General features: G+C 45.4%; 8 protein-coding genes across 9 annotated transcripts; 4 read left to right on the forward strand and 4 right to left on the reverse strand.

The window, feature by feature from the left end:
• Window positions 1–479: 479 nt before the first annotated feature.
• LOC118086937 (borealin-2-like) lies at window positions 480–10,708 on the reverse strand. Its single transcript, XM_035119041.2, has 10 exons — window positions 9,023–10,708; window positions 8,023–8,151; window positions 6,144–6,196; window positions 5,254–5,311; window positions 3,844–3,920; window positions 2,839–2,906; window positions 2,284–2,385; window positions 1,382–1,511; window positions 833–919; window positions 480–577 (listed from the first exon to the last, which is right to left on the reverse strand). The coding sequence occupies exons 1-10, from the start codon at window positions 9,156–9,158 to the stop codon at window positions 536–538; spliced, it is 882 nt and encodes a 293-aa protein (XP_034974932.1). The 5' UTR covers window positions 9,159–10,708; the 3' UTR covers window positions 480–535.
• A 7-nt stretch (window positions 10,709–10,715) lies between these two features.
• Window positions 10,716–38,006, reverse strand: GPT2 (glutamic--pyruvic transaminase 2). The gene is made up of 11 exons (XM_035119043.2): window positions 37,080–38,006; window positions 26,484–26,573; window positions 25,220–25,328; window positions 20,449–20,582; window positions 17,117–17,360; window positions 16,586–16,665; window positions 16,365–16,501; window positions 15,035–15,209; window positions 14,502–14,657; window positions 13,243–13,355; window positions 10,716–13,116 (listed from the first exon to the last, which is right to left on the reverse strand). Exons 1-11 carry the CDS (start codon window positions 37,410–37,412, stop codon window positions 13,026–13,028), a joined length of 1,662 nt encoding a protein of 553 aa, XP_034974934.1. The 5' UTR covers window positions 37,413–38,006; the 3' UTR covers window positions 10,716–13,025.
• Window positions 38,007–46,957: 8,951 nt separating this feature from the next.
• C6H16orf87 (chromosome 6 C16orf87 homolog) lies at window positions 46,958–65,280 on the forward strand. Its single transcript, XM_035120260.2, has 4 exons — window positions 46,958–47,281; window positions 55,536–55,629; window positions 56,514–56,696; window positions 58,355–65,280. Exons 1-4 carry the CDS (start codon window positions 47,216–47,218, stop codon window positions 58,471–58,473), a joined length of 462 nt encoding a protein of 153 aa, XP_034976151.1. The 5' UTR covers window positions 46,958–47,215; the 3' UTR covers window positions 58,474–65,280.
• A 762-nt stretch (window positions 65,281–66,042) lies between these two features.
• MYLK3 (myosin light chain kinase 3) lies at window positions 66,043–97,911 on the forward strand. 2 transcript variants are annotated; one of them, XM_035118689.2, is made up of 13 exons: window positions 66,043–68,136; window positions 80,783–80,873; window positions 82,013–82,424; window positions 84,049–84,611; window positions 86,017–86,122; window positions 88,013–88,106; window positions 89,844–89,953; window positions 91,045–91,186; window positions 91,949–92,019; window positions 92,551–92,679; window positions 93,332–93,484; window positions 94,682–94,814; window positions 96,565–97,911. In XM_035118689.2, the coding sequence occupies exons 1-13, from the start codon at window positions 68,086–68,088 to the stop codon at window positions 96,634–96,636; spliced, it is 2,127 nt and encodes a 708-aa protein (XP_034974580.2). In that variant the 5' UTR covers window positions 66,043–68,085; the 3' UTR covers window positions 96,637–97,911. The 2 variants fall into 2 exon arrangements, with proteins under 2 accessions (XP_034974580.2, XP_034974578.2); XM_035118687.2 differs by lacking the exon at window positions 66,043–68,136 and adding an exon at window positions 77,592–78,379.
• A 359-nt stretch (window positions 97,912–98,270) lies between these two features.
• Window positions 98,271–104,262, reverse strand: ORC6 (origin recognition complex subunit 6). Its single transcript, XM_035118691.2, has 7 exons — window positions 103,936–104,262; window positions 102,820–102,949; window positions 102,379–102,542; window positions 101,787–101,876; window positions 101,201–101,313; window positions 100,896–100,970; window positions 98,271–98,868 (listed from the first exon to the last, which is right to left on the reverse strand). Exons 1-7 carry the CDS (start codon window positions 103,998–104,000, stop codon window positions 98,741–98,743), a joined length of 765 nt encoding a protein of 254 aa, XP_034974582.1. The 5' UTR covers window positions 104,001–104,262; the 3' UTR covers window positions 98,271–98,740.
• A 244-nt stretch (window positions 104,263–104,506) lies between these two features.
• On the forward strand, window positions 104,507–133,884 carry VPS35 (VPS35 retromer complex component). The gene is made up of 17 exons (XM_035118692.2): window positions 104,507–104,601; window positions 109,584–109,682; window positions 110,383–110,479; window positions 111,452–111,575; window positions 111,890–112,072; window positions 113,860–114,073; window positions 116,476–116,559; window positions 116,758–116,867; window positions 121,878–121,974; window positions 123,604–123,752; window positions 124,865–125,072; window positions 125,281–125,436; window positions 127,645–127,767; window positions 128,526–128,705; window positions 130,763–131,002; window positions 132,304–132,447; window positions 133,296–133,884. Exons 1-17 carry the CDS (start codon window positions 104,599–104,601, stop codon window positions 133,473–133,475), a joined length of 2,391 nt encoding a protein of 796 aa, XP_034974583.2. The 5' UTR covers window positions 104,507–104,598; the 3' UTR covers window positions 133,476–133,884.
• A 5,644-nt stretch (window positions 133,885–139,528) lies between these two features.
• LOC118086798 (histamine H3 receptor-like) lies at window positions 139,529–145,252 on the reverse strand. Its single transcript, XM_035118791.2, has 3 exons — window positions 144,985–145,252; window positions 142,599–142,765; window positions 139,529–140,430 (listed from the first exon to the last, which is right to left on the reverse strand). The coding sequence occupies exons 1-3, from the start codon at window positions 145,250–145,252 to the stop codon at window positions 139,546–139,548; spliced, it is 1,320 nt and encodes a 439-aa protein (XP_034974682.1). The 3' UTR covers window positions 139,529–139,545.
• Window positions 145,253–173,605: 28,353 nt separating this feature from the next.
• Window positions 173,606–196,517, forward strand: SHCBP1 (SHC binding and spindle associated 1). Its single transcript, XM_035118792.2, has 13 exons — window positions 173,606–173,899; window positions 175,502–175,681; window positions 176,626–176,741; window positions 177,731–177,942; window positions 178,452–178,544; window positions 180,511–180,744; window positions 181,668–181,836; window positions 182,709–182,829; window positions 188,001–188,132; window positions 190,711–190,829; window positions 193,075–193,161; window positions 194,192–194,354; window positions 195,639–196,517. Exons 1-13 carry the CDS (start codon window positions 173,671–173,673, stop codon window positions 195,950–195,952), a joined length of 2,169 nt encoding a protein of 722 aa, XP_034974683.1. The 5' UTR covers window positions 173,606–173,670; the 3' UTR covers window positions 195,953–196,517.
• The last annotated feature ends 90,532 nt before the right edge of the window (window positions 196,518–287,049 follow it).

Here is a 287,049-nt window from a genome sequence, read left to right on the forward strand (position 1 = left end):
TGATGCTCCGCTGGCTGGCTCTGATGGGAGTTGGAGTCTCAACAGTGTCTGGAGGACCACACATGGGTCCCCATCCCTCATTTAAGTAGAACTTTCAGCAGATGGTGAGACAATACACTTTAGAAGGAAGCTCCACCGGCTTCCAGATAGGATCCTGGTCTCCAATTAAGCCCTGGTAATATATTTCTGAAACCATGTAGAATCAGACCACAGGAAAGTACCCTACCACCACATCTTCCAACTTGGTCTGGTGACATCTGGGCTTAAATATGCTTTGGATCAGGGCATTCCAATAGATGATGGATGCAGCCAATTCTATTTATATCTCAACTGGGACACAACAAACGTATAGCCCATGTACGGCACCCTTTTAGAGCTAGCCCCATTCACCCTGAAATAATGCCAGCAAGCCTCCATAGAGAAATAACAAGTTTAATAGTACTTTAAAATAAAAAGGCCTATCTATTTAAACATAAGGAACCAAGGATATTTAGATCCAAGAATGAAAAAAGGTTGTTTATGGAGTCCATCAACTTCACTTAACCGTTGCTTTTCCGCAAAGGACTGTCAACTGGTTCTAAGGAAGGGGGGGGGAGAAAGAAAGCATGGACAGTTGATGGAGCTCTCCAAACATCCCTCTGAACCACCAAAACTCCAGTTTCTATGCAAGGAATGCCTTACACAGAAGTATTTCTGAGAACTACTTGCATGGATTTTTCAGACCCGAGAAGGAACAGTGCAGATTGGCACAGCTGACAACCATGTTACAATGAACCCTGCCAGTCCCCCTGTGGGGAGAAAGCCATTTCCAAGGTTTATTCTGCACACTTACCACAAGGCTGTGGATATGCTGGACGGTGTCCTCATTCAATAATTCCACGTTGACATTCTGGAGGTCTTCGCCAGCCGAGCAGAGAGTCTGAACAAGAGCAGAGAGTTGCTGTTTGCAAGCCGCATGAGTCATGCACGCGCACCATTACGCATGTTACTGCTTCATGCTGCATAGAGGAAGTGGGCAGAGAAAAGTTCCTCTCCCTCTTCCCTAACGCTAGAACTCATGGTTATCCAATATAGCTGAACGTTGGAAGAGTCAGGGCGTAGGACTTATTCATGGAGCACAGAGTTGAACTATGGAACACTCTCCCACAGGAAGAAGCGATGGCCACCAAACTGGATGGTTAAAAAAGTTGATCAGACAAATTCGTGGCAGAGAGGGCTACTGGTGGCTACTAGCCATGATGGCTATGCTCTGCCTCCACAGCTGGAAGCAGCAAAGAAAGGGGTTTGAGAGACGTCCTTAATTTTGGAATGTGTGTCTCAACCTGGATGCATTTATATTTGCAAATCAAAGATGCACAGCCCTCCTCGGCTGATACAGTACCTTTCCATCAGACAAAGGGATGTTGACAAAGGGAACTGAGCTTTCATGGGGCATCGACATACTCCGGAGCGTCACCGCCTGCATTCTCTCCGAGGCAGATGCACTTTTGGAGAGACCCCTTTGTGGAAATCTAGGCACCAGAAAGGGGTGGGGAAGGGGGGTGGAGGAGAGGGAAGGCGGTTCAGAAAAGAAGAAGAGTTTGGATTTGATATCCTGCTTCATCACTACCCGAAGGAGTCTCAAAGCGGCCAACATTCTCCTTTCCCTTCCTCCCCCACAACAAACACTCTGTGAGGTGAATGGGGCTGAGAGACTTCAGAGAAGTGTGACTAGCCCAAGGTCACCCAGCAGCTGCATGTGGAGGAGTGGAGATGCGAACCCGGTTCCCCAGATTATGAGTCTACCGCTCTTAACCACTACACCACACTGGCAAAACAACTTATCAAGGAGATGACGCAAGACCCCTATAAGGAGAGGGTCCAGACATTTGACGATGTTTGAGGATGTTTGTTTTTTTAAAAAAAGATAAGATAAGCCATGATAGAGGTGCTTGGAATTGCACACAGTGCATAGAAAGTAGACAGAAGTTTTTCTCCCTCTCATAATACATTACAATTTAACAATATCCAATGAAACTGAATGTTGGAAGATTTGGGACAGAGGAAAGGAAGTACCAGCTCAAACCTCTTCCCACATTGAGCTTCTCAGGTAGACTGGAAGGGAACAAAGGCTTGATTATCTAGTTCTTCCCAAGGTGAGGGGAAGGGGGCATAGCTAAACCTGGCAGGACAGCTTACTTGATTGTATTAACCTCTTCATGCATGCATTCGACTTAAGTAGGTTGGCTGTATGAGTCTTGATTATCCCACAATATTCATGTCTTTAAAAACAGCATGGCTTGCCTTTTAGAGCCCAATGAGATGCACTTGGAAGCAGACACCGGCCGCTCCCGCATCGAGGTCGATCGCTCAATGGTTCTCCCGTTTGGAGTGGCGTATGCAGACCTGATGGGACACAGGGGGCATTAAAAGCTCCATCGATTTCACACTTGCAGCCTCCCCCATCGAAATATGTAGAACTTGGTTTTTAGCTGCACAGCACCATAGTTTACTGGGCGTAAGATATGGCGTAGGACCATGGTGGTGGTGGGGAGACCATATTTTGAAGGAAAAAATTAACAAATTCCTATGCCCCACAAATAACACAAAGATGCATTTTAAATAAAACGACACATTCTACTCATGTAAAAACATGCTGATTCCCAGACCGTCAATGGGCCGGATTTAGAAGGTGATTGGGCCAGATCCAGCCCCCAGGCCTGAGTTTGCCTACCCATGGCGAGTAGGGTCTCTTGTGCCATAGGCAGAGCTGCTCCTTTGAAAGCAGATGCACTTCGCTGCCTCACAAGAAAAGAACCAAGAGGAATGAATGTAGCAAGAATATATGGTTAGTCTTACCTGGACGGAGTCCCTTGTTTGCCCTTTACAGCAGAAGCCAAGGAAGCCAGAGAATTTGTTTTAAATGCCTGCAGGAGAGTAAAGCAGCAAAACAGGGTGTATGAGCAACAAAGGTACTCCATGGAAAAACCAAAGTTGTTTAGCATTCCTAAAAGTCACCCGATTCTCCACTGTTTGGAATAGCGATCCAACTTTGCAGATTTATAGGCAATGGGATAATGAATAATGTGGGGCTTGTCTGCCTGTTTCCTGCCGCCAGCAAACAACCACTGCATACCACACAAAGCATTTCCCAGCTCACATGCACTACCTCAAACATAGAATGCTGCATAAGATCAGCATATACACCTTTTGTGCCCTGGTGCTAGTGTCAGAATTGAGGGGGGCAATGGATTTCAGGCAGAGCCTGCCCCACCCCCAGCACCTGTCGGGGTCTGATCTTGTCATGCACACAAAGTTCTCATGCTGACTTCTGTTGATTCTGACTTTACACAGAGAACCTTGGGGGAATGGACCCTTTTGCCAATCTTGGGAGCCACTGAACATTCAACCTCACCGGGATCACTCCATTTCCAGGGTTGCAGAGGCAAAGAACTCTCCAGGCCACACTGCTAAAGAGGGTAACTTTGAATCAGCAAAAAAGTGTAGCGTGTCTTACATATAGGACCTGCAACAAAACAGTGAGTGCGTTCCCATGCAGGTTTCCGGACGGCTGAGCCCTTTCCCAGGATATTCCATTCCATTCCCAACCTCAGTTTTGTTCCCAGGACACTCAGCGTTGCATGTGCATTCAGCATACTCAGTTTTCATTGCGCTATTCCAGGTTCTCCCTACACTCTTAGGGTTTCCCAATCTCAGTATTATTATTATTTGTACATCCATAAACCTCCAGGTTCCCCAGAGCACATAACATCTCCCTCTTGTGCATGGAGATGCTACAGAAGGATCCACACTTAAGAACATGAGCTTGCTATGAGCACATACAGGATCCTATTCCCCACTGACCTTCCGAGACAGTTTCCTGGCCGGGGCTCCACTCCCTTCTTCCTCTCCCTTGTATTCCACAATTGTCGTGACCTTAACTATAAGGGGCAATTTGGTCAAGGGTTATTATAGGCATCTTATGCATGCATCTTACATCAGTCTCTCCAAAGCTATGGCAGGATACTTTGGCTTGGATCAAACAGCATCAGGTTTTGCACACTCACGAACTTTCCTCCTCTTCTGTCCCATGGGGAAGAAATAACACACCCAAGGGCCCATGAAAATAAAATGACTGCCCATAGCATAATGCCATTCCAGAAATCTATGATGTGACCACATCTGAAATTCCATGTACTGTACTGTTCTGGTCGCCTCACCTCAAAAAGGATGTGGAGCAATCCGACTGCGGGGGGGGGGGGAATGGCAGCACTGGGTTTTTTATTAGTTTAGGTAAAAGAGATGGAATGATAGAAGCTTATGAAATTACGCGTGGCATGGAGAAAGCAGATAAGGAAAAAAACTTGTCTCCTCTCATAACACTAGAAGTTGTGGACATCCAATTAAGCTGAATGTTGGAAGATTCAGAACAGATAAAAGAAAGGACTTATTCATGCAGTGCATAGTTAAATTAAGGAACTCAATCCCACAGGAGGCAGAGAAGTCAAGCAACATGAATGGCTTTAAAAGAGGATTGGAGGAGGAGGCTATTGAGCCTCATGGAGGAGGAGGCTATCGAGGGCTACTAGCAATGAAAGCTACTAGCCATGATGGCTATAGTCTGCTTTTATGGTCGGAGGCAGTAAATGCTTCTGAATACCAGTTATTGGAAACAACATGAGGGAAAGTGTGCTCTTGTGTGGGGAGTCTGTTCCCACAGGCATCTAGTTTGCCAATGTGAGAAGAGGAGGCTGGAGTAGATGGGCCATTGGGCCTGATCCAGCAGGCTTCTTATGACCCTCCAGAACAACTGGTAAGCCAGCTCTTCTGCATTTTGAGCCCCAGATGTCTACTCCAAAGTCCAGCCCTGACATCATCACTGCCATCGAACATTGACCTGCTTGGCGTGGAACAGCAAGTCAAACCATGGCCAAGCGTGAACACTCTCAAACCATAGTTTAGCATGTTGCCAGAGAGGAGATTGCACCCAATTTTTTTTCCCTCTGCTGCATCTGAGAGCTAAGCTGTGGTTTGGCTTAGCAAATCCTCCACATTCAGGTTCCTGGGTTTATTTTGCTCCAAACAAACCTTGGCTACTACTACTGTAGTTAGATAAACCACAAGCCCTGATCTGAAGGATATGCCAAGCCAAACCATGGTTTGGCACAGCTGTAGAGGGACTGTGAAGCATCAGCATCAGCAGCAGTGATTTCCCTTGCGTGAAACTGGGCAACCCTCCCTCCAAGCAATGTTAAGCTTGGAAGGTCAGCTTACCTCGTTTGCTGTTGCTCCTCACTAGCCTGGGAGTTGGCATATCTGCTGCGCGGCAATCCTGGGGACAGGAGGGAGAAAGAGGTGGGATTATCAGGCCAGAATCTCTGTTGTGGGTTTGGTTGCTGGATCCAGAGTTGGACACATGGACGAATGTCAGAAGAGGCAGGTGACCAGAGCATGTTTCACCTATGAAAAATCTTCCCTCTGGAGCAGAGTCAACCCATGGGAAGCTGACTTATACTGAGACAGACCAATGGTCCATTTATCTCAGTACTGTCTACACTGACTGACAGCAGTTCTCCAAGGTACCAGGCAGGAGGTATTTCCCAGCCCTACCTAGAGATGCCAGGAATTGAATCTTCTGGGACCTTCTGCATGCAAAGCTGATGTTCTATCACTGATCCCAATCTACTTTGAAACCATTCTGGACCTTTGCTTACCGGTAGCTTTGCAAATGTGCTAGCAGTTTTATTCCCCAAAGGACCTGGGACAAAATCACATGCCACCCAGAGCTTGCCAGAGCTTTGACAAATGAGTCTGGTTTCTACTGCAATCTGCCCCTCCCACCCACCATTTAAAACTGCTTTCTCACTGCTTACACCTAAGAAGTAAGGCATTCTGGTAAGGTGACACAGATCTGGCACCTGCATTCTCCTGGGTCATATCACGCAGAATGCCTTGCTCTGAGAAAGGACTCCCTTTTATTAATGGGGGGGTCAAGGGGGGAGGAGTGGGGGCAGTAGCAAAATAAGGGTGGTCCAATACTTTGCACTAGGCCTTGGGGCAGACTTGCCCCAATCTGCCATAACCTGGGAGCAGCATTGCTCAAGAGGCATAAGGATCTGTTACTGTTTTTAAAAAGCATTTCTGTGTTACTTGGTCATACTTACTGCCATGGCGGTGGCGATGACTGTGGCAGCGGCAGCTTCTTCTTCCTTAAGATCTGTGGTACGGAGACAGGCAATTACACCAAGGCAGCCAGTTGCCGATTAATCAAAGGGACTAGCTTCTTATCAATCACCCAGTCTTTATAAAATAAAGGTTGGAGCAAAATATGAGCACAAGGAGAGCCTGATGGATCAGGCCAATGGCCCATCTAGTCCAGCATCCTGTTCTCACAGCAGCCAACCAGATGCTCGTAAACAAGACCTGAGCACAAGAGCACTCTTCCATCCTGCAGTTTCCAGCAAGTGGTATAAGGAAGCATTAATGCTTCTGACCATGGAAGCAGCACATAGTTGTACTGGCTGGTAGCCATCAGTGGTCTTCTCCACAAATCTGCCTAATCTAAGTTGATGGTCATCCTGTGGGAGGGAGTTTCACTGTTCAACAATGTGCTGTGTGAAAAGGTACTAAGAAGTGGGAAGTGGGAAAGAAAAGTATTGAAACAGCACATAGTTAAGCTATGGCGTTTGTTGATGACCACCAACTAAGGTGGCTTTACAAGGGAGTTAGACAAATTCATGGAGAGAGGGGCCATCAACAGGTACAAGACAATGGCTTTATATTGCTTCCAATATCAGGGGCATTATGCGTCTGAATATAGTTGCTGGGGAGCACTATTGAGAAGAATGCAATTGCACTGGGGAAGACTGCAATTGCGCCAGGGTCTTGCTTTGGGGCTTTAGGCTTCTGGCTGGCCACTTTGGGAACAGGATTCTGGACTAGATGAGCCCCTGGCCTGGTCCAACATGTTCTACTTATGTTTTACTAGCAAGCTTGTATCTGACTTTGCACAGTAAGTCTTAAGTAACCAAAAAACTCTGTAGTTGTGAATTCAGCAGTTAAAATCTGTGTGGTATTAAAGGCTCAGACACGATTCATAATGGCATGCAACCTTATCCAAACATAAATGAAAACCAGCTCCTTGATCTCAGGACCCATCATGCAAAATCTGGTTGGGGTATCTTAAGAGGTGTCCGAATGCACAACAAACAAGCCAAGAAACCACTTTTCAAAATATATATTAGATGGTGGGGGCCAAATGCAGCTTTCCAGGTCTCTCTCCCTAGGCCACACCCCTCACTCACTGCCCTTGCTTTGCACCCTCCTTGCACTCTGACCGTGCTTTCTGCTTGCCTGGGTGGAGGGCAGAGATGGGTATGCGAGTGTGTGCAGAAACTAGCCTACTGTGCAAAGGTAAAATTGACATTAGTGGCTACCTGATTTAGAATAGTTTAACAGTCCACCCTTCTTCCAAGGGCACTCTGGGAATTGTAGTTCTGAGAGGGAAACATAGCTGCCAAGTTATCCCTTTTTTACAGGGATTTTCCCTTATGCTGAATAGGCTTCCTCGCGAGAAAAGCGAAAACTTGGCAGCTATGGAGGGAAATAGGCATCTCCTACCAACTCTGAGCAGCCTAAGCCAGGCATCTCCAAACTGCGGCCCTCCAGATGTTTTGGCCTACAACTCCCGTGATCCCTAGCTAACAGGACCAGTGGTCGGGGAAGATGAGGATTGTAGTCCAAAACATCTGGAGGGCCGAAGTTTGGGGATGCCTGGCCTAAGCCAACCACAGTTCCTAAAGTTCTTTAGAGGAAGCCCTGACTATCTAAAGTGGTGCGATAGTGCTTTAACTGTATAGTACAGATGGGGACTTAGCAAGCCCCATTGAGAAAGTGGTCGAGCAAATTCACGATGGGGGCCACAAGGACCTATCTGCATGATAATTCACTCAACACAGTTCTAACCCCGTCCACTCAGAAGTATGTCTGAATTCAACAAGTCTTACTCCCAGCAGGTAAGTGGGGTTTGGAAAGCAGCCTCACCAATCAAGTCCTCCCTCCTCATTTTTCTCATTACCACCGGCATGGCCAGCAGCTCCACCTGGAATGCCTTCTCAGCTGTCTGCAGAAGCGAAGCCAGCTCTTTCTTCAAATCGCGCAGGTTTTCCTTTGCTTGGAGAAAGGGAGAAGGATGGTGGAAGATGCCTTATGCTGAATCAGTCCATTCGCCTATCTACCTCAGTATTGTTTACACTGACTGGCAGCAGCTCTCCAGGCTGTGTTCTCTCTCCCAGGTCTACCTGCAGGTGCCAGAGGTTGGACCCGGGACATTCTACATGCAACACAGATGCTCTAACCACTGGACAATATGGCCCTTGGCAGAAACACAGCACTGCAAGAACCTGAAATGAATCAAGTGAAGCAGCTAGAATTAAGGCATTTCTGTCCTTTGGGGAACAAAATTGTGGGCACATTTGCAAAGCTAAGCAAGGTCCAGAATGGCATGGATGGGGGACTGAGTGTTGAGACTCCTGCATTGCAGGGCATTGGACAAGATGACCCTTGGAGGTCCCTTTCAAGTCTACAGTTCTATGATTCTAATCTTCTAAGCCCCACTCCTTGCTTTTCACTCCACTTCTCCAAGATTCGTTTATTTATGCACCAACTTTTCCTCCATGGAGCTCAACGTGGCTTATACATGGTTCTCCCCCTCTTCACTTAATCCCCACAACATCCCTGTAAGGTAGGTAAGGCTGAAAGGCGCTGATTGACTCCAAGGGAGCTTCACGCTGAGCAGGGCTTTGAACCCTGGTGTCTCTCAGTCCCAGGTCCTGCCCCAGCGTTTCTCAACCTTGGGTCCGCAGGTGTTGTTGGACTACAACTCCCATCATCCCTGACCACTGGCCCTGCTAGCTAGGGATGATGGGAGTTGTAGCCCAACGATATTCGGGGACCCAAGCAAAGGTTGAGAACGGCGGCTCTTACCGCTACACCAGGCTGGCTCACATTTGCTCACTCAGACCCCCCCCCCCCGAGGCCTCACCCTGGTGTTGGAAATCCCGCAGAAAGAGACTGATGCGCTGGTCCCTCTGCTCCTTGCTCGAGAGGCTCCGATCCGACTCCACTCCGGAGTCCGCGCTGCGCTTCTTCGCCTCGTTCAGGTGTTTCCTTAGCGCCATGGCTTGCTCCCAGCTCACAAATTGGGAAAGCTCAGAAAGGAGAAGGCATCTCGCTGTATGTGTGGATTTATTGGAGTTCCCCGCCCTGGCTGTGGACACGCCCACTTAGGACCCTGGAGAAAGAGGGTGGGGGGACTGATTGCAGGTGCAAGGCACGCTCTTTCCCTCAAGAAGTCAAATCAGCCCTGGGGATGGAGGGATCAGCTGCATGGAGCTGTTCCTTTGTGGGTGCCTTTAGTTCTCCCAGTTTATTGAAAGAAGGGGTATGTTCACAACAGACTTCGCTTTTTTAAAAAAAGGAAAAGTGGGGGGCTCAAACCCTGGATTAGTTTTCCTCCATTAACGCCTACTTTTTCCTAGATATATCAGCATGGTGGTGCAGTGATAGATTTCACCTGCTGAATTTCACAGTTGTTAAAAGGCCCTGGAGTGAGTAGATATTGTTCCATGTGTGAACAAATGGCTGCATTCAGTTGGGTTTACTCAAGAGTAACTGTTTAGGGTCACAACCCCGGGGTAGTTTTGCCACAGTCCAATTTTTTACAAGAGTTTTGTTGGCCTAATGACTGAGACAGAAAGGTGCTTGGCAATCTAGGTGGCCATTTTTGCTCGTTTTCTCCCTTGCATCCTAGTGGGCTGTGTTGCTTTAAAAAACAACAACACCTGTGGCAGATTTTAACCTCCTCTAAGAGCCTTGCTGCATCAGACCAACTACCTCTATATATGCTAGTGTCTTATGTTCCCAAGTGTCAGCTGTGAGAAAGGCGGCTTCTAGAAAACTCATTAAAATATAGGCTTCCTTTTTTTCTGTGAAACTTCTAGAAAGCACCACGACAAAACAGTTTCCAACCATTCTTTTAATTTTTCGAAGTTGTAGGTACGTTTAAACAGTCATCCCAAGAACAGCATGAGGAGCACCTGTAGGAAATGTGAACCTACGAGCATGCATCACAATGTTTAGATATTGCCTTACTCATTAAGGATGTACATTTTTTAAAAAGAAAAAACAAAAATTCAGTGTAGTAACATTCTCCACCTGCAATCTCTAAACCGTTTATTTGGGAATTGCATCCACTGAGGTCCACTCTGGAACAGATTTCCGAGGATGACCGCCTTGCCTCCAGGACAACCAGGTTAAATTTTAGCAGCTCATCACAGTACTTACAAATGTGTCAAATCAACTGTGGAAGGATCGTACCATTTCTCAAAAGATGCAGGAAAACAATAACAACCACAACCCCATTCATTCTCCCTCAGCGTACCAGAAATCAAAAGGCACCGCAACAGTGTTTAGAAAACACAAAGGAAGGTAGGTCAACATCCTTGATTTAATAACTAAACCTCTAAGGATTGCTGCTCCCATTTTTAAAAAAAGGTGGGAAGCAGCAGGTGTGGGAGGAAAAAGCAAACCTTTTAAAACATCCCTGCAAAAAGAGTTATTTAGAAACATGTAAACCTTGCATCGTTTTCAGGAACACCGGGTGTAAACACAAGGTAGATAGAAAACCCACTGGCTTGTTAAGACTACAAATACTACCCTTCCCTCCCTCCCTCCCACCCTTCCCAAACCCAACGGGGGGAACTTACAAAAGTATATAAAAATATATAGTAATCACGAGTAGCGCACAGAATTCTCTTGCACTGTATGTTCAATATGAAGGCCCTTCCCAAGCAGTGAGCCCAAAGCCAGGTTTCCGGGGGGGGGGGGAGTGCAATTCCTTTGTTTTTGTTTTTAAACTGCAGTGTTCCAAGAGTGAAACATGCTAGTTTTCAGTAGTTCACGTAATCAATGCTTAGGAAACCGTGCCAAGCAGTTGCGCCAGCAAGCTGAGTGTTCTGTTCATTCAGCATTCCAATATCCCCATCCTTGCACGGCGTCAGTAAAATGGTAGGTTTAAGGGGACAAAAATGCAGAAAGGACGTTTCTGCTGCTCTCGGATGGCAGTGTGTCCATCTAGAATTAACGCCACCCATAAGATACATTTGTTTGCCCCTTTGGAATTCAACTCAGCAATATAGTCGAAGTACGCAGGGTGATCTGCAGCTGTAATTGCTTTGTTCACTTGGACCGTTCTGCAAACTTGGGTCAGCAACAGCAGCAGTCCCCAAAAAAGCTAAGCCAGGTTTATGTACATAGGAGCCAACTCCTAGGGGTCGAGGGGCCTTTGCCCCCCCAACCAATAAAATATTTGAGGGGGCCAGACCCCCAAATTGATAGGCATTGCCATTCAAATGATGTGCATGTGCTGCATCATGTGATTATTTGTGGCAGGGCTTACCTGCCGCCCCCCAATATTGAAGTTGGCACCCCTATTTATGTACAAGACTGAGATGGATTAATGGGGGAGGAAATGGTACTTTCACACTATATCGCAAAATGAAGCCCAGTTGGACCAACACGGATCTACTGTAGGAGAGCAAAGTGTCATGAACCTGGGCGAAACTAGCACTCAGGCAGTCCACTCTACTCTGGTTAGCCATGCTAAATAGCCTACTGGCCATCTTGCCCTCTCGTTTTCACTTCTGCTTCTTAGAAGAGAAACTCAGCCCATGTGACATACCTAGGAGAAAATCCCCGTCTTTCTAAGGCTAGAAACAGCCATGGGATAGCGATTTTCACAGAACTTCCAGTTGCCTGTTCAAGTTGAAATAGCAGCCCTGAGAGAGGGCTGAATATTTAGGCAAGATTATAGTACCAGATTGGACCCATTCTCACTGTGACGTTTCCACGTTCCTTCAACGTTGGACCTTATTATTATCGGTTAGTGGTCAAAAAATATATATATATATATATATTGGCAGAGTACCTTGTTGAACAAAATTGGCAGATCATTTCGCACATAGGAAAATGCTCCCTCTGGTATCGGCATCTTGTATTTATTTGCTACCATGCTGAGGCGCATTCCGATTTACAGTATAGCTAAGAAGCATCTCCTTTGCTTAGCTAATTTACTCAATATCTACATTCTAAAGCAGCACCTAGCCAAATGAAAGGAGGATAGTTCTGTGTCCTGATTATATCAGTTCCACGTCTCCCTCTTTATAGGCTCCCAATTTTTATTTTTTATTTAGCTCATACTTGTGATTCTTTTCCATGCAAAGACCATGATTGGCATCAGTTCACATGCTGGGGCAGTCTAGGCTGGATTCACTGGGTTAGAAGAAATTTGGGCCATTTCTTAAATCCTGAAACAAAGGGATGACATACCTAATGCCCACAGCGTGGCATAGTGCTCAAAAATGATGAGTCTGAACAGGACATCCACCACAAAATGTATCTGTTGCAGCCTTGCTTACGCCAAGGAGAACCGCACAACAGTTCACATGAACCATATTCTACCCAATTTACTGGACGCATGCAGCTTTTAAAATATGGAAGATAGAAGGGGATGCCTTGTTAAAGTACACAAAGTAAGGGATTTTTTTTAATCTATAGAAGGGTGTTTATTGACACTCAATTGCCAGCTTAGTTAAATTTGGCTTTCATATTTAAGACCAAAGGTAAATTTTGTAGGGTTGCTGTTTTGAAATAGTAATAGTTCCAATAATTCTCACCGAGAATCTCCCTATCTTTTTTTCCCCATCAGGCCAGCCAGCCCCACAAGCTAAGAAATAAAAATTGAGTCAAGGCACACAATTGCACTCTCCCCCCCACCCAATTCTTGCCCTTATTTCCATTTCTTTCCATGAAATTAAAGCAACAGTACACACTCAGGCTGGAGGTACGCAAATTTCATAGCTTGGCACTAGCCGTTCTAGTGTGGATTTGATTGATTAAAAGAACATTTTCCCCTCACAGCTTTGTTTGGATTTCCCAGATTTACTCTGGAAAGAGAGAGCGAGAGTGGAAGAGAGTCTTCACTTTGCTTAAGAGTACTCTTTGAGAAACTTTATGTGGAAGTCTTTCACTTTCTCCAGCAAGATCTTTAGCTTCTCTACCGGAGGGAGAATGGTCATCCTGCGGAAACAGGAGGAAAAAAAAGTATTATAAAATGACTTTTGAAAGCAGGGAGACCATGTCATCAAAAAAAAAGAAAATTTAATACAGCTGCTGACACTGCAGCATGCTTTGTCATCCCTGTACCTAAAGTGGTAAGTGCCTTCTCTTTGTCCAAAGCCACTTCCAGGGACAACACAGATCCCTGTTTCCTCCAGAAGTTTCATACAGTAGAACATGTCGGGAGCCATTTTATGAGCCTGCAGAAATAAAAATGATGTAATAATTAGAAACTAGAGAGTGAATAGCAAGTCCCGTTTTCATGGAATCATCGAGCTAAAGAAACCTCAGCAGCCCCCTAGTCCAGGCATCCCCAAACTTTGGCCCTCCAGATGTTTTGGACTACAATTCCCATCATCCGTGACCACTGGTCCTGTTAGCTAGGGATCATGGGAGTTGTAGGCCAAAACATCTGGAGGGCCACAGTTTGGGGATGCCTGCCCTGGTCCATCTATGCAGTTAAGTTCCTCTCATTATATAAAAAAAGGATGCTTCCAAATACTTTTATCCGTTCATCTATCTGGCAAAGCTTCTCTGCAGCAGCCGAAAGTGCCCTCATTTTGTAGGGTCCAATGGCTGTTGCACTTGGACCATACAGGTAAAACTTGGAAAATTAGAATAGCGTCGAAAAGTGCATTTATTTCAGTAATGCAACTTAAAAGGTGAAACCAATATATGAGATAGATGCATGACATGCAAAGCAAGATATGTCAAGCCTTTATTTGTTGTAATTGTAATTATTTGTCGTTAGGCGGGTCAATTATAAATGGAATGGAATTCATGAAATGTAATAGCGGTGTTTATTTTTGTATTATTGTAACTATTTGTTTTATTACTGTGGAAATTCCAAAAGAAAGCCTTTGTAAAAATTAAAAGGAAAAAAAAGTTGCATTACTGAAATAAATGCACTTTTCGACGATATTCTAATTTTCACCTGTAAAGTTGGTCGCACCAAGGACTGTCATCTTGCCCCTGTGTTTCTTTAACAGCTGTTTGACAGGCACGAATCATACTGGTGGTGTGTTCACCACGACGTTTCCATAAACATTATTATTGATTATCAAAGGACCAATATCAAAGGGTAGGAATATCATCATACTAGTGTGCTACAGGTGGCCCAAGATGAGATCCTGCAAATCTAAGACATGCCACCCCTGTTGAGTAATGGCGCTTCAGGAAAATTCAATTCAGCTCCTGTAAAAAAAAAAGTACTGATGTCTCCCCAAACCAGCACAGTGGCTCCAGAAAAGCATCAAAGCTCCCCTGGCCTGGAGCTTCAAAACTGGAATGGCAACAATTGCACAGCTGCAGCAATAGTAATAGCAGCGGTTGGGGAGAAGTCTCACCTTTGCTGCCTCGATGGCCTTGGAAGGGATGAAGATTCGTGGGAACGCATACATAGCCCCCTGAAGAGGGTTGCAGTGGATCCCCGGTACTTGATTGAACATTTCTTCTGTCAGTTTGGCTTTTTTGGCGAGGATGCTCAAGACAGACTCTTTTTCCTGATTTGTGGGGGAACACACAGCAATGTCACACCAAAGGCAAATGAACTATGTACCACAGAAACGGCTTGCGTTGCCCTGCAGTTCCTCTCTTCCTTAGGGTGGTGCTTCTCAAAACTTCTGAGCAGAGCCCTCTGCTTTCTAAACTTCCTAGGCCTTCTGTCCTCCCCCTCCCACCCCACCCTGCCAAGCAACACAAACCGCCTTAGTTTGACAGATGTGTGCAAAGGGAGCTTCGGTGAAGTGCTGTGCACCCCAGCACTGAATGTAAGAATCTGCGTGTGGATTCAGGAGATGCAGGTATCACTTTAGCTTCCCTCTCATGCTTGTCATTCTGATTCTCTTGTCATTACTGCACAAGGTAGACACACACACACCTTGATGAACTGTGCATACGACTCCTCCCCAGGTACAGGAGGATTCACGACAACATCCATGGCGGCTTGACCTGAGACCGGCGGACACAGACGGACTGACAGAAGCTTCACAAGTTGCCCTTTAATATCTGGGTGCAAGTTAATCACCTCCATGTAGCCGCCTCTGTAGCCACACCTGAGAAAAATGAGATAGTCAGGAGGGTGGGGGTAGTGAATAGAAAAAGAATAGGAAAGGAGAAAAAAACAACACGTTCTGAAACACTCATGGCGATGATAGCATTGCGTATATAACATGCCACCTGTTGCTTCTCACCTTGGACATTGTTTGATTGAAAGGCGGGGTAGAAAAATCTTTAAAATAAATAAAATCAGTGCACTAATATAAAACCGCAAGGAAGCGTTGACTTTTAGAACACAAGAGGGACAAATCTCAAGCCAAAGAGGTGTGTCTGTCCCAATGCATTGCCCTTGGGATGTTGTTGGACTCCAACTCCCAGCAGCCCCAGCTGATGGGCTAGGGATGCTGGGAGCTGTAACCCAGCAACATCTGGAGAGTACAGCAGATGTCAATTGGTATGTGGAGGTCATTAGCATCTTTACTGGGCAGTCATGAAGCAGCTGGAGTGGCGTCTGTACAGCCAAAGATGTTATGAATTCTCTCTCTCTCTCTCTTTTACTGTAGCTCAGCATAATGGACAAGCCTTTTAAAAATAAAGACACATATTTACATTTTTGAAAAGATATGGGGCGGAGAGTAAACAGAATAAAGTAGGGGTGGGGGTGAAGTGCCTTACATGTAGGTGCATAGCTGCAGACCGCCATACATTTAACACACATGGCTGCCCCAAAGAATCCTGGGAACTGTAGTCTGAAAGGGTGCCAGGAAGCACATGCATGCCACTTCCTGGTGATTCCTAGCAACTGGCATTCAGGGGCTTCAACAGTGGAGGACGGACATAGTCACCACAGCCAGTAGCTGTTGACAGCTTCAGCCATCCAAGTTGGTGGCCATCTTCACAACTTCTTGTGGGGGGAAACATCCAAGATGCTGCATGAAGCAGTACTGTACTTTGTTTTGTCTACCCTGAATCTTCGAACATTCGGCTTCATTGAATACCCCCCCAAGTTCTAGTGTCATGAGAAGAGGGCGAAGTTGATTTGGCAAGACACCATCCTACACTGATCTCAACAGCTCAGCAGGGAGCGGGTAGAAACTCCTATCTGGGAGTCAGCATGTTTGGGTGGACTAGAGAAACGAAGCTTCAGCTTATTGAGATATGAGAACCAGGACACAGTGAAGAAAAAAAGAGGAGGCACTACGAAAACTTACTCGCCCATGTATCCTTTAGAGGTAGAATGAAAAGAAGCTAGCTCCACATTGTTACAGTAATCTGGTCCCATTTCGTAAAGGATCTTTTTGAAGGAGTGAAACTGACAGCTCTCCGAGTAGACATTATCTTGATAAACCTGTAACCAGCAGGAAAAGGCACATGTATTCTTTGTTTATGAACAAAGTAAAAGATGCGGCCTGCAATTTAATGCTTTAATTACCTCATCAGCTAGGAGGAACAACTTCTCTTCCCAAGCAAAGTGGATCACATCTTCAATGCATTTTCTGTTTTGAACCTGACCTAAATTAGGGGTGGGGGGTGGGAGAGAAAAAACAGAGAGCTCTGATTAATAAAAATCTGTAAGCAATAAATCAGTAATCTTTCAATCCCAGAACAACAAAAGGGGGGTTTCTATTTTAAAGCCCTTTGCAAAAATGCTCACTGAAACTTCCCTATGCTTCTCTAAGTAAGTGATGGGGGGGGAGAGACTCCTTGCTTCTCCCCCCCTCCCCTCCATTAAAAGAGAAGCACACAGCTGCTTCAAAGGGCACTTTTGCAAAGGGTCTTAGCCCCCACTCAAGAACTGATGAGCAGGGACTTAATTCTGCTGCCTTGGCACGCAACAAAGGCAGGATGAAAAGCTGTCCTCCTGCCCATCACTTAACATCACTTAACTGATGACGGGCAGGTGGGTGAAAAGTCATTAGATAAGGAAAATTACAGCATGAAGACAAAAAGGAGTTCTGCAAACCTGTGGGATTTCCAGGGTTGATGATGCAGAGGACCTTTGGATTGCAGTATGTTTTGGCTTCATTCAAGGAGCGGCGCAGTTCATTGACATCTAGGGCCCAACAGTTCTCTTCGTCAAGGTAATAGTTGATCTGAATGGCATCCAATTCCGAAATAGCAGCTGAATACAAGGGATACTGGGGGATTGGGATCATCACTCCAGTTCGGGATCTTCCGCCCCCTGAGACAAGGATCTTTAGAATAGTCTGGAGGGGGAAGAGAAAGGTTATTTAACAAGTTTGTGTTCCATTTCTCCCCTAAACAAATAAAAGAAAGCGTCAACATTACAACAATATTTTGCAGGCTTTTCTAAAAAGTGCTTAAATTTCTTCTTGAGGGTGTTTGAAAAACCAAGAGTGTTTGGGGAAGGGCTGTATAATAAGCTCTGTGGTTCATCTAGTTAGGCATTGTCTACACTGACTTGCTGTGGGTTAAACCACAGAGCCTAGCCCCAGGGCTTGCCAATCAGAAGGGCGGCGGTTCAAATCCCTGTGATGGGGTGAACTCCCGTTGCTTGGTCCCAGCTCCTGCCAACCTAGCAGTTCGAAAGCACGTCAAAGTGCAAGTAGATAAATAGGTACTGCTCCGGCGGGAAGGTAAACGGCGTTTCTGTGCGCTGCTCTGGTTTGCCAGAAGCGGCTTAGTCATGCTGGCCACATGACCCTGAAGCTGTACGCCAGCTCCCTCGGCCAGTAAAGCGAGATGAGCGCTGCAACCCCAGAGTCGTCCACTACTGGACCTAATGGTCAGGGGCCCCTTTACCTTTACCCTGACTTTCAGCAGCCCTCCGGGACTTAAGACAGGGGTTCCTCCCAGCCCCACCTGGTAAATGAACCAGGGATCCTTTGCTTACAAAGCACAAGCTCCCCCACTAAGTTACAGGTGGAACTTTGGACTGATCCAACCAGGTTCTTTTTATATTTCGAACACAGAATAGAGATGGAGGAACCTCAGCTTCAGGGGCCTCCATCTCTCCCCAAGCCACACCCCCTTACTGACCCTCCTTTGCACTCTTTGGGAGTGTTTTTGCTTGGCTGAGTCCTTGAACTCTCTTGCTGGCTTAGATGGGCACAGACCATGCCAAACCCTCCGAAATAATGATCCACCACTGAGCTCCCGCTGAATTTGATTAATTGCTGGCTTTTAGGGCTAATGAATCTAAAGAAGCGATTCCTGCTTCCCCGAGAAGAAAAGGAGCAAGTGCGGCCAAGCACGGAGATGCGTGCCGTTTCTGGCAAAGCTTTACATAAGCAGCTAGTAGTCCACCTCCACCCGCTGCCAAGCCAGAGGCCAAGAACACTGGGTGAATCAATAAAACTGTGGGCCCAACGGTGCTGCAATACCAAACTGTGCCAGGCGATGGCATTTTCATTAAGGTTTTTTGCAAGGCAGCCAAAAATGCCTGAATGTATAAGGGGGTGGGTGGGGGAGTGCGGAAGCGGCGTGTAGGATTTCAAAGTTACATATTGACAGGAACCCCCCCCCCAATTTGCAGCAAACCTACGCCACCCTATATATACTGAAGCTGAGGTGGGTTTCCTGCTGCAGGTCAACAAATATTGCATTGGCACTATTTCACCCACTTGGGTTGCCAATGTTAGTGGGAGGGAAGGGGGCGAGGTCTGGGGGAGGAGATCTTGCCGCATGTTTAACCATGCGTTATGTGCTTTAACCATGGGTCCCTATACAACTCACACCCTCAGCAGAGAGTTTAGGCAATGGTCAGGAATGATGGGGGACCCAAGGTTGAGGAGTTTACAGAATAAAGGAATTTCCCCCTCATTGTGCTGACAAAATCAGCTCTCTCTCTCTCTCTCTCTCTCTCCCCCCCCCCCCCCCCCAGTTCTCGTTTTGCATGTTAGATCAAGCCAGGCCACTGACACACACAAACAGGGCCTTGATCTTGTTTTCCAGGGAGAGAAACCTTGCAAGGAGGGCCTCCTCCACATGAACAGGTCCTGACATAGAAGCCTTTCATTCCTTTGAAATGCCTGGGGCCAGAGAGACAAAGAATTGAAGCAATTATATGGAAAAAAAGATCATAAACAGAGAGAAGAACGCCTGTCCACTTCTGCACCATATGAAGGCCGCGGCTAGGAGTTTCAAAACTAGGACTATTTCTTTGCCCATCTCATGCCTTGTATGGCTGCTTCTATATTCCTTTCCCCCTTCATCTCCCCTTTTCTCTCTGGACAACTGCAAAGCAAATATTCAAACCCTGCAGAAGCTCAGAAGTTGCTGTCAGAGTAACGTGTGCTATCCAAGTATAGCTCGGTAGAGCATGAGACTCTCAATCTCGGCACCATGGGTTCGAGACCCACATTGGGCAAAAGATTCCTGCATTGCAGGGGGTTGGACCAGAAAACCCTCGCGGTCCCTTCCACTATTATAGGAATCTAGGGATTTATGTACATTCACTCAGGCTATGCCGCTCATGCCAAGTGATAGGTTTGCCTTTATATGGTCAGAGTGCACCCAAGCTTGGGGTCTCAATGTCTAGAGCTAGTGGGGTGTAGGGGTTAGGAGACTGGACTAGGACAGAGAAACATTTTCAGCCTGAGGGATTGCAGTTCCTTCTGGGCAACTTTCCAGGGCCACATACCAGTGCTGAGCAGGGACAGAGGCAAAAATAAAAATAAAAGAAATTGGTGGGGCAATGAATGTAATTTTTTCCCTTTGTACAGTAGGCTACACATACTCACACACCCCTCTCTGTCCTCCATCCAGGGAAGTAGGAGGCATCATCAGAGTTCAAGAGTGCATTCCAGCCAGGCAAAAAAAATACTTGAGGGCATGATGGGAGAGAGCATGAGGCCTGAGGGCAAAACAGAGAGGCCTGGAAGAGCCCAGTCTGGGCCTGAGGTTCTCCACTTCTGCGCTAGGGCCCTGGCCACCAGCGTTCAAATACGAAAATCACTGGGTGACCTCAGGCCAGTCTCAGCCTATCATTTATCATGTTATGACAATAAAACATATATACTACCCCAAGTTCCTTGGAGGAAAGAAGGAATATAAATATACATAATATTAATAATAATATAAATATAATAATTTTACTGCATTTTTATCCCACCTTTGCTGCAAGGAGCTGAAGGTGGCGTGAATGGTTCTCCCCCTTCCACTTAATCCCCACAACAACCCTGTGAGGTAGGTTAGGCTGAGAGACCGTGACTGGCCCAAGGTCACCAAGGGAGCTTGATGGCTGAGTGGGGACTTGAACCCAGGGCTCCCAGGTCCTAGTCCACCAAACCACACTATCACAAGAACGATAATATATTAAAAAGCAAAACGTACAGCAATACCGTCGCTAGCTCCTGTTGTCAGGTATATGTTCTCTGGATCTGCAGGAACGCCTCCATCCCGTCGCTCAATGTAGGCTGCAACATCTTCACGGATACAGTTCACCCCTTGGCTGGCACTGTAGGAACCTGTCAGGGAAATGGGGACATCGTTAGAGATTTGCACTCAGACAAGCAGAAACATTTGCAATCCCAGAACAGGTTTGTCACTGAGCTGTCCAAACCAAAACTCAGCCGCCCTTCAAAATCCACTCTGAATTTTGCATTGCAGCTGTCCAGCCAAGTGGTTGTTTAGTCGTTTCCGACTCTTCGTGACCCCATGGACCAGAGCACGCCAGGCACTCCTGTCTTCCCCCAGCCAAGTAGTGTGTGTTAAAAAAAAGCACCCATAAAAATATTAGTGAAAACAGACCAAAGTTATATTAGGAAAAACTACTTGCAAAAGGGGGGGGGGTATTAGGCAAAATTGCATACAAAAATGGATACGAGGAAAGATTTGCACAAAAATGCTGACAAATTTTCCTAATGACAAAAAAAAAAACCAAACAGATAATGGTAATGTGGAGAACCAAACTTAGGTGTAAAAAATGAGAAATTAAAAACCACGAGAAAACCCGAAATTGACAAATTTGCCTATCCCTACTACCGGCCCATTTCTTTTCCTTTGAAATGTTTAGAGCCAGAGGCAACCCCAAGCACACTTGTGCAAGTGGCTCTTCTGCTTACCCATTTCCAAATGCATGGGTAGGATTTCCTAGTAGGAAGAGTTGTAACAACGGCCCTTGTGCGTTAACTCTGTGCTCCCTTTACTACCCAAGTCCATTATGAGCACACGCCTGAGAGATGCAGATCAACTCATCCAGCAGCCTACTTATAGCTAAGAAAGCCCTGCAGTCTCCCTAGCAGAATGCATTCAATAAGCTGTGTACTTGTCTCCTCCTTCTCCATCAACCATGGGTCCTAATATCTTCAATTTATCTCGAAGGCTGCAAGTCTTTTCTTTCTTTTGTGAGCACAGCCAGCCTAGGATGAAAGACCTGCTTTTAGTACAAAGCACAACACTTACCACACACAACTTGTGGTACTAGGATGGCTTTGAATAGGAACTAATTAGCTGAGACTGCTAATCTCCGTCTGTGATACTAGCAGTGCTAATGCTGCTACCTACCAGTTTCTAGCATCCCAGGGACTAGAAACTTCATTGTGAAGAAAACCTTTGCTTTTTTCCCCTGGGTCAGACTACGAGACTCCTCATTACACAGCAAAGGGAGATGGAAACTGGCTGGCTTCCTTCTCATACAGTTGCACTTCCTTATAGATCTAGTTAAACTAGTTTCCAACTTGAATCAATATTAGGCACATCTTTATGGTCTAGGAAGTTGTGCACGAGTGGGAGTGGAAAGACAGAGAACGCAAAGGCAGGCAGATTTGCTACGTGGCTAGTTAAAATCAGCCCAGCAAGGGATTTTATCTGCCAGCTGGCCAAGGTTATTGAAGTTCATCTGAACTTGAGCAACAGGGAGTGTTTAATGTGCAGTTTTTAAATTTTCTTGCTGTACCTCGTTAAGAAATTACTGTTCGGTCATCCTCCAGACGCAGGTAGCTGTCTTAGAAGTAGGCTCTTATCTCTCATGGGGGATAAGGCAAAACAAAGAAACAAACCCACACAGAACTTATGAACCTTCACCTCTTGTCCAATGCCAAGCTTTCTGAGCAGATCCTGGTCACCAAGACACAACATGTCTGCTTATCAGTGTGCTTTCAGAAAATGTTACATGCTGCTCTGGTCCTAGGGTATTATTCAGGAGTAAGTAGACTGGCACACAAAGTATTTGCATCAGGAGAAAGCAGCAGCTGCAATGTCGTTTCTGCTTTACTGAAAACAAAAATCGCTGTGGGGTGGGGGCTGTGCTGATCTGGAAAAGGTCCTTGTGGTTTTGGCGTTCAGAATGTTCAGAATAGGCAGGATTGAAGCCATTAGAAGCAAGCCTATTGTAAGCTGCTAATATTACTTCATAATGATTTAAAAAGATATCTTTGCAGTGAGATACATTGAAGGCCATCAAGGCGCTGGGAAATGCAAAAAAAAAAAAAAAAATCACATGCCAAACTAAGAGCAGAGCTGCTAGTCAGAATTCAAGGCCACACACATCCACACAGAGTGGTGAGAAAGTCACTTCCCTATGGTGTGATCTCATTTGACAGTAGTATGCATGTGAATCCCGGAACCAAATTGGTGGAGCCAAATGACGTGGGTCTTTCTCACCCTACCTTTGTACTCAGTTTGGACAATGATTAGATGGAAATAATTAATGCAACTGACTTTCTCCGTGATTCCTGTATTTGAGAGAATATGGCTGGTATGTGAGATCACACAAGAAAGTGGCTTGCTTGTGTGTGTGTGAGTGAGAGAGATACATGCAAAGTCCCAGGTTCAATCCCCAGCATCTCCAGCTGGAGCTGGGAGTTGTCCCCTGTCTGAAAACCCAGAACTTCTTTGCCAATTGGTGTAGACCAGGCATGTCAAACATGCGGCCCTCCAGATGTTTTGGACTACAATTCCCATCTTCCCCAACCACTGGTCCTGCTAGCTAGGGATCATGGGAGTTGTAGGCCAAAACATCTGGAGGGCCGCATGTTTGACATGCCTGGTGTAGACAATACTGAGCCAGATGGACCAGTGGGTCAGATTCAGTATAAGGGAACTTCATATGTTTCCATCTGAAAAATGAGAGACCTAGGTTGAAATTCTGAAGAAAACAGAATCTGAAAGGGTATGTTCACATATCCCAATCCAGGGAAAATTCAAATTTGGGCTGCTGTTGATTTCGCAGTATGTAAAAGGAGTCAGCGGTGGCAATGGTGCAAACAGGCCTTCGGCACAAGCCACATTTACACACAGGGGTGACCAACTCCCAAGAGACTGCGATCTACTCACAGATTTAAAAACTGGCAGTGATTTACCCCCTTTTGGGGGGTTCAGGTTGAGCTTTTTTTAAGAAGGAGGAAGGCCCATTTTTTGGGGGGGGGTCGGGTCAAAGTTGTTGAGTTTTTTCAGAGAGGAGGTAAAATGTTGAGCTTTCTTTAGGGGAGCCACAGTTGTTTAGCTTCTTTGGGGGGAGCCAGTTATCTACTGCGGACATCCAGTGATCTACCGGTAGATCACGATCTACCTGTTGGACATGCTTGCACTAGAAATATCCAAGTGCAAATGTATCCCTTGTTCAATGACAACTCTGCTTTGTGCTTGTTGCTTTGCACAGGTCATGAACAGATTCCGGATTAGCTGGCTCCTACAACCCAGTCTGTTAAGGCACAAAAAGCCTTCAAGTGATTTCATGAAAAGGAAAGCAGTCAACAGAAAGGAACGAGGCCAAGCACAACCTAGAAGAACAAGCAAGGCAAACATACAGGCTGCTCCAACCTGGTGCTGCCCAGATCATTTTGGACTTCAACTCCCACCAGTCCCAGGCAATGGTCATGCTGACTGGGGCCGATGGGAATTGTAGTCCACAGCATTTAAAGGGCACTAGGTTGGGGGTGGCTGAGTCTCAGAACAATATAAAAATGTTCAAAGGAAACAGGGAGCAGCACTGAATGTTATCTAATGCAAGTGACTGTACTTCCCTCCCCCTTGATGTTGATTGGTCCTGACAAATGTCAAGTAGGCACTTATCACAAAGAAAATTAGGGAAGAGCTCTTTTTCTTTAATTATGCCTTTAATCATGCCACAATAACTCTCTTTCCCTGCCTGGAATGGAAGTAATAAAGGCTGTCAGATTCTGTAGTTCTCGGACATACCCTACAACTAAAGCACTACCTAGATAACAGCAGCATAAACACAATTTCTCTTAACTTTTCTTGGTTGGGGGGGGGGGCGGAATTATGGCACTGGGTTAAATTAGGCTGCAATTTTATGTACACCTGTTTTGGAATAAGTCACGTGGAAACCAGTGGGACTTACCAGTACTTCCCAATAAACCAGGCTGGGATCGAGAACTTAAATGCATGCAAGAGTGAGCCCCTGAGAGTGAGCCATCATTGAACACAGCAGGACTCACTATTGAGATGTGCATAAGACAGTATTGTTGCCCTCATATTTACTGGGGCTCCCTATTCCTGAGGAGGACAGGCTTGAGCAAAGTCTGTGCAATGGGAATTCTGTTTTGCCTCGTTTTCCTGGTTTTCCTGTTTGCAGGAAAGTTAATTAATCTGAACATGGCTTGAGCCTAAAAGGCTTTTTTTGTTTGCAAGAAAACAAAGAATGGGAAAGAGGAGTTGGCTACATGGTGCAACTATGTACAGTGTCCCACAAAGCTTTCAGAAGTAATTCTGCCACTTTCCAGAGTGGCTGAACAATTAATCTCTCCTCCCAGGAAACTCTGGGAACGGGAACTCTGTGAAGGGGAAACGGGGGTCTCCTAACAATTCTCAGAACCCTTAACCAACTACAGTTCCCAGCAGCCTTTTGGGGGGAAGCCACAACTGTTTAAAGTAGTACAATACTGAATTATATGCATAGTGCAGATGAGGCCCAGGAAAGGAAATACACAAAGTTGTCAACACTACCAAAACTGGTCTGCAGACTGTGGAAGGTTGGGTAAGAAAAGGCATGCACATTGATAAAATGTGCATGGAAAAAAAGGATCTGGATGTTCTCCTGTTTTTAAAAGGCCAAAGAAACATGGCTATATACTTAATTAATTAAAATTATTGCTGTGGAAGATCTATAATTTAAATTAAATTGGTAATATGAGAGGAGTACCTAAGCTGTTCCCTCCGCAACCCTGCAAGATCCGCCTCGCTCTCTTCTTAGAGTCCTCTGGGAAGCTTGGGCTGTCCAACAGGTTTGGGTACGTACAAAGTGCAACTACCTACATGGTTGAGAAAAAACAAAGCACACAAAAACTGGTTTTCAAACATAAAGAAACCTTACTGCTACTGAGCATTCCTTGTTCTATTTTAAAAGATCATTTTTCAACCTTCCTCCATTACCTAAAGTACCTGGTAGGTTTCAAATGAGGACTGCTGCTTAGTTTTTAAGTCAGAAAGGTCATTTATAACAAAAACAAAAAAGTCCCTTAGGATTTGCCAGTAAAGTCTGGAGTGATCAATGGCAGCTGATCAATAGGCACCAGGGCCTTAATGCTAACACAAGCAATTTTTCAGAGATCACGGGTAGCTGCTTTCCCTTGTCTTAGGACAGAGATCAGCAATGTGGCATCCACAAGGATACACACATACAACTGCAGAGGCTTTACCTAGTGCCAAGAGGGTTCCTCTTCCTCCAACTCAGACTGGACTTGAAGTGCTTCTATTGTAGCATAGGCTGTGGTTTGTGCTCGGTGGAGAGATATTTGTGTGTGGTTCCAACAGCAATTTCTCCAGTTTGCAAAAGAACCCTTGGGGTGTAGTGGTGAAGACCGCTGGACTAGGGTCTGGGAGACCAGGGTTCAGATACACACTTGGCCATGAAGCTCACTGGGGGACCTTGGGCCAGTCACTGTCTTTCAGCCCAGCCTACCTTACAGGGCTGTTGTGAGGGTAAAATGGGAAGAGGAAAACCTTGAGCTCCTTGGAGGAAAGGTGGGATATAACTAAAATAATAAAATAATAATAATAATAGGTGCCCATGAGTCCAAACAGGTTGGCAAGCTCTGGCTTAATGCTTGAAAACAGCACACCCTCTAGCCTAGCCTTCCTCTTTGACAGCAGCTTGAACTGCAGCAAGTGTGAATTGATTACATCTGAATCCCACTTTGCTTCCATAGAAGTGAAGGTCACTTGCATGGGCTCCTTGGAGTCCTAGTCTTCTATCCCGGTACTGTACCTCCTTAGCTTCTGCAAAAGAACACTGCCCTCATAAAACTGAGCAGGGAGAAGGACGGGGACACAACTAGAATGAGTTCGCTCTAATTGTCATTGGTGAGTCTCTACCGGCTTTTGGGTGCCCTGCCTCCTGCCCTACCAGTTGCAATGGGCACCAGCAACCACTGGGAGAACCTGCAATGGCTTGAGAACCATCGTACCTGACGAAGGAAGGTGATGGGTTGTTGACCCATGGCGTGTGCGTCCCCAATGTTGGCCTTGATGACCTCCGTGAAAGGCTTTTTGATCCCCTAAGAGGAGAGAGCACATCAAAGCTTTATTCAGATACAGCGTATTGGAAGGGCACACTGTCTTGCTTTTTACATGCGATACCATCTGCAAAGGACGACGGCAACAAAACGACACTGGTGAAGAACAGGAGGCTCTCCAGAGAATCAAGGAGCTAGAAGTTTTGCCTACCACTATCAGGGGTGAAAGAAGGAATTGTACCTGGTTCTCCACAAAAAGGCAGAAGCCCAGAGAGAGAAGTGTTTGGGTCAAGCCAGCAGGGTGGGAAGACACTGGCTTCAAACCCTGCACATTTGCAGCAAAACAAAAACCCTTGCAACACCTTTCTCAAAAGATGGTAGATTTGTGTCTGCTTACATGGAGATAATCTCAGAGTAGGGCAAATGTCACCTCTGAGGCAACCCTAAGGCCCCCCCACTTCCATTTTCAAGTCCTGGGAAAAACACGTGGTTGGAGTGTCACATTTGAACTGGAAAAATGTGGATTCGAATCTCTGCTCATTCCAGGAGCAAGCTGGGTGGTCATGGGCAAATCACTGAGTGCATTCAGTTATCACATTTCCAATTCTCTAGATCAGGCATCCCCAAACTGCTCTAGGTCATGGCTTGGAGGGTCAGCAAAATGTCCTATGCTGACACATTCTCTTCACCTCTCGCAGGCCTGGTTTAATGAATAATACCCTGGGCTTGACCAAACCACAAGAGTCCTGCAGGATCAGATCAAAGGTCCATCTTTACTCAGCCTTGTGTTCCCAACCGTTTCTGAAAAGCCCAGAATCAAGAACATAATGGCAATAACTCTCTCCAGGTTTTTTTCTCCTAGTAGTAGTTGGTATGAAGAGGCATGGAAGAAAGAGCATCTCACCTGGTGGGCCAGAACTATAGCAGTAGCCTGCTGGCGCTGGCATCACGGCAGAGAGGGGCATGGGTGAAACTAGAATGAAGATGGGGCTGCATGGACCTTCTGGCCGGAGTGCAGGATTGGCTCTGCCGGTGTGCCCATGCAGCCCCAACAATGCTGCCACCTCACCCCTCTGAGGAAGCCGCAGGGATGCTGGTGCGTGGAGCCTATTGCTGCAGCTCTGCCTCGCTGGATGACTAACACCACAGTTTACAGTTACTCTGGAAACAGCAAACTATGGTTTCATCAAACCCTCCTTTCCAGGATTGCAAATCAGGATCAAACTGTGGCATTCAACCATGAATAAATAAGGAAGCTTGCTCAAATGACAGTTTTCCAATTACAGTGGTACCTCGGGTAACAGACACTTCAGGTTACAAACGCTTCAGGTTACAGACTCCGCTAACCCAGAAATAGTACCTTGGGTTAAGAACTTTGCTTCAGGGTGAGAACAGAAATCACGCAGTGGCGGCACGGCAGGCCCCATTAGCTAAAATGGTACCTCAGGTTAAGAACAGACCTCCAGAACGAATTAAGTTCTGAACCCGAGGTACCACTGTAAAACAAGTGATCAAACCAGGAAGGAACACATGAACCACAGGGCTTGTTTCCCATCCTTCAAACCATATTTTGCAGAATTGGAAACATGGAACCTACAAACAGCCACTGTCTCCAACCCTAGCGTGTCTCACAGATGCTGCCTGTTCAAACCAGCAGAGGTTCACCATGGTATCTTGACAAGATCTTACCCGGACCTGCCATGGGAAATCGAGATGCCCAATCTCTGGGCTAAACACGCAATCTTGCTAGTCACCTAAATTGACTTTTTGGGAAACCGTCCTGACCCTATGCTTTGACAGAGGATTATTTTTTAATTATCTCCTTTTAGACTGAGCCTAAAACACAGGAACATAGGAAGCTGTCATATACTGAAGGAGATCATTGGTCCACCTAGCACGATTTTGTCAAAAGCTGAGTGGCAGTGGCTCTCCAGGCTTTAAGACAGGAGTCTCTCAGCCCTACCGAGAGGTGCAAGGGGTTGAATCTGGATGCTTCTGCATTGCAAAACAGATGCAGAAGAGAGCCATGGCCCTTTCCTGCTGCAGTAACTCTATACTGACCGACTAAGTATAAGGTAACTCTATACTGGCGATATAAGGAAAAGAATGTACTTTGGGCATATTTTGAACAAGCAATTATGGAGACCAGAACTAGAAAAATAAGAGAGACAGCAAGTGGAAGATTTGGATGTCTTGCAAAAATTATAAAGAGAAAGGGGGGGGAATAATCTTTTACAAGCATATTGCTGAGCACTGATTAACTAGACCTGTGAGTTGCATGTTTATGCTGCCATTTCTTTTGTTTCTACAATATCTTAGTTTCACACTGTGCTTGGTACAAGGACTTCTGATATTAAAAGTAATGACATACATTTGAAAGGTACACCATGGCCCTTAATCCTAAGTTACAGCACCAGTGTTGTTGCTTTTTCCTTTCCTGTCCTGTCCTGTCCTTTTTTTGCAGAGAACAAACCTTTCCAAGAGAACATTTGATGAGCGCTGGCTTGCCATCAAGCTCTCTTTATATTAAAATGAAGAACCCTGCTGAGAACATTTTGCTAAGCATATATATTTACAATATTCAGTCAGCATGTGCAAAGATGTACAAAGGCCAAGCTTGTTCTCAGTCTCCCATCATGAGTTACGAAGCTTGGAATTAAGGGAATGTTTTTGTTTTCCCAAAGAAAAACATCAGGCAACCCCTGGATATAGTTACTGAAGCAATGGCTGTCATGGATACAAGGTTAGAGGTGTTTGAGACATGGGGTTCAGGAAAGGGAGGATATGTTGTATCAGATGAAGTAATTCAGGTCCTCATCCTGGTCCCATTAAAAACACTGACAAAAAGTAGAAAGGCTGTCCAGAAACTGACTGTGAATTGGAAAAAACAAAACAGAACCACCATCCCAGGCAGGGATCTAATTTCATTTGCACAGGGCATCTCAGAGAAAAGGTCTTCCTTGACATGAAAAATACCAGGGGGCTATTTGCTGAAACACAGCAGGGCTGCAAACCTTCCAACCGGCAGGGCCCCTGGCAAAAATCCAGGGTACCAAGGCAGAAATCCAGTTGAAACTTCCCTCCCTGCCACACCAGAAAAGACTTAGCTTGTACAATTCCTAGTTTTCATGTAGAATGCTTGTTTCTACTAATGCTTCAAAACTGGCAGCCTTGGAATAGAGTCAGTTGGCCATTTATCTGCAGGCTCTCTTTCCCATCGCCTCTAAGAAGTGACAACCAGCCCCTCCTCCACTTATTTGGAATTATAGAGAAAGAGGCATGTAGGTCAGAAAGCAGGATAGAGAGGAATTCCCCACCCGCAAAAGCACTCATAGGAACACAGGAAAATGTGTTCATCTAGCTCAGTACTGTCTACTCTGACTAGCAGCAGCTCTCCAGGATTTCCGTCAGAGGCCACTCCCAGCTCTCACCTGGATACTGCTGACTATTGAATATGGGACATTTTACACACAATGCAAGAACATAAGAGAAGCTTGATGGATCGAGGCAACAACCTATCTTGTCCAGCATCCTGTTCTCTTAGTGGCAAACCAGATCCCTATGGGAAGCCCAAAGGCAGGATTCTGAGTGCAAAAGCACTCTCCCCGCTTGAGATTCCTAGCAACTGCCATTCAGAGGCACGCTGCTTCTGACAGTGCAGGTAAAACATAGCAATCTGAGTCTCTGAATACTAAGCACCTTTTATATACGTATCGTAGAATTATATTAGGAAGCATGAAACTTGTGTCCAAACAAACATGCAAAGCATTGCTGCAACTGGCTGCAAACTTGGGAATAAAGAACCAGCAAACTCAGCTGGACTCAACTTCCATGAAAATGTGCAAAGAACGGGGCTGTCAACCTTCTTTTTCCGTAAGAGAAAACCAATTTAAGCACCAGTCAATTCAGCTTCATAACAGACCAATGCATCTTTTAAAACTGTCCTCGTCTGTCCTTGTGGCACTTAAGCAACCACAAAATGTTGGCAGGCTGGCAGTGCAATCCTGCATGCATCTACTCAGAAGTCCCGCTAAGTTCAGTCTAACAGGACCAGCCTGTACACACTTGCCTGGGGGTAAGCCCCATTGAGCTCAGTGGGGCTAACCTATGCAATCTCCTGTTATCAAACAGGTTCACCGCAGACGCAACTGTCCTGCTTGTCAAACCAGCTGGTGTCATTTTGGTGTAATTGAAGCTGACAAGAGCTGTAGCTGAAGGGGGAGGCTAAACAGTCTTGATAGTGACCTCAAATGGCACCGGACTGTTTGATGAGCCTTACGGCTCCCTAGAAAGGGGTGATGTAACTAGAAGGAACTGAAGTATTTTGCTATGCCTTAGCAGTGCAAGTGTGAATGCGCTTTTCTGGTGAATAACCTTGTTTTAATGTTATTATTTGTATGTATTTATCTAAGAAAATGTATATACTGTTTAATTGTAAGTAAAACCTCTAACAAATAGAGGATGTCACTGTACATTACTTCTCATATTAAGGGAGCCCTGAAAGGAGAGTGGTCAATTTGGAATAATTTGTAAGAAAATAAAATTAGGGCAGGAGAAGGAAAGCCTCAGGTCTTTTAGGCTGCAATTCTCTTGTAATGTTGCATTACCTTGTAAAACCAATGGCTCAGTCTTGTATTTAGCATGGGGGAACATGCTGCAGGCTTATGATGTACAACACATTACTATCAGCACTTAGTATACACCATACCCTCCAACATTTCTCTAATGAAAATAGGGATAAATAAATAAATAAATAAATAATGCCCCATCCATCTGACTGGGTTGCCCGCACCAAACTGGGCAGCTTCCAACATATATAAAAACATAATAAAACATTTAAAAATTTAAAAACTTCCCTATACAGGGCTGCCTTTAGATGTCTTCTAAAGGTTGTATAATTACTTATCTCCTTCACATAACTCCATACCCTCCAACATTTCTGCAATGAAAATAGGAGTGTTCTCAGGAAAAGCAGGAAATTCCTGGATCAAATCAGAAACTGGGATTACTTCTGTAAATCCGGGACTGTTTCTGGAAAATAGGGACACTTGGAGGGTCTGGGATACAGTACCTAATATCCATCATTACAAGCACACCAGAGGGTTTTGTACCCTTCTGTGCAAAGCCATGGAGGAGGGAACGTTAGGTGTTCCCTATCCCACTAGGAGCTGCCACAATTCATACATCTGCTTGCGATGTATCTTTCCTGTTCCAATTCTCCCCTAACTCAACTGGCAAACAATTCATTTTATTTATTTAACCAAGTTGTTATACCTCTTGATTACAAAACGCCTCTAAGCAGTTTACAAAAATATAAAAAGGTAACAACAACATGCCCACAAGGAGCTTACAATCTAAACCAGGCATCCCCAACCTTCGGCCCTCCAGATGTTTTGGACTCCAATTCCCATCATCCCTGACCACTGGTGCTGTTAGCTAGGGATCATGGGAGTTGTAGGCCAAAACATCTGGAGGGCCGCAGGTTGGGGATGCCTGATCTAAACTGATACAGGAAGGACACACTGCAGTGTCCTCATTGCCTTTTTATACCGTCCATCCTTTACCTCCAAGGAGCTCAATGTGATATACATGGTCTTTTCCTACACCCCTGTGTAGGTTAGATGAGGTATAGTGACTTACTCAAGGCCAGCCAAGTAGGGATTTGAACCTGGACCTTTTTGGGCCTAGTCAGTCATCCAAACCACTGCATCAAACTGCATCCCTTGTACGGAAAGGAGGCAAGGGTACCTGGTCACTACACTGTAAGGAGCAGGAGGAATGAGCAGGGCTTTCAAGGGTAGGCTGGCATAGGGCAGAACAGGATATCATTTTATTTTTCTGGTATGGATCCAGGTACAGGATCCCGGATTCTTGTTGAATCGTGTCCTTGGCACACTTCCGTGTATGCATTCAAAAGATTTCTCCCCTCTCTCTTTTATTTAAAGCAACATGTTTCGTTGGGAGAGGCTCGAAGTCACTTAAGCGATGCCAACAAAGCTCCTTCCTGGTTGATGTTGCACACAAACTGGACAAGAGTTATGACAAAACACACATACTCAACTCATTTTCCCTCTGCGCTGGCATAGGTCCAAAGCATTTTTCAGGTGTGCTCAAGAAAGGGCTCTGCACCTCAGCAAGTCAAACATGATAAGTGTGTCACGGATGCCAGCTCACAAGAAGTGAGGCCAATAAGTCTTTGGGGGCCTCAGTCAATTTGGTAGAGCCCAACAGGGGGTCCAACATTATGCCAGCCTGCCTCCAGGCTTGGAGCATATCCAGAGGAACTTTTGACTGTGCTCTTTGAAAATCTGATTCCATGCTATATCGTGATCCATCATTATACAGTGGTGAGGCTAACTTCAGAGTGGACATGTGTAGGAATGCATTGAGCTGTTGGACCTTTTTGGCTCTACAGGCTAGATCCTTGTCATAGAAGAACACCATTGGCCAAATTTGACAAGTGGGTGGGGCTACCCACCTGTCAATCACACATCTTTAGGAAGTGGGGAAACTTTTGGGTTTCTGTTTGAGAACAACGAACTAAAAGCCCCCTTGGGTGTATGAAATTAGTTATAATTCTCTGGTCCTGGCCAATTCACAATTTGGCACAGTGACATCTAGGAATCACTACAGTGGATAATACTTAGATTTTTGTGTGTGTGTGTGTGTGAGGGGAGGGTGATTGTGGTAAAGAATGGAACTGAGTAAAGGGCCACCAAGTTGCTGATGATGTTTTAGACTAAATATAGACCCAGCATGAGACATTAGATAAACTTGGGTTTTTTATTGCTATGAATGGCTTCCTTTGATGTTTGCAGACAGCCACGTGCTATGCAAATTGGATGAAGAGGATTTCCCTACCTGCAATAGAAATTAAGAAAAAGCAGTGCAACGTTTACAAATTGTGCTGCATAAAAATTTACTCTCGGATTATGAAGGGTCAAAAAACCAGAGCAGTGACTAAGTACCATACAGTAATACCTCTGGTTATGTACCTTCCTCCTTGCGAACGCTTTGGGTTACGATCTCCGCTAACCCAGAAGTAGCTGCTCCCGGTAGCTAACTTTGCACCGGGATGCAAGCGGAAGTCGCGCGTGCAGTGGGAGGCCCCATTACCAAAAGCGCGCCTCAGGATAAGAACAGTTTCCAGTTACGAATGGACCTCTGGAACAAATTAAGTTCGTAACCGGAGGTACCGCTGTATTGACTCGAGTCTAATGAGTCATTGAATCGAACACAGACTTCAATTGTCAGAACCTTGAAACCAAAAAAAGTACAGTGGTACCTCGGTTTATGAACACAAATGGTTCCGGAAGTCTGTTCATAAACTGAAGCGAACTTTCCCATTGAAAGTAATGGAAAGTGGATTAATCCGTTCCAGACGGGTCCGCGGAGTACTCAACCTGAAGCGTACTTAACCCGAAGCATGGGTGTAATTGGTTCCGGAAATCTGTTCATAAACTGAAGCGTTTATAAACTGAAGCGAACTTTCCCATTGAAAGTAATGGAAAATGAATTAATCTGTTCCAGATGGGTCCGCGGCATTCGTAAACCGAAAATTCATAAACCGAGGTGTTCATAAACCGAGGTTCCACTGTATTTGCTGGCAAAGGTAAATGTGCCATTGAATCTAATGTGCACCTTAATTTTCACAATGTAATTTGGCGAAAAAATGTGAGCATTAGATTCGAGGAAATATGATATCTGCTACAGAGGCCTCACTTCATACTTATGGTTCTATTCAAGTAAGGCCTACTCAGATATGAATGAACCAAAGCTAGTCATGTCCATTAACTTCAATGGGACTATTCTGAGCAGGGCTAACACTGAATACCACCATAGGAATTGTTGCAGATGCATTTACTCACCCCTTCACACCAACACTCCCTGTTGGTGGCACATTTTATTTGTCTTACGTGTGCGCAGAGAGCCTAAATGTGAATTGCTGGTAATAGCACCCTGGTAGGTTGATCTTTTTTATTATTATTAAACATTTTTATTAAAGAAAATGATTTTTAAACAATACGAATTGCCAATACATATCCAATTACAATTCCCCCTTTCTCCCCCCTCCCATCAATCCATCTCCCGCCCCTTAAGGACTTCCCTCAGCTCCCCTCTCTGGTTTGTTTGTACATATTGTTTTCTGCATATTTTAAAATTGTGCATATCATTGCCTTATCTATCATATGTTCTACTAATAAATTGTGGACGTTTAATCAAAACCTGCCTGGTAGGTTGAGTAAAGCCATTTTTACACCACCTTTCTCCAAACAGCCAAGTTTTATGTTTCTAAATCGAAATAAACTGAACCAAAACAAAAGTTCCCCAAAAGTAACTCTTCCCCCATCTTGGCAGTGTATGCGCCTGGGGAATTCTTGGGTCATGTGCAAACATGCATCAAGAATCATGGCCCTAAAGCCTGAGTAAAATGCCAAACAACTAAAGTAAACTGAATCTGAAAGAAAGCATTAGCTCAGAGTTGATGAACTTGTGCCTGAAGAATGCAGCTGTAGGCTCATGCACATTATTAAACTTTCCTCTATACAAATAATAATAATAAATCTCTGTACAAATAAACCTAGCATGTTTGGAAAGGTTCAGGCAACCTAGGTTATGAATCACAAAGTCAGGCAAACCTCTCTGTTCTCCTCAATCTCTCCATCTGCAATAAGTGGGATGTTGCCAACTTAGACAAGGTAAGGCAACAAAGTGAGCCTTGTGAAACAGCGCTGAATACTTTGAAGTGTTATACAAATAAAAATATTTTAACATTATTCAGAAAGGACTATTGATTCGAAACAACCTGAGAAAACATAAAACATAGGAGCCGGAGAAAGGGATTCAGAAGTGAGAGATGCAGTGGAAGAGTTCAATTTATAGTGGTTTCTTTTTGCAACAGGAACTGACTCTAGGTTAACTCTAAAGAATCTGCAAATGAAACACTGAATGGCAAAACCGAACAAGGATTCTCATGGCACCTTTAAAACTTAATACATTTATTGTGGTGTCAGGGTTTGCTGGAACAGACTTAGCATGGCTAACCTTCTGAAAAACTGACCAGTTATCTATTACCCCTTTACATAAGACAAAGGAGTCATTAACTACATCAGAGGGCAGCAGAGGCAGAAGAAAAGTAAATATTAATTTATGAAGTATCTGATCACAAACTGACGCAATTGGATGACACAGATTGTGGGAGGGGGGTATTTGCTTTTTTGGTTGGCTTTTTAAAAAAGATTTCTGAGTGACTGCCTAGCAAAAATATTAGGCTGTAAAAAATCAAAATGGATATGATATGCAGCTTGAAGCTTATCATTCTAGTTTCTTAATTCTTTAAAACAAAGCACTTTTTACTGTTCTTTCCTAATGTCAGTTTTACCTTTAAATCACCCATCCGAAAAAAGGTCTACGGTAATTGAAAGTAGACCCAACTTTTTAATGTGGTAAGAAAACCAAGTGAAGCTTCTCAAAAACTATTTTGGAAAATACTACTGAAAAATAAATGTATGCTAACATGATTACCTCAAATATTTTTTCCAGTGAAACTTTATTTCCATGGTCACAAACCTATTTATGTGAAAACAAGTTCTGCTGAAATCCATTGAACTTACTTCAGTGCAAATTGTAGACTCTATATACTGCGTAAAATTAAGGTTGCAATCCTTAGAACACTCAGTAAACCCCACTAGATTTACTTCTGAGTAAGCACACATAGGATCACTCTGTATGAAAGCATTTATTCTACTGAAACCAGTATTCGAACATGGCTGTTATTTTAAAATGGTACAAGTGTAATTTTATTCAAAGCAAAGGCAGCCATGGAAAGTTAGGTCCGAGGATTAACGCCAGAGAAATTCTATTTACATACACGTGGAAGTATAATGGACAAGACCTGCAAGACAATCCTAAGCATGTTTAATCAGAACCAAACCAGCCATTTTGCGCTTGCCTCCCCTCCCCGGGACAACTGTCCTATATAATGCAATTGTCCTATAACTACTGTATTAATTAGTAAAGCCAGAAGCTTGGAAAGTTACAGGGCCGTTCCCAACCCTTGAAGTGTATGCGTAAAACGGAATTAATGCCGTTCCGATAGGTTGTCCACTAGCCTCCGCCGCGTTCCCTCCCTGGGCCAAACTCTGTCCTGGTTGTTGATGCAAAAAGCAGCGTGCCTCCTTCGCTCCATGCGGGCTGGCAGGCCTCCCTCGCCTGCCCCAATCAAGAGCCGCAGCGGCGGAGGAGTGGCCCGGGGGCGGCGGCCCAGGCCGGCGGCGAGAAGAGCTGCAAGCGGCCGGGGGGGGGGGCGTGAAAAGAACAAAAGCAACCTCTCTCTTCGTTGAAACCGGCCAGGTACCAGCTGTTATACCTATGACACTTCTAGTTGCCAGAGCCATTAGGCACATATTTCCGGGAGGGGGGTGTCATTCGCAGCGTGCAAACAGCGGGTGTCTTTTTCTGAGCAGACCACCCTTCCCCCCCCCCATTGCAACAAAGCTAATTCATTCAGGCAGCCAAAACCCGCCGCTCCCCACCCCACCCCCTTACCTTCCGCAGCTCGTTCTCGATCTCGCCCGCTTTCAAGACAATGGGCCCCCGCACGGCGTACTCCACCGCTTTGACTTGGGGGTTCATGGATTCCAGCGTGAGGATCTTTTCCCGGGTCTGCTTCTCCTTGATCGGTATCGCAGAGGCCTTGGCAGCGCTGCTCCAGCGCGCCAACGGACCGTCTTTCCCCGGCGGCCGGCGGGGCCGGGCGGCCGATCTTGGATGCTTGTTGCCGGCCACTAGCGAGGAGACGAAGCGCACGGCCGCCTCTGTCCGTTCATTCTTGCTGCTCGGGCGAGCGGCTTCCTTCGCGAGTCCCGAGAGGCGATGCATGCTCCCCCTTGGAGGGTGCAAATTCCAGAGGTGGTGGGGGAAGCAGTCACATCCACCTCGGGGAAAAAACAAACAAACAGAAAACCCCACACACACAACCCCTGTTATTTCGCGACAGAGATGCAATAAGACCTCACGAGCAAAATGTTAAAATAAAATAAAATCAACGTTGCCCGGGTACAAGTGCATGCTTGGCAAGGTTCTTTTTTTCCTCCTCCAAGCTTCCAAGCAACTTGACGGAAAGAGGGCAGAGTTGGGTTTTTACAAGAAAGAGCAGTTATGCTCTCACCCAATGAGGAGGAAGACTCCCAGCATTGCAAGGATTAGGTCCTCGCTCGCAGTCGCAATCTGTATTCTCTGCAGAGGAGCAAAGTCCGGGGAAATCCCATCCGGCCAAAGACCCGAGACACCCCCAACTGCAAGCCCGCCCCTCCAAGACCCTCTTTTCTCCGCTACCGCCTGTGGAGATAAGAGATTGCACCAGCCAGTACTGTCAGCCGCGCTGCCTGGTGGGTCTTGTAGTCTTGCTTCCCTCTAGCTGAGCCAACCCAGTAGCACCAGGTGGTGACATATGAAACTACCACGCCCAGAATCCCCTCCTGGGCAGCGCAGCCGAGTGCTTGTATTTTGTCATTGTGGTTGCGAGGATGTGGGATGGAGTTGGCTGTGTGGGTAATAATGGGGAGATCACGCCACATCTGAAATGCGATCTCCTTAAATAGTAGCTTGTGTGGTTTTGCTTGCTTTTAATTTTAAAAGGCGAGGCTGTTTGAGAAACGTTGGCGTAATTATTCTTTCCCCTACGGAGGTGCAGTTCCAGATTCAAGAAGGCTCCCCAGGTTGCGCAACCAGTGCATGCATTAAGAGAACCTGGAAGAGAAATGCGCCTCCAATTTCAAAGCCCGTGATAAAGGGTACAATCCTATCGTGTCCTGTGCATACTGATAGCGTGGTCATTGTCCGTGTGCAGATTATTGTGCAGCGACAATGGAACCAGCTGCAGGAAACGCCGAAGTATACACCAGTAAAAATCTCACACAGAGAGAAAAACAAAGGGAGAAGCCTTCTCAAAATACAACCCAATGAAAACTCAGCAGGCTTAGTGGTCACAGAGTACAGGGCTAGGGGATGGAATGGAGTATCCTAATAAGGGGCGTGGCTAGCAACACACTGTACAGGTGCAGCTATACTGCAACATTCTGTTGCAGGCACACTTAACCACAATTTCTAGGGATATGGCTCCACTGAGCTGGATGTGACATCCAGATAAACTTGTTTAAGATTAAAAACTGTAAAGTGTCTTGGCTGCACTGTAAAACTCACCCATAAGGATATAAGAATAGCCTGCCGGATCAGGCCAATGGTCCACCTCGTCCACAATCCTGTTCTCACAATGGCCAACCAGGTGCCTGTTGGAAGCTTGCAAACAAGTCCGAGCTCAACAGCCTGCAGTTTCCAGCAACTGGTATTCAGAAACATTACTGCCTCCAATCATGGATTTCAGGGTTGTGGGTTTGAGCCCCGACAAACTTCCTGCATTGCAGGGGGTCAGACTAGATGACCCTCGTGGTCCCTTCCAACTCTTCAGTTCTATGATTCTTTGGAGCCAGAGCATTGTTAGTAGCCATTGGTAGCCTTATCCTTCATAAATTTGTCCAACTCCCCCCTCCCCACAATGAAATCTCTAGATGTTGCTCAGAAACTTTCAGCAGTGAAAAATAATATTGTTAATATTATTACCTACAGCTGGACAAGGTTAAATCTTCATGTTGCTTCATCCTGTGCAGGGCCGGATTTAGGTTTGATGAGGCCCTAAGCTACTGAAGGTAATGGGGCCCTTTATATGTCCAGTTGTCCTTTGTCAACAACAAATTGTCGCTGTTTTTTGTGTTGAATATACTGTATGCTATATGGTAATTTATGGACCTAATAGGTATCTAAAACCATTTGCCACTGTTGCTGTATGTAGGTTTTATTTGTTTTTTATCTTATATTTTGGAAATGTGCATCCAGGTTTTGTTTCCTTTAATTTTTTTTGGGGGGGGGGCAAGAGAGTGGTGCCCCAAGCTATAGCTTGTTTATCTTATACGTAAAGCCGGCACTGATCCTGTGTATCTATCAAGTGGCTAGAAGCTTGCACAATATGTGAGTGGCTTGTCCTATTCTCAAAACAGATTTTCAAAGGGAGTTCACCTCTAGTAAATGTGCCTAGGATTAAGACCTAAGGCTAAAGCAAAGAAAGAAAAAGTGGGAGTGCAACTACTTTTGTACAAGGAAGAGCGTTTATGACTCAGTATAAGCAACGATAAGAGAACAGCACTGAACTGTTGCACAATTAATTGGGCCTGTTCAGCTACAGTGTTTTTCCACTAATGATGCTTACCTTTTCGACATGGAAAATAACTATGCAGTCTGTTACTTTATATGTAAATCTGAGAGCAAAGGGTTTGCTCCCCGGTAAGTGTATATTGACCGTAAGAAGAAGCTGCTGGATCAGTATACTGTATACTGTACTGTTCTCATAGTGGCCATTCAAATGCCTGTAGCAAACCAGCAAGCACAAGAGCCCTCTTCCCTCCTGTGTTTTCCAGCAACTGGTATTCAGAGGCATTGCTGCCTCAAGTTGTGGAGGCAGAGCATAGCCATCATGGGTATTGGATGGGTCCATACATTTGTGTGGCCAACAAGGAAATAATAATTGACAACAATGCTGTTCTATTCACTATGAATGATGGTTGTGTGTACTAATCTACAGCACACGGCACATAAGGCTTTACATAGAGAATAACCAAATCTAGCACATGCTTTCATATGATAGCCCTTCAGGACGCATTTAATTGGCATCTCTTACAAAACCCAGTGCACATGCTTGAGAAGAGGGCGTATAATTAATTTTAATGCATACATTATAATATACACACTGCTTGCTTTTTTTAATTAAAAAAATATTTTAAGGGGAATTGAATATTTCTGAACCATTTAAAGCTCATCTACACAGAATGGAAGATGGCAGGATCCCCAAGGACATACTCTATGGGGAGCTGGCTTCAGACGATGGGCTTGTAGGCAGAAAAACTCTACGTTACAAAGATGTCTGCAAAAGGTGTTGGCAACATCAACCCTGCCTTATGGGAATCCCTTGCCTGGAGACAGTCAATTTGTGTATCCACAGCAGTGACCAGAGCAGGAATGACTCATGGGAGGAGTGCAAAGAGAAGAAATGCCATGGTGCACCTGTAGAAGCAAAACCAGATGCCTACATCTGCCCTACCTGCAATAAAATATGTCTCTCCTGCATTGGTCTCTACAGCCAGAGCAGGCGCTGTAACTCTCCAGTGGTTTGGTTTTACCTCCGGGTGCATTCTTCCATTGTCTCCCAAGACAGATGGATGCCAACAAATTTAAAGGCTGTTTTAGCAATATGTAGAAAAGGCCCATGCCTTTTCTACACAGATGCCCACTCAGAAACGAGTCTTAGTGATTTCAGTGGGATTTATTTCCAGGTAATCATGTACAGAATTGCAACCGTAGGCAACAATCTACCCATTGAATTCAATGAGCCTTCTGTGTATACAGGTATAGGATCACTTGTCAGTGTTAAAAGCTGTTACAAGCTGCACTGCCTTAAGTTTGATTCACAAGTCATTTACACAGAAGTACTTTGATTTAAAATGTATTTCAAAAATCTTCCGATTCATCAGTTGTATGTGTCTTAGTATGCAGCACTGTAGACTGTGACACAACAATGCCATCTCTATCATTATCAAAAAGCTGCTGGATATTATTGTTGTTGTGCAGGTTGGTGATCTTTGATGTTTCATGAGAAATATTGGCAGAACTATGACCTTTGTAAAATAATTATGTAAATACTCTGTCTTCACCAGTTTTGATGTTTACTTAAATTTCTGACTGTTGCAAATAACTTGTATATGTCAAGTTAATTAAGTAAAGAGACTGTGTTGTTGCGTTCTTGGTTCGGAGAAATCTAGTATGATCAAACAAGTACTTTGGCTATAGGTGCTTCATTAAATTAAAAAGAAAACTACTGTAACAACATTCCAAGCCTCATTTAACTAATGCCCCAAGGGATGACTGTTTTATTGGGTGGTATTATACTAAATTTTACTCAGAGTAAATAACTGAAATTAATGAACATGACTTAGTTAGGTCCATTAATTTCAGTTGGTCTACTCTGAGTAAAACTTAGTTGACTGCTACCCACTGAGTCTAGTTTTTGTTCAGGAATTAAATTTACTTTGTATGTGAGTTTATTTTTTAAATTTTTTGCTACAATGTATATACTGTATCAAAGAGGAAGAATGTTTGAATAACATGCTACAGCCTGTATTATTCTGAGCCAAAGTGAAAAAAGTTGATATGCCCTAAAAATAAAGATTAATTATCTCAGTAACTAGGTGCACAATTGGAGTGTTCTTTATTAAAAGGCATGCATTGCAAGGTCCCTGGTCCAACCCTCAGCTCATATGGGAACTCCCTAGATGGCTTTATATAATATGCCACATTTCTTAGCCTTAGCATCTCATTTTTAATCTGAAGACAAGCCATTTGTGAATATTATTCAGGGTGCATTCGTTAGCAAAACCTTCAGCAGCAAAATACTTCTCTTCTGTACTGTCTGCACTGTGAAATGTGAAGCACTAGAGAACTTAATAAGTGCATTGTGCAAATAATAAGCATTTAGCATCCTGCAGGTGTGGAGAAACTATGCCCCCCCTTTTTTTTTTGCTTTCCCGTCTAGGATAGAGAGAGTTAAGTTCAAGCAAGAACTATAAATGAAGTCTATATATAAGCGCAAAGAGGATAGCTGAAATTATTATGCACTGCCTCTGACAATATTTCTGAAACGTTGCTAAGCTTAAAAATGATAAAAAGAAAATAAGATACTAATGCTGGCACAGTAAAATTAGAAAGTGATCAAGAAATGTCTAGATCATGAGAAGGGATAACTTTATGTAACTGAATAAGTAATGGGATATATTTTGGTGCCAGTGTATAAAGAATGATTTATGTTTTTCCTTAATGATAAATACGGTATATACTAATACATTAAGTAGCAAAAAGTCTTCAGTCCTTGAATGGTGCCTGAAGTCTGCCACTGGAAGCAGCTCCTATGAGTTACATCACTTCTAGAGCCAAGATTATTGTATGCTGCCTACACAGGAAAAGACAGCATTGCAAGTACATCTTTGTAATAATGTTGACAGGTCTATGGGCTGTCTAAATAAATAATCTTCAGAGCGATTCCCCTACCCGGAGATCTCATCCTCCTGTATGCATTATGAAATCAAAGTGTGGAAACAGAATGAGAAGAAAGGAATTAACCTTTTGTTCAAAATAAGAACATTGCATAATTGCAAATTGGAATCTCCTCTTAAATATGATGTTCCCTGTATCAGGTGCATGGAATTAGTTGGTTGTTCCCAAATATGACTAAGGTTTAATAGGTGTGTCTTCATTGTAAAAACTTTCAGGGCCCCTTTAATAAAGATGTATATTATCTGGGGGAAAGCATTAAAATAATAGAATTTTAGAGTTGGAAGGGACACTGAGGATCATCTAGTCCAGCCCCCTGCAATGCAGAAATATGCAGCTATCCCATGTGGGGATCAAATCTGCAACCCTGGCATTTTCAGCAGCACGCTCTAACCAACTGAGCTACCCAGGAAGGGTGTGGGAAAAGATGTAATATGTAGGAATTTTTAAATATCTGTTACCAAAGTAATAGTATTAACACTGAAAAAATGGGAGAGGAGTATAATACAAATGGTGGAGCCAGACATGACAAATATAGGTTTATAATCCTCAAATAGGGCTGTTTTGCCCATTAAATGCTTATTTTGCCCTGATTCTTTATCTTGTGGGCAGAGAGGTGATGGATTCTGAATTCTTTACTCAGTTATGTAGACTACCGTGTTTCTCTGAAAATAAGACACCGTCTTATATTTATTTTTCCTAAAAAAAAAACCACTATGACTTATCTTCAGGGGATGTCTTATTTTTATCCTCCTCCTCCTTCTGCTGCCGCGGCTGGCATTGCTGCTGCGCCTATCACTATGTCTTATTTTCGGGGTATGGCTTATATTCCTTTAATGCTTTAAAATCCTGCTATGGCTTATTTTATGACTACGTCTTAAAATAGGGGAAAGAGGGTAGAAGGTCTGCTTGTTTCATGAAAACAACAGAGGTTATTAGAATTCTATCACTATCTTTGTTACTCATCTCTGTCCTAAAGTTTAAAGTGCCTTCTTAATTTCTTTTATTTTTGTGATCACTTTGCATTTTTATAGAGCAGTCAGCTGTGAAAGTGGTTAATGTGTAAAAGTCATTGTCCTTGAATAACATCCCATTTGTTTTCAGAGACAAATCAGGAAGACAGCCTCGCTACAGACTTGTGAAGAAAACCTCTTTGCTAGGCCCCTGCAGCAAGTATAGTACCTGAATGTATGAGGAAATCATTTGGAAGCTACACAGAAGAGACAAGATCAAACTTGCTTTACTCTTGCAGATGTTTTTGCTTGAGCTGTTTATTTTTTCCATTTTAAGCAAAGTACTTCACTTCTATTGGCATTCATCCATATTATTTTAGTGGCAAACTAAAATGCTTCATGTTGAAGAGCACAAGAATATGGCAATAGCAAATACCAGGCAGAAGGATGTCTCTGTGGGTCTCTGTTGAATACATATGAGAAAACATGGGTCTGTGAGAAATATCTTCAAATTAAGTTACAACTAGGGATAGAGGAAAATTTCTTTTTCTTTTGCATTGTAAAGTGAACCTACCTAATTTGCACTTCTTGAACCAATGTATGAATCAAAACACAGCTATCCTTCAAAATCCACACTTCTCCAAATTTTGTGGTGCAGTTCTCCAACCAAACAATATATGCAAAAATGTATCAATTGGACGGTAATGTACATAAAACACACTAGTGAAAATAACATGCAAAAATCCTTTTTTAGGGCAAAGTGTTTACAATAATGTTTACAAAAATTACATACAAAAATGTGCTTACTAGGATAAATTTGCCCTGAAACACTGACTAATTTTCATGTGTTTTTTTTAAAAAAATTGTTACAGAAATGTGAAGAACTGGATTTAAGATTGGAAAAATTAGAAATGTAGAGAACCAAAAGTGACAGGTTCATCCATCCTTATTTACAACCTTTGCTTTGAGCTGGAAGCCTGTTTGAACAGTATCTATGCCAAGGGTTGGCAACCTAAGGCCCATGGGCAACAAGCGGCCCATGGAGGTCATTTAACCAGCCCATGGGCCCCCGCCACCCGCTTGGGGACCCCCACCGCCCGCTCGGTCAGCTCCTGTGCGCTGCGCTAAATTAGTGCAGAGCAGAGTGGGGACCTCCTTCCGAGATGATGGCCGGCTTCCCATTGGCTGCAGGAAGCTGGAGGAAAGCTGCGCAGGCCTCCTCCGCGCTGAAAGGAGTGCCGGAAATAGCGTTTGCACATGTGTACGTGCGCATGCATGTGTGCGTGCGTGCGTGCACTCCGGCCCACCATGGCGTCTGCAGGACCATGAACCGGCCCAAGCCACAAAAACTTTGCCGACCCCTGGTCTATGCTCTGAGTCTTTGGAATCTGTCCTGTATGAACCAATTATGATACCATTTTGTGAATACCATTTTGTGGAAATTTGCCATATTTCAAAATGTAAAAACCAGGACACCCCTAAAGTTGTAGAAAATTGAATTTACTAAGATCCAGGACAAAGTGCTGCCTTTTGGAAATTCCCCCCAGACGACAGTTCCGCCTTTGAAATCCCTGTAACGTCCAGGAAAATCCAGACATATGGCAGCCCTATGTAACATACTATATTTTTCAGAGTGTGGTTTGAGTATCTCCTTGATTCAGATAGATGAAGCCATAAGAATTAACCCCATGGTTCTACCGTATATTTGATGAATCACCCAATGAATAACTTCCTTTCCCCTTGAGGCTTTGGAAGTGTGAGCTGTTTCCAGCAGGAGTTCATCTACAAACCTTGCCATTACAGTCACTCTGGTTTGCCAGTACAAAAGGCCATGCAGCCCCCCCCCACTGCCCAGTATTCATAGCCCGGCCATCTAGCTCAGTATTGTCTACTCTGACTGGCAGCAGCTCTCCAGTTTCGGACAGGAGACATTCCTGGCCAAACCTGGAGGTGCCAAAGATTGAAAATGGGATATCCTGGATTCAGTGCAGATTCCCTACCATGGAGCTACGGACTTTACCCAAAGGGAGCATGAGTGGAACCAATAACAATTTAATCACCAGGCTTTCAAGTTTTGTCTTTAAGGGAGCTCAGCAAGGACTAGTTACCCCCTAACATCCCTAGGTTTGAGAGGGTGTGGGCCATTGCCTTCCCTGAGTTATGAAACAAGACCATTTTGATGTTGTATTGTTTTCATTCGTATGTTTTAAAGACAAAAACATGGTGCTGTATGGGCGCCCAACAACACGTCTCTGTGTGGCAAGCTTACCATATCAATATGTGACTCTTATTCAAAAATGTCCCTTCGCAGAATCTATTTTACTGTGGTGTTTTCAAAAGTAGACTAGCTCTTTTGCTTATTTTATTTCAACTTCAGTAATGCACTCCATGTGGTCATTTTTAAAATTACAATGGTCTTGTTTGTATGTTGTTCTTTTTGACAACTGAATAAGCAACTCTTTTTTAAAAAATAAAAAATAAAATACCCTAGCTATCCTGCCACACGAAGAATCAGAATGGCTGAGGGGTGTTAAAAAAAAGGGGGAAAAGGGTACGCTCCTCCTGTCTCTTTTTTCTATTTTTGAGACCTCCAGATACTAAGCGGTCTATAAATATGCCTAATGATAATAAAAATATGAATAATAATATGTGTTTATAATGGATAAAGGGGACACTTTGAGCAGGCATGCCTAGGATGGCGCTGTTACTGGTAATGTGCACAAATCTGAGAGAATTGTGTGGGAGGAAGGCTTGGGTGAACTGGAAAAGAAATAAGTTGATTTATGTTTCATATGTTTTTCTTTGCTGCCTTTGTATATAGATGTTTTTATTTTTAAGATATGGTGTATTCAGTGTTGATATGATTTGCACAAGTATGATCCATGTGAGTTTACTGAACACATTTGAATTTTGAAAAAAAAAATATTATAACCCAAACTTGAATATTAACTTTTTTAAAAAAATGTCGTCGTCGTCCCCTTCTCCCCCGTTTCTAATCCGTGCCTGCTTCTTTTATATGATGTATTTCCCGCCTTTTCCTCTTCAGGCGTATCCCCTCCCGTTCTGCTCCATCAACCCCCAAAACCGTCACTGAGGCGATTCTCCAGCCCTCCCCTCTTGCCCCCACCCTCGGAGCCGTCTTTCCACCAATCCCAGAGTGTAAACGAGCCTTGTCATTTAATAAGCTCCGCCCCGTTACCTTTCGCAACTGATAAAGAGGTGTGGCTTTTGGCAGGAGGAAAACGGTTTCCTGTTTCGGCTTTGAAAAGCCTCCGTTGTGCCCCCCCCCGCGCGCGCGGACACCCGCACGAGCGTCCAGAGTTTGGCAGTGGTCGGGCCGCCGGCGGAGCTTTGGACGTCCGGCCCGCGAGAGCGCGCGCAGAAGGGGAGGGAGGGGTGAGTGTGGGTAGGCGCGCGCGCGGCAGCGACGGCGGCGATTGCTACTGGCTCTGACTGGCGCGAGGGCTTAGTTCCATCCAGGTGGGAGGGGAGGCTCGCTCTCGGTCTCTCTGTGTCTCCTTTGCAAGCTGAGCAGTAAGTAGCATCTGCTGCTGTGCGCGAGACCAGGCAAGGAGCATGTCTGCAGGCAGGGCCAAGAAAGTGAAGATGGCCACCAAGTCCTGCCCAGAGTGCGACCAGCAGGTAAGGCTTTAGTAGTGTGAATAAGGAGAATAAGGCCCCGAAAACGTGGACCACGTTCTCCCTGGCTCAGGTTGTGGGTAAAGGAGGACTCATCGAATTGCCCCAAGTGCTTTTTCTCCATCCTGAGTTTAACAGCTTACGTTAAGCATCCAGGTGTGTTGCATTACATTACATTGCATGCCCACATAGGCATGTCGAGAACGAGGGTGGCACTCCTTCCCAGCCCCCCCCCCCAGCAAAAGTCTTAGCCTGAAAACATGCACTGAATAATTCTATTACATTGAGTTTTGTAGAATGCGTTTAAAAACAAATGTTTTGCTTTACTCCCCCCCCCCAAAGTATTTGCTGCAAATGTCATTGCATTGTATTGTTGGCAGCTGCAGTTCCTTGGCAAGAGGACAAGAGGAGGTTTGGATTGGTGACTTGTGAAGGTTTAAATAAAAGGAATCCTGTGCTTTTAGCCCCTGCCCAAATAATTTTGTGGAGCTGCGAGTGTTCTGAATAAATACATTCAGTATGTTCTCTTGAAGAGTTATCTGGAAGAGGTGACAGATGGAAGAATAATAAGGCTGTTGAACTTGCAATATTAATATTTCCTGATGAACAGGATTAGGGATTGGCAGTGCACTCCTATGTCTACTCAGAAGAATGTCTTACTGATTTAATCAGGGCTTATTCCCAGGGAAGTATGTATAAGATTGCAGCCTTAGGAGCTGAAAATGAGACTGAAGACTTATGTACACTCAGATATTGATTTTAGTCTTTTAAAAATACTGCTTTGCTACTTCCTGTAAAGGATGGTGTTTGTTCTTGCCCAGGTTTTGTGATTATATCAGTCAAGTTTGACTCTGCCACTATTCCCTTCAAAAGATGTTTTGAGGTGTTACAACTGTATGTAGCCCACTGCTGCCCTATTTATTGTATATTTGAGCTGGAAATATATACACACAGGTACTGTTGTGACCAGCTCACTCAGTGGCTAAACATCCTTACATTTGACAGCTTGTGTTGCAGTTGAGAATCGGCTCTTCTTCATTTTGCTGGGTGAAAAGGTTCATGAAACTCAAATAATTATATGCCCCACAGCATTGGTATGGTAAAAATTATTGTGTGTTTCATACCTTGTTGAAATAACACAGAAACTTTAATTATATTGAAGGAAGAAGCCTGTGTTTTTCTTTTTCCAATCCCCAAATGCTATATTTAATTGCCATTTTCCTCTGTCCTTAATCTGTTTTGTTTGAGGGGATTCTTATTGCAATTTTCTCCTTAAAACTGAGATTATAAAATACTGGAAGTAGCCTTGGTGGGGGTCAATACTAGCAGAACACTGTTGTTGACTCTTAGAAATGTGTGTGTGGACAGAGCTAGTACATGTTGCTGCCACTATGACCTTTTATTTATTGATTTATTAATTTATTTCAATCTTTCATTTTCCCCAAGTTGCTCAGGGGTGCAGTGAGCACCCCCCCCACACACACACATTTAACCCTCACAACAACCCTGTGAAGTAGGTTATGCTGAGAGAGACTGACTGGTCCAAGCTCATCCACAGCTCAGTAGGGATTTGGTCTTGGGGCACCCTGGTTTCTCTATTGGGCACATTAATTACTGTTGTTTGGATTATAGTACCGGTAGCCTTTGTCTTTTAAACTTCAAGTTGATTTAGTTTATCTGAGTAGGCCCAGAATCACTCACGTTCAAATCTGTTGGTTCAGTTCGTCTCCCCACAATGCTTAATGGGTTTAAGCTGGGTTTGAAACTAATTAACTAGCTTTAGCTCCACACTTCATGTGACAAACATGTTGCTGCATGTAAACTGGGTGTTTACTGTAGCAAACATGTAAAGTGTGGATGACGCGTCTTTGAAGGCCTCAATATGCCCTTTGGGGAAACCCGTCTCAGTCAGATTTCCTAGATCAGGGGTCAGCAAACTTTTTCAGCAGGGGGCCGGGTCCACTGTCCCGCAGACCTTGTGGGGGCCGGACTATTTTTTTGGGGGGGGGGATGAACTAATTCCTATGCCCCACAAATAACCCAGAGATGCATTTTAAATAAAAGGACACATTCTACTCATGTAAAAACACCAGGCAGGCCCCATAAATAACCCAGAGATGCATTTTAAATAAAATGACACATTCTACTCATGTAAAAACATGCTGATTCCCGGACTGTCTGCGGGCCGGATTTAGAAGGCGATAGGACCCCTGTCCTAGATGCTCCCCCTCTCCCCCAGTTTATACATATGCTTTAGGAATCACCAGCGTATACGCAACAGATACATTTTCCATGCAAAGTGCGGAGCTGCTTTTAATTATGGCATTTTCCTGACGCAACCTCTCAGTGCTACGCAGTTCCTCTCAAAGCAAGGGTTCCTATTTTGTCAGATGGGTGTATTTTACCCAGCAGGGAAAAGTTATTCCAAGAGTACAAGTTTGTAAGTAGAGTAGTTTATGGGATGTCTTGTGGCCCTATAAGGCCTTGTTTCGCTTGCCCCAGTGAGAATCTGCTCAGAGTTTATTTTACCCTCTAAGACTCCTGCATCATAAACAGCTGTCTCTGGATATGTTGGAGTTTATGCAGTTGTGTCTGGCGTCCGTGTCTTGATCTTCAACCTTGTGAAAGCAGGCCAACTCGGTTTTCTTTTCTCCTAGAGATTGCCTTTGGAAGGAGTTTGCTCTGTGCAATCTGTCCCTACCGCCCAAGAAGGAGCCTGACTCAAATGCGGGGGATTCTGCATAGCTATTGCTGTCTCTGCCTGCGTTCCAGTTCTTTCCATATGCTCCATTTACTCTTATCATAGTTTTTCATGTTCTGAGGGGGTTTGCTGAATGTGTAATAGGGAGGTAGTCATCATGCTTTGGCAAAGTTGTGCCAAATAGACCGTTTCCCCCCTCACAAGGCCTAGTGGCACACAGCTGTGAAGAATCAGAAACTAAAAAAAGAAAGAGAGCTTATTTTAAAACTGCTTCTGATCTTTAGCATTTAAACACACCACCCGGCCAGCTTGCTGCTTAGTCATTTCACGGCTGTAATTTTTTAATATTACGTACACGGTGTGTTGTGTTAGTGCCCTGATAAAGGGGCTTGCAGAAGCACCTCAGTTTGACAATCTCTCAGCCTAACCTGCCTAACAGGAGAGACCCCATTGCCCTCACGGAGATACAATTCTCAAGAGTGGTTTAAGAAGCACCCCTTCTCCCCAGGGAATTGTAGCTCTGTGAGGTTGAATAAGGGTCTCTTAACCTGGAGGTTAGTGCCAGAGCTTGGCTAACTGTAGCCAGGCTATTGCTGTCCAGGTGGGGTTGCAAGCTGGTGCACCAACTCGATTGGTGAAAGGTACCAGGACCTCAGTAACAAAGGTGGATCAGGGACTGCGTTCCTGATCCTTGACAGGAGTGCAGCCCCATCAAAAACAGGTTGGACAGATGAACCATCTCTTGACAGCACATCCGGACAAATACTAAAAGAAAGTACTTCTTCATGCAGCACATAGTTAAGCTATGGAAGTCCCACAGGAGGCTGTGATGGCCACAACCTTGAATGGCTTTAAAAGAGGATTAGGCAAATTCATGGAGAAGAGGGCTGTCAGTGGCTTCTAGCCATGATGCCGTGCTGCCACAGTTGGTAGCAGTAATGCGTCCAAAGGCTAGTTGCCGGAAACAACAGGAAGAGAGTGTGCTTGAAGGTTTCCCAAAAGAGGCACCTGGCTGGCCACTATGAGAATAGGATGCTGGACTAGATGGGCCATTGGCCTGATCCAGAAGACTGTTCTCATGTTCTTTGTTGTCAGGGTTGAGCTTTAGTTTTTTGGCCGACATCCAGTCCACAACTGATTCTGAGAATGACTCGGCACTTCCTCACATGAATGTGAGAGAAAGGGGAGGGAATTCTGAAAATAATCGGCATATTAATGCCATCCACATTTCATTCTGTGGTTGAAAAAAGTGGGAGGGGAAAGGCACAGAGCTGAACTTTTAGTATCATATTCTGAAATGGGCCCTCCAGAGAGGTGGAAGATCACTCACACACTGTGCTTTCAGCTCCCTATCCAGAGGGTCAAATCTAACCAAGTAATATTCGGAGTAGGGCCATTGAAGTCGGTGAATACAAGTTAGTCATGGCCAGGTAGCTCAGTTGGTAGAACATGAGACTCTTAGTCTCAGGGCAGTGGGTTCCAGCCCCATGTTGGGTGAAAGATTCCTGCATTGCAGAGGGTTGGACTAGATGATTATTGTGGTCCTTTCCAACTCTATCAGTCAGGGTGCCCAAGATGGCTTCTGTATTGAAACTAGGCCAAGCTGAAACAGATCCAAATTTACAGTTACATCCAGGATTGCCTGGAGTTGTGTGCATCTTCTTAATTCTGACAGTCTGCTGCTGTTTGGAGGAGGCTGCTAGTTTTTGTATTTCCAATACAGTACAGTAATTAGGTGTTTATGTCAAGGCTGATTTCAGCATGCCTCTGCTTTGAGTGAAGGCTTCCCATTGACAATTACAATAACTGATCTAGTGCAAATCTTTCAGGCTGCCATCCTAAACAGCCATGCCTAGGCGTAAGACCCACTGGAAGAAGAGGTCCTTGTTTCTGAATGAGCATGTTTAGGATTGTACTGTGGTGCCTTTACCTTTTTTTTTTTTTTAGCTTTGTGCAGTTAGGTTTTGTGGCCTGTCTTCTTTCATGCTTTAAGTCTGCAGGCCTTTGCTGACACTGACAAGTTCCAACTAAGCATGACATAGTTTCCTGAGCTAAACAAGTTAAATTCCCATCTTTCGGGCCTGGGATGAAAGCAAAAATTGCAGAGCATCTACTGTGGCATAAATGTGTTATTGAGGAGTTTGGGTTTTATTTGCTTTCAGAAGGTCCTTCACTAATTATTTCGAATTTGTAGGTTAATATTTACAGCCACTCAGCGTGTCTTTTCTCAAGTTCATTGGTGTAAACTTTCGGTGTCCTTACCAAAGTGAGAAAAGTCTGATTTGTATGAGTTCTCTATGAGATGCTGACGTACAGATTTGGGTAGGAAAATAAATTGGCTGTTGAATAAAGTGCCTCTGATGAAATGTTAACAAACGTAGCACCCATTTTTAATCCTCCGCCACCTATTTTTTTTTAAAAAAGCACATTCCTCAGGTTGCAATCCTGTACTTACTTTTCTTAGCCTGAGGACTGCATTCTGGGCAGCTTTCTGAAGGCCATATGCCAGTGGTAGCCTGAGCCAGAGGCCTGGAACAAGAAATGTGAATTTTACCTTTCTACAATAGGCTCATTTTGACACACACATGTCCCTCTGTCTCTTTCATGTGGACAAGGCCTGAGACGAAGTTTAAGGACCTATTCCAGCCAGGCAAAAACACTTGAGGTGTGAAGCCTAGGGGAGCCAGATTAAGAGACATGAGGGCTGCATCCGTCCCCTGGGCCTGAGGCTCTTCACCCCTGCTGCACGTAGTTAACCGGGTTGATTGCCAACCCCACTGGTGTGAGAAGACACATCCAACATATGTGGGTTGAGGCAAAGCACCGCTCTCCACATGATCAAAGTGCACAGGCGGCCATTCACGCGTGGGAATCTCTTGAGAGAGTGGCAAATGTATTTTGTGTCTTCCGTATGGTGCCAGAAGTTTTAATATTAGCCAGGCGCTTAACTGTAGCTGCATGCTAGGCTGTAATCAAGACTAGCCAATGCAACCGAAAGAACTGCGGGATGTTAACTTAAAAGGGGTTGCTGACGTATTCCTGGAAATGGCAGAATAGACGGTTGTCGATTAAAGAATCAGTGTTTCCACGGAAGCGAGCCTTTTTATATGCAAGCATAGATCGCTTCATGAGCAATGGAACGCCTTCCTTTCTCTGAATAGCAACTTTGTGCTGCCTCGGAAACTGCTTCTGAAAATTGTTGTGGGGGTGGGACGCTTCTTCCTGTTTTTTTCACTGGATGTGGAAGCTCCATGACTTCTGGCTCTTTGCAAGGGAAGCAGCAGTAATAAATACCACTGCAGTCTTAAGATTGCGTGAGTGGTGTTCTGGAAGAATCCCTTTCTCATTTTTGTTTTTCAAATGGGCTTATTCATAAAATTACGTGAATGAGATTATCAATGAAGGTTGCCTTGGGGTTTTTTGATCCAATTAATCACCTCCAAGTGCATCATGAATGGGGTCCATTGTGAATAATGCAGAGCCTTGGCAGATAATGCACGGCCCAGGAAGAGCAATAATCTGCTGTGTGAGGGCTGTCTGCTCGTAAACTTGCATCTGCATGTAGGGTTGCACAGGAAAAGGAGCCCTACCTCTGGTGGTACTAATAACTCAGTGTGATGCATACAGTAGGAATATTCTTGCCCCTTTTCAAAGAAATGCAGAGGCTGCATATAATTTGTTCTTCTAATATTAGCTAATGAAAGGGAAACCTATGTGTGGTTGGGACAGCTTCAAGGTTTCATTCTGATTTAGCCTGGGTCTAAGCTGTTTTAGCAAAGCTATCTGAAAGACCATGTTTTTAATGAAAGGGGTACTGTTGTCATAGCTGCCAAGTTATCCCTTTTTTAAAGGGATTTTCCCTTATGCTGAATAGGCTTCCTCGCGAGAAAAGGGAAAAGTTGGCAGCTATGACTGTTGTTGTTATAATATGTATTTTTTAAATATATATTCTTAATATATTGTTTTAACTCCATTACTGATTAATTACTTTTTCTTTGTTTCCAGTGGTTTCTATTTTATTTATGTTTTTGTACTTTTTGCCTGTAAGCCGCCTTCAGCCCTGGTCTGGGGAAGGGGCACGGTATAGATAAAGATAATAAAAATAAAAAAAAATATTGAAACTAATGGCAGGCACAATGACGAATGCTATGGCAGTTGGCAGGCGTAGATTCGCGATGTGCTCGTTGTGCCAGACGTAGAACACGTAATCAATACCTGGCCTGTTAATAACAGGTGTGATAACTGGGCAGCAGGTCCTTCTGCCACGATGCTGTTTTGTTAACATTTCCAGTGGCACAACCTCTTTATTGCACGGTTCGTTTATCGTTAAGATAATGACATTATGAATCAGAATGAGTTGAGTAGATCATTTACAGTGCAATCTCATGCTTGGGAACATGGGGGGAGGTTGCCTTATATATTGAACCGGGCCATTGGTCCATCTAGCTCAGTATGGTCTACAATGAGTAGCAGCAACAGCTGTCCAGAGTTTCAGATGGAGGACATTCCCAGCTGTACCTGGAGATGCCAGGGATCAAAGCTGGGGCCTCCTTCATTCAAAGTGGATGCTTGGCCACTGTGCTCACAGCCCTTGCCCACGTCTACTCAGAAGGAAGTCCCACTGAGTTCAATATGGCTTACTCTCAGGAAAGTGGAGTTGTAACCTTAAACTGCCAAGTATCAGTATCACCAACAGGTATTTTGCACAAACCACAGATGACGTCGTAAAATTGTTCCTTGGACTGTGTAGCCATAGATGGTAGTTGAGCATTGGAGTATTCACCCATTTTTTAAAAAGTGAAGAAATTGTCTCCTTTTCCACCCACCCCCCAAGTCCGCCTTCCCCAAACTGTTGTAATTCAGATATTGTTGGGTGAAAGCTCTCATCAGTCACAGCCAGCATGCCCAATGGTCATGGTCAATGGGGGCTGGAATAAGCATTTGGACCACACATAATTGCAGTCTAAAATATATGGGGGAAATTGCTATAGCTCAGTGCTAGTGCATAATCCTTGCATGGTAAAGATCCTGGGTTCAGTTCCTAGCATATGGCTGCCTGAATCCCCGGAGAGCTGCTGCCAGTCAGTATATAGACAAGACTGTGCTAGATAAGGACCTTAGAGGTTGCTGGATCAGGCCAATGGCCCATCTAGTCCAACATCCTGTTCTTACAGTGGTCAACCAAGTAGGAGCTAAGCACAAGAGCATCCTTCCCTCCCGTGGTTTCCAGCAACTGGTATTCGGAAGCGTTCCTGCTACTGTGGAGGGCAGAGCACAGTCATTACGGGCCGGTAGCCATCAATAGCCTTTTACTGCATGAATTTCCTCTTTTGAAGCCATCCAAGTTGGTGGCCGTCCCTGCCTCCTGTGGGAGTGAGTGAAGAAGTACTTTCTTTGATCAGTAATGGATTTTTCAACAGATGGACCCATGGCCTCACTCAGTGTAAGGCAACTTCTCATGTTCCTGTGTAAAGCAGTGTAGTCCTGGGGCAGTTTTTAACCTGATATTTCAGTTCTTTTGAAATGTAGTCCTTTTCTCTTTTGTCTCTCTTCCAGGTTCCTGTTGCATGCAAATCCTGTCCGTGTGGCTATATATTTATCAGTCGAAAACTCTTGCATGCTAAACGTTCCGAAAGGCTGCCGTCCTCAGGTACTTTTCTACTTGATGGCTTTGCTTAGATTGCTGTGGTTTTAAAAGAGTACAGCTGAAAGGGAAGGATTAAGTAGTGTCCCCACCCCCCAGGATATCCCTGGCTGCCAGCTTCCACTGCTGGCTCCTGGCACAGACCAAGACTGCTGTACATCTCTACTATCTGTTTTGGCCAGGTGCTATAATGGGTATTCTGCTGCTGGCATATCAGTTGGGCAAAATGTGGGTTTTGTTTCGACACAGACGTTAGAAATATCTTCCGCCTCTGGCTTTGTTTACCCAACCCTTTCCCTACCTCCTTCCTCTACTTTTTTCTGTGTCTCTTGTACTCCTTTTCATTTATGCCAACTCCTGCCTGTTTGATGAGTTCTTCCCTCCTTCCTTCCTTGCTTCCTTGCTTCCTTCCTTCCTTGCCTTTTGATTTTTAACCAGTTTCTGTCAACCTGTTGCCCTCCAGACGCTTTAAACTGCATTTCCCACCAGCCTTCTGATGAGAATTGTAGTTCTAAGCATTTGGAGGGCGCCGCCAGCTTGGCAAAAGCTGCTCTTACTTCCTGTACACCTCTGCTCCTGTTTTCTTCCTGGTTCAGCAATTTGGGTATTATTCATTGTGCAGATTCTGGCAAGAAAAAAAGCGAATCTTGTTTTGTTACGTGATCTTTTGAAGAATTGGATTTGGAAAGAAAAGCATCACTGGTTATAGAGGCAATTTCATTTTGACATTTATGCTTTGTGAATATAAAAAAAAATTCTGGGTGAAGAGGCTGGGGTGGCGCAGATAAACACTATGGTGGAGTTAAAGGGCTCACATTGAGCAATGTCAGAGAAGCAGATCTTAAAATGTACAGTATCATAATAATGGTGGTGATAATGTGTTGAAACAGAAAGCAGAAGTGAAGCTAAGAGGAGACGGACAGAGAGAGTCACAAGAGAGAGGATAAACTCCGTGGTAAATAAAGATTTAGAAAACAGGAGAAGATCCAGATCAAACAGCCATTCGGATCACAGTAGAAGAGGAAGAGGGAGACCAAAGACTGCCTCAGCGAAAAAACACGAGGAGGAAAGAGGTATAAAAGGCAGAGAGCTGTTGCTTGCTGATCTTAGCATGCTGTAGAGGCCACAGGCATGTGAGGATCTGTGAGTTTCTTTCCCCCAAACAGACACACGAGGAAGAAGGGGAGGGGAGCTTCGTTCTAGCCTTTGAGATGATCTCATTTTGGTCGAATTGGGAACTGTTGTGGTAGGGAAGGCAAACACCCTTCCTTCTGAGGAAATTTGAGTTGTTTTATAAGCTATGCTTACAGGGCTGTCTTGTGAACCTACCCAGCCTTTACTTCTGAGGCTGCCTCTTGCAGAGATTATCACTGGGTGGGGAATGGAAGAGGTCAAAACAGCAAACACCCCATCACCATTTCCAGTGCCAAACCTTGATTGGGCAAGTCAGGGAGTAGGATACTGTCACCGGCCTCACGCGAGGCACAATGCAAAGTCACATTGGCACAGGGCAGGATCCTGGTGGCCACAGTTCTTGCAAAACAAACAAACCAGCCAGATAGATACATTGGACTGCTGAGGATGAAGCTTAAACACTGATGTGGTTTGCCAATGGTAAACCGTGGCTTGTCGTGAATGAGAAAGCCTGCTTGTGCCACTGTGGCTGTTCTGCTCCTCCTCAAATCCTACTGCTGCCACCACACTACCAGGAGTAGAGCCATAGTTTGGCTTAGTATTGTGTGCAAACCTGGGCTCATGGCTTGTCTCATTCTGAACAAGCCATGTTTTTTCCCCTTGGCATGTCCCAAACAAACAACAAACCTCGGTTCAGATGCGTTGCTAAGCTAGGCCGTGTCTTAAATCATAGCGCAGCAGGAGTGAAGCATCTACAGCTACCCTGTGCATTCTGCATACTTGCCCATCTATGGTAAGTCGTGGTTTGACTTACAGTGGCATGCAAATGAAGCCATCATGATGATTATAAAATCAAGGCAGTCCCAGCTGTCTTAACTTGCCATGGGGAGCTCCCATTGTGAGTGCAGTAAGTGGGACAAATAAAAGAAAGTTTGCTAAGAAATTGCTGAGTTACAGCACTTCAAAGATTTCTGACTTGAAGTGCAGTTTGTAATATATCCTGTCCCCTCCCCACCAGCCACCTAAAACATACCTCCTAGCTTTCCCTTTCTTCATGTTTAGGTTGTCTCAAAAATTACAGGGGTCTGTTTTGGTAAAATTTCTGTTTTTCCTTAACTAGTTGGTTCATTAAAGTAATGTTTGTTCCCATCTCAGAAAAATTGACTCATAAATTAAGGGGATCTTGCAGTGCCACTTCATAATAAAGCCTTGAAAATCATGTATTAAAAATACCTGACACATTAATAACATTAACTGTTAAAACCTCGTTTTTCATGATATATACATTTGAGTCACAATCTGTTCATTTTATCTCTGTGAGACACAGCTGTATATACAGTAACTAGAATGACCGAATTGACCTAAACTAGGGTCATTCTTTTATAGGAAGGTATCCGTCTTCTCATAATCTTCATATTGGCAAAGTGCACAGCATAATTGCATGGCTTAAATCAACAGAGCGATTATTGACCGCTGTCAGGTTTTATAGAAGCTGGTTTTTCTTTGTGGGGGGAGTGTGTCTGCGTGTCCAATTCCCGCTTTTTAAAAGTAGCTGAAATAATACTTGGCTCATGCAATGCCTTTTCTTTCTCTGCAGAGAAACAAGAGAAAGAAGTTGACATGTATGCAAACCTATCTGATGAAAAGGCTTTCGTATTTTCCGTGGCCTTGGCAGAAATAAACAGAAAAATAATCAACCAGAGGCTTATTCTGTGATTTCCTGGCCCCAGGACCTATGCATGCTATGGTGTTTAAGCCAGGCAGTGGATTTCCACCAGTTGGTGGCCTCTCAAGCAAGGAATGCTGTTGCCTGCCTTAGTGAAGGCTGTATGTCTTTTTTCCTTGCTGACCTTCTGCTGTGGCTGCTGCTGTTTGGATCATGCAGACTTCTTGTTCCAGCTAATTGTCAAGAAGGAAGACGACCAGCACTTTGCTTGGGGGGGGGGGAGACACCAAAATCTGATGAACGTGGCATCTTGAAGAACTCAACAGAGTTATTAAAAACTGTTCCTTTGAACACTTCTGCAATTAAAATGCAATGTTTTAATTAATTTAAATCTCCTTCACCACAGAGTTCAGATTTTGCAGCTGTATTGAAGCTTACATGTACATAATTAAGCTAACTTCTTAATAAATCAATATTCTGGTGTTTGTTTTTATTAATCTGCTGAATTGATCTGGGAGCCATAGCGTGTTTTTTTACTTCCGGTTTAAGAGAGTCTGAATAAATGCTTCTTTAGTCAGCGTACAGATCATTTGTGCTCAGAGCAGAAGTGTGATATATGGGCAATAAAGTGAAAATCTGTTATTCTTTTTTCCAGAAGCATTGGTGCATTTGTTGGGCTGTCACCCCTTTAATCTCAGCTGCAGAATCAAACTAGTTTGATTAAATCTGCATACATCTACATGTGACTAAAACAGCAGCTTCTAGGAAATCTTCAGGAAGGGGATTGTATAGATTCCATGTTGGACTGTGTTTTAGGTTATTTTCCTAGAGATGCTTTGCAATTGTGCAAACCTTGTTTGTTTTTATTTATACAAGTATTTCTATAGCTTATCTGCAGGTGGTCTCATTTTGGATACATAGTCAACAACACTCATACTGTACTTGAACATTGAAAATAGAGGGAGCCATCTGGGCCTGCAACAAAAGGCAACAGAATGGAGTGCTCCTTCTAGCTGGCTAGCAGACACACTGCCCTTTTCCAGGATACTCTGTTACATCCCCTCTTAATTTTATCCCTGCCCCTTTTAACAGTCATTCCATGGCCACTGAGCATACTCAGACTCCACAGCCTGGGGCAGCCACAATTCCGTCAGAGGCAGAGTTTGGGCTGTGAGCCACCTACTGGTTCAACCCTGGTACTGCCAGTGCATTTAGCTTACTTGAAATGCTTTCCTTTTGCATGCTGATAAGAATTCCTTTTTCCAGGGGGCATCATGGACCCTTGCAACTGAGTGGGCTAAGTGAGTGCCTTGAAGGGCTTCTTAATGAGGATAAGCAGAACAGCTCACTAAAAGCTGTTGAGAGTCGAATGGAGAACCTATCTATCTATATGAGAGAGAGAATGAAGATCTTTTAAAAAATGGAAACAAATTTCTTTGGTAAAGCATATATCTTGTCTTTTGGGAAACCCTCTCAAGAAACCAACCTCTGCGTAGGGAAAAAATAAGCTGTTGCCTCTTTAATTTTGAATGCGATTAAAAATAACTCGAGTTCACTAGAAAATCATTTCACTTCCTGCAAGCAAAGCCTATAATTTATAACATTGTGGGGAGCTTTTGTTTCTGTTGTGTGGTTTCTCTCACCCTGCCTTTACCTTTCTGCCCAGTTCTCTAGCTCCTCAAATTGTAGGCTGCGCCTCTACATTTTTAATTCGTTGTGCATGGAGAACATTGGCGCTGAGTTGTCTTTGAGCCCTTGAAAGCTGGAGTTGTGCAATCTAGACTCTGGGCTTCGGGTGCTTATTTACAGCAAGCGGGCAAGCTTGCCATTGCTTTAAGTACTTGAGGCCAGGAGGAGCAATTATGGAAATAGGATTGTAGAACTAATAAGATATGTCTCTCTCCCTACCCCCCCCCCAAAAAAAAACACCCAATACCCATATGGACAACTTGGAACAACTTTGGAAAAGCACCAAGATCGTATTAATTTACATTCTGATCTGTGAACAGCAATTTGAAATGTAAGAGCATAAGAAGTGCCCTGCTGGATCAGGCCAGTGATCCATATAGCCCAGCATTCTGTTCTCACTGTGGCCAGCCAGATGCCGGTGGGAAGCTGGCAAGCTGGACATGAGCAGAGCAGCACATTCTGTATCCCAGCAACTGGTATTCATAGGCAAGATGTATCTGACGGAGGTAGAGCTTAGCCATTGTGGCTAGTAGCCACCAATAGCCCTCCCATTATTTGTTTCCAGTCTTTTAAAGCCATCTAGGTTGGTGGCCATCACTGTATCCTGCATCCATACTTTTAACTGCTGCATGAAGGAGGACTTTTCTCTGTCTTGGATCTTCCAACATTCAGCTTCATTGGATGCCTACTAGTTCTGCCGTTATGAGACAGGGAGAAAAACTTTCCTATCCATTTTTTGTCATGCCATGCATAATTTTATGAACTTCTGATCATGCGACCATGGGTGGCATAGGTGTGAAGCTTGTATCTTTCCAGGTGGTTGTTGGACTCCCAACATCCATTAGCCTCAGCCAGTGTGAGGTCAACATCTGATAAACAGAAAGATGCAGAAACATTAGGAATGGAGGAAAAAATTGACTCTGCATTTAAATCCAAATCTGTCAAATTTGCTTTTTGAAAATATGCAAGCTGAAACATAGCTACCGGTATCCTATCCTTTGAAATTCGCACTTACCTGAATTTTCTAACAAGGTTCTCCAACATTCACAAAAATGCATATAAGGTGAAAGCGCACATGGAAATGAAAATATTAGTGACTATAACATGCAAATATGCTGTATATTCGGGGAAATAGCTTGCAAAACTATTTGTCAATATAAAAAGTGTTTATTGGGGGAAAATTGCCATAAAGCACTGATGAATTTTTATGAGGATTTCTTTTTGAAGATAGAATTGGTACAAAATGTAGAAAACAGAATTTAAGAATGAGAAACGGATACAAAATTAACTGATCCTCTCATCTCTAATAAACACCCTGCAAGCCTTTTAGAAGGGATGCACATTGCTGCATTAACCACACTGCCAACAAAACAAAGATCAATGCTCTGCGAATTGGGATCAATGCTCATCTGGAGGTTGTATTTGGGACTTCCTTTGTCTAGCAGTTATTCATGCTTGGCACCTATTGAAAATCCAAATTGGGAAGAGGCTTTGCTTCTCTTTCCCCGTTTTCCACTTCTTGCTCAAAATAATCAGAGATGAAAGCAAAGCTGCATAGCTCAATGATGTGCACATGATTTGCATTCTTTCAGACAACATTCCAGATGCACGCAGGAAAGAAAAATATCACGATTAACAATAAATCGGAGCAAATGCTTGTCAAAGCCCAGGCATAATTAAAAAAAAACCTGTGTAAGCTTTATGCAAACAAGATCAGGACGGCTGCTCATTTAGTAGGCTGGCCTGGAGGGGGAGCCCCATGACATTCTCTTGCTTTAAAGCCTGACTTGGGGAAAAAAAGATATCTCATGACAACTTCTATGGCTAGGTGGCAGTATATTCCCAAGAGAGAGAGAAAAACACCCTGTATACTGCTGTGCTGTGGCTATTTGGCCATTAGTAGCAAAGGGCATGCCATGCTGCTGCCTGGTAGCCCTGACTGCCTCTCCTTATTTGCAAAGCACCCTCAGGAGGGAGCGATTTACACCAGAGAAATATGAAGAAGGCTGTTCCTAACCCTTTCCTTGCCCCATTCTTTCAGCTGAAACTGCTTCCTGGCCCACACCCAATATTTTTACTGCTGGGATGCTCCAGGCCCATGCTGGTGAGCTTTCTTTGTTTTTTAAACACCTCATCCATCACTCTGGAAGGTTGCCTGGATGGAAAAGTGACCATTAGGTTGAAAACCCTCCACTTTTTGACGCCTCCTTTCATTATGCATTTCCTCTTCTTTTCGGTGAAGCTTGATGGTGGTGGTGGTGGTGGTAGAAATATGCCCTGCGTGCCCCTCTGGCAGATAGGAGACCAGTGCGTCAAGAAGGCGGTTTTTGCACATGATGTAGAGATAAGTGAGGAGGGGGCAGGTGGGGCTCGTCAACCTGGGAAGGTAGCCCATCTAGGAGAAGGAAAACTCCGATACTAAACCTCTGCTGCCTTGTGGGACATCTTTGGGAGAAGAAAAGGCACTGTGAGGCCGCATGTTATGTTTTGCCTCAGCCAGCTCCTGGGCCAACACTGCAATCCACAGTATACATTTAAAGAAGTATCATGCTACTTTAAACAGTTCCATCCTGGGAACTTGTAAAGGGTGCTGAGATCTGTTGGGAGACCCCATATTCCCCTCCGGGGCTACAATTCCCAGTTTGGTTAAATAATCCGTCTTCCCAAGGGACTCTGGGATGCCATAGCTATCAAATGCAGTATGATACTGCTTTAAATGTAAGACACAGACCTGTTTGTAACCTTGCAAGTGGCAAAAATTTTAACTTCTGTCTTATAAGAGACGTAAAGGTCTCCTATACGAAAATTGAAACTCTTTTATTATATCTCATCCCTGATTTTGTATATTTCTCAAATATTTTATTTCAATCCATATTGTTTTTTGTTATTTGTAACTCAATTATGAGTGCCTTGGTTGCTTCTGTATTTTTATGAGCTTAAAGCTGAAATAAACTGATTTGATTTGATCTGCTTTAAATGTAAGGTTCAGGTGGGGTCTTAGCTCCTGTTTCTGCTCCATCATTAGTTGTAACTTAGGACTCGGCTACACAGGTCAATTATAACGTTAAAGATGTGTTATTAAAGTGTGACACCAGATGGTGCTGTACAGCAGCAATCCAATGGTGGTATTATTATTATTATTATTATTATTATTATTATTATTATTATTATATTTATACCCTGCCCATCTGGCTGGGCTTCCCCAGCCACTCTGGGCGGCTTCCAACAAAACATTAAAATACAGTAATCCATCAAACATTAAAAGCTTCCCTAAACAGGGCTGCCTTGAGATGACTTCTAAAAGTCTGGTAGTTGTTGTTCTCTTTGACATCTGTGGGGGAGGGCATTGCACAGGGTGGGTGCCACTACCAAGAAGGCCCTCTGCCTGGTTCCCTGTAACTTGGCTTCTCACAGGGAATCGCCAGAAGGCCTTTGGCGCTGGACCTCAGTGTCCGGGCAGAACGATGGCGTGTGGAGACACTCCTTTTAGTGGTTTGTTTCATAGTGTTTTTTATATCTCTGTAGATCCAGCCTTAGTGTCTGTTTGCACCACATCTTTTACACTCCCGTTCCCCTTGCAGAGCTACAACTTCCAGAGTTCCCTGGGAAGAAGGATTGACTGTTAAACCAAACTGAGAACTGTAGCTTTCTGAAGAGAATCGGGATCTCTTAACAAGTCTTAATCACCCTTTGCAATCTACAGCTCCAAGCATTTTTGGGGGGGGGGGCATGACTGCTCAAAGGAATATGGAACGTTACTACTTCTACACTTTCATCTAATCAGATCTGGACCTGCAGAACACAACAGTTTGCGAGCAACCCATCTTTCTTTCTCATCTCTACTTCTTAATCATCCTTACCCCTTTCTAATGCACCTTCTCTTTTACTTTGTGAAAACAGCACATGGGGAAGCTTGTTTGGGTATCACACTGTGGCCACAGAGCGGCCGAAATGCCCTGATACTTTGCAAAATGGCTCCCAGGGATGGAAAGTGATTTCCCAGCCCAGCGGTTGTTCAGTGCAAGTAAGTAATTGCATCTTTGTGTTTTTGCTAGAGGAGGCAGACACGTGATCCAAAATACCAGCCAGCGGGCTCTTCTGAACTCTCTCCAAAGCTGTTTTCATTACCTGGACTCCGAGGGGTGTTTATTTCTTTAAATCCTAGATTGAGCTATAAATGGACTGAAGTCAAAATATTGTTGGCTTTGGGTAGTGGATTGTGTTGTGTGTGTTTCTTTTCAAAATGAAATTCACAGGTTTGAGCAAACTTTGCCTATCTGGTGTCCCCCCCCCCCCGCCCGCCCCATGTTTGGGAGCCTAGCAACACCTGAAGGGCCAGAGGCTCCTCTCTCCTGGATTGAGGAGTGGCCTCACCTGCAAGATACATTTAAAACCATATCATACAACATTAAACAGTCATGGTATCCCCCCCAAGAATCCTGGGAACTGTAGTTTGTTAAGGGTGCCAAGAACTGTTAGGGGGTGCCTATTTCTCTCACAGAGCTACAATTCCCTCTTCAAAGGGAACTCCGGGAACTAGCTCTGTGAAGGGACTAGGGTGGTTTCCTAACAATGCTCACCACCCTTAACAAACTACCTGAAACAGGGTATGAGATTCCAAAATAACATATTCTTAAATTACTTAACAGGACTACATTGAAAAGGTGGACATTGAAATGGACACAATTCGGCTTATAGCAGTCAGAATGCCAATTACAATTTCTTTTTTTGGGGGGGAGGTATTATCTCCCATCTCCCTTGTCAATATTTGGGACTTAGCTGCTATGCATAAACTTTTTTTTTATTGTGTCAGAGCAAGAGAAAACAAATATGAAAACAAATTTATCAAAAATGGTTGACTTTTATCGTATTTTAGAATGAGAAGCTAGGAAATGATAGCAGGTCATATTCAATATTTGGCTTAAGGATAATATAAAGTGCGTTCATATATCTAGTTACACATGCACACGCAAAATAATGAAAATACCATTACTTGTATTATAGGAATTCTAAGGTCATGTATGTGTGTGTGTGTGTGTGTGCGTGCGTGCGTGCGTGCGCGCGCGCACACACACACACACACACATATAATCAGGGGTGGCCAACTCCCAAGAGACTGCGATCTACTCACAGAGCTAAAAACTGGCAGTGATCTACCCCCTTTTTAGAGGTTCAGGTCAAAGTTGTTGAACTTCTTAAGGGAGGGGGAAAGCCACAGTTTTTAGGGGTGCAGGGCAAAAATGATGAGCTTCTTTTAGGGGAGCCAAACTTGTTGAGCTTCTTTGGGGGGAGCCAGTGATCTACCACAGAAGTCCAGTGATCTACTGGTAGATCACGATCTACCTGTTGGATGTGCCTGGAATAAATGTTCATAAATGTACAAGGCAAACACACATGCGTAAGTATAGTGTCTGAAACAGTACAGGAGAGCAATCCTGAAGCCATTTTGACTCTCCCAAATTGACCTCAAATATTTCTCTGCAAGGAGGAAGGAAATGGGAAAAGCTTTCCAGTTGTCTTTCAGGGGCTTATACCTCCCTTTGCAAATACAGTCTGGCAAGTATCTGTTAAGCTGAGCAAACTATCAATATATGTAAGAGATTGTGGAACTAATCACAAAAGAATGGCCAGACTGCCCAGGTTGAGCAATGATTGACCTTTATCAGGTACCCTGATGGTGGTCTTGGGTGGTGGTCTTCTTGAGCTATAGGGGATGCAATTTCAAAAGTCTGTACAGTATAAGAGCTCGCACACCATTGTTTGGGGTTCCTCTCCTCCCTCCCTACGTGGGGTGAGCGGGGGACCCTGTTGCAACAATTTAAAAAAGATCAGACTTACTAGCTGCTTTGCTTCTCAATATTCTCTGGTTGGCTTCTGTTATTTTCTCCTGCCGACAGAGAGCCTACTGTTATAAAATCATATTGGGGGGGGGGGTGTTTGCAGGACACCATTACTAATGAACAGAGAGGGGTGACCGAATCTGACAGCTGCAGTTACCCAGAATCCCTCGCAACACCACCTTCTTCGCCTCTGCTCCACTCCAGAGACCCGCACCCCTCCCGCTCGGATGCAACCCTGCCCTAAGGATCAGCATATGCAAACATCTCCCAAGGATGCCATAAACCCACACATTTCCCCTCTCCACCTCCCCTCCGCCCAGAAGAAAACAATGTTTCCAGAAGAAGGAGGGGGGAAAGCCGCCCAAATCCAAAGTGACACTTTTCTACTCAAGTTAATAATACAGCCTATTATATGTTCTCTTACCATGAACCCTGCCTTTATTATATGTCCTCTTATTATGAAATCCTTATGCGTATCCCTTAATGTACCCTCTATACGTTTCCCTCATTATGTGCCTTTTAACGTTTCTAGGAAATCTATCCGCTGCCTCTGTATTAGAATTGCTGTCTTATTCATGACGTATGCTAGGATCTCTCTGTATTAGAATTGCTGTTTTATGTCTCAGAACCTTTATATATCAGGACTACTGCCTTTTGCATAGAATTCCCTGTATTATATATGTCTCCTGTAAAAAGAAATGCTGCATAACCTGTGCATGACCCCAGCCCACCTGAACCTTGCCCCATCGCCATCCTGATTCAAAAGACACACATGGACAAAGATGGATTAACTGGCACAGTTTATTCAAACCTCCAGAAGTGTCACCTTTTACATAATCCCAGGGATCATCCTTGCATGACCTGGGGGAAAACACCTGCCGGATGGACCCCAACCCCTCAGCAATCGCCAGGAACGCCCGACCTCAACTCCCATCTAGACTGATCAAACAAAGGGAAACCCATCAACAACGGGAGGAGAGCGATTGACATCTCACCATATGAAGAAATAGTCGTCTCTACACCCAGTTAATCCCATCACCACCCATCCTCCTTGTCCTTCCCCTCCCTCCCAGTAAAGGGATTTTCACGTGGGGACAGGAGGGTATAAGAGGGAGGTTCACCATTTCCCGGGGTTCCTTCCTACATTCTTTGAGGCAGGGACCCTACAGCTGTAGTTCTTTCTTTCTGTAATAAAAGGATCAGTTTGTTTTTCCTGACAGCATCGTGTGGTCTCTGTCATTTCCCGGCGGAGCTGAACTTAGTGCAAATTTTGGAGCTTCCGACCCGCGTCTGTCCTTCTTAAAAGGCAACGCATTTTGGGGTTCATTTTTTCATAACACTACTTAAGGACTCTACGGGCTCTTGGATACCCCATAAGGGAAAAGGAGCAGTATTTTCTTATAACACTTGGAAACAGCATCATTTTTATTAAAGCAACCAATGAAGGTGGAAGCCAACATGTTTTGCTTTAAGAAATGTTTTCTACTCACTGTATATACACACAGACAAACAAACACACTTTCTTTCTCTTTAAAAAGAGGCCATGGCCTAAACTCGTCTCCAGAGGGCAACCCACGCTGGCAAACTGCATTTTATAAAGACAAAACAAGCCCTGATTTTCTCCTCAGCCTCAGCCTCAAAAATGAGAAACAGCCGGGGAAAGTGTCCTGTCCCTGGCAATGTTGCCAGGATGATATATGTATGTGATCAGCCTTTTGGGGGGGAGGTTTAAAAATGGAACGCCTTTGGTCCTGGGGGGAATTTCTCCCTCTGTGTTAAGAGATGCAGGAGACAAATAGATACTAATTAGCTGTGGAGAGAGCCTTGTGGCTCCCTGACCTTTCGCTCTAATCCATTTGGAGCGGAGCACCCTATTGAAATATGCTTGTGCCCAGGCAGGGCAGTCAGTGTAGCTCGGGCTGCTGCAAGATGCCTCTTCTTCTGGAGACCTTTACAGATCCATAAGTGTTTGTTTCCCTTTCCCCTCTTCCCCCGATAACAGTTTGCAACAGTCCTTTTGCATCTTTCCTTTTGTTATTTAAGGCTTCTGCCCTCCCAGCCCACTTTCCAGGCTATCGGTGTCCTGCTGCATTCCTTCGTCTCCCCTGCTGCCGCTCCTCGGAAGTGCTATATATGCTGGTATCCAATTCGGCTTTGGTGCACGGATGGAAGACAAATGAAAGGGTAGGTACCAGTGGAAAGGGCACTGCTGGCTTTTCTTTGTATTTGTGGCGCTTTCAGGCATATTTCTTGCGAATCATGAATGTGACGTTGCAGCCTGGGCCCCCCTTCCAGGCTGGTGTTTTTCTGTGGCTGCATCCTGCAACATGCAATCGTAATGGTGGAATAGTGGTGGAATTATCCCGGGCTGTCCACACATCGTGCTGCTTCTTAGCATTCCTGTCGAGATGTGGGAGAGGTGTATGCTATCTGCACCTTCTGGAAACAATTGTTCTTTCCCAGGATCAAAGCAGTTTCCCAAAAAAGGATAAAATGATATTTTTTCAATAAAAACAATGAACAACAATAATTTAAAACAACTGAACAAATCTAAAGCAGCAATAAGCTAAGAACAGACTGAAGCAAACATGAGCATCCTGACTATCTTGGTAGGCTTGTCTAAAGAAAAATGCTTTCAGCAGGAGCTCAAAAGAGTACAGCGAAGGCACCTGCCTGGTATCAATAGGCAGGGAGTTCCAAAGTGTGGGTTCTTCTGTCTTGATTTAAATATATTTGTTTCTGTGTGTTGCAACTCTTTTTAACCGTCTAATGTGTAAATCGCCTTGTGGCTGTGGTTTAGAAGGTGATTAATAAATCAGTAACAACCGCAATATAATGTTTTGGAATACCTCCTTAATGTTGTTGCATTATTGCCACCTGGAGGGACACTCTTGTTCCACAAAGCAACAAAAGTGGAAGGAAAAACAATAACTCCAGAACCCTAGCAGTATGAAAAGTTACAGGATTTCATCAGGAAATTATAGGGCACACACTGTTTGCAAATGAAGCAGTCTGTCCACCCTGGAACTTCTCTAGGCACAAAGAGTAGGCAAAGTGGGATTGTATCTCTGCGTCCTGAATGTGAGCACAAATCATGTGATTCTTATTCCCATCTAGTTCCGCTCTTTAAATTCAACCGCCACACTGTCTCGTTGTAACAGGAGCAGTATATGTTCTCTTGCGGGAACGGGGCACATTTTCTTGTTATGTTTTCTTGATCTCTCGCATAACATTGAAAATTGTCAGCTACTTGGCTGACCGTGCTATTTGACTCAGTTCAGACAAAATGGCAAAATGTAGATCAGAGCTATGAAAGCAAGCCTTGAAAGAGGCACACCCCCCCTCTCCTTGCATCCTCAGACTTATTGGCTGTTTCCTGGGTTTTAGAAAACCATGGCTGGTTGTTACATCGAAACAGGAAACTATGGGTTGGGTCCAGAGATCCCTAAACTGAAATCTTTCATCTCCTGCAAGTGGAAGGGTGGTGTGTGTGTGTGTGTGTGTGTTACAGCCATTTTTATGGGAAATGGCAAGGGGGCTGCAGGCAGAAGTGAAATATTTATGCAATTCTCTGCTGGATTGCAGCCTCTTCTGCAAATGGAAGGACACTCTTGTTTGGATATCCGAGTCTATGGGTTTCAACCCATAACCAGACACCAGTTTGCAATTCTGATTTGCAGGACAGTTGTAAACTACAGCTTGGCAATTCAGATGTAATGACAAACTATGGTTTGCCGCAAACCAGGAAGTAATACAAAAGAAGAAGGAAGCTGTGTATGAGCTTTAGAATTCCAGGTACCTTTGCGAAGCACCAAACTATGGGCTAGCCTTTGTCAATTTGATGGCTCGACTTTGCTGGTGCATATTTTTGAAATGTTATTGAAGTCTAGTGTTTGGGAACCGTTCTGTTTAGCATAGGTGGCATAAAAATGTTTTTTTAAAAAATCAGTATGTGAAATTATCTGTGCTGCAAAACCTCTCTTGGAATCAGTTCTCTCACAGCCATGTTCCCACTTCCAATATTCTCTTGGGAGCAGTGAGGGTTAACAGATTTGTAACACCAAATGAAGAACATGCTGGCCATTGGATTTTTCCTCCCAAATCCCAAACACATTTGCTTTCTCCCTGCCTGCCTCTTTTTGAATCTGAGAAATATGAAAAGGAACAACATATTCTGGCTTGCAGAAGATCAAGCAGAGTGGCTCAGAGAAACTGATCAATCAGTGGAATTATCTCCACGAATTGCATGTAAGACATGAATTGATTGAAGACAATGCAGGGCTGGCGAGGTGTCCTTTTACACTAGCATTCTCTATTTAGAGTCGCTCATGGAGGGTGGCAGGGTGGTGAGTGTTGTTTGTTCCAGCCTGGCTGCCAAATTTCCTAACGGGGACCCACTCGATCACGCAAGCCCTGTCCTTTTTCTTCTTCTTTGGCACTCGCTAGTTCTACGTGCATTTGCCGCTATCTGAACGCCTCCCCTCTGCAAAGCACAGGATAATAGTGTTATTTGCAAACAAAAATATTGACTTGCCTCAAGTGCCCCTATCTAAACATGGGTGTTTATCACATTTGCATCAACTCCTTCAATAAGCTCTTATTCTCTGCGGGTGGAGCGTAATGGCTAAGATCTATGATCCAGGAAGTTCACTGAATTTTGCCTCTGTCGCTAGGGGATGAGACTGATGCACATAGCTTCAGCTAAGAGCAGCAGGAAGCTGGTTTGTAGCAAAACAGACCATTGTTCCAATTTGATCAGTACTATCTAAACCAGGAAAAGACCCTGATGTTGGGAAAGATTGAGGGCACTAGGAGAAGGGGACGACAGAGGATGAGATGGTTGGACAGTCTTCTCGAAGCTACGAACATGAGTTTGACCAAACTGCGGGAGGCAGTGGAAGACAGGAGTGCCTGGCGTGCTCTGGTCCATGGGGTCACAAAGAGTCGGACACGACTAAACGACTAAACAACAACAATCTAAACCAGGGTTCCCCAAACTTGGGTCTCCAGCTGCTTTTGGACTTCAATTCCCACCATCCCTGCCTGCTGGTCCTGCTAGCTCCGAGTTATGGGAGTTGTAGTCCAAAAACAGCAGGAGACACAAGTGTGAGAAACACCGATACACTCACAGGGAATGGCTCTCCACGGATTCAGACAGCTGCCTTTTCCAGCACTAGCTAGACATGCTTGTTCTTGAACCTGGGACCTTTTGCATGCAGCTGTGAGGAGCCTTCTGGGAACATTCATTTCAGATTTCTATTTATTTAATCTCAACCAATCAGACAGGGGTTCATCTTAGCTACGGTTAGTGGAAACAAGGTGTCCTCAAGCCATAGTTCAGGCATCCCCAACCTTCGGCCCTCCAGATGTTTTGGACTACAATTCCCATCTTCCCCAACCACTGGTCCTGTTAGCTAGGGATCATGGGAGTTGTAGGCCAAAACATCTGGAGGGCCGCAGTTTGGGGATGCCTGCCATAGTTCATGGGGGTGGGGAGGGCTATCGATGGCTACTAGCCATGATTTCTATGCTCTGCCTCCACATCTGGAAGCATCTGCTTGGCTACTGTGTGAACAGGACTGCTGTACTACATGGGCCCTTGGCCTGATCCAGCAGACTCTTCTTATGATAAATTAAATTCAGTTTTCATTTAATGGTGCACTTGCCGAGTTCATACTTTCCGAAACAATATACCTTTCCAAAATGACACAGCCTTCCTGCAAGAGTTGCGCATGAGATACCGAGAGAAACTGAGATTTGACATAGTTGCCCTAGGACAAGCAAGCTAGCCTGGCCCAGTGGATTAAAACTGCCTCGGAGACAAGCACTCCGGGTATTTTGAGGTAAGTCTCTCCACCTCCCTACTCGGGGCATCATGTAGGGTGGGGGAGAATCAGCCCTCCCTGTGTTTTGAGGGCTCGTGAACAATTCCTATTGAGCACTTGTATTGTCAATCAGCCTATTCAGTCCTATGCACTGTGTTTCATAGGCAAAAGTAAGCCTGTCCCCCACCCTCGAGGGCAAATAAGCAACGTGAAAAGGAGAGACGAGTATTGGGGAAGGCGGGATATGGGCTAGTGGAGTCACATCCTTATTCAAAAGCTGCTAGATCCTCATTGTTAGCAATGAGGATCAAGAGAATTTCTGGCCAACTCAATGGATTCTGTACAGTGATTGCATAGCAAACCATAGTTTGGTGTTACAAGAATGGGCTCACACTTCCCTTCCTCCGGTGTCGTCAAAAAGAGATCGAAAGCTTTCCCTTCTGTTTAGTGTGTTGCCTCAACCCTAATCTGTGCTTAACCATAACTATGGCTGATGAAAATAAGGCAGATTCATAAGCTTCACAAGTTTCTAGCAACTGGTATTCAGACACATTCCCGACTCTGACTGTGGAGTAGAGCACAGCCATCCTGGTAAGTAGCCATCAACATTAATATTTTATAATTATTTATTGAATTTATATACCGCCCTATACACAGAGGTCTCAGGGCGGTTCACAGAACAAAATCAAATATAAAACCACAAAATATATAATCAAAATAAAAACCCAATAACCCCCCTTCTCCTCCATGAATTTGTCTAATCTTCTTTTAAAGCCAACAGAGTTGTTTCTTGCTCAGCCTTATACCTTTCACACTTTTTTTTGCTCATCCAATAGCCAAATTACAAGGGGTAACAATGTGGAGGGGGGGAGGGTGCCCTCTTGGGGGGGGACTTCAAATTAACAGCATCCTCTGTTTTTGCACCCACAGACTTTATCAGTGACCCAGGAAGTGAGCTGTAGGAATACAGATAAGAGCCAGGGCTTCGGAGATAAGGAAGTGGCTGAAATGCCTGGTGTAGTGGCAGATAAAGGGGAATGCCTGTTATGGCAATGTCCACAGAGGCTTTGATTCTTAATGCAGTCAATAGCTGCAGGGCGCCTTGGTGGCTTGGCCCAGCAACAAGGCCAAAGGGGGAGGGAATGGGGACTCTGTATCAAGGATCCCCATTGCATAAGACACTTCACTTGAGCATGGGAGGGTCTTGCGTTTCCGATTACGTAAAGAAATTTGCGGTAAGCAAATATATATCTTTATATATTTGTAAAAATTTTTTAAAAAAGTAACTTTAAAAACTGCTTGAATGTAAGGTCTAATTGACTGTGTCACATTTTGTCTTAGATATCCAGACCCTTTCCAAGTTAGCTGAGGCTGTTGCAGCTGACCTAGAGATGTGTGCTGGTTTTGGTTTTAATTGTATGTTACTTTTTTTTGTAAATCTCATTGATGTGCACTGTTTTGATGCATGCTACGCTGCAGTCCTGTCTGATGAATAGTGGCATAAGAGAGGACCAGATTATGATAATAATGAATAAAAAGTCATAAATACAACAAGGGATCTCTGTGTGTGTGTTTGTCCAGAAGGGATCCTATTTAAATTATTTTCATTTTGTTCTGCTTTTCTTCCAAATCCTAGCACCATTCTGTTGTTGTTTTCCTCTGTCCTGTCCTATATGTGTTAATAATACATCATCATTGGAGGTTGGGGGTAAGGTCTGGAATGGTTTCACTGGAAAATTGTCACAAATCATGTAAAGAGAGGGGTGAACGTCAAGGAGTTTCCTGCTGAAAACTGTTCAGTTTCAAGAAAGCAACATAGCTAGATTGTTCATTTCCAGTTTTTCTCTGAGTATGCCACTTAATCATTTATCAGAGATGGCAGGGAGAGAGAGAGAGCTTTTCAGGGGTGGGGAATGAGTAATAACCTTGATGGTTTACTTAAAGGATAGAAACCTTTGCTTTTAAATGTGCATTCCTCTAATCCTGGGATTGGGGACCTTGTGACGCTCCAGATGTTGTCGAGCTCCATCACTCATCAGAACCAGCCAGTAAATCTAGAAGTGAGAGTTGTAGTGGAGGCCTAAAGTTGTCCACGATTCTTCTAATCCCTTAAATCCACAATTTATTTTCAGCGAAGAACAGTAATCCGGCTAAGGTTGGACCTTGGTGCTGAAGTTCTAGGCTTCACAGCCCCACCCTGCTCCATCCACAAATGACCACCCAGTTAAAGGCAGATGGATGTGGCAGTTGCAAACAGGCTCCGTATCAGCACCTGACTTGGCACTGATATCGTAGAATTCCCTTCTGTGGTCTCCATCACCATCATTTTATAATTGATGGGCAACCAGCCAACTATAGAGACATTATGGTTATCACAGGTGCTCCTCTTACTGTTTTCACCTTGAAAATATACCATACTTTTCTACATCAAAATGAGGGCTTATTTCGAAGCAAATGTGTTGATCGTTAGATGGCGACAAACTTGGGTGGCTTTAAAAGAGGGTTGGACAAAGTCATGGAGGGTAACGCTATCAATGGTTACTAGCCACAATGGCTCGGTTCTGCTTCCACTGTTGGAGGTAGCCATGCTTCTGACTACCAGTTGCGGGAAACCATAGGAGGGGAGAGGGCTCTTGTGCTAGGGGCCTGCTTGTGGGTAGGTAAGAAATAAAGTAGACAGGAATATTTGTGGTATAAAAAGTTGCAGAATTCCGGCAAGAAGTTGATTGGAAGGGAAACAGTACAGGTGAAACTCGGAAAATTAGAATATCGTCGAAAAGTGCATTTATTTCAGTAATGCAATTTATTTTTTATTTTTCTTTTAATTTTTACAAATGCTTTCTTTTGGAAATTCCACAGTAATAAATCAAAAAGTTACAATAATACAATAATAAACATCGCTATTACATTTCATTAATTACATTCCATTTATAATTGACCCACCTAACGACAAATAATTACAACTACAACAAATAAAGGCTAGACATATCTTGCTTTGCATGTCATGCATCTATCTCATATATTGGTTTCCCCTTTTAAGTTGCGTTACTGAAACAAATGCACTTTTCGACGATAGTCTAATTTTCCGAGTTTCATCTGTATGTCTACCATGAAATTTTTGCAGGTGCAAACTGAAAATTTCAGAGCATGGGAAGATATATAATTTGGCATTGGATATTTGGCTTTTTTGATTATATCATGATTTGGAATGTTTTAATGTGGTTTTTATAGGATTGTTAAAATGGAAAATTTAATATTATTTTAAAAAAGAAAAAAGGAAACACATAATGTATAACTGCCCCAACAGAAATAATCATGGATGTACAACAGAAAGGGCACCTGAAGGGACCATTAATGGCCTAACTCGCTTGTCATGGTAAGCCAAACCATGGTTTACCTGGGACCATATGAATGCAGCTTCCTAGAGAGTCACTTGCAGCCACATTGCTCTTCCCATAACTTTTTTACTCCTACATCATGCTGAGCTAAGCCGAAGTTTTGCTCCACAGGTACTCTGAACCCAGGCTCATGGGCCCTATCTGCACGTTACATTTTAAGTATCTTCATATGACTTTGGGATATGGGTGAGGCTGAGAACATTCCCTTTGATGATGGTTCTGAGGATGGGCTTGCTCCTGGGTGATAGAGAGAAGCAGGTGCAAAGATGTGAATCAACGTGACTTCTACACTAGAGGTAGATGTCAAGGAGCTGTATCTCTGGTGCATCTGGTGGTTTTTGCTCTTTTATATTTGTATTAACTTATTGTATTTATTTATTGTGCGTTTGCATTTGTATTTACTGTACTTCTATTATATCCTGGTTACAGGTAGGTAGCCGTGTTGGTCTGACGTAGTCGAAACAAAATAAAAAAATTCCTTCCAGCAGCAACTTAGAGACCAACTAAGTTTGTCATAGGTACGAGTTTTCATGTACATGCACACTTCTTCTTCTGTTTCAGTGTATCTGAAGAAGTCATGCACACGAAAGCTCGTACCAATGACAAACTTAGTTGGTCTCTAAGGTGCTGCTGGAAGGAATTTTTTTATTTTGTTTCTATTATATCCTGTATTTATTTTAATTGGTTTCCTGCTTGTGTGTTGGGGGGGGGCAGTTTGGGCCAAAAGCAGTATATAAATCAATCAATGAATGAATACTATGTGATCGGAAACTCTTGCTGCTCTACTAGAAATCACCCAGAGACCTACCAGTAGATTCAGTTCTACCTTCTGTGCACCCCTGTGGTAAATAAAATACCCGATTTTCCGGCGTATAAGACGACTGGGCGTATAAGATGACCCCCAACTTTTCCAGTTAAATATAGAGTTTGGGATATACTTGCCGTATAAGAAATACCACCTGGCGTATAAGACGACCCCTGACTTTTGAGAAGATTTTCCTGGGTTAAAAAATAGTCTTATACACAGGAATATACAGTAGTCTTCACTGCCTTTCTTACAGCAGACAGTGAAGGAGCCAGGCATATCGTTCCTGAGGGCTCATTAGCCAAATCCAAATGTTGCAAGGCACCAACTGCCAAAGTATTAAGCTCCAAGAACTTCTTCTCAAAATACCAGTATCTTTTAAAAATTAATTAAGCTGTGAATTAAAGAGTTCTTGGTCTGAATTTCATCTCTGCTGTGAATGTGCTAGATATTCTTTTTGCAAGGACTCAGACCCCCGCCCCTGCAGCAGGAAGATAATGGTCTTGGCCTACTTCAGAGGGTCGCTGTGAGGTTTGCGACAAGAGAACCAATGTGCTGTGCTTTGAATGCTTGGCAGCTAAGTATTACTGTTGCCAGGCATGACTGCTCCTCTGCTCAAGCTGTTGCCACTTCCTTGGCTCTCTGTTGTTGTGGAACTGCCGAGCCTAAGCTTCATCCGATAAATTATTCTTGTACGTGCGACTGACGTCAAATGAAAATGTCACAGAGATCTAAATTGGCAGGTGAGCATGTGCCAGAGAGCACACGCTGAGCGGAAGGTTGTGAGAAACCAGGGTATCAAAAGGGACTGCTTGGGGAGGTATTCCCATTGTTGGTGTGGTGGCTGGGAGTTGTCCGTGCTCCTCCAGGAAATACTCCAGTTACTGCTAATGGAAAGAAGATACTGACTCTCTCTCTCTCTCTCTCTCTCTCTCTCTCTCTCTCTCTCTCTCTCTCTCTCTCTCTCTCTCTCTCTCTCTCACACACACACACACACACACCCCTCTACACAGATGGAACTACCAAAACAAATGCATAATCAAAAGCTTGTAAGAATTAGCCTGGCCCAACGATTTCCAGTGTTAGAGCCTCAGTAATTTTTTTCGGGAAATCATTTTTGAGGGCTAATTATTTTACCGTGAATTATGGAAACAATGTTGACATGCCATTCTGTGGAGATCCCCCCCCCCTTTCCCCCTTTTACACTGGGGGCTCTCTTGGCACCGAATGAAGAATTCAGTTTGAGTTGTTTCAGTTGACAAAGGCATGCTGGCAGTAGATATATACTCCATATCGCTGTCATGACGGTCTATTTTTAAATTTCAACTGCCGGCCAAGCTTGGGCATGGAAGGCATGTATGTGTTTTGATCATTGTGCGCACGTTTCTGTTTTCACAATGCCGGCTTCTTTTAGGCCATACCATGTACCCGGCTCAATTCCATCCTTTCCTTTTGGGACGAAGCAAAGCATTTTATGTGGTTTCAATGCACACCGCTGGCCGCCTCCAAGGAGTAGGGCAAAAATGGCACAACGTTCTTGCCCCCTCCTTTCTCTGGGTGGGGATGTCTGCTACATGACCATTGCCAATTCTCAACATGCTTGGTTATCAACAGCCTCTCAAGGAAAGAATTTTAAACGATTCTGTGACGTCGGGAGGCCAAGAGGGAGGGGGAGAGACCCCTCAAGCCCACCGCCAAGTTAAGACCATCATTATAAGCCTGCAGGAGGAATATCTTACATAGCAGCTAATTAGTGACGCCCTCACAGAGTGTTCTAGAGTTTTCCTTCCTTTCCAACTCGAGATGGAATTTCATAGAGCTGTCCTCTAACTTCAACAAGTAATGGGGCTACCTGCCTAATCCTTTTGTGTGTGTTTTTTGCCACGATGTCTGAAAGCAACCAGGAGACTGACGAAGAAGAGTTTGTAAATAAATCACGGATTACGAAAGGGAACAGTTTAAGCACAATGGACCAAAAACTGAACCTTCTCAACGAGAAGGTAGACAAACTGCTGAATTTTCAAGAAGACATGACGGGAAAGCTTCAGAAGGTTAACCAAGGGATCGATGATTTGGGGAAAGGCCTTCACAGGCTCACCGTCTCACGGATGCCTGCCGACCAGATCGGTGGAGTAAAAAGGGGCCTGAAATTTGAAGGTGGGGTTCACCAAATGGACACCCAAAGCACATGTACCGAAATCCTGAAGCTTATGAAAGTGACCCATCAAGATGCTTCAAAGTACAAGGAGAGGCTGGAGAAGATGGAAAAAATGGTGGACTCGGTGGACAAGGTTGTGAAATGTTTGGGAGAGACTTTCAAAAACTCAAAGGTGGTGGATTTTATCCTGAAGGGTGTTGTCCCTTGGCAGAAAGGGAGCCTGGTTGAAATCGTAGAAGAGGTGAGTCCCCCTCTCCCCACGTTGCTTGTTCAAGACCTCCCACATTAGTAGAAATCATATCACATTTATTTAGAGGGATGGGGAACCCATGACCTTCCAGGTGGTGTTGGGCTCTAACTTCTATCAGTCCCAGCTAGCATGGTCAATGGCCAGCGATGTTGGGAGCTGTGGTCCAACAATATAAGGGCTACAGGAGCCCACCCTGCTTTAGATCCCCTCCCACTGTGTATGATTTTATATTCCAGACAACTGGTCTTCAACTGATGAGTTAGGACCTTGAAGTGGTCAGGGCCGTCTTAAGCGCCCCTGTCGCCATGGCGCGCCGGATCTGTCCGGCGCCCTATGGCCCCCCTGTCGCCATGGTGCGCCGGATCTCTCCGGTGCCCTTCCGCCCCGTTTCCCAGAGCGGTGGGCGGGTGGGCGCGGCGCTGCTGTGCGGCGGGCGGGCGGGCAGGCACAGCGCAATCTGTCCGGCGCCCTCCTGCCCTGTTTCCCAGCGCAGTGGGCAGGTGGGCGCCGTGCGCAGCGGACCGGCGGACCGGCGGGCCAGCGGGTGGGCGCAGCTCGCGGCGCCCTCCTGGTGGGCCGGCGCCATGGTGCCCTGCGCCACCGGGGGTCTATGTAGAGCCGGCCCTGGAAGTGGTTAAAAATATGAAAATATTAAAATAGAAAACCAAATATACATAACTAAGGAACATATTTTCAATATTTGCTGGATTAATATTTCCCATGGGCAGCTGGCTGACCACTGCACTGAGAGAAACTGGATGTAATCTTGATAATTTCTGAATAAAATTGTTTGTGCCCAGGAACTGTAGGATTCAATGCTAAGTTTAGCATTCTTTCTGTCATGGTATTCTGCCCATCCTTTCTTCTGATTATCCTTCCTGAAAGAGAAATAAATTCTTCGTTTTCAGGCAGACTTATTCTATAAGCCTTTACACTCTATTTTTTGGTCTCTGTTAATGAATTGCTAAAAGAGCTGTCTTGAACCATAGCACCACTGTTTCATTGAATTCGTTTATGTGTTCAGTTAATTTTATCTGTTTTGCCTTTGTTATGTGTTGTCTAAATTTCAGTAAGTCATCACCAAGTGGGCTGGACCAGATGGTTCTGCGCCCCACCCCCCGCCGATCCAGCCGATCTCTCAAGTTCTTTTGTCTAGATAGACCTGTTGAGATTCATTTGTAGCAGGAGACGGTGCCAGTATTATCAAGTGTACCCGCATTAGCAAGGGGGTGCAGGCCTGGTGTGTGTGCGCGCACACACACAAAAATCACCCCTCAAATATGTCTCCAGTTATCTATGTAAGGTTGTGAGTTTAGACAAGAGCTGGGAACTGAGCAGTAGGAGAAATGGCAAGGCGATATGAAGGTAGACTGCTGGAGACTATGGAGAAGATGACGTATATTTGTGTGGCAATGCGCTGCAGCTGTCACGATGAGATCAAACGGCAAGAGAAGTTTCTAATCCTCATGGCACTGTGGCAAAAAGATGTGGATTTTTCCCCACCCTTCCTCCTCACCTCAATCTGGATGCTTTGAGTACTTGGGTCATGTAAAATGTAGTAATTTCTAATGTGTCTATTGTAGTAAAGTGATGTGTGTGTGTGTGTGTGTGTGTGTGTGTGTTTGCTGACACAGCTCCTTGACAAGGGTGACCCTAGGTATGCCTCTGGCCTAACGTTAAACATGCAGGGAGTTTCAAAGCACTGGTGCTGCCACACCAAAAGACGCAACTCCGAACGCAGGCAGAACAAACAGCCTTGCAGAAATGTTCATTGCACACATTGAAGTGGTGGAGCAAGGAGGTTGAGAAACCGCCTCCTCTTACCTGCTGTGCCAACCAATATGGATTGGGTCCAGAGGAGGAGAGGAGCATTGATTTGCGTGGCAAGGGCACCGAAGGCATTTTGACCAAACGCTTCCTAGCCCGAATCTGAAAACGATACCGAGGGAAGTAAATGAGGGGAAAGAACTGTTGCAAGTTAACCATGGCAAGTGGGTGGCTGTTAGCCACAATGTCTATGTTCTCCCTCCATTATTGCATGAAGTATCCCTCTGAATATCCAGCGGCTGGGAATCACAAATGGGGAGAGTGCAGATGCCCCCAGGTGTTGTTTGTGGGCTTCTTGTAGGCAGAGTTCTTCTAATGTTCCCTGACCACAAGATTTTGGGATGGCCACCGACTTGCATGGCTTGCGGGAGGGAGGGATAAGACAAGTTCACGAAGGCTAAGCCTTGTCAAGAGCTACTAGTTCTGCTCTTGCACCGATTGCCTGCTTGCAGGCTTCCCATGGAGGCATCTGGTTGCTCCCTTTGAATATGGGACTAGATGGGCCATTGGCCCTGATCCAGCAGGCTCTTCTTACATTGACCAGACTTTCCCTTCCCCCCCTTTTAGACTAAAGATAAACCAGAAGAAAAAGGTGCAAAAGGGAAGCATGCACCTAGCAGCAAAGGAATCGAGGCAGAAGGCAAGTACTCCTTGAAAGGTATCTACAAATGCATCATACTGAGCAGATTTGCAAAGCGGGCAAAGAGTCCATTGCTGAGAAATTTCATGGCACTTTGGGCAATATCAGGACTTCACTCGAAGTCTTATTAAGATAAGAAATGCGACAAATGAGCTAAATGTTTATTTTATTTCTTGATTTCAAATATTCGTTATACACCTTTAGGTGCCAGGCAAAAACATTTCTCTTTAACCAGGCCTTTGGTTGATTGACATCCAATGCCCTTTTTAAAATGTGTGTGTGTGTGTGTGGAGGAGTTATTGGGCTGTTTTTGTTTTTATTGTGATTTTATCTCGTGAACTGCCATGAGATCTGTGGGTATAAGGTGGTATAATAATAATAATAATAATAATAATAATAATAATAATAATAATAATAATAATGTAGTGCACACACAGAATGGAAGGCAAGATGTGGTGGTGGCACCCAATTTTGGCCTCACACAGAGCAATGCTGAAATTTGAAAGGCCAGAGTCTACCTTTGATACCACTTTACAATAGCTGCTCCCAAAGAATCCTGGGAACTGCATTTGTTTCTGTTTCTCTTTTTTAAAGAAACAGTGTTCAGCGACTCTTACTTTCCTCCCAGAGATACAATTTTCAGGGTGGTTTAACAGTTGATCCCTCTTTCCAGGGAACTCTGGGAATTGTAGTTCTGAGGGGGAAATAGGTGGCCACCAAACAACTCTCAGCACCCTTAACAAACTACAGTTCCCAGGCTGCAGGTTCAATTCCTGCATTGCAGGGTCCCTTCTAACTCTAAAATTCTGTGATTCTAATACTTGCCCCCAGAGAATATACATCCTTTAAAAAGGGATCCCCAAAGTTTTTACAATGAAGACACACCTATCAAGCCTTAGTCTTATTTGGGACCAACATACACATTCCATGCAACTGACCCAGGAACATCATTCTTAAGATTCTATGGGAGAAGTAATAGCTGTTTGAAACGGTGTGGGGCTGCTTTAAATGTACGGTGCAGATGCAGTCTTAGGCAGTGCTCTCCCATCTTTTTCTCTTTTCCTTTTTGCAATGTGGGCCCCCCACCCCATATATACTGCCTTCCACACTAATGGTTCGTCCATTGTTTTCTCTGTTGGTATCACTTCTGTCCTTAGGAAACAGAAGGGAGAAAAAGTTGGATGGCGGTGATGGAGCATGTGAAAAGGTGAACGTGGCTGGTCCAGTCCGTTCCAAAGTTGACGGCAGTCCACGTACCGAACAGCAGGCGGCCCAGTTGGAAACCAAAGAAGCTCAGGGACAGGCAGGTGACCCCAAAGGTTGCCCAAAGCAAAAGGACGCTGCTGGAGTCAGTGCCGTGCTCCAGAACAATGGCCTCTCCTGCGTAAGCAGTGGCGATCCAGCTGGATACCAGAACACAAACAAAGCCTCTGGCCTGGAAGATCCTCTTAAGAAGCATGTCAATCCAAAAGCAAAGGAAAATGAAAACGAGGTTTCCCAGCTCGGTGATCCTTCTGTGAAAACTGTGTCATCTGCCTCTAAGCCTGGTGGTGAAGTTATACGGACAAGGTAATGGCAAAGCCTAGAGGTGGGCAAAGCTTTTTTGCCCAAAGGGCAGCATTCCCTTGCGAACAAGGCTTCCGGGAACTGCATGCTCGTGGTGGTGGTGGTCAGGGATAAAAGTGGGTGGAGCAACAGAGGTGACTCATAATTTTGTAGGGTAGGCTACGTTCCAACCATGCAAAAGCCAGAGTCTTTGAGAGACAGGATTGTCTCTCCTCCCAGGCAAGCAAGGGGCGTGATTGCAGTTCAAGGACACATTCTAAGCAAGTGAAAGTTCTCAAGGGAGGGATCAGAGTGGGGTAGCTGAGGGGTATTACCTGGGGAAGGGGCCTGGGGAAAGTCCTGAGGGCTGGATAGAAAAGCCCAAAGAGCCACATTCAGACATCGGGTTCCCCACCTTTCGCATAGCCTCTTATTTTCTTGTAAAATGCTTCTGAATACCAGTTGCTGGAAAACACAGGAGGAGAGAGTGCTCTCATGCTTAGGTCTTGCTTGTGGGTTTCCCATTCCGGGCATCTGGTTGGAGGTTGTGAGAATAGGATGCTGGGCTGGGTGGGTCATTGGCCTAATCCAGCAGGCTCTTCTTATGTTCTTATTTGGACTGGAGGGCACCATGTTGGCCACTCTTGAACTAGAGTAACAAAGCTGTATACAAAACGTGGCCGGTGAGGGTCATTACTCATGCTACAAGATGCTCTTTAGATCCAGGGTTATATACTTAAAACAAACAAACAAACAAACAAACACAAAAAATTTCCCTCCACTGCAGGCTTTTGGAACAATGTTATTGACAAATAAATCTATTCAGCTACCAGGGACAGACAGCCTGCACATGAGGCAAGGGGAAGCAATTGCCTCAGAGTGGCAGGCTCTGGACTGTTGCAGGGGGGCAGGGAGAGACAAGGGACCACAAGTTTACATAGGATGTGTCCAGCAGATGGCAGTATTAGAAATACAGGCATTGAACCAAACTGGTTACCATGTTGAAACCTTGATCGGGCAATACCTTGAATTACGATCAGCTTGGTCATGCTGCAAAAGCCGAAGTTTTCACCTTGCAATTGTCTTAAGTGAAAGAAGTATTCTGCAGACTTAATTAGGGTAGGTCAGCCTTCCGCAACCTCTGGTGTTTGGAACTACAACTCCCATCAGCCTCAGCTGGCACAGTTGCTCTGAATCCTATTTCCAGTAGGAAGAGAAAAATCCACAAAGGTAATAGGGTACCTTCATTAGGGCCAGCTAAAACGGTGGCTCCCAAAGGGGGCAGTGGGATTACCTAGTGGGGCGCTAAGAGGCAAGGGGGCGGCAGGGAGGTGCTGGAGATGCAAATGACTGCCAGACTTTGAAAAGCTGGTATCAGTGGATCAAGTTCATCCATTTGGTTGATTTAATTAAACTAAATAGTTTTAATTGGATTTTGACTAAATATGCAATCAATTGTTACTGCTTTGAATTTTATTGTCGTATTATCTTCTTTAGTGGGTTGTGCAGAATGCAATTGTGAACAATGCTTTTAATGGGGTAGGATAAAGAGCACTGAGGATGAGTTTGTGGAACCAAGGGGGAAGTGGCCCACAGAGCTAAAAGTTCACAAGGAAACATTTGAAACTGAAAAATGTTTGCTCTGCAGGCTTTCGATCAACATGGAAATGAGCGATGCTCAAGACCAAGCATTGAAGGGGAAAGAAGCTGGTGTTGGAAGCCAAGGAGGCAACAGCAATGGAGCACCAGCAATTTGCCCACCGCTATCAAAAGGTGAAGGAACAAAATGCTTGCCAGACTCTTGTAAAGCTAAGCAGCCCTCGAAGAACAGCAGGGCTGAGCCAGCCCAAGAACCAAGAGGGGCAAAGTCTTCGGATAAGCAGTCTGAGCAGGCGCCCAAACTGATGGGTCCTCCTCCTCCACCACCACTTAAGAAGACTGAAGGGAGAGCAGAGGTCAAATGCAAAATGGTTACATGCCCAAATTCAGTGGCAAGGGACTCTGGAAAAGATCCAGGAGGCAAAGTGAAAACTCCCAAGGAAACGGCAAGGATAACAAAAGACTCTGTGAAAGACGACAGATTGGAGACTGTGGAATCAGGTAGCTCACCTGCAGAAAGGGAAGAGAGAAGAAGACCCAGTCAGGTTGCCATGAAACCAACTGAAGATGCTGCGTCTGTAGGAGCCGGTAAAGTGGAGGAGGTCATCATTGGTAAGAAGTGGGACATGTGCCAGCCAGAGACGCCTGGGTCACATGGATACTACAAATCTAGAATATTTTGAAATTGATTCAATGGCATTGAGGAGGGGGTTGGACACCATGTCCATTGAGTGCAGTATTGTCCACACTGACTGGCAGCAGCTCTCCAGGATTTCAGAAAGGGGGTTCTTGTGGTCCTACCTGGAGATGCCAGGAGTTGAATCTGGGACCTTCTGCATGCCAAGCAGATGTTCCTCCAGTGAGCTTTGGCCCTTTCCCTTGAAGAGTTTCATTAGTCGTTTCCTATCCACCCACTGACCAGACCAAGACCTGTTTAGGTGCAGCAAAGGAGGGCTTTCAGACTGGAGGTGGGGGGACAGTAGGGGCTTAATGTGCAAATAGGTCATTGAGATGAATTGGTCAATTCTGGCTCCCCTCAGTTTCTCATTTTTCCAGTCTTAAATTCCATTCCTTTCATTTCCACTTCACTTTGCATTTTTTAAAAAAAAGTCCTGATGAAAATTCACCGGTATCTTAGTGTTAATTTTGTATGCCACTTTGCCTAACATGCACAATTTTTGCAAAGAGGTTCCTAATGTAATGCATTTTTGCATACTAATATATGCATTTTGTATGCACACTTTAATCCCAGTACTGTACATACATTTTTGTACACATTCCTTCGGCTGGTGAAAGGCATGGCAAAACTGTGAGGAAGACAATGATTTTCAAGCGGGTGGGACATCACACAATATAGGCGTAATTGCCTATAGCAGGGGTCCCCAAACTATGGCCCCCGGGCCGGATGCGGCCCAATCGGCCTCCCAATCCGGCCCGCGACGACCCCCGCCGCCCGCTGCCGCTGCCCGCTCTCACGGCGCGCGGCGCAGCGACGACCTAAAAAATCGGCAAAAAATCGCAGAAAATCCTTTGTGCACATGCGTATGGGCCTCTCCCGACCCGGAAGAGGTCATTTCTGGTGCACTTCCGGGTCGGGGGAGGCCCATACGCATGCGCACAAGCGATTTTCAGCGATTTTTTTCCCGCCCGTGTGCGTGTGCGCATGCGCACGGGCGCGCACTCCCCCGCCCTCCGGCCCGCCGCACGGTAAGTCTGGGGACCCCTGGCCTATAGCGAACAGACACTCTTTTGAGATTTTCACCTTGTGTCTTAACACAACAGCCTCTCATGTCAAACTGGTTGGGCAGATTTCGGAAGCACTCAAAGACCTATAGGCTGCATGAATAATTAGTTGAGCATACTCACCGTAACCAGTTATGATCGGATCAAGGTAATAAATTCTGTTGATTTAATAGATTCTGTTGATTTATTTAAACCAAATAGTTTTAGTTGGATTTTGACTACATGTGCACACAAGAATAACTAGTGCAATAAGCACGGTTTGTTTCTGCTTCAGATGACAGCCCTCCGCCTCCCGCTCCTTTTGAACATCGGATCGTGAGCATCAAGCAAACTGAGCTGACGGCATGTTACTCTGTGTGCCATCACGAAGTCTTGGGAGGGTGAGTCCCACTAGATTGCCCTCCTTATTATTTTTATATATTTCAAAATCATACTAGGTAGGTTAACATCTAAACCCAGGGGTGAGAGACTGGATACGGTTGCCAAACCAAAAGGGGAGGGGAAGATCAATGTTGCCCAAAGTGGGCAGTAGTGGCTGCTGGGGGTTGGTGGGGTTACCTAAGCAAGCAGGGGTGCCAACTTTAATAAAATATTGGAAGGAGGCCCAGGTAAGCCATATCCCACATAAGCGATCACATGATGTGGTGCATGCACACCATTTGAATGGCAATGCCCATCAACTTAGGGGGAGCCTGACCCCCTCAAATATTTTATTGTGGGGCTGAAGATGCCTCGGAGTTGGCTCCTAAGCAATGGGGTGGCAGCGGGGCACTGGAGATGTAAATGACTATCAGACTTTGAAAAGTAATAATAATAATAATAATAATAATAATAATTTATTATTTATACACCGCCCATCTGGCTGGGTTTCCCCAGCCACTCTGGGCGGCTAGTATCACCAGATCAAGTCCATCAGTTTTGTTGAATTAATTCAACTACATCATTTTAATTGGATTTTGAATACATGGGAAATAATTGTTACTGTTTCTATTTTTTATCATGCTGTTATCTTTATAATTATCATTATCATTCATTTCATTTCTATACCAATTTATATATATTTTTAAAAAATAATCTAAAAGCAGTTTGCAATAAAGCATCAAATGAAACAATCCAGAATAAAACCTTACAGAAGAAAGTCAAGTATAAAATAGTGAACATTCAAAGGAACTTGATTAATGGGAACCTGAAAAGATTTCAAAACAAAACATTGCCAAGGAAGTGAAGTACAGAATGCATTTAACGCAGCAGTTAACAACAGCAACAAACTCTAAACCAATTATCTTAACATTTCAAAAGAAAACATTACTAAAGGAAGTCAAATGTAAAATGCACATTTAAAACAACATAATTGGTGAAAGAATAACATATTATCTTAAGCATGGACCATTGATGTTGCTGTTGCTATCAGTCTTGCCAATGTTGGTTCATGTTAGGCAATGGCTGTAGTAGTTTGGGCTTGATGACCTCGGTCCGCACTAAGAGGCAGCTAAGATGGTCTTCCTTAGTGTGTTGTGCAAACCGCAGTTCTGAATAATGCCCTTTTAATTCCCACAGTGGTTTAAGGACTAGTCTCTTTTCCTAGGAGACTTTGGAAACTGTAGCCATATGGGTCTCCTAACAACTCTCATAACCCTTAATAGACCAGAGTCCCCAGGATTCTTTGGTGTGTTTAAAGTGATACGATACTGCTTTAAACACATAGTGCAGATGGGGGCCTTACTCAGGTCCTTTCATGTCAATGGGTCTATCCTGGGTAGGACTTAGTTGGAGAAAACCCTACAATGTTAGTTTGACATTTCCCAACATCTGGACTGAGGTTCTAATGTAGAAATTTTGAACGCCCGCCCATAGCTATTGACTCTGGCATCATTTAGAAACAAACAGATTTAGCACAGAAATATCCGCTCGAAGGAAGCTTTGGTAATGTGTTGCTAAAGGACAGAGACCAGGCGTGTCCAGTTACGGAACCCAACATAGACCCCCGTCAGGTTGTCATTCCATGGTGAAAACGAGGAATACAAATGGGGTGTAATATTTTAACGTAAGCACTGGACAACTGGCTGGAAAGATCAAGCCTAATCCCTCCCTAAGCTGGGAGAAAGAGGAGCCCTTAGACCTCCCGACCTCCACGATTCCGTTCCCTTTGTACCAAGTTATTTTTAATTGACGATAAGAATAGTTGGTCTCCGGAGGCGTCTGCGGTGAGTGGGCCTCTAAGCCGTTTTCCCTCCGGGCTTCACTGCTTTGTCTTCTCCATCCATCAACAGGGGGCGTTTTGGTCAAGTTCACAAGTGCACCGAAAAGTCAACGGGACTCTGCCTGGCAGCCAAGATCATCAAAGTGAAAGTAGCAAAAGAAAGGGTAATTATATCCTCGTTAAAAAAAGAAAGAAGGCAAAGAGCGGGGACCTTTTCTTTCAAGCCACATCTAGCCATTGCCTCCAAGCAAGACATCTTACTCTTACTCTCCCCCTTTCCAGCTGTCCCTCTAAGCCCCATGGCTGTGGAGCATCCTCAGTCCTGATTAGGCTGTTCTAGGACTCTTCTGCTCTTCGGGATTTTCTTTTAAAAAGTTTTTAAAAAGCTTTTTTTGTGCATTTTTTTGCAAACTTTGAGGTCTCCCCAAGCATGGTGATACCAACCTCCTTTCTCAGCTGAATCTGTTTTGGTTACAAACTTGGCGGCACTCGCCAGTCGAGTTTGCTGTTAGAACAGGGGTCAGCAAACTTATTCAGTAGAAGGACTGGATAGAAGGAGTGGATAGCTCTTCCCACAATCTAAAGCCCAGTGGGGTTAGATCCTGGGACTAATTGGGTTTTGTGAGAAGAGATCAGGAACGCTACGCAGGTACACAGTACACAGGTTCTCAGATTTGACCACAAATAGCAGATCCAGTCCTTCAAATGCACAACAGTGAATATTGATTCCTTTTAGGGTATGCACTTGGTTTGGGGTGGGCAGTGACAAGGGCTTGTGACCCAAGGACCTTTTAACTGGAATCTAGACTCCATTGAATTCAGCAAATCCCACTTCCAGGCTACTTACATTTTGGGCTGCAGCTTACTCCCAAACAGGCTATTGTTTATGGGAAAGTGTCAGGCTTGGCTTCCTCCCTCCCTTGGTCATAGATAAGCAGTACAAAGAGAAAACAGTCTCTTACCAGTAACAGAAATGTTTAATTACAGGTAGGTAGCCGTGTTGCTCTGACATAGTCAAAACAAAATTTAAAAATTCCTTCCAGCAGCACCTTAGAGACCAACTAAGTTTGTCATTGGTATGAGCTTTCCTGTGCATTCGTGTGCATGCACACGAAAGCTCATACCAATGACAAACTTAGTTGGTCTCTAAGGTGCTGCTGGAAGGAATTTAGAAATGTTTAATGAATGCAGCAAAAGAACAAGCGACCATTCTCAGAGTGCAGGTGCTCTGAATTAAGGTTCTGCCCACTTCCCTCTAGTCACTTCCATCCTCTCGTCTCCTAGCCGCCTGATCTCTCAGCCATTGAGCCTTTGGCACAGCCACATTATCTAATCTCCTTGCCTTCGGACTGAGAGGCTGTACTGTACATCTTCCAGTGAGAGAGTCGGCTAGTTCACTCTCTTCCCATTCTTCCCCTTGCTGTTCACCTCCCAGTTCTGTCCAAACTGTGCCCCTCAGCAAACCATTGTTCCAAATCAAATCAATACGAATCCACTGCTCCTGTGGAGTTTCAGGATCCTGGCCATGAGCGGGTGGGGTGGGGGCTCCTACCATTCCTCATCAGAGTTGTACTCTTTAACCTGGTTTCTGACAGAAAGCCACCTTAGCAGTGCAGGATCACCCAGAGCCCTAGCAATGGACAAATAAGTCAATTTTCGTTCATAGAAATCTCACTGGAACCCGCCGCTGTCGCTGTGCCTTTGTGGGCGCCGTCATGTTACCCAGCTAAGGGAGGCTTCCGCAGGGTGTGTGTGGCCTGCAACAGGTGGGGTGGCAGCAACGTTCTGTTTTGCCTCAGGCTGCTCCTGCTGTGTGCCTTCTAAACCCCCACCCCCACTGAAATGCAAGGTCCGCTGACTGCTGCTAATGCTCACAATACTCTTAATCTCTAATATTTCAGGAGGAGGTGAAAAACGAGATCAACATCATGAACCAGCTAAACCACGTGAATTTGATCCAGCTCTATGATGCTTTTGAGTGCAAGAACAACCTCACCTTAATCATGGAATAGTGAGTCATAAAATATCTTTTGAGTGTCTTGTGTGAGCAACTGAAGGAGATACGCTACAGAACTTGTCCGTTATAACATTGCATAAACCTGCCCTCCCCGCCTTCCAGATGTTTTGGACTACAACTCCCATCATCCTCGATCACTGGCCAGACTGGCTGGGGCTGATGGCAGTTGTAGTTAAGGCAGGCATCCCCAAACTTTGGCCCTCCAGATGTTTTGGACTACAATTCCCATCATCCCTGACCACTGGTCCTGTCAGCTAGGGATCATGGGAGTTGTAGGCCAAAACATCTGGAGGGCCGCAGTTTGGGGGTGCCTGAATTAAGGGCACAAGGCTGGCGAAGGCTTGAGCAAACAAAATAATATATAATATATAAAACAGCTTGGGTTGCCCTTTATTCCCAACTTTACCAATTGAAATTGAACCTTGCTGATCTATTGATAAATCAGCTAAAGCTGTGATCCTGTACACACTTACTACAGGATGAGTTCCATTCCCGTTCCCTCTCACAGAGCTACCGGTACAATTCCCAGGGTGGATTTATCACCAATCCCTCTTCCCAAGGGGCTCTGGGGGCTGTAGCTTTCTGAGGTCTGCTAGCACCTCTCAGTTCCCTTAACAAACTATAGTTCCTGGTATTCTTTGGGGAGGGGAAGCCATCACTGTTTAAGTGGTATGGTATTGCTTTAAAAGCATATTGTAGAGGGGGCTATCAGTGGCTCTGCCTGTCATTGACTCAGGCTCCACTTCCTAGCTGCCCTGCCTTCTGCTCCAGTCGTTCCAGCAGGTACCGCCACTGCCTGATCCATCAGGTTCAAATTGCAAGACAAGGGATTTTGACTAAAAATCAGGAAGAACTTATTGGTGGCGCAGGCTTTCTGACAGTGGAATAGGGTGCTTTGGAAAATGGTGGACTTAGGCTGGATGGCTCAGTTGGGATAGTTAGCTAGATAACTTTTGATGTCCTTCCAACACTTAACGTTCCTACGACTGATGTCTGCTGAAGTTGGGACCTAATGTATGTAAATCAATTGAGCTGAAAAGAGGATACCCATCTCCCTTCCATGTTCTCTTCTGTCTCCCTATTAGCGTTGATGGTGGTGAACTGTTTGACCGGATCACAGATGAAAACTACAACCTCACTGAACTAGACGCTATCCTTTTCACCAAACAAATATGTGAGGGCATCTATTACCTGCACCAACAGTACATCCTTCATCTGGATCTGAAGGTGATGGAAATTTCTGCTCCCTGCCAATTTATAGCCAAAATAATTGCAGCTTATGCAATTGCAGCAAAGAAAATCTGAGCGAGAATTTCGAACCAAACCCCCGTAGTTTGCGGAAGCAACTTGTAAATTTGAGCAAGCAAAAGTTAAGAGCAACCCCAAGAAGTTCCAAGGTTGATTTTAAATTTGATTCAGTTTTAACCAGATTATAGGAGACTTCTGCTTTGTTTGTGCATTTTTATTTATTGCATTGACTTATGGCTATGAACAATCAATATTTATTGTATCGTTAAAATTCAGTAACACCTGCCATTCACAATCCAGTGAGAATGGTGGCACCATTTCCCCCCCCCCAATCTTTTATACTTTACTTACTTAAAAACAACAGGTTTTTTGTTTGTTTTAAAAAACACAGCTTTATCATAATTTATGGTTATATGTTGTTGATATCTGTGTGGCCAAGGTCAGCTGGTAAGCTTCATGGCTAAGTGAGGATTTCAACCCGGGTCTGTCTGGCCCTAGTCCAACACGCTAACCACAACACTTCATTTGAAATCAGGCATCCAAGGCCCACCCAGTGGGCAAAATTCATCATGTTTTGGCGCCTGAGCAAATAACATTTGAACTTGGGGCTTTCCCCTCACCATGCTGAAACATAATTTTACACGGATGAGCTTTGCAAAAGAATTCATTATAATCACATACAAAGATTGCAGATGACGACTTCTCAGACTAATCTAAGCATGCCTTCTTCTTCCTCTGCAGCCTGAGAACATACTGTGTGTGAATCGCACAGGAAACCAGATTAAAATAATTGATTTTGGATTAGCAAGGAGGTAAGCCTCCCCACCCCCCACTTCTTTTGGCTGCTAATGTTTTCTTTCATCTAATACTTTTTATCCATGTTTGGGAGTTCACACAATAAGACCCGCTAATGCAGCAGGTTTTCCCCTTTCTTCTTCCCCTGACCCCACGCCCCTTGGCTCTTGAGAGGGTGTTGGAAAAACGCCTTGAACAGTGCACAGAGGGGGGGGGGGCGGTTGTTCCATTCAGCAAGCTGAAATGCTTGAGCTGATATCATAATAGCATGGTGCTGAATTCCTCTCCTTGCAATGGAAAGGCGAAGCCTGCGTGTTTTCAATGGCACGATAAGAGTGTTTAGCTGTATGTATAGTACAGCTGGGCACCCCCAGCTCCCATCAGCCCCAGTCAACGCAGCCAATGGTCAAGGATGATGGGAGTTGTAGTCCAATGACCACTGGCAGGTTCGTCATCCCTGCATGGTCCATGCGCCTGCCTACTGGAGCATCACTTTATCACTGACAAATCTGCACCTCTCTCTTTCTTTTCCCTCATTGTTCATCAAGGTACAAGCCCCGTGAGAAGCTGAAAGTTAATTTTGGCACGCCAGAGTTTTTGGCTCCCGAAGTGGTGAACTATGACTTTGTGTCTTTCCCAACAGACATGTGGAGCGTGGGAGTCATAGCATACATGCTGTGAGTAAACCCTCCGGAGAACATTAGCTACGTAGAAAAGGCCACCAAGTGGCCTTTTGTAAGGTCAGGATGCAGAAGACTTCTGTCGGGAGACTCTGTGGACCCACAAGAGAGCTGATCATTGTGTTATCCTTCAGCGTGGGGATGATGCTTGTGGGAAAGGGAGAAGGGTGGGTGTCACATAGCAAAAGAGGGAAAACCCCTTGTGACGCAGCTATATTTACACACTCAGACCGTAGCACCAAAGCAGCACTAGTTGGAGCGCATTGGCACATTTTATTTATCTTATTATTATTTATTATATTTATAATAAATATTATTATAACCCTCCAGGTGTTGTTGCAGTCCAACTTCATCAGCCTCAGCCAGAATGCCCAATATTCAGGGAAGCTGATGATGGGACTTGTAGTCCAGCAAGAACCTGGAGTGCTGCAGATTGCCCATCTCTGGGCTGGATTTCCGCCCCCTTGCAGAATGTTCCAGAGAGCTGGAGCAGCCGCCGAGAAGGCCCTGCACACTGTGCTGTTCTTCCACTGCATCAGACTAGACAGGTTGCACAGCCTCTTGGGAAACCTTTCTCCCAGGTAGAGAGGCACCTGACATGCAAAGAGGCAGGAGTGTCTCCATATGACACTGTGGCTTCCTGTTTCAGAGTGAGCGGCTTGTCGCCCTTCTTGGGAGAAACTGACACGGAGACCATGAATTACATTGTCAATTGCAGCTGGGATTTTGATGCGGAAGCGTTTGAACAAGTGTCGGAAGAAGCAAAAGACTTTGTTTCCAGGCTCCTGATAAAGGAGAAAAGGTACAGTGCCTTGTTTGAAAAAAGCGATTTATTCCTAGGATCTTGTTGCCACCCCTTGACTTGGATACAATCACCCAGCCTGCCAGACTCCCTTGAAAATTCTCAACCCAGCTGAATCCACCTTTGTCCTTGCGCCCAATGAACCTGCTTCCCATCTTTTGCACACCGGAGCGATGGAGGGGAATGGGCTTCTATGGTCTGCATGTACGCTGGGATAGGGAACCTTTCTCAACCCAAAGGATGAATCCAGGACTGATGCACTCTCCGTGGGTTATTTCTGATGCATGGGCAGGGCCTCACACCTGATGTCATGACATCAGGTGATTCAGAATTCCTGCACAAGCTTCTCTCTTACCTACAGCATTAAGATCTGAGTTGAGTCTCTGCCTGCTATGTCTTAAAGAAGAAGCAGAATCTTTTCTCCAGTGGTGCTAACACAGGTAATAAGAGATCCCTTATCTTCTAGTCTTAGCAGTTGGTGCTCAGATTGGAGATAACAGATCTTGTGGATGTTATTTGCTCCGAGTTGGCAAGATGACAAAGTCCCTACCAGAGAAGAATGGCAAACCAAGTTGATGGACTATGCCGAGATGGCAAAGCTGACTGGAAAACTCAGAAACCAAGAGGATAAAAACTTTATAAAAGAATGGGAAATTTTTATAAGTTATCTAGGAGGTCACTGTAAGCAGATGGAAACAAGAGCAGGATTCTGACACACTTGTAGTGTAAAAAACATTATGGATAATATGGTTCAATATAGAAACTGGAGTACAGACTAATATGCAGTTGTAGATGTTTAAAATAAGACTCCATGGACGGGATGGGGGGAAGTCGTGAGATTTGGAGAATCTCCACATACAGTATGACTTTATTGATGTGTGTTTATTTCTATTTTTTATTTGTAAAACTAGTAAAATTTTCTTGAAAATCGTTAACAGATCTCAGTGACTGACAGGTGGGTGTGGTTTGCCCAAAATGACCTCACAGGCCAAATTCAGGGACCTGCAGGCTAGAACTTCCCCGCTGCTGATGTAGACCATCCATGCAACCTGTTTGCTTTCATTTGGTTCCAAAATAATCAAACAAGACATTCAAGCCTAATGCTGAATGACTCTTGTTTCATTTCCAGAGAAGGTCAGATTCTACCTCGTGTGTCCACTCACAAATTCTCTTCCACCCTCCCTCGTATCTTCACAGTGGCAGAACAAGTGCCTCAAATTGCCTTAAACACGAATGGCTGACAGACCTGCCTGGCAAAGCCAAGAAATCCAAGGTGCGCTTGAGGTCTCAGCTGCTACTACGGCGTTACATGGCTCAAAGGAAATGGAAAGTAAGCTCTACATTGACTTCTGACTCTTTTTCCAAGCACCATTCAAGGTCATTGTGGTTGTCATCCATGATGCCCACTGGCTGCCTCTCTCAGCTTACCAGGCCGTGTTCAAGTTCTTCTTACTCAGAAATGAAAACCCTAAACAATTTGTGACCAGGGGTGCCTCCAGTCGATTGTTCTGTTAGCAAGCATCTTCTGTAATACATCATTGAGGCTCACCTGGCACCATGATTTTATGGCAAAAAACTTACCTTTTTAACCAGGCCTTTGGCTTTTATCTATCTATGGCCTTTTTTGAGTGGGTGGGATGTTTTCATGTAGGTTTCATGTTTTGTTTTTTGCTTAAAGTATTGTAAGTCGCTTGGAGTTGCCATGGCAAAAAAGGTGACAAATTTAATTACAGTGGTACCTCGGGTTACAAACACCTTGGGTTACAAACTCCGCTAACCCAGAAGTAGTACCTCGGGTTAGTAACTTTACCTCAGGATGAGAACAGAAATTGCGTGCCGGCAGTGGGAGACCCCATTAGCTAAAGTGGTACCTCAGGTTAAGAACGGTTTCAGGTTAAGAACGGACCTCCGGAACGAATTAAGTTCTTAACCAGAGGTACCACTGTAATTAATAATAATTGATGCAACAATGGTGCATTTATGCAGTCAGTGTGCTTCTGAGTATCAGCTGCAGGAGACGGCTGTTGCCTTCCAGCCCACCATTTATGGGCTTCCAAAATGCATCTGCTTGGCCACTGTGCTAAACAGGGTGCTAGACAACAACAGAGGATTGATCCAGCAGGAGTTTTCTTACATTCTTATGAGATTTCCTGGCAGAACATCTGCTTTGCATGCAGGAGGTTCTAGGTTCAATCCCCAGCATCTCCAGGTGGGCCTGGAATCTGCTGCCGGTCAGTGTAGACAACACTGAGCCAGATGCACAAAGAACCTGACTCGGTGTAAGGCAGGCATAGGCAAACTGAACCCTCCAGGTGTTTTGGGACTACAACTCCCATCACCCCTAGCTAACAGGACCAGTGGTCAGGGATGATGGGAACTGTAGTCTCAAAGGTCTGGAGGGCCGAGTTTGCCTATGCCTGGTATAAGGGAACTCCCTCTGTTCCCAGTCCATTTGAATCTGACATCTCCTGTGTGGCCATTGCTATTCCTCGGTATCTGAGCTATCTTGGTTGCAGTGCTGGAGGAGTAACCACAAGAAAGGCATTGACTGCAAAAAGGCGTTTGCTCCACGAAGATATTAAGAATTTCATGTCCCGCCTCCCCCCAAGAGGGTTCAGGTATCACTCTACATTGTCTGCATGACAAGGACCAGAGGCAGCTGCTGCTTTGTTCTTTGAGCCTGTCAACACCTTGACATGCCCCAAATGGTTGCAATTACACCTCCAGGCGTTGGGTATGCTGGCAACTGGGCAGAAAAAGGATACCCAGCAGGCTAGATGAGTAGGAAGCTGTCCAAAAGGTCCCAAAAGAGGCAATACGCCTCTGATTGAGAGTTGTCGAGAATCACAGGTGGGGAGAAGGCTCTTGTGCTTGGATCCTGCTTGGGGCTTCCCATAGGTATCCGGCTGGCCACTGTGAGAACTGGATGCTGGGCTAGATGGGCCATTGGCCTGATCCAGTAGTGTCGATACAATGAAGCAAGACTCAAACCATTTCCAGCTCCGTCTTCTTCCTGTGCAACACGACACCCAATCCTGTCACTCTTTTAACATCCCGGTGTGGTTTGTTTTCTTTTGCAGAAGCATTTCTACGTGGTGGCCGCTGCCAACAGGCTGAGGAGGTTCCCGAGCATGACTGAGAATCCTGTATAACCTGTTGTAGAAGACCGAAAATGGAAGGACTCTGGTTTTTAGCCACTGGCCCACCCTCACCCGTTTGGGCAATTAGGATGCATTTCTTCCTCTCCTATTATCCCATAGCCACAAGCGTGCTGAAGTTTCTGCCTTTGAGCCCTAATAGGATAGGATGGGACTTGCTATACAAGGAGGAAATGGGTTCTGTTGTGGAGGGGGGACGGTGACCACGAGTCTTGCCTCACAATACCTTCATTTCTCCAATTCTATCTTAGTGCTTAGCAGTGACCCTATCTGAGTGGGGCTGGTTTCCTTTGAGAGTAGTTTGAGAACTGTGAGGAGCATGCTAGAACAAAGCAACACACCGCGTCCTCGCTTACAGCTGATTTCAGCCTGTTTGCTTTCAAGTTAGTACATTGGGTGGGTGCGACGAAACAAATTGTGTACCTTCCCAAACATTTGTTTCCCATCACACTTTTGCTTCCTCTGCTGCTGCTTGACCCCATTTGCCGCCTTCCGCTTTGTCGCCACTGCTGGTTGCAATAAATAATTATATTAATCCAGGATGGAGGGTAGAGATGCTTCAGGCTTGCGGGATTTCCTTTCTATTTTACAATAATACTGGGGTCCCTCCACCTGAGCCAGGTGTAAAAACAGTGGCTATGAGGGCAGCACCACTTACCTTAAGCATCTCACGAGCCTCACAGTGAGACAACTTACATAGACAAGTGTGAACGTTCATCAAAGTTCCTGCAGATCAAGAAGTTGATCTCCAAATTCTTAAAATCAGCCAGCAGACACTCAAAAGGCAACCAAGGAACACTTCTCTTTTGGTGAGGACGAGTTGTGCAATTGAAAAACCCAACCAGCTATCACAGCAAATTAATTCTTTTTCTTTACGTTTACTTAGTTGGAAATTCTTGCAGGTACGACCCTATTGCAAATCAGTAATTACAAATTACACCCTGATGACACACCTGTTTATGCCCCAATTGCCTGTGGTGATCCACACAAAGGTTTGCTGTGATCCATAACATCAGTTATTACCGACTTATTACCAGACACCCGGGGAGGGAGGTGCAGTCTCACCTTGTGAGAAAGGCAGGATCTATTAGGGATCAACCTTTTGGGGCCTGTTTGCAAACTGGAGAAACTGTCATTCAACATGCTAAACCACTACACTACCAACTGGCTATTCTCAGTGGGGCGGGTTTTCTGTTTTTTACACCTCCTTCAGCAGCCTCAGACATGCATATTTTAAACTTCCATGTAGGGGATTCATCAATGACGAGTTCTGCATTCATGCATATAATTTGGAACGCGGTTGACTGGCAGCAAGAAAGGGAAACAACAGTAACTCCGATTTATATACTGCTCTGTGTCATTTGAAAAACAAGACTAAAAAGGAGAGGAAGAAAAATATATAGAAAAGTATTTATTGATGTTGCTGCAAGGGAGGGATGTCTTACACAAAGCCACAATAAAAATAAACTTGAGAGACAGAGTAAGAATGCGGAGTTAAAAATTGTGTTGTCGAATAAGATTTTCAAGGGCTGGAAGTGGGAATGAATTGGCAGCAGGCATATTCAGATACCAAATCTTTGCACCCCGATTTGAAGTGTCTTCTGTGGAAGCAACTTCCACTGCAAATAATGGTTTACATCTGAGCAAGCATGGTTATGGCTGAGATGCCTGGATTGCCAAATCCAGAATTTGTCGTAACATGGAAGGCTCCCTCCACCTCCAAAAATCTGAGCTGCGGCACAGAAGTTCTTTCTCACTGCAAAAACAGTTCCAAACTTTCTTGAACAATATAACGTGGAGTTCACAGGCCCTCAACAGCAAAATAAAGAGCTCACACGTTTTGAGGGCCATTTCAGTAGTGTAGCCCTCCTGACCAAGGAGAACCCATCAGTAGGGCAGGCTTTCTGCATTCATCCCAGAAGCCTCCAGGGGAGGAAGCAGGAAGCAGAGGCCAATTCCCACAATCCATGTTTTGTGCTACGACACCCAGCTGGGAAGTGTGCGCACTCAAACCAGTGCCCAAGAAAAACCACCACGAAGGTTGCTGGCCTAAAAATACCATTGATTCTAAAAATCCCAGAAGAGCTGCCTGCTGTGGTCAAACACTGTCCCTTTGTGATTTGGCTGCGTTTTCCAAAATTCTCCTCTTCCATTCTTCATACTCTTCTTTTGCCTCCGTTTCAATTTTTGGACGCTTGCGAGGGGCCTCTGCTTCCGTTTCATCTGCTGTCATGGGGTGGAAAAGAGAGACAAGACTTTGGAGAAGATGCTCGTACAACAAGTAGTGGGGGAGAACCCAAATCAAATATCCTTCTAGCTGGTTAAGGACTTGCTGCACCCTCTCAGTCATCAAGTTCTCCCCCTCCCAAATATATATTTACGTATGAAAGTATTTGTAGTCCCGCCTTCTTGCAAAGCATCAGGGCAGTGTGCAACCATATTAAAATAGTAATAAAAGAAGTACAAAACAATCATTAAAAGGTCTGGTTGCTCAAGCGACCTTTCAGACAGATGCATAGGCCTGCTGGCATGAATAAAGGCCTTCAATAGCTGCTGGAAAGTCGTAGGAGAGGATGCTTGACGAATCTCCGCTGGAAGAGGGTTCCACAGCATGGAGGCCAGTCAATCTTATTTAACCCTGAGGACAAGTATTAGCACCTCTTCTGCTATATGTCTGCAAACCTTGGGGATCCTTTGAGCTTGCAGACACCACCCTCTTGTGGATAGATAGCAAATGCTTTAGCTACATAAGCAATGGCACAACATTGGAAATAAAGGGGAGCAATAGATGTGGCAGAGAGTTCTCGAGTCATCCCCAGTTCTAAGGTTTGGGGAGAATCAAGATGACTAGTGTGTCCTTGTCTTACCTTTTTATTTTACTCTTATTTATATCCTGTCTGCTGTTTCAGAATTCAAAAATAGAGCCCCATTCAGGCACTGCCCAGATGGTGACCAGTTTAGCTTTTGCCAGGTTCCCACATCTGGCTGGCTGGACCCAATCTTCCAGGCATGGAATGTGCTTTGCACAATTGCTTGAGAAACGCAAGATGTCTGACTTGAATGCAGAACACTTCCATCACTGGAGGAACCTGTTTTCTGCTGCAGATGTTAACCCAAGAGGCAGGGGCTCAGCATGATCTGTGAGGGTGGGCAAAGGTCTTGCAGGAGATGGTTGGCTCAGAACAGCCGTGGGGATGGGGAAATTCCAGCCCGGAAACCTAATTAGATTCCCTATTTGGTTCATCGGGCTTTTTTTTTTGGCCAAGCTACGTCCAACTGCCTTGTACCTGGCACCAGGTATGTGTGTGTAACAAAGTGTGTGTAACAGGTAACAAAGTAGCTCCTGTGTGGTTTGCAGGCACTGCTGATCAGATGCTTGCAAAGCACCATGCCAGCATGACAGTCAGGTGAATGACAGGTGGGTGGCTAATCACACCTATCAAAGCTGGTCCACGTGTGTGTCTGCATGGAGCTAAGAATCCAGCCAGTTTTGCCTACAGCAAATGGATGCACACACCAGCTCCAGTGGCCTTTACATAGACCAGAAGAGGACAGGGTCTATCTATAGATATATATATACTGTATATATAAAATATGGTATGTCATGGAATGTCGCCAAAATTGTGGTATTACAATTTATGCCAATTGTTACCTTGCCAAGTTCAAGGTGTCGGTACTAACATAATAAGGCCCTTTACAATTTAGGACTAGTTTACCTTAATCCATAGTAGATCACTATGGTCTGTGGAAGAGTTTATCCTGCAAGTTCCAAAGATCTCAGAAGCCTGCTCTGCAGGAACTCAGAGCAGGGCTTTTAGTGTGGCTGCCCCGTTCTCTGCAATACACTTTCCTGGGGAGATACTCTCTGTACTTTCCAGAAACAACCAAAGACGTTTTAGTTGTGAAAAACCTTCCCAGCTGGACGAAAAGGTGACTGACGCAAGGACTACTCTGTATGGTTTTAGTTTGGTTTTAAATGTATTGGCTGTTTTCATGTTTTTAACTATCTTTACCACACACTGGTTGTTTAGAAAGCGACTAATAAAAACAACACATTGCTCTAAATATCACTATTAAAACAGCAAGACGACTTTTTGACTTTTACCAACCCTGGACGCCCCAAACTGGTTCATCCAATACAGCTGAGAACACTTTCCTATCACTGAAGCTGCTCTTAGGGCCTGGTTCCCAAGTTTCCAACAAAGGACCCTGTTTTGCAGAAGCAGTAGGCGAGCGAGTCATGTTTCACCTACCAGCGTTCTTGCCAAGGCCTTCCAGCAAGGTCTCCTGAGGTTTGGAGGCCTCCGTGGCCAATGGAACACTTTCACCTTTGGAAGAAGAGAGAACAAGCTCCTCAGTGTGGTTTATGTTAAATCTGGATTTCTAGACCAGGGTGGGAAGTCGTTACCATCATCCAGCCAATTTTCAGGGATGATGGGAGGTGGCATCCAGCAGCATCACAAGCTCACCTCTGTTTCAGATCATGGGTAAAATTTATCACATGCACATGCTGGAGACAGAGGACTGAGGCTACAAGGGATGGATAAGAAATACATACGGCCCATTTGCTGGCTTATCTTCTCTAGCTGGCCGTGGAGACGGTCAAATATGGTTTTCTTCACCCCAGACGCAGCTACCATTTTGTTCTTATCCACTTTAAGTTTCAAACACCTGCAAGAAGAAGCCGGCTGATTTTCAAAAGGATCATCCGACCGAATATTTCACCATACTCTTCGCTCCGATTGTAAACAGTCACTTGCCTGTAGCAAGTAAGAATTTGCCTGCGGGAAGCTGGACGTCTAGAAAATGCAGGGATGGCAAAAAATGGTGCCCTCCAGATCCTGCTGAACTACAACTCCCATCAGCCCCAGCAAGCATGATCCATGGGTGCTGTAGTTCAGCTACATCTGCAGCTCAGGCCCCAACCATGAGCACGTGGCCCTTGACTGCATACTCCCTGCAGCGTGTGGCCCTCTGGGGCAAAAAGGCTGCTAACTTCTGTTCTAAACAATCTGCATTTCTTCCTGGTGCAGAATCCTAGTTGTTATCCCCACCTGCCCATCACCTGAGCAGAATTAACACAAGGAGAACTTCTCAGTACCAACCCCACCCCAAATACAAAATGGAACCTGGGCAAACTTTACCTGCAAGCTGTAAATAATGCTGCGGTGGTGAATAAGGACTTGGACAAATCAAGATCCATCTTCTGAGCTTCTGGCAGGCTGGATTCATACCTGAAAGAGCAAAGCCACTTTCTGAAAGGGAGTGAAGCTCTCAAATAGAGAGTTGATGCAGCCAAATAGCAGCATCCATACGTGGGATGGGCATCAGTAGGCTGTAGGCAGCTTTCCAAAAGCAGCCCAATGTGGACTGAGCAATGCTCAGGGGCCTTGGAACAGAGTATCCTCACTGGTTAGAACTCTGAACAGGAAATAGGCAGCGATCATTTTAGGCATGTCCGTTATGTCTGTGACTGTGCACACACACATTGTGCCAAACCCGGAAGTGACCCGGAAGTGTCATAAAAAGGGATTGAATAGGGTCTTTGCAGGCTTTCAGTGGCGTTTCAAATATACGTGATTTCACTTAAACGTGTGGTGCCTTGGAACGTAACCCCTGTGTAAATTTGGACTTGCCTATACAACAAACCAGAGCATTTTGTTGTTGGCCCCGCTGACATTTCCTAAAAGCAAGGGTAAAAGCTTGAGCTGCAGGATCTCCTTTAAAATTCCCTACCTTTGCAGTATTTTTGAGGCCATATTCACTGCTTCCAGGCAGCAAAACTGAACAGCCAGATCTCGGATGCCAAGGCTGGAATGCACACCCAGGAGGCTCTCAAAGGACCTCATGCAGCTCTGGTAAGCAGTCTTGTTCATGCCAGAAAGTTTCACTAAATAAGCCTTGAGAGGGAAGAAAAGCACAGAAAACCATGAGACAATTTCTCCTTGCAAGCAACAGCCTCTTACCTAGTCGCCTGGGGTAAATAAGGATCCCTTCTATTCAACCAGCTTAAAGGAAGGTGGTTTTGCATAGGTATGTGTGGGGTGGCATGCAAGAAATTTCTGTTAAATTTTTTTTTTGCTCTTGTTTCAAGGCTTTGCCATGTGCAGTCAAAAGAGATGGCTTAAGAAAAAAAAGCACTTGGGGTGGGGAGGTAGTCGTATAACCATTTATTACTTTGTCCACGGGGTTTTTTGTGAAGGCAGCAGCCAAGTCCAGGCAGATCACGGCTTTGCTTGTGGCAGTCATCTGAGCCAGCAAGGTGGCACATTTCACTTGAGACAGGCGCAGATACTCTTCAGCTTTCCTGTGGTGCAGCAAAGAGAAGAGACGGTTAATTCCATTTTCACAGCCGGGACAGCCAAACAGAACCTGAACTGTCCCATTGAAAGTAATGGAAAGTGGATTAATCCGTTCCAGACGGGTCTGTGGAGTACTTATCTTGAAAGTACTCAACCTGAAGCGTACTTAACCCGAGGAATGACTGTATGCTATACCTTTAAAGTACTTTCAAACCACGCGCTTTTCTGCAAAGGATCCAGGGCACTGTAGTTAACACCTATGAAGCTGCAATTCCCAGTAGCCTTTAAGGAGCCCAGAATCCTTTGAGGGAAAGCAAGCACTTTGGATGTGCTTTAAAAGCACAGCGTGCACAAGGCTAAAGCCTTCAGTCCGATCCAGCAACTGGGCCCTTGTAGCGTTTAGGGAAACTTTTAGGTTATCATGAAAATAATATTTTTGTGTTAAGCAAATTTGAATGCAGCTGGTTTATACAGGTCTGAACATTTGGGAGAGAACTCAGAGGACTTAACTAAAGGAAAGTCCAAGAAATATATTCTATGAACCCCCAAGGTCATTAAAGGCAAGATAGTTTTTAACCCAAACTGCTTTTCGATGTTTTGATTGCAACTGTTTTCAGAAATGTTTTGATTGTTTTAGAATATTTTTGCTTATCTCTTTGCTTTTAAATAATGGTGTGTCTGTTTGCCTCCCTTTGATGGATGGGGTAGAAATAAGCCATCATTGTTAATTTATTGGTCGCTCCCTACCACCTCCTCCCCGTAACTCAAAACGACAATACGTAAAGGAACACATACATTAGAAGTGGCATAAAAAGGGTGTGTGTGTGGGAAACAAAGAAAAATCTAAAAGTTTTTTTAAAAGGCAGGATTAAAACATCCCTCTAACTTCAAGGAGGCCCCAGATAATCAAATACCAAAGGCCTTTAAATAAACAAATACAAAAATTCAATGAATGAATGCAATGAAATAAAATCCCCTTCCCCCAGTTCACCTGATAACTCCGGGCGCAGTGACGCCCAGCTTGGAAGCCAAACACTGGATCACTTCGCGCTCCATTCCCGGATCGCTAAACTCAGCCTACGCCTCCACCAACCCGGCTGCTACGATCCTCCTTTTCTTTCCCGCGCGCGCATGGGAGGACGCGACACCTTCAAAGCCTGCCGGGAACGTTGCGACACGCTTGCCGCGCCCCTTTCGAACGCTCGGCTGCCTCTCTGAACGTCCCCGCCCTGGCTCCACCCACTCCCTTGCTGTCACTCGCCGGAGGCTCTCCTCAACCCACTCCTTCCCTTCCTTCCTTCTCCGGAACGTGACGTAGCGCCGTTCCATCCTATTACAGCTCTCCAGGAGGAAGGGATAGCGAAGAGGCGCCTAATCAGTCAGGAAGACAAGCCCGAGGAGCGTGGAGGCCCTATTGGCGGAACGGAGCGTCCGTCGCCGCTCCTGAGAGCCAATCACTGCAGCGGAAGGGAGACTTCCCCCTTCGGCTTTTGGCCAATCGGGAGCGAGAGTAGAAGAAAAAGAGGCGGGGTCCAGAGCGGGTTTCCTTTGTCACATGACAGTGGTGGGAAGTGGGGGGGCGGCTGAGCAGGCGCCTAGCTAGGAGGGGGTTTGTTGCAAGCGCTGCGGGGGTTGCAGTGAGTGACGCGCCACTATGGTGAGTAAGAAAAAAAGAAGGGGGTGATAAAGAGGGGTGGTGGGTGGGGGTCGCCTTGGCAAGAGGGGCTGCGCAGGCCTCCTCCTCCTCCTCTGCAGTCCTTTCTATGGGGCAAGGCTGTTGGCCTGGCTGCTGGTGGTTATCCCTTCCCCCCAATTAAATATATTAAGCCTTATCAGTTAATTGGTTCTATTTATATAGCCATCGATAAGTGTTCTTTGGGTGCATTGCAGTCAAAAGGTGGAAACTGCAGAGCTGGACTACAGTAATGTGCTTTCCGTGGGGCTGCATCTTGAAGACGGCTTGGGGAAGCTGTCAGGGCGCTAAAAGTGAACGGGACGGGAGGTTTGAACACGCAACATGACTTTTGTGTTTCGTTGTGCTGACTGCTGGTGTGTTTCTCAGCGCAACTCAAAAGGGCTGGTATTAACCTTTAAGGCCCCCAAGCCCGCCTTTCCTCAACCTCTAGAACAGGTGTGGGCGACCTTTGACCCTCCAGATGTTGCTGAAGAACAACTTCTGTTGTCCCTGGCCATTGGGCATGCTTGCTAGGGCTTTGGGAGTTGTAGCGCACTGGTTCCCCACTGTTGCTCTAGAGATGTTTTGGGTGGTCATTCCCAGGTAGCGTGGCTGTGCTGACCTGGACTGATGGGAGGGCACATTGTTGGGGAGGGCTACCCTAAATTGGTTGGGAATTAATTACTTTAAGATTGTCTGCACTCCTATGATACTGCCTGTAATATGTGCTTGTGTACTGACTGGAGAATTTGGTTAGGCTCATGAGTATTCACCAGAAGGCCTTGTTGGTGGTGGCCTCGCAGTTGTGGAAGTTGCCCAGTTAATATTTCTTTGGACCCCTTCACTTCAGGCATTGAGAATGTCTGCCAAAATTCTTACTAATGCCTTTCCTTAAGAGAATTTTGGTGATCTTATTCAGAATCTCTTACACATCTGTCTTCAACCACTCAGTGCTTTGCACTGCAAAGTTCATTTTTCTCCATGGCTTTATAAGGGGTTGGCTCTGAAAAGGGACAAACATATAACTGTAACAAAGCGTATCAATATTAAAAATGCAACAATAAGAATCGAACATTTTAATGCCACTCTTTATTGTGTCAGGTTCAGGACAGTGTACAGCATAAAACATTTATGTTTTAAAACTCCCACAATACACACTTAAAAGAAAGAAGTTGAGCACAACCCTAAGTATGTTTACTACTGAGCTCAATGGGGGTTTATTATCTTCAAGAAGTGTGCTTAGAATTGCACTCTACAACTAAAGTAATTTAAACTGCTAAATTAAAAGACCACTTGAATTAAGGAAGTCTCAAGTTCATGTGGAACTGCAAAGGTTCTGCTTAGCTAGCAAATACTTTTTCCAGAAGGGGGAAAGCAGTAAATGGCTCCAGGTGTGGCTTCCTTCATGACTAATGCTGCAATCCTGTGGGAACTTACTCAGAAGTAAGCCCCACACTATCTAGTAGTGCCCTAGTAAGTACAGAGTCTTGTAGCACGTTAAAATACTGAGATGTTAGGGTAGGGCTGATGGGAAATGGGGGTCCAGCAACATCTGGTGGTCCAAAGGTTCCCTGCTTTGTGGGCTTTGTCTGCATGGAAACCTCTTCATATGCAGATACAGAAATAACATACAAAAGAGAGGAACAAATGTGAAATCTGGGTCAACAGTAAAGGTTATGAATTTGATGGGCTCGTGAGAGAGCCATTCACGTCTTGGAAGTGATCCAAGAGTCTTCTATATGTTATTGTTATCATGCGCGACTTAAGACCTTGTTAGGTGTTGCATCAGGGGTTGGGCATCTGAGTGGTCAAATGCTGTGCAAATATTTTTAAATTGTTAACAATGAGAAAGCTACCTCGATCAACAGCCAGGTTTGATATATATGCTAATTGCAACCCCCCCCCAAGTCCTACATATGTTTGTGAAAACAGACGAACTCCTAGCTTTCTTGTGTACCATTCTTTTGAGCCCAAGGAGACCTCTTCCTCTGATGTTGGGATAGCCAAAATGAAGTCTTCTAGAGATTATTGGACAACAACTCCCACCATCCCCACCTTTTGGAAGCGCTGGCTGGGGCTGATGGGATTTGTAATCCAAAAACATCTGATGAGTATCACTTTGAGGAAGACTGTGTTATACTTAACAAGGCTGTGCAGCTGCATGGAAAAGCTGGCATTGAGGTCGATCAAAAGCTGGCATTGAGGTCGATCAAACTTGGCCCTCCAGCTGTTTTGGGACTACAATTCCCATCATCCCTGACCACTGGTCCTGTTAGCTAGGGATGATGGGAGTTGTAGTCCCAAAACAGCTGGAGGGCCAAGTTTGGCCATCATTGAGGTAGATGGTTGGAGGTCAGGAACAGTATTGAATCTTGAGCTGAGGAACTTAAAAGCTCCGAGTGTGTTTGAAAATGGTAAAGGTAAAGGGATGAATAATGGTAGGGATGAATAATTCTTCAGATCAGAGCAGGGATAAATCATCTTCATCCAAGGAGCTCGTTGAAATGACTGGACCAAGAGTAATTTGTCAGCTTCTGCTATGTGGTTGTTTGCCTTGCTGGCTGTTATGACCATCGTTGCTGGCTGTTATGACCATCTTCCTCTTGGTGCTTGCACCATCAGAAGTGACACGGGTGGCATCCTCGTTTGTGGAACCCTCCCCATTTCTATTCACCCTCCTCCAATTGTAATTTATATACAGTGGTACCTCTGGTTAAGAACTTAATTCATTCCAGAGGTCCGTTCTTAACCTGAAACTGTTCTTAACCTGAGACACCACTTTAGCTAATGGGGCCTCCCGCTGCCGCTACGCCACCAGAGCATGATTTCTGTTCTCATCCTGAAGCAAAGTTCTTAACCTGAGGTACTATTTCTGGGTTAGCGGAGTCTGTAACCTGAAGCGTTTGTAACCTGAAGCGTTTGTAACCCAAGGTACCACTGTAGTTAATTTATTTATAAGGATATACACTTGTTCCCACCACCAGAATCCCCAGGGTGGCTTCCAGAATATGAAAGTACAATAAAGCAAATCAGGTTAATGGTCTTTGGGTGTCGGCTAGAAACACTTTTGCTTATGGGGACATTCAGAGGCCTTGACATAGAGTAGCTGGACCGTGCAAGCAGGAGTTGATGGGAGTTGGAGTCCAAAACATCTGGAGGGCACCAGTTTGGATTCCCAACTCCCATCTGCTCCAGCCAGCATGATTGTGCAGAAGGGCACCAGTTTGGTGAAGGCTGGGTGAAGACAGTGTTCTTCAACCCTAAGTCCCCAGATGTTGCTTTACAATTCCCATTATATCTGGTGATTGGCTAAGATAGCTGAGGGTGATGGGAGTTGTAGTCTAACAACCTTTCAGGACCCAAAGTTGAGGAATACTAGAATATTTAGATTGCAGCCCTGTACTCACTCACCTGAGAGTGAGTGAACTAAATGGGCATTACTTTTTATGTACCGGTAGACACTTACAAGCTTGCAGTTTTGGTCTCTGCTGTGTTTTATGTTTTATGATGCATTGTTTGAAAACTTAGATTGTCATGTTGTCCTGAAAATGTGTCTTAAATGATACATTTAAAAAAAATATAAACTAAGGGTGTTGGGCATGTTTTCAAGAAATGAGGGAAACGCTACATGATCGTTAGCTGTCAGTATACATATGGCTATAGAATATATATTTTTAAGATTACTGAAAGATATGGGAAAAAAAGAATATAACAGCATGGACTTCTAAAAGCAAATGTCAGGCTTCACAGAGTACAACTACTCTAAATAATATACTTGGAACATACTGCAATTGGCTTTCTACACTAAAATAAATGCAGTTCCTCTGGAATTTTGGTAAACCATTCAATGTGGTAACCAAGAAAAATAAAACCTTTATAAAAGTTGGCTGTATTGGCATTTCATTAAATGGAAACAAGGAAACTTTGCAAGACATGTGAAATCCTTTCTAGGCTGGTCTTTCTTGTTGCCACCTTGGAAGAATATCCCATGTGTTGACATTCTGCAGGACCTTATTTACTTACTGTGATGTGTTTATATCTTGTCATTCAATCAAGGAATTCAAGGTGGCTTACAACAGATTGCGCCAATACAGAGCAAACAAAGACCCCATATCCAGCCTCACAGCCTTCAGTTCTTTGGCTGGTGGGTGGGGTGAGAGTATGCTTCTTTATGGCCAGAATGGACTTTCTACTTTTACGTCTGCAGGCCCAGGTCCTTGCTGATCCTATTGTCTGCCTACTCTTGGGCAACTAAGTGCAGCATTCTCCATCACTGATCACCAGTAGTGTTGGTCCCACAAGAAATCACCATTAGCTTATTCCCACAATGGATAATTAGCTTAAGAAATTTCTTGCCAAGAGATGGGGTCCTAGGCCCCTAAACTCAGATTATTTTTAAAGAAAATTAGACGAATTTAGGGAGGAGAGGGTGATCAGCTGCTGCCTATTTACTTAAAAGATCCCCCCTTTCCATAAGGTTCTAGGTGGGGTTACAACAGTATGATATACAGTTATGAGAACAGATTGAACCGCTGCAATTATGAAAGAAGGAGAGTTGTTTCAAGTGGAATGGAATTGTATAAACTGCATTTAGCCATGTGACCTACTTTTTAAAGAAGTTCCTTACCTGCCCTTCACCACAAGGTTGCAGGGTGGATCCCCAACCATACAGTAATGAAGCCCAATAAAGCAAATGAAATGATGTACCTCAGGCAGCAGAGGCATAGGGATCCTGCATTGTTCGAACATTGCACGCCAGTGGAAATGAATTGCTGGGGAGCAACAGCAGGGGAGAATGGTAGCTTCCTAGAAGCCTACAAGGAGGGTTCGAAGGGTTCTGATGGGTTTCTGGTTGGGGGAAGTGGGGTGATGGACTAGGTGGAATATCACTCTGACCCAGCAGCTCCTGCTCCTATGTTCTTGCCAGGAAGTAATCACCTGTTTCCCTCACCCCTTTTTCCTAGCCGACTACACAGCAGTCTCCTCAGGATGAGCAAGAGAAGCTCCTGGATGAAGCCATTCAAGCTGTCAAGGTCCAATCCTTCCAAATGAAGCGGTGTTTGGTAAGAACTGTGGGGCTTGATTCCCTTAAAAGTTTGGGCCTAGAGTTCTTCAACCTCAGGCCCCTCAGGTGTTGTTGGACTGCAGCTCCCATTATCCTCAGCCAGCAGTCGTCGATGATGGGTGTTGCAGCACAGCAACATCTGGCCCAGTGTCACTTAAGGAGTGCCATCTCCCCTATGTAAGGTCTAAGGTCTGCCAAGGAGACCCATCCTGGATCCCTTCTCTGTAAGGGAATGCAGAACACCACAGGCTACAGCTCTGGAGTTCTCTTTCCCAAAGGATCTACAAGGCTGCCTCTCCAACCATTTTAAAGCATAAAATTACATTTCTTAATCTTCTCAGTTCATTTATTTCTGACAGGCATTGTCTTTTCAGCTTCTGCTGTTTTATTTGGGTTTTGTTTTTAAATTTAATTTATCTTTGGATATAATCTTATTGCTGTAAAACTGCCTTTGAGTGCCTGTTCAAAATAGTGGCCTAGACGTCATCTCAAAAAAATATATTTTGGGATGTTCTGGAAGGGTGAATTGGCAGGTCGCTCCTTGACCTCCAGAGCACTGGATATTCCTGAAAGTTACAAAAGGCCATCACTGCCATGTGCACATCTGTGTATGACTCTTGCATGGCGGGGCGGGGGAACTAATTGGGAAATGAGATGTGCGACCAATAATCTTACTTTTAAATGTTTTGTTTTGTTAGGACAAGAACAAGCTAATGGATGCCCTGAAACATGCCTCTAACATGCTTGGTGAGCTGCGGACTTCGATGCTTTCCCCAAAGAGCTATTATGAGCTCTGTATCCTCTTGAGACTAGCTGAGTCTTGTTTGGGGTGATGGTGATAGGGAGGGAGGGAACTTGGAACAACACCTGCAGATGGAAGAACCATGGGAGCAATTTCCTTGCTCATCGTATGATCCAGCTCCCTGCTCCCATGCAGGGAATCCAGAACTGTATTATTTATTACATTTCTCAAGGTTGGGTTAGCACGATGGTTCCAAAACGTTTTCAGGCCACCACTCCCTTGGTTCCACAAACTCATCCCCAGTGCTCCCATCCCCATTAAAAGCATTACTCAGAACAGTGGTTTGCACGACTCACTAGGGATAATAATAATAATAGTTTGGATTTGATATCCCGCTTTATCACTACCCGAAGGAGTCTCAAAGCGGCTAACAATCTCCTTTCCCCTCCTCCCCCACAACAGACACGGGGCTGAGAGACTTCAGAGAAGTGTGACTAGCCCAAGGTCACCCAGCAGCTGCATGTGGAGGAGCGGAGACGCGAACCCGGTTCCCCAGATTACAAGTCTACCGCTCTTAACCACTACACCACCACATAATAAAATTCCAAATAGTAACATTTATTTGAAATCCAGTTGAACCACTGAGTCGAATTAATTCAACATAATTGATGAACTTGATTTAGTGATGCCAGCTAATAGTTATTTATATCTCCAGTATTCCCTGCCATTCCCTTGCCTCCTAGGTAATCCCACCACCTGCAAGGGTTGGTACAGCTCACTTTGGGAACCATTAGATTTCAAAGACTTTCCCTCTTCCTCTTGCCTAGCTATCTCTGCTTGAGGACTCAAGCTTTTTGCCCTCTAAAATGTCAGCACCTTCCTTCCTGCTGCCCCCATCATCTGCATTAGATTCTGAGCTCTTCCAGGGCTACTGATTTTCCCTTGGTACTTCTGGGTAGTCACACACCCACACATCACACCACCTACCTGCTGCTCTGGTCTGAATCCTTAACCACAAGGAAAAGATATGGCGATCTCCGATGAGCTACACTACCTGGAGGTTTACCTGACGGATGAGTTTGCCAAGGGAAGGAAGGTGACAGATCTCTATGAACTGGTGCAGTATGCTGGAAACATCATCCCACGGCTGTAAGTAAATAAGAATCGAGGGTGACGTATTGCGTTCTGGGACCAGTAATCTGCTTTCTGCAACTGCAGTAGCCTTTCCATATCACCTTAAATTTTCCTGTGGTAGAAGGGAGCATTGTTTGGCGGGCAGCAAGTAAGTGGCCTCACTCGGGCAGATGTTTTGGACTACAACTCCCATCACCCATAACAACCACATGATGGGAGTTGTAGTCCAAGACATCCAGAGAGTACAACGCATGAGAAGGTTGCTTTTGCTTCTGTGATTGCACTTAAGTATCCTTAACGGTTTCTCTTTCTCCTCCCTCCTCCCTTAGATATTTACTCATAACCGTTGGGGTTGTCTACGTGAAGTCCTTCCCCCAGTCCAGAAAGGATATCTTAAAAGACCTGGTGGAAATGTGCCGTGGTGTCCAGCATCCTCTGAGGGGCCTGTTTCTGCGTAACTATCTCCTTCAGTGCACACGGAACATCTTGCCTGATGATGGGGAACAGACAGAGTAAGGGGCCTGGTGGGGCGGAAGTGGAGCTTTCATAAGTGTGTTGCGTGTGTTTGGTAGGCAGACACTGGAGCAAAGCTGCACGGGCTGAGGTCACCTGAGGGCAGCAACAGCAGGTGCAATTAGTGCCTGGAAGAGAGGTCACCTAAGACGCCTTGGTTCCAAGATGGAAGACGGTGGAGTGTAAATGGAGAGTCCAATCAGGAGCTGCCAATTTCACCTCTGGTAACAGTGATGGCTCCCAACTTGGGGCAGCTTTCTAAGCAGATTAGATAAATTCATGGGAGGATAAGGCTGTCAATGGCTGCTAGCTGCGATGGCTATATTAAGAATATAAGAGGAGCCTGCTGGATCAGGCCAGCATCCTGTTCTCACAGTGGGCCAACCTGATGCTCCCATAGAAAGCTGGCAAGTAGAGCACAGACGTAGTCTCCAGCAACTCTTGAGACTCAAGATCCTGAATTAGATGGGCCCTTGGTCTGATCCAACAGGGTTTCTGTGCGGTTTGCCAATCATTTGAGGTTCCTTTTCTAGTCTGCAGAGTCGCCCAGAAAGTCGTCTTCCAGGATCTTCTTTCTCAGTTCAGCTCATGTTGGCGAATTCCCACGTGGGAGTGAACACACCACCCATTCTAGTTTTGCTTAAAGTATTTAACTTGAAGGGTTAGCGTGAATAATTTGCACAACTGCTTTTCTGAGGGAAACAAAGTAAAACTGTACAGAGAACCATTCCTTCCTCTCTGCTCTTCAGCCATCTGGACAGAGGTAACAGCCACCTCTGTCAGAACGCCTCTAATAGAGAAGTCCATTGTTGGGGAGAAACCTTGTTGCTAGGGGCAAAACTCTGCAAGGATCATTTCAAGCCTTATTTCTTAGACTACACTTACACAGAGTTCTTCTGATGTCCTTAAGTCATGGCTGGGCTCACTGGGAGACATGTTGGCGAGGGAAGGGAGGAAACCCATCGGCTCTCTGCTTTGGGACACCTGCCAGCTATGCAAGTTGCTTCCCAGGAAGCTGAACATTGCAAGTTGGTTGCATTCTGCCGCTTTCGTTCCTTGTTTAAGAAACAAAATAGCTTGGCCCTCCAAAGTGTCATGATGAGCTGATCTTCTGTTGCAGCCCGTGCCCCTCTAGCCTTCTCTCTCTAGCCTTGGGACTCTAGCCTTGGGACTAGCCCTGCCTTTCGCCCTCCTGGAGTGTTTTCTGCAGGGTGGAATGTGTCCTTGAATTCTGAGAAAGGACTCTTGTTTCTCTGGATGGAAGATAGAGAGGGTGGTGTGTGTGTGTGTGTGTGTGTGTGTGTGTGTGTGTGTAGAAACTAGCATACTGTACAAAAGCTAAGTTTGTATTGATTTATTTGTCTACTTTTCCTGGAAAGGAAAGGACACCCCCCCCCTTCGCCCTGTTGCCTGATAACATTGTTGTGCACAAAACCTCCCTAGCTGAGCACTCCTACAGGACAGGAGCACAGCTTCATGTCCATGAAAAGGATACTCACATCTTCTTTGGAAGAGATGCAAATTGTATGTTACGGTGTGCGGCTTTCTCCAGGCTTTTAAAATGGAATGGTTCCCAGCGCGTGTTTAAATCCAGCCAGGGGTTCTTCAGGCTGCAGATATTTAGACCAAAGAGGGCTCTTTTTAACAAGCATCTCTCTCCATGGTTCAAACTGGGTGCTGCTTTGTTTTATTTTGAAAATGAATTTGACCCTCATCTTGAAAGCAAATCCTCTCTGGCCTCCTGTACATCCGTAAAAAGGAAATGCTTGCTCTCTTGACTTTACAGTGAAGAAACGACCGGGGACATCAGCGATTCCATGGACTTTGTGCTGCTGAACTTTGCTGAAATGAACAAGCTCTGGGTGCGAATGCAGCACCAGGGACACAGTCGTGACCGAGAGAAGAGGGAGCGCGAGAGGCAGGAGCTGAGAATCCTGGTGGGAACCAACCTGGTTCGGCTGAGTCAGCTGGAAGGGGTCAATGTGGAGAGATATAAGCAGGTGAGATGGTTTATTGGCTTGGCTTGGCTCCAGTTCCGAGTGGGCCTTTTTAGGGGTGGCTCCCTGCTTGTGGAATGCTCTTCTCTAGTGAGGCACACCTGGTGCCATCACTGTCTCTTTTTAGGCAAAAGGCAAAATCATAACCTTTTCAGACAAGCTTTGGGCCCTTAATTTGGAGGGGGTTAAGTAAATTTGTGGTCACTTTCTTGCTTATCTTTTGGCGCAGTGGGTTGTGTTAAACCTGCCTTTTTTACATACATTACGGAGGTGTTTTTAGATTTTTCTTTCGGTTTTAATTTTTGTGCTATTTTGTAAATTGCTCTGGGTAATCTTTCATGAAAAAGTGTGATAATATGCTATTAATAATAATAATAAGAAGAACAGCAACAATAAAAATGAATTGGTTAGTTGTAGTTTCTTACAGCTGCAGAAAATGAAAGTTATATTATTTTGTCCCCAGTAGTCATACCTTTTGATTCAGCTTTTTATTCACCTAACAGAGGGTTTTCTCTAGGCCAGTGGTTTTCAACCAGTGTGCCGTGAATGATGGTCAGGGGTGCCGCAGGCAAGACTGGCCACTGTCCCTCTTTCCTTCCCTCCCTCCTCTGACGCCCTCTCTCACGTTTCTGCCTCCCCAAGGCTTGCTCAGCTATTTGTCGTAGCAGCCCTGGCTGCAGGTGCCCCAGGTGAATGGTGCCTCTGGGGCTGGCCAGGGGGTGCTTCCCAGGCCCCTGTGGGGCAGTGTGAGGAGTCCCTTCTCTTTGGCCTGGGGGGGGGGGAGGGCAGCTAAGAGACCAGGGGCAGCAACTGCAACTGCTCTGAGGATTCCCAAGGGGAGGGGAGGGGAGAGGTGACTAAGGGAACACTCCACAAGGGAGGGTGTTTGTTTCAGTTTTCAGCTTAGTTTTATTGCAGCAAAATCCAGCAGTACAAAATACCATAATTCCAAAGAAAGAATCAGCAATAACATCACCAGAAGCAGAACAGTTACACAGAAGGAATTTGCAATGTATTATTCAATAGAAGAGATTTACGTTTCTTAATAGCTAAAGTGCAGAATTTGGCCACATCATATGATACTGGACTTGAGGAATCTTCCAGAAGGAATTTTTGTAAAATTTCGGGGGAGAATTCGAAATAAAATTGTAAGGGTATACATTTTGATTAGAGGGGTAAAATAAGTCGAGCAGAATGTGTGAGTGACAGATTCTGCCTTATTGGACATGCAAGGGCAAAGGCGCTCATGGATTGGTACCCGCATAAATTTGCCGTACAGCACAGCTGAGGGCATTGCCTCAAAGCAGGCTCTAGAAAAGGCCCATCTATAAGCTTCGTTAGTGATGTTAGATAAGTAAGGGGCAGCTGCAAAGTTAGGCCACGATTTTAGACATCTGTAATTCTCCGGGAGTAAGGCATCTTCTTGTTGTAATTCAACATCGTGAAGTCTCTGAGTAATAATTAGTTTTGCCTTATTCAGAGTTCCATTAAAAAGATCTTCGGGGTTTCAGCCGATTTGTTTGATCTTATTAGTTATTTGCGTAAGCCAGGGTGAATGGGGAACTGCGGCCAGGAAGTGAGGTAACATTCCCTTTGGATTGTAATGAATTTTCAACCGGAGGGATATTGCTTGCTCCCAGACTTTTAATTCAACTCTGGGGAGTCCTGCCTCTTGCCTTAACATTGCATTAGATGTACTCTTTGGGGTACCAAATGGAGATCTTAAAATTTTTGATTGTACTGTTTCAAGGATCTTAAGATTGCCAGGATGTGAGGGCGATGTGGCTGCGACATCTGTCACCCCATTGATCGCCAGGGTTGATTCGGCTGGTCTGGCTGGCTGGGCAGAGGGTGTTTGAGAAAGGGCGAGGGGCTGCCAGCTCTGCAGGCAAGGGGTGACATAACTGGGCTCCTGAGCCCTACAGGGGTGCTGCAGAAAGAATGTAGTTGGTCCAGGGAGCCGTGGACTCAAAAAGGCTGATAACCTCTGCTCCAGGCGACTAAGAATACAACTTAAAAACATCAACCACCAGCCATCAAATTCAACAAATCAGTAGCAAAACCACAAGCAGCCTCCACATGACACAGCTGGATCACATTCAGTCCACGTGTCGGGGCGAAGATGAAAGTCCTAACCTGGTGTTGAAAAGCTTGGTGGTGACACCAGGCAGGCCTCATTCCAGAAAGCATTCTGTGTTGGTGGTAGGGGAGTGGACAAGTCAAAAAGCAGTCTTCCAAGTCTTGGAGGGAAACACTCAGATGAGGGTCTTGGAGGGTCTGGGTACATGCATCCTGGGAGAAGTGTTTAAGTGGGGAATAGATTTTAGAGATGGGAGCAAGCGGGCAAGCTTGCAGAAGGCCCAAGGGAGAGAATTGACACGGAGCTCTTTTTTTCTTCCGGCCAGATTGTCTTGCCCGGCATATTGGAGCAAGTTGTCAACTGCAGGGATGCCTTAGCTCAGGAATACCTCATGGAGTGCATCATACAGGTGAGCCTGCAGAGGGAGATTACAGACGGCTTTGGTTAAGTGGCATGGCCAATACATAACAGCATGCAGGGTGTTTCTTCCTTTGGTCTCTTCTGGGACGAGGAAACAGGATACAACTAGGCATAGTGGTGAGTGTGGGAAGTATGGCAAGCATTGCCCTGCTCTGCTCAGCCAACTGACTCTTCCTGCTCTGTCTAGGTCTTCCCGGATGAATTTCACCTCCAGACCCTGAACCTTTTTCTACGAGCCTGTGCAGAGTTGCACCAAAATGTGAATGTGAAGAATATCATCATTGCTTTAATTGACAGGTGCGTAAGGAAGCATTTGAATGACACTGCAGGTGGGGAGGAAACCGATAGGCACTTGGGGAGAGCAGGTTATCTATCTTTTCCCGGTTATGAATTTCTCTGCATGGTTTCCAGGTCCTTTGCTCCATGCAGTCTTGTTAAAGGTAAAGGTAAAGGGGCCCCTGACCATCAGGTCCAGTCGTGTCCGACTCGGGTTGCGGTGCTCATCTCGCTCTATAGGCTGAGGGAGCCAGCGTTTGTCCGCAGACAGCTTCCGGGTCATGTGGCCAGCATGAAAAAGCTGCTTCTGGCGAACCAGAGCAGCGCACGGAAACGCCATTTACCTTCCCGCCGGAGCGGTCCTTATTTATCTACTTGCACTTTGATGTGCTTTCGAACTGCTAGGTGGGCAGGAGCTGGGACCGAGCAACGGGAGCTCACCCCGTTGCAGGGATTCGAACCGCCGACCTTCTGATCAGCAAGCCCTAGACTCTGTGGTTTAACCCACAGCGCCACCTGGGTCCCTGTTACAGTCTTGTTATCTTAAGCAAAAAAAAAGCCCCCGTTGGTGCGATTCCTTCTAGTGATTGGTGGAGCTCCTGTGATGTCATGGAATGCTCACAAGCTTTCTTTGGAGGCTGGCAAGAGTTAACCCAGGGAAGTCTTATAGACAGTGTAGCTTTCTGTTGGGATTAAAACACACAGTTGGGGGGGTTAAAAACGGAAAGCTGGTCTTGTTGGTAAGAAGTAAAGTTGGACTGGGAGTTTGACTAGAAAGCGGAAGCAGGGGAAGAGTAAGCACTAGACTGAGAAGAAGGAGCCAGTGAAGGCTCAGCAAAAAGGCTGCAGGAAAAGTTTCGTTAAAGGAGGAATGCATGTTCCCAAGGGACTTGGGAGTTCTGAGTGGCTTATAAGTATAAAACCAAAGCATGAAGATGCATATTTAAAATACACAATATAATGATTCCATCAAAATAAACACCCACAATTAAAATGTGCAACAAAGCAAGCCAGTTAAAATAGCATGGCAATTAAAACTGCTTAAATAGCCATTATAAAACAGGAGGTTAGGTCAGGTGGAATGCTTGTCTGGAGCAGGTGTGCTTTTCAAGAGCCCACTCTGCAAAATCATAATTGAGGAAATGAGGTTTTATCTGATTTTTTTTTTTGGGGGGGGGGGAGAAGAGATCTAGTATTGGCAAACCAGAATAGGGATTCTCAGGCTCACATGTGGCCCTCTGGATCTCTCTCTCTGGCCCTTGGGAAGCGTTCCCAGGCCACAGCCCTCACTGCCCTTACTTCACATCTTCCATGCGTGTTTTTGCCTGCCTGAAATGTGCCCTCGAAGTCTAGTAATGCCTCTCGCTTGCCTGAGTGGAGGGTGTGTGCAGAAACAAGCCTACTGCGCAAAGGTAAAAATTATATCCTTTGCTCTGCCCATGTTTGCATGTGGCCCCAAGACGGTTACCTAGGAGATAATGCGGCCCCCAGACTGGAAAAGGTTATCCACCCCTGATTTAAACAGTAGCAGTTGTGTGCTGTTGGCAGCGAGGAAGATAGGGAGGAGGGAAGGATGTCTGAAAGCCAGCAAAGGCTCTTGTCCATGCCGACAGCTTGCCAACAGGATTGGCGCATGTGCTGTTGTCAGAAAGGGGTATTGTTGGGTTTGGGTGCTTGGAGGGCAGATGAAATAAGACGCATAGAGGCAACAGGAAGGTTGAATTTCACATGTATTGTTAAGCTAGCCAGCCATGCCTGTTTTGCAGGTTTTGGCATGGTGGTTTGGGAGACGTCCAAGCAGAGTTCTGCCATTCCCTCTTGCCTTTCTCCGTTCCCTTTCGGCAGATGGATAGCTGTGGTTGGAGGGAACTGTGTTTCTGAGTGCCAGTTCAGGAGAGGAGAGGGCTCTTATGTTCTGGCCCAGCTTGCTGGATTCCCATTGCAGGCATCTGGTCGGCTGCTGTGAGAACAGGACGCTGGACTAGATGAGCCATGGGCCTGATCCATCAGGCACCTCTTTTTAAGTTGTTGGTTGCATCCAGCTAAGCTTTACTCAGAGTAGACCTACTGGAATGAATGGACCCCAGTTAAGTCATGCTCATACTGTTCTACTCCAAGTAGGTCTGTCTGGCATTAGATACGAACTCGTTATCTTTTCGGATGGCAGCGTTACCAGCATCTTTCCGAGAACTGTGTATGGTTGCATCGGTGTCTGTGTTTATAAAGCTGATTGCCTTTTAAATATTGGCAAAGGTTTGCTTTTGCATGGCTGGCAGGGATAAGCTGTGCATTTGTGTGTGGGGGGGGGCAAATGGGTGATTCAGCCACTCAGAGGGAGCTGAGCGCCTGTTTGTTTGCAGGTGGCTTTGTTTTGATGACCTCTCTGACTCACGCAGGTTTGCATTGCTTTGAGAAAAGCCTTTGTACAATGTGAAGCAGGCAACCTTTGGGTGACTTTTCGTACTCTCTCGCTTGAGAGTTTTCCCCGGTTATTTCTCTGGAACATCCAGTACTCTCTGCAGCTTGAAATGGAGTGAGATGCGGGTGCAAACCATCCATTTATTTCTCTAATTCCAGTGTTAAAAGCCCAGTACTTGACAGATTCCCCCCCTCCCCCGTTCTTCCTTTTGGCAGCAATAATAATAATTATAATGATAATACTGGTAATAATGATAATTTATTATTTATACCCCACCCACCTGGCTGGGTTTCCCCAGGCACTCTGGGCGGCTTCCAACAGAATATTAAAATACAATAATCTATTAAACATTAAAAGCTTCCCTTAACAGGGCTGCCTTCAGATGTCTTCTAAAAGTCTGGTAGCTGTTTTTCTCTTTGACATCTGGTGGGAGGGCGTTCCACAGGGCAGATGCCACTACTGAGAAGGCCCTCTGCCTGGTTCCCTGTAACTTGGCTTCTCGCTGCGAGGGAACCGCCAGAAGGCCCTCGGTACTGGACCTCAGTGTCTGGGCAGAACGATGGGGGTGGAGACGCTCTTTCAGGTATACTGGACCGAGGCCGAGCTAGTGTCTCTAATGCAGGGAGAGACTGACTTGCTCAGCTTGCTGGCTTAAATCTCCTGTGGATAAGTTTGCACAGATCCGTTTTTTGACGGCCTGTGACCTGGCCACGTTCGGAAGCCAGTGGCGGCACCAGGGGGAAACAAAAAATCTGGGGTGGCACAGGAGAGGCAAAGTATATTTCCAGGTGGGCAAGAAATTAAAATAACAGTGTATGTTAATGATAGGTGTTCGGAAATGGGGAGCAAGTGAAGGGATGAGCTCCTTCTTGGCAGGGGCAGTTGCCTTTCTCCCCCTCTCCCCCTGTATCACCTGTGACTGAAGTTAGCAGGTCTGTACCTGGTCAGTGCCTGGATGGGGAAACACCTGGGGACCCCTCTCATGCTGCCTTGAGCGTCATTGCAGAAGCAAAGCAAATATTTATCGTTAATGGCCAGTGACCAGCACCCTAGAAACCACATAAAACGCATTATCGAAATGTGTATAACGAGTAAAAGTAAGGTAAAATAAAGTAAGAACTCCATTTTTCCACGTTGTAACTCCCTGCCTGTTGACCTCAGGAAGGCGCATTTTGGTGCCTGATAAAACAGGTGGTGGTGTGGTCTAAGCCACTGAGCCTCTCGGGCTTGCTGATTGTCGGTGGTTCAAATCCCCACAATGGGGTGAGCTCCCATTGCTCTGTCCCAGCTCTTGCCAACCTAGCAGTTTCAAAAGCACACTAGTGCAAGTACCGGTAGATAAATAGGTACCGCTGCGGCAGGAAGGTAAATGGCATTTCTGTGTGCTCTGGTTTCCATCACGGTGTTCTGTTGCGCTAGAAGCAGTTTAGTCATGCTGGCCACATGACCTGGAAAGCTGTCAGTGGACAAACGCCGGCTCCCTTGGCCTGAAGCAAGATGAACACCACAACCCCATAGCCACCTTTGACTGGACTTAACCGTCCGGGGTCCTTTACCTTAAAACAGGTTTGTTTAGACACAGATGTTTGGAAAGTTGATGCAAGTTTTAATCTGCTTTTTGTCTATAGCTGTTTTACCTTTTCGAATGTCTTAAATTAATTGGTGTACATTTTTCTTACTGATTTTATTGTTTGATCATTTTTGTAAGTCTCTTTGAGATTTTTTTTCTTTCAGTCAAGCTGTGTATAAATGTGAAATGACAGATAAGTAAATAAATAAATAATAGCCCAGAGTAAAAATTAGATGGGCATCGTCAACTTAAAAGATGTATCGGTAATCCTGCCTCAAAAGCCAAAGAGCAAAATGTTTATGAAGTGTCTGGGATCAGTTTCTGGCAGGTTTTGCTCACTGCAGGAGAATATTTGACCGTACTCAAAGGGGATTAATGCATGTTGATCCGAGCAGAAGGACATAAAATGATTGCCCTGGCAGATTTGGTAATATGGGTTCAATAAAGGTTTTATTCAAGCCGCGGTAGAAGGAGCAGCACAGGAAGGTTTGCATCTCTGACTCAACCTCCCCAAAGCTTCAGGAGCACTTAAATTTTGGACTCCAACTCCCATCAGCCTTGGCCATCCGGGACAATGGGTCAGGAATGATGGGAACTGTAGTCCAAGAATCTGAAGGTCCACACATACTGTCTCCCAGATATAATGTCCACAGGGGCTAGGAGACATAAGGCAGCTGCTCACCATACATTTAAAGTGCATTCAACGCACACGGGAAGCACTGATTTCCCGCTCCAAAGAATTCTGGGAAGTGTAGTTCCCCCTCATAGATTTACAATCCCCAGTACACTTAACAAACTACGGTTCCCAGGATTCTTTGGTGGAAGCAATGTGCTCTTAAATGGGCATTGGATATGTTTTAAATGTAGGCTGCCTATTTACCTGTATGCTCTAGGAACCTAGATTTTACTTTGAGAGGAAGTAGATGCTAACGCCCCCAACTCTCAAGCACCTTGACTTGGGAAAGAGCTTCGGTGGGTATTGCTTATGAGTAGGATTGGCCTGCAAATCACATTTCCCCAAACTTCCTTTCTACGGCTTTAGGCTTGCGCTCTTTGCTCACCGAGAGGATGGGCCAGGGATCCCTGCTGACATTAAGCTCTTCGACATTTTCTCCCAGCAGGTGGCTACCGTCATACAGGTAAGTGGAGAGTTTGGACACTTCCCTCAGCGGTTTTTTTAAAAACTCAGACTTACTCTGAGTCCACAAGTGTAGCTGCTGAGTCTGACAATAGGCTGGTCCAAGTCAAAAGTGGCTACTGGGCTGGGTCTCCTCCCGGTGCTCGCAGTGGGCTTCGGAGACCCTTCGAAGCGGCAGCTACTGGCCCCACCTCTGGTGTCATCGGTGTAGGGCTGGTGTGGTGGACCAAATATGGCCTGCAGTCCAGAGGTTTCCTGCTCCTGGTGAAAAGTCTGTCGAGGGCATCTGAAGGCAGCTCTGTTTAGGGAAGCTTTTAATGACTCTGACGTTTTAATGTATTTTAAAACTTTCGTTGGAAACCTCCCAGAGTGGCTGGGGAAACCCAGCCAGATGGGCGGTGCATAAGTAATAATTTATTGTTATATTATTATTATTATTATTATCAGCTCCATCCCATCTTCCTTGTGTTGCACGGGGAAAATCTGAAAGATTCTTCTAAGCCTGTGTTTCCCAAACTTGGGTCCCCAGCTGTTTTTTGAGCTCCAGTTCCCATTGTCTCTGGCCACTGGTCCTGCTAGCTTGGAGTTATGGGAGTTGTAGTCCAAAAACATCAGGAGACACAAGTTCGGGAAACACTGATACACTCACAGGGAATGGCTCTCCACGGTTTCAGACAGGGGCCTTTCCCAGCACTAGCCAGACATGCTGGTTCTTGAACCTGGGACCTTTTGCATGCAGCTGTGAGAAGCCTTTTGGGAACATTCATTTCAGATTTCTATTGATTTATTTGCCATTTAATCTCAACCAATCAGACAGGGGTTCATCTTAGCTATGGTTAGTGGAAACAAGGTGTCCTCAAGCCATAGTTCATGGGGGGTGGGGAAGGCTATCGATGGCTACTAGCCATGATTTCTATGCTCTGCCTCCACATCTGGAAGCATCTGCTTGGCTACTGTGTGAACAGGACTGCTGTACTTACCCTACATGGGCCTTTGGCCTGATCCAGCAGACTCTTCTTATGAGAAGAAGAGTCTTATGTTTTTTGAACTCCAGTTCCCATCGTCCCTGGCCACTGGTCCTGCTAGCTAGGGATGGTCGGAGTTGTAGTCCAAAAACAGGCCCAAGTTGGGGAAACACTGTTCCAAGGGGAGGGTTGGGCTAGATGACCCTTTGGTGCACTTCCAACTCCACAGTTCTGTGATTCTATGAAAAGCCTCCCAGCAATTAGGGTCCCTGACTGCTTAATGCAGAAAGGTTGGGGCGGAGGAGCTGGTGTTGGGACTCACTTTATGCACCCCCAACCCATTTTGCACCCTTACACATCCGTCTGAGAGCCTCAGCAGTGCATGTGTGTGTTAAGAATGCATTTGGGAATCCAAAAGAGTCTCCGTATGAGTGCCTCTTCCGGCCCTGATGCGTGTAGGCCCTTGACGTAGACATCTTGCAGAAGTTGCACAAGTCTGGGCCTGAGCAGTGTCTGAAGGAGAGAGCACCTGTGTGTCCCCCTCCCTTCAATGCTGCCCTGTGTCTGCGTGTGAATTGTAAATGTAATAAATGCAAGTGCCCTTTCTTCAGCCGTCTGACATGCATATCTCCTCTTTATTTTCCCCGCGGTGTCCGAAACTCCAGTCTAGACAAGATATGCCTTCAGAGGACGTGGTGTCGCTTCAGGTCTCTCTCATTAACCTGGCGATGAAGTGCTACCCGGATCGTGTTGACTATGTCGACAAAGTGCTGGAGACAACGGTGGAAATCTTTAACAAGCTGAACCTGGAGCAGTGAGTGGAGGCCGTCTGGCTCGTGGCAGAGCAGGCTGCGCTCCCTGCTAATTGGGGGTGGTGGGCGGAAGGCGACCGAAACCAATTAAGTCTGCCTGGCTAAATTGGCCTCGCTCTTTTTCTTCCAAGTGCAGCAGATGGTTCTGTCCTAACAATGAATTGTTGCTGAATGGCTGAACCTTGACAACAGGCGGTCTAAATGTTTGCATTGGGCAAATATCACTTTGCTTCTAGATCTGTTTCTGCCTCCCCCCTTCTTTTGTCAGCTTCCAAAAAGCGGGGCCAGGGGGTAAAATCCATTTGTTGTTTTTCTCCGGAAGCCAGAGGGCCCTTGAGCGGCTCCTGCGGCAAAAGAAATGAAGTAGAAGTTAAAATAAATAAATAAATGAATATTGAGCCTAGGGGAACTGGTTTATGAAACCAAACTTGTCTGGAAACCAAGACCTCATGGGGTCACATTTAAAGGAGCTGGGGATATTCAGCCTGGAGAAAAGGAGTCTGAGAGGTGGTAGTGTAGCCATCTTTAAATATCCAAAGGGTTGTCTTAGGGAAGATGGAGCAAGCTTGTTTTCTGCTGCTCCAGAGAGTTGAACCTGAACCAATGACAAGAAAAGAGATTCCAACTAAATATTAAGAAGGACTTTCTGAGGGTAAGAGCTGTTTGACAGTGGAACAGACTAGCTTGGAAGGTTGTGGACTCTCCTTCCTTGGCAGGCGTTGGACAGCCATCTGTAAGGGAAACTTTATTTGCCATTCCTGCTTTGTAGGGGGTTGGACTAGATGACCCTTGGTGTCATTGCCAACTCTACAATTCTGTGAGAGTACCAGAGAGCTCACATCCCTTCCATACTCATGTTTTTCCTCCTGGTTTACTCCTAGGCGTCCTTTATTTCAGTAATGTAATTTGGGGGCGTGGAGTCACTTTGTTCCTGTTATGAAAACAACTGGGAGTCAAGAAATCCTTTGCTGCTCTGCTGAAAATCACCCAGAAATCTACCAACAGATCCTGATCCCTCCTCTGCTTCACCTGTGTCCTAAACTATAGGAAACTTGATACATGCCAATCCATTGTTGCCTGCTTAATTCTTAATTCCTTTCTTTCTTTTTTATAGCATCGCCACAAGCAGCGCCGTATCCAAGGAGCTGACAAGGCTCTTGAAGATCCCGGTCGACACCTACAACAATGTCCTGACTGTCTTGAAACTGAAACATTTCCACCCGCTCTTTGAGTACTTTGACTACGAGTCCAGGAAGAGCATGAGTTGTTACGTGCTCAGCAACGTGCTGGATTACAACACGGAAATCGTCTCCCAAGACCAGGTAGGGAAAGAGCGTAATGGAGTTGGCAGGACCTGCACTTCAGAACTGCCCCCTCCTTGCTGACATGAATACCTTAATTGTATTTCTTTCGGTGCCTGCCTAAAACCTTTTGGCTCGTGGCTGTTTGATCCAGGCCAGTATGCGTTGCATACTGAGCTGCAGGGAGCATGAGCTGGGCCTCACTGCCCTTATCCTTTGCCTCCTGCAGGTAGATGCCATCATGAACCTTGTGTCGACGCTGATCCAGGACCAGCCAGACCAGCCGGCTGAGGATCCAGACCCCGAGGATTTTGCAGACGAACAGGGCCTTGTGGGCAGGTTTATTCACCTCCTCCGCTCCGACGATCCTGATCAGCAGTACCTGGTATGGCTTCTTTAAAGCATTGGAATGGGGCTGCTTCAAAGAGAAGCTTTTTCCTCTAGTTCAGCGGTGGGGAACCTCAGGCCCAGGGGCTGAATGCAGCCCCTCCCCAAACACTCTTTCCGATCCTTGGGGCTCTCCCCTGGCCACACACTCTTCCTTGGCCACACCCCCTAGTGGCCCTTGCTTTGCACTCCTGAGCGCAAAAGCAACTGTATCCTAACTTGCGATTCCCAGTAGCTGGCATTCAGAAGCCTTGCTGCTTCTAACTGTGGAGGCAGAGCATGGTCATCAGCCCTCGATAGCCCCCCTCCTCCATGGATTTGTTAAATCTTTGTTTAAAGAGAGCCAGTGTGGTGTAGTGGTTAAGAGCAGTGGACTTGTAATCTGGTGAACCGGGTTCGCTTCCTCGCTCCTCCACATGCAGCTGCTGGGTGACCTTGAGCTAGTCACACTTCTCTGAAGTCTCTCAGCCCTACTCACCTCACAGAGTGTTTGCTGTGGGGGAGGAAGGGAAAGGAGAATGTTAACCGCTTTGAGACTCCTTCGGTTAGTGATAAAGCGGGATATCAAGTCCAAACTTCTTCCTCTTCTTCTTTTGCCATCCGAGTTGGTGGCCATCCCTACCTCCTGTGGGAGGGAGTCCCACAGTTTTAACTCTGCGCTGTGTGAAGGAAGTAAACCTGATACTTCTTTTAAACTGGAAGGGCTGAGGACTGAACCTGCATGCAAAGAATCTGCTTTGCTACTGAACTGTGGTTCCTCCGTAAGCATCGTTCTCTCATGCCTGCACATTGGCAAATAAAGGGTGCTCATCAATGGCTCCTCCTCATCCTGGAGAGTAGTGACTAGTGGGGTGCCACAGGGTTCTGTCTTGGGCCCAGTCTTGTTCAACATCTTTATCAATGAATTGGATGATGGGCTTGAGGGCATCCTGAGCAAGTTTGCAGATGACACCAAATTGGGAGGGGTGGCTAACACCCCAGAGGACAGGATCACACTTCAGAATGACCTTAACAGATTAGACAACTGGGCCAAAGCAAACAAGATGAATTTTAACAAGGAGAAATGTAAAGTACTACACTTGGGCAAAAAAAATGAAAGGCACAAATACAGGATGGGAGACACCTGGCTTGAGAGCAGTACATGTGAAAAGGATCTAGGAGTCTTGGTAGACCACAAACTTGACATGGGTCAGCAGTGTGATGCAGCAGCTAAAAAAGCCAATGCAATTCTGGGCTGCATCAATAGGAGTATAGCATCTAGATCAAGGGAAGTAATAGTACCACTGTATTCTGCTCTGGTCAGACCTCACCTGGAGTACTGTGTCCAGTTCTGGGCACCACAGTTCAAGAAGGATACTGATAAGCTGGAACGTGTCCAGAAGAGGGCAACCAAAATGGTCAAAGGCCTGGAAACGATGCCTTATGAGGAACGGCTTAGGGAGCTGGGTATGTTTAGCCTGGAGAAGAGAAGGTTAAGGGGTGATATGATAACCATGTTCAAATATATAAAAGGATGTCATATAGAGGAGGGAGAAAGGTTGTTTTCTGCTGCTCCAGAGAAGCGGACACGGAGCAACGGATTCAAACTACAAGAAAGAAAATTCCACCTAAACATTAGGAAGAACTTCCTGACAGTAAGAGCTGTTCGGCAGTGGAATTTGCTGCCAAGGAGTGTGGTGGAGTCTCCTTCTTTGGAGGTCTTTAAGCAGAGGCTTGACAGCCATCTGTCAGGAATGCTTTGATGGTGTTTCCTGCTTGGCAGGGGGTTGGACTGGATGGCCCTTGTGGTCTCTTCCAACTCTATGATTCTATGATTCTAAGATTGCCTGCTGACTTGTAGAATCGTGGAATTATAGAGGTGGGAGGTACTCCGCCTCCCGGGGTCCTCTAGTCCAGGCATCCCCAAACTTTGGCCCTCCAGATGTTTTGGACTACAATTCCCATCACCCCTGACCACTGGTCCTCTTCGCTAGGGATCATGGGAGTTGTAGGCCAAAACATCTGGAGGGCCACCGTTTGGGGACGCCTGCTCTAGTCCAACCTCCTGTGATGCAGGGATCTTCCAAACCCAGGTTGATGCATGCTGTTTAGTTCATAAAGCAGGGTGTTTGTTTCTTCGGATGGGATGGCGGCGGCACTTCCCATCTTGCCTCCCATCAGTTATGGGCATATCAACGGGTGATATATATATATTCTCTTGATTTAGATTTTAAACACTGCCCGGAAACACTTTGGCGCGGGAGGAAACCAGCGCATCCGTTTCACGTTGCCCCCCTTGGTCTTCGCTGCCTACCAGCTCGCTTTCCGCTATAAGGAGAATTCTAAAGTGGTGAGTGAACGAGCCAAGATGCAAATCCTGACGGGTTTTTCCTCTCTTAAGAACATAAGATGAGCCTTCTGGACCAGGCCAGTGGCCCATCTAGCCCAGCATCCTGTTCTCACGGTGGCCAACCAGAGAGAGGCCTCTTCTGGGAAGCCTGCAAGCAGGATTCAAGTCCCAGAGCGCTCTCTTCTCCTGTGGCTTCCAGCAACTAGTATCCAGAAGCATTGCTGCCCCTGAAAGGGGAGGCAGAGCTTAGCCATCATGGCTAGCAGCCATAAAGTGTCCTTTATCCTCCATGAGATGGGGGGTTTGGGTAGAAACAGTTGAGTAAAGAAGACAGTAAAATGGCAAGGTGCAAGAGATTAAGTGCTTAAAGAGAGAGGGAGAGAGAGACGTATTCAGTGATATTCGGACATATTCATTCAGACATATTCATATTTCAGTTAAATATATTAAAACTTTTCAGGAACTGCCCTCCATGTGGAATAGAGCGAGAACAAAAAGCTGCTTCCTTGAGCCTGTCTACATGGGAACCTTGTCATCTCAGGTTCCATCTTGGCAGAACAGTGGGATATAAATATTCACGGATTTGGGTTTTCCATAATTTGTTCAGGTTGCAGAATTCCAGTTCTTGTTGCAGATAATGTGGAAATGTTAAGTGGAGCCCTCTTCTTGGTCCTGTCTACCAAGTTTGCTTATTTTTTCCTGTCATGCTTTTTTGACACAGTATTTTCCTTTGATGTGGTCCCCCCCCCCGCTTTTAGGATGACAAATGGGAAAAGAAATGCCAGAAGATCTTCTCGTTTGCGCACCAGACGATCAGCGCTTTGATCAAGGCCGAGCTGGCCGAGCTCCCTCTGCGGCTGTTCCTCCAGGGGGCTCTGGCGGCAGGAGAGATTGGGTTTGAGAACCATGAAACGGTGGCTTACGAATTCATGTCCCAGGTGGGCTCAGCAAAGGTTTTTCTTCCCACTCCTTCCAAAAACATAAGTTCAATGTGTAGACTGGTCTGATAACAGAATTGCACATGCTTAGTCCATGTGTTTGAACCCAGTGCCGGATCAAGAGCCTTAACTGAATAAGAACCTAATCAGTGTTCTACTGGATCAGACCAATGACCCATCTAGTCCACCATCCTGTTCTCATCAGTAGCTATCAATAGCCCTCCATGAATTTGTCTCATCTTTTAAAGCCATCCAAGTTGGTGGCCCTCACTGCCTCCTACGGGAAGGAGACTAAGTATGCACTGCATAAAGTACTTCCTTTTATGTGTCCTGAATCTTCTAGCACCCAGTTTCATTGGACATCCATGAGTTCTAGTAGTAATAAGAATAATAAGAATATAATAAGAATAATTTATTATTATTTACACCCCACCCATCTGGCTGGGCGGCTCCCAACAGAATATTAAAAACATGATAGAACATCAAACATTAAAAACACCCCTAAACAGGGCTGCCTTCAGATGTCTTCTAAAAGTCAGATAGTTGTTTATTTCCTTGACATCTGATTTTTTTGGGGGGAGGGGGGCGTTGCACAGGGCAGGTGCCACCACCGAGAAGACCCTCTGCCTGGTTCCCAGTAACCTCACTTCTAGCAGTGAGGGAACCGCCAGAAGGCCCTTGGAGCTGGACCTCAGTGTCTGGGGGGTGGAGATGCTCCTTCAGGTATACTGGGCCGAGGCCGTTTAGGGCCTTAAAGGTCAGCACCAACACTTTGAATTGTGCTCGGAAACGTACTGGGAGCCAATGCAGGTCTTTCAGGAGCAGTGTTATATGGTCTCGGCGGCCACTCCCAGTCACCAGTCTAGCTGGAAAAAGGAATAATATATTTTTTTAAATCCACTTTCTCCATGGCATGCATAATTTTATAAACTTCCTCACTTGTTTTCTCAAAGTCCTATATAGGATGTCTGCAATGGATGGACTATATTTGGTTTTCTTAGCTCGGTCCTTCCTTTCTATGAAATGGAAACGTGTGTGATAAACTTCAATACAGCGAATGTAGGAAGATGCCTTTGAATGAACCAGACTTAAGTGTTTCACTGGTAAATGCTTTTCTGGATCTTAAGCCAGGTGGCTTCCCCAGCTCTGCTGCCTGAGACCCTTTTAATATCCAGAGATTTCAGGGACTGAAGCAGAGACTTCGCACATGGGAATCAGGTGCTCAGCCATTCCCCACTCTCCCTGGAAAGCGCAAAAGGCCCTCTGTAGCCATCCCCTCCTGGCAAGGAGACCCAACTGAACTTGGTCCTACAAAGCAGAGCAAGATGTGCTACTAGACCAGGCATCCCCAAACTTTGGCCCTCCAGATGTTTTGGACTACAATTCCCATCTTCCCATCTTCCCTGACCACTGGTCCTGTTAGCTAGGGATCATGGGAGTTGTAGGCCAGAACATCTGGAGGGCCGCAGTTTGGGGATGCCTGCACTAGACAGTCTGCTAGGAGACTGGCCAAAGCATGGCATCAAGACATCAGAGAAGTGCTTTGTCCTCCAAAGTGCCGTGCAAACACTTTTATTTATTTCAGAAATTTTTTTGTTCATCACTGGATTGGAAAACAGCAACCCTCAAAAGTGGTTTACCAAAGAGAAAACAATGACATGATCGCTAAGAAAAGTTGACAATATTTTACAACTAGCAATACTTTACGACTAATCATTTAAAATAACAATAGAATAAAAACAGATTAGAACTCGCATCAACTTTATAAAACACCTGGGTTAGTCTTGTCCTAAACAAAAGTGGTGTATAAGTTTTACAAACTTGGGTCTCCAGCTGTTTTTGGATTGGTTAGGGATCATGGGAGTTGCAACAAACTGCAGGGCCACAGATTCCCCATTCCTGCTGTAGAAAGTAGTCTTGAACGCCCCCTTCTCTCATGTTCCAGGGAGCTGAGAGCTCCAGCTTTCTCCGCTCGTTTGCTTTTGTGAAAGTCACAAAGCCAGTAATCAAAACTTCCGGCTGTCCATCCTCCCTCCCTCATTTCTCTTCTGAAACAGGCGTTCTCTCTGTATGAAGACGAAATCAGTGACTCAAAAGCCCAGCTGGCTGCAATCACCTTGATAATTGGGACATTCGAGCGGATGAAATGTTTTGGCGAGGAGAACCACGAGCCCCTGAGGACCCAGTGTGCCCTGGCGGCTTCCAAGCTGCTGAAGAAGCCGGATCAGTGCCGAGCCGTCAGCACCTGTGCCCATCTCTTCTGGTCCGGACGTAACATGGACAAGAACGGAGAGGAGGTGAGGGAGTGACTTGGACCGCAGCTCTTCCATCAGCTCCAGGAAGCACAGCAGCTGCCTGGCCCTGCTCCTGGGGTGGGGTGGGAGTGGGTTACTGTCCCAGAATCTGCCCAACCTTTCCACTTCCTGATGCTGATTCTGACTTGGATTTGAGGGGTTGTCTGTGTGCCGAGGGCTGTGGTCCTCTGCGTGGTCCCAAGACATTTCTGTGTTGCAGGGGTTGGACTATAGATGACTACTTGCATCCCTTCCAACTCCGCCATTCTCTAAAAGGCAAACTTTCTGAAGTTAAGCAGGCATGAGTCTGACCTATGCCTGGGTGACAGATTCTAGGGCTGGGCGATACCTGGTTTTCAGCATCGCGGTATATCACCAGCTAAACATTGCGATACACTGATATATCGCAACGTCTGAAATAAGGATGGAGCTGTGTAGAGGCACTGGCTGGCTTCACAATTTTCCCCATGTCATGATTTTGCATAGCGCGCGCACACACACACGTGTCATGATTTGCGATATATTCCCTGGTCAAAAATTATGAAACCGATATCACAATATGGATTCATTCAAACCAGTTTTGGATGATACATCGATATCTCTCTCAGCCCTATGATAGACTGCCTGGTTAACCTCGCATTCTCTGCCTTGAGTTCCATGATGGGAGCAAGGTGGGAATCGAAATGTCCTTCAGTCAGGGGTAGGGAACCAAAAGTGCCCCCCGTGGCTTCTCTTTCTGGCCGTTGGGACTTTCCCCCAGACTATACCTTTCACCAGTCTTCCTCCACACTCTCTTCTTGAGTGTTTTCCACCTGGGAAGAATGTGTCCTTGAACTCCCAACTTTTGCTTTCCTGAACAGTGGGGGGGATTAGAGAAGGGCAGGGTGTGCTCGCCCTACTCTATCAAGCTATGCTTTGTTCCTCTGCCCACTTTTGCCTCTAGTCCCACCCAGTGCTGGCATGTGGCTCTCACCAGGTTCCCTGGAAAGGAATGTGGCCCCTCTGGCTTTGGATGGGCCAAGGTGGACACTGAAGCTGAGAAAGGATCCCCCCCACTCCTGTACTAAATGAAATAGCTTCTTGGGAAAGAGCCCCGTTGAATATGGCTGGGCTAAGCCCAGTAAATACTCATAGGTTGGAGGTGGAAAACCAAATTGGTGGTGACAGTGACCGTGTAGCTATTTGCATGCAGTGGGACTTGCTGGCTGAGTTGCAGTTGCAGTGGGGTGAGGGCAGGGACGGGGAAGAAAATAAGACAGGATATATGGGAGATGCTGACCAGCTCTTTTCTGTTTGGTGCTTAGCTCCACGGTGGGAAGAGAGTCATGGAGTGCTTGAAAAAGGCATTAAAAATAGCAAATCAGTGCATGGACCCCTCTCTCCAAGTCCAGCTCTTCATAGAAATTCTCAACAGATACATCTACTTCTACGAAAAAGAGAACGATGCGGTAAGCGGAAGAGTGCCGAAACAGCACATGTGTTTGGAGGTCTTCTCAGTGGGGAAGGCTGGGCTTGGATGCCAGTGGCCTCCCAGATGTTGCTGAAATACAACTCCCATCATCACTGCCTGTTGGCCTTCCAAATCTGGCTAGGACAGATGGCCATTGGAGTCCAGCAACATCTGGAAGACTGCAGCCCCCTCCCCCAAAGTCTAAATAAATACTAGATATGTGATAGAAGCCGGACAGCTGTGTGTTTTCCTCTGAATAGCAGTGGAGTTTCCCCTCTGCTTCCTTTCCCCCGGATCCAAGTTGTTCGTTCCATCTTTTGGACATCCTGGGTATTTCACAAGCCGGTCGAAGACCCTGTATGGGAAAAGCAGCTGTGATCTGTCCTGGGGACTCCCCCAACCCTCCAGAGCCAGATTGGGGGACTGCAGGGTATGCATTGGGGGAGGGGAGGAGCATTTTGGGGGGGGGGGCTGTTGGAACTAATCCTTACGCTATCACAATTACGTAGTTGAATACCACCCCATATCATCTTAGTCCCAATAGCACTGCGAGGAAAAATAGCTGCAGGGTAGCTTATCTGCAGCTACCAATTTTTTCACTGGGAAGCACCCAAAATATTTTTATTTTATTTTATCTGTTTCTATAGAGCTGTTCTTCAAAGCAGATTGCAGGGCAGGAACTGCTGCGTGATTCAGTTTGGCGGCTAGTTCCCTGGACTAATAAACCCAGCTGCCTTCTGCATCCTGCCATTGTTATATACATTGCTCTCTCTTCCTTCTGATTGAAGGTTTTGGCTTCCTGTTTTTTTCACGCGCCGGGCTTCGTTGCTTCTTTTTCTTTCTCAGGTGACAATTCAGGTTTTGAATCAGCTCATACAGAAAATCCGGGAAGACCTCCCTAACCTTGAATCGACCGAGGAAACGGAACAGATCAACAAACACTTTCACAACACGCTGGAGCATTTGCGCTCGAGGAGAGAGTCCCCCGAGTCAGAGGGCCCCATCTACGAAGGGCTGGTTATATAGAGGGGGGGGGGCGGCTCCTGTGCATTTGCACCACACCCAACCGGATCACCTTTCCATTTACAACACAGTACCTGGGTTTTGTTTTTATTACAGCGATGCTAGAGTTTCATAGATTTGTGCCTTTCGGAAGTGCCAAGTTAGGCTACCTGCTCTCTCTCTCTCTCCTTTTTTGTTGTTGCTTTCATTTCTGTACTTGGCATGTATGTGCGATGTGTTCAGCGCTTTGCTTCCAAGCACTTGCGTTCACCACTTCTACCAGGTTTCTCTCCCCCCCCCCCCCAACTTCTTGGACCAGCAGCTCTGTAGACCATCAGAAAAATTAGCACGGCTGAAGTCATTCCTTCCTTTTTTAAAAAATAAATAAATAAAATCCATGTGGCAAATGCCTCCCCCTGCCTCTCTCTCCCCCCCCCCGCCTCCTCTCTCCCCCTCTCTTGCATTCTAATTTGTCTTAGATCACTTCTCTTCTCTGCCCCCCCCCCCCCCGGCCAGCTCAGAACCCGTTAATGTCTTAACCTGGCTTTCCAGCTGCAAGTGTTAATAGGTAGGGGTGTGTGTGTGTGTGTTGGTTAATTTTTACAGAGAGCTTTCACTTTCTTTATAGGTTGGATACCCTTTCCCCCCCCCCCTCCCCGCCCCCTGAGGTTATGCCAGATTTTTCTTCCCTCCCCCCACCCCTCTTAAAAACTAGAATATATTAATGCATGTTTTTGGAGTTGTAAAGCACCATGCTTAAAAATTAAATTCAGAAGTTATATTTTGCATATGGAGGCTCTGTGACCCGCGGTGGAGGGCCAGTCATTGTGCACAGGGCGATATTTATCAAGGAAACTTTATTCCTGCATAGTATTAAGGAGGCGGAGGAGGAGAAAAGTAATAGATGAATTGTGGTCTCTATATAGTTCTATGTATAACCTTCGTTACTGTAAAGTTTAGAGGGGTGGGGGAACGCATTACACAGTTCTGCTCCGTATCATGAATTTGCACCAGTGAAACCAATAAAGTTGCTATTAACGAGTCTGGCTCTGAATGTTTCCCATTGCATCTAAAGCAGAGGGGTAGCCAACGTGGTGTCCTGCGGGTGCCATTGAACTACAGCTCCCATTGTCTCTGCCCCGTTGGCCATGCTGGTAGGAGCCGGTGGGAATTGGAGTCCAACAACGTCCAGGCAAGGACGCAGGTTCTCCACTCTGTTTTAAAGGTTGGATTTCTCCCCTGCCCAAGTTTGAACAAGGTTCCATCATGCGCCCCCCCCCCAAAGAAAAATCAAGAAAGGACAGCCTTTTGGCTTAAGCTACGGATGGGGATTCTGTGACCCAATGGGTCAGGGCCATAATGGGAGTCATAGGCCACCAACAACACCTGTCTTGTGTCTGTCCCTACCCCGACCTCATTCAACACCAGGAGTCTACAGCAGGCATAGGCAAACTCCAGCCCTCCAGATGTTTGGGACTACAATTCCCATGATCCCTGACCACTGGTCCTGTTAGCTAGGGATGATGGGAATTGTAGTCCCAAACATCTGGAGGGCCAGACTTTGCCTATGCCTGGTCTGCAGTGTGAGCAAGCAGATGGCCACGAATGACCTCAGGTTTATACAGTATAGTTATTCTTGGTTGTCGTTGGCTCCTCCACCCGTAGATACCTGGAGCGACCTGCAGAAAAAAGGGGGCAGAAACATTAAAAGCAACCCCTGTTAAACCATCACTGAAAGTGGCAACTAAAACAGCAGCAGAATTGGATAGTAAAGCCCAGAGGAAAAGATACAAAAATCCAGCATTGTCAGAAGGGAGCGACCCATTGCAATGAGTAATGTTTGATAATAATAAATTTTTATTTATACCCCGCCCTCCCCAGTCAAAAACCGGGCTCAGGGCGGCTCACACCAACAAAACCACAATAAAACATAAAAACAATTAATTATAATACAGATTAAAATACAGTATTAAAATTTAAAATGCAGCCTCATTTCAAGTAGTCCATAAATCCAGGCCATGAGGGAGGAAAACACAGGGGTCAGGCTAAGTCCAACCCAAAGGCCAGGCGGAACAGCTCTGTCTTGTCTTGCAGGTCCTGCGGAAAGATGACAAATCCCGCAGGGCCCTGGTCTCCTGGGAAAGAGCGTTCCACCAAGTTGGGGCCAATACTGAAAAGGCCAATCTAGCCACCTTATGGCTCGGGATCTCCAAAGTAGTGTTGTTTGTGGACCTTAAGGTCCTCCGCGGGGCATACCAGGAGAGGCGGTCCCATAGGTACGAGGGTCCCAAGCCGCATAGGGCTTTAAAGGTCAAAACCAGCACCTTAAACCTGATCCTGTACTCCACCGGGAGCCAGTGCAGCTGGTAAAGCACTGGATGAATGTGATCCCAAGGCCGGGACCCCGTAAGGAGTCTCGCCGCGGCATTCTGCACCCACTGGAGTTTCTGGGTCAGTTTTAAGGGCAGCCCCGCGTAGAGCGAGTTACAAGAATCAAGCCTGGAGGTGACCGTTGCATGGATCCCTGTGGCCAGATCAGGGTGAGAGGGGTAAGGGACCAACTGCTTAATACGGTGGAGATGGAAAAATGCCACCTTTGCTGTGGATGCAACCTGCGCCTCCATGGAAAGGGAGGCGTCGAAGGTTACACCCAAACTCTTGACAGAAGGCGCTGGCACTAATTGAGCCCCTGCAAGAGATGGGAGTTGGCCCCCCAACCCCATGTCGTCCCGACCCAGCCAGAGGACCTCTGTCTTTGAAGGATTTAGCTTCAGTCGGCTCCCACGTAGCCATCCAGCCACAGCTTCCAAGCACCTGGTGAGTGTGTCCGGGGCCGAGGCAGGGCGGCCGTCCATCAACAGATAGATGTTTTATCGTGTTTTTAATATTTTGTTGGGAGCCGTGTTTTTAATATTTTGTTGGGAGCCGCCCAGAGTGTCTGGGGAAACCCAGCCAGATGGGCAGGGTATAAAGAAAATATTACTATTATAGTAACCATATGTAGCACAACTTAATTTTAAATGGATATAAAACGGCCCCTGGGGGCAGGGATATAATGTCAAAATCCAGCACTGATGAAACAGAAAGGCCACCGAAAAGCAGACGTCTCCTACGAGAACTCTGGCACTTCTCAGAAACTAGTCTCCTGTGTGCCACCTGGAGGTGACTCCTATGACTGGTCTACTGCTTCATGTTTTCAAGTGACTCCTGCCTGCTTTGATGTGGATGCTGTTAGGGTGGTGAAGGTATGGAGATGCTGGCCTGGATCCAAAGAGCTCTTGCATGAATGGAAAGGCACTTCCACTCTTGGAAGACTCCCGCTTATTGGTACAGCGCCTTTCCCCTCCCGCCTGGGGTGTCTCGTCACCTGGCGTTTTAGAAGGTCACTTGATCCTTGGGAATGCTGGATGCCATCTGATTGTGTTAGATCCTGCCAAGCTGTCAATCTACAGCAGGAAGTGCAGAACATAAGAGTCCGCTGAGTCAGGCCAATGGCCCGCCTAGGCCAACATCGGTTCAATCCCCAATGGCATCTCCTAGTGAGTCTGTGAGATGATCTTACCTAGACGCTGCTGCCAGTCAATGTAGGCAATACTGAACTAGATGGACCAAATGGCAGGCAGCTTCATGTGTTCCTGTGATATACACGGAGCTACTTTCTTAGAAGATGGTCCTATCTAGCCCAGGACTGGCCCTCTCCAGATGTTAAGAGTCAAATTCCCATTGGCCCCAGGAGGCATGACCAATGATTAGGGGAGAGGGGAGGAGTTTAGTCCATGAAACATCTTGCAGAGACGTTTGCACTGGCATGGCAGCAACTCTGAAAGAGTTCCAGGTCTTTTAGAAGGAAATGGAATTGGGCCCCTTTGGGCATGCAAATCTTGTCATCTGCTAAGCACAGAGCTGATGCCAATAAACCCACATCTTAGCAGCGTTCGGTGTTTATTTTCCAAGTTAGCAAGGGTGCCTTCCTTAAAGCATTTCCACAACATGTTAAAGGTGCTTAACAATCATGAATGCCGATAAGCTGACTTTGACTAGCACATCAAAGTGGATTCCCTAAGGTTGAGCAAATCACCTCCTTTTGATCCACTTCTCCAATATTAAAAACATTTATGAAATACATACAAATGCACCATTGACCTACCAAAGGCTAGACCAGTTCACTGTTCAGGATGCCAATTTATTATGATACAATGAAGCATGGGATTCTTGAGGTGGGAGATGCCAAGAGACACTGACTACAGGAAATATCTCTAAAATACATAGGAAGTGGAAGCCTGTTGAACTGAACTTCAGCAGGCTTGAATGGGTCATGTTGCTAATCTTTCCATCTGTATGAAAATTATGTACAGGCAGTAACAGCCCAGTACGATGAACTGCAGTGACTGCTGTGTTGGAGCAACTTGCAGTGCTAAGCTCTGTTATGCTGTCCCTTGTAGCTATACACATCAAGGGGTGGAGGGACCCGTGAACCTCCAGCTGTGGTTCTGCTCTCACAATGTCTCACCAGCATGGCCAATGGCCAACCCTAAACGACTTGGGCCTCAAGAACCGGAAAGACTGCCTCCTTCCCTACAGACCCTCTTGGGTGCTGAGATTGGCAGACGGGAGCCTCTAGGGCAGGGGTGTCCAAACTTTTTTCAAAGAGGGCCAGATTTGATGAAGTGAACATGCGTGGGGGCCGACCAAAGTTGTTGACTGTTTTTTTAGGATTGAAGTTGTTGAGCTTTCTTACGATGTTACCCCAAAGTTGTTGAGGTTTTTTTTTAGGATTGAAGTTGCTGATCTTGTTTTACGATTTTACCCCAGACAGGCTGGATTAGGCCCCCAGGCTGGGCTTTGGACATGCCTGCTCTAGGGTGTTCCTCTGCCATCAGAAGCACAGGGAGGTGGCCTTCTCTGTGGCAGCCCCTAAGTTGTGGAACTCCCTCCACACAGAGGTGCATCTGATACTTTTTTATTATACAGCTTCCAGAAAATGTATTCATTTATTTAATTTTAATTAAATTGATTGATGGCATTTGTATATCACCAATTCTTCCAAGGCGCTCAAGGTGCTGTACATGGTTTTCCCATCCTGATTTTATCCTCACAATAACCCTGTGAAGTAGGCTAGGCTGAGAAACTGGACCAAGGTCACCCAGTGAGCTTCATGGCAGAGTGAGGATTTGAAGCCTGGTCTTTCCCATGTCCTAGACTTGACACACTAACCATTTACACCACACTAGCTCTAAAATGCAGGTGATGTAAGTCTTTAACCTGGCTTTTGACACTTGAGATGTATATTTTTACATAGGCAGCCACAATAATCCAACTATTGAAGGCAACTCATCTGCTTTAGCACAAATCTTGGGAGTGGTCTTGAATTCAACTGCTCTAGAATCTGCACCTAACTAAAAACCTTTCAAGTTAAAGCTGCTGTGTTAAATCTTGCTGCCCTGTTACACCTTGTTGCCTCGAGTTAAGCCTTTCCTCCCCATTTGCACCTCTGCAATGCAAATGCTCCCTGCAGCCAATGCAGCAATCAGACTTGGAAACAGCCTTCCATTGGCTCTAATGGAAAAGGGAAGAAAGGAGGCAGAGGGGTAGATTGAAAGCCCCATGGGCCTCATATGGCCTCCCATCCCATAATTCCCCACCCCTGCTTGAATGAAAACCTTGATTATTATTTTTTGCAGTTAAGTGCACAAACATAAAGTGTCAAATAGGCAGTGCATTTCATAGCATTGCAGACAGAATTCCACTGACTGCTAACTCTTAAGAGCTTAGGCTCCAGTTTTAAGATGCCCAATGTATGAGTTGAGTTTCCCTACAACAATATCAATAATCGATCAGTCCTCATTAGCACTGCAGGGTATTAGTTGCAAAGTCTTGTATTTTCTCAAAACAGTACTGAATTTTCTAAATTTCTGCAGCACTGCAAAATAAAATATAAAAATCCAGCACATGTTTGAGGGTAGAATGTTGCAAGGCCATCTTTCTAATGCAGACAAGTCTTTAGGTCTTCAGACTAGCGTACAATCAATGTTTCTTTCCCAAATGAAAAAAACACACATCACTTTTAAAACCTGTTCTCTCGCCTTATATGTTCTCACAGGAACATATTGGGGTGGATCTTAGCTTTCCCCGGGCACAACAGTTTGAAAAAAGCTTTTCTGAAACTCATGTGGCACAAAGGGTATAATATGGGGTTAATGGCTGAATTCAACCACAGGAGCCAAAAGGAGGCTTCGTAGAGAGCATGCGGGATGCATTTTCCATGGCAAGCTGCTCTGATGATCATCAGCAGTGTGTAAGGAGCCCAACAGAGAGCAAAAATGCAGACGATGATGGCCAAAGATTTGGCCACTTTTTTATCCCGGGAAAGCCGGAACCGGCTAGCCATAGTGTTGGCAACCTCTGTTTTTCTCTTGGTGGTGGAAAGACTCTCCAGAGCTTTGTAGAAACCATCCCACGGGGATTTAGTCTGAAGATCCACTTGCAAAGGCAGAAGGTCTTGGTTGACGTTAAAATCGGCCGGCTGGCTCTGAAGGTGACCTATGTTGAGCTGCTGGACCGAGGGTTCGGCAAAGGAGGAGCTGCTTGTTGCCTTCTCCTTACTCCTTTTCTGGCTCACTTTCATAAAAAAGTTGGGGTGTTCTTGCTTCTCTCGGGGGCGACTTTTGCCGCCTCTGTGACGGAGCGGCACTGTCTCCCTCCTCAGGGGGGTCCTCTTCCTAATGTTGATGTAAATGCTTAAGTTGAAGTAGGAGACGCTGATGAAAGGAGTGAAGAACTCTATCGTGGAGGCAATCATGAGGAAGTACCAGTTGTAGAAGAACTCAGCATAACACTCTTTCTCAGGCAGGATGCTTCGATGTGCAATGTATTCCCAGCTGATGATCGCTGGGCCGTAAAGGAGAAATGCCGCTACCCAGACCATGACCATTTTTACCACTGTGTTCTTGGTCATCCCCTTCTGAGCTCTGTAACTCACCTAGGTGGAAAGGTAAGAGGAAGAGTCAAGTGATGACTATGCCATTAAAAACCCATTGCCATTAACAAACAACAACACCCATGTTGTTTCTGGGATTGTGGAAGCGCTCATGGAATAGCTCCACTAGCTGTTGCTCTCGGCCGGAGGCTGAAATTAATTTCCAGCCTTTCTTCAGCCAGGTGCGTGACGTTTGAAAACAGGTTTGTCCTGCTCCCTTAGGGCAAGGAATCCAAATGCAGTGGTACCTCTACTTACGAATTTAATGCATTCTGAACGCACATTTGTAAGTAGAAAAAATTTGTAAGTCAAATCCCATAGAAATGCATTGGGAGAAAAAAATCGTAAGTAGAAGCAACCCTATCTAAAAATTCGTAAGTAGAAAAAATCCTATCTAAACCGCATCCAAGATGGCGGACAGAGCTCTATTCGTAAGTAGAAACATTCGTAAGTAGAGGTACCACTGTAGGTCTGAGAAGAGGGCTGGGATCGGTGTGATGGCTGCTGGTGTCCCAAAGTTTTCTGCTTAGAGCAGGGGCAAGTGGCGGGGACTGTGATATTGGCTCGGCAGGGATGCTGAGATGCTTAGTGAGAGTTGGAATGATGTGATGAAGTTGGGCAGAGTTAGGAAGGGTGGCTTGAGAGCATCACAATAGTGGGTGCCAGAGATCCAGGGGTGGAGGGAGGTCACAAAGGAATTGGGACAGGAGGAAGAACAGCTTGGCAGAAAATGAATGGCAAATGGGGGCTTTGGGAGGGTTTTTTTTATTTCTTTTGCAGAGGGGCAGCTATGGGTCCCAGAAGCAATTTTGTTGGGGTGGGGAGAGGTAAATACCACACCTCTGAAATCCTTTTTAGCTACAGGTCCTTGAACAGACAAATGCAAGAAGTTTCCTAATATTCAAGCTATGACAGGAGTGTACATTGATAATTGACTTCTCATGGCTGTTCTTTTGTACCAAGGAGCTCATTTGTATGTGGATGAAATGGATACACTCAAGCCACTTTGCATTTTACTCTGGCTTGTGTTTACAATGCTAGTGGTGGTGGTGGAGAATGAGGGGAGGGGAGGGGAGCTTATTTTCCAAAGGAATGTGAAAGCCTCACAGCGTGCATCTGATTACCATAGGGCAGTGAGGGCTGAGATTAATACCTAGAGGAAATTATGGTAGCGCCACGAACAAAACGTTGGGAAGAGGAATGCAATAAAAGCACTTTCCTTTCACCGCAAGCCCTTTGATAAAGGGAAAGCGATCTCAATGATAGAACGAGGTCCAGAATAAAGTTGGTTTTGCTGCAGGTTTAGCTCTCATACCTCCCTGAAGGTCACTCAAATTATTCAGGGTGGGTGGCTGGTGCGGTCCTGAACAAAGATCTGGAGCAGGGTTGGGCAGCCTGCAGTCATAAGGCCACATGTGTCTGCCAAGGCTAATTTTATGTGGTCCTTGCACTAATTTCATGCGGGTAGCAAGGAAAGGTGAAAAGAGGGGAAAGGGAGTGGGGGGGGGAGAGAGAGAAGGGGATGGCGGGGAGAGAGGAAGGTAGAAAGTGAGAAAGTGAATGAGAAAGGGGTGGAAGAAAGAGAGGAAGAGAAGGGTTGGCAGAAATAGAGAAAATGAGAAAGAGAGAGATGGCAAAAAGAAAAGGGAATTGGGGTGGCAGAGAGAATGGGATGGCACAGAGAGAGACAGACAAAGAGAGAAAAGGTGGCATAAAAAGGGGGAAGGGGAGAAGGGAGGGGAGCGAAAGATAAAAGGCACACAGAGAGAAAGAGATAAAAGATACAAACAGAGAGAGAAAGGGAAGAGGTGGAAGAAAGATAAGAGTCCCCACTCACTTTGACTCTGGCCTCATGCACCAATATTATGCAGCTCCTGAAAGATTACCCCTAGGGAATTTGGCCCTCAACAATTACAGAGAAAAATGGAGCTACACAGCAAATAACCAATTTTCATAATTGGGAGGTATTGATAATGGGAATTAACATACTGATGGAGTAACAGCAGAGCAAACAAAAGCAACTTCCTAGGTTGGCTCAATGCAGCAACCCTTTTGTATTAGTGCTGTGCTCAGGCACCTCCTCTCACCCCAGGGACACACAAGCAGCCCTGGGACTTTGGAAGGCCTTAAGAAGCTCAGGGTGCCTTAAGAAGCTCAGCGATGTCCCTTACCGCCTTTGTCACAGAGATGAATCTGTCAAAACTGATCAGAACAATGTTGAAGACGGAGGCACTGCAGACCAGGTAATCGGCCACCAGCCAGAGCTTGCACAAGCCCTTTCCAAACTTCCACTCGCCTGTCAGGATGTAAGGGATGTATAGAGGGATGCAAAATCCACCTGTGGATATTGACCAAGAAACAGCACTGGTGAGAGAGTCTTAGCCTAGCTTTCTTTCCAGAGAGACAGGTTTTGATGTGGAGGAACTTTCAAACAAATATACCTCCCACCCTCCCCACTACACAGAAATCAGTTGGAGACCTCTATTTTGTCAGAATACTTAAGGCAGGGGTGGGCTAGGTGATTATTGTTTGCACTCCAGTTGTCCAGCTGGGGCTCTAGTTTTGTGTCTGCAATGAGGTTAGCTGACACAAGAGTGGGAGTCTTCCTTTGGTAGCCTTGCACTTGTGGAATGCTGTTCCTATGCAATACATCAGACTCCATCACTACAGGGCTTTAAATAAATGGTGTGTGTGCGCGCACGTGCATTCATGCTTGTGAATGGGGGTGTATGCCATTTCCAGGACATATTTTATTTTCCATTCTGTGTAGAAAAAATACATTCTGGCAGTGTCTACCTGGTGTACGTAGTGAGATGAAACAAGCACATTCTGCATCCTTTCTTACACCACAGAAAATCATACAGCTTGTACAGCAGGAATCAGTTCTCAGTCTGCTTTCTCCAGACTTTCATTTGCTGCAAGCAGCCAGCCAGTGCTACCAAAGAGTACACTAAAGGTTCCTTAAAGATTTAGTTTAACACATGCTTGTAGGCTCAAATACACGAGGGATTTCATATATTGCATGGTATTACAAGATAATCACTATTGAGTGGAAAGCCCTCCCTTATTCCAGATGTTGCAATTGATTAGATGACACATAAAAATAAAACCCACCTTTAAGAGCCAGTGTGGTATAGTGGTTAGAGTATTGGACTGGGACCTGGAAGACCAGGGTTCAAATCTCTACTTGCCCATGAAGCTCACAGGGTGACTTTGGGTCAGTCCCTGCCTCACAGCCTAACCTACTGCATAGAGTTGTTGTGGGGATTAAGTGAGGAGGGGAAGAACCATACACACCACCTTGAGTTCCTTGGACAGCAAGCAATACTTATTGAGAGGTGGTGGAAGCAACCCAATGTGATGTCTACTGATACAGCTACAAGGTACAAATTTGCTCATATACAATTAACCCAATCATCTGTTGTTGATCATCTGTATAATCATCTGTATAATGCATATGCAAAAACATTTTCTAATCTTGTTTGTGCTTACAAATACACCTGCTGCTGCATAGTGACTTCCTCTCCCCTCTTACATACATGGTAAGCTGAGGCTGAGAAAGATAAAGCCATTTACACAGCGCCATTTACACAGCGTGTTCATTTTGCAAAGTACTTTCATCATGGGTTTGCCTTCACCAAAATCCCCATTGTGTATTATTGTTGTGTTACACACACACACACACACACACCACATTTAAACCCTGCCTTTGCTCCAAAGAGCTCAAGGGAGCCACACGCTTCTCTTGAATTTGATCCTCACAACAACCATGTTGGGTAGGTACTGCTGATAGACAGTGACTGGCCGAAGGCCCTCTCCCTGTGAGTTTCATAGATAAATGAGAATTTGAAACATGAGTCTCTGGGCTTAATCTGACATACAAACCACTACATTGCACTGATTTTGTTACACACACACACACACACACACACAACTTTTCAGTTAATGTTTCCAAAGTGGTGCCCAAGTAAATAACTGCATTGAAACAATTAAAAATATAAACATTAAATTAGCCTAGCACACAGGAAAGACAGTATTAAAAAACCCACCGATCAGCTGGAAATAGGCAACTTATTAAAAGAGGTTCTGTTCCAAAAGCCCAGCAAAACTAGTTTGCTCACACTTGGTTAGGGAGCCATATGAAAGAGGGTGCAAAATGTCAAAGGGTGTTCTGCTTCTGTGGGGCTGAAACCATGAAGTTTCTGCTGCTTGTGGAATCAGTCACACCTCCAAATAAGTTGGAAATTGAAACACAGTTTCATTGGCTGACTTTAAACTTTGGGGGCTTTCCATTTATAATTATTAGTGTGTCCCTCATGGGGAACTGGGGCCAAGAGAGGAAGCTTGGGGCCAGATTTCACTCCACCAGGTCCAACTTTCTTGATTCCCTTGGCCCAGTGTCCTTCAACCTTGTAGCCCAGAAACATCTGGGGACCCAGCTCCCATCACTCATGACAATTGGCTGAACCAGCCAAGGGTGAAGAAAACCCTCCTGGCCCCTGGCCCCTGGCCCCAACTCAAGTTGTTGTTTGTGGGGAGCTCCCTGGCTTCACTCACCTACTAAAAGATCAGCAATGGCCAAGTTGAGGAAGAAGAAATTCCCTTGGGTCCTGAGGCTCTTGTCCACCACGAAAGCCAAGATGACCAGCGCGTTGCCCAGCACCGTGATCAGAACCACAAGTCCCATCAGCGAGGCCAGTAGGACGGAGACGGGCGCGGAGAACTGTCCCTGGTGCTGAAAGTGCCGCTCCTCGCCCGCCGCGCACCCGTTTCCCAGCGAGGCGGAGACGCTGGAGAAATTGGTATCCAGCCGATTTTCCGCCATAGCTGCAGGGGGAGGGGAGGAGAGGAGAAGAGGCAGGGCGCCCGGAGACCCCCAAATTGTAAGGTAGCGATTTCCCAAAAAAGTATTCGTGTTACAAGAACGACGAGAAGGGTTTCATCCTTTGGCTGAGACGCTCTTCTTGGGAGGGCGAATGAAGCGTCTGGCTTGAGCGCGGGACTTGGTCGGCTTGAGTGAGTCAGCGGTCGATGGGCTCCCCCCGCCCTCCGGCTGGTGGGGGAGGACGAAAAATGAACGGAGGGACGCGGCCAGGTGATCCGAAAGAGAAGCGGCGGAGGTGGAGAGGCGAAACGCAGCCCGCTTTCCTACCTAGTGCATCTGCAAGAATCCGCATCCAATTCAATGCCATTCCCTTGTACGCTTGAAACTTGCAGAAGGGGTTTGCGTGTGCGTGTGTATGTCCCTCTCCCGCTTAGTGCTGACCTACCAAGTGAACAGACTAAGCTTTGGTCACCACGATGACAAGGACATAACGACAACAAAGAGCACCCAAGTGCAGTAGGGGTAAATCAGAACTTTGATAGATGTCCTTACTCCCAATGCCACACTCTTCCCACATTTTTCTGTTCTCTCTTTATTATTTATCCCCACCTAAACTAGGGGGTGTCCAACAAAAGCAGGTCAAAATAGCGTGAAGAAATCAGATCTGATCATGTGCTGCAATAAATCCATGTTTTGTTATTTTAAAATTTTGTTTTATGCTTGAATTACATTGGGGGGGGGAGGCGTGGGGGGAGATGTGTCCAAACGTCTTAAATCCAGCCCTGGCCCCACTATATGGACTTTGGTCCTTTTCCCTACAGATCTTGCAGTTCTCCCTCCCTGTAGATTCCAGAGCTTTGTTGGATATTATTTCAATTGAAAGCATTGCAAGGTACAAAATGGCTCCAGATGTCCAGTGGAAAATGCCTACAGCTGCAGAGGGCAGGGACCACACTTTTTCCTCTAGCCAATGGTGGGCGGGGGGAGATAGGAACAAGACTTATCCTACAAATTACAGGTAGGTAGCTGTGTTGGTCTGACATAGTCGGGGGGGGGGGGAACCATTGCTTCCAGTAGCACCTTAGAGACCAACTAAGTTTGTCATAGGTATGACCCTTCATGTATCTGAAGAAGTGTGCATGCACACGAAATCTCATACCTATGACAAACTTATTGGAAGCAATTTTTTTATTTTATTTTTTGTTTATCCTACAAACTTTTGGAAGTCAGCACAAACTTTTAAGTCAGCACAAATGGACAAGTTTCTAGAACAGAGGAAGGTGGATGTGTGGCCCTCCAGATGATGTTGGACTACAGGTGGCCAGGTAACGGCAGCCGATACAATGTGAATCAGGCTTGGGGAACTTGGCAGCCTCCACCCCAGATGTTGGACTGCAACACATTTTCTTCTGCCTTAAGCTTTGTTCTGGGCAAGTAACTCTGAAACAGGATGATGCCACAAAGGCAGGTTTTTCCTCTTTTTCGCCAACCATACACCAACAAAGCTCACTGACAAACTGGTGCAGGTGCAGAGGAGTTCAAGCAGGTTGGTGAAACCAAGTCCCATAATGAATAGTTGAAAGAGCTGGACATGTCTAGGCTGGAGAAGGGATGATTAAGAGGAGACGTGCTAGAGGTCTTCAGGTGGTTTAACATTGAGAATGGCTTGAGGAAAATAAGTCTCTGTCTCTCTCCCAACCCCAGCTGTCTGAGAACAAATTCGCTGTGTGTGTGCATGTGTTGTTGTTGTTTTTTAAAAAATACTTCCCCATTTTTCTTCTTCTGCATATGTGGATGTTGAGTATATCCACATGCTCCCTGCATACTTGATTGTTTGGCAAAAATATTCCCTGAACATTTAGATCTCCCATAATATTTGGATTTAGCGCTTGACAAAATGGGACAAAGAATAGTGTTCAATATTTGGTTGTATTTGGTAGCTACTATGAAGTGATATTTCATTCGTGCCAGCATTTGATGGTTGCTGTACAATGGCATTTAAAGTGTGAGGTTGAATTTGCTCCATGACATGCAGTCACATTTAATATAAACATATTGCAGAAATAAAATAATGTGGTAAGACTACTGGTTGAAAGAATAAAGGATCTTTATAAAGGAACATCCTGGAAAACCCCTGATGCTTAAAGTCAGGGTACTGTGTGGTGGGTTTTGTTGCTGCTATTATTCCCCATTGGTTAAAATGTTTTCAATCATCTTTAACTGCTTTTTAAACTCATGTGTTTTAAAGTTGGGTTTTTGTTGTTATGGTTGAATTGACATGGGATGTGCCTTGGAAGAGAGAAACTGGGGAGAGCAGGGTTGTCCCCAATCACAGCGGTTCTGGGTAGGAGGAGCTAGGGTGTGGGAAGCTGGGCAGGCCTGGTAAGGGACACGTCTCTGAGTAGGACCTCTTTCATCCATGACTTGATTATGGATGAGGAGGCTGATCTGGTCTGTATCACTGAGAACTGGGTGGATGAGCAGGGTGGAGTTGGTCTCACCTGGGCACTCAGGGCAGCATCAGGGTAGACTTGAGAGTTGGGGAGGGAGAATTGCTGTAGTCTATAGAGATTCCATCTCTTCCTCCAGCCTTTCTGTCCAGTTGTGTGTGTGGGGATCTAGAGCAGTGGTTCTCAACCTGTGGGTCCCCAGATGTTGTTGGACTACAACTCCCATCACCCCTAGTGGGAAGGTCCAGCAGTCAGGGATTGTGGGAATTGTAGTCCAACAACATCTGGGGACCCACAGGTTGAGAACCACTGATCTAACTACCAGTCAGTTGTTTTTGTTTTGTTATACATTTTGTGTTCTTTGTTGTGTTTCTATGTTGTGAACCACCCTGTGACCTTTGGATGAAGGGCAGTATACAAATTAGATAGATGATAGATAGATAGAGCCATTCTGAATAAAACTTGGTGTCATGGTGCCACGACATTGACAAAAGTCAGGTCTAAGACTAGCTGACTGAAGAGTAGGAAGGAAGTGAAGCCTGGGAAAAACAGGTGGTTACATAACAGGGAATCTGTGAGGGAGGAATACCGTATGTTACCTCTCTGTCTATTGCCCCCACCCCCTGCTCTAGTCCAGGCAACTTATTGCAAGTGCTGTTGCTTTACTTCCAACCAGAAGAGAGTGACCCTCCTCCCAGCTTAAGAGTGAGTCTTCAGGTGTGTATATGAAGGAACAACAGAAGCATTTTGGGGATCAGAAGCACAGGCAGAGACAGCATATGACAGATTGCCAAAGAGTTAGCTGGAGGCTCAAAGCTGTTTTGGGGTACTGGGGTGCCTCTATGGATCAGATGGGGTTAGGAGATTTGCACCTTCAGCTGTTTGCCTACCTAATAACATAAGAAGTGCCTGCTGGATCAGGCTAATGGCCCATCTAGTCTAGCATCCTGTTCTCACAGTGGCCAACCAGATGCCTGAAGAGACAGAGCATAGCCATCATGGCTAGTACCATTCAGTAGTCCTCTCCTCCATTAATTCATCTAATCCACTTCTGAAGTCATCTAGGTTGGTGGCTATCACTGCTTTCTGTGGGAGCAAAGTCCTCAGTTTAACTATGCGCTGTATGAAGAAGGGCTTTCTTTTCTCTGACTTGAATCTTCCAACATTCAGTTTCACTGGATGGCCATGAGTTCTAGTGGTGATATGAGAGAGGGAGAAAAACGTTATCCACTTTCTTTGTGTCATGCATCATTTTTATAAACTTCTATCATGTCGCCGCTGACTTGTCTTTCCTCTAAGCCAGGCTTCCTCAACCTCGGCCCTCCAGATGTTTTGAGACTACAATTTCCGTCATCCCTGACCACTGGTCCTGCTAGCTAGGGATCATGGGAGTTGTAGGCCAAAAACATCTGGAGGGCCGAGGCTGAGGAAGCCTGCTCTAAGCTAAAATGTCCCAGATGCTACAGCCTTTCCTCATAGAGGAGTTGCTCCGTCCTCTTGATAATTTTAGTTGCCTTTTCCAACTCCACAATATCCTTTAGCAGCCTTTCCCAGAAAGCACTATATTCACAAAATATACTTGCAATTCTCTGAGGCCATGAAAAGGAACATTTCTGTATGTATCATGAGAACAAAACAACTCCAGAAAAGCAATGAAAAGACACAGAAATGCTAGGCTCACAGGAATGCCCAATAACCAAGCCATACTACAGGGTGTAATGTACAGTATATTGCCTATGCCTATTGCAATTGACCTTTAGCTCAGTGGTGGAATACCCGGTTTACAGGGCCTGGGTTCAGTCCTCAGCATATTCTGCTCACAGAATCTCAGAAAACAACTGCTGGGCTGGGAATGATCTGTATCGAATATCTTGGAGAGTTGCTGCCAGTCAGAGCGGGGAATTCTGGACTGGCGGACCCATTAGGGCGGCGGCGGGGGAACCTAAAGCTCCTATCAGACAGCATGTCCAATGGGCATGGAAACTGTATTCCAGCAACATCTGGGAGGCTGCAGGGTCCTCATTAGGGTTGTATTCAGCTAATTCAGAGAAGTGTTAGCAGAATCACTTCAATAACACATATGGAATCCAGAGAGAAAAGAAACTGATAATACTTTACTGTGGGAAATTGAACGAAAGCAGGGTATAACATGAGCAGAAATAAACAGAGAGCTTTTGTCCTTCTCAATAGTTCAAGCCCAGTTTGTAGCAGGAAGATTTTCAACATATAGGGGGAAATTCCCTACGACCTACACAGAAAGCCAGAGCATGAGTTACCTCAGCAAGGATCATGCTATTCTGACTGCTTGCTAGTCAACACTCCCCTTGTTTGGCAGACTAATTGTCAACAGAGTTAACCCTTACATGACTAACTGAATGATCCCTGCTGCTGTACTTCTAAGAAGTAGGCCATTTGAGGTTAATGGACCTATGTTAATCATGCCTAATAATTTCAATACTTCTAATCTGAGTATGACACAATTGGAGGCAACCCTTGGGGTCTGACGCAGTAGAAAGCACCTTGGCATGCAAATGTAGCTGGCTGGAGGTGTCTGAGGATGTTTTATGAAAAGAGTAAGGCTGCAGGAATTATTTGACCACTGGCTGCAAATCATTCACAGCCAGATTTGAGCTTTGACTCCCTGTGGTGCACTAAGAAGATTGATCTATAAATGTTAGAGATTGGTAGTTAAGAAAGTGCTTCAGCTCAACCCGGCTCTGAAAGGTTGCAGCCAACGATTTATCAGCCACAAAAATCAAAAAGCTTTCATTAGAAAAGCCTAAATTTAATTAAGTGGCTGGAGAAAATCTATCACACTCATTTCCTATCTGCTTACTTGGCTGCACTTGACAAATTAACATTTTTTCGTCCACATGGATTTATTTGTGGTTACAGCATCTCCGCTGCCCTTGGGTCATTTCCAGGCGAATAATAAAATCTTAGTTTGTTTACAGGAGTGACTCTTTCCTCTACATGCCTGCACTGTAGAGTGGTAATGACAGGAGGAGTTGGCTGCAAATTCCTGAAACGTTCACTTGTAGAGAGCATGCAGTTAGAGCCCCTAACTGCACATCATTTTAAGTGACCCATATTTTTAATGTCCTGGCCCATAGATGGCTGGGTCCATAGATGGCCCATAGATATTGCTTTGATAGATCTCTTGACTGAGGCATTGTATTTTGGTTAAGATGGCTTGGTTTCCAGACCCTTTATCATCTTTGTCACCCTCCCCTGCACACATTCCTTCTTAACCTGCGCTGCCCAGAACTGGACACCGGACTCTAGGTGGGATCTAACCAAGACAGAATACAGTGGCATGTTTACTTCATTTGATCTGGGCCTTATGAATCTCTTGATGCAGTCTAAAATTGCATTAGCTTTTTTTTTTGGTGCTGCATCACACTGTTGACTCGTCTTAAGCTAGATCCCTTTTACATGTACAGTATTTGTCAAACCAGGTGTCCTCCATCCTATACTTGTACTTGGTCCCTACTGAAATTCATTTTGTTGGTTTTTGCCCAGTTTTCCAATCTGTTCATTCCATCTTGAATTTTGATTCTACCTTCTGCAGTATTAGCTACTACAGTACTTCCAGTTTGGTGTCTTCTGCACGTTTGATGATCATTTCCAGCTGGAGCAATGTGATCTGGAGGTGAGGAGAGCAGGGATTGTCATGGAGAAAAAACTGAGTCAGATTCAGCTTGGGTTGAGTTAGCCCCGGAACATCCTGAGTCAGAATAGGCCACCCCAAAACACCAGATTGCACTCCAAACTGGATCCATGGGCCTGTGCACAGCCCTAGTTTCCATCACCATATCTTGTAAGGGGAAATAGGTACGTACTTTATTTTGCCTTGGCACACATCTGTGCTCCTTGGGGGAAACCGTCACCTGTAGCACTGGCAATTATTGTTCTGTAAAGTGCTCACTCTGAGCTGAAATGGAAAATGTTCCCTCTTCTTGACAGCATGTTCAGAATGCCAACTATGGCAGGAACACTGGCCCAAATGACAGGGAATTGACACCCGTCTGCTTGCTTTTCTGGCAGGCTTGCACCAATATGTTCCAGTGGAATGGTGCTAATTTGGAGCTGAAGCAAGGGTGCATTGGCAGAAATTTATTTCATTTCATTTATGTATTGCTTCCTGTTAAACACGATTGCTTCCTATGATCGTTGCTAAAGAAAACAATATAGTGATTGTTACATCCATGTGAAGTATCATTCAAACAGAATCTGGCTCTTGTGAAGACCCGATCTGTTGCTGTGATCACACATATCCTTTGCATAAAATATACTCCCCCCCATAAGAACATGCTCTATCTTCTTTGTACATTTCATGCTTGTTGATGTCTCATAGTACTAAAACTGGCAGCCTTGAGTGGGATATATCATTAAAAAAACCAGATCTGAACACAACTGATGAGCCTTCTAATTTTCCTGAGTGCTTGGGATTAATTAGCACTTGTTAGCTGAGCAGTATTGGATGAATGTGTATATACTCTTAATTTATCAGATGACAAAAGGAGTTTGAAACGGGGAGTTTTGAAAACTAACTTTTTTTAACTTTCATTTTTAAAAGATGGCAACCACCTTATTTTAATTGAGACAGGGATTTATCCATAGAAGTAAAATAACACCATTCTAAAGATAAAAAGTATTGAAACCAAAAATGATGGCAGCAAATGGCTAGACTGCATCTCTCTCTCTTACTAGCTTACTATATAATAAGATTGTAAGGCGGTTGTCGCATTGCAGCATCACTCCCCAGGTCACAGTAAGGGAAGTGACATCAGGTGATGTTGCATTGAGTAGATTCACATTCAGTAAGGCCACACTAAGTAGAGCCATTCTAGTTAATGGTTGGATAAAGGGAACTGTAGCATGGCTTGTTCACGTTCAGGAAAACTAGACGGAAACCCTGGAAAGCTCACAGTGTGCTATGACTGCTGGGAGCTCTTAGGAAGTCATTCATTCAGCAAAGGGTTGACCTCATCTGAATTGAATGAATGAATGAATGAATACATTTATAGCTCACCTTTCCTCTTCTCCCTGTCTTCATTCTTACCTGCACAACAACCCTGTGAGGTAGGTCAGGCTGAGAGGCAGTGACTGTCCCATGGTCACCTGGTGGGATAAAAATACAAAGATGGTAAAATAGTACCCTGATCAGGATGAACACTCACATCTTTTAAATTCTGTGCGCTGTACTCTCTGTATTTCATCTCCCTGAACTTTTAAAAGAGCTAATTAAAACTGGGGAAAGCTTGGTGGTTATTTAATAATAAATGAGTGGCAAAAGAGCAGGGGGAATGGGGTGGGAATTTGAATAGGGCAGGGAGATGCTCCTACTTCACCCTGGCGACAATGGAAATTAATAACCTATCATTGTTCACGCCAGTGGGATGGAAAACCGGGAGAGTTTTAGAGAGCTTTTTAGAACATCATGAGGAACTGGTAGGGGTTCTCAAACAGAAATTAGACAGAATGGCCAGCTAATTATTAACCGAAACAATGAGAATACAAAATACAACGTGAACGGACACTACATTTAATTATAAGAGCTAGCAAACCTTAACCTTTCCTTTAAAATGGAATATTGCTGATACAAATGGACACCTACGCTAATTTAGACTCTCCACCCATCACCCTTCCTCCAAATTCAGCAGAAGGATCAAATTTGTATGATCAAAACTAAACGCTTTGCAATATAGCTCTTTTGATCAGCTTGCGGAGGATCAGAGATGTGCCGCAAGATGTTTAGCTTTAATCCAGCAAGTCTGGTTCTTGAGCTGCTTAATTGGTCAATAACCATGACTCTGTGCAGATATTTGGTATAAGGGTGGAGGAGGGTAATGATCACACCAGGCCTGAGCCCCTCACTCTTCTTGATATCTATATTTTGCACATAAAAGAGTTGGTTCATGCTTAGAGTAACCTACGCCCTATTGAGCTCAATGATTCTGCACTAAGCATGACTCAGTTTGAATTCTGTACCAAGTCAAGCCCTACCATTAGGCAGAGTGAGGCAGCAGATGCTGCAGTGCAGAGAGGCTGTGCAAATCTCTGTCCTCTCTAGTAGGGGTGCATAAGTGGCCAGTTAGCAGGTCCTGTCTGTAGAGGTGGCACTGGGTGGGTGGGCGGGCTCCTGAGGAAGCAGCAGATCTGACCTCCACGGAGTGTGCTGCAGCTGTCTCTGCCCCTATGGCAGCAGCAGCAGCAGTGGGCGATGCATTCCTCGGAGGCCAGATCTGCTGCCCCTCTGGAGCCTGCCGCCTGAGGTGGTTGTCTCACCTTGCCTCAAAGGTTCTCTCTGCTTCCTTCTCCTGGCTGAGTTCCACAAGAACATTGGTGAGAGTGAGGAGGAGGAAGTTGACAGCCTTCTACTGGATGTAAGTAGGTAGGGAATCAAGGAGTAGGGCTGAATGAGGACAGCATCAAGTTGGAGGGGCAGCATGCCATTTGTCCAATGGACCAGGCTCCACTGTCTCAAACCTTGGTGCAATTCACCTAAATCAAGGGACGGGGAACATATGGCCTTCTAGATGTTGTTGGACTATGTTTCCCATCATAAGAACACAAGGACATGAGAAGAGCCTGCTGGACCAGGCCAATGGCCCATCTAGTCACAACATCCTTGTCTCACAGAGGCCTACTGGAGGCATATGGGAAACCCACAAGCTGGACCTGAGAACAAGAGCACTCTCCGTTCTTGGCCATGCTGCCTGGGGATTCTGGGAGCTGGAGTCTAATGACATCTGGAGAGCCATCAGTTCCTCACCTAAATGTTCCCTTTTTTGTCAGCTGATGTATGCATTTCTTCCTCCTTGTTATTCAAACTGCTGCAGCAATGCCATCTATGGAAGCATTCTGCCTTTTTTTCCTTCTGTGTCAATGGAGATTGAGTATCCGAGTCTCCATGGCAATGTGACCCCATATTTCCTGTTTCCTGGGCATGGTACAATTGACATAATTATGTCTGCTTGCTGAATGGGAGGCATCATTTGTGAAGTTTTAGTTTTTAATAGCATCGGGGTCCAAGCCGAGAGATGGTATTTTGTTCTAATTCATCTCGTACAGTTCGATAAGCTTTTTGGACCTGATCCAGGAAAAAAAAGAAAAAGAAATTTTAAACCCAGTTGAAATTAATAGGATTTCAGTTAGCTGCAACTAAATTGTCTCATTGATTTCAACGGGACATAAAGAAGGAACCAGCCTTCGTAAGCCTTCTTTTGTTGTTGTTTAGTTGTGTCTGACTATTCGTGACCCCATGGACCAGAGCATGCCAGGCACTCCTGTCTTCCACTGCCTCCCGTAGTTTGGTCAAACTCATGTTCGTAGCTTCGAGAACACTGTCCAACCATCTCCTCCTCTGTCGTCCCCTTCTCCTTGTGCCCTCAATCTTTCCCAACATCAGGGTCTTTTCCAGGGAGTCTTCTCTTTTCACGAGGTGGCCAAAGTATTGGAGCCTCAGCTTCACGATCTGTCCTTCCAGTGAGCCCTCAGGGCTGATTTCATTCAGAATGGATAGGTTTGATCTTCTTGCAGTCCATGGGACTCTCAAGAGTCTCCTCCAGCACCATAATTCAAAAGCATCAGTTCTTCAGCGATCAGCCTTCTTTATGGTCCAGCTCTCACTTCCATACATCACTACTGGGGAAACCATAGCTTTAACTACTGGGACGTTTGTCGGCAAGGTGATGTCTCTGCTTTTTAAGAAAAGCAAAAGTCTTCTTTAACCAACCTTAAAAGATCAAAGGGAAGTGCCAGCTGCTTCAGTTCTAGTTGTTTTACTGTATTGGCATCTGGGTTGTGGTTCGTGGCAAATCTAGACATGGAAGGTCCCTTTATAATAATCATAGACATGCCCTCAACTAAGATTATACAATAAACTTATAATTGTGCAACAACCATAATAAATAGGGATGCATTGCAACAATGCATGTGTTACCTTATAGCAAGATCTACCAAGGTCTGTGTATGTACATGGGCAAGTAATTCATGAGCAAGGGCTCCAATATCTTCCTTCAGAGTGACTTAGGTTGTGTTTTCTGTGAAATTCCATTATATGTGACAGAATTTGCATACCCTCCTCTTGAAACTGAAGCAACTTGTGTTGGCAGGTTTACTTTGGAGCATACAGAACAACTCCTCCTTGGTGTTCTTCCCACACACCTTTTCCAGAGCCAATCCTCCCTAGTCTTCTTTCACTGTGATTGGCTCCAATCAGCACAAAGGTGACTAAAAACCTTCCATTTCAAGCTGATTGCATGGCTCTAGGAGGCTTCAGTCCGGAACTCTGCTGCAGAAAGAGTAATTGGTCTTGGAGCTGCAACCTCGGACCACAATAGCACTGAGCTCGCTTAAAGAAGGGGAGAGGAAACTGTGCCCTTCCAAATGCTGCTGTAACAACAGTTTTAACCACTCCTGCCCATTGACCTTGCTGCCTGGGATTGATGGGACTTGCAATCCAATGAGAGAAAGTCGCTATGTGCACTCAGGTAGGCACAGTGGTACCTCGGTTTACGAACTTAATCCGTTCCGGAAGTCTGTTCTTAAACTGTTAATGAGGCCACCCACCGCTGGTGGCCTTCCACCATTCGGATTCCATTTTTAGACCGAGGTAAAGTTCTCAAACCAATACACTAATTCCAATTTTGAGGAGTTTGTAAACCAACCAAATCGTTCTTAAACCGGACTGTTCTTAAACCGAGGTACCACTGTGCCGTGTGCCCTCAAGAGCTGGGGAACTCTAGCAGCTTAACCATGGACTCAGTCTGTAGCCTTGGGCGAGCCACTTCTTAACCTCACAAAGATGCCCCTTCAGCACCTGCAGTACGGAACTGTTGTTGACATCTTTACAAAGGTGAAAAGCGAGGGGAAGCGGGAGGCAGACAGTGCCTGCCAACTGGACTAGGGAGGCCACTTAAGCACCCCTACGAGAGAGGACAGAAATTTGGACAAAATTTGCACGTGCTGATTTATAAGCATCAATGCCAATTTAGAGACAACTGTCATTTCAATAGAAAGGCAATTGTTATCGCTGCAATGTGGGGGAAAGACTGTGCTCATGTGATCTGTGTGCTTCCTCAGCCTGCTGTCTAGGTACCAGAGGTGGATTTAGGGCAGCACAGCCAGTTCCCCTGCACTGGGCACTGAGCCAAAGGGGTGCCACAGGGCACACAGACTTTGACATAGTGCACACTCAGAACGAAAGGCGAGTGGCATGGGGTGGGGGGCTCATACAGGGCGCTGCTGAAAGACCAAAGTCTGCCACTGCAGGTACTGTCAATAGACAGCTCTGTCTTTAAACTGGGCTTGGATCAGACTACCTCCGACAGCCCTTCAAATAAAAGAGTAGGACTCGTGGCCACTCTATATTGGATGCCTTAGCAGAGGGCAAATTTTCAAAATCAAGAGTAAAGCCATCACTGCATGTATTGTTCCTTGTAGACATTTTCACTCCATGGTCCTTGACAGACATGAAAGAGCTCAGATGTTCAAGTCTGGCCTCAATTAACTTTTGATTTCAATGACTGTTCAGCCGGCCTTCCACAGTACAAATTGCAATGCAACCTTGCCTTGTACTGCTGGAAATGTTGATATGTTTGCTCTCTAGGCCTGGCTCTTGTGTTAATCTGTATTCATGGAATAAACATGGGGATTTAGACACCTTGTTGCTAGGACTGAGGGCATGGGTTTCTCCCTCCTCCTCCCCTGTTTTCATTGGGACAGTGTGTTGGATAGGCAGTTGCCTCACTTGCTGATCAGCGATGAATCTTTCAGCTGGTTTTTGGGCACAGCTCATATATTCATCTGGAAACAGCAAGAGAAGAGAGTGGTCTTGTGCTTGGGTCCAGATTGTGCACTTCCAGAGACACCTGGAAGGCCACTGTGAGAACAGGATGCTGGAGTAGATGGGCCATTGGCCTGATCCAACAGGCTCTTCCGATGTCCTTGCAAATACCAGTTGCTAGAGAACAACAGCATTATTTATTTATTGAATTTATATACCGTCCTATACCCTCAGGTCTCAGGGCAGTTCACAGAATAAATGGAAGATTATGCCTAGCAAGATTATTGCCACCATTTCCTCCCATTTGTCCTCTTTCCATAGGCATCTGGTGAACCATTGTGGGAAGCGGGAGGCAGGAACACTAGAACTCATAGACATGCAATGAATCTGAAACTTGGAAGATTCTGGAGAGATAAGAACAGTTGGAGGCAGTAATGGCCAGCAACCTAGATGGCTTCAAAAGAAGATTAGACAGATACATGGAGGAGAAGGCTATTGGTGGTTATTAGGCATGATGGCTAAGCTCTGCCTCCATGTTTGGATGCAGCAATGTTTCCGAATACTAGTTTCTGGGAACCACAGGGGGAATAGTGCTCCCGTGTTTGCAGGCTTCTAACAGACATCTGGTTGGCCACTGTGAGAACAGGTTGCTGGACTAGATGGGCTATTGGCCTGATCCAGAAGAGCTCTTCTTTTGTTCATAGTAATTCTCAGTTGATTTACTAGGATTGCCAGCTAGGATTTTCTTGGTTACAGGATGCTGATTGTACCTGGGTTCCCCCTCCTGGGGATGCCTGGTTTGGCATGGAGACAGCTCCTTCTAGCCCTCTCCTGAGGTCCAGGTGTGCCCCCTTGATGTGACCCTGTGTTTCAGGGATGCTGAAGGTCATAAAGGGCTCCAATCATAGGAACTGCAATCCAATTGCGAAACAGCAATAAATGGGCATTCCATTGATAGCAGCTAATTGCAAGAGTTTGGCAGTCTGATGATGCTACACAGAGCTGCCAGGTGCAAATTTACTCTCCCAACCTCCACTGCGTGGGATGTGTAACCTTTACATAATCAACACATTCCCTTTGGGAAGACCTGCTTCATCGCAGCAGGACAATGGCAAAAAGAAGGAGTGTGAGGTTCTGAATCACAGCAGATTGCCTTGCCAAGCGAATCTCTGGGTGGGCTGTAAACAGTAGGGGAGCAGCGGCAGGATGCGTTTGGTGCCTTTGAGAGCTGCAATTCTTTGTTTCCCCTATTGTGAATACTATCACATTTTGCAATTATTCAAGATGCAGCCTCACTTCCATTTTATTTTGCCGTGCTCGGAGGTGCCCCCAAGGAATATCCACAGCCTGCTCTACCTTGGTAAACCTAAAGAGTTTAATAGCTCCTTTAAACACTCCTTGTTATAGCATTTAGGTTGTCATCACTATTTTGAAATAAAGCGGGTCCAGGAAAATGGAGGGGGACATATTGATATGGCCTTGGATGCAGGTCAGATGCTCTGATGGGGAGATAGATCCACTCCCCAGTTCTTGACACAACTGTTCCCCACTCATCTCCATGTCGCTCCCCAGAACTACCACCTCTTCCTCTGAATCACAAGGGACGCAGGTGCCACTGTGGTCTAAACCACTGAGCCTCTTGGGCTTGCCGATCAGAAGGTTGGCGGTTTAAATTCCTGCAACGGGGTCAGCTCCTGTTGCTCTGTCCCAGCGCCTGCCAACCTAGCAGATTGAAAGCATGCCAGTGCAAGTAGATAAATAGGTACTGCTGCAGTGGGAAGGTAAATAGTGTTTCCATGCACACTGGCTTCTGTTACGGTGTCCCATTGTACCAGAAGTGGTTTAGTCATGCTGGCCACATGACCAGGAAAGCTGCCTGTGGACAAACACCAGCTCCCTTGGCCTGAAAGCGAGATGAGCACAGCAACTCCATAGTCGCCTTTGACTGGACTTAACTATCCAGGGGTCCTTAACCTACCTTTTACCTGAATCCTGAGGAATCACCCCTGGCACACAAGCCGCCCCCTTTCCAGCAAGAACAATTCAGTGCACTCCTACTTCCCAATATTTATATTCTCAACTAGCATAAAGTAGCTGACAGTTTCAGTGACAAGCTCCCCTTTAGGAGAGGAAAGGCTGAAGCTCAGCTTAAACTACTGCAGGCAAGCCATTACTGGTTAACATGACACATCAGAAATGAATGAGTTATGTTATAAAACCAAGGCTGAAATGTCAATTCTCATGTATTGTGCTATGTATTGGACTGAGAAGCTAATGGGAACATGATGCTCTCCATACTGTGTTGAAAGGCATGGTTGTAGCTGAAAAGGAGTGGGTCTGATATACTATTTGTCTAGGATTAGGAACATCCTTCTGTCCTGGAGTGTGTTGTTATCTTATAGAAGAACACTGAAAGGTGACTAATAGAGTGTGATCTGAAGTGCAGAAAGCAGAGGGGCTGTGCATCAAAAGTATTATTTTATTCTTGTATTTATTTGTAAGAGTATTGACATACCAGCTTCTAATAAAATATCAGGGCAGTTATTTAGAGGGAGCTGAACTGGAACTGTATATTGTAAAAATAAAAGTTGCTCCTACAGTAGTCATGTTTTGTGTATGTGTTGCATGAACATGTTGTTCGGCTGCTATCATGATTGTCTCTCCCTATACATATAAAAATGTAAGGTTGTCATCGCACAGCCCCCATTGGGAGGGTCTGTAGTGCTGCATTCCAATCTTGGATTTCCATGAAGGCAGGGGAGCAAAAGGGTGAAATGGTGGTTTAAAATAATGGCAGGAGTTTGAGTTAAGCAAGGATGGAGTAAATTGAGAGGAAAATGCGTTAAAAAAAATCTATACAATAGATTTTCAGGTATTACAACAATAAAAGAACAAAAGGGAAAAAACCCCCAATAAAAACATAGGAAGATGACTTACATCAAGTCCAAAAAGAAGCTTCTCTCAGGGTTATCTCCAGCAAACATACTATTGTTTTACAGAAGAGTTTAAGATATAAATAGAAAATTGCATGTTTTCTTTTAACAATGGCAGATATTTGAGTAAAAACCTTCATATAATGGACTATCTGAGGGCTCTGAAGCCTTTAGTTCGCTCACCCGAAGCAGCTGAGGGAGAAGTTTGAGCACAGTGAGAAGGGATGAACACTGAAAAGAAATAAGTGGCTATTTTCAAAGGTTTCCCTCAAAAAAAAAATCTTATTGATTTTGCAATGATATACATTAAATGAACATAATAAACAATGAGAAAATATAAACATCTCCTCTCCACTTCTCACACCAGAAGCCAAGGAAGTGTTCTTGTTTTCCATTGTATGATTGTCACTCGTGCTTGTTTACTGTCTATTTTTACCATGCCTTCAGCAGGCATATTGTATATCTTATTTGTTTATTTATTGCATTTATATCTCACCTGTTTCTCCAAGGAGCTCGAGGTGATGTGCATGGTTCTCCTCCTCCTCATTTAATTCCCACAACAACCCTGTGAGGTACCGTAGGTGAGGCTGAGACGGAGTGACTGGCTCAAGAGCCCTCCCAGAGAGCTTCATGGCTGAGTGGCGATTCGAACTGTGAGCTCCCGGGTCCTAGTCCGACCGTCTAACTGCTATTCCACATTGGCTCCCATATCATCACCATCTCCGTCAACCAAGGGAACCAGAACGCACACAAGCATAGTTCTAACAAAGGGAAAGCAAACAGAAAATCCAGAACTGCCCTAATGTAGCTGACATGGTGTTCTCCAATTCCGGATGCATTAATATGTCTAATGAATGGCCACCAACTGGCATGGAAAGCTTCTGGTTTCTTTCCCCCCTTTAATACTGCTACAATATTTTGCTGCAGGTTCCACTTGCTCCCTCTGCAAGTGCTGTTGCCTATGTAGCCCAAATTGCTGCCAGAAACAACAATTTCCTGCCCTTTCATGATACCCTGAATCAACTGCCTGAGACCGATGCCTCCGCCTGTCTAATTGTTGTTTACGCATCACTTTGGTTGCATGATTTATTTTATGCTGTACTCTGTTGGGCATCCCTGGTCAGGGCACCTGTTTCTACAGTCCTCCTCTTGCTTTGCAGAAAGATACACAGGGAAGTCTCAACTCATGGCTTTTATTAGGCATTAAGTCTTACACAAGGGATGCGGGTGGCACTGTGGGTTAAACCACAGAGCCTAGGGCTTGCCTATCAGAAGGTCGGTGGTTCGAATCCCCACGACGGGGTGAGCTCCTGTTGCTCGGTCCCAGCTCCTGTTAACCAGGCAGTTCGAAAGCACGTCAAAGTGCAAGTAGATAAATAGGTACCGCTCCAAGCGGGAAGGTAAACGGTGTTTCCGTGTGCTGCTCTGGTTTGCCAGAAGCAGCTTTGTTAAGCTGGCCACATGACCTGGAAGCTGTATGCCGGCTCCCTCGGTCAATAACACGAGATGAGCGCCACAACCCCAGAGTTGGTCACGACTGGACCTAATGGTCAGGGGTCCCTTTACATTTACCTTTTAAGTCTTACACAGCACCCTCTAATTGCCCCACCCTGCATGTTAAATCAGTCTTCTTGTGTTAGGGGTTTACACCAGGGGTGGGAACTGTATCGACCCACCGCTGCCTTAATTCCCTTACCCCCTCACTCTCTAAATTTACATGTAGGGACAGGCCCCCACTTGTCAGTTGGGTGATAGGGTGCTTTGAAGTCCCTTCCTCCTCAAATCTCTGAACTTCAAAGCACCATGCCGGGCTTGAAAAGAGCCTTGCTGGATCCACTGAAGCGCTGATATCCCCTATTCCCCATCCAGATCTATGGTTCTCAGAGTTTCCTGTGAGGAGGGTCTACTACAGTAATTGTTACACCACTGGGAGGGGAATAGAGGCCTCCTAACCACTCTCAGTGCCCTTAACAAATGACAGCTCCCAGAATTCTTTGGCAGAAGCCCATGCCTGTTCAAAGTGGTATCATGCTGGTTTAAATGTATGGTGTAAATGAAGCCACCATCTAGCTCCTTTTATGAAAATGCCACTATTGCTATTTTTGAATATTTATGTTTTCCTAATGTACTTCGGCTTCTATTCAGTGAAAGCCACAGAAATAGCAACAAACTCTGGACCAGGTACACAGTGTTCTACCGATAAATGAAGGAACTGTGACCCCATCAAGGCTTGCTAACACCGAAGTATGACACACTTTTGAGGTGGAAATCAAGCATCTTTTGTATATGCAATAAAGGAAGAAAGGAAAGGAAGGGCCTTGGAACCTTATTAGGCCACTTAAGTAAAGCAAAACAAAATCAGACAGGATATTTATGGAAGCTCTGGAAAGCATGTTTTCCAGACATTTTTCTCTGTCTGCTTTCCAGCTAGTTTAATAATAAAAAAGCAGCGTCTGGACTCCGTATAGTTATTGAACAGCACTGCCATTTTCATAGACCAAGGGTTGACTTGTTTATTCTACATTCCACCCCTTCGAGATAAATGTTATGTACCCAAGGGGCATCTCACAAAGCACTTGAGTATAAGGAAATAGGAAATAGGAAATGAAGGTATACAACTCCCCTCCCCCATCAAAAGCAGCAGCATCCATTTCAAATAGACAGAAATAGCAATAACAATATACGGTAAGCAATTTATATATATATCTAGAAATCATTGAGCAAAATATTTCTAGCTCACCTTTCTGTCTCACAAAGTAGAACCCTCCATCCTAAGATGGCCAGCAATGAAGGGTTGATTCTAGTGCTAATCCTACTCAGAGGAAACCTATTGAAGCTAATGGGCAATACTAATGTAGGCCCATTAGTTTCAATGGGTCTGGTCTGAGTAATATTGAGTTTGACAGGACCCTAACTTGTATTTTAGTTTAAAAAGAGCAAAGAGCAATCAGCAGCAAAAGCACCAAAACAAACCCAAGACAAGAAAACCCATTAATTAAAATATGCAAATAGAAAAAAGGGGAGACCTTAATTGTCTTCCCAAAGGAAGTCAAAATGAAACAGCTTAACTCAATGTTAAAATGTATATAGATGGAACCAAAATGAGCCTCCTAGAGTAAGGAATCTCAAAGTTTTGGTGCCACAAGCAAGAGGCCCTTGGTCACAACATGCATTTAAAGCAAATGTATAGCACTTTAACAGTCAGGTAGGATGGGGAAAAGCTCCCACCTGGAACCCTGGAGTGTTGCTGCCACTCAGCATGAGCAATGCTGAGCTCGGTGGCTCAATGGTCTGACTCTGTATAAGGCAGCTTCCTAGGTACCTGACTAAAAATGCCAGATTGATCTTGGGAAGTTTGGCATGCAGAGCGTCGGTTTCCCCGTTCAGACTTTATATATTATCTTCACAATAGCAAGCATTGGGATAACTAGTGACTGTTTCCTCTTGGCTTGAGAAAAAGCTATGGAAAGTGGAGGCTGGTCCCCATTAGAACTGGTAGGGCAAAAAGCAGGCGGGGCAGCAGGAGAAGGAGCCAGTGTCAATGATGGTTGGAGCCACCGGATTCTAGTTTTGACCCCATCAACCTCCTCCCTTATAAGTTGTACAAGGGCAACATTGAGTCCAAGGAGGAAGAAGCTGAGTGGTGGCAGGCAGTAATGTCTTTGGAGAAGATGGTGGAGAAGATAGCTGGTTTTGCTATCCTTTCCTACCTGGGGTCTTTTATTAGAAATTAATGTGCACTCCTCTTAAACATTTTTTTTAAAAAAATGGCTACCACAGGTCCTGAGCCAGGGATCCTACAGTGGTTAATCTTGGATGCTTGACCCATATCTCCGTCACACAAATAGCGAAAATATTTCAAGTTCTTCTGTTCCCAACATGACGGCTAAGCAGGCAGGGCAAGAAAAACCTAAAGAAGATTATTGCACCTTTGTAGGGCTTCTTCTACAATTGAGAAACAACATATTTCAAGAATGGAGGACGACAGGAACTCCTCTGAAATAAGAAATGGCTTGCCTCTCAGAAGCTCTATCGGACTTAACAAAAACAGCAGATGGAGGCTCTGAACAGAACATCATGAATAGAACAGCTGTAAAGCAAATCAAACGCAGGCAGGTCAATGTAAAACTTCAGCTTGAGGACCTCTGTGATTGCCGGAGACAATTAAATATTAAGGCCTGGGGAAAAGGATCCAGCCACTGCATTCACAGACTGGACACGACTTTGCCTACTGCGAAAGTGCAATTGCGAGTTCAAGAACATATTCACCACTCACTGAGACCGAAACCTAAACCAGGTGAGAGACAAGGGACATCATAATACAATTTGCACGTTTCTTGGTTAGAAGTTCTTTAATGCAGCTCTTTTGTGCAGCGGGGGTCTGTTAAATGCAAGGTCCAAGAGGTATAACAGGAGGAGGAAGCTGGCAGGCAGGGCCACTTTCTAGGGGTAAGTAAGGAGGCAGTTGGGTGGGGGCTGGTTTAGGGCAGTGTGAAGCTGGGGGGGGGGGGGAAAGTTACCTATTTTCCCCAATGTCTTAGCTTCCACTGCCCATAAGCACCCAAGCAAACAGCGCCTGCACTTTCTAGAATAAACCTGTCACTTAGACTTCCTAATCGGGTGTATAGTACATCATGTTATGAGCCAGCCATTATTACTAGAAAATTAAGGTTGACACACCATATGATTCAGTGGATGTCCTCAGATGCTTCCACATACTTAGACACCGATGAACACCCACATATGAAGACAACTGAGGACACCACAGAAGTGAGCATAAGATAAGCACATGAGATCAGACCAAAGGCCTGTCTAGTCTGATTCTCACCCTAGCCAACCAGAGGCCTCTGAGCAGAGATGCCCATGAGCAGAACATGAGAACAGTCGCCTTCTCCCTCTTCCGTTTCCCAGTACAGTGGTACCTCAGGTTACAGATGCTTCAGGTTACAGACTCTGCTAAGCCAGAAATAGTACCTCAGGTTAAGAACTTTGCTTCAGGATGAGAACAGAAATCGTGTGGCGGCTGCGAGGCGGCAGCAGTGGGAGGCCCCATTAGCTAAAGTGGTACCTCAGGTTAAGAACAGTTTCAGGTTAAGAACGGACCTCCAGAACGAATCAAGTTCTTAACCCGAGGTACCACTGTAACTAGTTTTCAGGGACATACTGCCTCTGATCTTGGAGGTACTACATGGCCATCATGATGATAACTGGATAGCCTTAGCCTACACAACTTGGTGTAATCCCCCTTCAGTGCCAATTAGGTTGGTGTCTAGCACTAGATCCTGAGGTAGTGTCAATCCTATATAATAAAGTCCAAGTGTCTCTGCGTCCAGTCCCTGTGTCTGTGGGATTGTGCTACTGCACATGTGCCCCGCGGACAGCCGTTGGGACTTGGAGCGCAGAGACTTCGGACGGGATAAACCAGGACCGTGAGAGAGATTACATGCTTGCATATACACAACCATACAAACAAACAAAAAGTGTGCGGCTTCCCCTTGACTCTGCTGCGCTACGGAAGGATCTCTCTATTTCCTCCTGGTTTCTTCTCCGTTAGAGGGGGAGGAGGCAGGCGTGTGCCGGCGAAAGGGAAAGGGAGGGTAGGTAGGTGGGTGTGGATAGAGAGCGCGCGAGAGCCGCAAGTGAGGCTGAAGGATCGTTTAGCCGTTACTGAGGGGCGAAAGCAGGAGTGCGGGCGGACCCGCGGGGGAATTAGTCCCTGGAAGTGTGTGTGGATTTTTTTGGGGGGGGGGTTGGAAGGGCTGCTGCATCTGGGACCAGCGAGGGGAGAGAGAGAGAGAGAGAGAGAGAAAGAAGAGGGTGGGAAATGGGGAGGGAGAGAGAGGAAGCTGAGGAGGCAGCTGGCTGGGGCAGGGGCCGGGGAAGGGACTGAGTGAGGGGCTGAGGTGTTGGCGGTGGGTGAGTCGGGGGAGGGGAAGCCCATAGAAGGGAGAGGCAACCTTTTTTGGGGGGTAGGAGGGTAGGCGGGAGATGTGAAAGGCGAGCGTTATGGGGCCAGGGAACGGGGTGGGGTGGGGTACCCCCCTACATATCCATCTTCAAAGCAGCGAGGGGGGGCGCCTCTTTTGGATAGAAAGGTGTCGCCCTCTGAGGAAAGCTGTGCAGGCAGCTCCCAAACAAATATTAAAAACACAATGAAGCGGTGTGCGTGGGCATCTCTAGTCCCCGAGGTTGATAGAGCAACAGGTCTGTTCTAGCACCTGTTAATTTAACGGGCTTCATGATACTACTACTACTACTACTACTACTACTACTACTACTAATAATAACAACAATTTTTTATACCCCGCCTAGCTGGCTGGGCTTCCCCAGACACTCTGGGTGGCTTCCAAAAGAAAAAATACACTAATCTATTAAACATTAAAAACCTCCCTAAACAGGACTGCCTTCAGATGTCTTCGAAAAGTCTGGTAGTTGTTGTTCTCTTTGACATTAGACGGGAGGGCGTTCCACAGGGCGGGCGCCACTACCGAGAAGGCCCTCTGTTTAGTTCCCTGCAACTTGGCTTCTCGCAACGAGGGAACCGCCAGAAGGCCCTCGGTGCTGGACCTCAGTGTCCGGGCAGAATGATGGAGGTGGAGACGCTCCTTCAGGTATACTGGACCAAGGCCATTTAGGGCTTTAAAGGTCAGCACCAACACTTTGAATTGTGCTCGGAAACGAACTGGGAGCGAATGGAGATCTTTCAAGACCGGTGTTATGTGGTCTCGGCGGCCGCTCCCAGTCATCAGTCTAGCTGCTGCATTCTGGGTTAGTTGTAGTTTCCGGGTCACCTTCATGCACTGTGTAAATAAGTACTTCCTTTTGTCTGTGTGGCATACTGTTATGAAAAAATGTACCCCAAAATGCGTTGCCTTTTAAGAAGGACAGACGCAGGTCGGAAGCTCCAAAATTTGCACTAAGTTCAGCTCCGCCGGGAAAATGACAGAGACCATACGATGCTGTCAGGAAAAACAAACTGATCCTTTTATTACAGAAAGAAAGAACTACAGCTGTAGGGTCCCTGCCTCAAAGAATGTAGGACGGAACCCCGGGAAATGGTGAACCTCCCTCTTGTACCCTCCTGTCCCCACATGAAAATCCCTTTACTGGGAGGGAGGGGAAGGACAAGGAGGATGGGTGGTGATGGGATTAACTGGGTGCAGAGACGACTACTTCTTCATATGGTGAGATGTCAATCGCTCTCCTCCCGTTGTTGATGGGTTTCCCTTTGTTTGATCAGTCTAGATGGGAGTTGAGGTGGGGCTGTTCCTGGCGATTGCTGAGGGGTTGGGGTCCATCCGGCAGGTGTTTTCCCCCAGGTCATGCAAGGATGATCCCTGGGATTATGTAAAAGGTGACACTTCTGGAGGTTTGAATAAACTGTCCCAGTTAATCCATCTTTGTCCATGTGTGTCTTTTGAATCAGGATGGCGATGGGGCAAGGTTCAGGTGGGCTGGGGTCATGCACAGGTTATGCAGCATTTCCTTTTACAGGAGACATATCTAATACAGGGAATTCTATGCAAAAGGAAGTAGTCCTGATATATAAAGGTTCTGAGACATAAAACAGCAATTCTAATACAGAGAGATCCTAGCATACGTCATGAATAAGACAGCAATTCTAATACAGAGACAGCGGATAGATTTCCTAGAAACGTTAAAAGGCACATAATGATGGAAACATATAGAGGGTACATTAAGGGATACGCATAAGGATTTCATAATAAGAGGACATATAATAAAGGCAGGGTTCATGGTAAGAGAACATATAATAGGCTGTATTATTAACTTGAGTAGAAAAGTGTCGCTTTGGATCTGGGCGGCTTTCCCCCCTCCTTCTTCTGGAAACATTGTTTTGTTCTGGGCGGAGGGGAGGTGGAGAGGGGAAATGTGTGAGTTTATGGCATCCTTGGGAGATGTTTGCATATGCTGATCCTTAGGGCAGGGTTGCGGGTCTCTGGAGTGGAGCAGAGGCGAAGAAGATGGTGTTGCGAGGGATTCTGGGTAACTGCAGCTGTCAGATTCGGTCACCCCTCTCTGTTCGTTAGTAATGGTGTCCTGCAACACCCCCCCATATGATTTTATAACAGTACGCAACTCTATTACCTATAGAGGAAGGTGGCCGGGAGCGGGGGGAACCTGAGCATGATAGGTTTCTGCTTCCCAGCGACTGCCTAATGATAGGGCTGGCCCTGATTCCAGATAGTAGCTGTGGAACCCCCTCCCCAAAATATTCCTTTTTAAAAGATTGCTTTGCTATCAGAATAGAAAGGGGGTCAGCAACAGAATCCAAGAAGCAGAGAGAGAGAAGCCAGCCTCAAAACAGAGCATTCTCTCTCACACACATACATGGGACACATCCAAGCACACAATGCCCCCTGCCCTTGCAGCTAATCTGTGATTTATTGCCCAGTGTTGTGTTAATGCTATAATTAAAAAAGGGGTTTTTGTTGTTGTTGTTTCCGCTGCCTGGACAGTGGAGAAAAAATTACCCAGAACTGGGTAAAAAATTATCCCTGAACTGGGGGTTGGGCACTCTCCGTACAGACCATTTAATTATGAAAATCAGCATATTTGTACAAGGCAAAACCATCTATTCATTCAAAGAACCAACCAACGCAGTGTTCCTATCCCAGAAACAATGTGATTTTGTGTTGATCACATTTATTCTACAGGAGAGGTGAAGGACTAAGGGGGAAGTGATGGCTTATGTTGCCAAATAAATCCTTTCTTTTATCAATTTCCCCCGCAAGAGCTCTGGGGGAAACGTTGGAGAAGATTTTCAGTTAGGAAGAAAGAGAGAGATTGTCAAGAAACAGCAGGTCACCCATGCCTATCTTGCACCTGGTTGCTTCATCTCCCTAAACTAGCTGCTCTTGGCCTGCTAGAATGTGTGACAATCTGCCTCCCATCAGTAGCTAAGCTTTCAGGCGGCCTAGGGAGATCGAGACCCTTGATGCTGCTAAACCCAAATCACATTAATAAAATATGTTAGTGGGCTCTAACCTGGTCAGCTTTGAACTAGCAGGCATCCAAAAAAACCACACACTGGCCACGTTTCCATCCCTATGTATACAACACATTGCAACAGGCATCATATTGAAACATAATCCAAGAAGGTACCGTAGGAAAACATGCTGTTTCATTAAAAAAACACTGCAAGACGTTAAAAAAAGAGAGCTTGCAAAGTTGCATCTCTTGCCTGGTCTGCTCCCTCGCCACCCCACAAAGGCCACCAACTGCCTTGTGGGAAGGATCCTGATAATCTATGCTGCTGTATTGTGTTTTCAATTATGCATTTTCATTGGTGTTGCTGGTAAGCTGCCTTTGGAGGATTTGTATCCTGAAAGGTTGGAAATAGAAGATTTGAAATAAAGAAAGAATAGGGGGCTTACTCAATGGGGCTTACTCAACCTAGCAAGCATGTTTATGATGGCAGTTTAACAGTGCCATCCTATTTGTTGTTGTTGTTTAGTCGTTTAGTCGTGTCCGACTCTTCGTGACCCCATGGACCATAGCACGCCAGGCACTCCTGTCTTGCACTGCCTCCCGCAGTTTGGTCAAACTCATGTTCGTAGCTTCGAGAACACTGTCCAACCATCTTGTCCTCTGTCGTCCCCTTCTCCTAGTGCCCTCCATCTTTCCCAACATCAGGGTCTTTTCCAAGGATTCTTCTCTTCTCATGAGGTGGCCAAAGTATTGGAGCCTCAGCTTCACGATCTGTCCTTCCAGGGAGCACTCAGGGCTGATTTCCTTCAGAATGGATAGGTTTGATCTTCTTGCAGTCCTCCAGCACCAACCATCCTATACATTTCCAGTTAAGAGGAAATTCCCATTCAGTTCAACTGGATTTTCTCCCAGATCATGGAGTAAAAAGGATTGCAGCCTAAATCATGTTTGCTACATCTCTTTGTGGAAATTACTTACAAAGGAAAGCTCTTGTAACAGAAAGCGCAGCATCAACAGAGCAAGGCTCAGACTAACGAAAACCAATAAAAATCTCTATTACTTCCAACTCAGGAAGGATTTATCCTTTAATCATTTGAATGCCGTGCCTTCTTGCATCTACTTAATGAGACAGCTCATTCTGTTCTGAGAATTACAGAGAGCATTGCGGTTTATGGGCAATCAAAACTAATAAGGTTGTTTATCGAAAAATGGATTACCAGGCAAGAATCTGACCATGGAAGCAGAGTGCCTGTTCATTAATGGACACTTAAAAAAAACAATAAACAAAACAAAAAAAACCCATATGTTTACTGCAGGCTGTCACTCACCTAGCAAAAACAAAAACCCAAAAATGACATCTATTCCACACCATAGATATACACACACTTCCAAAGTTCCATCTCTTAGTTACACAAGTCCTTTCTGAAGGTGTAGTGGTCCCATCAGACATCTTCTCTGTGGCCTGCCTATCTCTGGATCAACAAGTCTGGGACTTGCAAACAGGAATGCAACTGGTCACCTGGGGTGAAGATAAATCTTTTCCAGGTGACCAAATGGGCAAAGTTTTAATCATTCTTATTATTTATCAAATTTATATAATGCCATTCATCAGAGGATGACAGTGTGGTTTAACAATATGAAAACACAAAAAATTATTTATTTATACATTGCATTTATATCCCACTTTCCCCCCTCCATGCTCAAGGTGGCACAGATGGTTCTTCCTCTCCTTATTTGATCCCCATAACAACAGGGTGAGGTGAATTGACAGAAGACTGTGATTGGTCCAGGGCCACCCAGTGAGCTTTGTGGCTGAGTGGGGATTTGAACCCTGGATCCCCTGAGACAGGAGGATGTTGGTCTTTGTCAAGCTGATGGTGAGGCCAAACTCCCCACAGGCTTGGGCAAAACGGTTGATGAGCCTCTGTAGAGCTTCCTCAGAGTGTGCTGGCAAGGCTGTGCCATCTGCAAACACATCTTTCAGATAAAGACCTGCAACACTTTTGTTTTGGGGCAGAGATGTGCCAGGTTGAGTCCCGTCGTTCCTGGAATGAAAGCACACACCCCACACCGCTGTAAATAAAATCACACGTCCTAGTTTCCCATTGTTTGTGTTTCGCCTCTTATAAGCTCCCTGAAACAGAAGCATTGGCTGCTGTGCAATTTGATGCTCCTCCTTGTCAGGCTGAAAAACAAAGGATGGCTGTTTTTACTTGTACACTGAACAGACAAGAGAATAGGTGGGATATAGACATTGCCCTGGAATCCGAGTTTTCTAACAGGATTTGAAATGTTACATTGCCCCCTTGTGGCAGTTCTAATCAATTCCAAATCCTTCTCAACTAGTCTATTTCATACAGCCTGGAAGGTTACAGGCTATACAGACTATAGCCCTTGATTTATTTTAACGATCCCTGCAAAACCACTTACTGAGGCTGCACCCTACTATCATGAGCTTGAGAGTAGACACAAGGCAAGGCATTTAACAAAACCCTACTTCTGCTGTGCACTTTAGATTATTTCTATATAGGAGGGATGAGGAATCCGGTGGCCTTCTAGTGGGTTGTTGGACTATTATTTATTTATATATTTCCCCCTAGCAAAGACTCAAGGCAGCTTACAGCTAAAATAGGGACAACTAAACAAACACACATATATAAAGCAATCATTAAAAAAACTTTAGTAGAATATATACTGTATATATATATATAATTTTATTTTGATATATTGTAATGCTTTGTTTGATATATTAATTTACATTGTCAACGTATTTGAATTTTTAAAAATATATAAAGCAGTATTGAAATGATTTAAATAAAACTTGCTTAGAAGTAAGTCCTGTTGTATAACAGAGTATCACAGAATTGTACAGTTGGAAGGGACCTCGATAGTCATCTAGTCCAACCCCCTGCAATACAGGAATCTTTTGCCCAACATGGGGCTCAAACCTTGAGATTAAGAGTTTCACACTCTGTTCAAAGAGACTTTCTCTCTCTTTTGCACACACATATACACACACACACACTCTCTCTCTGTATGTTTTCCTAGATATATAACGAAATAAAATTACACAAACAAAACAATAACAGAAACACTATACATAAACAATATACTCCCAACATTGTATTGCATTCTATTTATTGCATTGTCAAACGTTTCACTTCGCCTGTGTGTGTATTCATATTTTTGTACCCAATCCCACTACCTGTTTGGCTGGACATAGGAGAGCTCTGCTGTTGCGCCAATCTAAACCACTGTCCTGTCTCCCCAGTGACCAACCAGTTGCCCATTTGGGAATCCCACAAGCGGAATCTGAGCGCAACAGCAACTCTCCCCACTTGTGATTCTCAGCAACTGGGATTCGGAGGCACATACTGCTGCTCAAAGCAGAGGTAGTAGCCACTGAAAAACTTATGTCTTAAGAGCAGTGCCGGATTTATGTATAAGCTAAACAAGCTATAGCTTAGGGCCCCAAAAAATTTAAAGGAAAAAAACAACTTAATGTACATTTCCAAAATATAAGATAAAAAACAAATAAAATAAAACCTACATCATTTTAAGTTACAGCTTAATAATTATTTCACTATTAATATACTTCTTCTTTTATTTCAGTTCAACAATTACTTTCATAAAATAGATATAGGTAGGTAGCCGTGTTGGTCTGCCGTAGTCGAAACAAAATAAAAAAATTCCTTCCAGTAGCACCTTAGAGACCAACTAAGTTTGTTATTGGTATAAGCTTTCGTGTGCATGCACACTTCTGCAGATACTTCTTCTTTTGATAAAATACATATTTTGTTATGTGCGAATGGATTTAGATACCTATTAGGTCCAAAAATTACTATATAGCATATATTCAAAACAAAAAACAGCGACAATTTGTTGTTGACAGAGGACAGCTGGACATATAAAGCGTCCCATTACCTTCAGTAGCTTAGGGCCTCATCAAACTTAAATCCGGCTCTGTTTAAGAGAGATTTCAGAGCTGTCTCTCTGCACTTTCCTTCTCAACCTTCCATTACTTCCCTTTCCCCGCCCACTTCGAACGCTGGGACACCGCCCTGAAGTCTCAACGTTCCACAACTCCCCCGCTGCCGGCGCGCCGATTGGCTCCCGCGACGTTCCGAGTCCCCCCTTTCGGCCAATCCGAGCTCTCCCGCGCGTTACGCAAAGGAAGACGGTGAGCTCACTGCCCGGGAAGGTTTGAAATTTACAAGGAAAGGCTTGTTTGGCCGCTTGGCTGTCGTTGAGGGTTGAAGTTGCGGCGACCCGGGCCGGGTGAAGGAGGAGTTGATGGCTGATCCGGCGCCCGAATCGTTGACGCCGCCGCCGCTGGAAGGGGCAGCGATGGAGACCGAGGCCTCGGATGCCCCAGCGAGAGGGGAGGAAGCGAATGAGAACCGACCAGGCGAGACGGTGAAGGGCGCTGTGATACTGGAGAAGGAAGCAGGGGAAACGGAAGAAGGGCGTGATGGACGGGGAGAGGAGCCCCTGGAGCCCGCTCCAGAAAACCCTAAACTAGGTAAACAAGTGGTTTGTTTGTTTGTTTGTTTGTTTATCTTCTGCCTCCTTCAACAAATCTCATTATTGTGTACTTGTTTTAAATCCTTTAATTTGATTACTCACATTGGGATTTTTATTTTCCAAACTAAGCTGTATTACAAAAGTACAATATTGATCACAGTGTAGCTATAAATTTATGCCACTCCCTCCATGAACAGTTTTCCAGGATTTAGATGAAATTTCTTTGAAACACAATCCATTCTATGAGTAGGATTAAGTATCTTCTGTTAATATATTTGTTCTACTACAATATCTAGTTCTATTTTTTTCCTTTACTGTGTTCATTGTTTCCCATAACATATAACCCCCAAAAATGATGCCTTTAGTTAACTCCACATTTCATTTTTCTTAATTAATCCAACCCTTCTTCAGTTGATCCTGTTTTCCCTTTAAAAAGACCAAACCATTTTATCTGTAGTAGGAGTTGACTTTGGTTACCTTTTTTTACATTTTCCATGCCACTGTTCCTTCCAAAGAACTTGGCTTGGTGCAAATCCTGTTGTTGTTGTTGTTTTGTAACAACCACCTTGTTAGGTAGGTTAACCTGAGAGGCTGTTGCAGTGACCCCTCTGAACAAAGCCTCTTTTCCTAAACATAATGCTGTCAGCAAAACATATTGTGTGAATGCATTTGGAATACTGCATACAGTTCTGATTGGCTCACCTCAGAATAGTATAGATGTAGAGCTGGAAAAAAAATGATCAAAGAGATGAAGTGACACCTCTATGACTAAAGGTTACAGCGTTGGGGATTTTTTTAGTTTAGAGAAAAGGTGAGCAAGAGTTGACACGATAGAAGTTCATAAAATTATGCATGGCATGAAAAAGTGTATGTGTGTGTGTATATATATGTATATATATATATACACACACTTTTCTGTCTCATGAAACTCTAGAACTTGTAGACACCCAATGAAGCCGAATGTTGGAAGATTCGGCACAGATAAAATAATTTCTTTATGCAGCACATGGTTAAAATGTAGTGCTTGCTCCACAGGAGGTAGCGATGGCCAACTTGGATAGTTTTAAAGGGGGATTGGACATATTTATGAAGGAGAAGGCTATTACGAGCTATAATAGTTATCTCTCTCCCCCCCCCCCCCCGGTCATGCCCCTGAATACTAGTGGCTGGGAGTTGCAGGAGGGCAGAGTGCCCCTGTGGCCCCTTGCAGGCTTCCCATTGTGGCCACTGTGAGAACAGGATGCTGGACAAGATGGGCCACTGCTCTTCTTATGTCCTTACACTGGGACCCCTGAACCTGAAGGTACCTATACTTCTCCCCATATGAACCCACCGAGGCCTTAAAATCAGCAACCCAGCAACATCTGGAGCACAACTGGGAATTAGGCCTTGCACTTTAGTAAAAAGGCATTATGGGTGTGCTAAAAGTGACCAGTGTTTTAATGCATCACAAGTTTCCTATATGTTCTGTGTGGAACTTCAAAATATTTAAGTAGCACGTAGCTATTTGGAGCCATGTTTTGTTTTTTAAAGGCTTCATCTGATGTGTTCGAGAATAAATCCTTTGGATGTATGATTTCTCTCTCTCTCTCTCTCTCAGACGAGGGCGGAGAAAGCGATAGTGATTGCAGCAGCTGCAGCGATTATGGGAGTCATGGCAAGCCAGGGACCTCCTTGCAAAGGCTCGTGCCAGAGAGGAATGTCCTCTTCCCAGACACTTTCCAGACAAACAACCTCCTGTTCTATGAGCGGTTTAAGACCTATCAGGACTACATGTTGGGTGAGTAGCCTCTTGGCTTCTGAGGCCGTGCTCTTGATATCGGCGTTCCAGATTTACAGTTTTTCATATTTGTCAATTTATTTACACCTTGCCCGTTTAAGGCGCAAACCGTCACAAGGTGGCTTACAGAATGACCAACAAATTAATAAGCATGAAAACTGGTGTGTTCAAATGGCAGCAGCTACAACATTACACCAGCAGAGTCAATAAAACCAGGCACGAGAGCAGCAGCAGCAGCAAGTCTGCTTTCAAATGAGGGTTGTGCGGGGGTTGAATTCTGTTTATTGCCATTTCAGCACAGATTAATATCACAGTTAAGCTGCAAGTTCAAACCTGCGTCTGAGTTAACTACAGGCCAGGGATTCTACCAGTTGAGCGTTTCCCCCCTTTAAAATCCTGCTGGGATTCAGGCACCATTTCTGAGCTGCAAATCACCCAGTGATTCACCAGTAGATTCCAACCTCTTATCTTCTCTCTGCCCAAATGGAAACTATAGCCCATTGTTGCAAGCCTTTCTCTCCTAGGAGGTATTTGTGTGGGTTTGCAGAAGATGGTGAACCCCTCCGAGTTTCCACATGGTCTATCTTGCTCAAATTCTTGCAGCTAGCGAAAGGGGGTTGGGGACTTGTAGCTTCTCCAGATTTCATGGTCTCCAACCCTGCTCATGACCACCAGTGGTCAGGGAAGATGGGAGCTGGAGTCCTGCAGCACTTGAAATGCCTTGGGTTTCCTAACCCTGGCCTGTTGGCTTCCTTAATGTTTCCCAGTAACAGCTGAGCAGTTCTCATTGTATCTCTTTGTGCTTTGAAAGTGCTCACCTAAAGTGACTTCTTTTCATTTGTTTTCCGTCTGCTGTGCTCACAAAGGCATTCAGGGCATTGCCTGTGTATTTTCTGATGTGTGGATGTGTGTAATCTCTCCCCCCCCCCAAATTTGATTTCCAGCTGACTGCAAAGCCTCGGAGGTCCAAGAATACACAGCATCGTATTTGGAGAAGGTCCTTGAGCCATCTGGGTGGCAGGCAATTTGGCACACCAGCGTGTTTGAGGTCCTGGTTGAAGTAAGTGCTGCTAGGCAGCCCAGAGGCTTGGTTCCACGTGAACCATTGACAGAGCTGGGTGTTTAGATGCTTGCCTTGTGCTAGGGGGATCGCTTGCGTTGCATGACCCACTATAACAAAATAAAAATTCAAAACACTACCCATTTGCACGTTTACTCAAAATCCAATGAAAAACATTTAATTAATTCAGCACCATTGATGATTTTGATCCAGTGGTACCAGCTTTTCACAGTCTCCTTTTAAATAATATATTTTTTTCAATATAGAAAATTACATTTGTTACTCAACAATTATATAACGACAGTTATATATACCTCCAGCATCGCCCTGCAACCCGCTTGCCTCTTAGCACCCCACTAGGTATTCCCTCCATCCCCCCAGGTGGCAGTACCACCCCTTTTGGGAGCTACTGTTTTTAACAGGGTGTTTTAATTGATGTAATCCGCCCTGGGATGTTACAGTGAAGGACTAGGGCCCTGTAGGACTTGATCTCCTTCCGCAGGGCCTGTAAGACAGAGTTATTCCACCTGGCCTTCAATTTAGCCTGATCCCCTTTTCCTTTTTCCCTTCCCTTTTTATGAAGAAACCCTTCTGGGTCCCTACATTAAAACTCTTCCCTGGTCTCCTGCTGCTGGCCTTAGCAGGACTAACTTGGCCAGTTACATTGATGCTACATTGATGTTGTATTTTATGCTGTTTTTAAGTTGGCTTAAAGTCGTTTTTAATCAATGTTTTATATTTGTTGTTAGCCGCCCTGAGCCCGGTTTCTGAGCTGGGAAGGGTGGAGTATAAATAAAAATTTATTGTTATTATTATTACTCTCTTCTGGAGCAGCAGAAAACAAGCTTGTTGTTATTAATAATATTATTAATACTATTATTAATACATTGAGTTTTTTTGGCGGGTCTTTAAAGCCATCCTCCTGCCCCCAGATGGCGCTGCGCAGACCATGAACGTGCCTCTTCTTGCCTCTCTTTTTAACACAACAGGTTGTTGACGTGGATTACTCTGCTCTGAAGGCGGTGGTGCGCCTCTGTGAGCCTTTCCTGTGCGAGACTCGCGGGGGTGATGCCTTCACTCAGGAGTGTATGCAGGAGCTTTTAGAACTGAAGGCGCAGCGGCTGCCGTTGTGGGAGTTGTGGGTTGTCTTTGACGAGTCGGGGGAATTGGACCACACCGCACTGGCTGTTGAGCACGTCAGGTAAGATGACATCGCCTGCCTATACTGGGGACCCGCTTGCCCATGGCTTGGCCTGGACCCAACATGATGGACATTTATGAAAGAGAGAGAAGTTTTCTCTTTCATAGCGCTAGAACTCATGGACATCCAATGAAGCTGAATGTTGGAAGGTTCAGGCAAAATAAAGCACTTCTTCATGCAATGCATAGTTAAACTGTGGAACTCAATGCCACAGGAGGTGGTGATAGCCATCTACTTGGATGGCTTTAAAAGAGGGTTGGGCAAATTTATGGAAGAAAGTTCTTCCAAAGGCTGCTAGCCAAGATGGCTATGCCCTGCCTCCATGGTTGGAGGCTGCAATGCTTCTGAATGCCAGTTGCTGGAAACCACAGAAGTATTTTTGTCCTGCTTTCCCATAGGGATCTGGTCGGCCACTGCAAAAACAGGATACAGGGCTAGATGGGCCACTGTCTTGATCCAGCAGGCTCTTCCTTGACATCCTTAACATTTCCCCCTCTTTGTTTTTGAAGGTTTTTCTACAAGCACATCTGGCGGAGCTGGGATGAAGAGGACGACGACGACTTCGATTATTTTGTCAGATGTGTTGAACCTCGGCTCAGGCTGTAGGTCCCTCTTTAAAACATTTCTGAGCTTGGGGGTCGACTGTAGCTAAGCAGCTTCTGCTCCCAACTCCAAATGTTGTATTGTAAATGTGCTTGTGACAGTGAATCTTCCCACGTAGTTTTGGCGCAGTGTTGGGTGTCCTGGCTGGGAATGTTCAGTTGCTTGGGCAACAAACCCACTTGCAGTCCAGCTCCTGTGAGGGAAGGGGAAGTTGTCAGCTTGGCTGAGTTTGAAACCTTATTGGCGAGGATGGGGAACTGGGAAGGTCCCAAGAAGTATGTGGAGCTAAGAGGCAAAAAAACGGCGCAGAGGAGGAACACATAGGAAGTGTATGTGGAGAATGAAGCGAGGCTTGAAGAGATGGGGAACTGAGTTGAGAGGTTAACTGGAGAGCGAGCTCTGAAGAAACACCAGCACAATACTGGGGCCTGGGGCCACCCAATGAAGGTGTATAGGAGAAGCTTACAGGACAAGTAAGAAGAAATACTTTGGTCGGTGCTTAGTTGGACTATGTAATTCACTGCCGCAACACTTAGAGATGACTTCAAATTGGCACCAGACAGATCGGTGGAGGAAAATGCTGTCGATGACTCTATACTAGTCATGATGGCTATACAGTATACTAGGGCTGTGCATTGGTTTTTTGTGTCCCCCGAACAACAAGGCAAATCGGGGTGATTTGGGTCAGGCTCTCACGTTCCCGAGTCGGATAGCGCGGTTAGCAAGCTGTCTCAAATTGCATCCTGGACTGTCTAAGCTTCTGAGCCGTTCTGTGGCTTTGGCTGCCTCAGAACGTAAACACGCAACTCCCTGACCCCTCCACTTTAGTTCCAAAAACATTGCCGTGGAATGAAAAGTAACCTTGGGGACAGTTCTAGGGGCGTTTTCTAAATTATATCACATGCATAGGGTCACTTTACCTCTAGGTGGTGCTGTAACACCAACAGTAGGATTTTATAGGCAAGAGCCACTTGGAGGAGTTATGCCCAAATTAAAATAAAATTGGGTGTTCTGAGTTTCCCTGCAGTGGGCCAGGGCTGCATGATAGACTTAAAACAGGGTTTTATCCTCTTTCTCCTCCCCCCTTTTTTTGGCTAAGTCCATCTTAAAAATTACCCACTTCCCCACCTGCTTCTTGCTTCACAATTCTCTTTTGCTCTGAAATATTTTACCGTTCCATTTCTGGTGCACCTTTCCCTCTGGTCACCAACCCTCAGAGCCTAACATACCTCACAACAACCCTGTGAGGTATGTTAGGCTGTGAGGGTTGGTGCCTGGCCCAGTGATCACCCAGTGATCTTTTTAGCAGAGGAGGAGATTTGAACCCTGGTCCCCCCGGTCCTAGCCCAGCAACTCTCCCCACTACACCACACTGGCTCCAAAGTATCGCAGGCCATATTCCGAACCAAGCCTTAAGAAGAAGAACGGCTGAGGGAGCTGGGTATATTTAGCCTGGAGAAGAGTTCCTGGTGATATGTTAGCCCTCTTCAGATATCTGAAGGGCTGTCATGCGGAAGGTGGAGGAAGATTGTTTTCCTCTGCTCTGGAGGGCAGAATCCGAACCAGTGAATTCAAATGACCAGAAAGGAGAGCCTGACTAAGCATGAGGAGGAACTTTTTGACCGTAAGGCCATGGAGCAGACTCCCTTGGCAGGCGGTGAGCAATCCTTCACTGGAGGTGTTTAAACAGGGGTTGGGGGGCCACCTGTCAGAGATTCATTAGCTGTGATTTCTGCATTGCAGAGGGTTGGACTAGATGAGCCCTGGGTGTACCTTCCAACCCTAGATTTTTATGATTCCAAGGTGCTACTAGACTCTGGGTTGTGGGGGTCCCCCCTCCCCTTCAGCAGACTACCCTAGCTGTTCCTCCTGGGATTTTTTTTTAATTCTGGCTTCCTTCGTGCAACATTTGATTCTTGCGCCTCTTCCCCCCCCAATCGATGATGTCCTAATTTTGAATTCCAGGTACTATGACATTGCAGAAGACCGTGTCCCTTCCGCACTGGTGGCAGACTACCACGGCCTTCTCTCCCAGTGTGAAGAGCTCTACCGCCGGTTTCTAGACCTCAGGAACAGCCTCGCAAGTAGTGATTCCGACACCGAAGCAGAGAACGTCTCCGTGGTGGAAGGGATGAAACTCTACAACAGGGTAGAGCACCTGAAACAAAGGTTGAAGCTGATTGAAAACCCTCTTTTGAGGTAATGCAAAAATGCATTTTCATTTTAATTGGATTTTTTTTTACTGCCTTTTGAATAATAAAAACAACAACAACAAAGCAGTAGGGTTTAGTGACCAGGGTTGCATTTGGGATCTTGGAAGGTCTTTTCTTTCTGGATTCAGTCCAACCATGGATTAATCTGGGTGGCTTTGCCCAGTCTTGGGGCCAAGACAGACAATATTTTAAACATGTGATTGCATGTTTAATCTGTCCCCCCCCCCTTTAAAAATAGCTTGTGTGAGAGGGTGGGTGGGGTAAGCTATCAGGACCATGGGGAGGGGGCTTAACCCTTTCTTTCCCACACTGTCTTCCATTCTGCTGGGATACTGGTAAAATGGCCACATTCCTCCAAGAACAAGTAACTGCTTGGGAGTGGGAGTCCCACCTCCTTCCCCCCCATGTCTAAAAATGATTAGACAAATTCACAGACAATAAGGCTTGCAGTGGCTACTTGCCGTGATCGCTATGCTCTGTCTCCACAATAAGAGGCCATCATGTTTCTGAATCCCAGTTGCTGGAAGCCACAGTGGGGACAATGCCCTTGTGCTCAAATCCTGCTTGCTGGTTTCCTCACAGGCATCTGGTTGGCAACTATGAGAACAGGATGCTGGCCTGATCCAGCAGGTGGTTCTTACGTTCTCATGGTGCCATTGTTGACTGATGGGAATTGTTGTTGTTGTGTAGTCGTTTAGTCGTGTCCGACTCTTCGTGACCCAATGGACCATAGCATGGGTTAATCCTGAACTCTACCTTCCCCACATACGATTGTCCTGATCCTGATTTGTGTGGGGTGTGTGTCCTCTATTTTTACAAGAGGAAATATGTTCTGTACAATTCTTCGTTTGGATGTAACGTCCATCTAGGAACTGAACGTGCTTAAGGAAGGGTCTCTCTTTTTTGCAGGTATGTGTTTGGCTACCAGAAGCACGCTCGCCTCCAGGCGAGGGGAGTGCGCCCCTCGGGCACCACCGTCACCCATATTGTGTCTGCCACCATGATGTCAAGCTTGCTGCAGTGTCTCCTTAGGGATAAATTTTCTCCAGAGTATTGTAATGAAGAAATGGAAATACAGGTATAGTAGTCCAGGGTTGTTTGGTATGTTGTTGTTGTTGTTGTTTTGCCTGGATCACAGAATCATAGAATTGTAGAGTTGGAAGGGACCCTGAAGATCATCCAATGCAGGAATATGCAAACCCATACAGGGATTGAACCTCCAACCTTGGCGTTATCTGCACCATGCTCTAACCAACTGAGCTATCCAGGCTGAAAACTTTGCTGTAGGGAAGCAGCGCTTTCTTGACAAATGGGGAAGTTGCAGTTGGAAGTGGTGACTGCATGCTGTAGGTCAGGCATCCCCAAACCTCGGCCCTCCAGATGTTTTGGACTACAATTCCCATCTTCCCCGACCACTGGTCCTGTTAGCTAGGGGTCATGGGAGTTGTAGGCAAAAACATCTGGAGGGCCACAGTTTGGGGGTGCCTGCTGTAGGCTGTGCATCCATGAATTAACATTATTTATTGCAGAATTAAAATTTCTGAAAAGAGACAGAGTTTTTAGGTAGCGTCCAATGTTCCTAGACTACAACTCCCATCATTCCCAGCCAGAATGGCTGATGGGAGCTGTAATCCGTCAACAACATCTCAAGGCCACCAGGTTGGTGAAGGCTGGAGCATGGCATTGACTTGGTTAGCCATCTTCCCATTTTCATGTGATTTTTCCTGGTAACGGATTGATGGAGAGAACCTTCCAGCTATTGCTGGACTACCCCTCCCATCGTCCTTGGCCCTTCCACATCATCTCAGTGGCCAAAACTTTCCCACCCCTGCCGCAATGTCCTGGGCACATGTCCTCTAAAACTGTGAAGACCTGGAATGGAGAGAAGGTCTGAGTCCTCTCCCAGCATCTGAACGTTGCTTTTGATGGTATCTCTTTCCTCTTCCTCAGTTCCACAGCGACCCGCTGTCTGCTATGAACGCCTGCTATGCAGGGGACAGGATCGTGGTTTGCCCTGGTCACTACATTGTGGAGGGCACCTTGTGTGTCGCCGACAGCATTGAACTAGAAGGTTAGAGCTTGTGTTTGTTAAAAGTCTTGCTGGGTTTTCCTCCTCCTCTCTGAAACCAGGAGTGGGGGAACCTGGACTCCAACTCCCAATCAGCCTCAGCCAGTATGGGTTCAGCCAATATGGGACTTCAATCCCAGGAGAAATTGGGTAGGGAGAAGTATTTCTCATTTTAAAACTCGCGGACATCCACGAAGCTGAATGTTGGAAGGTTCAGGACAAATAAAGGACAGGAAGAACTTCTTTATGCAGTACATAGTTTAACCGTGGAACTCAGTCCCATAGGAGGCAGGTACGGCCACAGACTTAGATGGCTTTAAAAGAGGATTAATCAAATTTATGGAGGAGGAGAGGGCGATTGATGGCTTCTAGCTATGATGGTTAGGCTCAGCCTCCACAGATGGAGGCAACAATGCTTCTGAATACCAGTTGCTGGAAACCACAGGAGGGGAGGGGGATCTTGTGCTGGAATCCGCCTTCTGGATTTCCCACAGGTGCCTGGTTGGCCACCGTGAGATCAGGATGCTGAACTAGATGGCCCATTGGCCTGATCCAGCAGGCTCTTCTTATGTGAGCCAGATATTTGCCCTCAAAGGGGTGGGAGAGGAGACTGTACAATGGGGCTTATGCATGTGTAGGTCTTTAGGTGGAGTAGCTGTCTAACATGTTCCGCACATCGTGGAGGAAGGGTCATGTCTGAGGGAGAAGCACCCCTTTCCGGTTAAGTCAGTGGGCCTGTCTCCTTGTTCTGTATAGAAATTTAATGGATAAAATATAGGAAGAGACCCCTGTTCTATAGCAATAAGAGCTATGGTGATCAGTCAATCCTCTTAGCTCTGTTGCTATTCCTTCATGTTCTGATATTTCACCGGCACCGGCAGGACTTTCTGAAGCTTATCTCCATAGCTAGCCACCCTCATCCAGGAACATGGGTCCAAAATGAAATGCTTATTTATTTGTAAAAAACATTTATATACCGCTGTGTCATTAAAATAACCAAAGCAGTTTACGGCGTTAAAAACATAAAACTAAAAACAAACATCAATTAACCATGGTAGAGGGATGTATCCTTAATTGCTTGCATAGGCCTGGGGGAATAGAAAAAAGTTTTCAGTAGGCGTATAAAAGTTGGCACAGAAGCCGCCTGCTGAATCTCTAGTGGCAGAGAGTTCCACAGGACTGGACCGATGGCACTAAAGGCTTGGTTCCTTGTTTTCAAACGAGCCGCGCCAACTCAGGAACGACCATCGACGCTCCTGACCGAGCTTGGATATATAAGGGTTCTTTCAGGCGTTCCTGGAAATACTTCTGTCTTGTTTTGGAGAAACAGGCTCAACCCCCTTTTTGTTTCCACCATGTAACTCTCCCCCTGGACTTTCTTCACTGCGGACAACTCCACCTCCCTTAAGTTTGCCAAAAGAACTTGGGGTCTGCTGTGCGGTTGTTAGCATAATAGGCTGTACGTTGCTGTGGGGCTTATGTTGCAGTCGCTATCTTTCTCTTGTCAAAAGTCTTTAGTAGAGAAAGAGCCGAAGGTTTAATTTCCTGCTGTTCAGACTCTTTCCACCCCCCGCTCTTGCCGGCCTCCTTTTTAAAAAAACAAACCAAAACCATAACCCAACAACTTTTGCTTCTTTATTTTTATGACAATGATTTTCTTTTTCTCCCAGTCTTTCTCGAATGTTTGATTTATATAGATATGCACGCCAGTGTGTGGTACCCCTGCAGGACAGAGGCTTTCAATAAATTTCTTTATCAGTAGGAGTGAGAATAAGATGGCTCGGGAACTCGGGGTGGTATTTATGACAAATCGCATCCTATCAAGAGAGGTCAGGCGAATGTGAGCAAGCAAATTAAAGCGTACTAGACCAGACATCGCCACGAGCTTTTAAGGAACAAAAGCCGACATCTAGTTTATTCATCGAGTCGACGCTTCTGATTGAACAAGTGCCAGGAAGTCTTATTGCTTGTCGTTTGATAGATCTGCTTTTTCCTTCTTTGGAAGCTGTGAAAAATAAAAGCGCTGGGTGGCATTTTAGCAACGTGGTCTGTTAATGATGTTGGATGGGTGTTAATGATAAGGGAGGAGTATCTCTCTCTCTCTTTGTGTGTGTGTGTGTTTGTATGGACCAATTTGAGCCATTGAGTGTTGCTGTTGGTGCATGGCATACAGCGGTGTAGTGGCAAATCCAGGCGGGCAGGGTCCTTTCCTGATAGTCATGGCTACACCCCTTCCAAGATTATACTTCCTACAATTATATAATCTTACAAGATAATAACAAGATACAATACAAATACAAATACAAATACAAGATAATAACAGGGGATGCATTGCAACCGTCGGTGCAGATCTCCATGTGTTGCCGTGCACCCAGACCTGCAATTTCCTGTGCAGTTACGTGGGCAAATCACCTGGAGTGCTCTAATACCGTATCTTCTTTTGAAGTCCCATCATACAGTACAGAACCTGCACATGCCCTTCCCTTGTAATGAAAGCAACTTGTGTTTCCAATTTTCCTATGTGCTTCGCTTTGGAGCATTTGGGAACAACTCCTTTGTGTTCTCCCCTTGTGACTTCTCCAGAGCTGACCCTAGGAGCCGATCCTCGGTGGCTGACTCCGCCTCCTTCGCTGTGATTGGCTCCAGTTAGCCCAAAGGGTGAGATAATGTATTTTCAGTGGCTAAAAAGCTCCCTTTCCAAGCTGATTGGTTGGCTCTAGGACAGGCATCCCCAAACTTTGGCCCTCCAGATGTTTTGGACTACAATTCCCATCTTCCCTGACCACTGGTCTTGTTAGCTAGGGATCATGGGAGTTGTAGGCCAAAACATTTGGAGGGCCGCAGTTTGGGGATGCCTGCTCTAGGACAATGTAGGGCAGGGGGCCCTGCTACAGAAATAGTAATGGGACTTTAACACACACTCCCAATGACCCCACGGCTTTACACTAATGGTAGCACGGACTCCTTTTTGGAAAGGGAGCGGTAGCTTTACTGATAAATTGATCCAAGACTTTAAAAGTGAGCCCACCAATGCGTGCTCCTGTCAACCGCACCAAAAATTGTTGTCAAACGAACGTATTTGTATCTGTATGTTGATGTATGGGACCGGTTCACACTTAATGGGAAACCGTGGATTCCTGCCACATGAATGAGCCTTGGGCAGCCCCTTGGGAAGAAACTGGGAACTGAAGCCACTTAAAATTGTAGAGTTGGAAGGGACCATGAGGGTCATCCAGTCCAGCCCCCTGCCAATGCAGGAATCTTGTCCCCAAAGTGAGTCTCAAACCCATGGCGCTGAGTTTAAGAGTCTCATGCTCTACCGACTGAGCTATCTCCGCAGCTAACGTCGCTGCTTTGCACGGACTAGAGTTTGAAGCAAACCACAGTTTCCCAAGTTTGGACTTCAAAGGAAACAGTGATTTAGTTAAAAGTGGGTGTTCCCAATCTCCTCCTTGCTGTGAAAGGAGAGGTGAGGCCAAGACTTGTTGGAAGGTTCGTTCACATAGTGATGTCATGGATTCCCCACTACATTTGAACTAGTGGAAGTTTAGCACTTATTTCCGTGTAGATTGCTATAAGAGAGAGAGAGAAAAAATCCAGTTGCAATTCCATTAATCCAGGAAAGAGCAAGGAGCAGAGTGACAAAATATGGGGTGGTATATCAGCAAATGGTTCTTCCTGGCCATTTCCGGGGGTGAATCGTAGGGGAACAGAAGTGTGCATGTGTGGAAAGGGTGGGGCAGTAGTGGCATGGCCAGTGTTTAGGGTGACCTGCCAGTATATCAGTAAAACACAACAGCAACCCCACAGTTTCATAATGCAACAGTTCCTGCAGTGTGAAAGGAATGTTACAAATGAGGACAGAAGTGCTAGCATCCTAACTGGGAAACTGCCACAATAAATCCTGTGTCTGAATTCAGCCTTCCTATGGTTCCTAGCGCTTTTCTCATAGAGTTGGAGAACTGTAGAGTTGGAAGGGATTCAAAGGGTCATCTAGTACAACCCAGAACCACAGCTAAAGAGCTACTTTTTAGAAGATTCCTCCTTGCTGGATGTGCCTTGTGAACAAGAGTTCCTGCTCTTTCTTTTTAATTCCAGAAAGGTCTTGTGGCTCTCTAACAGCATTGTTATTATCGCTTGCCTTGTTGTTTGTTCTTGCTAGTGACGAGCCATATTTTTTTTTACATGCTCGTAAATTTCTCTTAAGTGCTTCAGAGCGAGCGACTGGAGAGCTTAGTTAACTCAGCATTGCAGCCTTAAAAAAAGGAGGGGAGGGATATTTGTTGTGTGTGTCATTTAATTAAATGCCGTAGAACTGAGCAGAATGTCCCACCTAAAATGCAGAAGTGTGTAAAAAGGAAGCTGGTTTATTGTTACAGGTATATCACACCTTTTCTCCAAGGAGCTCAAGGTGGTAGATGTGATTCTTCTCCTTTGCTGTCTTATCCCCAAAACAACCCAGTGAGGTAGGTTAGTGCTGAGACTTAGTTACTGGACTGAGGCCACTCTCTGAGCTTTGTAGCCAAGAGCGGGATTTGAACCCCGGTCTCCCAGGCCCTAGTCGGATGCTCTAACTATGTGAGAGACAGTGTGGTGTAGTGGTTAAGAGCGGTGGACTGGGGAACCGGGTTCGTGTCTCCGCTCCTCCACATGCAGCTGCTGGGTGACCTTGGGCTAGTCACACTTCTTTGAAGTCTCTCAGCCCCACTCACCTCACAGAGTGTTTGTTGTGGGAGAGGAAGGGAAAGGAGAATGTTAGCTGCTTTGAGACTCCTTTGGGTAGTGATAAAGCGGGATATCAAATCCAAACTCTTCTTCCTATTCTTCTTCTAACCACTACAGCACATTGGCTAGTGGTGTGGCTGCTATAGGGTGGTAATAATAATAACGATAATTATAATGCTATTATTTATACCCCGCTCATCTGGCTGGGTTTCCCTAGCCAATGTGGGCAGCTTACAGCATATCTAAAAACATAATAAAAACATCAAGCTTTAAAAACCTTCCAATACAGGGCTGCCTTCAGATGTCTTCTAAAAGTTGTGTAATTCTTTATTTCCTTGACGTCTGAGGGGAGGGTGCCACTACTGAGAAGGCCCTCTGCCTGGTCCCTGAGTTTGATGCAACCTGCCAAAACTATTCTTTCCTTCTGCCCCCTGAAACTTTCTCCACAGGCTACGGCTTGCCAGACGACATCGTGATAGAGAAACGAGGGAAGGGGGACGCTTTTGTGGAGTGCACTGCTGCGGACGTGAAAATCTCTAGCGTGAAGCTGGTCCAGCATGATGCTGTGGAGGGCATCTTGAGTAAGTACTTTAAGCTTGCCACCTGGCTTTGGCGTGCCACCCCCTAGCCTGGACTGAGGAACAAAGTGATGGGTGGGGCCCCATTCCTCTTCTGCTGTGCCAACCCTAATAATAGGTGAAATCGACAGTCTAGGATGATTGCCGCAACTTGATCCATGCCTGGATGACTTCTGTTACTACTCGTGTATGTTGGGATTGAAATACCCCAAGATTTTTCTACCTTGGTGGGACTGCCAAAGAGGAGAGGGTTGCCTTCACCCGGCAGGCCAGCATGCAAGGCTCATGATTTGGCTTGCAAATTGCCCAGGCACCACCCCCATTCTTCATTTGTTTTTTTCCCCTTGGTCTTTCCCTTCCTCCTTATCTGAATTTGGGGTGGGGAAGCCCAGATCTGTAATTCCACAGAGGAGTTCTTCTGAATACCAATTCCTGTTTTTTTTTAAATAATAATTTTTATTCAAATTTTCCGAATTAACAAATAAAACAAACAAAACAACATTTTTAACACAGTTCATCTTAAATTCAACCATCTCAATTTGCTCTGCCGAGCTTTGACTTCCCTCCCTCCCTTCCCACGGTTTTCTTATTTACTCCTGTCTTGCACTATTGTCCTAACTTCAGTCAATTCGTAGGATTTATTTCAATCCTGCGAGTGTTTTTAAACTTCTACAGTTTTTCTCCATATAGTCCACAAATTTACTCCAGTCTTTACGGAACTTTGTCTCTCCCTGGTTTCGGATCCTGCATGTCAGTTTTGCTGATTCAGCATAGTCTATCAGTTTCATCTGCCACCGAATACCAATTCCTGTTAACCACCAATTTCCTCTGCTCACAGGCTTCCCATTGGGGCATCTAGTTGGCCACTGTGAGAACAGGATGCTGGACTAGATGAGCCATCGGCCTGATCCAGCAGGCTCTTTTTATGTTCCTAGCCTTTAATGGCAGGGACCCAGTTTAATCCTTAGAAGCATCATATTCCTAACATTATCCCCCTGTATCTGTTGCATCAAAGCACCACCTTATTAGTCCTACTTCTAGTTTCATCTTCTTACCTTTCATCTCTGATTTTATTAATAACCTAGTTCTGCTGTCGCCATTGTGGTTCGCCCTTCAGATGTTTTGGGCTGTGACTCCCATCAACCATGCTGGCAGATGTTGTGCTGGTTGCGGCTGATGGGAGTGGAAATCCAAAGCATTTGGGGGGGGCACCTTGTTGGTCCAGGCTGGTGATCGATGGCCTGTTCCAGAGAGGCGTGTCATAACGTGGATAGTTTACTCACCTCCCATCGTTTGATATCAAAAGTTTAATTTTTAATTTTTGGTTCCCTAATGGGAATCTGGCACCCCTCCACCCCTCTCTGAATTTGACAACAATCTTGTTGGCTCTGCCCTCCTGTCTTCTGGAGCAGGTGATAATTAACACTTCGTCATCGAGAGGTAGATTTGAATAACAAATGTTACATGGGCTAGCAAGACTATTTCAGCACCTTCTACATGTGAAAATATATTCACACACCACGAAAAGAGAGGGTTCTTGGGCCACTGCTGGAGAGAAGTTACTAACTGCATGTCCCTTACGAAGAGTAACTTTCTTTCAAAATTCTGGTTGTTGCGATAAATCAGGCATCCCCAAACTTCGGCCCTCCAGATGTTTTGGACTACAATCCCCATCTCCCCCGACCACTGGTCCTATTAGCTAGGGATCATGGGAGTTGTAGGCAAAAACATCTGGAGGGCCGCAGTTTGGGGGATGCCTGCGATAAATGCTTAATGTGAGGGGAGAGGAGAGAAAGAATTGGAGATCTGGCCTACAAAGGCTTCCTGTTCAGTTCCAGCTTTGCCCCTGCTCCCAAAGGACCTTCTCACCCCACATACACAATTGTTGGTTTGTTTAGAAGATTTTCACCTGCCTCTCAATAGGACGCTTCTCCAAAGTGGGTAGCGACAACTCAAACCACAAAATGCAATCCAACAGAACAACAACAAACCAGTTGAGAAAACGATTCAGCAGGAAAAGTTTCCAGCAGCTAATAAGTGTAGACCTAGTGCAACTTGCAGCGTGGCAATATGTCCTAAAAATAAGCCACTGAAATGTCCCCCCTAAAGATGAATCCATCACTTTAGAACTAATGAATGACAATTTTGCAGTGGACTAGCAACCAAAGGTTATATTGTGAAGAGTTTCTGTCCGTGATGCTTTTGCAAGATACTCCTCTCTGTCCCTCCAACCTCTGGTTTTCCACCCCCCCCCCCTGCACAAAAGACACCTGGGTCTTCTGTTACCTTCTACTGAATCAGGCCACTGGTCCCTCTAGCTCAGGATCCTCAATACAGAATGACAGAGCTCCAGGATTTGACACAGGGGACATTCCCAGACCTACCTGGACGTGCTGGACATAGAACCTGGGACCTTCTGCATGCAAAGCAGATTCTCTACCACTGGGCTTCCCCAGGCTTGCGTGACTCAAACACCCTAGAATTCCTTGCTTGTGTTTGTTGGGGTTCGCCAGGAACCACTTCTAAATCTGGGCTATAAGTGCAGCAGCTCAGAGTGTTCTGCTCTCTCCCTCCCACCCAGGTGTCCATCAAGGGAAGACCACCCTGGAGAACTGCGTGTTGCAGTGCGAGACCACAGGGGTGGCGGTACGAACATCGGCTGAGCTTTTAATGAAAAATTCCGACTTGTACGGTGCTAAGGTAGGAATTGATGCTCTTCTTGCGATTGACAGATGCATTGAAAAGGAAACAAAAGCAGCGTCGGCAGATACGTTTGACGCCGGCTAATAATCCGCTCCTCTTTCAAAAGCACACACGAGGCGCTTCCTCAGATACGCTGGAAAATTACAGAAATTGCAAGAAGATTACAAACAGTTACTGAAATAGGTTTGCCCTTTCAAATCAGTTTATTTAGCATTGTGTGGCGTTACATGGCGGTTGCAACGTGTGGCAGTGCTTTTGAGCAACTTTGTTATTCTGGTTAGAGCAGAATGCGGACCATGCAAACGCCACCCTCGCCAGCCATCCCTCGGCCCTTAGCCTTAACACCGGCTCCCCACAGGGTTGTGTGTTGAGTCCCCTGTTCTATTCCCTCTATACGTATGATTGCACAGCTATCCACTCCAGCAACAAAATCATCAAGTTTGCTGATGACACCACTGTAGTGGGTCTAATTTCGGGGGGGGGGGGATGAGTCTGCCTATCAGGACGAGGTGGAGCGGCTCTGTGTTTGGTGTGGAGATAATAATCTGGTCCTTAATACTGCCAAGACCAAGGAACTACAGGAAGGAACTACAGGTGGACTACAGGATTCAGCTCTTGTATATTGGCGGGGAGGGTGGCTGTATTTAAGTTCTTGGTGTTACCATCGAGCACGGTATGACCTGGAGTGCAAATACCACTACTTTGGTAAAGAAGGCCCAGCAGAGAATATATTCCCTCAGGCTTTTAAAAAAGAACAAGCTGAGTGAGAGACTGCTGGTGTCCTTCTACCGAGGCTCCATAGAGAGCATTCTCACATACTGTACCTGTGCTTGGTTTTCCAGCTGCACAGTCATGGATAGGAAAGTGCTCCAGAAGGTCATAACCACAGCCCAAAAGATTATCGGTCATCCTCTCCCATCTCTGGAAGAACTATACAATTCCCATTGCCTTAAAAAAGCAAATAATATCTTACAAGATTCGTCTCATCCTGGATATAGTCTTTTTGCACCGTTGCCTTCGGGCAAGAGATACAGAACAATAAAATCAAGAATGAATAGATTAAAAAACAAGTTTCTATCCAAGAGCTATAACCACCTTAAATGCTGTAACTAAATAATATGATCTTGGGGAGTTGTGATAGGTGTGTATATATGGCTGTAATTGTGTTGTGTGGCAATGTCCCTCCCTCCCCGTGAGAATAAGACACAAGACACAAATGATAGATTTTAAGTGGGCGAATAAGGCCACAACTTTATTGGTTACGGATGTTGAGCGGTATTGGCTTAGGCATTGGAACCTAACCGACTGTATCTGACACCAACCCGTGTGTTGGAGTCTGGGAGAAATTAGCCACCAGAAAGGAGCCCAGTGATGTACATCTACCGGAACTCCTCCTGTGACCACCGTTGGGGCGTGCCTTACGGCCCTGACCTCTCCAGGTTCAGGACAAAGCTCCGCCCCTGAAAACCTTTAACGGACTACTTCTCCATTTGCTGGGCATGTGATGACGTAACCTGTCCCCCCTCTTCTTTTTATGCAAATTTCCAATGCCTACCACCAAAGCAAAAGTTGTGACGGATTGCTACGAGGTAGGCGAAAAAACCATCTTGGCTAGCCCAAGTGGGAAAAGTCCTACCCGGCCCCTGGCCAACCAGGCGACCAACCGAAGTCCATAGCAGCGTCAGCCTAGCCTAAAGGGTGGGTGGGCGGGTGAACCGATTGCAGGGGCAAAGAGGCTGAGTTCCCGCCTCTGGGCTGTTTTGAAGGAAACAAGCCCCGCCCCCAGCAGACCTCATTGGTCGGCCTGGGGTTGATGGAGGCGGGAATGGCCAATCGCGAAGGGGCTGAGCTCTCAGCCCCCATCGCGAGAGTTCGGTCGAGCCTGCCCACAACACCACCTCCGTCGCAGGCGCAGAAGTGGTTTTTTTCGTTGTACTATGTACAATGACAATAAAGTGTCTGTCTGTCTGTCTGTCTCTGTCTGTCTATCTATCTATCTATCTATCTATCTATCTATCTATCTATCTATCTATCATCTATCTATCTATCTATCTATCTATCTATCTATCTATCTATCTATCATCTATCATCTATCTAATCTATCTCATCGCATACACACTTGAACCGTTGACCAGAGCAAAGTTCATTTGTCGATTATCCAGGAGCCTAGGCCTTATTGATTTCTCCAACAGCCTCTTAGAATTGCCTATTGATTAGCGACATCTCCGTCTCTTAATTGCAGGGTGCCGGTGTAGAAATCTATCCGGGCAGCATGTGTACGTTGATGGGGAACGGCATACACCATTGCAAGGAAGGAATCCTAATAAAAGTGAGTGTCTAAGCAGAATTGGGGTTAGCAGGGCTGCTTCCTACGTTTCTGGTAACATTGGATTGGCAGAACTGTGTGGGCAGAGAGAAGGGCATGGTTTCATGATCTCTCATTGGTTTGAATGTCTCAGGAAGCTGCACATCAGCTGTGGGAAACCTGTGATTCTTCAGATGCAGCTGATCTGGAGTTCCCACCATTGGCCATGCTTGGCTGGGGCTGTTGGGAGGATGCAGCCCAAGAACACCTGGGGGGGGGCACCTCAACCCTGCCATAAACTATGGCTTAGACCAAATTGCACCCTTTTTGCTCCTCCTGGCTCGCTAAGTCACCATCCCTGGCTTAGTGTTATGCTGGGACCTGCTCTTGGTCTCTCCACTGTGGTTTGTTTGAGTGAAGTAAACCATGGTTCTTAGGAAACTGCCCTTGTACAGAATCAGACCACTGGCCCCTCTAGCTCATTATTGTCCACTGTGATCTGATGGGGAGGATCTACTGATTGGACTACACAGCACCTGGCTGTGGTCTAGAAGAGGGCCTTCCTCTCTAGTGGCACCTAGCCTGTGACCTCCCTATTAGACTGCTGCCACTGGAAGTTTAAAACATATTTATTTCATCACATGATCCCCTGACCTTTTCCCCTTTCTAGTGTTGATCTTGTTGTCTGTCTTTGATCTGACAGTTGAGTTTTGTTGAATTTGTTCTTCTTAAATTTTATCCTACATTTTTTATTATTAAATAAAATTATCACAGTAGAGGAAAACAGAGTACAGTCGTACCTTGGATCCCAAACATCCGACGGGGCTTCCGTGGCTTCTGATTGGCTACAGGAGCTTCCTGCAGCCAATCGGAATATGTACTTTGATTTCTGAACATTTTGGAAGTCGAACAGACTTCTGGAACGGATTCCGTTCGACTTCCGAGGTACCACTGTATAAACTTCCTAATAATAAATATATGAAATGAGAATACGAGCGATCTTACCTTCTGGACTGTGGCATGTCTCTCAGCCTTATTCATCCTTGGCTTTTAGGACTTTTTGGAAGAAAATTATGACGTTCCCAGGATAACAATGGTGAACAACGTAATACATAATAACGAAGGGTATGGAGTGGTCCTGGTGAAGCCTACTGTCTCTCCGGATGCCAAAGAGAGCGCTCCAGACAGCTCAGGAGGCACAATCTTAAGTGGCCCAGGTAAGTTGTTAATGAAAGGTAGCTCTATCTGGGCACACAGAAACGGCAGGCAACAATGCCCTGAGACCTGCGGGTATAGGGCAGTATATAAATTCAATAAATTAATAATAAGAATGCCTGTTCTGAACCCCAGGATAAGAGGAGCCATGCTGGATCAGGCCAGTGGCCCACCTAGTCCAGCATCCTGTTCTTACAGTGGCTAACCAGAGAGACCCCAAGGGGAAGCTGCAAGCTGGCCGTGAACACAGAAGCACTCTGCCCTCCTGTAGTTTCCAGCAACTGGCATACAGGAGCCTTGCTGCCTCCAGCCACGGAGGCAGAGCAGAGCCACGATGGCTAGTAGCCCTTCCCATGATGAACTGCTTTGCCTTGGGCCAGGTTGATGCATTCAGAGGGGGCTCTCTTGGCGGTTCCTCCACCCACAGAGGTGTGTTTAGCACCTTCATTATACAGTTACAGGTAGGTAGCCGTGTTGGTCTGAGTCGAAACAAAATAAAAAAAATTCCTTCAGTAGCACCTTAAAGACCAACTAGTTTTTATTTTGGTATGAGCTTTCGTGTGCATGCACACTTCATCAGATACACTGAAACAGAAGTCACCAGACCCTTATGTATATTCAGAGGGTGGGGATGATGGGAATGGGTGATGGGCTGATAGGAGTGGTAAACCCGTTGATGACTGTTAATGACAGCAGCTGTTTTATTACAGAAAAATTTCAGAAACAGACTGGAAAGAGAAGTTGCTGAATTGCAACTCACTAGCAAGCTTAAAACCATGGAGCCACCTGGAATGAACAGAGACATAGGATTCTTATCTCATTATACATGATCAAGCTTTCCTTAGCACCTCAGCCCTTGCTCCCCCCCCCCGCAAGACCAATTGCAGTCATTAACAGTCGTTAACAGTCATCAACAGGTTTACCACTCCTATCAGCCCATCACCCATTCCCATCACCCCCACCCTCTGAATATACATAAGGGTCTGGTGACTTCTGTTTCAGTGTATCTGATGAAGTGTGCATGCACACGAAAGCTCATACCAAAATAAAAACTAGTTGGTCTTTAAGGTGCTACTGAAGGATTTTTTTTTATTTCATTATACAGTTTCAGGAGGATTCTAAAGATGCATATTTTGTTCCTGGATTTTTGACACTTGAAAACATGTACATTTTTGGGTCCTGTCTTATTGTTATGATTCTAAGTTTCAAACTGTTTTTCATATGTGGTGGTCAACGAAATCAATCGTACGTAAGGATTCCACTTAATGTCGTTGTTTCTGGCTTAGATCAAGCGAAGGACGTTCATCCCACGGGCGGCGACCCCATCCCGGCGTGCGAAGATGCACACCAGCAGCTCGGCGGTGGGTGGGAGCCTCACGGAAGGGCAGGCGTTTCTGAGCACACGGAAGGCAATTCTGAAATCGCCAACGAACTTTCCGCCGCATCTCTTAAGAAGAGCCACCTGCGTAAGAAGAGGCTGAGCAACCTGGGCATCACGGAAGCGGACGACAACCTGATGTGTCAGGAGATGTTTGTGTCCATTGTGGGCAACCACTTCAAGCGAAATGGCAAAGGGAGCTTTGGCACATTTCTCTACTAGGTTTCCCTAGTAGAATGGCATTGGAATAATATATAGCCTGGCTGCCGGCTGGCTTGCTGCAGAGGAGCTGAAACTGTTGACATCCATCCCTTAAAAATAATAATTATTATTTGGCTCCATTCCTTGCTTGTGTGTGATTCCGGTGTATTTATTCTCCTATGCAGCACATCTGTTGCACAAATGAAATTTCTACTCCTTTGTGTGAGTTTTGAACCCAGCACTTGAGAGCAAAAGAAAACTTCCCCGTGGAACCTTTTGAATGGATATGCTCTCTTTCTGCTTGCTATACATACATATATATCACTTACTGTATTTATTTCTGATAGAAGACACCTTATTAAAAAATACATTTGAATCTCCAGCTGCAGAGGGGGCTGTTCATAGTAACGTCAAACTGTTGACCTCTTAACCACAGCTGAAAAGAGTGTTTAGCTTCCTGCGTAGTAGTGGTGGTCTATTATTTTCAGCTGTTTTTAAATAAAGCCTTTTTAAAATATATATATTTAGGAAATTGTCCCCCTTCTTTGTTTTGTGCAGAATTCTGTCCCTTTCAATAAACATTATATGTTACACAGCTGATCCATGTGTGCTACCGGAAGGATTTTTTATTTATTTTGTTTCTTAAAATATATTCGGGTGTAGAACTGAAGTGCTTAGATTTAACGGGTGTTAGAAAACTGTGTAGTCTTGTGCTCTGGTGGTTCTCAGGGTGGTCTCTGTTAACTCTGGGAACGTTTCCCTGAGTGAGAGGCTTGGAAAGGTGTGGGCAAGATCTTCCATCTTTGAACTTGGAGGAATGAGAGAGGCATGGTCGTCCGTCTGTAGGCTCAGGAGTTCTTGCGAGTGGCCGAGAGGGGAGCTGGCATTGTACCAGGGCCAGGAATGTGCATCTTCAGAGAAAGAGTGGTGGATTTCTTTAATAAACACACCACTAATGCAGCTTTGCTTTTGTCAAAATAACAGCGGTCAAAATGATGAGCCCACAGGCCTATAATGACACAATGCTTCTTTAGAGAAATCCTCTTGCCTTAGCTTGACACGTGCGTAGAGATTAAGTCGTGTTCACAGAGGAAAAGCATGTCTGCATTATCAGAGCTGGATGCCCAATTCAGCGAAAAGAACAGGGTGCCTACTCTCTATCAGGTTAGCTCAAGGGTAAAGGGAATTGGCTCCTAAAGTGTAAACGTGGCTACCTGGGAGTCACTCATCCAGGCCCTGGCAGAGTAGCAATGGAGACTGGGGAAGCGTATTCCTGCCTATCTGCTTGGAGTTGGTTCCCAGGTGTCTTGCACGGGTGATGCTGTTTTGGCTATGTAAAGCAGCTCTCATGCCTGGACATCGGAAATGGAGGGAAGGATGACCGAGTGATAGCTCCATGAAAGGTCCTTTGCTCCTTTCTCTACTGTGAGATGTGCCTGTGTGTTGCTCATGCACAAATGCACATCCCTTGGACTGGGAAAGGTTCCCTAACCCCTGTTTTAGTGTTAGATTTGCTGTCTCCCCATCCCCTTATTGCAGGCATAGGCAAGCTCAGCCCTCCAGATGTTTTGGGACTACAACTCCCATCATCCCTGACCACTGGTCCCGTTAGCTAGGGATGATGGGTGTTGTAGTCCCAAAACATCTGGAGGGCCGAGTTTGCCTATGCCTGACATTGCTTAGGACAGGCTTCCTCGGCCTCGGCCCTCCAGATGTTTTGAGACTAAAATTCCCATCATCCCTGACCACTGGTTCTGCTAGCTAGGGATCATGGGAGTTGTAGGCCAAAAACATCTGGAGGGCCGAGGTTGTGGAAGCCTGGCTTAGGACAAAATGGCATGGACTATGTTTGGTCAATGTATGACTCCCAGGACTTTTAAAATCAGGGCAATGCTGCTGAATACAAGTTGCTGGAAACCACAGGAGGGGAGAGGGCTCCTTGTGGGGCAACCAGTCTCATACAGCCAACATGCTTAAGTCTAATTAGTGCATGAAAGGGTTACTACCATAGAATAAGCTGTCCTGCCAGACTTAGCTGTGTCACTTCTCCTTACCTTGGGAGGAAATAGGTAATCAAGTCTTTGTTCCCGTCCCAGTCTACCTGAGAATCCAGTGTGTGAGGAGGTGTGAACTGGTTGTTCCATCTCAGCCAAAGGACTTTAATCACCTTGTTTGTTTGTTTGTTTGTTTGAGGCAAGAATAGAGTCTAAAAGCAACATTTTCTTATACCAACAGTTTAGGAATTTGTACTCATTTGTGGTGCTGTGGGTTAAACCACAGAGCCTAGGGCTTGCTGATCAGAAGGTCGGTGGTTCAAATCCCCGCGACGGGATGAGCTCCCGTTGCTCGGTCCCTGCTCCTGCCAACCTAGCGGTTTGAAAGCGCACAGTGCAAGTAGATAAACAGGTACCACTCCAGCGGGAAGGTAAACAGCATTTCCATGCGCTGCTCTGGTTCGCCAGAAGCGGCTTAGTCATGCTGGCCACATGACCCAGAAGCTGTACGCCGGCTCCCTCGGCCAGTAAAGCGAGATGAGCGCCGCAACCCCAGAGTCACCCACGACTGGACCTATCAGTCAGGGGTCCCTTTACCTTTACGTTTAACTCATTTGTAACTAAGCTACGTTTTACTGCTTGTTCAATTTTTCTGACTAATGTAAAGAAAAGCATGTGAATCTGACTTTTGGAAAATTTGTAAGCAAACATTTTCCAGCTTACCAAAGTGTGGTCTTTTCTATGCTGGAGAAATGGGAAACTTTGGAACTCACTTGGAGGAGCACATTTTTAAATGCTTTTCGGTCTACATTTTACTTTGCTTTACGTTGCTGATTTTAAATCTCTTCAGGGGTGCTCTCACCAGAGTTTTTGTCCCCCAAATTGGATTCTTAGCATCAGAGGAATTTCTCCTTTTATCTGTTTTTCCTTGAACCAATGATCGTGTGCTTGGATTCTGCTTGTAGTATTTTGGTAGCCACTGTGAGAACAGGATGCTGGATCAGGTAGTCCCTTGGCCTGATCCTGCAGGCTCTTAGTGTAAGCATCCAGCGTTCCTAAATATGTGTACTGAAAAGGCAGAGTTTTGTTCTTAATGAAATAATGTTCATAGCTCATTACTCCCTTTTTTATATATGAACTAGTATACCATTTTTATAGGCTGAACTGTAATTCATCCTTTTCTCTGGCAGCGGAAAGGTCTGTGCTTCTGTTTCCCCACCATGCCTTTACTCTTCCCTGAAGACGCAGATGCTCGTGTAACTAAGCGCTGATATTTAGATGTCTTCATCTCGGTCAATAAAGTGGAATGTAAAATACTTTCTCCGTGTAAGTAGCTGTGTGCCTTGGGGGCTTGTGAATGGTCCTTTGTGGCAAATCAATAACTGCAGAGATGCTCTTAAAAAAAAAACCCTTTGATAAATGATTAAAAAGGCAAGTTAAGAGCGATCGATGCTGGGATATATTGTCACCCTGCCATTTACTCTTGTGCTTTCAGCTTTTTTGGAGCGGGATATGGGGGTGGGGGCGGAGAGAGAGAGAGAGAGAGAGAGAGAGGAAGCTGAGAAAAAGAGACGTGTTTCCAAAATAAAACAGGGACTGTTCCTATTGAACATCTTTTGCATCAAGGTTCCAGCTGCTTTTCTAATAGTCCGCCTAGTTTTCAGAGTTAATATGGATTAGTTTCTTTGGGTTTGCCAAACTTAAAGCTGCCTGAAGCCTGTTTTGCACGAGAACTTGAATACTACTTGGTTCTAATGCCTAACTTTTCATTTCAAGGTTTTCATTCTCTGGGTGAGGCATACTGTAGTTCAATGTTTCTTGCTCTTTATTTTTTCACATTTACATATAACTTTTCTTCCACCATGGAACCCAACAGGGGTGCCAACTTGAATAAAATATTGTGGGGGTCCAGGTAAGTCCTGCCCCTCATAATTGATCACATAATTGCACACACCTCATTTGAGTGGGAATATTCATAAACTTAGTGCCCCCCCTTAAATATTTTATTGTTGGGGCCAAAGCCCCCGCGACCCCTAGCAATTGGCTCCTATGGAGAACCCAAGGTGGAGTTCATGACATCATCATGCAGTCTCCCTTTCAGGCACTGACCACATTACAACCTGCTTAGCTTCAGCAAGGGAAGGGGGGGGGCCTCATATACCTTCAGAGCATTCCTTGGGACCTTAGCTTGTCCACAGCCTGTTAGAGAGTTTTGGAAGAGAGATTCTTTCTCATAGCAGAGCTAGTACAGTGCTGATTGCTACCAAGCACAAGTAAGCTTTGTTAGATTTTACATCTGCCCTCATTCTTCTTTAAACAAACATTCCCCATGAGAAATACTTAGGCTAGAATAAATTACAGACAGCTTTGCAAATAAGTGAAGATTTTTGCAGAAGTTAAAGCAAACAAGTCTCTATCTGTTGACAGGAGTGATAAAGAAGAAAAAAAGGTTCCAAAAGACTTAAAAAGAAATAACTTGGGTTTCCTTACAAAAGAATCATGCAGTCCTTGCATTAGCAAAGGCAGCAGAAATCCCATTTTGGAGAGACTTTCCATTCACATGATTTTTCTACATGAGCTGGGAGCCATACTCAGCTGCAGTGTCTTTGATGAAGCAGGAGAAGAGGGAGAGGTAGCAAAGGGTTGCCACATGTCCATAATTTATTGGACATAGCCAAATTTCCTTAAAAAGAGGGCTTTTAAAAATAGATTTGAGTGTGAGTCAGTAAGTGTATATTACAACACATCCGACTCACTTGCCTGGTTGGTCTATGAAGGACTCTTCATGCTCTTTAGAAAGTGATATCTAAAGAGTAAGACAGAGTGCTTTATCTTCAAATGAGCTGGTAAAACTGGATCATGCTGACTGGGACTGAGGGGAGTTGTGGAGTCCTTATAACACCCGGAGTGTCACAAATTAGTCCTTAACATGATGATTTAGCATGTTGTTCCTTAAGAGATTTGGATGTTGGTGTGATGCAACAATACTTAATATATTGGCCCTTACAATAGGGTGAACATACCCCAAAATGAATAGTGTAGATTTTGGAGATCTGTCTATAAACAGGCAGGCTTGTGTTAAAATATTCACTATAATTTCTAAGGGTGGTTTTCAACTTAATTTCACTTGTTGAAATGAATGGACCTAACCTGCCCATTAATTTCAATGGGTCTGCTTTGAATATAGCATGGATACTACACAAAGTTTTTCCCCTTAATTCTGCCTGGCTTCTTCTTCTTCTTCTTCTTCTTCTTCTTCTTCTTCTTCTTCTTCTTCTTCTTCTTCTTCTTCTTCTTCTTCTTCTTCTTCTTCTTCTTCTTCTTCTTCTCCTCCTCCTCCTCCTCCTCCTCCTCCTCCTCCTCCTCCTCCTCCTCCTCCTCCTCCTCCTCCTCCTCCTCTTCTTCTTCTTCTTCTTCTTCTTCTTCTTCTTCTTCTTCTTCTTCTTCTTCTTCTTCTTCTTCTTCTTCTTCTTCTCTGCTGGCATACTTCCTTTTAAAATAATACGTCTAAGCTACCACCTTGTAATTTTATAATCTAGTATTATCTAGTCAGAAAAGAAATGGATGTCAAAATTACATTTAAGTGGGAGGGTGTTGGTGCTGGGGAGAGAGAAAAGATTATGCGCTGAATTACTCTTAAATAAACACCTCCTAATCTTGCTTTGGGGGGTGGGGGCAAGCCAACCTTGCCTCATTCCATACCACAGCGTTGTACAAAGTTGAGGGTTCCATGGCCCTTCGGATCTGAGGGACTCAAACTCCCATCAGGGAAGCAGGGATGATGGGAGTTGTAGTCCTGCTGCATCTAGTGGGCCAATTGTGTTTTACCTAGGGTGTAGGTGTGTAGGGCATCGAGAATTAGGGTCCTGGCCGACTATAATTCTTGTATTTATATATGCATATAAAGTTAAATACTGAAATGGCCTCAACTTTGCTACTGTCCTTTTCACTTGCAAGCCAAGCAAGAGGCGAAACAGAGTATCAGGCTAGCTTATGTGAAATTTTAAAAATATGTGCTTGATTTATCTTGTCAGAAGTGATAATTAAGTATTATAATACAGCCAGCCTGCCAACAGCAGTACATTATCATGTGTTCAGAAAGAATTTGTGTGTGTGTAGGGCAAAGAAAGTGCTGTCAGCTGCCTGGGCCCCCCCACCCCATATTCACTCCTAATTAGTGGAAGTTATTTCTTTCTTACTTGGCAAGTACCAGTTTCTTGGCGTGAATCTCGGTGCATCAGGATAGCACTGATGTGCTGGTCCCACAAAGCATGGGTGCTGAGTGAGTGCAACGCTGAGGAACCTTGCTCACTTATCCGCGTGCAATACTTGGCTGCGGCAGCAAAATATTGTGGAGCGTTTCCACCCCAGAGAAAGAATGTCCCAGTCAGCTCGTCGTGCTGTAGAGGGGAAGCAGTGTAGCTCAGTGGCAGAGCATCTGACTTGCATTGAGGAACGTCCCAAGTTCAATTCCCAACGGCATCTCCACTCAGAGCTGGAATGTCCCCCGGTTGAGAACCCGGACCGCCTCTGCCAGCCAGCCAGGGGCGTACCCAGGATCAAAACTAGGGGGGGGCAAGGGGCGGGGCCAAGGCACGGGAGGGGAGGGGCCACAAAGTGGGAATGTGGGCGGGGCTACAGAGCCCAGGTGAAATCAAAATAAACCTGAAGCGACGGCGGCGAAGGGGAGAAAACCAGCGGCCGCCTAGAGGAGAAGAGGGAAGTCTGGGGGTGGGCGGGGGGGGAGAGAAGGGAACCAGGCTTGGATCGGGGCCTCCGCGGAGGTCTGGAGCAAAGCCCCGGCCTCCGCGAAGCTATCCGAGGCTCCGTTGCTGCAGCGGTCTGGCAGGCGCTGAACGACTCCCGACGTTCGGGAGACCTTTGAGCACAGCCGCGCTGTGCGCATGCGCCCTGCACGGCGGCCGCCGGTGTCCACAGCCGCGCTGTGCGCATGCGCCCCGCTTTGCGCATGCGCAAAGGTCTCCCGAACGTCGGGAGCGTCAGCCCTTGCCCCCTCCCACACAGCGCGGCTGTGTGGACTCCGCACGGCTCGGGCGCAAGAGACTGCTGCGGGCGCCGAACTCGCGCTCCGCTGGGCTGTCCTCCGCCTCTGCCCACCAGCCCCGCCGGCAGCGCCACTCTTGCCCGCAGCTGCCCGACCGGCCCTGCCTCTAGAGTAGGGCAGCGGCCCCTCCCTGCCCCGCGGTGGGTACGCCCTTGCAGCCAGCGTAGACAGGACTCTGGCTTGGTTTAAGGTGGCATCCTACGGTTAACCTGTTTGTAGCACAAAAATGTACAGGGGAATTCCCACTTACGCAGGGGTTCCATTCCCAGGGGGATGCGGGCAAGTCCGTCCCGTCCCACTCCCACTTCACCTTCGGGCACCAAAATTGGGGCACGTGTCAGCCATGCGTGCATGTGCTGATCACACGCAAGTGGTGGTGTGCCTGTAGCTGTAAGTTGTTTTAAAGTGTTTTTAATACTGTGTTTTAATATAACCCTGCCCTGGGACCTTAGGATGAAGGGTGGGGTAATAAGAATAGTCATACTTTTTCTCAATCTGGAATAGTTCATGCGTTTCCTCAACAGGCTGCTTTCTTGATTCTGGAATCCCGCCTCCCACAAAGTGTAGGTGTCATTACTTGATACGCATTTGAAAACCCCTCCCCTCGATTAGGCCTGCACAATGGTGAACGAAGAAGGAAACGGGGATTGCAATCCTGTTCCATGCCCAGACACAACACCCACCCACTTCCATTGCTGGGACCACCGCCTACACTTGTTTTCGAACGGACATGCCCACTGGGGAATGCAGAATCAATCTGCAATGCGCATCGATGTTGCTCGACTACAACTCCCAACACGGCTAACTATGGCTTTCCTGGCTGGGGCTGATGCATAGCTGCCAAGTCTCCTGTTTTCCCTGGGAAATCCCCGTTTTTCCAGCTGTTCCTAGCTGAAAAAAACGGATTTTTTTGTTTTTTCCTGGTTTATTCTGGCACGGTGGCCATTTTGGAACTGGGCGGAGCATGCTCAGAAGCGACTTTTGATGCTGCTCTGCCCAGTTCAAAAATGGCTGCAGTGTGACTTCTGGCGCAGTGGCCATTTTGGAACTGGGCAAAGCAGCATCAAAAGTCACTTCTGAGCATGCTCAGCCCAGTTCCAAAATGGCGGCAGCACTACTTCCGGTCTGCTATTTCCAGCCCGGTCCCTTATTTCTCTGACAGCAACTTGGCAGGTATGGGCTGATGGGAGTTGGAGTCCAACAGCATTCAGAGAGCTTCAAGTCCCTCCACTCCTGTGCTCAAGGAAGAGAAGGGGAGACATTACCCGTCAAGCCTACCTGTGCCACCTTCTATGCTGTTCTGGAGGGTCCTCTGACCCTTGACAAGATTTTCAGGCACTGCGGGGGGATCCTGCAGTGGGAAGGGTGAATAGATGAAAATCGCCTTGCTTTCCCTCATGTTGGCAGACACCTCTACTGAATCAAAAGCTGTTCCATAAGCAGAACTGTGACATTGGAGTTCCCCCCTTCGTTTCTGAATTGCAAATTGATATTTTAATGAGGTTGGGTATGGATTGAAGCAGATACCTAGGATACATCTGTCATTTACACCCTGATGGATTATTAGCTTTCTGTGCCACTCAACGGGTGTACAGCATTCCTTATTTTTAGGCACCACTAATGAAACTTCTTTAACGTGCTCAGTGATTAGATAGGCTTATCTGTCAAATATCTGCCACGTAGTGCCGGGCCCTCAAACTCACACGCAGCATGAGATGTGAATTAATGGGATGACGTGCTCATGTGCTTCCTCCTTCTTCCCATTCTCAATTTTCATTTTCCTCAAATAATCTGCCACAAATTTCCTGCAGTTCATACAAGACCCATGCTGCCTTCACAAAACGAACAAGCACTTATAGCTATGCCTAGTTTAGAACTAGCTTGCTGGCTTGGATGAAGTCCTAAGTGCCTCCAGGAATAGGGAACTTTTGGCCTTCCAGGTAACGCCAGACTACAACTCCCATCATCTTTGATCATTGCCCATGTAGGCTACGGACTGTGGGAGTCGAAGCCCAACAGCATCTGGCATAAGAACATAAGAGAAGCTTGCTGGATCAGCCCAATAGCCCATCTAGCACCCTGTTTCCACAGTGGCCAACCAGATGTCTGGATGATCCGGTAGATTTTATGTAGGAGCAAAGTGGAGAACCTAGTTGTCCTGATTCCCAGGAACTTCTCTTTTCCAGAGACGAGGCTACCGCGCTAAATCCCTGAACCTGCTGTCCATACCACAGTCAACATATTGCAAAGCAGTAATGTGCAGAGAGTCTCTAGAAGATAACCACTCACTCTGCTCATGGGTTAAGAGGAAAGGGCATTCAGGTCTGAGAAAGCTATCAACTTCAGCTTGGTACCTATTGCTTTTGGAAACAAAATGTTTCCTAGGAGCAGCAGAATCCCTTCCTCCTGCTTTCCAGCCCTCCTGGTCTAACCTGCAAGACATCTTGTTGTTGTTGTCGTTTAGTCGTTTAGTCGTGTCCGACTCTTCGTGACCCCATGGACCAGAGCACGCCAGGCACTCCTGTCTTCCACTGCCTCCCGCAGTTTGGTCAAACTCATGTTCGTAGCTTCAAGAACACTGTCCAACCATCTCGTCCTCTGTCGTCCCCTTCTCCTAGTGCCCTCAATCTTTCCCAGCACTCCTCCAGCACCAGCAAGTCTCCTCTTGCACTATAGTGATGGTGCAAAACATCTATATCCACTTAATCCAGATTAACCTCAGTGCCAGAAAACAGTTTCATGAAATGGGACATGAAAAAAATTAAGACACGGAAGTAGTGCCAAGAAACAACAACAACAACAACAACAACAACAAATCATTTAAAAAGTGCCCTTATTCACACCCCAGCTACCCTTCTTTTTTTGGAGGATGTTGTAGCTCTTAAATAATGGTGGAAATGAAACTGTCTTTAGCGTTGACACTTTCCCTTCAGACTGATAAAGATTTAGCAAGGAGAAACAATTACAATGGTTGGGCATTGTTTATTTTTCATTTTTAGAACCTGTATTGATTCCACGTATACGATTCAGTTTCAAAGCTATTTAAAAACAGGTGCTGGTGTGTAGCCTGCCGTGGTTATTCAGAAGGGTGTGATCAGTTATGACAGCCTGGCTGAGGTGCTCCAGGCTATGTGCTTTGAGGCTGTGTTGAATCCCCCCCTCCCCTGCAAAATTACCTGTAGTTTCAGAGGGCTATTTTTACACCACCACCCCTCAAATTGAGCTAAAGGTTCTCCGCTGAGATCTTTTCAGTTCAGCACTAATTAAAAGTCTAAGATCATTGCTGGCTGCTGATGTGCATAACATGCCTCCCTTTAGAACAAAACCCAAACCACGCTCAAAATTCTCCCCATGAATATTTTTGATGCCTTTTGAGTGCTTCGCCCACAGTGTGGGGCTGCCGTTCTCAAGAAAGGTGCAAAAGGTGCTTGCTGTGATGAGCTTAGAATGGGAAATTCGACAGAGAAGGGGGTGAGCAGAATTAAGGAACTTGTGGCCCTCCAGGTCTTGCTGAACTACACTTCCCATCATTCCTTGCCCATTGGCCATGTTGGCTGGGACTGGTGGAAGTTTTTATTTTATTTATACAAATATTTCTATACCACTAATTCAAAAGGCAAATATCAAAGTGGTTCACAACAACTGTATGCAAAACCATACAATGAAAACAATATAGATCTTTAAAACAAATCGGCTAGCTTTTGCAGGAATGTGTACTCTTAATTGCTTGCATAAACTGGACGGAACAGAAAAGTTTTCAGCAAGTGTTCAAAAGTTGAAATGGAATGCACCTCTTGAATCTCTGTTGGCAGAGTGCTCCACAGGGCTCCTTTTCTTGTTGTTGTCAAATGAGCCTTGCCAACATGAAGAATGACCAATGACAAGATAATCTCCACAATCAAACTGGGATATAAGGATTCAAGTGGTCCCTGAGGTACCCAGGACCTAAATCAGGCATCCCCAAACTGTGGCCCTCCAGATGTTTTGGCCTACAACTCCCATGATCCCTAGCTAACAGGACCAGTGGTCGGGGAAGATGGGAATTGTAGTCTCAAAACATTTGGAGGGCCGAGGTTGAGGAAGCCTATCCTAAGCAATGTCAGGCATAGGCAAACTCGGCCCTCCAGATGTTTTGGGACTACAATTCCCATCATCCCTAGCTAACAGGAGTCCAAAACATCTGGAGGGCCGAAGTCTGGGGATGCTTGGCCTAAATAGTGGGCTTTGTCAATTAACACAAGGAACTTGAACCTGACTCTGCGGTAGATAGGCAGCTGGTGTAGATGCTATAACAAAACGGTGCTATATATTGTTAGGGTTGCCAGGCTCAATAGAGGACAGGACTTCTGTGCCTTTAATTGCCCTGCTCTCTTTTGAGTCTGGAAACCTTAAAGAGAAACCAGCAGACCCTTTGTTTACTTTCCAAGCAAAGGGTCTTCTGGTTTCTCTTTAAGGTTTCCAGACTCAAAAGAGAGCAGGGCAATTAAAGGCACAGAAGTCCTGTCCTCTATTGAGTCTGGCAACCCTACATGTTGTTGGCTAGATGGCCCCATTAGCAATCTGGCTGCCTCCTTCTGCACCTACTGGAGCTTCCAAACCAGATCCAAACCAGGTGTTTCATGGATCTCTTGTTGGTTATTGCTCCTTGGTGTTTGAAATCCAGCTGCTTGATATCCCCCTAGCTCTCCCCGCCATTTCACCTGTCATCTCCACCCTCACTCCATTTTGATCCCGACTGGCCCTTACGAGACCCCTCTTTCTTCCAGCTAAAAAGCCGCGTCGGTAAGAGGGACCACTCTGCTTCTGCAAAAATGGAGCAGAGAAGCTCTTCTGCTTTGCTGTCCCCCCCCATGCCTTTGACAAATCTTTAAGAGACAGAACACAGAGACACAGCTCTCATTAACATTTGCAGCGACCCACCAGGTAGAACATTTTCTGTAATATTTTCACATTTGTCTTAACTGACACCTTCGACTGCGTGACATTTTTCACAAAACCAGAATTCCGCTATTGCTTCATTTTGTTACAGGAATGAGTTTTGGGATGGGGGTAGTGGGTGGGGAACAAGGGGAAGCAATCTTCCCTCCCTCCCTGCACATTAAAACGGGAAAACATTTTGTTTTGAATTTTTCACTTGGCTCGAGCAAATAAGCTGTTGGAAATCAACCAAATGAAAATTTGTTTCTCAACATCTGTTTCCTCTTTTATTTTATTTTTTCAACGAAACAAAACCATGGCATTTACACACAGGTTTATTATATTCCAAGGCTGACTGCCCTTTTTTCTCGAAGGACCAAATACTCTTCTTTTTCATTGGGACTTAAAAGCTGCTTCCTTTTGGGTGAATCGTGCCACAGTTTGATTTATTTAAAAACATTTATATACCACCTGCTTTTTATAAAACATTAAAGCAGCATACATCAATATTGTCTAAGGCTTTGGAGGGGAGGTTAGGCTGCATAGAATCATAGAGTTGGAAGAGACCACTAGGGCCATCCAGTCCAACCCTCTGCCAAGTAGAAAATACCATCAAAGCATTCCTGACAGATGGCTGTCAAGCCTCTGCTTAAATACCTCCAAAGAAGGAGACTCCACCACACTCCTTGGCAGCAAATTCCACTGTCGGACAGCTCTTACTTTCAGGAAGTTCTTCCTAATGTTTAGGTGGAATCTTCTTTCTTGTAGCTTGAATCCATTGCTCCGTGTCCGCTTCTCTGGAGCAGCAGAAAACAATCTTTTACCCTCTTCCATATGACATCCTTTTATATATTTGAACATGGCTATCATATCACCCCTTAATCTTCTCTTGTCCATGCTAAACATACCCAGCTCCCTAAGCCATTCCTCATAAGGCATTGTTTCCAGGCCTTTGATCATTTTGGTTGCCCTCCTCTGGGCACGTTCCAGCTTGTCAGTATCCTTCTTGAACTGCGGTGCCTAGAACTGGACACAGTATTCCAGGTGAGGTCTGACCAGAGCGGAATACAGTGGTACTATTACTTCCCTTGATCTAGATGCTATTGATGCAGCCCAGAATTGCATTGGCTTTTTTAAGCTGCTGCATCACACTGTTGACTCATGTCAAGTTTGTGGTCTACCAAGACTCCTAGATCCTTTTCACATGTACTGCTCTCAAGCCAGGTGTCACCCATCCTGTATTTGTGCCTTCCATTTTTTTTGCCCAAGTGTAGTACTTTACATTTCTCCCTGTTAAAATTCATCTTGTTTGCTTTGGCCCAGTTGTCTAATCTGTTAAGGTCATTTTGAAGTGTGATCCTGTCCTCTGGGGTATTAGCCACCCCTCCCAATTTGGTGTCATCTGCAAATTTGCTCAGGATGCTTCTAATGCCTGGATTCAGCACAGATTCAATTGCTGCAATAGCCAGGCAAACCTGGCAATGGCCTGCTAAACACAATTTGTTACGGAACAAAGGGAGTGGCTTTGAACGAGAGAGCAAATGGGTTTGTGTCCCTCCCTCAACTATCTGTTAGTTAAAACTTCTGTGCATGCACACGGAAGCTCATACTAATATACTAATGACAAACTTAGTTGGTCTCTAAGGTGCTACTGGAAAGAATTTTTTTATTTTGTTTCGACTATGCCAGACCAACACGGCTACCTACCTGTATCTGTTAGTTAAAAAGAGAGAAGCCTAGAGCTGAGAGCTGAGTTATGTGTTAAGCTGGATGCAAAAGTTTTTTTCCATGAACCAGTGGTGGGGGAACCTGTGGCTCCTCCAGATTTTGATGGACTCCCACAAGCCCCAGCCAAATTGGCCAAAATTGACTATTATAATTATTACAAGATATTTCTCGCCCTTCACCCTAAGGTCCCAGGGCGGGTTAAAACACAATACTAACAACAGTTCTATACAACTTAAAATTACAGAAACAACGTATGTAACTCAATGCATCAAAAGTACTGTACTTATTTTATGGAGAGAATCAGCCCAAGAGGGTTGAGGTTTGGGTATATTTGGGGGCGGGGGGGGGGGCAGGTGGGAGACAAATTCAAAATACAGAACTAATTATAGCCAAACGGATCATTTCACTAAAGAGACAATTCTAGATGTTGAGAACAGAATGGGAAACAGCTGGGGAACAGTTTAATCAGCTGAAAGCAGCTTGCTTGGACTCCTTTAAGGGATGATAGATTTAATCGATGTGTGCTGCTTGGTTTAGCTGAAGGAAGAGAATGATAACTCTAGTGAATGGAGGAGAATAACTTCAGAGAAAACTGCTGCAGTGCAAAGCTTCAGGGTCCTTGGGGCCAAACATGGTGTTTGCCATGTGATTTGTCATTGTGTAGATGCAAATCTCTCTCTCTCCCTCTCTCTCTCTCCCCCCCTCTCTCTCATATAATAGGTGTGGGTGTATGGGCAGCAGCAACAATTGGTCAAATCAGGCATTGGCCAAGGGCCCTTGACTCCACCTGAATTCCTTCCAACCACCCTCTCTTTTTCTATGTGATTGGGATCGTGGTATGTGGGAGTCTCTCACTCTTCGCCCATGTTGTGGCTCCTGATTAGACATGACCCCTGCACCTATTGTTCTCCAGAGTAGAAATGCTCCCATTGGTGCCAGCCAGAGTGATTGCTCCAACTAGCACCAAAGGGGGATGCCCAGTCAGGACACAATGGGAGGAGCTAAAGTTTAAAGCCCCCTCTCAACCACACAATGGGATCTGCTTGCCCCCTGCAACCTGCTACAGTATTTGTTATTAAATCACATTTGGTTTCATACAGATTGAATCGCTCCCTACACTCTCCATTCCTCTTTCTACCAAGTGCTCCGGTCTGAATATGATGTAGGAGTTCAAATCGTTTTGTTTTGAAAGAGAGGGAGTTCCTTGTGCAGAACACGACTTAAATTTATTGTCCGACTTGATTCCCCCCCTTCATTTTTTTAAAAACATAACATTTCCATCTGATATAACAAAATTATAGTGCTCCAATTGCTATAGTGTATTATAAAACGTTATAGTGCTCCAATATGTTTTGAAGTTGTCGTACTTTGTAGCTGGTTTTGGAGTTTGATAAAATTAGTTTCATATTTGTATATTATTATTATTATTATTTGCAAGGCTTTGCTTTTTTGTTTTTTAAAATTAGAATACATACTTTATTGGCTTGCATTTGTGTTTCATACAGCTACTGAGCCTGGCTTGGATATAAATTGGTGGAGATTCACGCTTCGCAAACAGACGAGAAGAACAAATGATCGAGGTTTGCTCCTGTGTCTCTCTCTCTCCTAGTTTAAGATGTATGAAGGTCCTTCAGATCCTGTAGCATAGAAACTGTTCTTTGCTTCTGCCTAGTGCTGCCAACTCTTTCTTTTAACAATACCGACCCTCTGGGAGGGAGAGAGCAGATGGATGGATATGCCATTTGATTTGATTTGATTCAATCCATTTACTACGGCCAATGAAAAGCATTCAAAAAGAAACTTTTTTTTTTAAAAAAAACAAATATTAAAAACACACAATAAAAAAGCAGAATAGAGAGCCGCAAAATAAAGTTACTAATGACTATTGCTCACTATAGAATGTCAGGCATGGAAAACAATGGTACCTTGGTTCTCAAATGCTTTGGTACTCAAACAACTTGGAACCCCAAAACTGCAAACCCGGAAGTAAGTGTTCGGTTTGCGAACTTTTTTCAGAAGCTGAACATGCTCCGTTTTGAGAACATGGCCGCCGGCAGAAGGTCCGTAATCTGGGGGAATACGGGGTATTTTGCCATTTGGGACACCTGCGGGAAACGGTAAGAAAATACGGGGGTTTCCCGGGGAAAACGGGGTACTTGGCAGCTATGAGCAGTACTGTGACAATGCGGGGCGATTGCTGCCCAGCACATCTGGATGGACACTCAGCCCAGCTCCGACAGGAAAAAAACATCCCAGCGAAAAAACCCTGGGAACCCTGAAAAAAATCCCAAAACGGCCAGGCTTGTGGTAGCTGCGTCGCCTCCCTCCCCGGCCAAGGAAAGTGACCTCTCATCACTTCCACTGTCGTTGGGGTGCAGCCTCTCCTGTATTTTTTTTAAAAATAAAACCAGTAAAAACCACAGAAAACCAAAAAAAAAAACGGGTTGCCATAAGTCCCAGAAATTCCTGACATCTCTTAAAATTCAAAAAAATTCCCCCGGGGCACTATTTTAGGCGTCCAGTTTCTGTACATGTGCGGAATTTTCTGGACGTTTGGCAAGTTCTTCATTTTACATGAGAACTGAACCTGACTGGAGCTCATGGGAATTATATGATCCAAAAGAGCTGGAGGGCACCTGATTGGGGAATGCTTGCTCAGAGTTGAATAGCTGCTCCTAGAGCATTTCCCTCTTGCATTTTCAGAGAAGGATGCGATTCTTGAAAGCCTGCTTGCTTCCCCCCCCCCCCGCTTTTTTTTTTTAAAAAAGCGAGTATGGAAAGTGAGTCTTATTGCTCATCTTTATGCCCTGCCTTTCTGGTTTTCTCTCCCCCTTTCAACAGAACATTCCTCTCGCTAGAGCCCCACATCCTTGCATGCTAACTATTTAAGATTTAAATCCAGCATTGCAACTTTATAGCTGAAGACGACGCCTGCTGCGGGAAGGGAATGGGACAGATGGCGTGAGATATGACTGTAATTTTACTGACAAAGCACTAAGCAACCCACAGAAGTAGTTCAAAACGCATCCATCTCTTTCCCAGTCGAAGGAAGTTTTAGCAGTCACCAAAGCGCGGTCTCGATAATCGGTGGTTGTTGTTTGTGACGAGAAGGAAAAATTAGCTCTGTGAATAGGAAGGGGGGGGACGTTCACACTCTCTCTCTGCTTGTTTCCATCATCCCCAGGTTTTTTGTTTTTATAAAAAAAACCCACACCATTCTATTTAAAAATAAGTGCTGTGTTCACATATTTATCAAAAGCCACAGTAGAGCATGGGCTGCGCATAGAATCTGGACCCCTCCCATCTAGCTGTTTGGCCTTTATTAATTTAGCTCTGATCTCTTTTATAGCACAACCTCAGGCTTAAGATATGTGGAGCTCATTTGTCCTGAATTGGAACAAAGCATTACACCCACCCCTGTCTCCGAGCAGCTCTCCAGATGGATGCTAGACTCCATTCCCCCCCCCCCAGCCAGCAATGGGCAATGGTCAGGAATGATGGGTTTGGAGTTCAACATCTGGAGGGCTACATGTTTCCCACTTCTGGATTAAACCCACCCAGGTAGGTCTGGGAAGCAGGGCCGGTGCTAGGGTTTTTTGCGCCCTAGGCGAGATCACCTTCTGGCACCCCCCCATTAATAAAAAATAAAAAATAAAATAAAAATAAATAAAAATAAAAAGTAGAAAAATTAAAAATAAAATTGGATTACTGCAATGCGCACTACGTGGGGCTACCTTTGAAGGTGACCCGGAAACTGCAATTAATCCAGAATGCGGCAGCTAGACTGCTGACTGGGAGTGGTCGCCAAGACCACATAACACCGGTCCTAAGAGACCTACATTGGCTCCCAGTACGTTTCCGAGCACAGTTCAAAGTGTTGGTGCTGACCTTTAAAGCCCTAAACAGCCTCAGTCCTGTATACCTGAAGGAGCGTTTCCACCCCCATCGTTTAGCCAGGACACTGAGATCCAGCGCCGAGGGCCTTCTGGCGGTTCCCTCACTGCGAGAAGCAAAGCTACAGGGAACCAGGCAGAGGGCCTTTTTGGTAGTGGCGCCCGCCCTGTGGAACACCCTCCCATCGGAGGTCAAGGAAATAAACAACTACCCAACATTTAGAAAACACCTAAAGGCAGCCCTGTCTAGGGAAGTTTTTAATCTGTGATATTTTAATGTATTTTGGTATTTGTTGGAAGCCACCCAGAGTGGTGGGGGAAGCCCAGCCAGATGGGTGGGGTATAAATAAATAAATAATAAAACAGCTGAGAGGTGCAGCGAGGTGGACCCGGGCTCGCGCTCCCCACGCGCCTCCGGAGCTTCGCGCGGGGAGCGCGAGCCTGGGGCCGCCTCCACTGCGCCTGTCAGCTGTTGTTCTGATCGGCAAGACCTAGGCTCTGTGTTTTAACCCACAGCACCACCTGCATCCCTCTCACAGCGCCACCTGCGGCCCGCACTATTACACCATTTTAAATAGTCATGGCACACACACACACACACACACACACACACACACACACACACATATATATATATATATATATATATATATATATATATATATATATACTGTATATTACATTTGCACCTCACCTTTCCTCCAAGAAGCTCAAGGTGGTTATGTACATGCATTCCCCCCCTCCTCATTTTATCTTCACAACAACCCTGTGAGGTAATCCAGGTCCTAGCCCAAGACTCAAACCATGACACCACACTGCCTCTTTTCTCCCCCAAAATCCAGAAAATTGTAAAGGATGCTGAGAGTTATTGGAGTACCCCTATTCAAAGAATCATATATTGTGGACTTGGAAGGAACCCCAAGGGTCATCTAGACCAATGCCCTGCAATGAAGTAATATCAACTAAAGCATCCATGACAGATGGCCATCCAACCAGTGCTCAAAAACCTCCAAGAGTTCACCACTTTCCGAGAGATGCCATTCCACTGTCAAACAGCTCTTACTGTCAGAAAGTTCTTCCTGATGTTGATTTGGAACCTCCTTTCTTGTAACTTGTATCCATTGGTAAAGGTCCTACCCTACAGAGCAGGGGAACACAAGCTTGCTCCATCTTCCATGTCATAGATGATTTATCCTTTCTGAAGTTATTTAATCCTCCCCCCTTTTTATTTTTTTAAAGTGTTCTGGTCTTTCAAACACAACATTTGTGAAATGTTATTGCAAGTCGGCTGTCGACACTCTCAAACGTTGACTACTACCCCATCAGCTGTCAAATGCTGACAGCTGCACATCAGACATTTTAAAATGTCGAGTGCTATTAACAAATCACTGGCTGTTCAGGGGATATTTGTCATCAAATATGCAGAGGAGAATTTCTGGAGGCCAATTTCTTTCATCCCAACCAAGAGTACCTTCTGGTTGGGGGGGGGGGGAGAGGAAGGCAGCCTTCAGACGGCCATTCTTCTGCAAGAGGATTCCAAGGACGTCCTGGCACTGTAGTTTAATTCATTTAAAGTCGATTAAAGCTCCCTGCCATCTCCAGAGGGACAAATGAACTTTTAAAAAGAAATGGGCATTTTATGGGGTGGCGGTGGCAGTTGGAAAGCGATGGGAAAATACATTGAAAAGTGCGAGGTGAAGAAATTACTAACAACCGCTCCCTGCTGCACAAGCGAGTCAGAATGAATGCACAGCGAAGACTGGATAGAATTAATCCATTTAAAAGCATTTCAAGATTACTTTTGTTTATTTATTACATTTTTGATCTCACCTTTCCTGAAGGTAGTGTACATAGGCCTCCCCCCCCCACCATTTTCGCTTCACAACAACCCTGTGTGGTAGGTTAGGCTGAGAGTGAATGACTGGCCCAAGGTCACCCAGGGAGCTTTCATGGCTGAGTGGGGATTTGAACCCTGGCCAGTCCCAGCTCACAGCCCCACACTCTAACCACTGTGCCACATCAGCTGTCTCTGATGGAGACACCTGATTTCCCCCTGAAACTGTTGTGCCTTCCAGAGAAATGAGACGCCGCATTTTGAAAACTATGGAGCAATCAACTGATAAGGCATGTTATGAGCCTAATCAGCGTGCATCAAAGGCGTGCATCTGATCCTAAATTAAAGATATGCTGGTCCACAGTGAGTTCATGTTTAATTTCAGAGCCAAATAAGAAGGGAACTACTTGAATAATAGATTGGAGGTGAGCATTCACAAATCCTCAGCCATGTCTGCCTTTTTCCCCGGGAATATGTAAGCGGGCCCAGCGGGTTCTCTGCACTCTGCGTCTCATTACTATTGACAAAGCATGAATTTATGTATTCGGAACGGCATGTGGCAAAATGTGTGTGAGGGTTTTTTTTATGAAAATCCTCCATTAGCTTTTTTTTCATATTTCCTGGAGCTATTAAAATGTCACTTGGGGTAAATATTATGTGATAATGTACCTGATAAATCTCACCTGCTTTTGTTTGCTGTCTCGATGTGGTTTGGCAATAATTCAGGCCTCGGATGGCTTCATTGGGGCTCGCTCCACCGCCATAAAGAAATCCAAGCTTTTCTGCTTGTAATTCCAATTTCGTCAAACCCAATTCCGTTATTCAAGGTGTCATGCGATGGGAATTTAAACACCATCCTTTGTGCAGTGCTGCAATGCATCATCCCCTCTCGCTTAAGCAGTCTTTAATTTACCACGGTTATGGATGCATTTTGGCTTCTGTTTATCAACAAGGATCCAGGCTTGCTGTGTGGTATAAGGTGGTAGAGAGCCTTCCCCAAGGAACCTGTGACTCTCCAGATGTTGTTGGATTGCATCTCCCATCAGCCCCTCCCATCATTGGCCATGGTGGGTGAGACTGATGGGACTTTATGTGCAACGACATCTCGAATTCCCCATACTTGCTATTGTAGGTTAGAGATCTGCACCAGTTTGGTTGGTTCAGATCTTCTCATCACTTTGTGGAGCTTACTCCTCCCCTCCCTGATAGAACGGTCTGCAGTTCCCGAGCCACCAAACCTCCCTCTTCTGTTTTCTTTCACAACAGCACACGCTCTCTTCAGCCCCTGGACCCTGTGTGAGGTTCCCTCATGCTTCTTTAATACAGAATTATCTCAATTGTTGTGGGTTTGAATAGTCAGTCTGGCTGATGCCCCGAATCCCTTCCAATTCTTAGGGTAAGGTTACCAGATTTTTTTCAATGAATCTGGGGGCACTTTTCAACTTCAATGGATTTTGTATGGGGACAGATTTGTTTAGCTTTAATGCTGAATACCTAAGCTGTGAACAAGCCATAACTGAGAATGTACTTTAGGGTTATTCTCCTTGCATATCGTGAACTCTAAAAAAAATAAATAAATGCCGGTTTCAAAATGCTTATTTTTTATAATATAAAAGGGCGAACAGAAATAATCTTTAAAAATAAAAACAAAGTGTGTGTGTGTGTGTGTGTGTGTGAGAGAGAGAGAGAGAGAGAGAGAGAGATGTATACAACCCCCCTTCTATTGATGGTCCCTTACAATAAAATCAATAATCAAAATGCAGATACTCTATCTAGCATGTTGCAGAGTTAAATGCAAACGCAGGTAATGCCAAAAGTGTAATGGGCAAGAAAGAAGGGTAGTATTGTGAGAGTGGTTTGGAGAAACTAGAAAGAGTTGGGGTTTCTGTCATGATGGAGGGTCAAAGCAGATCCAGACTTGGCTCATGGTATAGTGATTGGCAGCAGCTTGCAGTCACATGGCTTAATCTGCCCATGGCATTGTGGGTGATGGTACTTGATGGCCTGACAAAAACATTCCCCAACCATATCAATCTGTATTTGGTATCCTATAACATTCGACTTTAGCATCTGACAATATGGCACATTGTAAATATTGTCTCTTCTCCCCTCTTACTCTTTTGCTTAGTTTTAACACTGACTACCTAGGCTGTGAACTTCTTGGTGTTTTTTGGTAGGATTTGGTAGCTGCCACAAATTCATCTTTCATTATTATTTTATTTATTTATGTTTATAGCTCACCTTTCCTCCAAGGAGCTCAAGGTGGCATACAAGGTTCTCCCTCTCCTCATTTAATCCCTGCAACAACCCTAGGAAGTATGTTAGGCAGTGGCAGGGCAAGTTCACCCCAGGGAACTTTATGGCTGAGTGGGGATTTGAACCCTGGTCTCCCAGGTGCTAGACCGGCACTCTAACCACTACACCATGCTGGCTTTCTTGTGCTCAGGTTCAGCTTCCAGGCTTTTCATTGAGGCATCCAGTTAGCCGCTGTGAGAAGAAGACAATGGACTAGATGGGCCATTGGCCTGATCCAGAAGGGCTGTTCATATTCCCTTCTCTCCATAAAGCTTTCGAGAGTCTGCTTTCCAGGTTAGCACCAACCTACAAAGACTGCACATCAAGCACCGCTGTGAGATACACACACACAGCTCAGGCATTCTTAACATGTTGGCTTAGATCTTTCTTGGTTTTAAAATGGTTATCTTGTCTTTGGGAATAGAAAGAGTCCCACCTCGGAGCCTTGCCAAGCAGCTGTATGATCAGCTAGAAAAAAGTATTACGAGCGACGCTGCTTTAAAATGCAAATGCGCCAAGTGTTTACAATTGCGTTTAGGCTCCGTTGCCGTGTTTTTGCTGGGATTTCTGTTTAAGCACATTAAGATCCACATAATGAAAATGCAGCAGTGTATCCCCCGAGGCGAGCTGATTTATCTCTCCGAAAGTTTGCGACTGTAACTTAACGGATGCTTTCTCCCTCGCTCCCCACTTTTGCTTGGCTTCATCGGGGTCTTCCTTGTTTAAGAAACAAGAAGGTAAGAAGAGTCTGCAGAGTGAGACCAATGGCCCATCTGGTCCAGCATCCTGCTCTCATAGTGGCTGACCAGATGCCTGTGGGAAACCTTTAAGCAGGACTAGATCACATGATCACTCTCTTCTTCTGTGGTTTCCAGCTACTGGTGCTCAGGAGCATTACTGCCCCCGACTGGGGAGGCAAAGCATAGCCACCATGAGTGTGTTGTTGTTTAGTCGTTTAGTCGTGTCCGACTCTTCGTGACCCCAAGGACCAGAGCACGCCAGGCACTGCTGTCTTGCACCACCTCCCGGAGTTTGGTCAAACTCATGTTCGTAGCTTCGAGTACACTGTCCAACCATCTCGTCCTCTGTCGTCCCCTTCTCCCAGTGCCCTCAATCTTTCCCAACATCAGGGTCTTTTCCAAGGATTCTTCTCTTCTCATGAGGTGGCCAAAGTATTGGAGCCTCAGCTTCAGGATCTGTCCTTCCAGGGAGCACTCAGGGCTGATTTCCTTCAGAATGGATAGGTTTGATCTTCTTGCAGTCCATGGGACTCTCAAGAGTCTCCCCCAGCACCATAATTCAAAAGCATCAATTCTTCGGCGATCAGCCTTCTTTACGGTCCAGCTCTCACTTCCATACATCACTACTGGGAAAACCATAGCTTTAACTATACGGACCTTTGTAGGCAAGGTGATGTGCTTTTTAAGATGCTGTCTAGGTTTGTCATTGCTTTTCTCCCAAGAAGCAGGCATCTTTTAATTTCGTGACTGCTGTCGCCATCTGCAGTGATCAAGGAGCCCAAGAAAGTAAAATCTCTCATTGCCTCCATTTCTTCCCCTTCTATTTGCCAGGAGGTGATGGGACCAGTGGCCATGATCTTGGTTTTTTTGATGTTGAGCTTCAGACCATATTTTGCGCTCTCCTCTTTCACCCTCATTAAAAGGGTGAAATGACTAGTGGCTATCAAAGGCCATTTCCTCCATAAATTTGTCCAATCCTCCTCTTAAAGCCATCCTGTGGGAGTGAGTTCCACCGCTAAACTATGCGCTGCGTGAAGGAGGACTTTCTTTTATCTTTTATCGGATGTCCACGACGAATTCTTGTGTGTTAACTTTTTTCTCGTTCAAGTATAAAAGAAGGAAGAAAAGGAGCAGCCCTTTATTTATTTGCTCCTGGTTGAAAGAGGGCACTGCTCAATTTGATACCCTTGTTGTCTCTGCCACTTCTTCCCCACCTGCAGTTTCTCATCTAAAGAGCAGTTAGCAAATGCAAACCAGAGTTTGTGTGTGTTAACATGGTTAGAGACCATCTTACATTGCTGGATATATTAGAAGCTTCAGGTTTGCTGTTTGAAGACAGCTGCACTGGTTGCCAGTTCATTTCCAGGTCCAATGGAAGATGTTCATGCGATGTTCGATAGCCCTAAATGACTTAGGCCCCCTAAGGGTATCATATAGAGGAGGGTGAAAGGTTGTTTTCTGCTGCTCCAGAGAAGCGGACACGGAGCAATGGATTCAAACTACAAGAAAGAAGATTCCACCTAAACATTAGGAAGAACTTCCTGACAGTAAGAGGGATCATAAGGAAGGAATACAGACTCTGACAACGTTATATGGAATTAAAATTAGCCACAACTTTATTAAACTTCCAAATGTAGGAAGACCTTGGCTTAGGCCTTGGGTGTGTATCCCTCCCAGCCCCCCAACCGGGGGAACTGGGGCACACCAGGGTAAATGGGATATGGGGGTCCTCTGCGAGACGTAAGTGTAGCAGGCAGCCCAGTCCATATCACCACATGCAGGGTAGTTCACTGACAACCTCCCCATATAGGGAAGAAAAGACTAAAGGAGTCCACCCAAGGCCATAACCGCCAAAGTCCTTCAATAGCAACCAGCCATAGACTGTAGCAGCGCCTGCTAAACAGGAAGAAAAAGTTAACCTGCAAACAAGAAAACATTAAACTAAAAGAGGGTAGGGAGGGTGAATCTCCTAAGCCGATTGCCTGGATACTGTCGGCTCCACCCCTTATATATATGGGACTGGCCCCACCTCCCAGCAATGAAACTTGACTACTGAGGCTGGGCGTGAACCTCCAAAAACTAACACTGAGAGGCAGGCCAGTCCCTGTTTGCCAGTAAGTTCCCAGGGAACTGTAGCACCGTGTGTGTTGCCGCAAAGGGCACCTACAATGTAAAGTGTGAGTGCTCATTATATCATGTACTGTATAAAGTGCTCACCTGATTGTTTAGATCAGCCCCTGCAGAAGGAAAGTGTCCTTTCCCAAAATTCATTAAAGATAAAGGGACCTCTGACCATTACTGTCCTCTCACGGATGACTCTGGGGTTGCGGTGCTCATCTCGCTTTATTGGCCGAGGGAGCCGGTGTACAGCTTCTGGGTCATGTGGCCAGCATGACTAAGCCGCTTCTGGCGAACCAGAGCAGCACACGGAAACGCCGTTTACCTTCCTGCCGGAGCAGTACCTATTGATCTACTTGCACTTTGACATGCTTTCGAACTGCTAGGCTGGCAGGACGAACTGCTAGGTTGGCAGGACAAAATTCATTTGGCACTTATTGAGGAAAAATACAGTTGTTTTCCTTATTGCTTTCACGGTAACCAACACGCTTTCCCCTTTTATTTCCTTCGGTGCAGTGCGGCTACGATAATGTTGCTTCATCCTGACCTCTGACTGGGTGGACCTGAGCCACGACTGTCAACACACTGATTTGACGCAGTCAAATGTAAGCAGAAATTAAGAAACCTAGCATTGGCACCATTTAGTGGCGCCTGGTTATTTTGAGCTGTCCTCAAGAGTCTGTGGACGTCAGCCCAGTTTCTATTTACACCCTCTGTGTTTTCTTCACAGCGCAGAGATCTGCCAATTAGATCACGTGACTTAAACTGTTATGTGGCGATGGCTCAGAATGTTGGGGGCAGTGCCTTCACTTGCATCTCCTAAGATGGCACCAAAGAAGCCTTTTCACGATGCTCCTTGGAGATGTTAGAGCAACTTTCCCTAAGCTGGTGCTCTCTGGACATTATAGGACTCCAGCTAGGGATGGAGGAGAAATCGGATTCAGTTCAAACTTAAAAAACAAATCTACCTAATTCACACTTTCTGAAATGACGCTTGAACCGAACCATAGCTTTCTTTTGAAAATTTGCACGTCTCTGAATTTTGCAATGCAGTTCCTCATTCAGATCACCTGTACAAGCACTAGGGTAGCTTGTGCATTGCAAAAAAATAAAAAATAAATAAAAATGCACCTATTACTGAAAGTAACATCATAGCTGCCAAGTTTTCCCTTTTCTCGCGAGGAAGCCTATTCAGCATAAGGGAAAATCCCTTTAAAAAAGGGATAACTTGGCAGCTATGAGTAACATGCACAAAGGCATTGGGGAAAATTCTTTTGCAAAAATGTGTGTGTTGGGAGAAATTCACATTAGAATGTGAATGGATTTTCATGAGGACTGAAAAATACATTTTTATTTTTTATTTTGCAAACTGATGTGGAGAACTGAACTGAAGAGTGGACAAATAAGAAACGGAAAGAAATTGAATGGTTAGATTTACTTATCCATATCTCCATCCCACATGGCCAATGCTCAGGGGTGATGGGGTTATAGCCCAGCAACCTCAGGAGGGCACCCGTTGGAGGAAGTCTGTTTGTTTTAGGGTCTTATTTCCTGTCTTGTCTTCAAGGCTTAGTAACATGGGTAGGCAAACTAAGGCCTGGCGGCCGGATGCTGCCTGCGGACAGTCTGGGAATCAGTGTGTTTTTACATGAGTAGAATGTGTCCTTTTATTTAAAATGCATCTCTGGGTTATTTGTGGGGTATAGGAATTTGTTCATTATTCCCCCCCCCCAATATAGTCTGGCCCCCCACTAGGTATTAGGGACAGTGGACCGGCCCCCTGCTGAAGATGTTTGCTGACCCCTGCTTAATAATGTAAGAACAGAATAATATGAGAAGAGCCCAGATGGATCGGACCACTGGCCCCTCTAGTCCAGCATCTTGTTCTTACAGTGACCAACCAGATGCCTATGGGAAACCATAAAGCAGGATTGGAGCACAAGAACCCTTCCTGTGGTTCCCATCAACTGGTATTCAGAAGCATTGCTGCTCTAACTGTGGAGGCAGAGCATAGCCATCCTGGCTAGTAGCCATCAATAGCCCTCTCACCCAGGAATCTGTCTAATCTATTAGAGCCATCCAAGTTGGTGGCCATCACTGCCTCCTGTGAGTGCAAGTTCCATCGTTTAACTATGCTCGGCATGTAGAATTATTCTATTTTCTCTGCCCTGAATCTTCCAACATTCAACTTCCCTGGGTGGCCTCACAAGTTCTAGTGTTAAGAAAGAGGGATAAAAACTCCCTCTCTATCTACTTTCTCCATGCCATGTATATTTGATTTCACTTTTCCAATTAATAATAATAATTTTTTTTGGTAAGAATTTCTCTCTGGCTTTTTTTATTTAGAGACTTGAAAGGGGTGGAAGGAGAAATGGCACCCTAGACATGGCAGAGCTGTCAGCACTGGTAATGCCACGTCTGTTAATTCAACCTACATTTGACAGCGTCGAGCCGCGTCTGGCTATTTCCAGCCGTCCTTATCGTTTGTGGATGTCAGCGCCGTTTTGAGTCACACTCTGTGTTTTCTTGCAGTGCTGAAACTGAGACATCTTCTTCTTCTTCTTCTTCTTCTTCTTCTTCTTCTTCTTCTTCTTCTTCTTCTTCTTCTTCTTCTTCTTCTTTTAAATCCATGAATAATTGTGAATGGGTCAAACATTCAGTGAAGTTCACTATGCATTCAGCTTCCGTATTCATATGGAAAATGCAACCATGGCTGGAGTTCAATGATGGGTGCTGAAAACTCTGCTTCTGCGATTGTCCTTGGAAAGCTGCAGCTATATTTAGTGGTGCTCCAGCCATACCTTTCTTTTTCTACCTGAATCAGGATGAAACGGGGGTTAAATTTCCTTTGGGTGGTAGCCAGCTAAGTCGTACCCACAGGAGTTCCATTGAAACCATTGGATCTAAGTTACTCATGGGAGGAAGCACATGGTACAATGACACTAACTCCATTGGTGTCAGTGGGTCTGTTCTGAGAATGACATAGGCTAGAATCCAAACTGTGCCCCGGGGATTTGGAATTATAGAATTGCAAAGTCGGAAGGGACCCCAAGGGTCATCTAGTTCAATTCCCTGCAATGTAGGAATCACATCTAAAGAATCCCTGGAAGATGGCCATCCAACCTCTGCTCAAAAACTTCCAGTGATGGAGAGTCCACTACCTTCTGAGGGAGTCCGTTTCACTGCTGAACAGCTCTCAGCATCAAGAAGTTCTTCCTTACGCTTAGTCAAAATTTCCTTTCTTGTCATTTGAATCCATTTGTTTGAGTCCTTCCCGGCTTGCTGCAAATTGGTTTTTGGATTGCAGCTGAAGTCAAGCTTTCAACTTGAAGCCAGAGAAGTGGAGCAGGTGAACATGGACTAAGGGACTTGCTTTCAAATCCCTGCCGAGCTATGCAGCTCTCCAGCTTTCTCAAGGCTTTAAGATGTAAGCTTGCTAAGCGAAGCAAAGGTTCTTTATTTCTTGTGTTATTAGGATTGGGGGAAAAAACAAAGCTGAGCTGTGTGTGAAAGTGCTCTGATCTAACATGCTCAGCTCCTGCAAGGTTAACCATGAATGTAATTGAACAGGAAAACTTATAAAAATCTGGGTGCAGTTGTCCATACCGTAGCAAAGCCAAAGCTAGGTGGCCCTATTTCAAAACAAGGAGGGGAATAATTTCTAATATCTATTGTTTCCTACTTGAAGCAAGAGCCTCAGCAAGGTTACACCACAGTTCTTGGATGTCCGTGTTCTTGTATGGAACACGCCTCCCTTCCATTCGAAAAGCTTTACCTGGCGTCATCCTAGCTAGGTAACTTTGCCGATCGCAAATCCGGCTGCTCAACAAGATCTCCTGCTGCGATGCTTTGTAATCTCTGCTAGGTTTTGTTGTTGTGAAACCAGGATTGTGGGACTCTGGAGGCGGGGGAGTTTGGGAGCTGGTGGGAAAAGGGCATCCCCTCTCGCTAGTGTGACGCTAATTACCAATGACACATCTAAATACCTCGTGTGCACAAGGGGCCCACGAAAGCATGAATAAAACATGTCCCAAATGACGAACTGTCAGAATGGTAAAGATGTCGCTGCCTGCTGCAAGCAGACGATGCTCCTTGCCGGTGGTGGTTTTGTTTGCAAATCTGTACTAGATTGCGCTGTTGGTCTCTTCGAAATGCTTCTCTACCTCCCTTGACGAAAAGAGGAATCAACCCACTTCCAACAACCACCCTTTGTTCTGGGGTTATGTCAAATGCAAACCATATTTTATGTGTTGTTGTTGTTGTTGTTGCTGCTGTTGTTGTTGTTGATTTATTTCCTATTTTGATTTGGTTTAATATTTGTAGTCAGCCTTTCCAAAAAAACAACGATGAGTTCAAAGTAGCTCGGGGTAACATTAAAAGTTAAGAAACATTACAATCGCTATAATTGCATCAAAAATGCAAGAGCGTATAAATAAGGCGAAAAACAAGTTAATCAAACAATTAATACAATTCAGCGCAAAGTCATAGTGTTTCAAAATGCTAAAAATGGTTGCTGAGTACCAGCCCTGAGCCAGTTAGTTGAAGGGGCGTCTTTTTCTTTTTGAGGGTTTACTTGTCATTTTGATTTTTGAAAAGAATCAGCAAAGAAAATCCTTCCATTACAATTGAATTATTAATTGCCTTCTAAGCCCCCGTCTCCAGGTGATTGACACTAAAGTTAATTAAAAACCGGTTAAAAACAACAAATGCATTTAAAACAAAGCTAAAACCCCAACAAGTGGGCGCTCATGGTAAAGACCCATCTATCCAGCTGGGGAAATATTTCGGAACACAAATGTCTTTAACTGTTTCCAGAAAGTGGAGATAGTGGGTGCCTATCATATTCCAGGGGGCTTCTGGGATCTTTGGAATTTGCAGGAGAAACTCTCCCACAGACCCCAGCAATCTACTCTCCCTCTTGCATCTGTGCACAAGATTTCTGTAAACACTTGGACTGCTTAAAGCACAAATAGGAAGGCAAGCAACACAAGATGGATAGCTATGTGGCCTTGGTTCTTCCTCACTTCTCTCTGTGTGCTGTCACTGTTTGCTCCACCCAATAAGGTCATTGCTAATGATGGTAACCTTGCCTGTTACATGGATAGAAAGTGTGCATGTGCTTAGTAGTGTTAAGTTGGAAGCTTATAAAAGTCGATGTGCCTTTTATGGGGTTGGAATCCATTTCCCCACTGGTTGCTGCTTTGACCAAAATAAAGCTGACTTAAACGTCACAATTGATGTAGTTACTGAAGAAATCCACAACACCAACTGACTTGGTCTTGGGTTCTCATTTGTCTGAGGCTGCCTCTCCCTTCGATTCCTGCTCGCCTGCTTCACAGTTCACTCTTCAGGCTGCCAGCTCTGATGTGCCATGATGTTTTGGACCAGCCCTTTTTTTAAGGAAATGAATGATGGAGCAGAATCCAAAGTCTCCACAAAAGGACTTGATTTATGGCAGAGAAGCCTCTCATTCAGATGCAGTTCTGTTTAGCTAAGCATCCGACTTGCAATTCCGTGGAACTGATTCTCTAGGGAGAAAAGACGAAGAGATGAAATTCAACCGGAGAATCTCAAAGCAAAGGGGGAGAACCTGCAGCCCTGATCCAGCAAACCTGGGGAACTGATTGCCAGAACGGAGCTGGGTTGGCTCAAACTATACACCACTCTGCCATAGATGAAGCTTGCAGATGTGCCGGCCAAATAAAAACAAATAGGCAGCAGGAGAAGTAAAGGGCTCACTGCTCTCTGGCTTATGATTCATCTCCAGACATTGCGGCTGAATCTGTGTCTCCCAGATAGGCTGACATAACCCACAGCAGAGGCACAGGAGCACCATTGAACAAGAAGCCATTGGCACTGATGGCTCACTCAATCATTGCAGCCATTATCATGTTAAATCAGTTGCCCAGAAAGCTGCCACAGGGACTTGCTCCGGCAGTATCTTTCAGAAATCACTCTGCATTAGCCATGATGGCGATGGCGGCAGCCGGTTGAATTTAATGCTGGGGAAAATGAATTAGAATAGCTGTCTAATTCTGAGAAACAGAAGAACCAAAGAACTTAGGAGACATGAATTAAAGTCCTCCTAGATGCAGAGCGTGGTTAAACTATGGAACTCGCTTCCTCAGGAGGCAGTGAGGGCCACCAACTTGGATGGCTCTAAAAGAGGATCAAGGGCTATTGATGGCTACTAGCCGCAATGAAGGCTCTGCCTCCACAGTAGGAGGCAGTAATGATTCTGAATTTGCTGGAAACCACAGGAGGGAAGAGTCACCTGGTAGTCGAGTCCTGCTTGAGGGTTTCTTGCAGGCATCTGATTGGCCACTCTGAGAAGAGGATTCTGGACAAGATGAGCCATTGGCCTAATCCAGCATGCTTTTCTTATGGAGGAGACTCTTTGAGGAGGCAAACAAGATAGATCCATCCTGGACATCTCTCCAGGGGTTAAACATCTTTCCCTGCATTGTCTCATGTTAGTGACTGTTTGTCAAATGGTCCTTGAACACCCCCCCCCCATCATCTTTGAGTGTATTTCATTTTTTACAGAAGGCTGCCTTGCGCAACAGCAGCACTGTTTCCCCGCCACCACCAACGGAAAGGCCTTTTCTGCTTCATTAAAAATGAATTGATCATGAAATGCTTTTTCATTGTATTCCTTCCTTTGGTATTCAAGTAGTGCCATTTACCCGTGCAACAAAACAGGCAGCTGCAAAGAGCCATATCTCTGTCCCTAACGTTTGCATGCCAACACACGGAGAGCATCTTGCTATTCATTATTTGACAGTAGCGTTTTTATTACGAGGGAACCTGTTCATTGACCAGCAGGAAGGGACGTGGGTGAAATCAACAGCAGAAGTGGTTCTTATAGACCAGGGGTGTCAAACTCAAATTCATCAGGGGCCGCATCAGCAGTTTGGTCACCCTCAAAGGGCCGGTTGTATCTGTAGGACTATGTGTCCACTCTTTATTATCATAAATTATTGTCACTGCATTCAATTATTACTGTTTTTTGTAATAATGTAAGTAATAACTAGCTCTGAAAGCAGAAACATAGTCAGAATAATGGCAAGTAGATATTCAAATGTACAATTATTGTACAATTTATTGAAAAATGATTTTTGGTAACTACACTGGGTGGTGGAGGCTCGCTCGCTAGGGTTTCATGCAGGACCTTTGCAGAGCTACTAGTACCTGGAGATGCTGGGGTCCTTCTGCATGCAGGACAGATGTTCTGCCAGTGAGCCACCACCCTTCACCAAAGGGACTGGCTGAGGTTGACTCACTGGAGCTGCTCTCCTGGTTCCAGGGTTTAAGGGCCAGAATCCTCCTCCTCCTCCTCCTCCTCCTCCTCCTCCTCCTCCTCCTCCTCCTCCTCCACGCGGCACTGCTGGGTGCTTTGTCTGTGCTGCAGCAGCAGCAGCAGCAGCAGCAGCCGTTTCCAGGCACTGAGCCGTGGCAGGAGGAGGAGGATTCAAAGTGCTACGGAGCACTGCTGCGTCGCAGAGGCTCGGGACTCTCCGTGCTGCGCTGCTCCGGCCGCCTTTCTACCCCCCCCGCCCCAGCTGTTTGTCGGCGCTTTGTCGGCGCGGCGCTTCAGCAGCAAGGTCCCGCTGCTGGGTCCCGCTGGCTGGGGCGCTCAGCGGGCCACATGATGAGGTCTGGCGGGCCGGATTTGGCCCCCGGGCCTTGTGTTTGACACCCATGTTATAGACAAATTCATGGAGGAGAGGGCTATTGATGGTTAGCCATGATGCATATGCTCTACAAACATAGTTCTGTATACCAAGATAGGCGGGGAATAAATAATAAAACCACCATCATTATTATTTAATTCCTACAACAACCCATGTGAGGTAGGCTGAATGGGGATTCGAACCCTGGTCTCCCAGGGCCTAGTCTGACATAGTACACCATGCTGCTTATCTTTCATTCTTCTTGCCCATTTTAACTTGTCTGTTAGATTTTCAGTGAGGACTACATGCCACACTCTTCTATACCAAAGTTTTTAAGTACAGTTGTACCTTGAATCTTGAACGCCTTGGCTCCTGAACAAATAAGCCCCTGAACAATCTAAACCCGGAAGTGAGTGTTCCGGTTTTTGAACGATTTTTGGATGCCAAATGTCTGGCTGGGCTTCTGCGGCTTCCGATTGCACTGCAGGAGCTTCCTGCAGCCAATCAGAAGCCGCGCTTTGGTTTTCAAACATTTTGGAAGTCGAATGGACTTCCGGAACGGATTCCGTTTGACTTCCAAGGTATGACTGTAGCTCCTTTAAGGTGTTTCCAGAAGCTGGTGGCAACCATACGTGCTGCCGCCAGAAGAAATCCAATTGCAGTAAAGCTTTGTCAGTGAAGTCCTGATTTTCATTTGTAAATAGGCTCAACGGTGCCAACTCTGGGGTTTTCATGACTTGATGGTGTGTGATTTTGTCAATTTCCTGCATTATCTGATCCCAGAACATCGACACTTTCAGGCATGCCTTTTGTGTTAGGTGATTGACAGGTGGGTAGCCATACCCACCAGTCAGACCTGACCCATGGCGATTAGGGGAGGTAAGGATCTGCTGGCCACATCCACACCTTACTCTAAAAAATGCCACCAGATCCTTTGCAATGTGCACTAAGATTGCATGACTGATGCTCAGTGACTCCATAGAAACAGTTTCACCTGGAAAGCACTAGGGTCAAAGACCCAGTTTGGCACTCCCCATGTGCATTGGCACACAAACAGGCTGGGACCCTCAATGGTACCTCTCTGGAGGCTCCACCCAGGGCAAAAAACCTTGCTAGACCCCCTGGAGCTACGGCTCTGCCTGTAGGTGGAAAGTTTTGTGTCTGGAAGGGTCTTGAAACCAAGCTTTATGAGGAATAGTTAGGGAAGTGGCTGAAAACATGCCCAGGAGTAGGGAGTGGAACAGCTCAGAAAGTAGATCGTAAGAGTTTTAATTTCAGGGTTGTGGGTTCAAGCCCCACTTTGGGCAAAATATTCATGCATTGCAGGAGTTGGGACTAGATAACCCTCGTGGTCCCTTCCAACTCTATGATTCTATGACCTGGTTTCTCCTGTTTTAGGGAACTTCCTGCCCGGTACTATATTTAATAAATATAAACTCCTCTCAATAAAGCTGTGTCCTGAGCATAGCTGCCAAGTTTTCCCTTTTCTCGCGAGGAAGCCTATTCAGCATAAGGGAAAATCCCTTTAAAAAAGGGATAACTTGGCAGCTATGGTCCTGAGTCTTCTTTAAGACGGGTGGCCCCTGCCTGGCAACACTAGTCACCATAGCAGAGTTGTTATTGTTGAGTTGTTGTTGTTGTTGTTGTTATTGTTGTTGTTGTTGTTTGCGCTCATCCTGTGAACCCATTTCAGAGACCCCAAAGGCAACGACCTTGATTAATGGTTTAAGCTAGTGGTAGCTAAACTCGGCCCCCCAGATGTTTTGGGACTACAATTCCCACCACCCCTGACCACTGGTTCTCTTATCTAGGGATGATGCGAGTTGTAGTCCCAAAACATCTGGAGGGCCGAGTTTGGCCTCCACTGGTTTAAGCTAATAACAATCTGTTCAGCTCAGGCAGATTCCAGCATCAAACAGCGACCACCAAGCTCCATTCCTGCTGGAAGGCAGACTGTTCAGTGTCAGGAGAGCCAGTATTAATGTCCCATTACTGAGATATTATCTCCAGCTCATAGCGATACCCATGCACAGTTCAGGTTAGGTTTAGCAGTACATCAAGGAAGTTGATTTCATGCCAAGGCTGAATATGTAGCTCCTGCCCCCCCCCGCTCAGGACTACAATCTTTTCCCTTTCATTATTAATCAAAGCGTTGGTCATTTTGACCCTCTGCAACACATCAGCTTCATTAGCCATCTGGCCTACCGTGGAAAGCTCCAACAAGCGTTAAAGTCGAACAAACACAGCAGTCGAGCATTAGAGTGCAGCCACACTGATACAGAAAATGGGGCTTTTTGTGGGGGGAGTTGGTAGTTACAAACAGGAGCACAGAATCAGAATTGTAGGGCTGGAAGGTATCCCAAGGATCAACCCCCCGACCTGCAGAAAACACAGCTAAACAATCCTTGGCAGATGGCCATCCAACCTCTGTTGAAAAACCTCAAACAAATGAGAGTCTACCAGCTCCCAAGGTCACCCATTCCACTGTCAGACAGCTCTTAGCCTCAGAAGGTCATTCCTAATGTTTAGCTTGAACCTCCTTTCTTGCCATTTCAATTCATTGGCTAGGGTCCTCCGCTCTGGAGCAGCAGAAAAACAAGCTTGCTCCATCTTCCATGTGACAACCCTTCAGATATTTGAAGGTGGCTATCATCTCACCTCTCAGTCTTCTCTTCTACAGGCTGAACAGCCCCAGCTCCTTCAACTGTTGTTCCTCATAAGCTTTGGTTTCCACGAGAAGCCACACCTACCCAAATAATTTCTTCTGCCCATACAAAGGTGCTTGAGTCCTTGGCTGGTTCTAGTTCCAATCATACCAATGCTCAATGCAGCTTTTAGATTATGGAATTAGGAATGTACCCCTCAAAATTTAGTTGTTTGTGAAGCCTCATTCTGGGCGTATTATGTGTGAAGTGACTTTTCCTGACAGTGCATGGCCCAGAAAGCAGTGGGGGGGGGCATCATGCTCTCGTGGTACCACCCAAGAAGGAGGGTGGGCTGAGGCTTTTAAAGGTCTCACCCACGAGGGCTTGGGGCCATTTTGCTCCATGAGCTTCCCACCCACCCTCAGGTTAGAGCCTTGCAGAGCTACTTGGGTCACTGGTTGATGGGGCCAGAATGTAATTTGTTCCACGTGACCTTAATTCACCCTTGGTTGTCTCTCCGTTTCTTTTTGTTTTTTGTTTGCCCTTCCCTCAATAGAATATGGCTTATCTATATTAGGCATTTGGCAATATTTTGTTCCAAATTTGTGGGTAGAAATGGTACAGGGCAGGATCAGCATAGGAAAGGGGCCTCTCTCTCTGTGTGTATGTAGGGTTGGCCATGCCATGCCATGCCCTAAGCATCTCTTACCTTGGTAAGTGAGACCCCAGATGCTTGGCTTGTACCATGGCAGGGTTCAACGCTGGACACTTTTCATGTTGAGGGTTTGGATACCTCCCAATCCCAATGAATTCCATTCCATCAGCAGGAAATGAGTGGAAAGATGATCTGGTCCTCACCCTACTGTCCCACCAGCCCTGCCTGCCTGCTGCAGTCAGTAAATATTTGGCCTGATTTTTCACCCGACACCAGGTGTCGTGTTCCACTTATTTCACTGTTCCAACGGGCTGTAGTATGTCCCTGCCAAGGCAAGAGCTCTCAGCGTTAGCTTATAGAGTGCTGTCTTGCAGCAGATCCATTAGCTGCAGTAAAATGTTTTTGAGGATGGCATTTCTTGACTTGGTTTTTTTTATATATAAAAAATAAGAGATCTGCACTTGCATGCGCCCACCCAAATAAAACCCTAAAGCCAGAATTAATTCATGCAATTTAAAACATGACACACAATTAATATCTCAGTTCTTACTGTTTTAATTTTACCCCAGAACAATCCATCTGCTCAGTTATTGCAGCAAGCTAATAACTGTATTGGATTTCGCTGGATCATTTGTAGATTATCTTTTGCCCTGTTTTTTTCCACCCAAGAAAAGAAATGATACAAAAGTGAAATAGCCTTGATATGAAAGTTAACAATTTAATCAAAGTTGTTTTTTTAAAAGCAGTTTACAAATCCTTTTCTTTCCCACAGATCAATCCCACTTCCCAGGGAACTCTGGGAATTGTAGCTCTGTGATGGGAATAAGGGCTTCCTAGTGTGCTGGATTTAAGTTAATGAGGACAGTTCTCCTACACAGGGTGCCAAGCCGAAGGGCACCGCAAAGTTGGGAAGATACATATTTGAGATCCATTAGGGGGCCACCAATTTTTGGCCTCTCACAGGGCGCCATATTATGAAAGAAAACTAAAGTCTACTCCTGGCCTTCTAACAACTCTAGGTACTCTTAACAAACTACAGCTCCCAGAAATCTCTGGGGGAAATCCATGATTATTTAGAGTGGTATCACAGAGCTTTAAATGCATGGTGTGGGTGTGTTCTATGTCTAGGACATACGTAGAAGTATGGAGGGCACGGAGAAATGGAAGTATTTTCTCCCCCACTGTTCAGGCCAAGGCTTTCACCATTCATTTACCTCCTTGATGCGCCCCCTCCCCATATTGGCTTAATTCTTTGTCACCACAGCTCTCTTAATCTAATTCTGAATCTTTTGATATGGTGCTATCACACTCCCTTTGCCAGTTTCACAGGGCTGTTGCAAATCATTAGCTAGTTTCCCTGCCATCGTCACCTCCCAGATGGACTTGAAAGATGAGCTATAAGTGCAAAGTGCTATGATGAATATATTCTCTCTCTCTCCTTACCTTGAGTGGTCACTCGAGTTTCAAAGGGATCTTTTAGAAAAACTCTCCAACTTCTAGATGACACATCCGGGCATCTTTTTAATAAAAACAAATGAACATGGGGAAGAGATGTGCACATGCTTCAAGATGCCAGAGGTCCCTAATTAAATTCCTGGCATCTCCAGAAAGGATGGGAAGAAACCTCTGTCTGACGAGATGCTACCACTTGACAATAGTGAACTAGATAAGCCAATGTCCTAATTTAGCTCAGTTTAGAGAAGAGGCATGTGAGAGGTGACATGACAGTAGTTTATAAAATTATGTATTTTTCTCCCTTTCTCCTAACGCCATAACTCATGGGCATCCAGTGAAATTGAATGAAGGGAGATTCACAACAGAAAGGAAAACATTTCTTCATGCAGTGCATACTGAACCTATGGAACTTGCTCCTGCAGGAGGCTGTGATATCCACCAACTTGGATCGCTTTAGAAGATTAGACAAATTCATGGAGGAGGAGACTATCAATGGCTACTAGTTTTGAAGGCTAGTAGTAATGCTTCTGAATACCCAGTTGCTGGAAACCACAGGAGCAGAGAGTGCCCTTGTGCTTTGATCTTGCTTGTGGGTTTCCCACTTGGGTGTCTGGTTGGCCACTGTGAGAACAGGATGCCGAACTAGATGGGCCATTGGCTTAAACCAGCAGGCTCTTCCTGTGTCCTTATGAATTATGGCCTATTGATTGGGAAGGGATTCATTACTTTCCACAGACCTTTTTTCTGCCTTTGCTGTTACATACGAATGACGACCCTTCCATAATTTATACCACGCGCAGAGCAACTGGAGGGACTTTTTCTTTTATGAGTTCAATTTATTTCATTTTGGGGAAATTTCATGTGACTAAAGAGGCGTCAAATTATTTTGATTTACAGGCGAGCTGGCAATGCATCCTTGGGCTCCACTTCATCTGACACTTTGGGACTCTGGATTTCATGCTTAGAAATGAACAGTGATAGAGGAGAGCAGAGTCAAGGACAATGGCGGGTGGCTACTGATTGATGCAGAACAGCCGTCAGATACACTTTGCTCACGCATTTGTTACTGGTGCTATGGATGTAATTCCGAAACTCTGTGCTGGGACACCGTAATGTTAATGTGCCGTAAGAAACATGCTGCAATTATTATTGTTTTTACAAGGTTCCAGGGTGCTCAAACTAGCCTGTCACAGGTGAGGTTGCCCCGCCATGTCACTGTATGCTTTGCTGCTCAGCTTCTGCTAAAGGCAGGCATTTTTGCTGCATCACTGCCCTAGATGAGGTTGAGGGCTGAGTTTAGGGGCAGGCTACCTAAGGGACCACCCGGGGTGCTAGGCCGGGCCAAGCTCTTGTGGGCCCTGTTATGAGCTATCTACTCAACCATCCATTCATATAAGTTCACCTTCACTTGTAAGGCTGGAATCGCTGACGTGTGTGGCCATGGTTGTATTAACAGTCATTGATTCATGGGAAGGATGACTCTATCCATATCAGTTCCTCATCCCCACCCCCCCATCCTAATGATTCTCAGAGCAGTTTCACACCCCTCTCCTTAGGGAACTCTGGGAACTGTAGCTCCATGAGAGGGAAATAAGTATCCCTGAACAACTCTCAATACTTATAACAAGCTACAGGCCCCAGGCTTTGTGGTGGAAACCATGACTGTCTAAAGTGGTATAATACTACTTTAAATGCAGAGTGCAGGTGGGACCCTTGTGTCCTTTTATCCAGGTTAAGGGTGAGAAACCAAACCTGTGGCCCTCCATATGCAGTTGGATTCCAACTTCCACCAGCCCCAGCCAGCATGGCCAATCAAGGATGCTGGAATCTGTCCAGGTGAGCCACCCTTGGTGTAGGTATCAAGGAAGTGTACAAACCCATTAAAGTAGTTCTGAAGTAGCCTGGCTGGATCCAGCCCAAAGCCTATTTAGAACAGCAGTCTATTTCCCGCAGAGGTCAACCAGTTGCCAATGGGAAACCTGTGAGCAAGACATGAGAAGTACAGTGGTACCTCGCAAGACGAATGCCTTGTGCAACGAAAAACTCGCTAGCGATTCTTTGTTGCCTCGCAAGACGAAGCTTTTTATGGCCGCGTCTCGCAAGTCGAATTTTTTTTGCCGCTTTTTGTTGTTGTTGCCGTCTGCCGTTTGTTTCCGCAAGACGAAAATTTTTGTAAGATGGCACGACTCGCGGAACAAATTATTTTCGTCCTGCGAGGTACCACTGTATAGCCCCCCTCTGCTGTCGTTCCCCAGGGACTGGTATTCAGAAGCATGCTGCTTCCCATCTTGGAGGTAGTATTGTGACAAAAATATGCCCTTTGTTCGTTCCCTGGATAGGCAGAGCCCCATTTCCTGCCAACAGATGGAGTCAGGAACAATGAGAAAGGTGCAATTGTGTTTTATTATTCCAACAGTGCTGCGTGGTCAACTCCCCGGCTCATGCTCCAAGGGGAATGACCCAGAACTCTGAGATGTGCTCACCTCTTATACATGAATAACACAATGATACTAGTCCAAGAAATTACGTATTGACGAAAAGCAGTTAAAAGCGGTCTGAACACTCTAAGGCAGGTATAAGCAGTTCATACTAGCTTTGGCTGCTTCTATGATGGCCAAGGTAAGAAAGATTATATTACCATACCATATACAGTGGTACCTCTACTTACGAATTTAATGCATTCCGAACGCACATTTGTAAATCGAAAAAATTTGTAGGTTGAATCCCATAGGAATGCATTGGGAGAAAAAATTCGTAAGTAGAAGCAACCCTATCTAAACCGCATCCAAGATGGCGGATGGAGCTCCATTCGTAAGTAGAAACATTCGTAAGTAGAGTTATTCGTAAGTAGAGGTACCACTGTATAGGTTTTCCTGTCTAACACATTCCTTAGGGGTTCAAATACAGGTCATCATGGCTGCACTTCAGCTAAGCGAGCAGATATAAAAAGCAAAGCAAGAGGCCATTTGATAGATACAAAAGTAAAATCCAAGAAGGTTTTCACAACACCATTCTGACTAGTAGCCCTTGATAGCCTTCTCCTCCTTGAATGTATATCACACCCCCTCTTTAAACCCGCTAAGTTGGTGGTCATTTCTGCAGCCCGGATACAACTTTTCCACCTGACCACTGAAGGCTAGGCCAAAATCAGGCTCTTGTGTATATGCCAAGAGGCTGTTGAAAACGTTAAGATTGAAGATGAATGGCAGATCTTTGGGGTATTTTCCTGACCATAGTGATAATCTTGGAAGCAATTTGCAGAGCCCACATGCAGGAGAGCTACCCCAGGTATTCATGCCAATGTGATTAAGAATCCTGCCTTTTTGCAGGATTGCAGTTCTCTGTCCCCAGCGCTAAAGAGGCCGTTCAGATCAACAACCACAAATGCCAATGGATAGATAGCAGGTAATCCTAAGTAAGGTCTGCTCAATATTTTGTCCAGATTGGATTCTTTGTTTGTACAGCTTGCTTTGGCTCTGCACATTTCTTTAACCACTAGAAGGCACTCTGGTATAATTTTCACCCCTCTCCCTGCTATCTTTTCAGCTATTCAAATATGAGAGAGAGAAAAAAAGTCCGACAAACAAAACATGCCTGTCTTTAAAATGCCTAATTGCATAGATAATCACTCTTTCCTTTCGCATGAAAATATAACTCCCTGACTTGGCTTAACTGGTGCCTGCCAGCGATCCCCGAGCAAATGTAACTATTGATTTCAGTAAAGGGTTGTGAATCAAAGATTAAGGATGTGCTGGGGTGGTCAAAATACCGTGCGTTCAGTGGTAGAGGACATATTTTGTACGCAGAACATCCCAGGTTCAACTCCAGGTACAGTTAGGGGTTGTGAGGCTTTGGGCTAGGAGCAACCTCGTGTGAAACCCCGGAAAACTGCTGCTGGCCCAAGAAGGGGTGGTCAGCATGGTTCCCTCAAGGAACTGTTGGACTACAGTGGACTACAGTGCCCATCACCCACTGTCAACATGGATGATTGGTGATGTGGTCCAATAACACCTGGAGGGCACCTGGACAGTCCTGGTGTAGATGGACCAATGGTCTGACTCAATATAAGGTAGCTTCCTGTGTATAGCTAGTGTTTCCTGAAAAAGACAAGCAACCCAGGGACATCTACCATATGATCCATTTCAGCAGTTGTATGTGGAGGTGTGTTCCTAGATCTTGATGTTTCCTCCCCACTTGGTTGATGATGTGAACAAGTTGGAAGCAAGGTCAATGAATTGTCCTTGGAACCTGGATCACCAATTCAGTCTCCATGCAGTTGTGACAGTCTTAACTTAACTCAGGCCTGCAAGAACTCCTAGGGAACAGAGAGATGTGGGAGGCTAGCACCCTCCCATTCCTCATGTAGAATCCAACTGGGTTGGCAGTAGGACCTTATGTCAACACTGACGGTGGTAGAATATCCTCTGCTGCACCTGAGAGTGCAAAGGGAATGGGGGGTCTGCCGCTCTTGCCACAGCATCTTCTGCCTGAGACCACTCACCCTGCTTTATGGTAGGTGTCCCGGCCCACCCCAGCTTAGGATAGTTGAGTTTTTATTGACAAAGAAAGTAAAGAAAGTACAGCAACTCCCACAGTGCCTCTAGCCACTGTCCCCTGCAGATCATAGTCACTAGAATTAAGGGAGGGGGGAAGGCATCCTGGGGCTCAGGTTAACATGTCATATCCTGTACAGAGCAGAGCATGCTATGCCCTATTACAAAAAGAAAGGACCCAGGTGCACAAAATTGCCAATTTGCAAAGAGATGTTCTCAGGCAGGGTACCCCCCCGCCCGCCTCCACCGCAACCATAGCTGGGTTTACAAAGATCTCCCTGCGTAGACATCCATTAATTAAACATAATACTAGTTTACATAATCTCTTTCCAAACATATTATCTTCAAGCTGCCCTGATGCTGTCACTTCCACTTAATTCCTAGGGAACACTTAAGCAAAGATAGTCTGGAGAAGTTGGGGAGGAAAGTCTCCACTTCTGTGAAAGTGCAGGAGTGAATAAAATATGCTGATGTTTAAAATGAAGAGGAGGGAAGAAGCCAGGCCTAGAAACATGATCCTCTCAGGAAGCCCTTTATCAAAACATGGGCAGTCACAAGCGTTAGTTGAGCGGTGATGAGCCACAGGTTCCTCATTCCTGGGATAGTTCATACAAACAACAGATTTAATATTCAGTGCATATCTAATACTTCCCCTACATGCAGAGAACTAGGGTTACATTCACATGGCAGTTTACTCTGTATTTCCTTAGCTGTTTATTTCTGCTTGCTTTATTTGTTTATTTTATTTATATACAAAAGGTAAAGGACCCCCGGGCAGTCAAGTCCAGTCAAAGGTGGCTATGGGGTTGTGGCGCTCATCTCGCTTTCAGGCTGAGGGAGCCGCTGTTTGTCCACAGGCAGCTTGTCCACAACCAGAGTGCACGGAAACGCCGTTTACCTTCCCACCGCAGTGGTACCTATTTATCTATTTGCACTGGCGTGCCTTCGAACTGCTAGGTTGGCAGGAGCTGGGGCAGAACAACAGGAGCTCACCCCATCACTGGGATTCGAACCGCCAACCTTCTGATCGGCAAGCCCAAGAGGCTCAGTGGTTTAGACCACAGCGCGACCTGCGTTATTTATATATAGCCTTTCTGCCAAGGCACCCAAGGTAGCTCACAATTTTAAATGACTAAAACAAATGATATAGCATGTAAAGTTTCCTGGGGGGTGAGGAAGGGAGGGGACAATCAACCTGGAGCAGGCCTTGACGCTGTCTCTGTGCCTCCTTCCCCCCCCTTTCCCCCGCTTGCTGGGGCAGGTGGTGTCCCTTGGCCCTGGAGCGGGAAGGAAGGCTGCAGCAGCCCTTGATGCAAAAGACCCTTTTGGGAATCAAGCAGAAGTTTAGCACTCATTTCCATGTTAATTGCTTCTAGGAAAATAAAAAAAAATCTGCCCGCAACCCCATCAACTTAGATAACTGTGGAAGTAAAGTGGCAAAATTTGGGGCAGTATACCAGAGTGCAGTTCTTTCCTGCTGTTTTCATGGGGGACCAGAAGCACACATGTGTGGAAAGGCTGGGGGAGTAGTGACCTTGTCCAATGACCTCTGCTGCTGTGCTGCAACAGGAGGAATGAAATTTAGCATGAATGACATGCTCTTTAGGATTCTAGCCACTTCATTCCATTCCATTCTTTCTCCCAACAGCCCGTCAGCATTCGGTGGCTACTGAGCATGCTCAGCCCTCACTGGTCTGTTTTCATCCCTTCCCTCACCAGTGTGTTAAAATACTTTTCGTATTTCCGCAAACTTCAAAGTGCTGATTCCTTTGACTTGCGCTTGGGTAGGTGCCCTTTTGTTGACATGCAGTGGCAGACCTACATTTGGGGGCCCAGGGGCGCCTTTGCAATGAGGTTTGGGTAACCATTGTTATCTTTTTCAATGGGGGTTGTTCCACCACAGATCACCACATTTTTTAAAAATTAACTACTACATTTTGATTGAAATTGTACAGTACAGTACTGGATAATCTCACATGTCAAAGCCACTGGCGTGAATTAAAAATCCCTATGCCTTATAGTTTTCAAGTTACGGGAGGGATGAAAATTAGGGAAATCCATGATGCACTTTGTAAAGCAACATTTTTAAGAAATGTGGACAATTGTCGCTTGTGGGGCCCCTCTGGGATTAGGGGCCCTGAAGTTTAAGCTTCATTAGTTTCATAGCAGGTCCGCCCCTGGTGACATGAGCATTGGGATGCAAAGCCTGAATCTTGGAGACAGAAGCGATGGCTTTTGAAAAGGTTTCCCTTAAACTGCAATTAATGAGAGGCGGACTGCATGGCAGAGCGAAGCAGGAGGATAGAAGGAACAAAACAAGAGAACCTCTTTCATTCCTCCAGTTCACGCCTTTACTGTAAACATGATGGACCAACCAATGACAATCACTGACAAGCAAAGTTCTACCCCACCACCCAGAGCAAGTTTCTCCCACTTCAGAAACTCAGCCGTGGTGCAGGCACACGGCAGCCACCTTCCGTTTGACCCTTATTTTCTGCCCTCTCTAGCACTGACACACGGTGTGCTTGCACGCAGTGGAAGTCATCATGCTCAATGTGTGATCGATGAGCAGATTGCAGGGCAGCGTCTCAGGCTCATTAGATCCACCAGAGAGATTATGTGGGTGGCCAGCAGAAGAGGCGATGTTTTCCAGTGTAATCATTATGGCGAAGGAAGGGAGGCTAGGACCAGGGAGGAGGACAAGAATTATGTGGTTATGTGTGTGTGTGTGTGTGTTTGTTTGTGTGTGTGTATTTTTTTTGAACTGTTGTATACTGCCCACATTACTAAGTTCTCTGGCTGGTTTGCAGAGACATTAAACATCCGCAATGCAATACAAAATCGACACAATGGAAACGCTAAATCATGTGTTAAAAATAAGTTGCAAGGGCAAAAACCATCTGAATCCAGCATAAGCATAAAAACAGCTTGGGAAAAAGTTATGAGCCCATCAATATCTCAGATTAATGTGGATTGTGAACCCCTTGTGCCTCCTTTAAGCCTCCCGTGTCCATGCAGCATTCTCCTCCAACTACTGCTGTCCCATGCAATCGATGTAGCTCTCCTATTCTGATTTTGAAAGGATAGGGAATCTCCGGATTTAGGGAGGAGACAAGGTGGGACCAGCAGTAGCTGGAGGAGAACGATAGAGAGCTCAAGGAGGCACAAGGCCTTCACAATCCACATTAAACCGAGGTATGAGTGGGTTTCAAGTATGAGTTTGCTGGTTGTTGGAGCAATATTTAAGCTGGCCTTGTCTGAGTGCAGCCTTGCAGCTACTTGGACCAATTTATCTATCTGGTTTGTTTGCCTTTTGGACTGTGGCCTTCCCTTGTCTGGACTCTCCTATGCTGTGTCTGACTTTGCTTTGCTAGACCCTGACTTTGCTTCCTAGAGTGCTTCCAGACTTCTCATAGCCAAAGAGAGAAGCCATTCTTGAGGGATAAAAATCCCCCTGTGTTTTGCCTCTTTGACATCTGCTGGGTCAGACACAATGAAGAATCCCCCAGCTGCAGGAATGACTCTTTTCTTGAGCAGGCTGCACATTACATCTCTGGATCTTCTTGGCTCTCACTTTCTTAAGTGGAATAGCAAAATTAAGATGCAACTGAGTTGCTCTCCCACATTTTCATAATTTTCTTCCACCTGTCTGAAGTGAAATGTTCTGTGCTTGAAACTATTGGGGTAATTATCAGGTCAGCTAACCTGTGAAGAACAAGGATTCTTGGTCTTTCCCTCCCTATTGCTCCCCTGAACTTAAAGCAGCCACCTCACATCTGTAGTCTCTATTTTGCTTCCGTTTTCAACCAATCAAATATGGGAGGGTTGTCAAGCAGCACATTACCAATGTTATGCTAATGGGCAACTAGGCATGCAGATTACATTCGGAGGAGGTGCCCCTTTTCTGCCGTGATAATAATTGCAGCAGATGTCATGGTGTAAAGCTTCGTCTCTCTTGCAGATGTGTCATCACCTGATATGATGAAGATGGTGTGATGCTCATTAGTGTAATAAGAACCTATATATAAAATCAAAGGCTCGCCAGCTTAAGATTTCTTCTCCTTCTAAGAAGAGCAAAGATGGAGGGAGGGCGCTATTACTGTAGACTTAGCAGCAGAAATAACATAAAATGAGTCTTGCTGGGCCAGGTCAATGACTCATCTAGTCTAGTACTCTGTTTTCATAATGGCCAACCACTTGTGATACCCAGCAGCTGCTATTCAGAGGCATGGTGTCTCCAGCAGCAGAGGCAGAGAATAGCCATCAAGCCATCAATAGTCCTCTCCTTCATGAAATTGTCTAATTGTCTTTTAAAGCCATCACTGCTTCATGGGGGAGCAAATTGCAAAGTTCAACCCTGTGCTTCAGGAAGAAGTTCCTTTCTTCCGGCCTGAACCAGCAGGACCTGGCCCTGCAGCCCCTTGGTGGTGGCTGCCATTTTCCCCACCCAGAGACTCCTGCTGGTGCTGTGGATGTTGTTGTTTTTTTGGGGGGAGGGGAGACTGCTGTCTCCCCCACTTGGAGGACTGTCGCTGCTGCTACAGAAGCGAAGAGGACTGCAGAGAGTAGGGTCCCTGGGCAGGCAGGCAAAGTGGGAACAGCTGCTGGAGCAGTGTTATAAACAGTGGGGGAGCAAGCCGATTAGGCGAGCTGGGGCAGGACGCTCTGCCGGGCCTCCGAGGAGTCTGCCTGCCTCCTCCCACTCAGACGCCCCACAACTGAGGGGGAGGCGGTGAGCGGACCATTTGGGTCAGTGCGGAGCCTGCGGGCGCTCAAGCCACCGCATCACTCCCAGGAGAGATGTGTGGCTCGGGCACGCTGCAGGTCCCACAGTGAGTGCCGCCAGGCATTTTGTCACCCCCCTCAGTGGTGACACCCGTGGCAGACTGTTCCCACCACACCCTCTTCCTCCACTCTTGGTTATAAAGTCTGTCTTTATAAAGTGGGTCATTCCTTTTGGGGGTGGCCCTTTGGGGGTGGGATGTGGGTGAAGGCTTTTTTGGTATTTTAGTTAAGTTGTGTTGTTTTAAGGGGGGAAGGTGGGGCTGCCTGGGACTGGACCCCAGACAGCACAATGGATGGAAGAATTGACCTGGCATGTGTGACAGAGACTTGGTTGGACGAAGCAGATGGGCCTGTTTTTGCTGCTGCTTGTCCACCAGGTTTCTCTTACGCACAGCAACCCAGGTAATCTGGGTGGGGAAGGGAGGGTTGCAGTGGTTTCTAGGAAATTATTAGCTTGCACCAGGCGTCCTATTGGGAAGACCCAGTTTTCTGAGTGCATGTTCTTGGCCACCTGTCTCCAGTGAGCTGGGAAGGGCTGGGCGATGGGCTCCATGGGGTGGTGAATGCCTCCCTCTGTGAAGGAATCTTCCCAGACCTGATTAAAGAAGTGGTTTTTAAACCACTGCTTAAAGTAGCATCTTTGGCCTGGCGAATATGGCCAACTATTGCCCAGTCTCAAATCTTCCATTCTTGGGCAAGGTGATTGAGCAGGTTGTCGCTTAACAACTCCAGGCATGCCCGGAGGATGCAGACCACTTGGATCCCTTCCAATTGGGATTCAGGCCTCATCATGGGACTGAAATTGCCTTAGTTGCGCGGGTTGATGATCTCCGACGGGCCAGGGACTGAGGTGAAAGCTGTTTCCTGGTCCTGCTGGATCTCTCAGCGGCCTTTGATACCATTGATCATGACATCCTTCTGGACTGTCTAGAGGAGTTGGGAGCTGAGGGCACTGTTATACAGTGATTTCACTCCTTCCTCCTGGGCTGTGCCCAGAAAGTGGTGTTGGGGGATGTGTTCAGACCCCTGGGCTCTCACTTGTGGGGGTCCTCTCCCCCATGCTTTGCAACATGAAGCCACTGGGAGAGATCAGCGGGGTTGGGCTGGGCGTTCACCAGTATGCTGATGATATCCAGTTCTACGTCTCCTTCAAATCTGAACCAGCAAAGGCAGTGAAGGTCATGTGTGAGTGTCTGGAGGCAGTTGGAGGATGGATGGCAGCTAACAGATTGAGGCTGAAGTACTGTTTCGGGGGGACAGGGGACAGGCAGGTGTGGGGGACTTCCTGGTTTTGAATGGGGTAACTGTGCCCCTGAAGGACCTGGTGCACAGCCTGGGTGTCATTTTGGACTCACAGCTGTCCATGGAGGCGCAGGTCAATTCTGTGTCCAGGGCAGCTGTCTACCAGCTCCACCTGGTACACCGGCTGAGACCCTACCTGCCTGCAGACTGTCTCGCAAGAGTGGTGCATGCTCTAGTTATCTCCCTCTTGGATTACTGCAATGCACTCCACGTGGGGCTACCTTTGAAGGTGACCTGGAAACTACAACTACCGTAATTCAGAATGCAGCAGCTAGACTGGTGACTGGGAGTGGCCACCCGAACCATATAACACCGGTCCTAAAGAATCTTCATTGTCTCCTAGTGTGTTTCCAAGCACAATTCAAAGTGTTGGTGCTGACGTTTAAAGCCCTAAACTGCCTCAGCCCAGTATACCTGAAGGAGCGTCTTCTCCCCCATCATTCAGCCATAGCTGTCAAGTTCTCCCTTTTTTTAAAGGGAAATTCCCTTATGCTGAATAGGCTTCCTTACGAGAAAAGGGAAAACTTGACAGCTATACATTCAGCCTGGACACTGAGGTCCTCCTCTGAGTGTCTTCTGCTGGTTCCCTCATTGCAAGAAGTGAGGTTACAGAAAACCAGGCAGAGGACCTTCTTGGTAGTGGCATCCTCCTTTCAGATGTCAAGGAAATAAACAACTATCTGACCTTTAGAAGACATCTGAAGGCAGCCCTGTTTAGGGAAGATTTTAATGTTTGGTGTTTCAGTATGTTCTGATATATGCTGCGAGCTGCCCAGAGTGGCTGGGGAAATGATGATGATGATGATGTTCTTAGCTTAGGGCACATGATGCCACCACTTGGCTAAAGTTAAGCATGACTAGGTCTGGATGGGAGACCTCCTGGGAACCACAGAGGGGTCAGCTTAAATTCCCTGATGGAAGTAATGTAGGATAGAAACGTACAACAAAATAAATGCCTGCTTGGAAGGGTGTTCCAAGCATGAATCTGCACAGACCTAGCTAATTCACTAGCTCAGGGTCCTGGCATCAGCCCTTGAGGTTGTTGGATCAGGCCCCAGAGGCTCGACATTTGCCATACTAAGTGATGGTGCCCGGGAAGTGGAGGCACTACATTTTTCGAACGGCCCAGTAAAACTGTTCCCCTGGCTTGCTAGGCTGATCTATCATAGGTTCTGAAATAACATTCTTTACGATGCTTATAAATGCAGGAGGCATGGCCATTCACCAAGGATCCATTACATTTATAGAGGCGGCCGTGAGGCTTCATTTCTTCCTGATTCATGCATCAGATTGAGTAATAAGAACACAAGGCTGATGATCCAATAATAGGCTATTTCCTAACTGGCAAGCCACATATCTCCCCCTTCCCTCTGCTCCACCTCCTTCTCCTCCTCCTCCTCCTCCTCCTCCTCCTCCTCCTCCTCCTCCTCCTCCAGTCTAATATGTTCAGTGGCAAGCAGGGCTTATTGACAATATATTCTAAGGGAAATTAAGGGAAATTAATCTCTACCCCCTATCTAATGTATTTTGTGTGTGTGTCAATTATTGACATTTCCAGACAACCAGGTTTTCACGTAAGGAATGTGATGCCGTCTTATGTGTAGGTTACTGATAAGTAGGGCCGGCTCCACCATTTGGCAGAGTGAGGCAGCCTCCTTAGGTGGCAGATGGTGAGACCTGAGGAGTATGCAGAGCTGTGTGTGCCTGCTCTGTATCCTTAATTTAGCTTTAGCCTGCTGCCCTCTTGTGCAGTGGAGAATTCATTTGGGGGAGATCCCATCAGACATTTTCTGTATTTCATTGGGTGCCTGCTGGCATGTTGGACTAGAACATGGTAGATCAGGGTTCAAATCCTCACTCGGCCGTGAAGCTCACTGGGTGGGCTGTGGGCCAGTCACAGTCTTTCAGCCTAACCTATCTCAAAGGGTTGTTGTGGGGATAAAATGGAGATGGGGAGAATTGCGTACAGCACCTTGAACTGCTTGGAGAATGGGTGGGATATATTATTATTATTATTATTATTATTATTATTATTAATACCCCGCCCATCTGGCCGGGTTCCCCCAGCCACTCTGGGCGGCTTCCAACAAAATATTAAAATACAGAAATCCATCAAACATTAAAAGCTTCCCTAAACAGGGCTGCCTTAAGATGCCTTCTAAAGGTCTGGTAATTGTTGTTCTCTTTGACCTCTGGTGGGAGGGCATTCCACAGGGTGGGTGCCACTACCGAGAGGGCCCTCTGCCTGGTTCCCTGTAACTTAGCTTCTCGTAGCGAGGGAACTGCCAGAAGGCCCTCGGTGCTGGACCTCAGTGTCCGGGCAGAACGGTGGGGGAGGAGACGCTCCTTCAGGTATACTGGACCGAGGCCGTTTAGGGCTTTAAAGGTCAGCACCAACACTTTGAATTGTGCTCGGAAACGTACTGGGAGCCAATGTAGGTCTTTCAGGACCAGTGTTATGTGGTCTCGGCGGCCACTCCCAGTCACCAGTCTAGCTGCCGCATTCTGGGTTAGCTGTAGTTTCCAGGTCACCTTCAAAGGTAGCCCCACGTAGAGCGCATTGCAGTAGTCCAAGCGAGAGATAACTAGAGCATGCACCACTCTGGCGAGACAGTGCGTGGGCAGGTAGGGTCTCAGCCTGCGTGCCAGATGGAGCTGATAAACAGCTGCCCTGGACACAGAATTGACCTGTGCCTCCATGGACAGCTGTGAGTCCAAAATGACTCCCAGGCTGCGCACCTGGTCCTTCAGGGGCACAGTTACCCCATTGAGGACCAGGGAGTCCTCCACACCTGCCCGCCTCCTGTCCCCCACAAACAGTACTTCTGTCTTGTCGGGATTCAATCTCAATCTGTTAGCCGCCATCCAACCTCCATCTGCCTCCAAGCACTCACACAGGACCTTCACCACCTTCACTGGTTCTGATTTAAAAGAGAGGTAGAGCTGGATATCATCCGCATACTGATGAACACCCAGCCCAAACCCCCTGATGATCTCTCCCAGCAGCTGCATGTAGATGTTAAAAAGCATGGGGGAGAAGACAGAACCCTGAGGCACCCCACAAGTGAGATCCCAGGGGTCTGAACACTCATCCCCCCCCCACCACACTCTGAACACGGCCCAGGAGGAAAGAGCGGAACCACTGCATGACAGTGCCCCCAGCTCCCAAACCCTCTAGACGGTCCAGAAGCATGTTATGGTCGATGGTGTCAAAAGCCGCTGAGAGATCCAGCAGGACTAGGAAACAGCTCTCACCTTTGTCCCTTGCCCACCGGAGATCATCAACCAGTGCGACCAAGGCAGTTTCAGTCCCATGATGAGGTCTAAATCCCGAATGGAAGGGATCCAAATGGTCTTATATAAATATAACAAATAATTAAAGAAGGGAATTATGCTATTCTGTCCCCTTGGGTTGGGTCTTCAATGTGTTTGAATTTGATAATGAGCCATTTGGGGGCATCTCTCTCAGGTGGGGAGTACTATTTGAAGAACATACGGTTCTATCTAAGTTTCACTCCAGGCTGACTCACTGAAATGAATGGACCCACATTAGTTAGGTCCATGAATTTTCAAGGGGTCTACCCTGAGTTTGACTAGCATGGGAATCAACCCCCAAATAACAATTCAGTTCAAAACAAAATAAACGGTGGTGCTCTCTAGACCTTGTGGAACTCCAGCTGCCATCATTGGCCGCACTATCTGGGGCTGATGGGAATTGGAGTACAACAACTTTCTGGGAGCACCGCAACGGCTACCCTCTGGGTCTGAGGGCTTTCAAGCCATATTGAGATACAACTGTGAGACGTTGCTTCTTACCTTTCCCAGCTCTAAAGGAAGCCCATGGAAGAATGAAGCCAAACAATCTCAAAATGATTAATTTTCATTGGTGCAAAATCTCTTAAGCTGTTCTATTGCATTAAAAATTATGGCATTAGATTCTCTCTGCTCCCCCTTCCTCTTGCCTGCCCAAATGGGCCACTGCTAAAGTATTGCTAAAGTGCTTTTAACAGCTGAGGTTTTTTGAGTGTTTCAATAAAGTATCACTATTAGTGGATTTTACGCCTTTCCATTATAGACTGCTCTGGAAATTTCCTTAAGTGTGTGAATTCCTCTCCTCTCCCCTCTTCTTTTTTCTTTTGGTCTTCTCTTTTGATTTTGGAATATTAAAGCATCCCGATGAGGAACGTGGTGTAAATGACTAGGATGATTTAATGCTACTCTGGCTTGCCAATAAACCTTCGAGTCAGATTCTTGTTTAAATTGTGGCAATCATAAAAGACGTTTTTTAAAAAGTGCAATAATGCTTGCTAAAGAAAAGGGGGTCGTCCAAGAAAAATGTTGGGTGGCTGCAGAGCAAGGGAGGGCTTGCCACATAGGAATGAGTCACTGCAGTATCCGACATCATGGAAAGATTTGCATGTTGCCTTGCCTGCAATGCTTTCCAGGGCTTTTTAAAAAAGGGATTTTGGCCGGGGAGGGGGGGGAATCATGTGAATGGGCACTTTAATCTTCATCTTAATGAAAAAAAACCCCACATTTATTTAAATAAAGAAACGTCACTGATCACCTTTTTTTAAAAAAAGTTATGCTAAAATGTTTACTTTTTTAATGGACAAAAATTATCACAAACGAGTTACATAAGGCATAACTTTATACGTAAACAGTTTTGGTCCTTAGCTTAAAATCTATCGCTGATCTTTGTTGGGGTTCCATGTTGCTGTCTGCATATTTTCTTCATGATTGTTTGACTTTTCTCCTTTTTTCTGTGCATCCACAAGTTTCACCAGGACTAAGCCATGTATCGTAACAGCAAATGTTGCAATTTAAAGAACTTGGCATTTAAAATTTAACTAAAATAATCCAGAACTCCAAATGATTATTTATTTAGTTAGTTTGCAAAATCCTGCTCGGCATGAATTTCTGGACCAGGCTGATACAGTCTCCTGTCTCCTGTTGAAAGAAAGTGGAGAACAGCAGATCAGGCATCAAAACAGTCCAGGAATGGGAAACCTACAGCCTATGGGTCAAACGTGGCCTACCAGCCCTCTCCATTTGACCCATGAGACAGTTTTTTCCTGAAAGCACACCCACCTGCCCCACAGCTGATGCTTAGAGCATCTTGCGCCAGTCACTGGTGAGGACAACGAACCCAGTGCCAAACTGCTAACAGATGTTGCTCTGATCAGTTAATCATTCCGCATTTGATGATATATGTGGACACTTGGAGCACCTTGAGCCAGCTACAGTTGGGGGCAGTATGCTGGGTTAAATGAACCCAGTGCTGAACATATGATGGGTGCTGCTCCTAGGACATCCAGCTCCAGAGAGTGGATAGAAGTCTGTGTGTCATAAAAAAAGGTCAGTGTCTGGTGGGGGGGGGAGAGAGGGAGAGGGAGAGGGAGAGGGAGTGGGAGAGAGAGAGGGAGAGAGAGGGAGAGAGAGGGAGAGAGAGAGAGAGAGAGAGAGAGAGAGAGAGAGAGAGAGAGAACACCTTGCAAGACAGGGCTTCATTGACCCTGCGGTGGAGCTTCATGCTCTGCCACCGGGGGCGGAGAGCAGGTGCGCTGCCCCCAGTGATGTGGCTAGCATTCTGGAGGTGGGGCGGGGCACGCTGTGCGCAGTGACGTGGCACACATTTTGGGGGCGGGCAGCGGCAATGGCGCTCCTGGGATCGCGTCACTCGGGGCACACTGCCCCACTGGCCCTATCTTCCTACACCCCTGCATTGACCTCCCCATCCAGACTCACTCATCTAATGAATCTGTTATGTTGATCGACAGTCTGGGGTTCAAGTGGACTGCTTTCGAAAGTCTCTGCCATCTCGTTTGTTTTGCTGTCCTCGTGAATGAATCATATTATTTGGATAATGAGCCATTTAATGACTTGTGTGTTGATTTATCTGGTGGCAGCCGCTGGAGAGGCCAGTTTGAACAAAAGGGAGATGGAGATATGTGTCAGAGACTGCTTCAGCTCCCTTATCAATGGCTGCAGCTTCCATCAAAATGCAGGCACAAGTGGGCTTGTCTGTAGGGCATGTGTGTTTGTGTGTGCATAAAGACCTAACTCAGGATAAGGGAGAAATTCAATTCAGTTCTCATTTAAAGGCGAACCTATCTAATTTACACTTTCTGAAGCAACACTAGAATGAAATCACAGCTAGAGCCCAACAACAGCTGAAGGGCCACTGGTTCCCTGTCCCTAATCTCCAAAATGCTGCCATTTCTGAGACTCTTAATTTCCCACCAACAGGTATCAGAGAACCTGTAATCCCATCACCAAATACGACTCCCAAGTTTCGAAGAGGTGAGGAAGAGAGGCCCAGAATCACCATAAAGTTATCCTTCTAGACTTGTCATCAACTTCCAATGGTTGCAATTGCAAGTTGTTGTTGTTGCTTTTTTTTTAAAAAAAGAAACACATCTGGAGCTTTTTTTGCTCCATTAAGCATCAGTCTTCTTGATTAGCATTTACAGTGAAGGAAAGTGATATTGTTGGGAGGAGGGAGCCTAATTTAAATATCAAAGATCCTTCAGCAGAGATGGGATAAATTACAGGTGTGCTGCTTTCGAACCCCTGAGTGATAACTCTTAATGTGCATGCACAGTGACAGCCTGAATGGGTTCCCCAGGCAGCAGAGTGCATCAGCTTGCAGGTCCTTTGTTTTGATGTGTTCTTCTTCTAAATAGAGGTTTCTGAAAAAATCAGGATCAATGGCTGGGCTGTGAGAAGCTTCAAAGACTTTGTTTTATGCCAATGTACTTTAACCCTGTCCCGATTTACCTCAAAAGAAAATTGTTGCTGAGACTGGCATAATTTTGTCAGTGATATCAAAGCAACCACATTAGCCAAAGTGGCTTTCATTGAGGGTTCCTTTTTGAAGGTGGAATAATCTTCACAATGGCAGCTGATTCATTACAACTGCAGCTGATTGGTGCGTTCTGAAATAGGCATGTGATCCGGCTTTTCTGGACTGGGCCACTTCAGCAAACAGATGAGGGCATCGTGTCTTTGAATGCGGACTTTTATGTGTGTGTTCACATACCTTTATTCAATTCTTGCAGTGTGCTCTATGTGGGGCTACCGTTGGGCTTGGTCTGGAGGGTCCAACTGGTGTAAAATGCTCAGGCTAGACTGTTGATGGGGATAGATGATAACCAGAACACAATTTCAGTGCTCAAAAACTGCCTATGTGCTACTAGACAAGCTTCAAGTTTCTTGCATTAATTTACAAGGCCTTTAACAACTTGGGTCCAGGATACCTTAGGGACTGCCTGATCCCTTATACCCCAGAGGTCTTTGGTGGAGTTGGTGGTCCACCATGGCCCAGATATACATGACTCATCAGAGCTGTATGTTCAACATTGTGGATCCTGTTCTATGGAACTCCCTTCTAGCTGAGGTCAGACCCACTCCGCTGAATTTCCAAATTCTAGTGAAAACATTAAAAAATTTTTTTAAAAAATCCTGGAATTCTGATTTTATAGCCATGATGACTGGGACTCGTGGTAGCTGGTGTCCAAGAACTTCTGGAGGAACACATTTCTGTTCCCCTGCTCTAACAATTAGCACCCAAATAGACATTCCTCGAATATCCAGGACCATTGACAAGCTTCAAAAAAGGTATTGTGTGGTCAGTGTTCAAGCGAAAGATGTGAGGCCAATTATGCCAGGGCCCCCACAAGGATTTAAGAAACACCATCTTTTGTTTTCCTTGCATGGGAGAAAATAGACTATGGATATGGCAAATGTTTATCTGGATATGTCCCCACCAGGTTTGGAATTCGTCCTTCTGTATATTCCACCACCAACAAGAGATGAAGGGAAATTATGGAGGCAAAATGTCCATGATAGTCATGCATTATCATTTAGAATATTTATATGCTACTTTTCAACAGGAGAAGTCCTCAAAGCAGTTTCCTACAAACATATCTCAATTAAGTTGTTTCCAGCCTTAGCAGGGAATGGGTTGACTTTCCTATGTCAATCTTCCATCCACAAACAAAGGAATTGGGTCCCTCATCTCATGCTTGATTGTCTAAACAGGTTCTGCCTTCCTTCCTTGAAGAGGCAATCTATTTCTGGACACACCTGTTCCCATACACTCCAAGACCAAATTTAGAAATGGGTCAGATAATGTCCAGGCCAGAAGCATAAGGCTGATCCTGCTATTCCAGACAGTTGACTTTATGGCACTTGGATTCCTCCCAGGTGGGGTTGGATAGAGTTGCCCTCCTCTCTTGCCAATCTCAAACCTTCCCCACAGGGCTGGATTAACCATTAAGGAAAATAAGCAAGTGTTTAGGGCATCAAGGGAAAAGGGGGCACCACAGAAATTTTCCATCGGACCAGGTTCCACAAAAAAAGCTCCCACAACATGTACATCACTGGATTAGATGGGCCATTGGCCTCATCCAGCAGGGCTCTTATGTTTTGGGACTCGTCTTATGTTCTTACATAGCCTACATTTAGTTTTATATGCCAGATACTGTTGTGATATAGAGGACAGATTTAGAGCAGTGCCCAAATGAAAGGAATGCTTGAAGAACCACATCTTGAGAAATTCCTTATTCAAGGTCAGCTAAAAGCAAGGTCATGGGTCTTTGTCACAGAAGAATCTAAGTGAAATATGTCAATGTAACACACATTACATTGCAGAGGATACTAGCTTTAAGATTTTGTGTGCGTTTAATCTATGGTGCTGGAGGAGACTCTTGAGAGTCCCATGGACTGCAAGAAGATGAAACCTATCCATTCTTAAGGAAATCAGCCCTGAGTGCTCCCTGGAAGGACAGATCGTGAAGCTGAGGCTCCAATACTTTGGCCACCTCATGAGAAGAGAAGAATCCTTGGAAAAGACCCTGATGTTGGGAAAGATTGAGGGCACTAGGAGAAGGGGACGACAGAGGACGAGATGGTTGGACAGTGTTCTCGAAGCTACGAACATGAGTTTGACCAAACTGCGGGAGGCAGTGCAAGACAGGAGTGCCTGGCGTGCTATGGTCCATGGGGTCACGAAGAGTCGGACACGACTAAACGACTAAACAACAACAACAACAATCTCACTTGATTGGAGGAGGAAAGCGTATTAAGGGAGCCATGCTCTATATGCCACCTATTGGTAAAAACAGTCTTCCTAACTATGAATAAAGTGATTTGTGCCACTTTGTAAATGCAGAAGTATCGTGTAACCCACAAACAGATGATGTTCCAAAGGAGTAATTATTATTTCCCTTTTTTATGATGAAAAAGGAGTCTTCTTTGCTTCCAGGCCTCCCTGTAATTCTTTCACCATTTAATGAGGAACTCACACCACCACCTCTAATAAATGGCAGAAAACTTGTTGAACTAATCAAACATGGACATTTAAAGGGCAAGTCAGTGTAAAACATTACATTGTTTTATTCAGCAGAGTTGCACATTAGTGAGGTCTTGCTTTAATGGGATTATCAATAACTACAATTGTCCTTTTCTTACTCATCTGCTTGAAAGCTCTTTTTATGTTGATCGTCAACAGAAGCTGTTGTAAGTGTGATTTCCTGGTGGTTGTCAAAAGGCTGGAATGGTTTCAAATGTGCTTTTAACACCTCTTTGGAATAAATATATACATGGCTGTGTGACTTTATTCATGCACGATCCCTGGGCACCAGAGTTTAAGAAGGATGTTGACAAGCTGGAACATGTGCAGAGGAGGGCAACCAAAATGATCAAGGGTCTGGAAACCAAGCCTTATGAGGAACCATTGAGGAAGCTGGGTATGTTTAGCCCGGAGAAAAGGCTAAACTGAGAGGTGATATAATTTTTTTAAAAAATCCTTCCATTAGCACCTTAGAGACCAACTAAGTTTGTCATAGGTATGAGCTTTCGTGTGCATGCACACTTCTTCAGATACACTGAAACAGAAGTCACCAGACCCTTATGTATAGTCAGAGGGTGGGGAGGGGTATTACTCAGAAGGGTGGTGGGAATGGGTGATTGGCTGATAGGAGTGGTGACTTCTATTTCAGAAGTATCTGAAGAATTGTGCATGCACACGAAAGCTCATACCTATGACAAACTTAGTGGGTTTCTAAGGTGCCACTGGAAGGAATTGTTTGTTTCGACTACGTCAGACCAACATGGCTACCTACCTGTGAGAGGTGAAAGCTCTGAAGGCTTATCCCATGGAAGATGGAGAAAGCTTATTTTCTGCTGCTCCAGAGGGTAGGGCCCAAACCAATGGATTCAAATGAGAAGAAAGGACATTCCGACTAAACATTAGGAAGAACTTCCTGATGGTAAGAGCTATTTGAGAGTGGGATGGACTACTCCATTATGGGAAGCTTTTAAACAGAGGTTGGATGTCTGTCTGTCATGGATTGTTTAGCTGTGATTTCTGCACTGTAGGGGGTTGGTCTGGACGACTATTGGTGTCCCTTCCAGCTACTAGTTACGATGACTATATTCTCCTTCTGATGCCAGAGGCAGTATGCCTGCAAATGGCAGTGGCTAGGAATGATGAATGGGAAGAGTCCTACTCATCACTCAACACAATAGATGCACTATTGCACAGTCCTTTAAGGGCCCAGCTGACGTCTGGTGGAGGAAGCCAGCAGATGCAACCAATTAGAGCAGTCCTGCCCAGTGTGTCTGAGGCAGCACCTGCAATTAGAGATCGATGGGCGCTGGCCTCATGTGGTCTCTTCGATGGGTTTTTAACTGCAACCATGTCAACATCTGCTGGACCGTCTAACCCTGAGAACAGACTTGGCGTCTGCCGTGCTCTCTAATAACAGGTCTATTGCCCCCCATTATGTTGGTGTAGCTTCAGGTTATTGGCTGCTTGGGTGAAACTAAAGCTGGGAGAGTATGGGAAATGCATCCAAGGGAACGCCATTACGGGGAAGCCTTTATCTCCCCAAAACACCCAGGGTGCTCTTAGCCTGCAGTTAAATATTCATAAGGAAAAATTAATAAGCAGCAATGCATGAAATGATGTTTATTTACCTGCACATGATATGCAAATGGCAACACAGTGGCATTTTGTTCACCGGCTCCAGAAGGGGGTGGTGGCGGCGGCGGTGGAGTTTCACAACACCGCAACAGAAACATTGCTGTTTTGTGCTCCCCAAAGAAAGCCTACTGTCCCAGTCATTCTTAATCCAGAGGTGTTGATGTGCTGAACCATGAATGAATGGAATGCCCTGGCCACAAATGCACTCCCCACCTCCGCTGTGGTGTCCGTCAATGTTATCTGGGGAATGAATCACTTTTTTTGGTTGTTTTTTTTGCCTAGTACAAAATATAGTACACCAAGTGTTTGGAAAAATATGATCTTTCTGCAGCAGAAATGCAACCTCAAGGGAAGGCTGGCTGCAATGTGTGAGCAGCAGCTGTACATTTTATGTGCTATTCCACCCCCCATATCATGTGGATATGATACTCTGAGAATCACGAATTTTAGGGGGAAACACACATAGCTCAGTTAGGCTGTTGGAGGGTGTCTTTTGTACCACATTTCTAAGTGAACTGGCCTGATCCACCATTGCTTTGATAGCACCCTGGGCAGCTCCATGCAGAGAAGAGCTCAGGTGTTGTTTCAGCAGCACTCCCCAGAGTAATACACAGATCAGAAGGTGGCAGATTTGCTCAATGGAAGAGCACCTGCTTTGCATACAGAAGATGCCAGGTTCCATCCCTGGCATCTGTAGGTAGAGGTGGGAAAAACTCCTGCCTGAACTCCTGGAGAACAACTGCCAGTCACAGTAGACAATATTGAGCAAGATGGACCAAGGAACTATTGGAATTGTAGCTCCATGAAGGGAATCGGGGTCTTCTAACACCTCTTAGCACCCCTAGCAAACCCAGGTGGCGCTGTGGTTAAACCACTGAGCCTAGGGCTTGCTGATCAGAAGGTCGGCGGTTCGAATCCCTGTGACGGGGTGAGCTCCCGTTGCTTGGTCCCTGCTCCTGCCAACCTAGCAGTTCGAAAGCACGTCAAAATGCAAGTAGATAAATAGGAACCGCTACAGCGGGAAGGTAAACGGCGTTTCCATGTGCTGCTCTGGTTTGCCAGAAGCGGCTTTGTCATGCTGGCCACATGACCTGGAAGCTATACGCCGGCTCCCTCGGCCAATAATGCGAGATGAGCGCGCAACCCCAGAGTCGGTCACGACTGGACCTAATGGTCAGAGGTCCCTTTACCTTTACCTAACACCTCTTAGCACCCCTAGCAAACCACAGTTCCCATAATACTTTGGGGGAATCCATGACTGTTTGCAATGAAGGTAGCCTCTGGCTCCCCTTACTATTGGTTTCTGTGGAATGCTGCCCTACCAGCCCCAATAGGCTCCAGCCATCACTGGTCTTGTGATCTGAATTCTGAAGTGGTACAGCCCATCCTAAACTTTTATCACCACTAAGGAAATTAGACCACAGCGGGTGGCACTGTGGGTTAAACCACAGAGCCTAGGGCTTGCCGATCAGAAGGTCGGTGGTTCGAATCCCTGTGACGGGGTGAGCTCCCGTTGCTTGGTCCCTGCTCCTGCCAACCTAGCAGTTCGAAAGCACGTCAAAATGCAAGTAGATAAATAGGAACCGCTACAGCGGGAAGGTAAACGGCGTTTCCATGTGCTGCTCTGGTTTGCCAGAAGCGGCTTTGTCATGCTGGCCACATGACCTGGAAGCTATACGCCGGCTCCCTCGGCCAATAATGCGAGATGAGCGCGCAACCCCAGAGTCAGTCACGACTGGACCTAATGGTCAGAGGTCCCTTTACCTTTACCTAACACCTCTTAGCACCCCTAGCAAACCACAGTTCCCATAATACTTTGGGGGAATCCATGACTGTTTGCAATGAAGGTAGCCTCTGGCTCCCCTTACTATTGGTTTCTGTGGAATGCTGCCCTACCAGCCCCAATAGGCTCCAGCCATCACTGGTCTTGTGATCTGAATTCTGAAGTGGTACAGCCCATCCTAAACTTTTATCACCACTAAGGAAATTAGACCACAGCGGGTGGCACTGTGGGTTAAACCACAGAGCCTAGGGCTTGCCGATCAGAAGGTCGGTGGTTCGAATCCCTGCGATGGGGTGAGCTCATGTTGTTCGGTCCCAACTCCTGCCAACCAAGCAGTTCGAAAGCACAGAGTGCAAGTAGATAAATAGGTTCCGCTCCGACGGGAAGCTAAACGGCATTTCCGTGCGCTGCTCTGGTTCGCCAGAAGCGGCTTAGTCATGCTGGCCACATGACCTGGAAGTTGTATGCCAGCTCCCTCGGCCAGTAAAGCGAGATGAGTGTCGCAACCCCAGAGTTGTCCGCGACTGGACCTAATGGTCAGGGGTCCCTTTACCTTTTAATCTACAACTGGGGGAAGAGACATAGCTCTTCTCCCCGCTTCCTTCCTAGGTAGTCTATGTGCTTTGTCCTCTGAAATGCTCAGGAATTCTCCCAAGGGGCTTGCAGTTGTCCACAGAGCCACAGGATCTGATTTATCACGAATCTCCATCTATCATTCCTGCTTGCTCCTTGCATCTATCCATAACCAATTGGGTCTGTACCATCTCTTGTTCTCTGCTCCTTCCCTCTGCCCAGGCACTCACCCTCCCTCAACTGAATACAAAGTAAACAACACAATGGAGACTGAGCAGCCATCGCTGCTGATATATCTGGGTTTCATGCCTGGGGTCAGATTAAAGGTATTAATAACAAACATCGCCTGATTGCAATGGATTTGCAGCAAGCAGCTTTGAAATCAAATGGTATTGAGAGAACTGTCTACGACTAAACTGGGGATATGCTCTGAATTCTAACAGGCTGCTCAGATTGGAAGGAAATGTCCAAATTCTACACATAGAAACTTTGCAACACCCAATCAGCATGGAGCAGCAATGCATGAACATAGCCTACTTTAGCTTGAAACATCAGGCGTATTACAAACAGGAGAGGTTGTCAAACTCAGTAAGTTATGAGAGTTTAGCACCAGAATAGTTTATTTAATCTTAATCATAGGACTGTCAGGGTTTATAAGAGCACAGTGCTAAAACCTTCTTCAGAAGCACTTGCTAATCTTACTTTCAAAGCTCCTATTTAGACAGCATTGACAGAAGCATTTAAAAATTCCACAGAATACCCAGCCATACCCAGGTTTTTTTTTAACCCCCCCAACCATTTGTAACTCGCTAAACCACAGAGCAATAAATACATAACCATTAAGACTCTGTTGCAAAAATAATAATAATGTTTATATTGAATAACAATGGCAGTCAACAACAGCAGCAGTTTAAACCAAATGATGTTTAAAGATTTAACCAATGATAGGAATTGACTTGTGAACTTTAACTATTATACAAGACATCTCTGAGTAAAGGATTGAAGGGAGAGGGGGCAAGGAATGGAAAACCACCCCATGTTTCAGTAGATGGCCAGAAACCAAAGTGCTCCATTATTTCTTGAATTTATTCCCTACCCTGTATAAAAGGAGTGGACAACCTTTGGTCCTGCAGGTGTTGCTGAACCACAACTCCCATCACCCCCAGCAACCATAGATGGTGTGAGTTGCAGACCAGCAACATTCAGAGGGTCACAGGTTCCCCCCTCCTGCTAAATAGCTATAGCATTCCTTGTCTCAGATTCTTTCAGATTCATAGATAACTAAAATCCATTTTAGGGTAAAACTAGATGTCACCCTATTCATGTGATTAACAATTGCACAGATTTGTTTTAAAAGGTAAACTTCAAGCTCATAAAGAGAAGATAGAATCTCTCTCTCTCTCTCTCTCTCTCTCTCTCTCTCTCTCTCTCTCTCTCTCTCTCTCTCTCTCTCTCTGGTTTTAGTTGACTTTAACTCCTTTCCTTCCACTGTCATGCTGATCCAGATCTGGGCTCTTGCAGCTGCCATTTGAATTGCGTGTGAAGTTCCAACTAATGCTAATTACAATTTAGATTGGAACCATGAGGGGCAAAGAGTGATACCAGAGTCAGCAGCGGAGCAAGCTGATCAGATGCCTGGGGCAGCACGCTTACCCTGCGCCCAGGGGTGGGGCCAGCTGCCCACGGGGCAGGGCGAACTGGGAGGCGGGGCCTCTGAGAAGTCTGCCTGCCTCCTACAACTGAGGGGGAGGTGGCGGGCAGACCATTTGGGGCAGCGCGGCCTGCAGGTGCCCAAGTCACTCCCAGGAGAGATGCGTGGCTCAGCTCAGGCGCACTGTAGGCCCCACGGTGAGTACCACCCGGCATTTTGTCACCCCCCAGTGGTGACACCCGGGGTGAACCGCCCCCACTGCACTTTTGCCCCTGACCAGAGTTCCAATCTGGAATGGGCTCCCACACTCATGACATATCATAGAAATTGCTTGAATGATTTTTTTTTTAAAATATCCAAAAACATCTGGAGGACACTACCCTGACAAAGGCTGTGCTTTAGATTGAACTTTGGTGCTACATCATGAGAACATAAAAACTGTCCTGCTGGTTTCAGGTCAATGGCCCCGTCTAGTCCAGCATTCTGTTCTCACAGTGGCCAAATAGATGCCTCTCCTGAGAAGCCATCAAGCAGGACCTGAGGGCAGCCATCTTCCCACTTATGATTCCCAGCAATGGGCATTCAGAAGCATTACTGCCTCCGGCAGTGAAGGGAGGACATAACCATTGTAGTTGGTGGCCATTGATAGCCTTAGCCACTATGAGTTTGTCTAATCCCTCTTTTAAAGCTATGCAAGTTGGTGGCCATTATTGCCTCCTGCGGGAGCGAGTTCCACGATGAGCTGCATGGCAAGCAACTTTCTTTGGTCTGACCTGAATCTTCCAAATTCCAACTTCACTGGATGTCCCTGAGTTCTGGTGTTATGAGAAGTAAGACAAAAGCTCTTCTCTCTCTGCTTTCTCCACACAATACGTAATTCTTCACTGCCCAGCAGGACAAAAGTAATGTAAACATAGGGAAACTGCAGGAACAAAAACTGATAAGGTCAAAGTAAGGACAATAAATCGGAAGGTTGAGTGGAAATTAGGAGGAATGTAGATATCATTATCTCTCCTTCCTTCTATCACACCCCTCTCTTTTTATCTAGGAGTCAGATAATTCAGAATAATAATTTAGCTGAACGAAAGGTGATTAGCAAGACCATCCTATAGCCCTGTTTGTTTTATACATGAGGCTGATTGGGATATATAGAGACACTTTAGGCAGACTCCAAAGGGATGTTGCATTAATATGAGCCAGACTCTGAAGGAATGGGCCTTGAATGTGAACAAAGGCAGTTATTAAAATGATCATAAAATGTGGCAATTAACTCAGCACTTTTCTGTCCATACATTTTCCAAATGCTTTATGAAAGCCATTCTGCCAAATTCTCTGTATACCATCTAATGCAGCAATCATCATGAGAGAGAGGACGAAATGAAGGCACAGTAGCGAAGACAGGACCGTCCGGAGAGAAGGCAGTGGCACAGTGTGTAGAGCAAGATGCTGCAAAGGCCCTGCAAGTGTGGCAGAGAAGAGAAGAAGAAGAAGAGTTTGGATTTGATATCCCACTTTATCACTACCCGAAGGAGTCTCAAAGCGACTAACAATCTCCTTGTTAGAGGGGCCTCTGTTAGAGGCAGAGGGAGAATGAACCTGCAGGTTCTTATTATGTTCTTATACACATGAACATCAGGTGACCAGGGGCGTACCCAGGATCAAAACTGGGGGGGGGGGCAAGCCATGGTCGTTCAGGTTGGGACATTTCAGCACGGAAAAGGTGAATGAAACCAAAATTTTAAGAAAATTATATATAATTATAGCAGTGCTTTATTACGGTAGTTGTTACAATTATTTGCTTGAATTTTTAAATTTTTTTAATTCTAGTTACATGTCTTATACTAATATCATTTTTCTTGGGTTTGAAGAAAACTTGTTGAAAACTTTCGTTTCAATCCAGTCCTGATTTTCCTTGAAGAATTTCCGATGGACGCTCATCAAACACAACCCAGTCAGTCTGTCCTCTCCCATTGTACTTCTGAGCCAGGTCTTTACCCTTTAAAATTTAATTTTCTACAGAAATTACTTAACTTACCTTTTTGGAACCAGTTTCTTATATCCATTTAGGCAGCCTCGATGTCTTCTAAATGTAAATAGGAAGGTAAACTAATAGTGGGCGGCTCAGTTTAGTGACGTGGAACTCACTAGACCCCTCTAGAAGATTCCCTCTTCTCTCTGCTAGAGCCCGCTAGAGACCTCTCCCTCCCTTGAATCCCAATGGTTGGCTGACATAGATTCCTCTACCAGTCGCTAGGTGGCTCTAGATACTTCTCGGTTTTTACACCATTTCAGTGTGGTAAACAACTGATTATTCGCCATCGCCCTACCTAATTTTGTTTCGTTCCATCACTTTATAATCATTTAATTTTTTTTTGCTTCTGGGGGGGGCAGCTGCCCCCCTGCCCCTCGCTGGGTATGCCCATGCAGGTGACCATTAACCTGTTCACTCACCATCCATATGAACCTGCCCAGGCTCTGAGGTCTTTGGGGCAGGGCCTTCTTTCAGCCCTGACACCCTCATAGGCATGCTTGGCGAGGATGCAGGACAGAGGCTTCTTGGTGGCTGCTCCCAGACTTTGGAACTCCTTTTCTAGAGGCTAGACTGGCTCCGCCCTTGTTGTCCTTCTGCTGGCAGGTGTTTTTATTCCAGCAGACCTTTGGGAACTGATTGTTTTTTAAGGAATGGCTTTTAATAGTGCTATGTTGATTTCACAACTTGTATTTTAATAATTTAACACATTTGTAATGCAACTTTGTCTAATATAATGCCTTTTTATATGTTATTTTCACCAATGTATTCATTTTTATGCATATTTTATCCTAGTATACGAAACTTTGTAAACATTGGTTGTTTGGAGAACCGCATTACAAAATTCAGCTAAGTGTGAATTTCAAAAGATCATAGAATTGTAGAGTTGGAAGGGACCACTAGGATCATCTAGTCTAACCCACTGCAATACAGTCATGCCTTGGTTTTCGAACAGCTTAGTGCCAGAACGTTTTGGCTCCCGAATATCACAAACCCAGAAGTGACTGTTCCGGTTTGCGAACTATTTTTGAAAGCCGAACGTCTGATGGGGCTTCTGCGGCTTCTGATTGGCTGCAGGAGATTCCTGCAGCCAATTAGAAGCCGCAATTTGGTTTTTGAACATTTTGGAAGTCGAACGGACTTCCAGAATGGATTCCATTTGACTTCCAAGGTACGACTGTACAGGAATCTTTTGCCCAACATGGGGCTTGAACCCACGACTCTGAGATTAAGAGTTTCATGCTCTACCATCTGAAGTATTCCAGATGGTTGTGTTAGAAGTGCTCAAACTGTTTTGGAAAATGCACATTTGATGGATTCACCTTTAAATGTGAACTGAATTGAATTTCTCTCTCGTTTCTACTTGTCACTGTTTCTTCTCTTGATTTTAAAATGTTATTTACTGTGCTACTAATGCGATCCGCCAGTGAAGCCAGATGTCCTTCAGTGACTGGCTCATTTCTCTGATGCAGGTTTAAGCACTGCCATTTGGTTGTGCATCTGAACAACCTGAACTGATTTCCCAAGAAAGTTTTCATGTGCTAAAAAGAAAAGAAAAGAGTAGGGATGCTTTCAGAATCCCCATCATCTGAATTTCAGCGTTCTGAATGTCCTTTTCTTGTTTCAGAAGTGGAATGGATGGTTTAGGAATCCTCCATTGTAAAAAATAAAATAAAATAAATTACCCATTGTGCAGCATTGATGGCGTTGACCCACGATGGGGCCTTTTCAGTGGTGGTTCCCTGTTTTAAGGAATGCCCTCCCTGGTGAGGAGGTATGTCTCTTTCTCCCTTGTTACTAACTTTCAGGAGGAGGTTAATAACATTCCTGTTTACCTAAGCATTTGATAGCTGAAAGACACTGTTCCTGGCATCTCCAAGATCACTGGTTTTAGAATATTTTAAACTTTTTCAGAGTATATATATTTTAAACAATTGCTTTATTATTGATGTGGCAGGGTATACATTGATTGATTGATTGATTGACTGACTGACTGATTTAATAATAATATAAAACAATGTGAATCACACCAAGATTGCTTCTATGGTTTGGCAATGTTCTATCAATGTGCACATGCACATTGGTAACAACAACAACAACAACAACAATTTATTATTTGTACCCCACCCATCTGGCTGGGCCTCCCCGGCCACTCTGGGAGGCTTCCAACAAAGATTAAAATAAATTAAAATGTCACACATTAAAAACTTCCCTAAACAGAGCTGCCTTCAGATATTTTCTAAATGTCAGGTAGTTGTTTATCTCTTTGACATCTGATGGGAGGGCGTTCAACAGGGCGGGCGTCACTACCGAGAAGGCCCTCTGCCTGGTTCCCTGTAACTTGGCTTCTTGCAATCATAGCTGCCAAGTTTTCCCTTTTCTCGCGTGGAAGCCTATTCAGCATAAGGGAAAATCCCTTAAAAAAAGGGATAATTTGGCAGCTATGCTTGCAATGAGGGAACCGCCAGAAGGACCTTGGCGCTGGACCTCAGTGTCTGGGCAGAACGATGGAGGTGGAGACACTCCTCCAGGTATACTGGACCGAGGCCGTTTAGGGCTTTAAAGGACAGCACCAACACTTTGAATTGTGCTCGGAAATGTACTGGGGGCCAATGAAGGGGGAACCAACTGTCACATGAGGACCTTCTTCATGTGCTTCCTCCATCGGAGGTCCGGATGGTGGCAACCCAAGAATGAGACTTTTCAGTGGTGGCTTCCAACTTATGGAATATTCTCACTGGGGATGATTACTTGGAGCCATCATTTCATATCTTTAGGAACCAGGCAGAAGCATTCCTTTTCCAGCAGGCCTTTGGCTTTTAATTATCTGTTTCCTTGAGTGGGTGGGATGTTTTAATTCAGCTTTAAAAAAATGGAATTCCTGACCCCTTGGTGGAACATGCATAAGCCCACTCAGCCCCTGCCCTGCCTCGCCTCCATTATGCCCCCTTTTCTCGTCACTTCCCGGTCACCGTGATGCCTGTATGTTGGGGAAAGAAGGCACAATGCATATATTCAGGGGGGGAAACACCACAGAGAATTTAGAAAAATTGCTTGTAAAATAGTGTACTTTAGACAAAATTGTATACACAAATGGCGCGGAAGGAGACAAAAACTGTGACCAGAGGTGCCTCCTTCATTTCTGGAATTAATTTTGGAGACTATTCAAGTTAAACTAGAATTTGGAAGGTATGGCCTGCAGTGAGCTCATGAAAGACTAAAGCGAGGCTGGGGAACCTTTGGCCTTCCAGCTGTTGCTGAATGACAACAAGAATCATGTCCGATTCTTGGCAACAAAGCCTGGGGCTGATGGGAGTTGAGTTCTGCAATCCCTTGCAGGGCCCTAGGCTCCCCATTCCTGGAATAAAATAACTGATCACAGACAGTCGAAAGGATCAAGCCTGCCCAGCAAAAACCATCGCAACAAGAGTGTGGCTTTGTGAAATGTTCTGAGCCTCGCTTAACTTTGATTTCCCATCATCCTCTGCACTTTACGGCCCAGGTGGCTTCTTAAGCACTAGGCTTGCATGGAGCCATAAAGCAAGGCACCGTGGGTAAGATGACAAAGGAAGGCACACCGCCGTGAATCTCCTTTATTATTACTACCAGCAGCCATTGAGCAGCCAGAGTTGATATTTGTGGCTTCGAGCCGTTTGTGGGAGAGCATTTTCCATTAACGCAGGCCTGGTTTTGAGTAAACTGCAATGATACATGGAGCGTTTTCTTTCTTTTAGGTCATAAACTTTTAAAGGAATCTGTCTCGGCCCAGGTTGGGAAGCTCAGAGATAACTGAGTTCACCTTTTTTTTTGGGGGGGGGGCGGCTTTAGGACTTATAAAAGGAGTTGTGTGAGGTGCTGGGGGAAGAGAGTTTGTGACTCTTTATTAGCTCTTGCCTGGAAGAAATATAAGTGGAAATTTTCATATGCATTTCTTTCTTCTTTTCCCTAAATGCTTCCTCCCCCACCCCAGTGGTACTGTACACATTTCAAATGGAGCTGTAAAACACTCCTCACCTCACAACTCCAGATTTTCAAGATGCAACACAGAAAAGTATTTAATATGATAATAATAATAATAATAATAATAATAATAATAATAATAATAATATTTATTCCCAGCCCATCTGGCTGGGTTTCCCCAGCCACTCTGGGCGGCTTCCAACAGAAAAATAGAACACAGTAATCTATTAAACATTAAAAGCCTCCCTAAACAGGGCTGCCTTCAGATGTCTTCTAAAAGTCTGGTAGTTGTTTTTCTCTTTGACATCTGATGGGAGGGTGTTCCACAGGGCAGGCGCCACTACCGAGAAGGCCCTCTGTCTAGTTCCCTGCAACTTGGCTTCTCGCAACTAGGGAACCGCCAAAAGGCCCTCGGTGCTGGACCTCAGTATCCGGGCAAAATGATGGAGGTGGAGACGCTCCTTCAGGTATACTGGACTGAGGCCATTTAGGGCTTTAAAGGTCAGCACCAACACTTTGAATTGTGCTCGGAAACGTACTGGGAGCCAATGTAGATCTTTCAAGACCGGCGTTATGTGGTCTCGGCGGCCGCTCCCAGTCACCAGTCTAGCTGCCACATTCTAGATTAGTTGTAGTTTCTGGGTCACCTTCAAAGGTAGCCCCACGTAGAGCACATTGCAGTAGTCCAAGCAAGAGATAACTAAAGCATGAACCACTCTGGCGAGACAGTCTGCAGGCAGGTAGGGTCTCAGCCTGCGTACCAGATGGAGCTGATAAACAGCTGCCCTGGATACAGAATTAACCTGCGCCTCCATGGACAGCTGTGAGTCCAAAATGACTCCCAGGCTGTGCACCTGGTCCTTCAGGGGCACAGTTACCCCATTCAGGACCAGGGAGTCCTCCACACCTGCCCACCTCCTGTCCCCCACAAACAGTACTTCTGTCTTGTCAGGATTCAACCTCAATCTGTTAGCCGCCATCCAACCTCCAACCGCCTCCAGACACTCACACAGGACCTTCACCGCCTTCACTGGTTCTGATTTGAAAGAGAGGTAGAGCTGGGTATCATCCGCATACTGATGAACACCCAGCCCAAACCCCGATGATCTCTCCCAGCAGCTGCATGTAGATGTTAAAAAGCATGGGGGAGAGGACAGAACCCTGAGGCACCCCACAAGTGAGAGCCCAGGGGTCTGAGCACTCATCCCCCCCACCACTTTCTGAACACCGCCCAGGAGGAAGGAGCAGAACCACTGTATGACAGTGCCCCTAGCTCCCAACCCCTTTAGGCGGTCCAGAAGGATGTTATGGTCGATGGTGTCAAAAGCCGCTGAGAGATCCAGCAGGACTAGGAAACAGCTCTCACCTTTGTCCCTAGCCCGCCAGAGATCATCAACTAGTGCGACCAAGACAATTTCAGTCCCATGATGAGGCCTGAATCCCGACTGGAAGGGATCCAAATGGTCCGCTTCTTCCAGGCATGCCTGGAGTTGATCAGCAACCACTCGCTCAATCACCTTGCCCAAGAATTGAAAATTTGAGACTGGGCGATAGTTGGCCATATTGGCCGCATCTAAAGATGTTTTCTTAAGAAGTGGTTTAATAACCGCCTCTTTCAGCAGGTCTGGGAAGGCTCCCTCATGGAGAGAAGCATTCACCAACCCGCGAAGCCCATCGTCCAGCCCTTCCTGGCTAGCTTTTATAAGCCAGGATGGGCAAGGATCAAGGAGACAGGTGGTTGGTTTCACTCGTCCAAGCAGCCTGTCCACATCCTCGGAGGTAACAGATTGGAATTGATCCCACACAACTTCACTAGACAGACCTCCAGCACTCCCCCGCCCCAGCCCTGCACCCACGGTGGAGTCTACCTCTTCCAGAATCTGAGCGACTTTATTTGCAGTAAGCATTCATAGAATCATAGAATCATAGAGTTGGAAGAGACCACAAGGGCCATCCAGTCCAACCCCCTGCCAAGCAGGAAACACCATCAAAGCATTCTTGACATATGCCTGTCAAGCCTCTGCTGAAAGACCTCCAAAGACGGAGACTCCACCACACTCCTTGGTAGCAAATTCCACTGCCGAACAGCTCTTACTGTCAGGAAGTTCTTCCTAATGTTTAGGTGGAATCTTCTTTCTTGTAGTTTGAATCCATTGCTCCGTGTCCGCTTCTCTGGAGCAGCAGAAAACAACCTTTCTCCCTCCTCTATATGACATCCTTTTATATATTTGAACATGGCTATCATATCACCCCTTAACCTTCTCTTCTCCAGGCTAAACATACCCAGCTCCCTAAGCCGTTCCTCATAAGGCATCGTTTCCAGGCCTTTGACCATTTTGGTTGCCCTCCTCTGGACACGTTCCAGCTTGTCAGTATCCTTCTTGAACTGTGGTGCCCAGAACTGGACACACTACTTCCAGGTGAGGTCTGACCAGAGAAGAATACAATGGTACTATTACTTCCCTTGATCTAGACGCTATACTCCTATTGATGCAGCCCAGAATTGCATTGGCTTTTTTAGCTGCTGCATCACACTGCTGACTCATTCTACACACAAAATATCAGGGGATATCAGAACCCTGCATCTCCTCCTTCTCCTCCTTTTCATACTCCTTATTTATTTATATCCTGCCTTAAGGGCTACTTGTTACCATCCATTTGTCTCAGGAGACAATGGAGTGTGAGGGTGAAGTCAAACAGCTGTGTTAGCAGCACCAAAGTGACCTCTCTGGGTTGTAAGCCAGGGCAGTGTTTATGGAAGTCCTGGGCTGCCCAGACGACAAGACCCCACCCTCAGCCTCACTGATGTGGTCCAAATGAAAGCAGAGCAATACATCGGGCACCAGCTTGGCTGCAGAAGTTGCTGGAAAGGGGCATAGAAGACTCCACCCAACCGCCTTAGAGACTCCACTCTGGATTTCTGTAGGGTTTGCTCCTTAGCCTTTTCTTCTTTCAAAGAAGGCAGTGGCGGTTTAGATTCAGAGTTTCCCTTCTTCTACTGTATATATAAGGGTCTGGTGACTTCTGTTTCAGAGTATCTGAAGAAGTAGGCATGCACATGAAAGCTCATACCTAGAACAAACCTAGTTGGTCTCCAAGGTGCTACTAGACTATTTTTTAATTTATTTTTAAAATTTATTTTTTAAAATTATTTTGACACTAAAATGTTGTTAGCAAAGCTGAACAAACTTTGAACAAATTTACCTGGATTGCTTGCAGTTTTAAAAAAGCTTATTGTGGTCATATGGACCCTGCCCATTTCCCCATCTTTCACTGTATTATTATTATTATTATTATTATTATTATTACTACTACTACAGTGAATACACTTTCTGTGGAATTACCAGTTGTGTTCCTGGCTCTGCTTTTGTTTTTCTAAGATGTTGCCTCACTTAGGAGTAGAAGAGAATAATAATTTTATTATTATTATTAATAATAATAAAGCCCGCACCATTCTCTTCTACTCATAAGTGAGGCAACATCTTAGAAAAACAAAAGCAGAGCCAGGAACACAATTGGTAATTCCGCAGAAAGTGTATTCACTGTAATTAGCTGATAATAGATGCTTGACATGCAATATTAATTCCCATTATAGATCAAGGTTGTTTTGTCATTGTCAAGCCAAGTGCAATATTAGATCATGTGTGAGTGCAGTTCAATGCGTGAGACTTCTTGCTGGACCAGGAGTAAGCTAAAGTCTTTATTTCTGTTCTTTCAAATGTTTTGTTGGTGATTGCTGGCACTTTTACAGAACATTTGTATATTTTATTTTTGATGTGTGTGGTTTAAAACAATTCTCTGTGTTTCCCCTATGTGTAGTACATACTCTCAGTGCTTTGTTTTCTAGAAAAATAGATGTTGTGTACCCTGCAGTACCCCCTGAAAAAAAAGCACTACATACTCTGCTGTTGCTTTTTTATTATTTGGTGGGTTGTTTTTACTTTAGTCTTTATTTCCACTGATCATGGATGTGCAAATCTGTGACTTCCAGAAGTTGCTAGACTCTGTCATTTCCATTATATTTGTTTTGTCATGTTGCTTAGCAACCACATTTCCCGCAAGTAAATGTGTTCAAATATGTTTGCTGAAAAAGCAAAATACAACAATACAATAACAGTATACCACACATACAAACACAAGAAGAGCCTGTTGGATCAGGCCAATGGTCCATCTAGTTCAGCATCATGTTCTCACAGTGGCCAACCAGTTGCCCGTGGCAAACCCACAGGCAGGATCTGAGCAGAAGAGCACTCTCTCTTCCTGTGGTTTCCATCTACTGGTATTCAGAAGCATTATTGCCTCTGACCATGAGGTCATCATTTCTGGTAGCCATTGATAGCCCTCCCTTGCATGAATTTGTCTACTCTTTTAAAGCCATCTAGATTGGTGGCCACCATTGCCTCCTGTGGGAACAAGTTCCATAGTATAACTATGCACAATATCACTGCAACATAACACTAAATAATAACAATGAACAACAAACATTTCATTTGGCATATATTTTGTTTACCTACTGTCATAGCTGCCAAGTTATCCCTTTTTTACAGGGATTTTCCCTTATGCTGAATAGGCTTTCTCGCGAGAAAAGCGAAAACTTGGCAGCTATGCCTACTGTAAAACATACAGCTTAAAGGTAAAGGGACCCCTGACCATTAGGTCCAGTCGTGACCGACTCTGGGGTTGTGCGCTCATCTCGCATTATTGGCCGAGGGAGCTGGCGTACAGCTTCCAGATCATGTGGCCAGCATGACAAAGCCGCTTCTGGCGAACCAGAGCAGCACACGGAAACGCCATTTACCTTCCCGCTGTAGCGGTACCTATTTATCTACTTGCACTTTGACGTGCTTTCGAACTGCTAGATTGGCAGGAGCTGGGACCGAGCAATGGGAGCTCACCCCGTTGCAGGTATTCGAACCACTGACTTTCTGATCGGCAAGCCCTAGGCTCTGTGCTTTAACCCACAGCACCACCCGCGTCCTAACTAACATACAGTTTAGTTGAAGCCTAATATCAAGTCAAAATATCCATTGAGCAACAGTTGTTCTTCTGGACTCTGTTATCTTATGGAGGTTCCCAGGACTGGAGGGTGGGACAAGGCTGGTGGAAAAAGCCACCCCCTGATGCCCAGCACATAGTCTTTCACCCTTCATAGTTATTCCTCTGGAAAAAGCTCTCTTATGAAGGCTCCTAGGACAGGCACGCCAAGTGAGACCAACCATCCCTTGACAACAGCCACAAAGTCTTTCTCCCCTTCCAGTTCTTCCTCTGGAAACAGCTCCCTTAGGAAGGTTCCCATGTCCCGCTCCCACTTGTTCTTCTGACTTCAACTCCCACCACCCCTGACCATTGGCCAACCTGGCTGGAGCTCATTGGAGCTGCAGGCTGTGAACCTTCTGTAGCACCATGCGTTCCCCAAGTACGAAGGAAATGTGGGTTATAATGATTCAATAAATACATGAATAAGCACTTTTACCTTCCAGAAATCCTATGCAGATTTGGCTCTACCATTAGGCATGGTGAGGATGACGACCTGTGTTACATGATAGATGTGAGGGAGTACCATTGTGGAGCCCTAAAGATGCCACTGGAGTCCAACTCCCATCAGTTGTTGTCAGCACAGCCAACAGGAAGGGATGTTTGGAGTTGTGGTTCAGCAACATCTGGAGAGCATCACATTGGCTACCTTTGTATCAGAAGATAGCCAATTGTTGGCCATTTAAATTTATTGTGTTTCTTCCACCATTAAGGGCCATCATTTTGATTTTCTGCCATAGGCAACAAAAGGCCTTGGTCCATCATGTACCAAGAGACATGTACTTTTGGTGACACGTACCTTTACTTGGAAGAAAACTTCGCCGACATTAATAACATTTGCTTGGGACTGGGGCAGTTAGGATATTACCCCGATGCTTCTTTTTGCAACGGGTCCATGTGTTAATGTATAAATTGTGGCTTCTGCTAATATAGAAGAAACAGCTGCCAATAAAAAAGTTTGTTTTGAAATCATATCCATAGCTTATTTTCGACTTGTTCCAACCCTAGAGGGATGTGGAATGGATTTGTAAACAGCCTTTCATATCTGATGGCAAAGGGTCAAATTCTAGCATGATCAAGAAAACTCCCCATGGTGTAAGGCAGGTCAGGTACTGGCTGGAGCTCAATTGGAAGGAAGTCGATTGACAATGATTGAAGAAAGTATCCCAGTTATGGGTCACTGAGCTGGCTGTAATTAATTTATGAGATTGACACATTCAGGCTCAAACAGCTGCCTCCTTCTCTCCGCTAAGTGGCATGAAGGGTAAAATTCAATCTATTGCTGCTGATTCAGGATTTACGGGAGCAAGGCAAGTTGTTCCAAATGCTTTTAAACGGCAGTCTACCATTTCTGCTTTTGATCCCAGGTTGCTCTCCAGACATTTTTCAAATGCTTGTCTCATTGATCATTTTAGGGCATTGCCCTTTGCAAACCAGGTGATGTGGTGATGGTTTGCTTGGCTTGGCGCTAAAAGGAAGAATCAGGAAGAAAGGGGAATTGATGAGGGGTGTGTGATGTGACACTCTCTCTCTCTCTCTCTCTCTCTCTCTCTCTCTCACACACACACACACACACACACACATTCATAGAACCATAGCATTGTAGAGTCGGAAGGGACCTCGAGGCTCATGTAGTCCAACCTTCTTATCCATAGTAGACAAGCTGGTCTGTTGACTTCAGCAGGCCTACTCTAAGTATGACTTATCCAGATACCAACCATGGGGTGTCACTGTCGGGTCATTACTTAGCAGCAGCCTTTGAATCTAATCTAAGGAACAATTGATTCCAAAATAATGGAATTGTGTCCACACGGGAGCTGATAACTAACACGGATTCAAACAGCGTTGGGAGCAATGCCAATGAGAGCCAGTGTGGTGTAGTGGTCTGAGTGCCAGAGAAGGATCTTGGATAGACCAGCATTCAAATCCCCACTCAGCAATGATGTGTATTGGTTGACCTTTGGCCAGTCACTGCCTCTCAGCCTAACCTACCTCACTGGGTTGCTGTGAGGATTAAATGGGGAAGCGGTGGTGGTGGTGGGGAGAACCATGTACACCCCCTCGAAAACTTTGGAGAAAAAGGCAGGATATAAATGCAATAAATAAATAATATACGCTCTTACATGCGCACACTGTACATTTAAAGCACACATCTTTCCCCAAATGACCTTTGGAACTGCAGTTTGATAAAGATACTGAAGTTATTAAAGGTAAAGGTAAAGGGACCCCTGGCCATTAGGTCCAGTCGCGGATGACTCTGGGGTTGCGGCGCTCATCTTGCGTTATTGGCTGAGGGAGCCGGCGTACAGCTTCTGGGTCATGTGGCCAGCATGACTAAGCCGCTTCTGGCGAACCAGAGCAGCACACGGAAACGCCGTTTACCTTCCTGCCAGTGCGGTACTGATTTATCTACTTGCACTTTGACGTGCTTTCAAACTGCTAGGTTGGCAGGAGCAGGGACCAAGCAATGGGAGCTCACCCCGTCGCGGGGATTCGAACCGCCGACCTTCTGATCGGCAAGCCCTAGGCTCAGTGGCCACCCGCGTCCCTATTCCCCTCCTCTATCATGTTCTCCTTACTCATGTCCCTCCCCACAAATAAACTTCCAAATGCTTTTATTTGTATGGAAGAGCACTCTGACCCTTCAATCATTTCCCCTTTCCCTTCACTACATCTTTTTCTAGCATCCTCCTCTCCTAAAAGGAGTGGAGTGGAGGGGGCAAGATGGTTGTTAGTAGATAGAGATCTGCTTATTTTGGAACTGAATCATTGAACTCCAAAGCCTCATTTTTGGCAACCCAAGAGCTGTTATTTAAGAGAAAGGAAACTGTGTCAAGGGCTGTTGCTCAAAGACAGTGGCTGGATCTTTTCAGATGTCAAAGATGGCAGCTATAATGAAAATAAAATAAAATAAAATGCAGGAACCTTACAGCTGCCTTAAACCTCTTAAATGACAAACCTATAATTTGTGGGGGGGGGGGAAGGGGAATGATTCCCTGAATGCACGTCATATCTATGAGTTCCAAATTGCCGAGTTCTTGTCGAAATTGGTTTCTGCCCAGGAGGAGATAATGTCAGTCAAGTCACTTGCTTTCTGGTGTGCCTCTGGGGAATGTGGGGAGGGGTGTGAGAGGGTTGGGGCTGGGAAAGAGAGGAGCCTTCCCATTCACATTTACAGTCCTTGTTGGAGAGCTAAACGTTAAATTCAATTTCAGTTCCTTCGCTGGGGCTTCGCCAGCACGTCAGAGCAGGGAGCACACATGGCTGCAAAGGAGAAGTCAGGTGGAAGGAAGCCCTCTGATATCGGCATCAAACTTTGCAAAATCAAATGAAATCAAAATTTATTGGTCAACCCAATACAGGCCAGAGTTGAAAATACAAATCAGCAAACATTTTTCTTTTTTAGCAAGCAAGCAGAGATGATAGGAACAGCATAAGAAATCACACATGCTAAAACATATATAATACATAGAACATGCATATACAGATGGCACACACATCTCAGGTTGTGATGCTAGAATCTGAGGCTTTCCTGAATCAGGAAGCTTTTAGGTAAAGGTAAAGGGACCCCTGACTATTAGGTCCAGTCATGGATGACTCTGGGGTTGCGGCACTCATCTTGCGTTATTGGCCGAGGGAGCCGGCGTACAGCTTCCAGGTCATGTGGCCAGCATGACAAAGCCACTTCTGGCTAACCAGAGCTGGGCACGGAAACGGCGTTTACCTTCCCACTGTAGTGGTACCTATTTATCTACCATACTTGCACTTTGACGTGCTTTCGAACTGCTAGGTTGGCAGGAGCTGGGACCGAGCAACGGGAGCTCACCCCGTCGCGGGGATTCGAACCGCCAACCTTCTGATAAGCAAGCCCTAGGCTCTGTGGTTTAACTGTAAACTTACTCTACACTTAACTGTATTGAACGTAACAGTCTTAGCCATGCTAGACAGCAGATGCACCAAACTTTGCAGGGAGTTGTGTTAGCTTTGTCTTCTTACAAAATTTTTTTAATTGTGGTACAAAATTTTTCAGGATTTCAGCAGGATGCTATGGGTAGAGAATCGTAACAGAAATTTCCAGTGCTCATTTATTCATCCCATGTCCAGAAGGGAAATCAATCCAGTGAATATGAACAGTATTCATTGTTGTTCCTTTCAGTCTGCAAATGATACATAATTTATTACCTCTTTACGCCCCTCCTGCACTTGCATTGCTTTTCCTTTGCATTGAAATGAATGGGATGGAAGAAGGACCATCTAATTTGCATATAACACCACTCCTCCATCTGGCTTCAAAAGGGAGAGGAGTGGGCAGAGGGTATGTAAGGGCCTGCCACCAATCTCCTCATCTGCCACCACCCTGTGGTTTTTATTTTCTAAACTGTCTTGTGATCCTTGGAGGATGGGTGGTATAGAAATATAATATAAAGAAATAACGACAACAACAACAACAACAATTTTATTATTTATTAACACCCCCCCCCCCAATAATCTGGCTGGGTTTCCCCAGCAACTCTGGGAGGCTTACAGAATATGTAAAACATAATAAAGCATCATAATGGTTAAATAAATAAACAAATAAAGAAAGAAATTTGTATTTAAGGTCACCTCTTGCACGCAAGGGGCACTGTGGGTTAAACCACAGAGCCTAGGGCTTGCCAATCAGAAGGTCGGCGGTTCGAATCCCCACGACGGGGTGAGCTCCCATTGCTCGGTCCCAGCTCCTGCCAACCTAGCAGTTTGAAAGCCCGTCAAAGTGCAAGATGATAAATAGGTACCGCTCCGGCGGGAAGGTAAACGGCGTTTCCATGTGCTGCTTTGGTTCGCCAGAAGCGGCTTAGTCATGCTGGCCACATGACCTGGAAGCTGTACGCCAGCTCCCTTGGCCAATAATGCGAGATGAGCGCCGCAACCCCAGAGTCGTCCACGACTGGACCTAATGGTCAGGGGTCCCTTTCCCTTGCTCCCCGCAGGGTAAACTCGTCCAGTTGGCAGGCTAAAGGTATAATTTTGGATGCTTTCCCACACTAGGTCTGTTTCTCCTGTACAGTTCATAATTTATTTTATTCTTTTCTTAAATAAAGTGGCCCTAGTTCAAGCAGTATATAAATTTTTATGAAATAAATAAAGAAAGAAAGAACGAACAATACCTATGGGACATGCACTGGTTGGAAATGAAGCGATAGATCTACCTCAAATATTTTGCAGCAGTAAATGGTATCATAAGCGGTCTCTCTCTCTCTCTCTCTCACACACACACACACAGAAATATTTTTCTTTGTTTTTATCATTACAATTTTGCTATCAAACAGTTTACATACAGTAATCATTTTGTGAGATTCTCTGAATCTCGTAACTTCCCCCCACCTCCCCTACATGGGTCCTCATTACAATATTTAAAACCATATCAGTACGTTCTCCACAATTTTCATTTTTCCAAATTATCCATAATCTTCGTTACTTTACAATTGATTCTTAGAGTTCAGCTAAGGTTTTGATTTGCTTACAGTGGTCTCCTAGGTAGTAAGCGGGGTCACATATAAAGGTCCCGACGCCATCGTGAAAACAAAGAATGACATGTGATAGCAGAAAGGAAGCTTGGAGAGCCCCTAATTTGCAAAGCCCAAATCTGGGAAGAAATGTGAACGAGGGAGATTTTAAAAGCACCCTAATATGAGAGGTTGAAGTCTACATTGGTATGTGTAGATGCACCTCTCCGGGGCACAGCACAGAGAACTGATTCTGGGGTGACAATGTGCATTCTTTCCTTATGTTCATCCAGAATGGAACAGCGAAGGAGTTACGTTGGCCCCTACTCCCCTGGACAAAGTTCCTTGAGGTGTTCTGCATGCTTGAGAAGTTTCCAAATAAATCATTTGGGTGGCATCTGACCAGAGTCAGACTAGCTCTCGAGCAGCAGGAATGATTACTGCTTCATCAGCTTGATACTTCAGAAGTGTCAACACAGGAAAGTAAATTGGCGTTAGGTGCTGGTGGGGATAAACACCCTTGCAGAATCCAGGCAGACCCTTTTTCATTGCTAAGTGATGAAAGCCTGATAGGAAGAGGCAGCACCTTCTTTATTCCATGAGCTGGCAGGAATGAGTAATGCCCGAGAGTCTGTTTAGCAATACGAGCGGCAATCAAGGCATGTGAGCATTGCATGCAAACAAGAGAACACGTTTTGATTTCTTTCCAATGGAGAGCAATAATAGGGGACAACATTTATGTGTTTATTTTAGGCTGGGGGGCAGGAAACCTAAGGTGATTCATTCCTTGAGGTCTCTCTCTCTCTCTCTCTCTCTCTGGGCAAAAATTATAGCAGGGGAACTCTCTTCCGCTGTTCCATCCTTTTCCAGGTTTTTAAAAATGCCAGCTATTTTCATCACGTTGGAAAAAAATGGTAAGGGAATTAACCCCTGTTGCCCTAGTCTACAGCCTCTGAAGGGTGCAGCAATGCTGCAGGATACCTTCAGAGCCCAATGTCTACTCAAGTCTACAGTGGTGACTTGGTGGGATTCTTTGCTAAGGATGTCTGGATGTCTCTTTGCATCACAAGGCTCCTGTGAGGCTTAAATATTCATTTAATCCCTTCCCCCCCTCACCAGAGTCTCTGTGGTGTCCAGGACTGTGCAGTCACTACATTCATAGCCCTATATTTTAGCCGCACCCATCTTAAATCTGCCTCTCCTCAGCTTTCTTTGCTGCCTTTGAGGCCAGGGAGATGTTATTCTTATAGCTTCATCATTTCCTGCTGCCTTGGCTTGCCTTTCCATCGCATTATATGCAGGTGGGCCTGAGAAGCCAGGATTACTTTAGCAAGTTTCTGTTTACATTCAGCTTTGTCAGAGCTACGGTAGTAAATTACAGCAGCCAAGGCTGTTCATGGCTACCTCCCTTTACTTGGCTTGTAGGTGTGTTGGGAGACTGGAAAAGTGTTGGATCCAAGCTTTCCTCTGGAACCCTCCTCCTTGTTTAATGCTACTGAAGTCAGAGCTTCAACATTGGTAGGGTAAAGGCTACAGATGTATCTGTTGTATTGTAGTGGTTAGAGTGTTGGACTATGACCTGGGAGACCAGAGTTTGAATTCCCAGCCTTAAAGTTCACTGGGTGACCTTGGCCCAGTCACTAACTCTCAGCCTAACCTACCTTGCAGGGTTGCAAGGATAAAATGGGGCGGAAGAGAACTATGTATGCCACCTTGAGCTGTAAAGATGAAATGTAAATGTGATCAATTGATTTAAAAAAGGGAAAGAACTCCAATACTGCTGCTGTTACTAACATGCTGGAATTCTGAGTTTGTTTTAAGTTTAAGTTTTAGGTGTGTGTGTGTGTGTGTGTGTGTGTGTGTGTGTTGTAGTTTTTGTTTTTGTTTTGTTGCAAGCTGTTCTGGATGGGCCTTGCCCATAAAAGTGGCATATAAGTATTTTAAGGTAAAAATAAAAGTATACAATTAATCAACAACATCAAGCTTTTTGTTCTTGTCTTCAGTCATCTGCAGTGTGTGCATTCTCTTTTCCAGAACCTGAAAGGATGGAATTTCAGATCATGCCATTCCCCCAACAGCACAATAAGAAATCCCACCTGGGGTGGGGTGGGGGGTTTGTATGAAACAACCCAATTTCTTTTGGATAAGGCAAAGAGAAAGCATTCCGATTTCATGAAGGAAAAATAGTGGGGTGGGAAATTGAAATGATTGCTGTGCCAAAGGTGGAAAACAGTCTTAATTCCCATTTCAATGGGTTTAATTGTTGCTGTTGCCTCAGCACAGCCCCAGCAATGAATTAGATGCACTCTGCAATGCCACACTATTCAGCACAGTTGCTTGACTGGGTAATAGGGCTATATATATTTTTTGGAAATACGAATTAGTGATGGCTGTATGCTTCATTTTCGACTAATAAGCAAACAACTTTTAAAGATATATATAATTGGAGTGCTGGCTGCCCTTGAAATTCTTTGAGCTTTAGGGACTGAGCGCTTGAGGCAGCAAGAGGGATGAGCATCCAGGGAATTTGAGGGTAACACAACAATCAGATATAAAATTTTTAATGAGCTCTCTTTTGACACCGCAATTTGTCTTAGCGAGTTACTTCAGCACACAAGGCCAGGAGCCATATGTAGATGAGCTTTGCTTGTGACTGGTGGTTACCAGCCTGCTGCAGCTTCCAGGGCATATTTGGGTGATGAAATGATCTCGCAAGTAATGGGGTTGAAGAAGGCTACAAGTCATTTCCTTCAGGGAAACACATTGCTTTCATTTTTTAAGAGCGAGCTCACGCTGAGAGCTGGAAGTGCAGATTATTCCTCTACACCCCCCCCCCCTTTATTGTTGCAACTGAGTTTCAGGAAACAAAAACAAGAATCCTGTGCTTTGAGTCGGCTGCTTCCAGACACTGCTCAGTGCTTGGAATAAATTAGTATGGTTTAATGAAGGTCACTGAATATGGCAGGAGGGGTCTTTGGAGGGGTCCTGGAGGGATCGGCCAGCTCAGGGGCAGGGATGGGAAGAGCCTGGGGCATCAGAATCAGGTGACTCAGAAGAGGGTCTCAGTTTGCTCAGGAAGGCAAAGGTCTCAGGAAACACCGGAAACAGAGGATGAAGTTAGTGTGCTGGGGATCAAGGAACTGGATCTTGCAGAAGGGCCAAATGCGTTAGAAGTCCTCACTCCTATATTGCCAGAACCCCCTAGCTAGACTTCACCTGCTGTGGAACAGCCTCCTTCTGCCAGTGAGTTTTCTCCCTTGGAAGAGGCACCTGGTGACAAGCTGGATGCCAAGCAGGCACTAACTCCCCCTCTGTCTCCTAGGTCCTGGAGACACCAGCTCCAGAGACTGCAGGCTAATACTGAGCTAGAGTACTTCTTCATGCAATGCATAGTCAAACTATGCAACTTGTGATTCTGTGATGGCCACCAACCTAGATGGCTTTAAAAGCGGATTAGACAAATTCAGGTAGGAGGAGGATATTGATGGCTACTAGCCAAGATGGCTATGCTCTCCCTCCATATCTGGAGGCAGCAATGCTTCTGAATACCAGTTGCTGGAAAGCACAGCGTTGAGAGAGTGCTCTTGGGCTCAGGTTCTGCTTGTAGGCTTCCCATTTGGGCATCAGGTTGGCCACTGGGAGAACAGGATGCGGGACTAGATGGGCCACTGGCCTGATTCAACAGGCTCTTCTTAGGGAGACTCAGTACAAGTCAGCTTCCTATATTCTTGGGACCATCAGTCTGCAGTACTCCCAATTTGTCTTCACATATTCTGGTGTCTTTGGGTGCTCATCTGAAGAATACAATGATGTTCGAATAGAGCAATTGTGTAGCTCCCAAATGGACCAATAGCTGTTCTAAGCTACAAGACGAACCCATTTGCAAGTTTTTCTTTTCAGGAGCATATTGCCACTTTTCAATATTTTCCAAGTTGCTTTTGTCTCACTCACTCCGTTATGGATTCACAGAACACCTGTTCTTTCCCCGTTTTGTTTTGACAATTTCTGAGTGAGGCATCGATATGTGCATTTCATTGTTTCCTTATTTATGCTTTGTTCTCTTCTTGTGATATTTTCCAGAATTGTGGTTTATACATTTGTTTCCTACCTTTTGGTTTACTGGTGCTGATTTCTTTCTCCTCCCTCTTTTTTGCTTTGTACATTTGAGTTATATTGTATAAATAAATCTCACTTGATAGGCCTCCTGTAAGCTGTGCAGATGGTTACGGGTAGATTGCTGTTCCGATTTGGAGTGTTTTGAGTCAGAAAATAAAGCCAAAAGATATTTTACAGTGTGCATCATTCATTTTCAGTGCGAGAACCCTGAAAGGCATATGCTAAACTGTGTGCTGTAAAGGTAGCGTTGGACTTTTGGTGGTGGTGAAGAAATTTGGTTTGATATGCATTCAAATGTGAATCTAATCCACACTTTCTGGAACAATGCACGAAGCAAAAATGCAGCTATCTGTTGAAATTTTCGCTTTGAATTTTGCAATGTTAGTCTCCAGCCAAAAGTTGTGTACAAAATGCATATATTAATTGCAGGAGATGGCTGTCAGTGGCTATTAAACATGATGGCTATGCTCTGCCTCCATGGTTGGAGGCAGAAAATTCTTCTTAATGCAAGTTTCGGAAAACCACAGGAGAGGAGAGTGCTCTTGTGCTTGAATCCTGCTTACGGGTTTCCCATTGGGGCATCTGGTTGGCTGCTATGGGGACAGGATGCTAAACTGAATGAGCCATTGGCCTGTTCCAGCACACCCATAAGTTTTTATTGGTACAAAGCTACAAAGCCCAATCAGGATAAAATGGTTCTTCTCATGTAGGAAAACTTTATTATTACCATTCTCTTACATTTATACTCCACTCTTCTTCCATCACACTAATGAAAGTAATGTATGTGTGGTTTTTAGGTGCCCCCCCTTCAAACACTGACCAGACCTAGATTTGGTTAACTTTAGCAGGCATTGACCTCATGAGCCTTTAGACCATGTTATATCATCTCTTCAGAGTGGGTAAAAGTGTCATCTCTTAACTATCAGACTAGCCTTGGTTTACAATAAAGAGGAAAAAGTTCCAAAGTAGGGATAACTTTCACCTAGTTTCAAGTGATGGATTTCCCCCCACTTGCATCAACAATGATGATAATGAAACTTAATGTGACTATTATCTGTTTGTATGTTTCCATAAAGAAGATCCATTTTGTATTAAAGTCTCTGGGGTTTAGGTCTATAAAATCTCTTTGCTATATCAAATTGAAAGCTATCACTGTCTCCCAGCTTGACAGAAACTGATAATCCTGTCATTGCTAAATGTACCTGTAATATTTTCTGTTTGAACAGATCTTTATTCCAAAGTGATGAATATAAGGGAGTAAAAGCATATATTTAAAAAAGTGTTTTTAATGCTTCAAACTGTCGGTAACTTTGCCATTATTTTTGCATTGTGTCTTCTTGTGGATATTGTTAATCATTTAGGAGGGATAATTTGAGATTAAGAGATGTGATGAATTACATTTTTGACTTGGATGTGGGTGGATGGAAAGTATTTAAAATCCGATAGGATGATAATGTAACCAAATATAAAATAATGAATTAACGAGATCCTTAACTGATCAGAATCAGTTTGGGGGAAAGAAAAACTCATTTTACTTGCACAGCCATCAGTGATGCAGAAGCTCTGATCTTTAGCACCTGCCTTGAAGTATAATGCACATGAAGTCTATGGGAATTCAGCACTACTTTGATGGACAGGTCCTTCCAGGTCCAATCATAATTTTTGTTCTGCATTTTGAATTGTAGGGCTGAACTTAAGCCAAAAGGAAGGTAATCGTCAAATAGTCAAGCAGAGTTTTTGACTGCAGAATCTGGCTAAGCCTGTGTTTGTATATCTTTCATGTTAAATTGAAGTCTTTCACCTTTTCATTTGCTTTGTATGGTTTAGATCAAGCTCAAAATTTAGGGGTCTTAGGCTGCATTCCTATATCCATTTATCTGAAAGTCAGTCCCATTGAACCTACTGGGGCTTAAGTCTGAATAGATACGTATAGGATCGTACTGCCAGATTTCTGCCTGAGCTTCTGGGTGAACATGGGAAGTTGCCTTATACTGAATCCGACCATTCGTCCATCTAGCTCAGTATTGTCTACACTGACTGGCAATTGCTTGCCAGGGTTTCAGACAGGATCCCCCCCCCATATTTTCTTATATGTCTAAATGCCAGCCCTGATACTAAAGTAGGAGAGACAGTTGAACCCCATGTCTCTTGTCTAGGATGTACATTAAAATTTCCCAGTAATGTTGTGGGGAAAGCCTGATAAATATTGTTTCACACAGTTTGGGATTAAGATGACATGATTGCTACAATGAATGCCTTGCATTTCATTTCTAATTCATGCTCCCCTTCATTCCATTTTTGATGAAATAGCTCCGTTCCCATTAAAATTGTCAGTTCTTAAAATTACAATCTTTTGATGAGCACATCTAAGAAATGACCTTTCTTCATTGTAAATACCATAAAAACTGCATTTTTGCAGAATGTAGGCAGGCTCGAGGGATGGACCTGCCTTAATATATGGAATATTGCTTTCAAAGTACACTAATTGACTAAATTAATAATGCCTTTCCTTCTCTTTCAGCTCCTATAAGGGACGTGTGGATTTGAATCACTCTCCAAAGGAATGAATCATTGGCTATCTCGTTTTGATTCCTTTTTTGCATTCATTATAAAATTATAAATGAAAGCCAAGGTCACCTTTTTGGCATGGGGCATTTTGTTTGTGAATGCAATGGAGGATAGTGGACTAGATGTGGCATTGGCCTTTTCCTGCAAACCCTTCTTATGTTCTTGTGAACAATAGATCTTTTTTTTTTGGGGGGGGGGAACCTACTACATTGGAATATACACAACCACCAGAATGTTCCTAAATGTTATAGATATTTCAGTTTTTGAGTTTCAACATTTCTATTTTTAAAATATTTTTCTTTGCTTTACTGCAAACCCCTGCATTTCTTCATCACCTCCAAAGAAGGTGTGGGGGCAAAACTCAATGAGGGGTGTGGGGTGGGGCTTGCCCCACTTCCTATAGCCTTGTCGTTGCCAAGCCTGCCCCCGGTCATTGTGTCTTGAGGCTGATGGCCTAAATTGTCATTTTCCATACACAGATCTTCATGCACAGATCTGTTCAGAATCCTCTATGCAACTGAGAACTCATTGCAATCAGGGGTTTCCAGTTACAGGAAGGATTTTAAGCCCATTCAGCTGAACATACTAAGGTTTCCCCTTCAGCACTTCTGACTCAGTGCTGGAAACTCAGAGGTGGAGTGAGTGAGGATGTTGAGTGCAAGACTGACGCATGGCTCCACACTTCATGGTTTATGTTCACACTTCTTTTTTTAAGGTCTGAAGATTGTCCTGATCTATGAGAATGTCACCACTGTGGATATGTCATGCCCCAAGCAAGGGGAAGACCAGTAGTCCCAAGCTTCCAAGAACAAAGGAAGGCGAGGCAAAGCAGGATCAGCACCTTGGAGAGGAGCATGTGTGCACATTTCAGGATTACGGTTAACAATCCTGCAGCTGAGGCAGAATATACCTGTTGTCTCAGCAGTGTGCTGGCAAATCATTATAGCTTGGGTTAGGCATTCATTGCCAGAGGCCCCCCAATACTGAATCTGGCCAACTGATGCCTTTCCCTTTATCTGCTGGCTTCTTCTATGCCCTAGAGCAGTGTTTCCCAACCTTGTGCCTCCAGCTGTTTTCGGACTACAATTCCCATCATTCCTGACCACTGGTCTTGCTAGCTAGGGATGATGGGAGTTGTAGTCCCAAAACATCTGGAGGCACAAGGTTGGGAAACACTGCCCTAGAGTTTCAAGCTGTAGGGATATCTCCTTAGGGTTCAGGGGGAGATATGCAGGCTCTGGCGACTGTGGCTCCACATGGGACTGGCCAGTGAGTGGATCAGTCTATTCATTGGGACTGCTGTCAGAGGAGGGCACTGCCTCTGAGAGTTCCAGGTCAGGAATCATGGCAAAGAGGGCTACCAGCCTTCCTTAACCTGGTGTTCTCCAAATGATGTTCCACTCCATTCAGCCCCAGGCAGCATGGTTAAGTAGTCAGGGGTGATGGGAGTTGTTGAGCACATATATATTAGTGTGTGTGTGTGTGTGTGTGTGTGTGTGTACAGTTGGTATAGATATACCAACATGAGGGAGTAGGAAGAGAGATAAAACAACTACAGTCATACCTTGGTTTAAGTACGCTTCGGTTTGAGTACTTTCAGTTTAAGTACTCCGTGGACCCGTCTGGAACGGATTAATCCACTTTCCATTACTTTCCATGGGAAAGTTCACTTCAGGTTAGGTACACTTCAGTTTAAGTACTCAGTGGACCTGTCTGGAACGGATTAATCCACTTTCCATTACTTTCCATGGGAAAGTTTGCTTCAGGTTAAGTACTGTACAGACTTCCGGAACCAATTGTGTACTTAAACTGAGGTACCACTGTACTTCAATTTGGGGGAAATATTCAGGGGGGAAAGAATCCAAAATAAATGTCGGGACTTCCATCACCCCAGACCCATGCTGGCTGGGGCTGATGGGAGCTGTAGTTCAAAAGCATCTAGATGGCATCCTAATGACTACCTGTGCCATGTACCAGTGCTGGAAGATTCAGCACAGAGAATAGAAAGTCTTTTTCCATGCAGCACATAGCTAAACTATGGAACTCACTCCCACAGGGGGCAGTGATAACCACCAACCTAAATGGCTTTAAAAGAAGGTTAGACAAATTCTTGAAAGAGTGATCTATTGATGGCAACCAGCTATGATGGCTGTGCTTTACTTCCACAGCCACAGGCAGTAATGCTTCTGAATTCCAGTTGGTGGAAGGGAGAGTGCTCTTTTGCTGGAGCTTGTGGGGCTTCCTATAGGGGTGTCTGTTTGGCCACTGACAGAGCAGGATAGTGGACTAGATGTGCCAGTGGCCTGATCCTGCAAACCCTTCTTATGTTCTTGTGAACAATAGATCTTTTTTTGGGGGGGAACCTACTACATTGGAATATACACAATAACCAGAATGTTCCTAAAAGTTATAGATATTTCAGTTTCTGAGTTTCAACATTTCTATTTTTTAATTGTTTTTCTTTGTTTTACTGCTAGCCATAAAATGTTCTGCATCTACAGTCTGTAGGAGTGAAAACAATTATATGAGACATTATTAACACAGCATAGAGTACCTGTGTTGGTATACATCAGCATTTGCAGTAAGTCAGAAAAGGCAAGCAGATTCTTCCAGAATTTATCTTACCTCTTTCTCCCTTGCCTCTATTATTATTGTCTCAATTGTTTTTGTTATATTGTCAACATGATGAAATTTACCCACTCAAATATTGAATTTTAGAGGATTCTATGGGGTGCCATTTGGAAGGGGCTAGAACATTTGCTTCTATTAATACGTTCAAGATGAAGACTTAATGATCTAGATTGTCAACAAAAGGTTTATGGGACTAAAGGGGATGTTATAATTTGTCGTTGAATTGATTCTCTCCCCACAAATGGGTTTATTTTAAGACATCAACAGTATGCTTAAGGAAATAAGAGGATTTTTTTTTAATGCTAGGAGAACCATGTGATAGATATGATTAAACTTTTCTATTTGATTTTGTGTTTGGCTTGTAATGAGCAATAAAATGTGCTAATTTGTAATTGTAAACCATAAACAAACAGGATGAAATTCAGCAGAGATAAATGAGAATTCCTGTGTTCAGGTCCAGAACAAACAAACAAAAACAAACACTGCAAATCCAAAGGCACAAGAGTAGACGAGTTTGGTAGCAGTCCATGTGAAAAGGAACTGTAGTTTCACCCTTCGCAGAATAATAATAATAATTTATTATTTATACCCCGCCAATCTGGCTGAGTTTCCCCAGCCACTCTGGGCGGCTCCCAATCAAGTGTTAAAAACAATACAGCATTAAATATTTAAAACTTCCCTAAACAGGGCTGCCTTCAGATGTCTTTTAAAAATAGGACAGCTGCTTATTTCCTTGACATCTGATGGGAGGGCGTTCCACAGGGCAGGTGCCACTACCGAGAAGGCCCTCTGCCTGGTTCCCTGTAACCTCACTTCTCGCAATGAGGGAACCGCCAGAAGGCCATCAGCACTGGATCTCAGTGTCCAGGCTAAACAATGGGGGTGGAGATGCTCCTTCAGGTATACTGGACCGAGGCCATTTAGGGCTTTAAAGGTCAGCACCAACACTTTGAATTGTGCTCGGTAACATACTGGGAGCCAATGTAGATCTCTCAGGTTCGATGTTATGTGGTCCCGGCGGTTACTCCCAGTCACCAGTCTAGCTGCCGCATTCTGGATTAATTGCAGTTTCCAGGTCACCTTCAAAGGTAGCCCCACGTAGAGCGCATTGCAGTAGTCCAAGCAGGAGATTACTAGAGCATGCACCACTCTACCTGCGGGCAGGTGGGGTCTCAGCCTGCATAACAGATGGAGCTGGTAGAAAGCTGCCCTGGACACAGAATTGACCTGTGCCTCCATGGACAGCTGTGAGTCCAGAATGACTCCCAGGCAGTGCACCAGGTCCTTCAGGGGCACAGTTACCCCATTTAGGACCAGGGAGTCCCCCACACCCACCCGCCCCCTGTCCCCCCCAAACAGTACTTCAGTCTTGTCAGGATTCAATCTCAATCTGTTAGCCGCCATCCATCCTCCAACCGCCTCCAAGCACTCACACAGGACCTTCACCGCCTTCAGTGGTTCTGATTTAAAAGAGAGGTAGAGCTGGGTGTCATCTGCATACTGATGAACACCCAGCCCAACCCCCCCCCCCCGCTGATCTCTCCCAGTGGCTCCCAGAACTACAGTTATCAGCAGCCTTAACAAACTACGGTTCCCAGGATACTTTGGAGGAAGTTGTGTGCTTGAAATTTATGGTGTGCATGCAAACTTAGCTGATCACAATTCTGAGCACGAGCCATCGTGTGACATGGCACCAAAAAAATGAATGTGGTCTTAATCTGTATTAACATATGCAGAGTGCCCAGGTTATGAGAAGTATCAAAAGAACTGTGTGTTCTGGGCACTATGTTTGAAGAAGGACCATTGGCAAACTGGAACAAGTCTTAGGGGGTGACAACCATCAGGGCTGGTCCTACCATTAGGCAGTGTGGGGGCAGCTATCTCAATCAGCCAGGAGCAACCACACATCCTCTACTACTCCCCTAAGTCCCCTAAGCTTGCCTACTCTGTGTCTCTTAAGATAAAAGGTAAAGGTAAAGGTAAAGGGACCCCTGACCATTAGGTCCAGTCGTGACCGACTCTGGGGTTGCACGCTCATCTCGCATTATTGGCCGAGGGAGCCGGCGTATAGCTTCCAGGTCATGTGGCCAGCATGACAAAGCCACTTCTGGCGAACCAGAGCAGCACATGGAAACACTGTTTACCTTCCCACTGTAGCGGTTCCTATTTATCTATTTGCATTTTGATGTGCTTTCGAACTGCTAGGTTGGCAGGAGCTGGGACTGAGCAACGGGAGCTCACCCCGTCACAGGGATTCGAACCGCTGACCTTCTGATCAGCAAGCCCTAGGCTCAGTGGTTTAACCCACATCGCCACCTGGGTCCCCGTCTCTTAAGATAGGCGGCTGCTTTCAGATAATTGTGAAGGATGTTATCCCATCGCCGGTGTTAAAAAACTGCCGGCCAACTCTGAAACTTCTGTTGGTCCAAAATGCGGCAGCTCGATTACTGACTGGGGCTCCATTTAGATCACATATAACCCTCATTTTAAAACAGTTGCACTGGCTGCCAGTTTGTTTCCAGACCCTTTGCCCTTCCCAAAGACTCAGAACCCAAGTCCTCAAAAGACTGCCCTCTTTCAGGTGTCAGCCGAGGGGGCAGTGACTTGTTTCAGACCAGAATCTTTCCCCAGCTCTATATACCGTT

Source organism: Zootoca vivipara, chromosome 6, assembly GCF_963506605.1.
Source record: "Zootoca vivipara chromosome 6, rZooViv1.1, whole genome shotgun sequence".
Lineage (NCBI taxonomy): Eukaryota > Metazoa > Chordata > Lepidosauria > Squamata > Lacertidae > Zootoca > Zootoca vivipara.

Coding starts and splice junctions, on each gene's coding strand:
- LOC118086937 (XM_035119041.2), bottom strand. CDS start 9,158: ATGGCGCTAAGGAAACACCTGAACGAGGCGAAGAAGCGCAGCGCGGAC. Junction 3,921..5,253: donor GAGGAGCAACAGCAAACGAG/GTAAGCTGACCT, acceptor TGCCCCTTATAG/TTAAGGTCACGACAATTGTG. Junction 1,512..2,283: donor ATCTCATTGGGCTCTAAAAG/GCAAGCCATGCT, acceptor TCTGGTGCCTAG/ATTTCCACAAAGGGGTCTCT.
- GPT2 (XM_035119043.2), bottom strand. CDS start 37,412: ATGCATCGCCTCTCGGGACTCGCGAAGGAAGCCGCTCGCCCGAGCAGC. Junction 26,574..37,079: donor TCGAGAACGAGCTGCGGAAG/GTAAGGGGGTGG, acceptor CTCTCCTCTTAG/GGGATCAAAAAGCCTTTCAC. Junction 16,502..16,585: donor TGTTCCTCCTAGCTGATGAG/GTAATTAAAGCA, acceptor TGCTGGTTACAG/GTTTATCAAGATAATGTCTA.
- C6H16orf87 (XM_035120260.2), top strand. CDS start 47,216: ATGTCTGCAGGCAGGGCCAAGAAAGTGAAGATGGCCACCAAGTCCTGC. Junction 47,282..55,535: donor GCCCAGAGTGCGACCAGCAG/GTAAGGCTTTAG, acceptor TCTCTCTTCCAG/GTTCCTGTTGCATGCAAATC. Junction 55,630..56,513: donor CGAAAGGCTGCCGTCCTCAG/GTACTTTTCTAC, acceptor GTGTTGAAACAG/AAAGCAGAAGTGAAGCTAAG.
- MYLK3 (XM_035118687.2), top strand. CDS start 77,867: ATGTCTGAAAGCAACCAGGAGACTGACGAAGAAGAGTTTGTAAATAAA. Junction 82,425..84,048: donor GGTGAAGTTATACGGACAAG/GTAATGGCAAAG, acceptor TTTGCTCTGCAG/GCTTTCGATCAACATGGAAA. Junction 88,107..89,843: donor TGAAAGTAGCAAAAGAAAGG/GTAATTATATCC, acceptor CTAATATTTCAG/GAGGAGGTGAAAAACGAGAT.
- ORC6 (XM_035118691.2), bottom strand. CDS start 104,000: ATGGAGCGCGAAGTGATCCAGTGTTTGGCTTCCAAGCTGGGCGTCACT. Junction 101,314..101,786: donor GCATTATTTACAGCTTGCAG/GTAAAGTTTGCC, acceptor TTCTTCTTGCAG/GTGTTTGAAACTTAAAGTGG. Junction 98,869..100,895: donor AGGCCTTGGCAAGAACGCTG/GTAGGTGAAACA, acceptor ACCCCATGACAG/CAGATGAAACGGAAGCAGAG.
- VPS35 (XM_035118692.2), top strand. Junction 109,683..110,382: donor TCCAAATGAAGCGGTGTTTG/GTAAGAACTGTG, acceptor TTGTTTTGTTAG/GACAAGAACAAGCTAATGGA. Junction 116,868..121,877: donor ATCATTGCTTTAATTGACAG/GTGCGTAAGGAA, acceptor CTACGGCTTTAG/GCTTGCGCTCTTTGCTCACC.
- LOC118086798 (XM_035118791.2), bottom strand. CDS start 145,252: ATGGCGGAAAATCGGCTGGATACCAATTTCTCCAGCGTCTCCGCCTCG. Junction 142,766..144,984: donor CATTGCTGATCTTTTAGTAG/GTGAGTGAAGCC, acceptor CAATATCCACAG/GTGGATTTTGCATCCCTCTA. Junction 140,431..142,598: donor TCATCTCTGTGACAAAGGCG/GTAAGGGACATC, acceptor CTTTCCACCTAG/GTGAGTTACAGAGCTCAGAA.
- SHCBP1 (XM_035118792.2), top strand. CDS start 173,671: ATGGCTGATCCGGCGCCCGAATCGTTGACGCCGCCGCCGCTGGAAGGG. Junction 176,742..177,730: donor TGTTTGAGGTCCTGGTTGAA/GTAAGTGCTGCT, acceptor TTAACACAACAG/GTTGTTGACGTGGATTACTC. Junction 181,837..182,708: donor ATGAAGAAATGGAAATACAG/GTATAGTAGTCC, acceptor CCTCTTCCTCAG/TTCCACAGCGACCCGCTGTC.